Raw genomic sequence first — 268,515 nt, 5'->3', positions numbered from 1 at the left:
GCACCGCCCCCTCCCCGCAGTCCCCGCACCACCCCGCCCTCCCCTCGGTGGCTCCCTCTGCGGTCAGGGAGCGTCTCCAGGGTGCCTGGCCGGCCTCTCTCTGTGCTGTGGCCCCTCCCCCAGCCCGAATCCCAGCCACAATTTATTCTGCCTGTTTTCACATCTTGATAGGACGGGCTGTGCTGTGTGCCCTGTGGGTATTGATTTTGCTCTATTTTACTGGTTTTAAGTTAATGACCAGAAACCCCAAACAAATAAAATTTCCTTTAAAAACTCAGGGAGATCAATGAGGGGGACCGGAATCACTATTCTACGAGCTGAAGGGACCGTCCCCTGGGCCATTCGGAGTCCTCGCTCACGGCCAGAGGTCCCTCGAGAATCGCGAGGGCATCCTGCAGTGGGGGCCAGCCTGTGCGCCTCGCAAAGTGAGACCCTCGCGTCCTCCTGGTGAGGCCATTTGAAAGCCTGTCTCCAGGTCGTAAAACGGAAAATCTAAACATTATTCATCTTTGCAAGCCTCCCAGCGGCCTCTACGCTCCGTGACCTCAGGGGATGTCCAGAGAGGCCCAGGAAGGCCGGGTTGCAGACCCCCAGGGAGGAGAGGGCCCCTTCTGGGCTCGGTTCACCTGGTGGCCGCTGGGCGGGGTCTGGGAGCTAGGGCCACCCTGGCCCAGGAAGAAGCGCGGGTTCCCTCTGGGAAAGCAGGGGGGCCGTGAGCCGGGGCCACACTAAGGAGACCCCTGCGCCCAGCACCCCGGCCCTGGTGTGGCTGTGGATGCCGGAGGCCAACTGAAATCGCTCAAGCAGCAAGGCCCCAGCCCGGGGGCCACAGGGGCCCCCTTCCTTCTCTGATGGGCTGGGGGTGCGGTGGGTGGTGGCCTGCAGTGAGGGACAGCCCCTCCCCCTGCTCCTCTCACCTGGAGACACCCCGTGTCCCAGCTGCCTCTCTGACTGCAGGGTCCCCCGGGGTCCGGGGCCAGCAGAAGCTCCAGGCCATTTTGGGAAGGGGAGCCAAGGCAGGCTCTGGACAGGGAGTCCCGACTCTGTCCCTTCCCACGAGACCTGGAGAAGGCCCTCGGGGGTCTGCAGGCTGATGGGCCCTCCAGGGACCCCTGAGACACTCGCCTCTGTGGGTCTGTGTCCTCCAAGTTGTGGGCACAGAGGTGGGCAGGAGAGGAGCAGGGCCGAGGACAGGGAGTGGCCCCTTCCGGATCCGCCCGCATCCCTGCGGGAGGGGAGGGGCTGGCGTGTCCTCCAGAGTCTGATGCCCAGAGAGTGGCCTTCTCGCCCCTCCACAGGGCGGGCTCACCCCTCCCTCCACCACTCATGCGTGGGAAGGTTTCGGCCCAGCCTGGACCAGTTACGGGAAATGACTCTCTGAGCCCGTGAGGCCGGCCTGGGCGGGGTTGGGGGGCGCTGCTGGGATCGGCCCGGGACCCTCCCCGACTAGGGTAGCTCCACGTGTGGCCGGCAAGGGGCCCGCTCTGAGTTTTGCTCCTGCCCGCCCGCCCCGGCAACTAGAATGTCTGCTCCACAGACACCTGCACAGTCGCAATGTCCGCCCCTCCCCCTGGTCCCCTGCTGGGAAGTAGGGGACAGGCTGCAGTCCGGCTCCCAACACGAGCCCGGGGGACCTTCGAGACCCAGCAGGTCCTGGATGCCTGGGCATGTCGACCTCCTGCCTGGACACTCGGCCAATGTCAGGGTCATTAGGGACGTCAACCGGGATACGACCCTGAGAGTCCAGTCACAGCCGCAGTTAAGGGACACCGTGCCGGGCTTCCTGTCACAGGCGATCCTTGACTTGGGGCCCCGAGTGTGAGGTGCCCCCTGGGTGGGGCGGGGCTGGGGGGGCACGGCAAGGAAGGCAGAGGTGTCGCAGGCTCCCAGGCCATGCCTGCTCCGGGCAGATCGCCGGTGTCTCGAGGCCCAGCCTGCAGAGGCCCCCACCTGGCGTGCGGCTGTTTTCTCCTCAGCCAGCCATGTGGGGTCCTGGGTGGCGTGCAAGCCCCTTCCTCCTCCCCTCCTCCCCCCCGAACCAAGGGGTGCTGCCTGGCCCTGGGGAGCCCTCCCATTTCCCTCCACAGACATCGCTGCCCCACCTAGTTCCAGCACCTGAGCCCTGGAAGGTTCCTGAGCCAGGGAGGCCCCTCCCTGCCTCAGCCCACAGTGGGCTGCTGACTTCCTTTCACCTGGTGGGACGCCCTTGGCTCCGGCTGCCTGCCCTCAGGGGCCACAGGCAGAGCTGGTGTGAATCTGCTCCAGGGGCTTTATACCAGCTCAGAAGTAGGGGGGGCACCATCGTCCACATGGGCACCCACCAGCATCGGGGAGGGTGCAGGCCCCCTGCCCTGGGTGCTGCCAGGCCCCTGCATGAGCGAGGATTTGGGCATCTGGCCGCCCGATGTGGTGCTGGGCGGCTCTGGGCAAGTTCTTCCCCACTCTGACCTCAGTTTCCCCAGCTGTAAAATGGGGTGATGATGCCCAGGTGTGAGGAGTAAATGCAGTGACATGAGACGAAGGGTCGGGTGCCAGCTTGTCTGTCCCCAGAGCAGCCACTCCTGGTGAAGGGGTTCCCCGGGGTCAGACTCACCAGGCGGCACCGAACCGGCCCACCCGCTCCTCGCCCGGCACCCCCAACTCCGTGTTGTCAGGCCCCGGTGGGAAGCACGCTGCCCGGTAGATCTGCTGACGCCGCTCCTGTCTGCGGGGTGCGGGCCCTTCCTCTATCCCACATCCGGAGGGGGGCAGGGCTGAGCGAGGTCCCTGAGGCCCCCAGAGCCAGGCTGGGACGACAGGCAGCCCTCACAGAAGGACATGTGCACACGTGTGTGGTGTGTGCATCGGTGTACGTGCAAGCAAGCACACGCACAGCATGCCGTGTGCGCACCCATCACGCAGGGACACGTGCGTGGGCCGTGCACGGCGCACGGGGATTCCTGCGATGTGTGCGTGTGGGGGGAGCATGCACGCGTACCTGCGACGTGTGTGTACTCACGAGCGCCCGTCGGAGCCCACGTGCACCACTGGGAACAGAGAGAGCTCCCCAGCAGGCCCCCCGCCCCAGGCCAACCCCACACCTCCACACGGGGTCATGGGGAGGGGCGGGGACACTCGGGCGCCGCCCCCACCAGCCACAGCAGCCCCCCGAACGGCAGTCTGATCCGACGCCACCATGGGTGAAAGCCCTCTACCTGCCAGATGTTCTCCAGGGTCAATTGTTAATGCCTGTCATCAATTATTTAAGGGCAGGGAGCCCTCTTTTCTTAACAAAGCAGCGGCAACCCCAGAGACACCGGCTCAGGTTACCTGGGCCGCAGGCGCCCACGCGAGAAGGGCAGGACTGGGAAGGCCGGGCCCACTTCAGAAAGGACACGGTCGGCGCCACGGGAGCAGGTGCCAAGACCCGGGCGGGCCCGGGAGGGCCCTTGGGGTTCTTGGTGAGCCCCTCTCTGCCCTCGGCTCTCTGTCCCTATACTCTCAAAGCCTCCGGAGGGGCCCCTTGGACAGAGAGGGAGGAGGCGGCCCACCCACCCTTCTCTCCACTTTCAGTGGGACAGACATATCTGGGGGTCCTCGGTTAGGGCGGCTCTCTGGTCCTGGAGGCTGGGTCCTCTGAGGCCGGGCATCCCGGGCACATGGGGCCAGGCTTGGACCACAGGCAGGGACCGGCCAGCAGCAGGTGGCAGGCATGTACATATTCGCTTCTCCGCTTAGGCCGGAGCTCCTTGTGGTTACACCTGAGATTCGGGCCAGGAAGGGCCGTCAGGGGTCAGCCCTGCCCCACACCCTCATGGCAGAAGGGGCAGGGCGCTACCCCGTCTCCCGGTGGCCCCCGGCCGGGCCGGGATGAAGAGCCACGATGCCCAGAAGCCCACGGGCACAACAGGACACAGGGGCCCCGGTGGGGGTGGTCGCAGGTGCTGGGCGCTGCAGACCGCGGTCTGAGACCTCAGTTTAGGGTCAGGCGCCAGAGGCCAGTGTTACGTCTCCAGTTTCACAGAGCGAGAGGGCGTGGCCGTGCAGGGTGGAGGGCAGAGCCCTGGGGCCGAGCACAGGCTTAGGTTCAAGGCCAGCTCTCCAGTCTGCTGGGCCGCCAGGGGCTCCCGGGCACCTCGGGGCAGCCCTCATCCCGGGCTCCAACGCTGAGCTGCCCTGCGTCCATTTCACAGATAGGAAACTGAGGCTCGAGGGCTGAGCTTGTGGCGAGCTGACGAAGCGCACAAGGCAGGTAAGGGACGGGGCCGGATCCCAGCCCCCTGCCGCCCACCCCCCCGGGCCGCCCGAGCACATGGCTGTGTCTCGAGGCACCCAAGCAGGGAGGACGCCGCCCACGCTGCTCCTTGCCTGGCCTGTCACCGGAGCACAGACAGGGCAGAAAGACACAGGTCCTGTTCGTGGTGGGTCCGATGTCTCGACATCCGATCAGGCTAGTCAGCCCTTGTCAGTAGCATTGGCCGGGGCCTCTCCAAGGTGCCTGAATTATGCACGAGGCCGGCCACACGGGTGACAGATGGCAGCACACGAGGTAACCGGAGCCCGGGGCAGGCGGGCTGTGCAAGAGGGACGCACGTCAGGGCCCTGCCACCCCACCCCCAGCGGGTGGAAGACACACACGAGGGCCCCTCTCCTGTCCCCTCCTGTCTGCTACGAGGGACAAAGTCTACACTTTGGTCCCGGGGACGTCCCTGTAAGTCAGTGATGGAAGCTGTGTGGATTCTGTCAGGGGACCCTGGTCCTCATAGAGCTCAGGTGGGGACCAGGGTGCCCCAAAGACCTGGGGTCTCCTAAGAGCTGAGCGGCACCGGCTGGGCGGCCAGGGCTGGGCTACAGTGGGGGACACGGGGCCCAGATGACGGGGACACCCCCTTTCCCAGCAGCCTGCCCCCAGCGCTGACACCCACAAGATGGTTTTTCTGGTCCTCACCTAGTTGAGATGGCAGTCCCGGTGGGCGGGGGGGGGGGGGGGTGGGGGGGGGGTTCTGCACACTTCGCCCAAGGGCTCGGGAGGACGTCACAGCTTTCTGTGCGGAACACAGGCGGCCGGAGCTCCCTCGGCCTCCGCTGCCCCGGCCCAGGCAGCCGGCCCTCCTCCCTCGCTCGCCCCACCCCGGGAGGGGCTTCCACGCGGATACGTGCCCACGGGGTGGCGGGCGAGGCCAGCGCCCACCCCCGAGTGCCCCTGGTCCCCTGGGTGGGGCGGGCTGAGCGTGGGCCTCTACAAACAATGATTTATCTCAGAATTAAATGTATTACACCGAGGACTTGCCAGTTCCGTCCCGCCGACGTGCACAGGAAATCTGGCTAATTAAATATATTATGCAGTGTAGCCTTGATTGTTGGGAATGAATCAGTTTCCTACAGTGAGCGTCACACATCGTAATTAACGTTAGAGCTCTAAATCCAAGATGGGGCCGCTTGGCTCCCCGCCCTGGCATGGGCGGCCCCCAGACCCCCAGGGGGCCGGGCCCGACCCCACGCATCCCTTCTGGTCCGCCCTCAGGCCCCCTTTGGGAGAGACGGGCCACAGGCCGCCTGATGCCTTGGTTCTGCCCCCCGGGGGCAAGTGCAGGACTCCGGGTCCCGTCCTGCCCCTTATGAGAGGGGTCCCACCCTGTTAAAACGGGGGTAACGACGGAAACAAAATGAGGGGTCTGGTGGGAGGGTTAGCGAGATGCATAGACAGAGCGCCAGGATGGTCTGCGCACAAGGTCTGAGCTCTGGGAGCCAAGCGTGGCTTTCCACCAAGTTCCTGGCCTCAGGGGGCCAGTGGGTAGACAGACGGGCAGAATATGTAACTGTCAAGGGTGGGTGAAAGTCGAGGGGGTCATGCCAGAGGACCTTCAGGCCAGGGAGCTGATCCAGACCAGCAGGGAGGAGGTCACCTGAGTGGCGAGAAGGAATCCGCTACGGGAGGCCCTGGGGGCAGGAAGCAGCAGGGGCAAAGGCCCTGTGGTAGGGACGGGAGGCCCCAGGAGGCGGGTAGGCTGGGGTGAGGAGAGCCTAGCCACCGGTCATCCTGCCTCCTCCCGAACAGCATCAGCTCATGGTGTCCCCTCGCTCTGCCCCTTGCGTCCACGAGGCCCCGTTCCTGTGGGCCCCTGGGGTGGGTCTGGCCCTGACTTGCCAGCCCCCAGGGCAGCCTGAGTGGGGACAGGGCCCAAGAGCAGCTCAGGAAAGGTTGGGCGCCCTCACCCCAAGTACGTTCCAACTCCCTCATGTTGTTCCTGCCTCCGGAAGCCCCTGCCTCCTGGCTTGGGGGGTCCCATGGGCAGGGAAGGGGCCACGACCCCAGAAGTGCCTTCCGGGGCCTGCTCTGGCCTGGGACGAGTGGCAGTGGGTCCCTGCCGATCTACCTCTGCCACGGGGGTCCCCCTCACCACCCCCCGCCCCCAGCCTGAACACCCCCCCCACCATCCCAGAGCCGTCCTTCCCCTCCCGGAAGCCCTTCACCAGCGACCACGGTCTGACAGGCTCTGGGGGCGACGTCTGTCTTTTCCGCATCTCCGGGACCCAGCACCAGGCCCGGCTCCCCGAAGCCCTGGCCATTTGTGGGATGAGTGGGCGCGTGGACGAAGGTGAGGGTTCAGGGCTGTGCATCGACACCCCGGGGGAGGGGACTGCAGGCCCAGCCAGCCCCCCTCCCCACTCTGGGATCTTCCATGGGGCCCGGGGCCTGGGTTCCCATCACACTCGCCGGCCAGTCTGACCCGGCGGGCCACAGGCCATGCTCGGAGGGACACTCGCTTTAGGGACCTGCTTTCCCACGCCAGGGCACGAGGTGCTCACGGGACCCGACCCGGCTGGGGGTCCTGCAGTAGGCCGGCCGGAAGTTCTCAAGGTCAGGGCCGTCGGCTGACAGGACGGGCCCTCCCACAGCAGCGGGGTCAGGGGCCAGGCGGGGCCCGGGAGAGACGTGTCCGAGAATACCCAAGCAGCCCAGCAGCCGCGGCTCCCTTTTAATTTCATTTTCCTGATGAGAGCCTCAGGATCGATGGCTGGCCGCAAGGCAAGGTGCCCCCATTTGCATACTTCCGGAGGCCGCGGTGGGGAGGGCGGGCTGGGGCGGGCGGGGGAGGACGTGCCCCAGGCTGATTGAAGCCAGGCTCCTTTTTGGCTAAAAGGAATTTAATTTCCAAGTGCGAGCTCGGAATAGATTGTGCCCAAGTCCCGGCCGAGGGAGGGGCCCAGAAAAGGTGTCTTTAAAGAGGCAAAGTGGCTCGGTTCCAAGTCACCTCCTCTCAGTGTCCCCGCCGGGCCCCCGGTGTCGCTGCGATCATTACTCTGATCTTCAAACGCTCGAGGCTTCCCGCTCTGCTGGAGGAAAGGGGGTTTGGCCCCCGTGAAGGTGACAGACGGGCTGCCCCATGACTTCCCCATTTCCCCGAGAATCTGGGGCGCAAGGCCCCCGTCCCACTTTCCGGCTGGAGCCCCACAATGCACCACCTCCCACGGGGCCCGCGGCGGGTGTCTGGTCCCTGAGAGGGCAGGAAGGCGTGGACCTTGCCCTCTGGGCTGCCCTCGGCCTCCCGGCCCCGTCCTCCTTGGGGGCCCCCAGCTCCGGGTGAGGGGCGGGGAGCTGCCCTCCGACCAGACCCCCGTCGTGGGCTGTGTGCCGGTGCCATTGCCCCTCAGGTGCCTCCAGAGGGGGTCATGTCCCCACAAGGTCCAGAAGAAAGGGCAGGGTGGGGGTTCACTCCAGGGGCCACGCTGGGCCCTCACTCTGGCCACCTGGGTCACCCTCAGAGCTTTCAAGAGACAGATCTGCTCTCCTTTAACGAGGAGGGGACCCCGTCCAGCCCTCTGCTCGGGACGGCAGCCCGCACAAGGCCTCCCTCCTCCGGGGTCGGGCCCCCCTGCCCCAGACGCCCCCTCCTCAAAGGGCAGAGTGAAAGGGGCCATCCGGGGCGGTACCAGCTCGGTCACCCGCCAGCCTGAGACCTGGAGCAGGCCCCTCTCATCCTGCGGTTTGCTCATCTGGGAAAGGGGCGCCTCCCCGTGAGAGACGGGGTCCCGTGAGCCGTCACCAGGGACGTGCCCGGAACAGAGCGGCTCACGCATGGGCTCTGTGCTGGGAACTCTGATCCCGACTGCGGGCAGTTTTCTGCCCCCTGTGACTGTCGGGACAGGGAGCACGTTCCTCCCGGACACACAGGAGACGAGGTTAGGAACCTGGATTGCAATGTCCAGGGGACGCAGCCGGGGACAGGACAGGAGCAGGTGGCCAGGCCCGCCCATCCCACCCCTCGCCCAGGGCATCAGAAACCCTCTGTGGGCCTGGGGTGGGTGCCGGAAGGGCAGGTGGAGGCCAGGTGGGGACCCAGAGGGAAGAACGGGGCGCTCTGCGGGTCATGGAGAGAGGCAAGCCTGAGGCGCACGCTGGGCCCCGAGGGTCTGCTCTGGTCTCCGTCATTGGCCCTTGACCTGGCCGATGGCCACGCCAGGACTTGGGCCCCTAGCAGGGGGCTGGATGGCACCTCTGGGAGGCATCATTCTTGGTGCCCAGAGCGCTTGGAAAGACGTCAAGCAAACAGCGGGGCCTCCACTGCCCGGACGCGCAGACGTCGGTTTAAAGTGACGCGCGGGAGGGTTTCAGGAGCGCAGGGAAAGCCTGACGCTAAATACGAGTCACGGCTAAGACAGGCGGACACGCAGCTGGGGGGCAGACGGGTCCTGGCGCGGAGGGAACAAGGCCCAGGACAGGAGGGGAGGCGTGCTGGCGCCCGGGGTCCGCGGGAGGCAGCGGTTTGCTTCTCCACACACCTCTGTGTGCCGCGGGTCTGGACAGCGGGCACGTTCGCTTCCACGGCTGGGGGGGGGGGGGAGTAGGAGATGACAGTGTGCAGGATCCACGGTGGCTCCGCTCACGGCCACCAAAGGGGGAACAGCCCACGGGCCCGTCCACAGATGACGGACAAAGAAGACGCTCCTGTCCTGAGGAGGGGACATCATTCCGCCCTGAAGGGAGCCACCCTGACGCGCCCTGCCCCCCGCAGCACGGGCGACCCCCAGAGGCATCACGTGTGCGCGAGCAGCCACACACAAGGGCTCCGTTGGCACGAGCGTCTGCAGGGGGCGTGGCCACCAGGAGGGGTGTGGGGGGGAAGGGGGTCCTTTTAGAAACTATTTTGGGGGCTCCTGGCTGGCTCAGTCAGAGAAGCGTGCAACTCTTGATCTCCAGGTTGTGAGTTTGAGCCCCACACTCGGTGTAGAGATTACCTAAATAAATAAACTTTAACAAAATCTTAAAAAAAAACAAAACAAAACAAAACTGGACCGGGGCACCTGCGTGGCTCAGTGGGTTAAGTGTCCAACATCAGCTCAGGTCATGATCTCGCAGTTCGTGAGTTCGAGCCCCGCGTCGGGCTCTGTGCTGACAGCTCAGAGCCTGGAGCCTCTTCGGATTCTGTGTCTTTCTCTCTCTCTGCCCCTCCCCCGCTCACACTCTGTCTCCCAAAAATAAATAAATAGTAAAAAAAAAAAAAAAAAATTTTTTTAAAAGGTATTTAGGGGCGCCTGGGTGGCTCAGTCGGTTGAGCATCCAACTTCAGCTCAGGTCATGACCTCATGGCTGGTGAGTTTGAGCCCCAGGTCGGGCTCCGTGCCTACAGCTCAGAGCCCGCTTCGGATTCCGTGTCTCCCTCTCTCTCTGCCCTTCCCCCGCTCTTGCTCTGTCCCTCTCTCTCTCTCTCTCTCTCTCAAAAATAAATAAACATTGAAAAACACCACTGGACTATTTTTAAGAGGGGTGTTATGTTCACGACATCAGGCAGAAGGGACTGAGGTTTCCCCCGTCCACCCCTGACCCCACTTGGGCAAGGCCTCCCTCGCTACCAACACCCCCCCTCGTGGCCCGTTTGTCACACCTGCTGAGCCCGCACTGACACGTCATCATCACCCAGTGTCTGCGGTGTGCCCGAGGCTCGCCCCTGCCCTCCTTTACAGTACTGCACAAAGGTGTTTCACGGCCCTCACGATGCCCTGGGCGCCCCCCCCCCCAGTCGTCCCGGCCTCCTCCCCAGCCCCTGCCAGCCTTGACCCTCCTACTGTTGCCAAGTTTCGCCTTTTCCGGAAGGTCACAGAGGTGGCACCCTGCAGTCGCCCGCCCCTCCTGGGTGTTATTACAGGACTGACGTGCACGGGCCACGAGGCATGGCGGGGGAGGGGGGGTACGCGCGGCAGACCCCCTCGCCCCTCGAGGTTACAGCCCTTCTGTCCAGCGACGAGAACTCACGAGCTCCACTGTCTCAGCAACTTTGCAACACGCGACGTCGCTAACTTCGGTCACCGTGCGGCACGTCCCAGCCCCGTACTTACCTCGTGACACCCGGAGGTTTGTATCTCTTGACCACCTGCGCCCCTGGTGACACCAGTCTGTTCTCTGCCTCTGTGGGTGCAGGTGCTTTTGGGTCCCACACACAAGGGGTATCGCAGGGCATTTGCCTGACTCGTTTCCCTAGTGTAACACCCTCCAGGCCCATCCTCGTCGTGGCAAATGACAGGACTGCCTTCTTTCCCGTGGCTGCGTAATATTCCACCCTATGGCATCAGGGGACGCTCGGGTGGCCTGCAGTCCTGGCCCCTGTGAGTGACGAGCCCCCTGCAATGAACGCGGGTGCGGATGCCTCTGTGACACGATGGTCTCACGTCCTTCAGATAAACACGCAGACGTGGCGTTACTGGATTGCACGGCCTCTCGAGGAAGCGTCACGCTGTTTCCCCAGTGGCTGCACCAGCCTGCCTTCCCCGGCCCTGGTCCAGGGACCCCGTCTCCGCGTCAAAACAATTATTTTCAATGTTTATTTATTTTTGAGAGAGAGACAGAGCGCGAGCAGGGGAGGGGCAGAGAGAGAGGGAGACACAGAATCGGAAGCATCTCCAGGCTCCGAGCTGTCAGCACAGAGCCCGACGCGGGGCTCGAACCCGCGAACCGTGAGATCGTGACCCGAGCCGAAGTCGGACGCTCAACCGACCGAGCCCCCCGGGCGCCCCTACAACTCATGGTGGTTTGGAGCCGCATCGGACGGTCCCTTCGCACTGGCTTCTCTTAGTCACCAACAGTGTTTTCGGTGTCTTCACGTGTTCCCCCGGTTTCTTTGCCCAATTCTTTCTAGCGCTGACCAGTATTCCGCGCCCTGGCTGGACCCCAGCTCACATTCGCGTCATCTCCTGAAGGATGTTTTGGCTGCTTCCGACTTGGTCATTCCGCGCAAACCGCTGCAAACGCACGTGTGCAGATTTTTGTGCGGACGTGACTTCTCAAGTCCTCTGGGTAAACACCAAGGAGAGGTCTGGCCGGCTGGCGTCGTGAGAGTCTGCTCAGCCTGGTAAGAAACTGCCGGGCCGTCTCCGGGGTTTCTCTCTGGGGCGGGGAGAGCCGTGGACGCTGGTGGTGGCCGCACGGCCCCGTGAACACCGTAAAACCACCGCACAAACACTTGCAGTGGGAGAACCGCGTGGTATGCGGCTCGTCTCTCAATAAAGCCGGGTTATGAAAAGGCAGCAGCCCCGGCAGAGGGTCACTGTGTCTCCTCGGGACAGGGGCACCCAGGGCGGGGAAGTGGGGGGGGGGGGGCAGCGGGCCAGATGGCAAGACCCGGGGCGGCCCCGAGCCTCTGCCCTGTGGGGCCCCGGGGAGCCGGCCGGGCCGCAATCAGTGCTGGTGACAAGCTTAAAGGCCAGATTAAAAACACTGAGGGACCTCCGTGGGTCGAGGTCAATAAATCTTGCCGGCGGCCGCGGCCTCCCGCCCGCTCGGCGCAGCAATCTGTCCGGCTGTCGCTCACGGGCACAGTTGCTCCCCATTACCTCGGGGGAAGAGCCACAAATCACTGTGACAGACCAATCAACAGGCCGGGAAATTTTTATACACCCTGCCTCTTGAAGGATGGCCCTCCCTCAGCAGCACATCAGAATAAATCTCTTCAAAAACTTTCCCCGCACCCGCCTCCCCGCCCACCCCCCACCCCCAGTGCTGGGGACCCGTCCCCGCCACCGTCCCGCCCTCTCCGCCGGCCTGCCTGCCGGCACCCGGGTCTCGCCTCCGCGGCCATGGCCGTGACCGGGGCTGACGGTGCCGGGCCCCTGACCGAGCGTGCGCCCGCGGCTTCGGGCCCGGCCGGAGCGCCTTGCTTCGGCGGGAGGAAAGAAAGCTTTACGAAATAATTCATAGGAAACTTAAAACACTCAGACACGAGAAATTGCAAATGGGGAGATATGATGGATTGTGGGCCGAGAGGAGGAGACTTGTTCGGGCAAAATTGATCCCTCGGAAAATGGCTTTGTCTGCTCTGAAAAATGGGCCGTATCCTGCCGAGGCTCGAGAGCCATAATCCCGAAAATAATTTGCTTTTGATTTCCTCTCAGAATCGGCCGTTCCTCTCCCCATGCCCGGGGCCCGGGCGGCCCCGCCGGCAGCCTCACCCACCCTGTATCCGGTGGGCCCCGAATTTCCCGTCCGCTGGTCCCCGGGCCCGGGCGCTCGAAACAAAGGTGCCCATGGCCACCCGGTCATCCCCTGGGACGGCGAGCAGAGTCCTCCCCTCCCGGGCGTGGCACCGGCACCCAGAACCACTGGGGCCACCCCGGACCCCTCCCCTGCAGGCGGGGAAGCTGAGGCCAGAGTGGAGGGTGGTCAGAGGAGCCAGAAGCAGATCCACACCCAGGGAGGGCTTGGCCTTGTGGAAGGTGTGCGTGGACACGAGCCCGGTCTCCAGCCTGCACGGGGCCTGGCCCCCGGAGGGCCGCCGTCCCCTGGGCAGAGCTGAGTCTTGGGGGGCGCCAGGCCAGGGTGCTCCCTCGGACCGCCAAGCCGCCTGGAGTTAGTGAGGCTGTGGACCCCTGCCGTTCCCCAGGCCCACAGGGTGGGGGTCTCCGGGTCGCGTGAGGCGGCCATTCCTTGCTCTCCCGGCGAGCCTCACGCCCAGCACGTCCGTGAGTGTGACCTCGTCTTCCCCAGACCTGTGGACAGCCCGCGGGGGCCAGAGTTGTGGACGTAGGGCTGTGGGGCTGGGCTCTGGAGTTGTGGCCCTGTGGCAGCCACTGTGTTTCCAGGGACGCGGGGACGCTGCCTGTGGCCGGAGCCCTAAGGGAGGGGCCCGGGAGCCCGGGGCCTCTAGGAGCAGGTGCCTAGGCGTGGTTGGTCAGGGGACCCTGGGGGCGAGGTGGCCTTCCCCTCCTGCAGGTAGCAGTGTCTCCAACACCCTGTCCCGTGCTTTTCCTTTGGGGGAAAGCACGTGGGACCAGTCACAGGGAAGACATTTCCTGGAGGAAGAAAGGGCCAGAGGGCAGGTCCCTCGTGATCCTGTAGGGGCCAGGCCTGGCCTTGCTGGCTGGCCACCCCCTCCCCACGTCCCTGCAGAGGGGACATGGCAAACCCCGCTCGGGTCAGTGGGCTCCAGGAAAGGCTGCCTGCAGGCGATGTGTCCCCTGGAGAAGTAAAACCTGGCGGTGGCGGGGGGGGGGGGGGTCACTTTCCCCTTCTGCTTGTGCAGCCGGGGAGCAGAGCCTGGGTCCTGCTCACCTGTCGGCCCCCGGGGCCTTGCCAACCCCGCCTCCTCTCTGGTCCCTCACCCCTCACCTGTAGGAACTGAACAGGGATGCAGAGCCTCCTGGAGAGAGGCAGCCGACCGACCATAAAGCCACAGCGTTCACCCGGCGAGGTCAAGGGCGAGCTGACCCTCGAGGTCAGACAAAGGCTGGCGGGGGGTTGGTTGACTGGGTCCCTGACCTGAAATTTCCTGGGGCCTGCCTCATGCCCAGCATCACGGAGACCTCTCAGCCCCAGAGATCCTGGCAGGACAGGGGGGTTCACACAACGCCCTCCCATTCCGCGGGATGGGGTAAACGTCCCCGCCAACAAGGGCACGCTGCTTCGAGGCCGCCGTATCTCGGGGCGCCTTCTCCCTCGCGGTGGGGTGGGGACATGAGCCACACGCCGTGGCCTGTGTCCGTCACACTCCTACGACGGACCGGGCCAGGGAAGCCAGCACAGCTCACAGGTGGCTCTTTTCCAATGACTGATGAACTCAGAGCCACTGTGTGGGCACCACTTGGCCTGGCTGCAGCCCCACCTGCCTCGGTGCCCCCCACCCCACCCTGGACTAGTCCTCGCCTGGGGCAGGACCAGGCAGGCTCTCGCCTGAGACTAGTTCTGGGCTCAGCTGAGGTCGCGGTAGGGGTCACTTCCGGCATCATCTTGGGAGGCGAGGGAGGCGACAGAGAGCGGGACCATCCCTGGGGAGCTGGGAGTGGCCGGGGTCTCCACCCCACAAGGCCAGGGTCAGCTTGCCTGCGTCCCCCACTGGGACTCACGAGACCCCACGCGGCCTGGTGCAAGAGGGACAGGGCGGTCCGGGCCCGGGCCGCCCGCCGAGTCAGAGCCGCTTTGGGGAGACGCAGCCTCCAGCGGGAGCCCCTGAGTTCGCCCCACCCTGCAGCTCCTCCCCCAGAACGGGGGGCCCGGGCACTGGATACTGAGAGACACGGGGTCACGGAGGCCCAGGCTGGGAGCAGGGTACCCAGAGCGCCAGCGGCCGCGCGCTCCCAGGACCGGGCGCTGTGATACAGGAGCAAAGCCCACCAGCAAGCTAGAGCCCGTGGGGAGCAGCACACAGTGTGGCCGCACCCCAGGCTGGCCGGGAGCCCTGCTCCCCTCGGGCCGCCCTCCTCTCTGGGTAACCCTGCCTGCAGGGAAGGAGGGGTTGCAGGGGGCCCGGCGGCCAGCCTCAGACGCGCGCGGCGTCCCCGGGGTGGGGTGGCGGCAGCGGGGGCGCAGGTATGAGGGGGGCGCCGCTCCGGCCTCTCTCTCCTCTGGCCTTCACCTGGGGGGGCGGGCGGCCCTCGCTGATTGTATTAGACAGGCCATTATCGATCAGGCTGTGGTTTATCCCTGGTGCCTCATTTCAATAAACAGCAGTTTGAAAGAATTAGCAGGGGACTCCGGCTCTCTCCCGCCCCCTTCCTCCTTCGCCCCGTCTTCCTTTGGATTTGTCAGGAATCGAAGATTTATGAGGATTCGAGTAAGATTCTCGTTTGTTCCCAGGACGCGGAATCTGTGCATCGAGGGCACAGCACGGCCCGTTGTCCTCGTGCCCTCACACGGGGCCGCGGGCAAGGGCTGTCGGGCAGGGGGACACGACGGGGCGACAGGGAGGGGCCATCCCAGCCGCGTGTTACCCTGGGGAAACGGCGGGGCCAGCCTGGGACAGGAGGGAGTAGCCCCAGAGTGTCTCATTCCCGACGGTGGCTGGGCCAGGGCGGTGGCTGTCATGGGGCCATAATTCCTCCTCCGCAGAGGTGGGGGAGACGCCAGCTGTGTGTGTGTGTGTGTGTGTGTGTGTGTGTGTGCGCACCTGTGTGCGTGCACACGCGCCGAGTGCCGCGTCATAATTGCATCACGTGGTCCACTTTATTTCCTGTTTTCTACTCGTGGCAGCCGACATTTCCCCGAGTTAGTCAATACTCTGTTTGAAAAATATTTTCTTAATGGCTGCAAAAATCCTCGATGGATTGGTTGTAGCATAAAACCCTTAATAGTTTCCCCGACGTTTAGACATCTGGGAGGATGCTATTTCTTTGCTATTATTAATAATGCTGGTAAGATGGGCCACGCCGGGTCCAGCCGGGAGCTCCCTCGCCCCGAGCCTCTTCCCCGGCGCCCACGGGCCCCACGGCCTCTGGCCTCCGAAGCCTCGCCGCCCCGGCCCCTTCCGGCGCCTCCTCGTCACGCGTCCACCCTGCACGGGTGAGCCGGGCTGGGGGCGGGCGAGGCAACGCTGGCTGACCCCCGGTGTGGGGGTCACAGTGTCCAGACCACTGGTGTCGAGCGGTGCCTGGCACACGATCACCGTCATTTTCTTTTAAATGGTGTCGTTGAGACACAGCTCGTAGCTCACGTACCAGACGCTGCGCCCATTTAAACGGCACCGTTTGGGGCTCCCGCCTGGCTCAGTCAGAGGGGTGCGCAGCTCTGGATCTCGGGGTCGTGAGTTCAAGCCCCACGTTGGGCGTAGAGATGACTTAACAGTGACAAAAATAAACTGTACGACTCAATGGGTTTTGTTAGATCGCGTTGTTTTTAAAGTTGTGGCGAGACATATGTAACGTATAAAATTTGCCATTTTAACCCCTTAAAACATTTTTTTTTAATTTTTTTTCAACGTTTATTTATTTTTGGGACAGAGAGAGACAGAGCATGAACGGGGGAGGGGCAGAGAGAGAGGGAGACACAGAATCGGAAACAGGCTCCAGGCTCCGAGCCGTCAGCCCAGAGCCCGACGCGGGGCTCGAACTCACGGACCGCGAGATCGTGACCTGGCTGAAGTCGGACGCTTAACCGACTGCACCACCCAGGCGCCCCCCTTAAAACATTTTTTTAAAACATTTATTGATTTCTGAGAGAGAGCGAGCCGAGAAGGGGCAGAGAGAGGGAGACACAGAATCCGAAGCAGGCTCCAGGCTCCGAGCTGTCAGCACGGAGCCTGATGGGGGCTCGAACCCATGAACCATGAGGTGAGATCATGACCCGAGCCGAAGTCTGGTGCTCAACCCGCTGAGCCCCCAGGCGCCTCTCAGTAGGTGTCATGAACAGACTCAGACGCTCGGCGTTTCTCTTCTCTCACTCACCCACCTTGTGTCGCGGGCCGAGGAACGCAGCCCCTGTGTTTTCATGGGGCCGTTAGCCCGGTCGCCGTGGCCGTAGGTGCACCTGCTGTTTTCTGTTCCTCCGTCTGCTCTGTTCCCTTCCCTGCGCTGTCCTTTACTTAATCAGGTACTTTTACCATCTCACTGCGTCTCCTCCTTCGGCTGATCAGTGACGACGCTCTATCTTTGTGTCTTTACTGGTTGTCTTAGGGATTATACGCCCTTCCCTGCCATGGTCTACCTTCAAGTGACGTCTTACCGCTTCCGTCCACCCACGACCGTCCCCGCGGTGGACTTCCGTGCCCGCCCCCGCCTGCGCGCTGCGGTCTCATGCCTCCGCGGGCCGTGCCCCCCACCCCGCATTACGATACTTTTTGCCTAAAACCATCAATTGTTTAACAATTTTTTTTTTTTTTTTTACTAGAAAGAAAGCATTTTCTATTTACCCATGTGGCTTCCGTTCCCCGTGCTTTCATTTCTTTGTGTAGATCAATCTTTCCATGGGGAAGAATTCTCTTTTGGTCTGAAGGATTTCCTGTAACCTTTCTCGCGGTCTGGTTTTGCTAGCAAAGAACTCTGTCAGCTTTCTTATGCCTGGAAAGCCTTTATTTCACTTCGTTTTTGAGAGACCTCCCCCATTCGTAGAAATCAGCGGTGGTGAACATTTTCTTTCAGAGCCTGCGAGACACCTGCGATGCTTCCGTGAGGGGCGGGCTGGCCTTCGTTTCTCCGACCGTTATGTGCCCGTCCCCGCTGGCTGCTCTCACGGTGGCCCCTTTGTGGCTGGCTTTGAGAAACACGATGAGCTTCAGTGTCGTTCGTCTTTACATTTCTTGTGTTTGGGGTCTGTAGTGCTCCTTGGACCCGTGGGCTTATAGGACCCGTCCATCCTGGGGAGGTTTGGGCCGTTCCTTTTCATGCACTTTCCCTCCTCTGACCCCTCCCTCCAGGGCTCTGGAGACAGGTGCCCTCGGCCAGCTTTCCTGGCCTCTCCTCTCTGTGTTTCCTCCGCCCCGTCTCTGAGTTCACGCGCCCTCTTTCTTTCTCTGCATCCTCCACGCCCTCCCTTACACACTCAGCCTCCCCTCCGCCTCCTGGAGTCTCTGTTGCAAGAGGCTTCTCTGCTCACTCTCTCCCGCCTCAGTTCTGAGTCATTTTATTGATCTGTTCCTCGCCATGGGACCCATTGTCCTGCTTCTTTGCCAACCTGGTAATTTTTGCTTGGGTGCTAGGCATTGTAGATTTCACCACAGCCTCTTGTGAGGATATTTTGTATCCAAGTTCTCCTGAGCTTTGTTTTGCGATGTTGTTAAAGGAACCCTTTGCTCCTCTGGATGCTGGCCCTTGGGCTCAGTCGGCCTGTTAGACCAGAGCACTGTTGCGGCTAATTTTGCCCCCATGTTGAGGTGAGACCCTTCTGAGCATTGCACCTGATGTCCCTTCGCTCTGGTTGGTGGAAACCTACACTACCCCAGCCCTGTGTGAGTTCCAAGGATTACACCGCCTCTCCTGTGTTTCTTCTCCAGACCTGGGCGCTTTCCGCACGCGCACAAGCCCGGCAGGTCAGCCAGAGACCCCGGGGTCTGTCCACGCAGCCTTCTCTCTTTGGGTGCCCCCGTGACGCCAGCCTGGAAGCAAGCTGAGGGACTGGGGGCGCACCTCGCTTGCTTCCTGTCTCCCCGGATCGCTGTCCTGAGCAGCCTGTCGTCCCACGTTTTTGTTCCACATACACATTTTATATACTTCCCTGTTGTTTTATCTTAGCATGAGGGCAAGTTCAGTTCCTATTGTTCTGTCACGGGTAGAAGCTGAAGCCCTCTGAGGATTTAATAAATATTTCTAGGCGAATAAATGAATAAGTGAATGAGTGAGGCTCTAAGCATGCCTTTGATCAAAGGATTTTTCCCCTACTCGGGTTACTCATTGCCTGGGCTCCACAAGGGTGAGTGGGGTGGCCCGCCCACCTCTCGGTCACAGTACCCGGCTCGCAGAAGGCGGACAGGGCTGCCCAGCTGTGCACTGACCCCAGACGTGAGAGCAGGATGCCGACAGGTGTCAACACTTGTGGGGCCCTCGAGCCGTGACAGCGGGCTGCTTCCAGTCCTCATGGGACCATCCCCACGTTCAGCCCAAATCCTGAGTTCAAGCAGAGGAAGGGGCTGGTTTCCACGTTGAAGCCCAGGAAGGGGGCCTGGGGGTCGCCCTGTCACACTCGCATCTGTCCAGTGGGGACAACTAGGGTGCCCAGAGGGGCCCCTCCACCAGGGGGACCACCGGCCCGTAGAATGGGGTGTGCAGCCCCCGAGCACTGACCGCATGCACGGGGTCCCAGCCCATGGCCTGCTGGGAGGGTCCGGAAGTCTGGGCTGGTGCAGCTCCCTTGAGGGACCGGGGAACAGACTGGCGGCAGGGAGTGTGGAGATAGTTTATTTCGTCCTGACATAAAAATAACGGCCTAGGGGCGCCTGGGGGGCCAACTTTGGCTCAGGTCACGATCTCATGGTTCGTGAGTTTGGGCCCCAAATTGGGCTCTCTGCTGTCACTACAGAGCCTGCTTTGAATCCTCTGTCTCCCTCCTCTCTGCCCCTCCCCCGCTTCCACTGTCTCTCTCAAAAATAAATAAACCTAGAAAAAATAATGATAGCAGTCTGAGTGCTGTATTATAAAGGAAGTCTAAAGGAAAGCTGGTGTTTCTGGGGTTTGCAGATTTGGGGAAGTCGGGGGGAGAGGAGGTCTGGTCTCCTGGGGAAGCATCTCTGGCCTGCTGTCCAGAGATGGACCTCTAGATGGGCCTCGTCGGACTTTGTCCCTGCAGGAGGTGTCTGGAGGTCGTGCATTAAGGTGACACGTGGGTTACAGCCCCATGCTGGGGGCGGAGGTGATGGGGGAGCAGAGGTCAGGGTGCCCACTGCTGGGAGGCCAGACAGAGGAGGGGGGTACTGAGCATGGGAGGAAGGTTGATCTCCTCCCACACACTTCCCGGGGCCCTGCCACGACCTCAGGGCTATGGCTCCTCGTGAGAGACCCCAGGGTCCTCACAGGCACTGTGAGAGAGAGCCAGCAGGGCCACGGGAGCCAGCGAGGAGAGAGACGAGGGTCCTGAGTCCAGAGGGCCGGTTTCCACCCGCCAGCCCAGGCCCCCAGCCCCTGTGGGCACCGGGGCCGATCCAGATGATGGATCACAGAGGCCGCCCTGATACAGCAGATGCGGGCTGCACTTGGCCTCAATCGCTCCCTGGGGGCCCCGATCGATGGCCGCCCGTGATGAATGACTCAGGATTGATTTTCACTTAATTGACAATTTGGTGAACCTGTTTGCAGAATCCCAGGTTGGGCCCGAGAGGGAGCCTCGAGGTAAAAATACGGTGGGGTCGTGGCTTCCCCGGGCCGGGGTGGCCGCCAGGGGGCAGCAGAGGCCGGCCAGCCGCGGGGTGGGGGTGGCGACACCAGGGCTCACCCTCCCCCGCTGGGGAATGTGTAGGCCCCTCGGCCAGGTGGGAAGGGGTCTTTGCTCTGGCTGGGGACCCAGGAAGAGGCACTGGCCGCAGTGATCAGAAGGCGGGTTGAAATCCCCGGGGGGGGGGGGGGGAATTTGATCCCAGCTCAGCCCATCAGCTGCATCTCCAGGATGCTGCTTCTGGGCTGCTCTGACCCTCAGGTTTTCTTCTGTGACCACTCCAGCGTGCCCATCCCCCCACAGTGCCCATTTGATCAACTCAGTATCTGCCACCCCCCCTCCCGCCCCTGCCACAGGCCTTGCAGCCGCCAGAGCCCAGAGCGGCCAGGTTGTTACCAGGACAACAGCAAACCGAGCCTCTGGCTCACCTCTGCCTCCAGCCCCTGAACTCAATGTAACAGGACCCCTAGGTAATCCCCCCGAGGGCCACCCAGACAAAAGCCAAATTAAGTCAACAGAATTGCAGAGGGGAGACCGGGAGGCTGGAATTTCCCCCCCCCAGGAGCAAACAATGTCCCCTTCTCAGATGTAGGTGCACAGGGTCTGATTTCCGTCCTGCGCAATTTAATGCCACCCCAGGAGCCTGGGGACGGCCCTCCCCTCCCCCAGAGCCCCAGGCTCAGGCCTGGCACCCAAGGTCCTTGGCAGAGTTGCCCTGTGGCCGACACCGGACTTCCTGCCCCCGCCCAGCCCCCACACCTGCTCCCCAGGGGCTGGGTGGGCAGGGATGGGGCAAGGTGCCTGTGGGGACCGGGGCGCTAAGGGGTGAGCTCCGAGCTGCGAGGGTCCCCTGCGCCTTATTCATGGGGCCTCTGGAAACTGCTCCCTGGAGGCTGTCTCCACCCACGGCCTCGGAGGCTGCTCTGGGGGGGCTGGTGGGGGCCTCTGGGGAGGTGCTGGCCATCCTCGGGGCTCCCGCTCTGCTGGAGAACTTCAGCTTGTGGGTGTGGGAGTTGGGGCAGCTGGGGGACCAGCCGGGGGAGACGGCGTGGGCAGCCAGCCCTTAGCATCAGCTGGAAGTGACCTTGGACCTGGCTCCCCGGCCCCAGCCCCCCAAGCGGCCATAAGTTTGAGTGAGCAGTGTCATTTCTGGGAGGCTCAGTTTACTCATCTGTAAATGGGGGTGTAAACGGTTACAGGCATCCACGAAGATGCCCAGGGTCTCAGGCTTCCCTGAGAGTCCCGCCCCGCGCCTGGTAGCCGTGCCCCTGCTGTTGGTGAGAAGAACGTCGAGGTCGAGAAGCCCCCACGTGCCCTGTGCAGGCATGAGCGTGTGCGGCATGGGGTAGGGACCCCCGCTGGCAAGTCCGAAGAGGTTGTGGGTGAGCGGCAGGGGCTGAGCAAGCCTTTGGTCCTCTGTCCAAACCCAGCAGGTGAGAGCAGGGTGGGCGGGCCGAGCAGGGTCCCTGGACGTCAGGCCCACGGGCGTCAGCAGACAGAGGCTGCCTGAGGCCCCCGTAGTGATCCACAGAGGTGGCCGGCTCCCCCCACGGGGCTAATCATTGTGGACACAAAACCATCCATTCCCCGCTGTCTGATGCCTTGAGAGTGCAGAAATTTCTAGAAGCTTGCCTGAATCAATGGCTCCCCTCCAGCTGGCCCCAAGGGCATTCTGCAGACGCGTGGAGACACCTCTTTGAGACCTAAATGCCTCACCCGAGTGACCAGATCTGTCGGCTTGGCCCCGAGGCCTTCGAATCCTGGGCCCACCGGGCTGTTAGGGGCGTTGATCTCAGTCCAGAGTCCACGCAAGTGGTCAGGGAGCCTCTTAGAGGCTGCCGATTCTCCAAGCGAGGACGGTCAGGCCCACCTTACAGAGGGGCACGCGGAGGCATTGGGCTGGCCAGGGCCCGTGGTCACCCCGCGAGGGGCAGCCCCAGGGTCTCTGCAGATGTAATGGGTTAAGGATCTCAGAGTCAAGACCCTCCTGGATTCGGGCGGGCCCTGCGTCCTTATAGGAAGGCGAGAGGGGCGGGCGCAGAGGAGAAGCCCGTGAAGAAGGAGGCAGAGACTGGGGTGATGTGGCCCCAAGCCAAGGGCCACCTGGGGCCACCAGGAGCTGGGAGAGGCAGGAAGGACCCTTTTCTACAGCCGCTGGGGGGAGGGCGGCCCGTGGACGTCTTGATTTCGGACTACGGCTCCAGAATCGGGAAAGACTAAGTTCCCGTTGTCTGAAGCCCCCTGGGGGTGTGGTCACGGTTACGGGGGCCCCAGGCACGCGTGCCCCTTGTCACCCCTGCAATCCGGCTCTGCACCTGGCCCAGGCCAGCGCACCGGAGGAGGAAGTCTCCCTGGCCCCCTCGGCGTCCCCGGCGGGTCTGAGAGGTGAACTGAGCAAGACAGACGAACGGAGCAAAGGCACACACACGTGTTCGCGCACGTTTTCCGTGACAAGGGACAGCTGACTCGCGTGTTGGACGGAGAGCGGACGGTCACGGAGGGGCAGGACCGGTCAGCGAGCTGAGCGGGGGACACTGGGCAGGGCCTGCCCGTCCTGGTGCTTCCTGGCGTCCCCTTGCCTCTGGAGCCAGGGGGCTCCCGTCCCCAGGTGTGAGGAGAGAGCCTCTTCAGGGAGAGACTGCCAGCTTCTTCGTGTGCCCAGGAATGGTATTTGGGAGCCGCGCACCCTGAACCCTGCCACCAGCCCCCTCTCCACGTCTCACCCCCTCCGATGGCCCCAGGCTCTCCCGCTCCGGCCCTACGGGACGGTCTGCGCACTGGGACCCACCCCTGCGACTCCAGGTGGTGTGAGCCACACGCAAGGTGGCCGCTGGACACAGCAGGTGCAAAGGCCCTGAGGCCAGGGAGTCAGAAAGCAGCCAAGGCGCTGGGGGGTGCGGCGGGGCTGGGCGAGCGGGGCTGTGAGGGACCGGGCAGTGGGCAGGGCCGGCTCTTGTTGCCAAGAACGGGTGGCGAACGGAAAGGAGGCCTGCCCTACCCTCAGGAGCCCCGGTCCTTTCCCACCTAGTGGCTGCAGGGGCGCTGGGGCTGTCCAGAAGGTGGGCTCCTGGCTGAGGGAGGGCAGACCCAATTCCCCGGGGCAGTGAGGTGGCAGGTGTGGACGGAGGCTTTGGGAAGCGGGGTAGGGGCCTGTCCAGGGTGACCTTTCTGAGCACACCCCTGGACAGCCAGGAGCCTCTGTCAGAAAGCCCCTGGGGCTAGCCTGGGCAGCTGCGGGCCAGCCTTGCGTCCGTCTCAGCCTCACCCACAGTCTGTCCAGCGAGGCCACCGGACCAGAAGCCCAGTGGCCGGATCAGCCCCTCCCTCGCTGGGCAGGAACCCTGAACCGTCCAGGACTTTGGACCCAAGGGGGCCCCTGACCCCTGCCAGGGGCCACTTCCTGCCTCCCTTTCCTCCCTGAACTCAGCAGGGGCAGGGACAAAGGCACACCTGTATTTAGACCGGGGCGTTATTGGCGCTCAAATGGGCCTCCCCTCAGCAGCCAGGACCCGGACCCTGGATGGCCCCCCACCCCACCCTGATGAGGAGGAGCCCTCCCCCCCACCCCATGCAATCAGCCAAAAAGGCCTGAGCGCTTCATCAGCATAATGGAGCCCCAGGAAGCCAGGGGTTAGGGCTTTTGTCTGGGGTGCCCGCACCTAAGCCCCTACCGGACAGGAATGTGCCCCCCTCCCCGCCCAGACACCACCCTGAAACCGGAGCTCTGGGGCCGCTGTGTGGACTTGGGTTCTGTCTGCCAGGCTCCGTGGGATCTTGTTTCTGTGGCAGAGCGATTTCTCCAGCACTTTCCCTGGGATCAACTCTTCACCGAGGCCGTAAATCTTTCTGTTCCAAAATGCAGACCTCACTCCCTTTGGTTTCTGAGACACATCTGCGTGATACTCGCAGAGCGGGGCGGAAGTCCTGGATGATTCTGTGAACCGCTTTCGGACCCTCCTGGGGTCAGAGGCCTGTCTGCGCCCTCTTGTTCCAAGAGGGTGCCCGCCGCCTTCCAGCCAGGCTCGGGCTGTCCTTGGCACAGACCTCCGACCCAGAGGGGCTGGCAGGATGGTTGCTCTCCTCGCTGGTTCTAGAAGCCGCCATGCAGGAGGCTGGCCGTCCCCGTCCGGCCCTCTCCGTGGAGAAGTTGGGGCCGTTGTAGGTCCCGGCCTGACAGCCGGTGGCTGTGGCTTGGCAGGTGCAGCACCACACCAGCTCTCCGGGGCCGTGTCCCAGAGAAGACCCAGAATGCCGGGGAGGCCGGGAGGCGTGGCGGGAGAAGCCGCCCGGGGAGCCCAGCGGTCAGACTCTGCCTCTGCCCCCCACACCCCGGTGGCAAAGATCCCCGACAGTCAATTCTGGAACCGTGCAGGGCTGGCCCCCCCTGTTGCAGGGCCCGGGCAGTGCTCGCAGGCCTTCCCGGACGGGCCCCGTCCCTGGCGACCCTGCCATCTGAGAAAACCGAGAATGGCTTTGTTCTTCTTACTTTGGACATCGGCAGACATTTTAGACCAAGAGCCCAAACGTCCACTGGCGGCTGGGGGTCCGCGGGTCTGGCTGCAAGGTGCCACTGAGGGCCCGGCTGTGCCAGCGAGCTGTGACCCTGCTGCCCGGCTGCCCGCCCCCCCCCCCCCACCGCGACACCTGCTCCCCGCTGTGGGCAGGCAGCCGGTGGGGGACAGCGGGGAGCCCCGCCCGGGCCCCTCACCACTCACCCTGGACGAGCACAGTGACTGGGAGCAGAGCCGGGAGCTCCAACCTTTTCATCAAGAAAGATTTAATTTATCGGGAGTGCGGAGTCACAAATCATAGGCCCGGAGATTTATGGCCTCCAGGAGCGGAATTGACCACAGAGAGAAGGCAGCGGTTCCCAAGCTCCGCACACACCTTTAATAAAGTCGGAAATGTAAAATACGCCCGTCCCACACCGGGCGCCACGGGCAGCGTGCTGCGAGCCCACGGAGGGGAGGGAGCGGTCACCTCCTTCTGGACGAAGCGGCCCTGCCGCGCTTCTGTGAACTAAGCGACAGCCTGTGCGCCTGGCAGGGAAGGTGGCGATTCTGGATGGGAGCCGGGGGAGCTGGGCGAGCTTCCCGCCCTTGAAAGACGGCTCCCCAGCTCTCAGCAGGGAGCCCCACACCTGCAGGGGCCTCCCCGGGGGAGACGAGTCCACTTAGGAAAAGGCCGGTCCCTGCCCTGTCCGGCCGTCCGGAAATGCCAGCTCCAGAGGCCGGGCCTCGCGGGGAGACTGCGCGTGGGCTCCGGGGCCAGCCACGGCCTCCCAGGCCTGTTTCCTGGCAGGGGGCCCGCAGGATCAGACCGGGGTCCCAACAAGAGCCTCCTTAGGATCAGAGACTGGAGCCTAGGACGGGGGGCTCCCAGACCATCAGACGAGGAAACGCTCCGGGTGCAGTTGGGGAAACTGAGGCCCAGAGGGGAAGGACACACAGAGCCTTGGGGGGGACTTGCTGGCGGGGATGGGCCAAGTATCCCGTGGACAAGCCCTCCTGGTCGTCTCCTCTGCCACCGGAGGGCCGGCTGCTTCTCGCCTTCGTATCAGCCGGATGGTGACGCCCTCCTTGGCCTCTGCCCATTTCTACCAGATGGCGGTGTCCCCGGAGCCCCAGACGCCCGGCAGAGTGTATCTAAGTAACAATGTTTAGGGTACCTCTTTGACCTCCACCCAGCCCAGGACACAGGTGACTCTGAGCCCCTCTAAGGGCGGGAAGCTTGGGGCCGAGAGTTGTCTTCAGCAGAGAAATCAGAGACGTGGCTTTAAAGTAGGAGGTGAAGGAGAGGCTGTTGAGAGCAGGGGCGTGTGCACCTGCAGCGGCCGACACGGGTGTAGACCTTCGCCCGCGGACTCAGGGGTGTGGGTGCGCGTGGGCCTGGCTTCGCCTCGCGGGGGTGTGGACACCCGCCGGGAGGCTCACCTTCTTGGGGTGTTCCTTCCTCTGCCAAGCCCAGGGCCGAGCAGGGGAATCAGGCTGGCGCCCCTGCCCCCGCTCGCAGCTGGCCCCTGGCCCAGACCGATCCTGCCATGCCGGCTGCCCCCCACCCCCACCCCCAAGATACGCAGCTGCTCAGGCCCCGGCGGAGCCACAGCCTGGCACCCTGGGCCCCAGGGCCGCCCTCCCTGGGCCTCCCTGCCCCCTTCAGCTCTGGGACCACCCGCCCGTCCAACCCCTGCCCCCTACCCCCGCTCTCTACTGAATGTCTTTCTCTAAGCAGTTTTAAATTATAAGCCTAAATGAGGTCTATAAATTTGACTTCATAAAATTCCACGCACATCATTTTCCAGCAGAAAAGGCTCTCTAAGAAATATTTTCCCTGAGACCCCCTGTGTCCCCTCCCTTCGCAATATAACATTTATTCTAATATTAAAATGGCAGGTGTTCTATAAATCGTGAGTCATTAGCACTCTCCATTGATTTTTCCCGCAGCCTCTAGCCCAGGGTAGAAGCCGTGTGCGAATATCAGTCTATCCGATTGAGATTCATACCCTATTTGGGGGTCAAAGAGCGAGGCCCTGTGAGCTTGAACTTCTATCAGCCTAAAGCTGATCAATACTTGGAGATATATTGGGGCTGGCCGCTCACACAGATTAAGTGGCCATAAATACGAGGGGAGGGGGCAGCAGGCGGAGGGCGAGGCAGGACACCGGGGTGGTGCTGCCTGTGCAACGAGGTTTCTGGGGCTCGACCAGGGGGGCCGGACCCGGGTGGGAAGAAAAGTGGGGTGCGGGACCAAGATACGGGGCAAAGAGGCTACCTGGCTCGCCTTGCCCCCTCCGGAGGTAGGGGGGCCCGGGGCATGGCCGCCAGGGCCGGCGGGAGCCAGCCGCGGACCCCCGGTCCTAGCCCAGGGACGCAGTCTACAGAACCACCGAGGGGCCCAGTGACCTCCCCTGCAGTCGGGAAGGACGCGCGGGGTAGGGGGACCCCGTTCCTTGCAGTGGTAACAAAGGGTTTAAATTCTCTCTTCAGGTCTTTGTCTTAGTTTGGGGGGCTTCCCGCCCGTGCTGCGGTCTGCCTGGCTGGTTCCTTCAGGAACTCTGACCACGTGCCCTTCCTCCCAGGGCCACTCCCTGCTGGGGACCTCCTCCCCACTCCCCCCTGCCCTTCCCGCCATCCACAGCCCCGGGCCTGGCACTCCCAAGGATGTCAGCCAGCAGGGGCCTCTCCCCATCCTGCCTGGGATTCCAGGTCGTTCTGTCTGGACCCTTGGCACCTTCGAGGCAGGCCCAGGGTCTCCCTCCTGCCTGTAACCCTGGGAGGTCCCTCAGCTGGGCAACATCGTGCAGGCCACATTTTCTAAGCACCGGCTTTGTCCCGGGTCTGGGAAAACCAGTCTGAAGAAGCCAGCCCCTGACTTCAGCCGTGACAGAGGGGCAAGGACCCCGAGGAAGCGCCTGTGCCCCGTCCTGAATTTTCTGAAGGGTTCGTGGGGCTGTGCTCACTGCCTGAGCCCGGGAAGTGTCACGCTGACCCCACCTCTCCCTGGATGTGGCCCCCACATCCCCGGCTCTGGGCCATTGCTAAGGCACGCCCTTGCTGTGCCCTTGCAGTGGGGTCACCCCCGGGAAGGTCCCACGCCTGCCTCCCCAGCCCGCCTCCTCATGCATCACCCGCCTGCCCCCCGGCCCGAGGCCGCTCGATGCCTGCGATCGGTTACGTTATTAGGGAGATAAATAATTTGAACTCCGGCCTTTTACCTTTTCCCCCGGCAGGCGGGCAGCCCCCACCCCCTGCCCGGGCTGCCTGTCGCTGGAGGAGTAATTTCATTAGGAGCTTCCTGGCAGCTGGCAGAGGCCACGCCACGAGGCCGGGGAGCAGCATTTCTTTATGGAGATGAGAGACAGGAATATGAAAATTTAAGCCGGAGCGGATGTAATTTAACTTTGCATTATTTATCGGGGACACAAATCCTTTCTAATATTGGCGGATTGGGGAGGGCCAGGCAGGGTCGCGGGGCCTTCTTTGGGGGGCGGTCAGCCGACGGGCTGGCTCTCCACCCCCTCAGCCTACGGGAAGGGGCCAGGGCACCACTGGGTGGCAGGTTGGAGTTGATGCCCACAGCCTGCATGGGACAGCCAGGGAGGGACAGCCTGGGAGGGACGGCCTGGGGCAGGGGGAGGGACAGCCAGGGAGGGACATCCTGGGAGGGACAGTCTGGGGCAGGGGGAGGGACAGCCTGGGGAGGGACAGCCGGGGAGGGACAGTCAGGGAGGGACAGCCAGGGAGGGACAGCCAGGGAGGGACAGCCTGGGACAGGGACAGGACCAACCCAGCTGGTGTGGAAGGAAGCACCAGGCCCCCCGGGGACCCCAGCAGGTACCCTGGGCCCCTCCCTGTGGCCTACTCACCCTGTGGCCTGCAGGCAGCGGGGACTGGAGGGACCCACACCACAGGGGTGGTGTCAGCACCGAGCGGCTGACCAGGGGGGCCCCTGGCAAAGTACCACACACAGGGTAGATGAAGACGCCTGCATTCTTTCCCACCTGTGGAGGTCACAAGTCCCAAATCACGGTGTGGGCAGGCTGGTTCCTCCCTCGGGCTCCGAGGCCTGGGTTCCAGGCCTCCCCTGGCGGCCCTTGGCTTGTCCCCGAACCTCCTGTCTCTGCCTCTGTCCTCCTGAAGCCACATTCCCGTGTGTGTCCGGGTCTCAATTTGTCTCTCCCTCAGGACACCAGTCACTGGATTAGGACCCATCCCCACCCAGTGTGACCTCATCTCAACTCAATGACATGGCCCTTTCACGTAAGTGCTTGCGCATGGGTCCCGGGGGCTGGGACGAAGTCGCATTCGCAGCCAGGAAAGTGGGTGGCCAAGGACAGTGTGCTTCCAAACATTCCTTGTTTTAAGCATTTAAAAAAGGTGACTCGAGGGGCACCCGGGTGGCTCAGTCGGTGGAGTGTCCGACTTCGGCTCAGGTCACGATCTCCCGGTTCGCGGGTCCGAGCCCCGCGTCGGGCTCTGTGCTGACGGCTCGGAGCCCGGAGCCCGCTTCGGATTCTGTGTCTCCCTCTCTCTCTGCCCCTCCCCTGCTCACACTGTCTCTCTCTCTCAAAAATAAATAAATGTAAAAACAAAACAAAACAAAACAAAAAAAAACAGATTATTCGGTGTAATTATTTTGGTGTTTCAAAAATCTGATTAACTTGAAAGTCTGCTAAGTTCTAAAGTTTAGTTTACTAATACGATTCAATCATGAAGCTTAGCAAGCTCTCAGAACAATGTTAGGGAACTTCTACCCCTCTATTCAGTTTTCTTAAACATTTAACCCAACCCACAGCCTCCAGCCTTGCGAGCTGCGTCACCTCAGCTGCCGGACGCGAAGGGAGGCGTCTCACAAATCACGATGCGTCTAAACACGCACCAAGCGTAAAAATGCGGAGACCGGTCTTCTTGTTTTCCAGTGTGGCCCCCGAAGTTAATAAGAGATTAACCTAAAAGTTGAAATCAGTTAATTAAACATTTTACTTGGAATCACAGACTACTGGGCTGGAGTTATTTTGACCAAGACAAAAACAGGAAGCCGCGTATGCAGTCCCTTAATCCCACAGGGTTCTACATTCTGAGTTAGCAGGAAATAACATGGGTGGGGGCTGGAGGTAGCAGCCCCCCCCACCCCTGCCCAGCTCTCCACCCCCCACCGCCGCCCCCCTCCACCCTGGGCCCGGAGCTCCTCTCATCCCCTGAAGTCAGGAGACAGCTCCGTTGAGAAATTCCTCAGAGGATTTGCTAAAGGACGGTGACAGGAGGCGGGCCAGCCAGGCCCCTTGGGGGAGGCGGGCCGCGGCCCCTCCTGGACCCTCGTGGAGTGCCTGCCCACCAGCCTGTGGCCCACGCACAAAGGGCCAGATGGACGAGAGGACGGCCAGATGTAGGGGTGGGGGATGAGAGCCACCGGGCTGGGTGCGAGCCTGGACAGGCCTCTTCCCGGGGCACACCCCCTGGCGTTGGCCTCCAGCCCCATCGGATGCCCTCCAGCTCCTGGGGCCGATGGGGCAGAGATGGGCCGGGGGAAGGGGAGGGGTCCCCAGGGAGGGGCCCAGGGGAGCAGGACCCAGTGGCCTCTCAGGGACAGAGGCAGCCCCCGTCAGCCGCCTGCCCGCCTTTGGGACACCTGGTGGGGACCCACGCCGTCCTCCCTCTGGGCAGTGGCCCCACCACCAGCCCCGGGTTCTGACGCCTGACGTCACCGGAAGGACTGGGAGAGAAGCCACCCCCCTGAGTTATGACCCAACCGGCAGCAGCCGAGTCAACCTACCCGCCATCGGATTTCCTGCCTGCTTGTCGGTCTCTGCCCTGCCAGCCATATATCCAAACCCAACCCCCACGGGGCTTCATTTTAACTAATAGGACACTTAGTTTAATGAGGAGAGTTTGCATAAGAGGAACCTGCTAATTAAATTTTAAACCTTGTCATTCTGAAGATTAGCCAGAGCTCCGATGGAAACATTTGTCAGGGAGAGAGGAGCCGCTGCCCCCTCCCCAAGGAAAGGCTGGTTGGGGGTCTTGGCTGTAAACTACAGAGGGGTTTCTGGCTGAGGGAGCTGAGAAGGAATCTTCTGGAAGAACAGGAGATTCGCAGCACCAGGCCCTCTAAGGCGGCCCCCAGGATGGGTCTGGCTATGGGGGGCGGGGGGGCTGGCATTCTCCCAGGGAAACAGTCTGGGGGCTCCCGCCAAAGCCCGCCCCAGGGTGCCAGGGCCCTGGGGCGGGGTGGCTGTGGACACAGCGACCTCAGCTTCCAGGAAGAGTGAGTACCACATGAGATGCCGGCACACCGTGGGGCTCAAGGGGCGCTGTCCTTTCGGCCATCCCTCTCTAGGCCCTGCCAGCTGTTGTGGCGGGGGACGGACAGGAGGCCCCCGCAGCTCAGAGCTGGTGGCGGCTGACCACCCGCCTCCTGTCCTCCAGGGAGGCCGAGGGGAGCCTCTCCAGAGTGCAGACTCCGCCCGCCCCGTCTGCAGCCGGCATTCTGCCAGCAGAGAAAAAAATGGGGGAGGGGGGCACGTGAAAAGGGCGTGTTCGCCGAGTCACCCTGGAACATCACGGGTCTCGACCCCTGCCCTTCCTGGAGTTCAAACAAAGCTGGTGGTCAGGGCGGGCTGGCCCTCGGGACAATGGTCAGGGGTCTCCGGGAGAGCTTTAGGCTGGGGGACAGGAGGGAGCCACTCTGTAGACGACCACCAGGCCGGTGGCCAGTGCGTCTGGGGGCTGGAGATGCCCTCTCTGCTCAGCCATCGGGTCAGACCTCCCCGGACACGGGCCCTTTCCCGGGGAGGGGGCACTGAGTCCCAGGCCAGCTGTGCTCATCGGGGGAGGGTCCCTCTGCTGCCAGGGCCTCCCCCCTGCACTGCCCGCCGGGCCCAGGGCGGCGTGGATTTTGCACGTCCCACCACGGCGGGGCCTCCCGGCCACCCAGCAGTGGGAGACCCCCCACGGGCACCGCTGGGTTTCCTTCTCTCCCCACCCCGCAGGTGACAGGCCCACGTGGTCAAATCGGCCGTGCCGCGGCGTGTGGCCCACGCCCTCCGCGCTCGGGGGCCGTTTCTGGCACCTCACAAGGCCGACGTCAGCGACCACGTCCTACACCCCACGCCCGCGCGGCCACACGTCTTCCTGTGTCCGTGGCTGTCCCTGTTCTGGGCTTTTCCTATAACGTGGATCATACAGCACGTGGCCTTCTGTGTCCAGCTTCTTTCAGCCGCAGGATGTTTCAAGGTCCGTGGAGCCGTGGCGCGTGTGGGCGCGTTGCTGTCTTCCCTGCTGGTGCTACGCCACGGCTGCCACGACAAGGACGGGCCCCTTTTTCCTATCGATTTATCGCCTGATGGCCGTCAGGCTGTGTCCACATTTGGGCTGCTGTGCGGCCAAGAACGTTCGTATTCGGGTGTCTGTTTGGGTTCCTGTTCTCAGCCCCTCAGGGGAGTGGAAACGCCAGGTGTCTGAGGAGACGGGGGGCTGCTGTGCCCACGGTCTGCAGCCCCAGGTCCCCGGCAGCAGCACGCCAGGCCCCGGTCCCTCCGTGTCCTTGACAGGACTTGCTGCTGTCCGCTTTGCCCTGCTTTGTAGCCGTCCCGTGGGGCCCTGGTGGCTTCTCACACTGCAGTCCTGACTCGATTTCCCTCGAGGCCCCTGGTGGATGCCTCCTCCTGTGTTGTTGACTAGATCACCCCGTCACAGACGAGGAGCCACCTCTCGGCCCACAGCTGACAGGCCGTGGATGTGGGGGACAGGATAATGGTGGTCTCAGGTTTGGGGACCCTCAGGGACAGGGGGCCCCTCAGGGATGGGGAGCCCTCAAGGATGGGGGACCCCCAGGGATGGGGAACCCTCGGGGATGGGGAACCCTCAAGGATGGGGGACCCCCAGGGATGGGGAACCCTCGGGGATGGGGAACCCTCAAGGATGGGGGACCCCCAGGGATGGGGACCCCTCGGGGACGGGGAGCCCTCAAGGATGGGGGACTCTTCAGGGACAAGAGGCCTTCAGGGACAGGGGACCCTCAGGGACAGGGGACCCCTCAGGGATGGGGAGCCCTCAAGGATCAGGGACCCCCAGGGATGGGGACCCCTCAGGGACGGGGAGCCCTCAAGGATGGGGAGCCCTCAAGGATGCGGGACCCTTCAGGGACAAGAGGCCTTCGGGGACAGGGGACCCTCAGGGACAGGGGACCCCTCAGGGATGGGGAGCCCTCAAGGATCAGGGACCCCCAGGGATGGGGACCCCTCAGGGACGGGGAGCCCTCAAGGATGGGGGACTCTTCAGGGACAAGAGGCCTTCGGGGACAGGGGACCCTTCAGAGAGAGGGGACCCCTCTGTGACAGCGTCTCCTCTGGATTGGGGTCTTTCCAGACCAATCACCTTGAGTGCATGACCTCCCCCAGCAATCCCGAGCCCTGCCTCCATCTCACCCACTGTTGGGGCCGACACGGGCTGGAGGGGGGCAGAAGGACATGAGACACTCCTGCGGTGGCCTGGGCCCCCCACACCGGCACCTGGCTCAGAGGACACCTTGACCTGGGCACTCCGATCGGAAGTGGGGAGGAGCCTGTGCACACAACCCGGCTTCCCTCACAGCCACCAAGACCTACAGGTTACGGAGGAAGGTCCCAGGGCACCCCGCCCATCCCCCCTCTCGGAGCAGCTCTGATGTGACACAGGGCAGCGGGCCAGGGGCTTTTTGACCCCCTGTGACAACCCAACAAGGTTCCCCAACCCAGACCCCCCGCGGCTCAGAGCCCTGTCCTCCCAGAGCGGGGGTTGCGTGCTCACGGTCACAGAGCCCCGAGTCTTGGGGATGCCGCGGGTCTGGCCGGGCTGTTTCCTCTGCGTGGGATTTGCCCTCCACACCTGAGCAGGTGGTTTAGACGCTCGCCGTCCCCACCTCTGCCCAGCCCTTCATCCGAGCCTGTAGCCTGTTCCCCTCGCAGTGACCCGGGAAGCCAGGGCGTGATGCTGTGTGCGGGCTCAGAAAGGTTGAGCCACTGCCCGAGGTCACACAGCTTGGGAGGAGCCTGGGCCAGTTCACCCCGACCCTGGGCTCTGGTGTCTGGCTCTGCAAGACCCCTAAGGACAGACTTGAGGGGCTCGGCAGGGAGCCGGGGGCACCCCCCACCCCCGACCTTCTCCAGGACCTGGCTCAGCCCCAGCTCCCCACGCAAGTGTCAGCGGGTGGCCCCCCACGGCGGCTCCCCTGGACGGTTTCTCAGGAGCGCATGGAACCGAGGGTTTGAGGGCTGTGCGTGCCCCTGGGGGCCTGTGGCCACCCCTCCAGGGGCGAGCCCCACGGCCACACCCACGGGCTCACGCACGCCCATCGCACACGCGTGTCCCTGACTCTGGGGCCTGCGGAACCCGAAGTTTTCCCTCAGGTTGGGCCTCGGGCCCCACGCACGCTCCGCCCGCGTGACAGCGGCTTCTTAGCGCCCCGTCTATTTTTGAATGCCAAGAGGGGGCTCCGCCGGTCAGGAGGGAATATCTTTATGGTAAAAAATGAGCCATGTTGCTTCAGCTCCAAGAGGGGTGGGTTCTGCCACGTCGCCCAGGCAGACTGATGAAAATCCTGCTTCATGAAGCCGTGGCTCCCCCATTAATTAGGGGGAGGGGGCCCTCCGCACGGCCGCACACCTCGCCCACGGCCAAAAGCTTGTCAACATTTTCCACGAAGAATGAAAATGTGAATACCTTTCAGATTATTCAATGTCACCAAGGTATGGAGAAAGGTCGCAGTGCTGGGTGTCATTTATCTCGTTGCGGATTTAAAGAGCTTTTTTCTATTAAATTTCTTAAAATTAATGTTTTATGTTGCTCAGAGTAATTTGAACAATTATGGGCTTAAAGAATTGATCATTACAGCCCCTGGGATTTAGCGTGCCAGACTGATTCCTTTGAAAACCCACTGATTTATAGCCTTGCTACTCAAGCAGGCAAGTCCCCAGGGTGTGGACCCCAACCCCCTCCTGTCCACATCTGGGGGGCCGGTCCCCCAACAAGCCGGCCAGTCCTGCGGGGGGTGGGGTGGCGAGGAGGGAGGTGACGCAGGGAGGGGAGCGGGCCTCAGGGAGGGAGATGTCCCTGCTTCGGGAATCATCCTTTGGGGTTTCCCCCCTTGTGCAAATTTTATACTTAAGAGAAGACCCTTTATGTGTCGGCTGATGTTATCATTTACACTATTCAGGTATTCACGCTTGATAATGTAATACATCGCTGGGTTCAGAAGTTAACAGGGGCGCCTGGGTGGTTCAGTCGGTTGAGCCTCAGACTCTTGTTCTCAGCTCAGGTCTTGACCTCGGGGTTGTGAGTTCGAGCCCCGAGCTGGGCTCAGCGTTGCCCATGGAGCCTGCTTCAAAAAGGAGAAAAGAAAAAAATAGTTAACAACCCTGTCCTTCCCCACAAAAAGCTTCGCGAGCTCAAGGGGGCCCCGAATCCGCGACAGGGCGCCCCCACCCCAGCGTCTGCCAGCCGGGAGGCTGCCCTCCTCCTCACCAGCAACGCGGGTCGTCCTGGGCAGGGCCCCCCCGGGCACCCCTCCCACCGCCGCGCCAGCCCCGGGCCGCCCACACCCACCCGGCTAATGGGCTTTGTGGTCCCGGGACGTGGGAGCTGTGGTTCTGCCCAGCTGGCGCTCTGCTCGGATGGGGATACCGAGGACGGGGAGGCTCCGCGGGGACGGGGCGGCTGTGGGTCTGATGGCCGAGCACATCTGCCAGGTGCCTGGGTACGTCTCGCGTGTCCCCTCCGACACCCGCCAGGGTCTCCGCGCTCGGGCTGGGCGGCCCGGGGGTCTCGGGGGGGAGGCCGCCCGCCCCCAGCTCCGCGGCACTGACTTGGCTCCGGGATTATCGACGCGCCGCCAGCTGGAGCGCGCTCGGCAGCAACTGCCAACAGGCGGAGGGCCCCGCGGGGACACTTAGCACTTTATTAACCTGTCAGCGCCTAAAAGGTCCCGGGCGGCCGGGGGGAGGGGCTCGAGCGGGAGAGGGGGCGACTTGAGGATTTACGCCCGCCCCCTCGGGGCCACCAGGTCAGACAGCGCGGGCTCCTGCGCCACCGGGGCCCCAGATCCCAACTCCAACCAGGCTTCTTTCTTCCCTGGGGGCTCCCTTTCCCCTCCAAGACCCCGCCCACCACCCCCTGGGTGGCCCTGACCTTTGAGCACCATCCTCCCCGGCTAACCCAGAACCGCTCACACTTCCGGGTGCCACGCCTTTGCTCCGGGTAGGTGCCTCCGACCCTCCTGCCCTAGCCTGGCTCTTCCCTGCCCCACGCCCCCCCACGGAATGGTTTCGGGGCCCCTGCGTCCTGCCCCGAATCTTCTCCTGGTGCCTCCCGGTTCCCTGTCCCGGGGGCTGCCCTGTGGGGGCACGTGAGCCTGCAGCTGCCGGGACCTTCCTCCCAGGATCGCCGCTCCTCCTTCCCAGCGTCAACCCCTCTTCCCTGCACTGGATGCTCATCCGCAACACCCGCCCCCCCCCCCCCCCCGCCCGACCGCCCAGGTGTCCCAAATGCAGTGGAGGCCCACAGGGCCGGGGTGGGCCCTCCGGTGGCGCACCTGCCGGGCGAGGGGCGGCCCCAAGCGCACAGACCCTCTCCTTCCATCTCCCTTGGAGGGGCTGCCGCCTCTGTCTCCACCTCGCAGGAGGGCTCAGAGGGGGCGGCTCACTTCCCCAGCATCACACAGCAAGTCACAGATGGCGAGGAGTGGAGTCCAAGTTGGCAAGACCCCCCACGACCACGTGCCGTGAACCTCCTGACCAGCTGACTCCACACCGTCCTCACCGCCGGTGCCGCTCCAGCTGTGAACACATTCCCGGGCCGCCCCAGCCCCTGTCTCTCCCAGGGACCGGGCCCCAGCACCCCCCACCCCATTTCTCCCACCACGTCTCCTTCCGGTGCTCAGAAGTTTGGCCAAGATCCAGGGACAGAGGGGCCCGACGGTGCCACCCCTGAGGAGGAGCTGCGGCTACTCCAACCGGCCTCCCCGTTTCCGGAGAACTGCCCCCTCTGCCCCACGCACCCCTAGCCCCACTCAACACACGGACCCTCTAGACCATAACCGACGAATTTATTGAAGTCTTGGAAAGAGCTGACGGTCAAAGAGTAAATAAAAACACGGGACGTCCACAGAACCAACAGGTAGCTTGGGATGCACGTTTGTGGGGATAGCTGGGCCTCACCCGCGGCCGGCCTGTGAGTCTGGGGCGGGCGGCTACACGCTGTCGGGGGCGGAGGAGGCGCCCGATCCTCAGGCAGTTAGAGCGGCTCCCAGAGGGAGAGCCGCAGGCTGTTTGGCAACGGAAATCGGTGGGCTGGGCGTGGCCTGGACGCTGAGGGCCTGGGGGCGGCTGTGACGGGGAGGGAGGTCCCCACGGCCTTAAAGGGTGTTCGTGGAGAAGAAGGGTGCCCGGGAGTGGCATCTCTTCGGAGGGGTAGTGGAGTCAAGAACAGAAAGATCCAGAGCCAGCTGCCCCAGGGAAGAGGGGAGAGGAGGCTCCTGGGAAGGTGGGGGCTGGGGTCAGGGAGGCTCCCGGAGGGACCAGGAAGGACACAGGCGTGGTCCCCCCCTCGGCCACCGCCTGCCTGGAGAGAGGAGACCGACCCATCTCCGACCTCACGCGGGGCTACACAGCTCAGACAGATGGAGCTTGGGGAATAAAAGCACGGTTCGTACTATTTTCTTGATTTTAGAAAGAGAAGCATCTTCCCGTCTGAGGACGGTGTGGAGCGAGGCCCGAGTGAAGGCCCGGCCTGGGCGGGTGATGGTTCGGCTCTAGAAACAGCAAGCGTCCAGTTAATTGGTCCATAAAGGGAGGAATCTGCTTACAAAACAAGGCTCGCTGGGCGGCCGCGGGCGGGCCGGCCCCGGGTCCAGGGAGGAGGACGCCCTCTGCGCCCGAGGGAGGGGCTGCGGGGTGTGGCCCTCTCTCGAGGCCCTCATCCCGTCCCCCACTGCTGCCAGTGGCACCTGCATCCCGCGGAGGTCCAGGACTTCGGGAAAGGAGGGCCGTGAGGCTCCAGGCCACCCAGCCGGGGGTGGGGGTGGGGGGGGGCGGCACCGCAGCCCTCACCCCTCATGGCCGGCGCTCGGGGGAGCCGGGGGCCTCGGTCAGAACTGAGCGTGGTCCACCTCGTCCAGCCAGGAGGCAGGGCTGGCAGGGAAGTCGGGGTAGCCCCCGCTGCTCCCCGTGGACAGGTCAGAGCTGGGTCCGTTTCCTGCCAGCACCCTCATGGGCGGGGGCCCACCTGGGGCCCCTGCGGGCACCAGGCCCAAGCCGGCATCTGGGTATACCAAGCTGGAGAGAAGGGGTTGGGGGCCAGGGAGGCTCTGCAAGGCAGCTGGGGACGGGGGGACACCGTAAGGGCTGCCGGGCCGCAGCTCGCGGTACTGCTCCGGGCCGGCCAGGCCTCCGTGCTCCAGCGGGAAGCTGCCCGGGGCTCCCGCGGGCCTGCCCAGGGCTGGGGTGGGCTCCCCCAGGCTGCTGTAGAGGCCGCTGGCAGGGCCCATCTCGGCCATGGACGGCTCATCTGCAACGGAAGTGGATTGTGCAGCTCAGGGCCCGCCCTCCTCCCCTTCCTGCCCTCAGTGCCCCTCCCCCAGCAGTGGCCGGCCCGCGTCTTCTGCACTCAGAACTCCTGCTGCCCTCGGCCCCCGGGCTTGTGCAGCTCAATCCCACCCAGCATCTGAGGAACGGTGGGATCCCCTGGGGGGAGCAAACACCAGTCAAAACCCAGAGTTGCAGGACAGTCCCCGAGACGGCTTTGGAAAAGGGAGCCCAGACGCCACTAATCCCATTTCGCAGACAGCTCAACTGAGGCTCAGAGAGGCAGCGCGACTCATTGCCCAAGGTCCCAGTGCAGCCTAAGAGAATCTCTTGCAGAAACTGTCTGAGGACGGGCACCAAGGGGTAAGAAAGAGGTCTCCCTGGCACCGAGACTGAGACAATCAGACCCCACAGAGGAGGGTGGGCTCCCCCCTCCCCCCCTCTCCAAACAGCCAAGACTTTTCATCACTTACCCCAGAACCGTGCTGCCCACTTTCCTAAAAAAATCATTGCAAGGGCCAGGAACCAGAGGGTTGGCCTGGACCCTTTCCCCATGAGAAAGCCTGCTGCGGGACACGTGGCCCACGGGGGCTGTCCCCCCCCCCCAGGGGAGCAGCTGAGCAGCGCCCCAGGGGCCAAACCCCACGGCTGGGGGACGGTGGGGGCCAGGGTCCATCAACGGTCCCCTAGCGAGGAAGTTCAGTTTGCGGGCTCCGGGCGCCCAATGGGCCCAGGCGCCGCGGGACTCCCGGGCTGCGGCTCCCGGGGATGCGGGGGCTCCGGCGCCCCGCCGTTACCGGTGAAGGAGACGTCGGCGTCGCTGTCCTGCCCCTCCTCCTGGACGCTGTCCTTGTCGGACTTGGAGCCGCCGCGGGCGCGCTTCATGTTGCGGAAGTACTGGCCCCAGCGCTGCCGGCCGGCGTCCTTCTTGAGTCGCTTTTCCTTGGCGCGGCGGTTCTGGAACCACACCTGCGGGGCGGGGGTGGGGTGGGGGTGACGAGCGGCCTGGCGGCGGGGAGCGGAGGGGGTGGGGGCGCGGCCGGGCGCGGGGCGCTGACCTGCACGACGCGCATGTCCAGGCCGGTCTCGGACGAGAGCTGCTCGCGCACGTGGCGCGCGGGCTTGGGCGACGTGTTGTAGGCGCTCTTCAGCGTCTCCAGCTGCTTGGCCGTGATGGTCGTGCGCGGCCGCTTGGCCGTGGCCTCCGCCTCTGCACCGCGAGGGCTGGGGTGAGGCCGGGCGCCTCGGCCGCCCGATGCACCCCGCCCCCCGACTCCGCCCGGGCGCGGGGACCCCGGGGAGGACGCGGCTGGCGCGCGTCCGGGCCCGCGCGGAGGGGCGGCTGCGCCGCGACCTGGGCCGCCAGGAGGAACGCGCGGCCCCCGCCGGCCCGCGCCTCCCGCCTCCCGCCTCCCCTCCTCCCGGTTGCTCTTTGTTCCGAGGCTGTGGGTAAGGCCGGATCCTCGCGGTCAAGGGTTCCGGGCGATAACTCAGACCAGGGGTGATAATCCACCCAAGCCAGACCAGCCTCCCTGCGCCCGCGAGTGAGGAGGCCGCTGAGACCCCGGCCGCTCTGTGAACTGTCCCCACCCGGCTCCAGCCCCAGTCCCCACCCCAGGCCTGCAGGGAAGGCGCTTAAGTTCGCGTCCCCGAGGGAGCGCGCTTCGGCGGGCGCTGGACGTGGGGATCCCTCCGCGCCCCGACCCGACCGGCACCAGCCTCTTTTTGCAGACGGGGACAGGAGGGTGGGTGGACCCGCCCACTGACCGCGCTGCTTGGCCGTCTCGTAATCCGCCTTGCACACGAGCCGGCTGTCTTCCATGAGGTAGAACTCGTCGCCCGTGGCCAGCTGCCGCTTGCACACGACGCAGGCGAAGCAGTGCAGGTGGTACACGAAATCCTGGGCGCGGCGCACCACCTGCGTGGGCGGGATGCCCAGCTGGCACGCGGCGCACTTGGTCCCGAACCGCCTGCGGGACGCACAGGGCGCGGCTCAGCGCGGCGTTTGGCGGCTCCTTCGCCCGGAGCGGGTTGGAGAGCGGCGAGCGGGGCGCCGCGCTGGGCGGTTCAGGAGGGAGGCTCACCCCGGCCCTGCCTCTAAATCACCGGCCCGGCAGCCTCGGCGGAGCCGCACACAATACCGAGAAGGGACCCAGGGGCCCTGGGGGCCGGGTCAGGAAGCTGGATCCGTGGGCCAGGTCCCTTAGACCCCTGAGGCTTGTGCCTGGAAAGCACCCCCTCCCGAGCATTAAGGACAAAAACAAGACCAGAGTTAAGAGGGAGTAAATCCAATCAAGTTCTGCAAACCGGGGTTATCTTTTGAAAGACTGTTCCCACGATTTCCAAAATTAATTACCTAGGAAAAATTAGGCGCCCGGCCTCGCAGGCCGGGGCTGCGGTGGAGCTGCCCCAACCCCTGCCCCTGCCCCCTCCCCACATGGGTGGCGGGAGGGGCCGTCTTGGCGGGAGCAGACTTCCCCCCTGCCCTCCCTGCCCGGGCTCGCCGCACTCACTTGAAGAAGTCGTCCTTGCAGTAGACGTTCTCTCCGCGGCTGAAGCAGCGCTCCGCCAGGGGCGCGTGGCAGTCGCTGCACCTCAGACACTTGCTGTGCCAGTGGCGGTCCAGCGCCTTGAGGATGAAGCGGTCCAGGATGTGCTGGTCACAGCCGGCACACAGCGGGATCTCTGCAGGCCGAGGAGCCGCCACGGTCAGGGGTGCCGCCCGGAGAGGGAGCCTGGAAGTCACCTTCCCGCTCCAGCCTCCGGGGCCGGCCGGGGCTGCCAAGGGACACCCCCTTCCCCGCAACCCCTCTTCCCCAGCTGGCACGAGTGGCTGCTTGGCCTGCCAAGCGTAGCGAGTGCCCAGCACCGAAGTCCAGAGCCGGGCCCACGGTTAAAATTGGGGGAAACTGAAAACGGTTTAGAAGTGTGCCCTTGAGCAGGAAGGGGCCCGGGCCGCCCCGTTAGGCCAGACACCGTCGATTGCAAAGTGTTCCCAGTTAGCACGGAGGGTGCACGTTGAGCTCAAATGAAAATCCCGCCCTAGGGGCTCTCTCCGTCACCAGGAGGCAAGGCATGGTCGTGGGGCACCCACCACCCAACCCCCATCATTATTTTGCACAATTAAATATCATTGCAGCTGGAGATTGCTTGTTTAAGCGTGGCCACCCAGCCCCGTGGCCCTGTCTGCAGGCACCAACGTAAACACTGGTGTCCTTGTCATCTTTGGGAACCCTGGGGGGTACTTATGCATGGGCTGGACAAATGCATCCTGGTCACCAGACTCAATCTCCGGTGCCTGACAAGAGTTGCTGGGACACTTGGTCCTGCTGCCCCGGGACTGCAGGCCTCTGGGGGAGCCAGGCTGGGGAAACTCTGGAGTGGCCTGCGGGAGCCACTGGCCCATAAGGGGCTTTGCAGGGTGCCCGTGGGCTGAGTGTCCCTGTTGATTTAGAAAAGGTCTTCCGAAGAGGAGAGCCAGCGGCAGGACTGGAACCAGTGCAAACACCATGCCCACCTCGCGGTGCCCTCCTGGCCAGCCGCCGGCCTCTCCCGCTCCAGGCCGGCCGGTAGTACGTGGGGGACCAGAGAAGGAAGGGCCTCCCTTCTGAAAGAACCGGATCGACCTCCGTCCGCAGCGACGGGAAACTCCAAACGGACGCGATCCCGCGTCGGGCCAAACCGCGGCCCCAGGTGCAGGAGCGCGGGCATCCGCCGCGCGTCCCGGGCCCCCCTCGCGGGCCGCCAGGGCAGCCGGCCTACAGCTGATGGCCGGTCGGGCCCGCGCCGCGCGGATTCAGCACCGCGGCCCGGACAGCGCCCGGCCGAGCTCGCACCCCCGCCCCCCTCCAGCCCGGCCCCGCGTCCTGCAAAAGCCGCTCCCGCCGCGCGCCCCTCGCGCTCCCCGCCAAGCCTTGCGACCCCGGCCTTACGCTGCATGGCGGCTCCAGCCTCGGCGGGGTCTCCTACCCTCAGCACCCGCGGGGCCCAGCGGAGCCTCGGCCCGGCCGCCTGCTCCCGACCAGCTCTCCTGAGCGATCGCGTTCGGAGCCCGCCTCCCTCCCTCCCTCTCCCTCCGCCCTCCCACCCCTTCCTCCCAGCCCCTGCGGCCAACCCCTCCCAGGAACCGTCGGAAAAATAAATAAATAAATAAGTAGGGGACGGATGAGCCTCCCCCCCACCCCCCCCCCCCCCCCCAGCCTGGATGTAACCTGTTTCCCACCTGCTCCGTCCCTGCCACTCCCCGCCGGCCCAGGCCCGCCTCCGTCTCCTTCCCGTGGTCTCCCGGGCCGGAGAACGTTTGCCGATGGCCCTCCTCTGGAAGCAGTGCACAGGGGAGCGGGGGGCAAGGCTGGTGCCACCGGGAAGCTGGACCGGGAAGCTGGGTCTTTCCTGTAGACGGGTCCTGAGAACCGTCTGGAGCCGGCCAGTCAGCAGGTGCGTATGGGTGCAGACAAGATCCCCGCCAGGAGCGACCTGCCAGCGGGCTCCAGCTCTACCCCCTGGCCCCTGCCTCTGCCTCTCTTTCCCACCCACCTCCCCCTCCCCCCCCCCCCCGCCCGAAAGTGTGGAGGGTCTGGGAGGGGTCGGCCCCCTCTGGGATCCTCTTGCCCCGTGGTCATTGAGCTGCGCGGTTCTATCCACTTACTCTCCTGATAAGGGAGAGGGTTTGCTAAATCGGTCCTGGGACCCCACGGACTCTCCGGCCTGAGCGGTGCGGCGCTGCGACCACGCAGCCGACAACACAGCTCCAGGGGCCCCGACGCTAACTCGCTGCTGGGGCCCTTGCACCCATGCCCTCCCCGGTCCCCTGTCTGCCGCCACCTCCGTGGCCAGGCCCGGAAAGGAGCGAGGACCCCCGGCTGTCCCCGGGGCGGCCGCTCAGCCTGGGCACCCACCTCGGCGCAGGTCCTCTCTCCGCGCCAGCAGCGCCAGCAGCAGGTCGCCGCCCGCCGACTCGCGGCCGGGGCCCAGCTCCCCGCGCGCCTCCATGGGACCCGTCTCCTGGCGCCGCTGCTCTCCCGCCCCGAACTTTCCCGGGGCCCGGCGAGGCCACGGCTTCGGTGGCCCCAGGCTGGTGTCCGAGCTGTTCCCCGCGCTGCTGGGCGCCGCGCCCGCGGGCCGCCCTGGGGCCCGGAGCCTCAGGCCGCGCGGAGGGCGGAGCGGCCGGGGGGCGGGGCCGCGACGCGGGGAGGGGCGGGGCCGGGGCCGGGGGTGGGGGTGGGGGTGGGGTTCGCTGAGACGCGCCCCAGCCGTCCGCCGGCTCTGCGCGCCTTTGCGCGGGGACTCGGGGTGCCCGGGCGCCCCCCGAGTGCCCGGCCCGAAGGCGGGGACAGTCACGGGAGGAGCCGGGCCAGGGCTGCCCGCGGGCGCTTGCCCGGGTCCCGCAGCTAACCTGCCCGGAGCCGCGGGCTGAGGCCTGGGCTCCGGCGTGCACGCTCGCGGGTAGGCTCGGGGTCCGGGGAGGGCGGTCCCGGAAGGAGCCGAGTTCTACAGCCGCTTGAGAGACGGGGCTGGGAGGCTTGGTGACAACGTCTGGTCGGCAAGAACGCGACCCGAGACCCAGCGAGGACGAGTGTGGCGCCAAAAGGCTCTCAGCCAAGCCACCAGGAGCCAGACAGGACCTCAGACCTCCCCGCTCTGACCAGCTTCTGAGCCCCACCCTGAGAACCGCCACCAGAATGGGCGCAGAGAAGAAGGTACACCCGGTGTCCTCGGCCCGGTCACGCGGCCAAGACTCAGGTCAGGAAGGACAGAGCTGGGAAAGTCGGGGTCCGCCCTCACTTTCCTCCTCACCCACAGCGCCCCAGCTTGCCCAGGATGCAGGTCCCACACTTAAGTTTACAATATCCTGCCCTCGGTGCAATAATTAAGACACAGCAGTGTGGGGCCATTGCGGGCTGGGGCTGGTGAGGGCAGGCACCCCAGGCAGTGCTGGGGAGCAGCGGGGTTTATGCCAGCCTTCAGGTCCCTCCACCTGGGACTGGCAGTGGGCAGTCCTACGCTCCTTCTCCTGGCCTCCAGTTGCCGGGTCTGTGCGCTTCAACAAGGGGACCAGCCTGGAAGGATGTGGGCAGGACACAGCGCCTCCCAGATCCCAGCAGACCCGAAGTCCCACGGTTCTGAGCGAAGGCTCATATGCCACTTGTTACCCAGAGGACAGGGCAAGGGTGCACCCGCTGGGGAGCCGAGTGGGTGCTGGGTGTACTGGGGTGTCGCCTGTTGAGTGTCAGCTGCTTGCAGAGGCCTGCCTAGAGGGACCGAGTGCGGTTCGAGGGGGGAAGGGGCAAGCAGACAGCGGGTCCGGGAGGTGGTGGCCCCACACGCTCAGCATCTGGCCAGCCTGCCGGCAATGCCTCCATTATTTCACAACGTCCATGGCAATCTAGTGGCCCTTAGGGAGGGTCGTTCAGGCGGGAGATCCAGCCCAGGGGTCCCAGTTCTGCACTGTTGGGCAGTTAGGAGGTCTGTGTGGACAGCTGAGGGGCGTGGAGTCTGGAGGAAATTGGCGCCCCTCACTCTGCCCTATCCCTTCCGCCCCAGCAGCGCCTGCAGGGCCCCTTCTGTTCTCTGCTGTCCTGGGCCCCTTCCTCCCCGCTGTCCCTCCGCCTGACTCTGCCACCCTTGCCGATTCGCCCCTTGTGGGTGCTCTTGCTCGGGCTGGAGGCCAAGGGGCTCACGGGGGTCCTTACCCCGAGTCCCACCTAAGGTGCAGACGGCAGCGGCCCCGGGGGCCCCGGGCCGATCTCTGTCTCTACCCAGCTCGGTTTCCAGCAGCATGGCGACCACCAGGCCGAAGATGAGGCCCGAGTGGCCCCGGGCAGCCCTCCTCCCTCCTCCTCTGCCACCCCGGGGGAGGGCTCGGAGCTCCCCAAGGTCCCGGGAGCCTCGGAATGGCGAGCCTGTGGTGCGCGGTGTGGCCAGGCGGGAGACTCTGGGCCCCGGGCGCTGTCCGCGGTGCTGAAGGAGGCGCGCGGCTGCCCACCTCCCCACCTCCCCAGGCCCCCTGTCCCCCACCCCTCCCCACGTCCTCTAACTCCGCCCACCACCCTCTTCCCCCAGCCCTCCTCCACACCATCCCACCTCCCTAGGTCCTCTGTCCTTGCACCAACTTCCCCCCTGCCCTGCCCATTTCCCTACCTCCCCAGGCCCTTGTCCCCCACCCCCCCCACCCCCACTCTGCCTGCCTTTCCCCTAGCCCCTCCTCCTCACTTCCCCACCTCCCTAGGTCTCTGGTCTCTCCACCAGCTCCCCCACCCTCCCCCAGATTCCTCCTTACCCACTTCCTCTCCTCAGGCTCCAGGCCACACCCCCACCGCCCCCCCTCCCCCAGGACCCCCAGTCCCTCAGCCAGGCTTATCCCCTCCCCACGGCCCCTCCCTTCGCCGCTGCAGGCAGCTTCTTCTGCCGGCTCTGCCCTGAGCTCCAGGCCAGCCCAGAGGCTTGGGGATTTGAAGTAAGTGGGCGGTCCACCCTGCCCTGCTGTGGCAGAGTCCAGGACTCGGCAGGTGGCCCCTCCGGCCCCACAGGCCTCCAGCCCAGGCCCCCATGAGTCCCTGGCTCCAGGTGTGGCTCAGCAATTAGCTGTTGCTGCTGGCCTGAGGAACCTGTTGCATTCACAACCTCCTGCCCAGATCTCCTGCTGGCAGGCCCCCCACCCCCCGCCCCCAGGACAGCTGAGGAGGAGCACCCGGAGAGACCCCAACAGACACTCCTCAGGACTCCAGGGCTGTAAAGCGGTCACCAGGTGGGGGATCTACACGAACACGAGCACCACGCAGGCCGGGAATGGTGAACGGTCAGTGCCCTGCCCAGCTGGCACCACCAGGGGCTGCCTGTGCCAGGGAGGGGGTTACCTACCAGCTTCCACAGGGCCTGGCTGGGAAGGTGAATCCGAAGCAACCGCAGCCAGCAGGTCTCTGGGAAGCCACATGTGACTGGGGACCCCCCCCCCCCCAACCCCCAGCAAAAGAAAAGGTCGAGGCAGGAGAAGAAACCAAAACAGTTCAGGCTCTGAGGCAACAAACAGGTGCCTGGGGGCTCCCTTCTCCCAGGGTTCCTCAGAGGCTCCCTTAACCGGGTCGCCCCTGGCGCCCTAAGTCCTGCAATTCACATGTGTCTCAGCTGTCGTCCCATCTCAGTCCATCTGCCTGCCGTGTGACTTGAACCAAAACCGCTGTCCCGCGGGCGGCTCCAGCTAGATCAGCCCCAGGAGGATAATCCACATTCATCGTCCGGTTTTCACCTTCCACCTCAGCGTCTGGTTCAGTACAAGACGCTCTGGAATTTCAGATGTCCAGTCCACAAACTCCGGAAGGGAAGGAGGGCTCCCTTCTGCACCCTGACTCCTATCACTGTTCCAGGGAGCTCACAGTTTCAAAAGAATTACAACCTTCTCAAACGTCAGATTTATTTATTGAAAAAATGTGCACAGTATAGTTCACTTAAATACAAAACGTTCACTTTCCTTGCAGGTAAGAAATTCCAGACATTTCCATGTCAATTAGCTTCTTTTTAATCAAAATCCCTCCATTAAAAATAAATACCCATTTAAATTACCGAACTAGTCAATTCATTAGTCTCAATACTTACAACTTTAGAAAACAGACCTTAAACCTTGCCTAAACGTAGCGCCCGGTTCTGAGCAGGCCACGAGGCGCCCGCGGGACACGCGTCCGGGGCCGTCTCTGCAAACCACCTCTCCCGGACTGCCCGCGGACTACTGGAAGCCTGGCCCCTCGGGGAGCCTCAGACTTGTCCCTCAAACGGTGGTGACCTCGACTGCGATGTTGTGAGGGACCCTAGAGCCAGTCTTGCCTTTCCGACGGGTTTCGTGGAGCTTCTGGCAGTGGTCGCGTCCTGCCACCTGGTGCCGGTTCACACCACGTGAGGAAACTCACTCGGGGCAGGAAAAAGCATCTGACGTGAACCAAAAGGCAGTTTAGTTAACGGTGCTAAGTGTTTCCCTTCGGATTCCGTGTGTAAATCTGATTTTTTAAATGAAAGGAAACAATACGGGGTCCTCAGGAACCCAAGCACACGACCACGTACGAAACACACAGGCTTCTGGGGGTTAAAAAAGTGTCAAACAGAAAGAAAGCTCTGATGGCTGCCCAGGGAGGGGCCAGCTCCACCGGCCTCGAGGCCGTGGCCGTGAGAGCCCACCGCCCCCAGCCTGCGGTGCCCGAACAAGTACAGGCCAGTGGCCAACTGTGGTCAGTAAACACAGAGCACACACTAGGCAGAGTGGAAAAGACTAGAGCCTCACGGACACGAGAGCACAGACACATCTGAGTTTGTGGGACAGACCGACAGTCACAAAGGATCTCGACGAGAACGGCACAGTCCGTTCTGTCCGCTGACGTCTTCAGAGGCAAACTTACCTCTAAATCACTTGGGTTTGACGAATAATGTGCTAAAATTATCAAACGGTAAAAAAGTCAATCACCAAAACCTGGGGCACCGGGGCCCTGTGCCAGGACCCTTCATAAAACAGCTTCAGGGGGATGAAATTTGGCCTTAAAGATGCTGAGGACAGGACAGGCCACCCCCGGGGGCCACCGGGCGTCACTGTCTCGCCGGGCCCTCGGGTCCTACCCGCTCAGGTCACCGGCAGATCCTGCAGGCGCCGCCCCATGTGACACAGAGGGTGAGGGGCTCGTTCCCCTGCGGACTCCCCTCCGGAGGAGTGTCCCCCACGCCCCCCCCCCCCCCCAGGGGCTCTGCCCTGGGCGCCATGGGACGGGCCGTTTGCTGTCCTGCCACCAGATTAACACAGGCCCTGCCTCTGCCACCATCCTGTCCCCAGCCTCCGCTCCACACGGCCTGGGGGGGTGTTTCTTGCAATGCAGCAACACCGCGAACCCTCCTCTTCCCTTCCCGCTTTCTCCAGACTCTGCATCTGCAGCAAAAGGTGCCTGCAGAGCACGAGGGTGACGAAGAAGTCGTCCCTTTGGCTGTGAGCGGCTTCAGCAGAAACAACCAAGCAGCTGAAAAGCGCAGACACAAGCGAATCTCCGAGGACCCGACTGGCTTCGAGAGGCGGCGGGGGGTGGGGTGCGCTGGCGGCCGAGCTCCCTCTCTGCTCCGGCCGCGGCTGGTGGCAAGACACTGCCCGGTGGCCTCCCGGTGCAGGGAAGGGCTTGGCTGTGCTCCAAACCCCAAGCCAGGGTGCAGAACGCAACGTGCGTCTAGAAACCCAGGGTGAAGGCAGGCGGGAAGAATTCTGTTCGTTTGGCCTGGACGCCCACTCGTGTTTTCAGATCTAGAAGAGTAAAAATACAGATGTCTTTTTGCGGTCGGATCTGTAGAGGCGTCCAGGGAGGACCCCCGGACAGCAGTCAGCCCCACAAACAGCGGCTCATCCTCGGCAGGAAAACCATTCGTTAAACGAGGACTTGGGGCCCGAGATGCCCTCTGGTATGAAACCAGGTCTGATGTGTTTATAAGATCCCTGATCGTCATCGTTAAAGCTGCAGGGGCGCGGTGGGGCTGTTTCTCAAGGCGCTTCTGCGGTCCCGCTCGGTTCTACACGGACGGGCGGTGATGCCTGACCTTCCATCGCTTGGAGCGCACCCGGAAGAAGAAATACATCATCATCAGAAACAGGGACGAGGCCACGTACAGCACGACGCAGAGGCTCATGTCCAGGCTGGAGAAGCCCATCCCGAGGAAGGGCACGACCGCCTCTGCCTCCCTGCGGCCCTCAGCCCAGCTCACGCTCTGGAGTCTCCCGTCCAGGCCGAGCTGTGACCCCTCGGACAGGCGGGGTCTGGGAGGCAGCACGCTGGGTGGACGGGCGCTCTCGGCACGCTGGTCCCCCCGAGGCTTCTCTGGGGAAGCGTGGCCCCTCTCGCGCTCCCCGCCCCCGGGCGGGCCGCCTCCGTCGCTGGCGTCTCCCTGGTCCTCGGTGTACGTGTCCACGAGGTTGCCGCTGCCGTAGTGCTGCTTCAGAAACAGGAGCACCTGACCCTCGTTCCAGCTGTGCAGGCCCTTAACTTCCTCATGGCAGGCTGGGCAGAGGTCCGGGCTGGGCCACGGAACCTTCGGAAACTTGGGGTCCTCACTCAGATGGCCTAGGAGGGGAAAGAGAGCGACAGTCGAGGTGCCTCCTGATGACCTGACCCGTGCCCTGACCGGGCCCGTGCCCCGCGAACCCTTCCCCCGTCCCCCCACGTCCACCGTGACCTCCCATCACTCCTGCACAGGCGCCTGGCCCCCCCGGTACCCACGATGGTGGGAAGGCTCCACGCCTGGCCAGGCCTGCCCCCGCCCGCAGCTGCTCTGTCCCCCGAGACCCCGAGGCCCCCACGTGATCCGGTGCGTGTCCCACCCGCACCCGTACGCCTGCCCCGGATGCCGGCGGTGCAGACGGCTCCAAGGCACTTCAGGTGTGTGCAGCGCCGCCCCCCCCCCCCGCCCCGACCCTCCCCAAACCCCAAGAGGATCTCCGAAAACGACTCTGGGCGTGAGGCCCGCCCGTGACAGGGAAACCTCGCTGCCTGTGTGCAGAAAACCTGGCAGAGCCCGCTCCCGGTTCTGCTCCAGACGCGACACCAGTGGGGCGAGCCCTTCCCCTCCACACGTGCAAACGTGCGGTCACAAAACGGAACCACGCGGCACGACTTTACCTGCACGCGCCCGCTGGCCGGCACGGGCTCCACGCGGTAAATAAACATGAACCCGCCCCCCGTGCCGACGCCTACGCGGTGCCCGGACGTGTGTCAGCACCACACGTGCGTGCGAGGCCGCGGGTCGGCTGGCCCCGGGCCTCTGCCCGACGGACACGAGGACCACACAGGCCGGGAACAGAGCAAGTGTGGCACACGGCGCCCTCGGCTCCCGGACTCCCCCCACCCCCCCACCCCCCCCCCCCCACGGCCCTGCCGGTGCTTCTGCAAGTAAACGTGGACGAAATGCCTCCGTCCGATGGGTCTGAAGCCACGGAGACCCTCTCCTCTGCCCGCAGGCACGGGCGGGAGGGCGTGCGGACCACGGGGGCCCAGCCGCCCTGCCGGGGACTGACACACGCTCACGTTACAGACACAGGGAGGTCCGGGCAGGTCTCGGGACCTCCAGGGAGCCCGGGTCCCAATCCGGAGGCGGGACCGGGGAGCATGGGGGGGGGGGGGGGGCGGCGGCGGCTACAGAACCCAGGAGGAACGCGATGACTCAGGGGGTGCGCGGGGCTCCTGGAGCGGGGTGGGCCCGACACGCAGAGGCGTGGGGGCTCTGAACCCGGGCTGCGGGGGACACGCCTTGCCCTGCAGCTGACGGCCACGGGCAAACCCCGGCAAACACAGAGGCGCTGTGGCCGCACGACCAGAGCCACAGCGGTCAGCTCTGAGCGCAAAGAAAAACCAATTTTCTTTAGTGCTTTAGTTATAATATGTTTTATAATGCGGTGGATTAAACAAAAACCAATAGTTTAGTGGAATTTTCTCTTCATCTCTATTAAGATTTATTTCTCAGTGGAATTATTTTTAAGCCTAATTTTAATCTGCCACTGATTTGGGAACAGTTTGAATTACTTAACTCTGAGAAAATACATGCAACCTATTTGGTCTTGGAACAAAACTGCTTCGAGGGGTTTGCTCCCAGTCTGAGAGCAGATTGTAATCGCACAAAAACCGTTTACTGACAAGTGATCATGATCCACGACTGCCAGCACCAAACGTCCTCGGGGGCCTGGCGGTGACCCTAGGGGGAGGCGGCGTGTCCGTTTCCATGCAGCCCAGGAGCCCCAGAAGGGGGAGAACCATCTGGAAAGCCAAGGACGCTGGCAGCCTGGAGGGGCGGTCATCCTTGGCAATCCCCAGGGCAGCCAGCATGGTGGCAGAGGTCAGGTGTCATCAGTACGTGTGCGGCAGGACGCGCTCTGGGGGGCCCATGCGCACAGCCACACTCACACCGGCCACCCCGCTGTGGCTTCTGCTCACCTGCCAGGCGGTTGTTTACGAAGTTATGTTTCTTCCAAAGCCAGAGGATCGCCTGGTCTGCGGTTCTGACGGAACCCATGGAGTCTTTCGCCATCTCCTCAAAGTGCTCAGCGCACTCCTTACAGCCGAAGAAGGTGCGAACGTACCTCCTGATGCTCTGCAGCACTGCCTGTGGGTCCCCCTCGAAACCTGCAGCGACAGAGGGGACACACACCGGCAGCCCTGTGGGGTGCGTCCCAGGGTTTCCGCTGGAACCCCAGGCTCGGGCGGGCAGGGAGCCTGAGCCCAGACGCCTTCCGAACCAGAAGGAGCGGCCCTGTGCCCGGGGCGGGGTGGGGGGGGCTGCCCCGAACACGCAGGACGCGCCCCGGGACGCGCCCCGGCACCCAGGACAACGAGCCAGACCTTCCGGGGGCTGCGGGCTGGCTGAGCCTGCCGGCGAGGGGCGCCCCGGCATTGCCCTAAAGACGTTCCAGGAACAACACGCTCGCTCCAGGAAACAACCGCCCCCCCCCCCCCCCGACAGCAGAAGGAAACAGCCGCACCTCACTGAAATGAGGACCCCTCACGTCAGCAAGAGGGGGGCGGGCATGAGGCTGGCGCCCGCGGTTCCCTTCAGACAACTAATACGGGGATTGAGCCAACAAACAAGACTGAGATTAGAACAGATTAAATGTCGGCATTAAAAGAAATGCAGCAAAATAATTGAAAAAAAAAAAAAAGACGCGCTTCTGAGACCGAATCCGTCTTAATCAACAGCAGGCCCTCACGGCTCACGTGAGCCCTTCCTTCGCTGCTAGTTGTGGTTCTGGGTGGGAGGGCCCGGCCTCGGCCCAGGTCCCCACATCTGTCGTCAGCCTCGCCGGCCTCACCGAGAAGGCCCCCACTGAGCGCACGGCCACTTTCTCCTCCGCTCGGCGTGTCCCCGAGGGCGGCGGGTGACGTGCAGGGTGGGACGGTGGGCACGTGGGGAGGACCCCCGATGGCCGCCTCGCCTGCCCGCCTCTCCCCGGCCGCCAGCTGCCGCCCGTCACTGGGTAATCCTCCTTCCCTCTCCCCGCCGGACTGCTGCGCGGCCGGCCACCCTAATCTTCAGAGTGGACGAGGACCATAAACCCTACCTGTGGGGGATTAGAGAGCGCAGCGGCTTTTTAGTCGATGGGCTTTAAACAGGCACGAAGGAGAGGAAAAACCTTCCAAGACCTAATCCGGCGGGGTCCATCTGACCCAGTTCTTTGCATGTGACATGAGGCCCGCTCCTCGGGTACGGCCTGTTTGCGCCCCGGAGATCTTTCTGACCACGTGCGCTGTCGCTCGGCCGCCGTTCCGCCGCGGCACTGGGGCTGGTGCCGGGAGCCCCCGCGTAGCCCCCTGGACAGCCCATCAGCAGGCGCACTCCCCACTTCCCCCAGCAAGGTCCAAGGTCACCGCGAGGAGAGCCAGGGTGGCAGGGGTTCGCAAAGACCGCACACGACCCCCGCAACCTGACTTTGCCGCCTCCCTGGCGCCGGGCGGACTCCCCCCCCCCCCCCCCCCCCGGTGAATCTGGGCAGGACAACAGGATGCGACAGAAGTGATGCCCTGTGCCGGCTCGCCCGGGCCCCGAGGTCCTTCCTGAGCAGGGCCCACGCTGCCGAGCCACAGGATCCCAAGCAAATAAAAGGGTGTTTCTTCCAAGCCTCAGCGTTTGCTTTAGGTTGTCACGCAGCAAAAGAGAACCAGAAGTTTACGGCCTTATTGGAAAGAATGTCGGGCGTGTGAGTCACAGCCTTTGCTCGATACAAACAGCGAAGCCGCCTCACTGAACCAACGGCTAGAGAGAGGGCAGGCCATCGACCCCATGGCCGCCAGCGGCCCGCTTCGCAGGGGAAGTGCACACGCAGCCCGGCCCAAGGTGGATAAAACAGCCCAGCCCAGTTTTCGGTGTCTTGTGCAGGGCACAAAACACGACCATGCTTTCCTGATAATCAAAGTTATTCCAGCCAAGTCAGTCTTTTGTGGTTTCTAACCTCTCATGCAGGTGGCCTCAGAGCGGCGTCACAGCCCCCCACCCCCAGGCAGGCTGGGCTGGCGCCTCACCGCCCACCCAGGGAACACAGACGGGAAGGACACCACGCCGAGGAGGGCGCCCTCTCCCCCTGGCCGGCCCACGAGGCCAGCTGTCACACGGTGAGGAACGAGCGAGGCCCCGGACCGGCCACCACCCCTCCAGTGAGCTGGGGAAGGGTCCCTTCCGAATGGAGACTTCAGGTGAGACCGCAGCCTGAGCCGACACTGGGCCCACAGGCCAGGGAGAGGACCCCAGCCAAACCACGTCTGAGCTCCTGACCCACAGACGCTCTGAGATGAAACTAAGCTGCTAAGCGGCAGGGTTGTTACCCAGCAAGAGACAACAAACACACGTCTCCAAATAGGTTTCGCTGACGCTCATACTCTTTGAAGCAGAAAAATGAGGGGTTTGCTAGTGTGCTCTCGCTCTCGGATTTATTTCCTGCGGCTCAGCCGTGCACAGGCTGGTCTCTGGGACACCGAGCACCCACCCAGGGACGGGGCAGAAGGTGTGGAGAGAAGCTCCCCAACCCCCGTCTGGAGCAGGGGACCCCCGGGCAGCCCTGGTGACGTGTGGCCTTGCATACAGCCTCTCACGATGCCAGGCAGGCACCGGCACGGGGACGGCTTACCTGTGCCATCCAGCGCTTTTGGATGGGCCCCAGCTTGGACGGTCAAAGTGTGGAACAGTTTCCAGAGAGCACACGTGTAACCCCTGAACTCTGGTCGGCTTCCTTGACATCCAACCCACTTTATGTGATTAATAAGGAATATTCCAGCAATCTGGGGGGGGGGGGAGGCGGGTAGAATAAGAGATAATTGAATAGTTAAAATTAAGACCGTTGGTGAGCGTCCTCTGCTTTGATCCGGTGGTGGTTACACAGACCGTATGTTTATTAAAACTTCACCAACTGCACATCTGAGTACGTTGTGTGTTTAAATTCAGCAGCAAACACGTGAGACAGCACAGTGTCCACACCACGAAAGGAGGTCTCCAAACAGGGCGGTGTGGCCTGTTCCTCCCTGCCTTCGGGGAGAGGGGAAGGGCTCCTCTGTGTCCGGACAAACGAGAACACTAGAAAAGCCTGAAGGATGCCCCTCCCCCCCCCCCCAAGACTACTAAGAAGCCCAGCTGTGGAACATTCTCAGCCACCACGGATAGGGAGGCACGTGCCCGCAGCGAGCGGGAGCTTCAAGCATTCACCCCACGTCCACGCGGGCCTTGTGTCTTCTGGCCGGGAGTTAGGAGTTTGCTGAAAACTGAAATAACACACCAGCCCGACCACCACACCACCCGAGCAAGCTGCCCGTTCCGTCGCGGCCTGCCTCCCACCAACCCATGAGCTGACAGTGCCACAGGCGGGGGGCAGGGGCGGGGAGGGGGGGTGCACAGAAAGCGTCCCAGCAACAGGACAAACCACGGCAAACCGCGGAGGGACACGGCGGTTCCCACGCAGGGAGGGGAGGCATTGTGCCACGGCACCCGAGCCCAGCTCCCTCCTTCCCCACGTGCCGGGCTGGGCATGGGGCCCCGGAGGGAGGAGAGTGCGGGGTCAGGGGGTGGCTACCCAGACGGTGGCGGCAGTGGGCGGGCCCTGAGCTCTGGCGGGGGCGGGGGCCGGGCTCACCCGCATCTTGTTGTTGGCCAGGTCGAGGACGGCGTTGTAGGGGATCCTGTCCAGGGGAAGGCTGGCCAGCCACTCCTGCAACGTCTCCAGCAGCTTCCTGACTGGCGCCCGGCCGGGGAACAGCTGAGCAAGGAAGGACCCGCGCTCAGAGGTCGTCCGGGAAGATGCCTCCCACGGCAGCGCCGTCCCTGGGGACCTGGACCAGGTGGGGTCTGCCTGACACGGGTTTCTCCCAGTACTGGGGTGGGGGGCTCCCAGAACACAGAGCAGGGGACGGGAGGGGCCACAGGCAGAGGCTTCTGGCCCACAGGCTGGCCCACCCGGACTCCTGCACCTCGCCCACCGGCTCGGCCACCCCCGTGGTGCAGCCCTGCCCTACGTGTCGCCTGCTAAGCGTGCGAAACAAAGGCGGCCACTGGCTCAGAAACCTGAGCGGAAACTCGCTGCAGCAGGGACAGGACAGTCCAGGCTGCAAAACCCCACTTCCTGCGCCGGTGACAACGTGCCGCTCCCAACTCGCCAGCGCTGGACTGCTGCTGTCGGCGAGCTTTAGAGGAACCGGCCCGGGTAATCTGTGATCCTCCTGGGCTGCGGAGCCCTACCCCTCCCTGACGCCGAAGACACAGAGGAGGTGGCAGGTGAGGAGACAGCCCGTTTGTGACTCACTGGAAGCGAAGGAGGCCGGCGCGGCCTCTGAACTCTGATGGGCACAGCGGGGCACACGCCCGTCTATACAGCCTCCGTCTCTTCCTTGGAGACACGCTGTGCAGCTCACCGTCCCGTCCACCATCAACTCCGCCTCCTACGCTTTACCCCAGAAGTCGTACGACACAAGCAAACCGCGTCTACGACAGCGTTGACCAGGAACCACTGTACCGAGCACCTGACGTTTAGCAGGAAGAGTCCTTGATTTTTTTTATTTTTAAAGATTTCATTTTTCAGTCATCTCTACGCCCAGCACAGGGCTCGAACTCAGGGTCACGTGCTCCACCGAGCCAGCCGGGCACCCCGAGGGAAGTCCTTCAAAACTAAGCTTCCTGACCTTCTAGACAACAGGCGAGCTGGGCACCAGAAGCGGGAGCCAAGGGCTCTGTCCCCAGGCCACTGTGACAGAAGCCCTCCCAAGGTGAGAGAGCAGAGGGGCCCCGGGCGCCCCCCCAGGGGAGAGGGATGCCCTCCCGCTTCCCGAGGCTCTGACCCAAGGAAGAGACAGGAGACCCTGGATTCTCTGCCCCGGAGCGAAGAGTCCTGGCAGCACGGCCCCTCACCTCCCAGCGGCCACTGACACGTGCACCAGCACGGCTCCGGGTCCCGGCCGCTGGGGCCCACTCCGCACGCAGGGATGGCTCCTGAGCGGCCTCCCCGCCCAGGCCCCGCAGCCTCTCTCCTCTCAGCCCACCCTGCCTCCCTGCCCGAACACCACCGGCCCCCTGAAAGTGCCTCCTGTCGGGCGCGTCGCGGTCCCGGCCCCTTCTGAGGCCCCGTCACGTCTGGGGGCCCGGAACTGGGTGGGCACCCGGCGGGCGCGTGCAGCGGGAGGAAAGAGCAGTCCCCCCGCTGAGGCCAGCGTCACTCCCCGCGGATCTCCGGGCACGGAGCCCGGCCCCCCGCGGCCCGGGTCAGGCACCACGCACCTTGGCGAGGACAGTGACGAAGTCCTTGAGCGTCTGTAGCTCGGCCCCCGCCAGGGACTTGTGGGCGGCCAGCTCGACCCTCAGCAAGTAGTGTAGCCCTGACTCTAGGTCAGCCGTGTACAGCTTTGACCTGAGGGGAGACAGCGTTCGGTCGGGGTCGGGACACGTCCCTCGTGCCCAACGCTCCCCCTCCTCGCTCCCAGCCCGCGGGGACCCCCGCTCCCCACAGGCCGATGTCGGTCGTTCCCGCACAGCTGGCGGCTCAGGGGGTGTGCTTCCGCTGAATCCCGCCTGCAAAGGAGCCCCGCAGCCCGCAGCCCTCCGCGTCTGCACCGGGCCCGCGCCCACGCGCGCCCCTGGGCAGCTCAGGTCCGAGAGAAATACCTGCCTGTCAAATTCTCTCCAAACCACGATTTCTGGAGTTTCTGCTTTGCTGGGTCTTTCAGGCACCGGAAGCAGTTTTCTCCTCACATCTGGCAACGACTTCAAGTAAGAGGAAAAGAACGACCGGAGAGGCTTTCCGCTGCGAGAAAGGGGACGAGGTGTGGGCTCGGAGCCAGGGTGCCTCCGGCCTGGCCAACCCGCAGGTGTCTGAGCTGTGCACTAGGGCGCCCAGTCCCCTGTGCGGCCCCCCTCCCCCGCGCCTCGAGAGCGGCTCTCCTTCCGAGATGCAGGCACGTGGCCCGGACCTCCCAGCCCGCCCGCTCTCTGGGCATCTGAAGCAGGGACTGAGGGGGGAGGGCCGGGATGGTGGCTATGCCAGGGTGTGGGGGAGCTGGCCCCCCCGGAGAAGACAGAGCCACAGATGACCGGGTTGTAGCTGCTGTGTGACGATTCGTTTCTGTTCAGTGGGGACATCTGGACAGTTTGCAAGGCCAGCACCAGCTTGACTCCAGCTGGGAGGGTTTTCCGCACGCCCTCCGAGTGGGGCACCCGGGAGTCAGGGCGGCGGGGGGCGGCAGGGGCCGTGGGGCCCCTCGACGGACGGGGAGGAGCATGTGCTCCGGGGACGCGTCACGGCCGTTAGGACATCTCCACAGCGGCTGTGGGTCATCAACAGCATCGAGGGCTCATTCTTGTTCCCAAAGAGAGAAGGTAAAACACCCAAGTCATTCGACGCAAACGGGTCGTACAGGTGACGCTTTCATACAAAACGAGCGTTTTTCTTCAAAAGAAAATGGCATTTTGTCGAGGCAAAGCCCGTCGAGGGCGACATCTGCTGTGGGCCTGGCCCTGGCCGCCCCCGCCGCAGGCCGGAGCCCCCGGTGTGTGGGCCCGGGTGCTTGGAGCGGCCCGAGGACCTCGCTCACGGAGCCTGACACCAGGTGACCCGCTCCACAGAGGCCGCCGTCCCTCCCTGACTTCCGGTTATTGAGAACAGAGGGCACACCCAAGGGCCTGGGGTTTGAGGCTCCGGGGAGGCCGCCTCGCAGAAGCTGAACCCGGAGCCCCGGGGCGGAGGAAGCGGCCCACGGAGACCCCGCGGGAACCGCTCGGTCAGCACAGGCTGGGTGGGGTCCGGCAGGTCCTCGGCACCCACACCCACAGGAGGCTGGGGCCGGGGAGGCCACCACAGGCCCCTGGAATCGGCTCGGCTGCTCACCTGTGACCGTCTGCGGCTCAGTGGGCCCGGTGCAGGCAGACGGCGTGCGGATGGGCTCCGTGGCCGCAGCCGCGAGGAGTGCGTGGCAATTCGCCCAGGGGAGGCCCCCACGCTTGGAAGGGTTCCCCAGATCCCACCCGGCGTCACAAACGCTCCTGAGGCCAGACTACACTTACACGTTAATTAATCCGCGTGACCCGTTTGGGTAAATCAAGTAACAGGACGGAACGGAAGAGACCCCAAGTTTCTCCAGGAAGGCTTTATCTGTGTCCAGCGCTCTCTTCACCACGATGTTCTCGTACGGAAGCAGGTCTAGGATCACCTGGGCAAGGAGGAGATGGCGTCACCGGGCTGCGGATGGCCGCGTCTCAGGAAACGTCGCCTTGACCAAGTACGAAGGCAGCGTGAGCACAGAAATCACCGACAACGTCATTCCGAATAAATCCGTATTTATCTGCTCTCTGAGCCAGGCTCATCTTCATTTTCATTGCGCTCACAGGGCAGGGCAGCCCCGCTCAGCAAGCTCACGGACTCTAAAGAAAACGTCTGCCCGAGAACTCGCCCTGGGCTTCCTGGGCCAGCACGTCCTCCACAGGAGTGGCATCCAGGGGACGAGCACACTCACCCCCACTTAGGGAGACGGGGCCGTGGCCCCGGCCCGGAGCTTCCCTCGACACAGGGGGCCGCGCACCAGGAGGCCAACCTCATCCCGGGACGGCGGCCCGGCCGCGGTCGGCCCCCTGAAGTGCTGGCAGGCTTCCGGCGGGCCGGTCCCTCCCTCGACCTGCCCCTGTCCCATCCTGCTCAGGCTGAAGGCACGGCAACAGGGATGTGGCAGCAGAAGGACCACAGGGGGCATCTCGGGGGCCGGACGGCGTGAAAGGCACCCCTCGGGCCTGGCACGTGCCGCCACAATCAGGTGCAGAAGCGGCATCCCTGGCCTCTCAGCCACAGAACCAGCGTGTCCCGAACGGGGCGCTTCACGCAGTGCGGCAGTCACCAGACTCCGGTGAGCCGAGTGCGTCTGCTGGAGCTGGCCACGCTCGAGCCCAGCGGCGGGCGGCCCTCCGGGGAGAGGCCGGGCCGCCTGCCCCAGGGGGTGGTCCCCGCTCGGGCCTGCGTGCGGGATGTGCGGGAGCCTAAGAGCGCCGGTGAGAGAGGCAGCCTGGGGACGGCGTGGGGGCGGCACACGAGGATGCCGTGCGGCGGCCAGTGGCTGCTCCAGCCCCCCCACCGGGAGTCCCAGCCGGCCCAGAGAAGGTGGCACCGAGTCGTGTCGCCACCAGACTCGGAGGGCCCGGGGAGGAGGGGCGGCGAGGCGGGCGATCGCTAACATCCGCAGCCTTGGCCCGAGTGCATGTCAACGGGAGCTCCCGCGGGGAGCACATGGTCTCCCGCCCCGTTTCCAGAGCTCGCGGAGGAGGGGGGCGCGGCTGGGAGGTGAGGGTTTCCTGTCATCCCCCCCCCACCCCCCCGTGTGTCTGGGGCCAGCGGCGAAGGCTTCAGAGCCGCACATGAGAAACCAGAGCAGAAAAGGTCCACGACGGGAATGACGTTTTAGAGTCTTGGATTTGGGAAAACAAGTGGGCGTGCACGACACAGCCAAGAAAAAGTCTCGATGGCAGCTCATAAGAAATAAAGGGCCTCAAGAAAAAAGGCAGCGTGCCCTGGGAACGGGTGCGGAGGGGCCGCCCTCCCGGCGGCGGCCCGTAAATCCGCCACCGTGCTGAGCAACGCCGCGCCTGCATTCCAGGAATCAACAAGGACGAACGGGAACAGCACCGAGCAGAGGCCACGGGCATTCCCACAGAGCGGCCGGATCACAGCACGAGGTGCCACGGGGAAAGACACAGACGCGACAGACGCAGTTACCTCCCGTCCAACATAGGAGCTGTTGCTCTCGAACAGGATGGCCACGTAACGGCCATCGCGGCTGTCCAGGAGTGAAAGGATGTCACTGGGCCTTTTAGGAGAAAAAAGAGGCTTTCAGTGCCTTCAAGAGCAGTGAGCGGGCCGTCGTGTGCCAGGGCCCGCGTCACTCGTGCAGGCCCGCACTCTGCACAGTTGCTCTCGACCCCCAACGCCCCCGTTTACGCACAAGTACGCACCGGACGGGGCCCAGAGGCGGGCAGGCAGGCGGCCTGTGTCCGTCCGTGTGGTTCTGCAGGAAGTCGATCATCGTCCGCCTCACCGTCTGTAGCTCTCGGTCGGGCCCTGTGGGGAACCACACCGCATCACCGCCGCCCACCCCAGGGCCCCCCAGGGCGCGCAGAGGGGCCCGCCGGTGGCCGCCCAGAGACCGCGGTGGGCTCGCTCATCAGGAGACGGCACGGAGACCCGTGTGGGAGCCGATGGGCAACAGGGGCGGGTCCCCCCACCCGCAGCGTGGAGGCGAAGCGGCCGGGCGCGCCTCAGCCCCACCTATGCCACGCTCCCAGCGGGCACAGTGACCTCTGACGTGAGCCGCTGCCGCCCGGGGACGGGCCGGTCACGTGCTGGAGCCTGACCTGGGCGCTGGCTACCTGGGCGGCTGTCTCATAAAACACGTGAGGTGAGCATTTGTGTGTGATCTGTGCACTTCTCCGAATGCCTTGTGAATAAAAAAGTGAATAAAAAACAAAAATTCCACCACCGAATGGGCCAAGGCAAAGCATAAAATTCTCGCTGACACGATGCACGTTGGAACCCTCCAAGGAAAGGCAGGTCGGACAGGACTGATGCGGGTGTGTCGGGGGGGGGGGTGTCGGAGTGGGGGGAGGGGGGACGGGCAGACAGACCCCAGCAGGGGCTCGCTGTGCCCTGAAACCACCCCCGCTTTAACGGCTTTAGGCAGCGATGCTGAGAGAGTGAAACAGAAAGCTTACGTCCTTACCTTTAAAATTTTCTCCAGTTATAAACTCCTTTGAAAATGCCTTGAAATACTAAGAGGAAAAACAGGACAAGTAAGAAAGAGCCTCATCTGGTGTCTGTGCAAATATTTAAGCAAGGGAATGACCATCAGCTTTAAAAAAATTTTCTTTTTTAACATTTATTCATTTTTGAGAGAGACAGAGCGAGAGCAGGGTGGGGGCAGAGCGAGAGGGAGACACAGAACCGGAAACAGGCTCCAGGCTCCGCGCTGACAGCACAGGGCCCGAGGCCGGGCTCGAACCCACGGACCGTGAGATCGCGACCTGCGGCAAAGTCGGTCGCCTAACTGACTGAGCCACCCAGGCGTCCCTGGAGAGCGACCATCATCTTAAAGAAAGCTTTAGTCCATCTGCTTGAGATGACGTTAAGCGATCGCGAACCACGCGTTTCTACGTGTGTCTGTGGATGCCAGTGTTTCCGACCAGACTCACCCTGTGTGGGGTGAGGACTGACCACAGTTCTGCTGTTTACATTCTCTGACCCAACGGGGCTAGAGGCCAGAGGGCTCAACAGGCACTTTCCCTGACTCTTGGAATCAAACGCGCATCCTAAGAGCTGGCTCTAACACTCTAAGACACAAAGGATTCACAGGAGAATGCCAGATGCTATGTCTCTGAGCAGAAGAAAAGCTTTTTTACTAAAAGAGACACCAAAGACAGTGAGAAGACCGTTACAAACCGGGTGAGGACACTTCCAGTTCTCACAACCGGAACAAAAAAGGTTAGTATCGGGGCGCCTGGGTGGCTCAGTCAGCTGAGTGTCCGACTCCGTTTTGGCTCAGGTCACGATCTCACGGTTTCATGGGTTTGAGCCCCACATCAGGCTCTGCACTCACAGCGCGCAGCCGGCTTGGGATCCTCTCTCTCCCCATCTCTCTCTGCCCCTCCCCTGCTCGTGCTCTCTCAAAAATAAATATTAAAAAAGTAAAAAATAAATAAAAAGGAAGAAGAAGAAGGGGGGACACCGGGCCCGTGAACAGAAGACGTGGCCGTGGTCATGGGTCAGACACGAGCGAGCGCTCCCAGCAGCCTCGCCCGGAACAGGCCGAGGGCCAGTGGTGCCACCGGCACCCGGGGTGGGGGCGGGCACGTTCCCAGGTGACTAAGGCTGACGAGCCTCCGCCACACCCCGCAGCGGGGGTGCTCCGGGCCGCACCCTGTTCACAAGGGACAAGGCCCAGCTCACACCCAGCGCGACGCCGCGTGCGTGCGTGCAGCCAGAACAAAACGAAACAGGCGAGAGCGCAGGGGACGTGCTCCGCAGGGCTCACGAGACGCGACGGGGCGGGGGCGCCAGGCCACACTGGGCACAGGGCTCGAGGGCCGAGCGGGAGTGGAGGGGACACAAAGCTCCCTCGGAGGGGACTTCTGAAGGCACCGCGAGTCTTCTGGGCAGTAAATACCTCCCCACGCACTCCCACTCGCGTGCCGGCAAGGGCCACGCCCCTTCACACCGGCAAGGGATCCCTTCACCCTCCGCCCCCAGTGGAAGAAACGGGTAAGACCCGCCTGTGGGGCCACCCGCTGGCCGCTCTCCAGGCGTCACTGGGACAACCTGGCCCGGCCCCGTGCAGGCGGGAAAGGCCCGGCTGGACACGGACGCGAGGGGGTGGAGAGACCTGCCCCCCGAGCTGTGACGGCAGCTCCCGAGCACCCCCATGCCCACCGGGTCGGCAGACCCCGCCTGCCCCGTTCCCGTGGGGCGCCAGTGGGGGCCCGGGGCCCGGGGCGTGCGGGCGTGTGCACAACCCACAAGGGGCGGAGCACAAGAGGGGGCCCCGGGCCAACGAGCTCCTCTAAGCTGAAGCTACACGCGGCGCCTTCCCCCAGGGTGATCGCGGGGAGGGAGGACAGAGGGCGGGCAGAGAGCCGGCCCGCCCACGGAAGGCAGGGCGGTGCTCACCCGGAAGGTGGGATACAAGTGGACGTCGTAGGCTCGGCACACCTCGTGGTTCTCCTCCTCCGCGCAGTCCAGGGCGGCGACCCGGATGGCAGCAGCCCAGTCTGAAAAGCAGGAACGCGACCTTCGGTGTGGCGGTCTGGCCCGCATCCGCGCGGCCACCGTCCCTGACCACGCGGCAAACCGCTCCCGCTCCTAACCGGGCACATCCCAGACGCACTGAGGCAGCAGGCGCACCCGCGGATGACACAGACCGGGTCCGGGACGTTTCGTGGCAACACTCCCAGGCACGCGCTCCAGTGAGAGACAGGCCCCCGGCGCTGGACCGGCCGTCTCTCCAGGAAGTGCTTCCCCCTTTCCCGCCGCCGGTTCTGGGAGCAGAGCACGAGCGGCCGTACATCTGGATCTGCCCGTCTCTAATGGTTGTGTTACGGAAAGTCCTGCACGTGAATGCCACCGAGGTGACGCCACGGCAACGCCACGACCCTCAGCTCGGCATCGACGGCCATCTGCTCCCGCCAGGCCCCGCTGCCGGGTCATGGCCAGCAGTGGCCCCGGCCACCCCGAGTCACACAGACACGCGCTCTACTCCGGGCTCACGGCTCCCTAACTGCTCCCTTTGCCCCGTGAGAGTCTGACGGGGCGCCTCCGAGTGGCGGGTGTCCCACCCACTGCTCCGCGAACCCCGCACACCCTCGTTGAAGACCCCATTGAAGGTCCTCTGTCCTGCGGTCCCACCATCGGGCTGTGTGGCTGCACCCCCTCCCCCTGGATCTTCTGAAACCTGCACACCTTTGGGGAGACGGCTTCCTAGGTGGCGACGCGTGGTCCCACCAGGAGGCGGGGGACCTCTGGCCGCCCTCCTTCCTACTGATGGCCCGCTGAACGCACGAACCCCTGAGGGCTGCAGCCAGACGGGGTGCCCCATCTCATCCCTGCTTCGCTTATGGGCGGGACACGGCTGTACAGAGGAACCTAGCTCACGGCGACCCTGAGGCGAGGTACAACACAGGGAGACGGGTGCTCGGCTGGGCCCAGTGCTCACCAGCCTCAAAGGCACAACTTTGACATCCTCCAAAAAGTGAGGTTCTCTCTTTTGAGACATTTGATGCTGGGGCACCTGGGCGGCTCAGTTGGTTAAGCATCTGACTCTTGGTTTCAGCTCAGGTCACAATCTTGTGGTTCGCGAGTTCGAGCCCCACATCAGGCTCTGTCCTGAAAATGCAGAGCCTGCTTGAGGTTCTCCCTTTCTCCCTCTTTCTCTGCCCCTCCCCAGTGCTCACGTGCTCGCTCTCTCTCAAAATAAATAAACTTAAAAATTAAAAAAAAAGAAAAAACACAAACATGTGATCCCTGTCCCTAGGGTTCCAGTTATACAGCCAAGCACCCGCCCACTGGCTCCTGAGGGGACTGCGTGTAGGTCGCGGGGAGACAAAGCCCAGGTGGAGACCCAGGCGCCCCACACACTGGCTGCCCTGGGGGATGGGCCGGTCCCCCTCACGGTGTCCTGCAGTCCAATGACTTCTCAGTGGGGACGCACGGCCGTCCCCGAGACACTGACCGGGCTCTTTGCTGCCTCGTGTTCGGATGTGACACCACTGGCCTGAACCAGTAACCTGGTTACAAATCATGTCACAGGTTTTTTCTGGATTCTAACTATGATCCTAAACTTCAGAGGTTACATTAGCAACATGCCCGGAAGGAGCGAGAATGCCACTTGTGCTTAAAAATACACACCTTTCGGGGCTCCTGGGGGGCTCAGTCGGTGGAGCGACCGACTTGGGCTCAGGTCACAATCTCGCGGTCCGTGAGTTCGAGCCCCACGTCGGGCTCTGTGCTCACGGCTCAGAGCCTGGAGCCTGCTTCAGATTCTGTGTCTCCCTCTCTCTCTGCCCCTCCTCCGCTCATGCTCTGTCTCAGAAATAAATAAACATTAAAAAAAAAAAAAAAGAAGTTGGCAGAGGATTAAAACTCTCCTCGACTTTAAAAAATACACGCCTTTCTCCCCCACAGTTATAAAAAAGATTTACCAGTACGTATTTTTTTTAGTTTCTTTACTTTGACAGAGAGAGAGAGACAGCGCGCACGTGTGGGGGGTGGCGGAGGGGCAGAGAGAGGGCGAGAGCGAACCCCAAGCAGGCTCCGCGCAGTCAGCACAGAGCCCGACTCGGAGCTCAAACCCATGAACCTTAAGACCACGACCTGAGCCGAAGTCAAGAGTCAGACACTCGCCCGACCGAGCCCCCCAGGTGCCCAAGATTTACCAGTATTGACACAACGCAGAGGACGGAGTGGGAAAAACCACAGCCGTCTTTCGCAATCGATGGCCAAGTCCTGTTCCGCTTACGTGGCTCCCCTGAAACCAACTCCGGTCCGGAGGCCGTGGATGGGAACGAGAGTCACGGGACCTTCCCGAATCACAGGCCACATCTTTCCGGAGTCTCGAATTACACGGAACTAAGGACGAACAGTTAATACTCTCATCCAATTAGTGTGGCAGATGGCCCGACGCGCAGGGCTCAGCGCGGGCTCCCTCCACGCGTGGCCCCCCACCGCCCACGAGGCCCCCCGCCCTCCAGCGGCCCTGTGGGGGGAGCCCTCCCCAGCCTGTCGTCTTTGCTTCTGTTCCCATCCATCTTGCCAAAGCGCCTCCTGTTTGCTGCCTCTTTCTTGCCTCACAAACGCAATTTCCATGACGTGCTTTCATTCCATGTTTAAAAAAAGAAAAAGCACCCGCTACCCAGAAAAGGTATGTAGGAAAATGAAAAACTGCCCCGAGGGCCAGCACTGAGCATTGGATATAATCCCGACGAATAAGCAAGCCGGACCAGAAACAGAAAAACGACGCGAAGAATGCCCTCCGAGACGCTCACTACGGTCTGGTTTTCACGGCGGGACTCGGTCCGACTTCCTCGTTCTTCGGATTTTCTCCACTAGGTACGTCTTATGGGCAAAAGCAAACACACCCACAGTCGAGCCTCCAGGATGCGGAGACTGTGCCCCGTGCACCCGAGCTCTGCTGGCTCTGTGTCCCCTGCTCAGTTCCCACCCTCCTGGAGTCCTCAGCGTGAAGAGGCTGCACACAGCACCCCACAGAGCAGCCGCCACGGGTCACGACGCGGCAGGTGACAATGACGCGAAGCAAAATTGGACCCAAGGCCACGGTGGTGCCGACCACATTTTCACAACCCTCCTGAGTGTCCCACAGCACGAGAGACCAAGAGACCACGCGAACACGCAGACTTCACGCGGGGCGGGTGGGAACGGCTGTGAGCCCCGCACCCAACAGCTCTGTAACCCCGAAGGCAAGACTCCGGGCGCTGAACCCTGGGGAACACGGGCCTGTCAGGCTCGCAGCACCTGCTTCCAGGCTCAGTCTGCTGGCCCAGACCAGAGCGAGGCCTCGAAACTGCCCCCGGTCCCTTGCCCCCCTCCGCAGCCCCCCAGCCCTGGGACCCTGGGACCCTGGGACTCTGGGACCCTGGGACGCAGCAGCCGGCCCAGAGGACCCTGGCCCCGGCACATGCGCACGGCCGGCTCTCAGCACAAAGGATACAGCCCGTGTTCCTGGGCGGCGTCCCCACCAGGCCTCCGGCTGCTCTGCCTTCCAGTAGACTTCACGCTCCCCCACCCCGGTATCTGCTGGTTGTTCCGCCGTGAGAAGGAGCACGTCCTTTCTTAGCACTGAACTACGTGACTCCTTCAATTCCAACCTTGGCTGGAAGGGGCCCGGAGGGTGCCCAGCCCCCAGCAAGGCATAGGGTCTGCAGGCGAGACCACTTCCTGTGTGTCCCCGGGACCTTCCCGAGGGAGCACTTCGTGGCACATTTCATCAGCTGACCTGTACCCTGCTCTCCCTCGTTCGCTCCTCCCCTCAAGCCACAGACGGGTCTGAGCACGCTCCTGCCCCAGGACCTTTGCACTACTCTTCCTTGGGTGCAGCACACTTGCCTCTGATCTGCACTTGCTGCTTTACTGTCGGTTTCAACACAACCGTCACCTCCATAGAGAGGCCTTCCCTGATTCCCTGCCCAAGCACAGTCAACATGACAAGAAAAGCTCCCTACCAGCCTTGCTTCCAGAACAAAGTAAACTACACAGAGCCTCATGCTTTCTTACCACGTCATCTACCATGGAAGCCTCTCCGTGAAACAGGCAGGACGTCACAGAAGACGCGGCTGGGGGTCAGAGAGGCTGAGGAATCCGCCCAGGGTTCAGAACCAGCTGCCCATCACCCACTGTCACAGGCACGCACAGCGCATGAGACAGGTGTCCACCGACCGGCAAGTTCCCCAACGTGTTGTGGGTGTCTTCCCCCAACAGTCTCCTCCCTCTACACTACCGCCCGCAGACAGGAGACACTCCCCGTTCCCACCCGCCCCTCCCACTCCTCTGACCCCACACGGTCACGCGTGGGAGGAACCAACGGCGCCCGCCTCTTCAGTGAGCCCCTGCACACGCGTGTTTCCTTCCTAAATGCACAGAAAACCCAGTCTTTGGAAAAACAACCTCTCCTCGCATTCCCAGCACATTTCCCACGGCCTCTCCCTCCAACGGTGGCCGTATCCCCATGGGCAGGAACCGTGTCGGGAGGGTGCGGAGCCCCAGTCCGAGGAGGCCGGATCACCTCTGGCGCCTCGTCCCGCACTCAGTGCCCTAAAAGCGCTCTGGTCCCTGCCGTCCCAGCTAAGCCTCACATCCCAGCCTGGGATAAGACTGTCACCACTCCCCCTCCACAGGTGACGGAACCAAGCTCAGAGGCCCCAGGGGTAAAGTGAGGGGTGCCCGGCGTCTGCCCCCCTCGCCCTGGCCTCCTGGCTGCCCCGGCCACGAGGAGCCCTCTGCGCCTGAGCGGAGCCATCCTTTGACCTCGAGGTAGTAACTAGGGAGGCACAGCACGTACCAGGCGGCTAACGGTCCTCACCTCCCAGGCCCCTTCCTCTCCAGGACACTCGCGACACGTTTCCCCCGAGCTCTGCTTTTCCAACGAGCTCCACGCAGGGCGAGCCACGCACGACTGGCAGACCAAGTCTCCCGGCTCGGCGCTGACGACGCACCATCCCGGGAAGGCGGGGAATCTTTCCTGCCTGATGGGGGGGGGAGGGGGGGAGACACCGGGGTGGAGAAGCAGGCGAGGGCGTCAGGGCAGGCCAGGCCGGGGCCGGCTGTGCTGGGGCGGGAGCGGCATGCAGAAGCTCCCCGGGAGCCATCCAGGCTCGGGCAGCCCGCCCCCGTCAGGGCTCCGAGGGTGGCAGCCAGCCGGGGCCGGGCCACGGCTCCGAACGGCCCCCAATGGCCCCCAGGGTCCCGGGAGCGGGGCCCTTCTCAACCAGCCACAGTCCAGACAAGCGCTTTCTGCCGGTCCCGTCGCCCCGGTGCACCTCACCGCCACCTGCCCCCGGCAGCCGCACTGCACAGGCGCCCAGGTTCCCAGTCAGTCGCGTCCCGGCGGGTCCCGGCCTCTGCGCCCTTTACTGAGCTCGTTCCCATTGGCCCTCCGGGTGCCCCCGAGAGGCCTGGCCTGTCCCGGCAGCGGCGTGCCACACGACATGGGGACCCCGTCCGGAGGCAGATGTGCAGCTCACGTGCTGCCCTGCCTCTTACCAGGTTTGGAGACTCTGGACAACTTACCAGTGTCTGTAACTCAGCTGCCGCACCTGTAAGACAGAGGCCAGGGAATGACCCGCTAAGGGGGCCGCGAGGACAGACGGGCTAACGGCCACATCCCGCTCCCAGCTGGGAAGCGCCTGCTGCTAGAATGTCCTCCGAGCGCTCACCACGGCCAGCAGAGCAGCGGCGAACTCCCGACGACCCCGGGGCACTGCCATCCTACGGGACACTGGGGACACTGGGGACCGCCTGGGAGAGGAGAGGAGGGGAGGGGAGGGGAGGGGAGGGGAGGGGAGACAGCTCTGGGTGGAGAGCAGCAGGCGGCAGGGAGGGCGGCCATGCAAACAGCTCCAGAGTCAGCAGTGGGGCCAGTCCCTGAGAAGTTGCAGGTGTTGGGAGCCTGTCCTTTGTCCCAGGTGGCACCGACGCGCACAGGGAACCCAGAAACCCCTGCAGGTGGTGAGTGACCGACGGCGTCACCATGGCAGCGGCACAGGGTCCCGGTGTCAGAGAGACCACAGAGTGCGTGCCTCCCCCCTCTCGGTGTCTCGTGACACCCGGGAGGCAGCCTTCCTTGGGGCCCCGGCAGCTCCAGCGAGAGAGGTTGAGACGGCTCCTCCGCGGTCTGTCCGCAGCCCAGCACACAGATTCTGGGTAGACGGGGAGCCCCCGCCCAGCCCGAGACCCACGGCCAGTCGGATGTTCACTTTCGGCCACCACCTCTGGCCTCAGAGACTCTGGAGGAACCGGGCACAGGTCACGGGCAGAGCAGCCACATTCTCCGTCAAAGGCGCCGAGGGTGAGGGCCAGGGTGGAGGGCTCTGACTCAGCAGGTCAAGCCCCCCGGACCTCTGCCCGCGGGCCTCACCCAGCCCAGGCTGCGGAAAACCCCTGCCCACTTGCTGTCTCCACTTGGCGCCCCAGGCTCGACCTCCCGGAACGTGACCGGAAGAGGCCCCTGGGTCCTCCACCCGCTGTGTCCTGGGAAGGCGGGGGGGGGGAGCTGGCCCCCCTCCCTGGGGCGCCGGCTGCTCTCCCAGTGCGGGGGAGACAGGTGGGAAACGCTCGGTCTGGGCTGCAGGTGCCGCCACAGAGAAACGAGGCGGTGCAGACGGAGGTCGCCAACGCTGGTTTTTCAGCCTCCCGAGCGCCTTCGACTTTCCCAGGCACCCGGGAGGTGGACCCTGCCCTTTGAAATAGGGCACAACCACTGGGGGCTTCAAGATGAAAAAGATAAAGAGAAACCTTGGTTTCGCCGGGTTTTCAACCCACTGCTTCTCCTCATCACGACAGCGAAAGGGCCAGAGTTGCAGTGTCGCCCAGAGAAGCAGGGTGCTTGGCAGCCCCGGTGCTTCTGAAATGCCTTGCAGGGCCTTCGAGAGAGCGTAAGGCCGCAGGAACCTCTGCTCCGACATCGCTGATAAAGGCACTTGGTAAATTCACCGGCGTGAGGGCTCTAGACAGCGAATCCACCCGCGGCCAGTGTCAGGGCATAGTTTTCAAAGAGCTGAAGGCATGACTCGGAGAAGCACAGGATGAACAGGTACCGAAGGGCCCCGTCAGGGATCGGGCCCAGGGCCACCAGGAACAGCCAGCCTACGAGACAGGGCCCTCCAGCGCCCAACAGGGCAGGAAAACCCTAGCGTTGGGGGTTCTTCTTCCGGACAGAAGCTGTCCGTTCCTCTACCAGAGAAGGTCTGTGAGCCAACGCGTAGCCTCAGAGGCAAAGCCCTTAATGACAGCCATCACGCAAGGTCAAACCCCAGACACGTTCCCCTGGAAAGCCAGCCCTCGGGGGAGCCTGTGAGGCGAGGCCCCAGTGACACTGAGGACGCGAGACCCACCTTCTTCTCACATTTCTAGGTTTTAGACGTTCCTTGATGACAGGACTTAGAAGAAAACTAGCTCACCGTGGAAAAGCGACTGGCATCTGCCGAGCGCGGGAACAGCGGCCACGAGTCCCCGTGCCCGCCCTGCTCCCAGAAGGAAAGACACCTCACTCGGCACGTCTGACCAGAACCGGACCACCACCTGGTTACAACGCTGAAGGCCCGCTCCGAGACGCGCCCCCCCCCCCCCCCACCGCTGCCGAAACACTACGGTCCTCCTTCCCGCCCAGACCCACCACCCCAAGTCTGGCCCGCATCGTCCCAACCGCGACCCCCATCAGCCGCTGGCCCTGGTTCTCCAGGGAGCAGGAGCAGATTTCTTAACGTAGACACCAGATCAAATGACCCCCTACCTGAAGCCACCCTTCTTTCCCGCTGCTTAGGAATGAGGACGCGGTTCGCCCAGCCCCTGGACCCGGAGCCGCCGGCTTCCACCCACGGCACCTCCCCACCTCCCCACCCTGGAGCCACAACAGCCGCGTGCACAGTCCTCTGGACACCTGCCGTCCTGCCCGTCTCAGGGCCTTGGCACTGGCTGTGCCCCTCGCCCCTCATCTGCTGAGTGTCGAATGCCAGCTGAGGCCTTCCCCCTCGGCCCATCATCCTGGTTATTTTCCCAGGACTTCGGAGCTGCAATCAACCTCATTTTGCTCGTGCTTCGGTCAGCACCCCTTCTTCTGGAACACGGGCCCCACTCGGACCTTCCCAGGGTCGTTCACGGTTTCTCCGCACCTGCCAGCGCCACGCACAACTCAGGACAGGTCCCGACGTGCAGAGTCAACGCAGGGCAGACATCAGGCTCTACTCGCACAGGGAGCGGGGGGCTCAAGGCAGCACGGACGGGCCGAGGACAGTGCCACGCGCTGTGCGCAGGGGCAGCCGCCCGCCCGGGCTCCTCAGCACCCCGCCACCAGGCGCGTCTGCACAGCGCCCCTCGACACAGCACTCCGCTCGGCCGGTTCAAAGCTGGGCTGGCCGTCCTGGCGGGAGGAGATGCTGACACCTCACCAGGCCTTTGTCTTGGGGAGGAAGGCTGCTCACGCTAGGCTAGGCTAAGCTAGGCGGGAAGGCTCCTGAGGGAAGCAGATGAGGGAGAATTTCGGTTACAGAGACACCGGCAGTCAGTCGGCGCTCGGGCAGATGGAGGCATTCAGGGCAACACAAAAGACACAGTCCGTTTTATCAAATAAAATGCAAAGCATCTCAAAGGTCTAGCTTCAGGGTGGTGGCCACATTCAACTTGTACCCTCCCCTCCTCCTGCCTCTCCCACCTGTCTGGATCCCACCACACAAAGGAGAGAAACACTCTAAACTGAATGCAAATTGCCTGCTTTGGGGACAATGTCCTAAAGCGGGGGTAAAGGGCACCAGCTGGGAGGCACGCGCCTCCAGGACCATCCACTGGGGGCATGGGGGCAGGGGTCGCAACGCAAGCCCTGCTCTGCTCTCCTCACAAGCCTGTTTTCAGTACCACAGGCTTAAAAAAATCCTTGAGAGATAATTAGGCTTCTCTGTGAGAGCAAACTAATATTTATTTCAAGTTTACTTATCAAGGGACCCTATCACTTGACCTTCAGGATTAAGCCTTTCACCAGTACTGGTCAAGTTCTCATGAAAATGTCCATAGAAGTCTGATTTACGGTCTGGCATCGGTTAGTTCTAGAAAATGATTACAGCACAGAGTAATTAACCTCCAAGGTCTAAGAGGGGGCGAGAGGAGGGCTGTCTGGAAGGTGCAGGGCTGTTCCGTGGCTTCTCCGTCGTGGTGCAGGCTGGGCGGGGGGGGGGGAGGGGAACGGTGCATGGGTGCCCACGGACCACCCATCGCAGGACGCTCTTTTTTCCGGCGCAGGCCCCGTCCTGGGTGAGCAAGGTCTTTTCAGACAAACTCCAAGTTCAAGGGCAAGTTTGGTCTAGAGGTCTGGGTAGAAGTTGAGCCCACATACTGACAAGCAGAGGCCAGCAAGAGTTAGCTACAAGTCACTGGAGGCGGCTGGAGAGTCGGGCGCTGGTCTCAGCCTCCTCTGGGAGTGGAGGCGGGGCGGGCTACCCATGGCACCCTCGCCCCTCGGCGCAGTGGCCTTAAACTAGCCCCGCACAGTCCGGAGCGCTCGACAGGACACAGCCGTCCCCATGCCCAGCGCATCTCCTGGCGAACTGCTGAAGCCTGGCAACCCCGCCTCGGGAGAAAGGAAAAGCTCCCGGCCCGTCCTCCAGGCCGCACTGATGACCTGTGTTCTCACACTGGCATCGCTGACCTTGGTGCCCGGTGGCACTCCTCTGGCCGTGGTCATCACAGAAACTGGGCCTCCCTGGCGCGTCTCCCTTGGGCTGAAACCACAGTTGCCCAGGCAGGGGGCAGGGGGTACAGCGGCCTTTCCTGGGCCCATCACGAGCGGGCATCCCCACTGCCTGCCTCCAACCCCCGGGCGGCCCTCTCCAGAGTTCAGGCGGTGAGCTCCCGGTGCCTCCTGGGGCTCCCTGCCTCACACACCCCTGCTGGCGGTGCACCATCAGCACCCCTCCCCGCTCAGTCCCCCCCCCCCCCCCATGAACACAGCCCGTGGGGGAATGCCAGCTCATCTCCAGGAGCCTGTGGCCTAGCCAGGTGGGCAGAGAGACCAGACCCGGTAGTGAGTGAGGAGCTGCAGGGGGGCGAGCCAGAGCACGGACACCGGAGCGGCCAGGACAGAGAGCCACGGGCCCCGGGGCCACCCGGCCTAGTGCTCAGCTGCGCGACCCAAAGTGAAGGACCCGGCCTCACTGGGCCCCAGGGCGACACCCGCTCACGTCTGCAGGACGGGAAGAGAAGGTACGTGCTGTCGGTGACTGCCCACGGAGTCTCAGCCTCCCTCCCCTTCCTGCCTCATCTAGAGTTCCAGGACCCATTACAGGAAATGTGCCCCTGCTTCCTCCAGACCAGTAAGAAGGGAGAGGGAGGCCCCGGTGACCCTCGACAGGGGCGCTCCTCCAGCGACCACGGTCTCCACGGAGACACCTCAAAGGCAGCGCGATGGTGGGGTGCTGCTGGGGGCCGCAGGTGTCTCCTGTCCGTAAAAGGAGGTGGCACCACAAACCGCTAACACCACAGCTCCCGGCTAAATGATTTCCGGGAACACAGCAGGGTTTTGTCTTACAAAGGACTCAGAAGTGACAGGCGTAAGCCAGATCCACACAAACACTGCAGGAACTCTGGGCTACACCCAACTGTAGACCTTTTGTTCGTTAAGCCGCCTTGTTACAAGGAAAAACATTTACTTTCAATATCTTGAAAATGTCAGTTAATTGCCAAAGTTCAATCTAAGTCCTTCAGGAAAGCAAAGTACCCTCAGCTCTGAGCAGAAGACGCTTCCAGAGTGGGGGAGGAGCCTCACCCTCTCCAGACCACCCCTCAGGCCTTCTGTCCTTTCTGAGCAAATGGAAGCCGCCCCCCCCCCCAGGTGATGGTGGAGGGACAGCAGGGGAAACAGCACTGCCCCCATCCCAGGCGATCTCACAGGGGAGCAGAGCCTGTCCCACCTTCTAGAAGTCAGACAGTGTTGAGGCTGGGGTGGGGGGAGCAGTGGATGGGGAAAAACGCCAGCTGGACGGTCTCCATTTCAAGAGGGGTGGGGAGGGGCACCCATGGAGGCCCAGTGCAAGGTCTGTGTGCCGCGGGGACTGGACAGCCCAATTCACAGGTGACTGACGGCACCAAAGGGGTGACAAAGGGAGTGAAGCCTGTGTTCACACAGGACACGGGGGGGGGCAATGGGGACCCGCTTCCCTCGGGGGCGGCCGCGGCTTCTCAGTGGTTCCACTGGGAGCGGGCCAGGATTAGGCACAAAAAGAGCCCTGAGGTCCATCACATAGGAAGCAAAGGCTTAAGAGTTAGTGAACTCCAGGGGCACCTGGGTGGCTCAGTCGGTTAAGTGTCACCACCTCAAGCTGGAGCCCTGAGTCAGGTTCCATGCAGTGCCGACAGCTGGGAGCCTGGAGCCTGCTTCCAATTCTGTGTCTCCTTCTCTCTGCCCTCCCCGCGGGTGCTCTGTATATCACTCTCTAAAATAAACATTAGGGCGCCTGGGTGGCTCAGTCGGTTGAGCGTCTGACTTCAGCTCAGGTCATGATCTCATGGTTCGTGGGTTCGAGCCCCGCATCGGGTCCTGTGCTGACCACTCAGAGCCTGGAGCCTGCTTGGGATTCTGTGTCTCCCTCCCTCTCTGCCCCTCCCTCACTTGGGCTCTCTCTCTCTCTCTCTCTCTCTCTCTCTCAAAAATAAATAAACATTTAAAAAAGGAAGGGGGACGCCTGGACAGCTCAGTCGATTAAACATCCAACTTCAACTCAGGTCGTGATCTCACTGTTGCGGGTTCGAGACCTCCTTCAGGTTCTGTGCTGACAGCTCAGAGCCTGGAGCCTGTTTCAGATTCTGTGTCTCCCTCTCTCTCTGCCCCTCCCCTGCTCATGCTCTGTCTCTCTCTCAAAAATAAATAAAGATTAAAAAAATTTTTTAAATAAACACACATAAAAAATTTTTTTAAAAAAAGTTAATGGACTCCTTTTCTGGGGAATCCTTGTGTACTGGGACATCCACGAGGGGGAGTCCATATGCCACGTATCCTGGCCACGGGTGCTTCCCTGCAGGTGTCTCATGGGGCTGGTGTCCCTGAGAACGGTGATCCTCCAGCCGTGGGGCTTGTGCTGACAGGATGCTGGGCCTCACGCCCGGTTTGGGACCCAGCAGACCCGGGTTGGGACCAACGGTGCGTCTCTAACAAGTCCCCAGGTGACCTCTCTTTGGGGACCCCATGTGGAACTCTCCCCAGTGCCGAGGCCCCTGCCTCCAGCAGCGGTTTGGCTCTCGGGACGCTTTGCCCAGGTGCCCCGTGGCTGTCCCCACTGTCTTTCAGACCACAGCTGCTTTTCACTTTCAGCCATATCTCCCTCCGTCCCAGGCCTTCATCCTGCCCGACGCGGGCAACGTCCAATCCTCTTAAGATAACCTTACTTAGCTAAGGGTTGAGTGAATCACACCATCAGGTATGGGTTTTGCCACTTTCATTTCCAGAAGAAACCTTTCTTCCAAGTTCCAGGGGCCATTTTCAAGGCTCCTTACACGCTGGTTCAACTACAGAATAGTTACATATCTGTGTTTCTGCCACTGAGCGACAAACGAGAACTGAGAAGTTCTCTGCACTCTTAAAGTTTGTTTGTTCCCAAAGCAAAGGCTTTGAGAAAGCCCACTGAAGACTTGTCTGTCCACCTCCGTTCTGGCCACAGTGCCAAACACTTGGGACTTCAGAAAAATGAGATCAAAGAACAGGCCCTTCAGAATCAAAAGGCCCCAACTCCCCGAGGTAATATGAGAATGCATCTTAAAGACAATCTTTTACGATTCTGCACAAAACCCTTACTTAGGCTTTTAAGAAGTTTGGGAACCTGTTTAGTTATGAGAAAATCACAACAGAGTAGGAAAGGAGACTTAAAAAACAAAAGCGCTGGAAGAGAGGGTAGCAATTTGTTATCCTCTGGCCCGCGGAAATATGTAATTAGAGGTTAGCTGAGCACCAGCAAGGGTCCTGCCAAACCTCACTCTCGCTGAGGACAGCACGGACTTCAGAGCGACTCACATGCCATGTAAAAGCCCGGCCGGCCTGCGGAAGGGAGCCGCAGACCCGCCCCCCACCCCACCCCCAACTCTGCCACCGGGGCAGGCGAGTAACGAGGGACTGATTAGCACTTGGCAGCTTGACGAAACTGCCAACAACATAAAATGTAGCTTGGTGGATGTCAGGTCAACCACGGGCTGCGCCTCTAGGAACGAGGCGCCTCCCGATGACAGGCTCCGAAGGTCCTCTTTTGCCTCCACAGAGGTCTGCGGGGCATCTGGACGTCTGTCTAAGTTGCTGGCTCGCTCTGAGCATCCACCATATGGCCAGAAGAGGGTGACGGCGCAGGACTTCAAGGGAAGGGGGCTCCGAGGCACGGAGACGGGGTGTGCGTCGGAAAACAGCTAGGACAAAGGCTGGGGGGAGGCACCGACGCTCTTCCCCAAGACCCTGGGAGGGGGGCTCCCCGGTCCGCAGCTGCGGAGTGCGGGCCGGAAGAGGGCTTCTCGCCGTTGCGACTCGAGGCCGCCAACGTGCCGGGCTGTCCCGGGGGCGGGCTGGCTGCGGGGCCCGGGGGGGGGGGGGCCGGGCCCGGCCGGCCGGGGTCGGGGGTCCCGCGCGGGCGCGCCTCACCTCGCACGTCCCCGGCCAGGGCCCGCCAGGTGGGCGCGTAGCCGATGCAGTGGCCGCACCACGAGGAGTAGAACTGCACGAGCCACGCGGCCGAGCTGTTGGCCGTGGCCCCGCGCACGCTGCCGCTGTCCAGCACCCACACGGCGTCCTCGCCCGCGCGGTACAGCCGCGCCGCGCCGCCCGCCCCCGGGCCCGCCGCCGCCGCCGCTGCCAGCAGCACGAGCAGCGGAGGCAGCCGCCGGTCTCGGGCCGTCGTCGTCGCCGGGGCTCCCGAGCTGCGCGCCGCTGCCGCCGCCGCCGCCGCCGCCGCCGCCAACGCCGCCGCCGCCCCGGCCGCCGCCATATTGGGAGTGCCGCGGCGCGCCTGACCTTTCACCCTGGCAACCGCCGTCATGTGCGCCGCGCGCGCCCGGCCCCGCCCCCGAGCGCCCGGCCTCGCCTCCCAGACGCCCTCCAGGCCCCGCCCCCGAGGGCCTGGCCCCGCCCCTCCCCACCCCAGGGTCGCCACATTTAGTAAACGAAAATGCCCCGTGTCTGAGATGCAAATTTAACGGGAAGTTCTTGGACTCGGAAACGACTGGCTGCTTATCGGAAATTTCCATTTAACTGGGGGTCCTGCGCTTCATCTGGAAACCCCACCTGGGGCTTCAGACTGTCTGCTCCCCTGACCTTGACCTTTAAATATGAGATTGTTATCTCTGGGAAACTTAGCAAGACATCCACACAGATTCAGACGCGTTATGGTGCCCAAGTTTAGGACTTTCCAGGTGACCTTTGCAGCCCTAGGAAGTAAAGCTTCCTGTGACTTTCTGCTTAATTCAACAGGAGACCTGGTTTTTACATTGCTATTCTTGATTGTTATGCATATCAACATTTTCTCTGAACTGTGTGACCAAAACAAAAAAAGAAAGGAAGTAGGTCGCAGAGCGGATATGAGTCAGCAACAGTCATTGGCCTGGAAGTTCAAATTCTTTTTTTTTTTTTTTTCAACGTTTTTATTTTTATTTTTGGGACAGAGAGAGACAGAGCATGAACGGGGGAGGGGCAGAGAGAGAGGGAGACACAGAATCAGAAACAGGCTCCAGGCTCCGAGCCATCAGCCCAGAGCCCGACGCGGGGCTCGAACTCACGGACCGCGAGATCGTGACGCGGGGCTCGAACTCACGGACCGCGAGATCGTGACCTGGCTGAAGTCGGACGCTTAACCCGACTGCGCCACCCAGGCGCCCCTGGAAGTTCAAATTCTTGTTTCGGGCCACTTGGCTCCTACACACGCCAGGCAGAGGAACTGCGTGTGCAAAGGCCCTGCGGTAGAAGGGACATGCGCGTTCGAAGAAAAGCAAGGAGGCCAGTGTGGCTGGAGCAGAGTTAGCCAGGGGAAGAGAGGGAACCAGGGAAGCGACCAAGAACAACGCAGGGAGGGGCCTCACCAGGCAGGCTGCAGATTAGGGCCCCTGGCTCTGAAAGCCACGGTGGCCATCGGAGGATTCTGAGTAGAGATGTGGTTCTGCCCTTCTGGCTGCCGTGTATTAGGGGCAGGAGGGAAAGCTGTGACAGGCTGTCACAGCCCTCCAAGAGATGGTGGGAATCAGGTGAGGGTTGGGTGGCAACGTTAGTGACAGTGTCAGACTTAGGGTGCGTTTGGAAGGTAGGACATGCGGTGGATTAAATCCCGAGTGTAGACAGAGGGGTCGTGTCTTCTCGCAGGGTTTTGGCCAGAGCCGCTGCAAGCAGGAAGCCGCACTTGACGGAGGTTGGGGTGAGAGTGGAACTCCGAGCTTGTTTTGGATCTGTTGACCTTGTGACATCGGAGGCAAGTGCCAGGCCACTGGTTGGCTGTGAGAGTCTGGGCTCAGAGGGTAGGTTGGGCTGCTTGAGGTCACCACAGGAGGCCACGGGGACAGAAGAGGACTGGCCACACCCCGAGCCCTGGACTGAAGCAAATGGGGTGGGGCGGGGGGAGGCAGAGGAGCAACCTGGAGGTTGGAGGAGGACAGGAGAGGGCAGAGACGGAGGTGAAGGATAGATGTGGGGAGGAAAGAATGACAGATGCCTGGTGGGGGGGTGGGGGTGGGGCATGGCTCCCTAGCGACTGGACAAAGGTGTTCTGGGGGACGTAGGGACAAGGCGTTTACAGAAAGGGTGGTGGAGGGAAAGAGGAGAGGCTCGGTGGCTCCTCCCAGGAGGTTTTCGGGAGGTGGGGGGGGGGAAGGAGAGCGGAGATCCAGGCAGGAAGGAGAGGCCCGGCAGGGAACAGGTGGGGGAGAGCCAGGGTGTGCCTCGTGGAGTGCAAGGGGAAGAAGGCAGGTGACTCCTGGGTGCGTGGGCACCAAGGGACACAAGGCTGGAAGGGGTCGCTGCACCCTGCACCCGACCAGCTCAGCCTCTCTCCGCCTCTCTCCACAGAAGGTGCTGCCTCCGCCTCCGAGGGGAGCCCCCGCATGCAGCCTATGCTTTCAGGTGCCCCTCCTGCCCTGCTGGGTGCCCCTGGCATCCCCTGCTGCCCTTGAGGTGGAGCCCATCTCAGCCTCACCGGTCCCTGCCCCCCTCCACCTGTGACCAGGTTGACTTGTTGGCCTCAGCCTGGGGGCGTGGCCATGAAGTCACATGGCCACCGTTGAGTGTGCAGACCAGCTCTGGTCATCCAGTGGGCAAAGACCGTCAGGGGCGGGCTATTGGGTGGGTTCTGAGCACTCGGGCCCAAGGCACCCTTCCCCACCCTTCCCGGAGGGGTTTAACTCTGAACCCTGTCTCAGTCGGCCCAGGCTGCGTAACAAAACCCCACAGCACAGGCATTTATTAAACGACAGACCTTTGTTTCTCACAGCTCAGGAGGCTGGAAACTCCAGATCAGGGTCATCAGGGTGAGCTCCCAGAGGCCCGCTTCCTGGCCTACAGATCGCCAGCCGTCTTCTCGAGGTGTCCTCACGTCCCTCTGTGTGTTCTCACGGACAGAGAACTCTCTGGGGTCTGTTCTCATAAGGGCACAAGGGCAATCATGGGAACCCACTCTCGTGACCTCATCAAACCCTAATGTGCTTGCTAGCACCGTGACAGTGGGGGCAAGTTTCCATGAATGAATTCTGGGGAGACACAGTTCAGTCCACAGCAAATGCCCAAAGCCACCCGGAAGGACCGTGCCCCTCCCCTACCCAGGTGCAAGTCGTGCTGTCGCAACTGTTCCCCAGGGCTTGTGTGTCCCCATCCACGTGCTGAGGGAGCCAGAGGGGCGTCTCAGGGGCAGCCAGACGATGTGCGTGCTGGCCCCACGGAAGGGCCACTAGGGTCTCCTGGTCCCTCCTCTGCCAGCCATCCCCCCGGGGAGTGCTGGAGGAGTGCCCCCTTCCTGCTGTGGGAAGGCAGGTCGAAGCAGGGTGTCCCTCCCCAGGACCAGCCCCACCCCACGGGAAGCGAGGAAGGCTGGCGCCACGGACACCGTGAGCCCACCCCGGGGGGCAGTCAGCGTGGCCGGGTGTTACTTCACCCCACACCTGCTCCGCGGCGTGGGGCCCGTGGCACCGGACTTTGTTCAGCACCCTGAACACAGCACGGGTCGTTTCTCAAACCCAGAGCGCCACTGGCCCTGCGGCCCATGTCGATTCACTAGAAGGTTCTTAGGAAAAGCGCCCACTGATTGTAAAATGCAGCCAGACTCAGCAACATTAAAACAGGGTGTGGGGGAGGGGGTTGTATCTTAGGGTCTGAGAGACCAGGCAACGATAGCAGTTTCCAAGCTTCCATTGCTTTCCCGGCCGGCTCAAAGCCCGTGACCCCACCCTGGAGACCCCCTGGGTCGGTTCCTCCACCTGCACGGAGGGGGCGCTGGGCCCTGGGCCACCGTGAGATGAACCACGATCGCAGATGCTACTAAGGAAGGAAACCCGCTGCCATTTTCAGATGCCTCCAATCGAAGGACGCGCTCTGATTCCGCAGTGATTCCAACGTGGGCAGGTCTGCATCTTGGAGCTGACGGAGCGAGGCGTCTGTGTTCTTGTTTTACAGAGGGGGAAACTGAGGCTCAGAGGGCCACGGCACGTGGCACACATTCGACAGAGGGCGTCTCAAGCCTGAGTGCCCCTGACGCCCAGGGGCAAAGGCGGAGCTCCCTCCCTGCTCTGAGTGCCGCAGCCACGCCAGCTTGCGGGGCGGCGAGAGGGGCCCCGGGGCGGGGGGGGGGGGGGGGGGGGCAGGGCCACTGTGCCTTTTCTGCGCCCCACACACACTTCTGAACTCCTGCCACAGCCCAGACTCCGGAGCGGGCCCTGTCCTCCGAGGACCTGCCCCCAGTTGGTGTTTGCGTTTGGGCATGGCTGCTTAGGAAGAACGCCCATTCTCCGGAAGACCTACCAGGAGGATTGTTCCAGAGCACTGCTGCGGGCCGGGGACAGAGCCTGGTGGCGACAATCCTCTGTGTCCTCACAGTGACACGGGGGGGGCGGGGGGGGGGAAGGCAGGGGCGGTGGCCAGGGAGGCACAGGGATGGGGTCCCTGCCACGACCCCAGTGAGACGTGGAGAGCAGGACTTAGGAAGGGCTCTGAGCATCACTGAACACCCCGGCTGTGTCACGTTACAGCCTGGACGGGCACAGCGGCCGGACAGAAAGGGCCCCTACCGGGGGCAGCCGCAGGAGCCCTGGGAGGGCCGGGGTGCACGTGTGGGCGCATGTGTTCACGCGCGATCCTGCCTCGCGCCCTAAACGGGTAGTCATGTTTTGCCAACACTGCGGTCTGCTCCCAGCGCACGCCGTTGGGAATACAGAGCAGCGGCTTGGCGTTTGATGCCTGGCGTGGGGTGGGTGGGCAGGACAAGGGGCCACAGGCACAGGTGTGGGCCTCGCAGACATCCTTGGGGGGCCCAGATGCTGGTTGGGGAGCCAGCATGGACAGGGCAGGTTTGACCCACGGAACTGGTTTTGTTTGGGTGCTCGCTGGACAGCCACGTCCCCTCGCTGCCGGAGAACCTGGCCCGGGGGTGGGGACCCAGCCTGGTCACTTAACCTCCCACCCCCCACCCCGGGAGCCAGGTGCCCCCCGGCACAGGAAGGCGCCATCCAAACGGGTGCTGCTGTGTTCCCCCAGAGTGCACAAGGCTGTCACTTCTCTGTACCTGCCCTCGGGGGCCTCCCCGCTGTATTTTATAGGGGCGGCTGTCACGGAATCTAAGGCTTCCTAAAGCTGGTCTGGTGATTTGGCATTTGAAATGCTGAAGGTGCATCTATGGGCATTTCATGCAGGAGGGTACAGCTAAGAGGGGCCTTTGAAAGAGACAGACTGCAAAATTAAATGTGGGCTTTAACTAAGAAATAACCTTTTTTTTTTTTTAACATTTATTTTTGGTAGAGAGAGACAGAACATGAGTGGAGGAGGGGCAGAGAGAGAGACAGACAGACTCGGAAGCGGGCTCCAGGCTCCGAGCTGTCAGCACAGAGCCCGACGCGGGGCTCGAACCCACGAACCGCGAGATCGTGACCCGAGCCGAAGTCGGACGCTCCACCGACCGAGCCACCCGGGCGCCCCAGAAATAACCACTTTCTGTGAAGGATAATGGCCCTTCTGGAGACCAAGATTTATCGGCCCCAGAGCTTAGCAGGGATTGGACCGAGGCGAACGCAGTGAGGCTGTGAAGGCAGCAGTGTGGTACGTTTTGCCTGTCATGAGACGGACCTCGGAGCCCACGCCCCTCACTCGCCGTGTCAGCTGAGACCGAGGGCTTCTGACACCCTCCACGGCACCAACCTGCAACAAGGAGCTCATTTTGTAGCGTGGCCTCCCTTGGGCCCCGCTGTCGTGGGCGAGGGGCCACCGGTGCAGGCGGCCCCCAGACAGGTCCTTTGGGAGGCCCGCGGCCCCGCCAGGAGCACAACCCCCCCCCCCATGGCGACCGGAAAGGGGGCAACGGGGTTTGAGGCAAATCTGCAGGGTTTTGAGGTGGGAGATTTATTACCATGCCAAACGTGTGTGTGTAAAATACATAATCCCTCTCGCACGGCCTCGTAAATCCAAAAGGGTCAGCAATAAATAGAAAAAAAATAAAAAATTACAGACTGATTTGTTCAGAAAACTAGAAGGAAATCAATAGGAAAGGTGTAGCTCAGAACTTGTTTTGAAATCGCATACGCACAGCAAGAGCACTTCCCCCCCCCCCCCGCCCAAGCCCGTCTCGGGGTTCCCTGGTGGGCGTGGGGGGACCCAGTGCGAAATCAGCACAACTGCCTCAGCTGGTGCCTCCCTGAGCCGTGAAACCCGACGAGTGAGCCTGTGACAAAAGTCCATCTGGCAAGCAGCTGGCCTGGATATAGGAGGCTGCCCTGAAGCGGGGGCCTGGTGGAGGGCTGCCTGGAGGCGGCCGCCGCTCCCGAGCTGGAAGGTGGAGGGCACAGGCAGAACTCTGGGCTCCGCCACGCCCCCCAGCTAACCGCAAGTGCACGGAAGTCGCCGGCTCCCCAGGGGTCCATAAGTGTCATCTCCAAAGAGGTTCCTCTGTTGAGGCCGGGGGGAAGTCCGTGCCCTGGAGGGGAGGAGCCAAGCCCTAGAGGGATCGCACCCGCCAACACCTCTGCAAACTGCTCCCTGCTCCGAGGCCGCCCTGCATCCCCGAGGGCTCATTCGATGATGGACAGCCACCAGGAAACGGACCCTGGCCTCTCCTGGAGTCCTCTCCTCAAGGAGCCCTTGGCCCACCTCCCGCCAGAGGGCAGTCCTGGGGCGTGGCTGGTCGCCTCCGGCCCTTGAGTTGACAGATCTGTGATGTCCACAGCGGGGTCGGCCCACGTGCATGCCCTTGGCCTTCAGAAGCCGCCAAGCTGGGGTGTGAGTCCGTGCGGACGTGACCCCCAGCCCGTCTCCACCGCCTCTTGCCCCCCTGTCCCCCCAGAGCGGCTCTCTCTCTCTTCGCCCGGCCTTTGCCGATGGCTCTGCCTCCCGGCATGTGGTCTCCGGTTCGTCCTTGGGGACCGCTCCCCTCCGGACCGTTCTCTGTCAATCCATGACCTCCACACCTTTCCACAACCGGCCAGCCTCTGGACACGCCCACACAACCTTTTACCTTCCTGCCTCTTAAAGTCTGGATCAGGGGCCCTTCCAGGCGCCTGACGGACGCAGCGGCCCCAACGTCCGGAAGAACACAGAGCTCACCGCACTCCCCGCCATGTCCCCGCCCAGGCCCCAGCCCAGCACCAGACGACTACTCGACTACTCGGCGGCCAGCCGCAGGCAGGCTGTTCTGAATGGTGGCTCTGCCCTCAGTGGCCCAGGCTTCCCGGAGCATCCCACACACCATGCACACGCATGCGCAATGGCACCCCATGTCGCCGTGGGCCCCGTCTTCCCGAGGCCCTGCAGCGGCCGCCGGGCCAGCCTGCGGGACACGGCGGCTCTTCCGTCAGGGGGCCGCCGGCTGGGCCGGCTCCAAGAGCACAGCCAGCGTGTCGCACAGGATCCTCCTGCTAAGCTGGCTGGAGACCCAATCCACCACCTTGGCTCCCTCCGTGCCCGGCGGGTCAGCGCAGGGGCCCGCACCCAGAGCAGGAGCTGGGTCGCCCTGCCCAGGGCTGCCAGCGGCTGCCAGCATTGGCGGACCCTCCCCGGCCATAAAGGCCCCTCTGGACAGGGTCGGGGGCCGCACCGGCAGCCTCGGGAGCCCTCCCGGGGCGTCTCCTGCCCTGCCCCCAGAGGGGCACCCTGGCCAGTCGGCTGGGTCAGGCCACTGGCTGCCCACAGCCTGATCCCTGGAAACCGAACTTGACTCACCCAATTCGTCCCCAAGGCTTCCGCCCTGTCTGCCTGCCCCCAGGCAGAGCCCCGACTCCTGGGGCCCTGGGGATGGGGCCTCGGGTGTGTCCTCCTCAGACAAGGAGGGCAACTCCCCAGTTTTGATGGAGGCATCCTCCCCCGGGGGGCCCGGCACGCTCCCAGGAGACATGACATCCTCAGGTGGGGAAGGGAAGTCTTCTGAGTCGGGGCTGGTCGTGTTGGCCAAATCCTCTGCTGGGAAGGTGGGAGGCAGAGGAGGGAGGCGGGCATCCCTGTGAGCGGAGGACAGGTCGGCACTGCTATAGGATAGCACCTCGTCAACGGGGGACAGGATCTCAGGCAAGGCCCTGCTGGACGGCGTGGGGCAGGCTTCCTCGGGGGCAGGGGAGTCTCCACTGCCCCTACATCTGGGTGTCCAGCCCTGGGGTGTCAGGGCCACCAGACCGCCAGGGTCCCCAGGAGGAGCCCGCGGGGTCACGGGGACCTCAGGCTCAGACCAGGACTGTCGTGGCGTCCTGTCGCTGGGCAGACTCAGGGCAGCGTCCCAGGGCCCCTCTGGGCAGGCAGCCGAGGCCTGCAGAGGCCTGGTCTCTCCTCTGCCAAAATCCAACCCTTCGGATGCCAAGGACCCCGAGGGAGAGGAGAGGGACAGGTCCGAGTCACTGGAGGACGAGGGCGTGGACGGGACGTCTGTTGGGCCCTCTTCCGTAGCGAGTCCACGGATGAGGCTCCCAGTGCTTCCAGACGCTTCCTGCCCCTCCCCAGGGCCCAAGGAAGCAAGTGCAGAGCCGGGCGCCCCGCCATTTTCCAGGTGGGACGAGCCTCCTGTAGACAAGGAGGGCCCCGAGCCAGGCTCCAGAAGGCTCTCCTCGTCCCAGACCTCGCTGGACGCCTCTGACAGCTCTGACCCTGACCTCGGAGAGGGGGCGTCCGGGGGAGGCAGCGGCCAGCCCTCCCGCAGGACGCCCCCCGGCTCCGTGGAGGGGCCGCCCAGGGGCCCGGCCCCACCGCCCTCTGGCCTCTCCCGGGCCACCTGCCCCCGGCCCCGGTGGAGCCCCCAGGAGTCTTGAGGAGAGAGCTCCCCAGGACAGCCGGGGTCCGTGTCTGGGACGTCCCCGCCCCCCCAGTCTGACACGGAGACGGGGCTCTCGGAGAGCTGAACCAGGACGGCGGCTGCTCTCTGGAACTCCTGGAGAGAGCGGCAGGACACCCCACTCGAGGAGGAGGAGGCAGGGGACCCCGCCCAAGACCCCGAGCGGCTCCGGGGAGCAGCCTCGGACTCCGGGCCCGGGTCCGAGGGTGCCCTGAGCGGCGGCAGGGGGCTGCCCTCAGGCTGGCTGGGTGGTACCGGAGCTGCGGAGAGGGGGGAGTTGGGGGTGAGGCCCCCAGCCCTCGCCCCCTGCCAGCCCTGCGGCCCACACCCTACAGCCCCTAAGCCAGCGGATCGGGACCAGAAGGGCCCGGGTGGAGGCGGAAGAAAGGTCCACAGCCCCAGCGCGGTCCGCGGAGCGCCCCCCCCCCCCCCCGCCCCCGGCTCCACACCCGTTAGTGCTGCCACCCACCCGCCAGCACAAGTAAGGGCGCCGCGTCTGGGGGGACATCTCCACGCCTTGGGGGCCCCGCCTCAGAACTGCAGCCGTCCTGTGTTTATTGGGGCACGACGGCTCCAGACAGGGGCCCTCCCTACAGTCCTCGAGTGGGCGGGGCTCCCTCGCGGGGCTTTGGGGGAAGGGTGGCTCTGGCCGAGGAGGAGCCGGTGGCAGAGGACCCGCGGGTGGGGGTTCCGTGGTCCTGGTGCACGGCGGGGCCTCACCTGGAGCAGCGGTCAGCTGGGCGGCTCCTGGTGCAGAGAAGGGGCCGCAAGGGTCCTGCCCGCAGCTCTCGGTCCTGCAAACACATTTGTGCGGATGTCCCAGGGGGCGCCCAGGAGAGGGCCCCATCCCCCGGCCTCATCCCCACGGCTCAGGGCCTCCACGGGGCCTTCAACTCCCCCGTAAGCTTGACACCCGTGCCCGCCAGGTATCTGCCCTGACAGGAGGTGACCGTCAGAGCGCAGGGCTCCCCGGGTGGGGGCAGGGGGCCCTGTGTTTAGGAGGTTCTGGCCTCAGTCCCCACTGGGTCAGGTCTCTGGGGGGCGTTGCTTTCTGAGAGGCTCAGAGGCACGCGTTCCCTGGAAGGGCCCCTCCCGCTGCCCCCAGCATGGGATCGTGGGCCAACTCCTCAGGTGACATCTTTGTTTCCAGAGAGGGGGTCAGACTCAGGAGGGCATGGGGTGGGTTGAGGGGGCACAGAGGACCCGGTTCAGGACGAGGGGCACCGGGACAGAGTGAAGTTCTTCCAACGAGAGGACGGGCGTCTCCATGCCCCAGGACCCCACCCCCTGCCTGCGGGTCCCCTGGGCTCAGGCAACCCTCCAGACCGCATACCTCTGTTCCCCCGGCCACCAGCCTTCCATTCTGTGGGGCTCCTCCACGGGGCTGCCGGCAAAATCCAGCCCCAGCTCTGACCCTGCTCGGCCGATGCGGCCTTCAACCACCTGTGGGAGAAAGACCACAGCCAGGGTGTGGCCACTGCCACGAGGCCATCGGTCCATGCCCCTTAGCCGTGGGTAAAGCCCTGTGCTCCCGTGGAGTTACCACCGTAAGGAACAAAGACCATCCCCTTAAAGATGGCCGAGGAGACCCCCACTTACCAGATACCCCTCCTCCCAGCAGGCACCAAAGGCCCCTCAACAGAGGAATCCAGATGAGAAGGGCCAAAGAGGTCCCATCCCCTCAACACCATCATCTGGCGGACAGGGTGGCCCCCACCCAAAGCCACACGGTAGAGCCCGACCAAGCCACGGCCAGGCCCCCACTCTGCCTGCAGCCAGGGCAGGACCTAGCCTCAACTCACGCTGGCTTCCAGGGGGCTGCAGGGACCCCCTCTGCCCGGGGAGTTCGGGCCCTGGAGCTTCTGTGCGCGGCTGTCTGTCAGAGGCTGGGTCTTCTCCTCTGCTGACGTGGGGCTGGGGTTGGTCTGGGGGTCTCCTGTGAGGCAAAGGGACTGTCAGCATTGACGGGCACAGAACGGAGGACGCGGGGGCACAGCGTCCAGGAATTATGAAGTCCTGTGAGAAAATCAGCCCTGGGAAGGGTGCACACCCCCTGAGCTGGCCCCTCTTCACACGGAGGAGGAGACGGAGGGAAAGGAGGACAGCCTCTGCGCCCGCCCAGCCCCCGCTGCCCGGAACCGTCGGTCGAGGTGCACGCAGGTGGCCCTCCTGCAAACGGGCCCGCCATGCGGGCCAGACACGGAGAGGGAGGCCACGCGGCGCGTGTGAGGCGCGCCAGGATGCAGGTCTGTCTGACCTCAAGCCCGATGCTGCCCCCAGTTGCCAGGGCCAACCGACCGAGTGACCGTCTGTCCTCGGCTGCCACTGCGGCCACCGCGGTGCCCGGTTACCTTGGCCCACGGGGCTGTGGCTCTCCGCCAGCCGGCGCCCCGTGTCGGGCCAGCTGCCGGCCACAGGAGTGTCCTCTCCCCACGCGGGCCTTGGAGGCGGCCGGTGGCTCTCCGCAGCTGAGATTGCCTGGGGGGGCGTCCCGTCTGCCCGCTTGCTGAGAAGGCTGTAAGGCAGGGGGGGGCTGGGACTGCCTACCCGGGCTATGCCCTCCCCGGGGGGGGACAAGACCCGACCACAGCATTCCACAAATGGGACAACACGCATCACATCCGGGGGACGGCTGTGGTCGGCGGCCGAGCGGTCACCACGCGGGTGCAGGAAAACAGGTCCTGGGCCCTCCCCTCCCAGGCAGCTTCCCGAGCAGATGGGTCCCTGCTGGGGGCTCGCGAGGTACAGGCACAGTGCCAGAGCGTGATGGGCCGGAGGCGTCCGCCTGTCCCTGTTCCCCAGCACGGGGCGCTCCGGCATGAGTTCTCCGTGGGGACAAACCACCGGGCCCACCTGAGCTCCGGGAGGCCACATGCCCAGACCCGCTGCCATGCTCTCAGCACACTGATGGGCATCAGGAAACCGCCCCCCCCCACCCCGTCCCAGCCTCAAGGAGGCAGCCGGGGGGGCAAGGTTGCCAGGCCTCCTGACCCCTGGACAATGCAGGCGGAGGGGCCAGCTGGGACACCGGCCACTCTTTAGGGTGTGGCTTGACTTGTTTCTGTTCCCTTCGGATGCTACGACTCCCCCAGGGGGCCCTGGGCATCTGCCACTGGGTTCACACCCCCGTCAGGGGTGTGAACGGGGAGTGGGGTCAAAGGGCTTTCCTCGGTGCCTGGAACCTGGGGCCTTTGCAGATGGAGACGACGCAGGGGCTGGCGCTCTGGCCTCTCTGGGGCAAGGCCTGGGAGGCACCTGTCCCCATCAGTGTGTCCCAGATGCAGGCCCCTGCCTGGCCCCAGGAGCAAGGACCCTGAGGACACAGCAAGGGGTGTGCGCCCGAGCCCATCACCCGCCCCCCAGAGCTGCTTCAGGAATCAAACTGGAATGGCAGCCCTTGGAGCCCTTTCAAAGGCTTGTCACCCCTCTCCCCACCCCCAGCCCCCCAGGTCTCAGGCCAGGAGCCCTGTGGGCTGAGTGCAGGGGGGTGGCTCCACAGGCAGAGCTCAAGGATGCACCTGGGCCCTGACCCACTCGCAGCGCTGCTGAGCTCCCCTGGACGGAGGGAGGACACCTAGTTCTCTGCGTAGCACGGCCCCAGCAAAAACTCAGAGTCTCTCTCACGGTGACAGAGGCGGCGGTTAGAAGCCATCTGAAATTTTCCCAACGTGTACACAGCCTTTCTGGTCCCCAACTTTCCAGCAGTGACAACGCATCGCTGCTGTGATGAGGACAGCAAAGGAGGCCTCGCCCTGCGGGAGGACGGAGGCGGCCTGCACCCCCCTTCCCGCACCCCTCCCCCCCCCCCCCCCCCCGTGCTAAGCCTGTGCTAACGGCCCCGCCCACCCAGCTTCAGGAACCAGCTCCTGGGCACCAAGAGGGTACAGTCGGCCCGGAGCGTCCTCAGAGATCCGGCAGTCGATGGTAACTCGAAGGCTGCGTGGGCCCGTGCTGAGATGTGAGAAGCATGCTCTCAGGGCAGCCAAGTGGGGCTCGTGGCCCCGGCAGCCGAGGGGGCGCTGACCCCCTTTCACGGAGGAGGCGTGCAAAGGGCCCCCCCTCCGCAGGCAGGAAGGCCACTGGAGGCGCTGGTGCCCCCCGCAGGCAGACAGGGGTCCCTGCAGAGGCCGCTCCCGGTGGGGAGGGGCGGGCCCTTTCTGGGGCCGTGGGGGCTGCCTCCTGCACCGTCGCCGCCTCACCCCCCCAGGCTGCTGTCATTAGACCCTGGCCTTGGGCAGCCAGCCCTGGGGCCGTTGTAATTAAGACAGAGGGGAGGCGGCGTTCCCAGCGCAGGGACGCGGGGACGCTCTTGATGGCTGAGGCAGCTGGCTCTCTCCCACAGCGAGGCTCCCGGTCAGGTGGCACCGCTCACCGGCCTCTCCCTCCGCCCTCACGGTGACTCAGTCTGGGCAGGGCCCCTCTAGTGTGCGGGGAGAGGCCCTTCTGCTGCAAAACGAGCCCAGCGGCCACGTGGCCGGGCCTGTGAGAGAAGGCCCGGCCGCCACAGCTGGCAGAAGGGCCCCACGCCAGCCTCGGAGGGGCTCCTGGCCGCCGCGTGGCCACCTGGGTGCTGCCCGCTGCCCTGGAGCAAGGCCGGTCTACTCGCTTCGTCTCGGGGATGGTGGCAGCCCTGTCCCCACTTAACAGATGACAAACTGGGCTCAGAGAGGGGAGGACACCCCAGCCAGCAGCACAGGAAAGGTTTTTAATGGTAAGCACCGGGGCCACCCGGGGACAACTCACTGTTGGACTCGTGGGGTCTCAGGGCTCGTCCGGGGGCAGTGGCTGGCAGGGCTGGCGGGCCCGGGCGGTGACAAGGGGCGCGAGGAGCCCTGTGCAGGGCCCTTCAGCTGCACACTTGTCTCAGACCCCTCCGTCTGAGTGGTCTTGACCTCAAGGCCGGAACTCTATGAGAAACAGCACGAGGGAGCCGGCACAGACACGTGTGGGTCACCGCCCCTCAGGGGAAGCGGGTGGCAGGCTTGACGTACAGCACGGAGGCCAGTGTGCCCCCGCAGGTCGGCCTTCACCAGCTGAAGCAGGTGGTCCTAGCCTCGCATGAGCCCTGCATGCCATGCTAACGGCCCCGAGGCAGGGCAGCGGCCCCGAGGCAGGGCAGACACAGGCCCAGAGCTGGAGAGTTCTTGCCGCAGGCTGCCTGGGTCACCGAGCTCACACCCAAGGCCATGCTCTGGCAGCAGGCAGCCCTGGGTCACCTCCCCTGCGGGCCGGCCTGGGGCAGGGAGGACACCCCTCTACTGCCCCCCCCCCCCCACAGGGTGACTGTTAACCCAGAGAACCCAGTTCATCCCATCCTCATCCAACCAGGCAAGGCCACAGCATCCGCAGCTCAACAGAGCTTGGGCTGGGGACAGCTGCCCTGCTCTGTGTCCCCACAGCCCCCTCCGTGCCACAGGTGGTGGGGAGGGGGAGCCGGAGCAAGGACACCCCTGCTGCTTGGGGTCCCCCAAGGGGCTGCTCCCCCTAGGAGCCCAGGCCACCTCTGTTTCTTGCCTCAGCCCTGCCCCCCAGTGAGTACAGCCCTGGCCCCATCCCAGCTCTAGCCTGACCTCCCTCCTTCCCACTGGGCTTCCCACCCGCACCTCTGGGCCTGGAGCACCTTCCACTGTGGGGGCTCCTCCTCCAGAGCCCAGCCGGGCCACTGTGTCCAGGAAACCGCCTTGGGTGCCCCTCCTGCCTTCCCTTTGCACTCCTCCTCGGTCCCTCCCCTCCCTGGGTCACAGGCGTATTTACGAGGGACAGTCCCACAGAACAGAACAGCCAGGTGCCAAGCGTTTCCTGGCCTCCAGCCCAGTGAGAGCGCCCACCTGAGGCAGCCTGGTCCGGGCCCGAAGCTCCTGCCACAGGTGCATCATGGATCTCTGCAGGGAGACGACGTCCCTTTCATGCTGCAGGAGAAGTTTCCTCTCTCGGTGTGAAAACAGGTGAATGTCCCGCGGGCGTCGGATTTCTCTCTGAACCGGCCAGGGAAGACGTCAGCAAACCCCCAAGCCCGCACCCAGGCACACGTTGAGGAGAAGTGCACGCGTGATCAAAGGGATAAAGGGTGTCTGGGGGTGGGGGCAGCCCAGCTCCGACGGGGCCTTCCCTGAGCCCCTCCACACCCCCCGCCCTTCTCGTCCTGCTCGGCTTGCTGGCCCCCGGGAGGCTTGGCAGGAAGCAGGAGGGAAGGCAGGGTGTCGTACCCTGGGTCGGCCAACCGAGACTGGCACAGGCCGGCTGCCCTTCCGCCCTCCCCCACTCGGCCCTCCCTGTCTCCAGGTTCCGGGCACTGCCCCCACCCAAAGGGAACTTGTCCCTTCGTTCAACCGTCCCCATCTGTCCTCTGGCCACTGCTTTGTCTCTGATGGCACATCCCTCAGCAGAGCCACCCTGCCCGGAGCACCGGCTGGGGTCTTTGCATGCCCACTTTGGGGGGTGGAGGCCTTCCTAGGTCAAAGAGGAAACTAAGGCTCGGCAGAGCTGCCCTGCTCAAGCCCCGGTGGCCAGGGGCCCAGACCCCAGCCTCCTCCACAGTGGCTCTGCCTGCAACACAGAACCTAGCTGCCATTTGATAACTGGACCTCCTTCTAAGTCTTCTTCACAGCTCACTGGTCAGGGTGTGCCCAACAGATGGTGTCACCTGCACTTTTCTCTCTGGGTCTCCTCCTGTTGCCCCCAGTACCTGCCATGTCCCACATCCGCCACCCCACCTCCCTGGCCTATACAGGCCACCTTGGGCGGAAGTTTTCTGCCAACCCAAAGTCCAGCATCACCCCTCGTTCCCCTCTGAGGGTCCCTGAGTGAGACAAGCCCCCTACACTGAGCCCCGATTTCTTCATCTGCATAAAGGGAGGCGGTTAACACGAGTCCCCACCACACAGCACGCTGGGACACTGATAAGATCACCAGCACAGCGGCCCCGGTGCCCATTTTCCAGCGAAGGAAACTGGGCTTGAGCCCTCTCTGCAGTGGTACACGCTCACCCTGGTCAGTGCTGGCTGCACTCAAGCCCCGCCGGCCCCTCGACACACACTGCTGTCATTCTCCCGTTTTGAGGCTCCAAGAGGCCGCAGGACACAGGACTACAGGGCCACACCCCATCCAGGCCACGCCGCCCCCACCCCGGCCACTGGGCGCTCCCCATGCACCACAGGGTCCTGAGCGGCCCTGGAGGGTGGCGAGGGCTGGGGACTGATCAAGGTGTGGTGCAGAAGGCCCACACTTCCAGCCAGGAGGATGGCAGGACCAACTCGGAGCTGGTCACCTGCCCACCGGACGGGGCTGGGTCGCCCTTACCTGCTGCTGCTCAAGCTTGCTGAGCACCTGCTCTTGCCTCGTTGCCAAGGCCGCCAGCATCGTGTCCTTCGCCTCGCCGCCCAGACACCTGAGGGGGGGAGGCAGGACTGCCTATCCACCTCAGGTTCAGCAAGTGGATGTGAAAACTGGCCGGCCAGGTGGACCTGGGACGCCCCCCTCCCAGTGCCATGCACTAGGGGCAGGCTGGGGGAACCCGGGGCGGGGGGCTCAGTCCAGACTGTCACTCTCCCCACCCGCTCTCCGTGACCACTTTCGGGCCTGACACACGAAGGAAGGGCAGCGCCTCCCCCGCTGGAGCTCTAGCCCACCCAAAGGGTCCCCTGGGGCGGGGCTCGGGGCCCACCATGGGATAGAACCCCCACAGCCTGCCGGGCTCCTAAGCTGCCCAAGGAGGGAGAGTGGGAGGTGGCCGGGTGGGGGGGAACCTTATTTGGAATACACTCACTGGAAGCCAGTGAGGGAATATCAAGAAGCTTAAACCGTGCTTCCCCCCTGACACCGAAGGCCCGCTTCTAGACGTTTCCCTTAAGGGGCGTGTCTCCTCCGCAGGAGGCAGCTGGAGGCCCCCGCCACGGGCCTAAAGGAGCTGTGTGGTCAGTGGGGGGGGGGGGGGGGGGGGGGGGGGGGGGGGGGGGGGGGGCCTGCACGTCGCAGCGGCTACGCGGGGGCTCTGAAAGCTTTCCTGACTTGTGAGTGGAAACCCAGGTCACAAGACAGCAGCGGAGTGTTCTCGGAATGTTGTTAAACGGCCCTGTGTATCTCCCGCAGCAACGAGAGCTGGCAGGACAGACTGGAAAATACGCAGGGGCTGTCTGGGAGAGGTGGGACTGCGGGTGCTTTAAATGTTTACGTTATTTGTTTCTGGAACTTCACTGCCTTATCTAACTTCCCGCAAACCCCCATTACTATCTGCATCGGTTCGGTTTGTTCCCCGTAACGCTGTCAGGACCCGGGCAGGAGCCGAGACCGGTGGGAGGCGGAGTCCGGTCGGGGGCGGGGCCCGAGTGGCAGGCGGGGCGGCTCGGGGGGCGGGGCCGGAGCGGGGGCGGGGCCGCGCACGCGCTCACTCTCGCTGATGCTCCAGCCAGGCCAGCTCGGTGCGCATCTTCTCCTCCAGCGCTTTCTCGCGCAGGCGCAGCATCGCAGCTTGGTGCCGCGCGCGCAGCTCCGCCTCCCGCAGGCTCACGTCAAGCATCCGCAGCGTGAAGCAGCCGGGGGCTCCGGGGTTCGCGCTCCAGGGCCCCGCCGGGCTCCGCTGGGGCGGGGCAGACCGACCGGGCCGCTCCGGGACCAGCTTCGCTGGGTGGGAGCGGTGCCCAGCCTAGGGGAGGAGGCCGGCGCCTCCAGGAAGCCCTCCCAGACTGTCTGCTCCACTCATCCCGAGTTGTGTGCCTCCTTTCCAGGGGCGGGGTACCCCCCTCCCGACTGCGAGCTCCCGAGGGCAGGGAGGGGTCCTCATCATCTTGGTCTTATGCCTTGATTCAGTCTGGGCACGTATTTGTGCCCAAGAGGGTTGAGGAAAGACTGGGCCACCTGCCCTGAAATGTGCAACCTGACAGGTGGGGGCCAGCCTTGCCTGAAGCACTTTGCTGAAATGCCTGCTCTCACCTACCACCCCAGGCATGGGGAAGGGGCTTGGGCAGATGTCAGTTGGAAGGGTGGGCGATGCCCATGGCAGGGAGTGCCTCCCCCCGACCCCCATCCCAGCCCAGGATCCGCAGCAGAGATCCTCTGAGTGCAGGCTCTAGGATAGGTGGGCCTCAGCACCCGATGGCTCCAGGCAGCTGAGGAAGGATTTGGGTCTAAGAGCTAATGCCAGTACCTCCCCTGAACCTGCCTCCCCAGAGTACCTCTCCCTGTACCTGGTGGGTGGGGTTGTCCTGAGGGTAGAGCCTGGCCAGGGGCAGCTGGGAGGGGGCTTGGTCTGGCCTCTCTTCCTGCCTGGGCTCTGAGGACAGAAAGCAGTCTGTGGTTGGGCCCTGTAGGGGTTCTGGACAGCCTGCTGGGTCAGGTAAGGGTTCCAGTGGCCTTTTCTACAGGAGGGCTTCTCAAAGGTAGGATATCTGGGGTAGTGTAATCCCCCCCCACATACACACAGCTTCACATCAGATCTTCACAAGGCCACACCAGGAGGATTTAACCGCCTCTTTGGTCCCGGTGTGAAGTTGTGTGTGAATCCACTGATCATGCAAAGGACCAGACCCAAGGGAGAGGAGCCTCAGGAATGACTTGGTCCTGCGGCTTCACTTCCGAGACCGAGGCCCAGAGCCAGAGCGTGACCCCTTGAGGTCCGGCATCCAGCAGGTGGGGAGGCAGCAGGTTCCGGGCTTAAGCAGCTCTTTTGGCATTGGCCGCTACTAGCTGTCCTTCTGCGCTGGGTGGATGGAAAAGGACTCTATAGTTTTAGAAAGTTAATTTGAGGACTTGTGCTTCCCACCGAGAGAGTAAAAGGGATCGGATCGTGGATTTACTGTCCCGCTAAAAATGACTTTAAAACGCAACAAAATAGGGGCGCCCGGGTGGCTCAGTCGGTGAAACGTCTGACTTCGGCTCAGGTCATGACCTCACGGTTTGTGAGTTCGAGCCCAACGTCAGGCTCTGTGCTGACAGCTCAGAGCCTGGAGCCTGCTTTGGACTCTGTGTCTCCTTCTCTCTCTGCTCCTCCCCCACTCATGCTCTGTCTGTCTCTCTCTCAAAAATAAACAGTAAAAAAAAAGCAACAAAACAAAAAAAATTACTTATGTATATGCATGTACACATATATGAACATTCACAATACGTATATGAAAAAACAATTCTCCAGACCCTGGACATCAGGCCATATAGCACGGTGATCCCTGAGAGACAGAAAACAAATTAGGTGAGACCCCTGAGTGTCACAGCTGACTGCCTTGAGAGTGTTTCTAGGCTCCACCGCAAGAAGGGGAAACTGAGGCAGAGCCTGTCAGGCCCCCAGAGGAGACAAGCTGGAGCTGGGAGTCTGGAGAGACCGAGGCACGGAAAGCTCGTGGAAAAAGGACCAGGGAGAAGAGCACTGCGCCGAGAGAACCTGGAGATTTGGAGTGCCCCCCACCTCAGCCTTCAGTGGGAACTGGCTGGTGAAAGCATGTGAGGAAGCTCCCCACGCTGGGGAGAGAAGCATCGGGAAGGATCAGAGCCTGGGGGCCCTGCCTGTCCCTGCCAGCCGGGCTGGAAAACCTCACGCTCCACGGGTCTCAGGGCAGAGCACACAGAAGGTCCTGCCTCCGTCCCAGGGGGACACCTGCTTCAAACCCACCTAACAAATTAGGAAAGCAACACCCGGGAGGCTCCAGCTGCATCCAAGTAACTGTGTTCCAGAACAAAGCTCACAACTGTGTGTGGAGCCCCCCGGCAAGGTAAAAGTCAAAATGTTCAGCAGGCACGGGAAGAAGAGCCACGACCTATCACGAGAACAGTCGGTAGAAACTGACCCAGGCGGTAGAATTTAAAGGCCAGAGAAGGCCTTTAGAAGCTGTTATAACTGGGGGTGTCTGGGTGGCTCAGTCAGTTAAGCATCCGACTTCGGCTCAGGTCATGATCTCACGGTCCGTGAGTTTGAGCCCCACGTCGGGCTCTGGGCTGATGGCTCGGAGCCTGGAGCCTGTTTCCGATTCTGTGTCTCCCTCTCTCTCTGCCCCTCCCCCGTTCATGCTCTGTCTCTCTCTGTCCCAAAAATAAATAAACGTTGAAAAAAATTTTTTAAAAATAAATAAATAAATAAATAAATAAAATAAAAGCTGTTATAACTGGGGGTGTCTGGGTGGCCCAGTCGGTTACGCGTCCGACTTCGGCTCAGGTCATGATCTCACGGTCCGTGAGTTTGAGCCCCACGTCGGGCTCTGTGCTGACAGCTCGGAGCCTGGAGCCTGTTTCGGATTCTGTGTCTGCCTCTCTCTCTGCCCCTCCCCTGCTCGTGCTTTGTCTCTTTCTATCAAAAACAAATAAACATTAAAAAAAAAATTTGTAACAGCTTTTGTGACTGTGTTCTATATATTTAAAAAGCTGAGTAGAATCAGGGATGATATAAAAAAGTGTCCAAGTGGAACTTTTAGAAACGAAAGCCCAAATACCTGAGAAGGAAAAGACACCAGATGGGACTAATGACAGATCAGTGGCCTCAGAAGAAAAGAGTAATGAACTTGAAGGCACGGCAGTTGGAGCTCTCCACAAGGAAACACAGAAGAAAAAGAGAATCAAACAGAACAGAGCCTCGCGAGCACGGGGCTTCAGGTGTCCTGACGTCCCTGCCAGTGGAGGCTTGTTGGCCAGGAGACAGACGACACCGTGGCTGAACATTCCCAAGCACGAGGCAAACGATAAACCCTCGGGTGCCCGGATCGTAACGCACCCCAAGCACGAGAGCCTTTTAAAGAGAAACCGAACACAACCTTATATCAAGTAGCCGCAAGGCAGTTAACAAGGAGAAAGCCAGAAAGGCGGCCCGAGGAAAGGGACAGCGTGCGCGGGAGAAGAGCGACGCTGACCGCAGGCTTGCGGTGCGAAACAACGCGGCCCGAAGACGGGGCGCCACTGCCAGCCGGAGGGAGACACGGTCCGCCTGGGCTACACTCCGCAAAGGGTATTTCAGAAACACCGATGCGATGAGTTTGTCCTTAGACGTACAAAAGCTAAAAGGAGATGTCGCCACCGCCCCCCCTCCCCCCGTCCGGAAGCGTTAAGCGAGGTCCTCCGGGCAGAAGGACGGCGCGACGCCAGGGCGGGAATCGTGTCTACACAAAGCAAGAGCGAGCACCGGGAACGGGTGTGCACGGACTGGTTAAAAGCTGACCGAGCGTCGACAGCACGGTCATAAGGAACTACGGTGGAGTTCAGGAAAGATCTGGGTGAGGTGCACGGGGCTCCGGGACCGTGTGCTGTCACTGAGGGCTGGGTCGTACGTACGAGCCCTCGCCCGCCGCCGTCCGGGGCCCTCTGCCCACGGCTGCCGGCCGGACACTCGCCGCGTGTGTGCTTTGGAAGACCCTTACCTGCAGGAGCCGACTTGCCCTCCGGACTCTGTTGTCCTTCCCGGGGGTCCTGGGAGGGCGCGGCCGCGGCTCTGCCCTGGGCTGGGTGCGATCTGGGGAGGGGTGGGGGGAGAGATGCGCTGGAGACACAGCCTGTCCCAGACGCCCTGCCCGCCCTCTTCTATGCTGGGAGGTGGCGGCGGCCAGCCGCCCCCCCCTCGGGCCCCACCTGGGTCTGGCTGTCACGGTGCTCAGACAAGTCACTGGCCCCAGACCTCCGCACACCTGTGGCTGCTTCCTCTCCGAAGCCGGTTTCGGCCTGGCCTCGGTGGAGTGTTTCCCCATCAGCTGCTGTGAGAACGGGAAGGTGGGGTGTGTGGTGGGGGCCCCAACCTCAGAGGCCTCCACGCGAGGCTGACAGTCCCTCCCTGCCCCCCAGACAGGGCTGGACGTGGCGGGGTGGGGGAGGGTGGCAGGTGCCCGGCAGACACAGAGCAAGGCCGGGGCTGGAGCACCCCAAAGCTGGGGGGTCTCAGATGGCCGGGGGCGGGGGGCTGGCTGCATGAAGGACGGCGGGAGCCAGAGCCCTGATTCTCAGCTGCAGCAGCTGTGGTGCTGGGAAGAAAGAGGGAAGGAGAGGAAGCAGGGGCCGGGTGTGTATGTTGCCCACACACACAGGCACATGCGTGTACATGCATGCGCACGTGCTCCCCCAGGCTGGGGCACCCTCTCGGGAATGCCTCCCCAGATGTGCTGTGGGTGAGTCCACCCGGGACCAGAGACACAGAGAAGAGAAAGCCCATCACATCTAAGCGGATCCTGGACATCGGCCGGGGCCATCCCGACCAGTGAACGCAGGGGGGCCAGGCACAGGTGGTTTGGAGATGTGGGTCCCCTTCCCCTCCCGGCCGACCTGCCAGGGCTGTGAGTTTCCGGCACATATCAGCTCACGAGCTCCAACAGGGAGCCCAAGACTCTGGTGCCACCGGGGACACAGGCAGGTGGAAGGCACGGGCGGTCATCTGTCCCCCCAGCCAGGTGCCCCCAGGTCAGTGGTGGGCCAGAATGTCCTGTGAGCATCTGCGTGCAGCCCACTGAGCTGGCCTCTGGCCGCAGCTGCCCCCTCCTCTTCTGGGCACCGGCAGGGCTCACATTTCAGGCGGCATTGTATCTGCACTCTCCCCGCCTCGACCTTCCGTGAAGGCAGGTGGCCCCCACGCAGCCAGAGAGCGAAGCCACCTGGGAAGGGCCGCGCGTGGGGCCTGTCCGTGCCTGACCTGCACCCGATGCTTGAAGAGCAGCTCGTCCAGGGCCTTCTGTGTCTCCCAGACCTCCCGCTTCGCCCGCTGCCGCAGAAGGGCCAACGCCTGCTTCCGCTTCTGCTGGTCAAGCTGCAGGGAGGGCCGAGCCTCAGGAGTCCCAGGGCGGGGGGGGGGGGGGGGGGGGGGGAGGGAGCGCCCAGACTGCTGCCCCCACAGCTCCCCAAAAGTCCTGAGCCCATGAGGGCAGGCAGTGCCATCGCGGGGAACGGGACACTTCTCGGGGCGGGGCTCGAAAGCCCCCACTCGTGGCCGGGCCTCCCCCCAGCCCGCGGCTTGCTCCCCTTCTCGGCTGAGGCGGTCCTCGTCCTGAGCTGCCTGTCCCCTCCCTCCTTCCCGCGCAGCCTCCCCCGCGGAAGAGCCATCGCTCACATTCTACAGCTGCCCGCTTTGGGGCCTTCGCTCAGCCTCAGGGGGACGAGGGCTGCTCCCAGCTCGCCCCAAGCAGGCCTCTAGGGGACACAGCTGCCATCGGCCTGGCAGAATGGGGTGGGACGCACCTTCAGTGACTTGAGAAAGCCCAGGGACTTCTGGGGGATGTTGGCAAGGTGCCCGGAACTCTGACCTGTGGAAGCCACAGAGAAGGGGCAGGTAAGTGGCCGGCAGGGAGACTCCCAGCACGACAGTCCCTTCCCGCGCATCCAGCGGGGGCAGGACAGGGCTGCCCGTGGCAGGAGGAGGCAGACAGCTCCTGTGTCTCCTCGACGGCCCCAAGGGTTGGCTCGGCCTGACCCTCAGCCGCACTCCCCCGGGGAGCTGTGCCCAAGTCTGCAGAGATGGTGAGTCGGAACCCAGCAGCAGACCCGGGCTCTCCCCGCCTTCCCTGGCGACCTAAAACAAATCGCTAGCCCTTCAGAGCCTCGGTGGGACAAACAGAGGTTCCCACCTCCCTGCTGGAGGGGTGACCTAACACAGGCTGGCCGGATGGCAGCGGTCACCACCGTAACAATGGTCACGGCCGGGCGGGTGCCTATTAACACAGAGGCACAGGGCCCCAGGCGTCCCTGGGGTTTCTGGGGTTGCTCCAGAGAAGGGGCGTGAAAACCGCGGCCTGCCGGCCTGGATCAGGAAGGCCACAGGGGCTCCTCTTTCCCTTTGTGGCCCCCGAGGGTCTGGCTCGGGCCCTGCGCACAGGTTGGTGCTGCTGGCCCCCCTGAGGGGGCCTCTAGGGGCGACTCCACGGCCGGAGGGGGCCCAGCGCGCTCCCTCCTTGGCCCGCCTCCCGTCTTCCAGGCCTGGTGTTGGTGGAAGGGGGCCGAGGAGGGCGTCCGGTCTGTGGGTGGCTCTGGGAGGAGTTCCTCGGTCATCGCTGGCCAGTGTGCTCCAGCTTTCCGGGGTCGGAGCGGCAGAGGCTGTGGGCAGTGGCTGAACCAGCTCCTGGGCGTTTCCACGGCAGTGCGGGGGAGACTCGGAGGCGGCAGGGGGAGCAGTGAGGTGTGACCCGTGCTGAGCACACCGCAGCCCTCCCCCTGCCCCCGCCAGCTGGCCCCCGTGGGAAACGAAGGCCCGAATGGGAGAGCGGTTCGACGTGTCTCTTCTGAGCCGAAGTTCCCTCCACAAGGAAAAACCCTCTTTTGCTTCTGTTCTGTGGCCACTGAGAGAAACTGAAGCCGGAGAAGACGCCCCGGACCCCTGAGGCCCCACCAGCCACCCGGGAGGCTCCAAGGCTCAGGGAGGGGTGTTCCTTGTCACCTCCGGCCACACCAGGCCGGCACCCCAGACGGTCACCAGGGAGACACGGGCCGCGTGCCCCTGAGCTCCGAGCGGTGACCCAGGAGAAAGTGAGCTGTCCCCGACACGGCTGTGTAACGACCCTGATTGTAGTCGTCAGCATGTTCTCAGGGAGGAGGCTGGGATCGGGGAGTCACCGCCTCGAGCCAGAAGCTGACGGGACCCCCCTCCCTCCCACGCTGGGTGGAGACACAGTCGCCCCCCACCACGCGTGTTGCTGTCATTTAACTTCCGCGAGAGGGAAGTCAGCGTGACATTCTACTCCTCAGTCCCACCGGCCCCATTTCACGGGCCAGACGGCCATGCGGGGCTAATGGCTACCCTACTGGATAGCCCAGAGTGTAGGACGCTTCCCTCCACCCAGAAGCCTCTGCTGGGCAACGTGGTGCTGGCTGGTGGAGTCTTGAAAGTGAGTGCTACTGGGCAGCACTGGTCTGGAGGGGTCTCAAAAGTTCCAGTGGGCAGCGCTGCCCCGGCAGGAAGAGCTGGGTTCGAATCCCCCCTCTGCCACAGATCTGGCCCGAGGCCATGGTGCCTCTTTGAGCATCAGGTCCCTCCTCCATAAGCAGAGCGCGGGGACGGGCCCGGCCCCACACGGTGCCCGGTCCGGGGCGATCAGGGCGCTCAGCTCACTCGTGCTCTCGGTAAACGCTCCCCGGGCACACGTGCCCGGCGGGCACTGGCTGGGACTGCAGTGAGTCCTCGCGGCCCGCAGAGCAAGCTACGGCAGGGTGAGCGGCAGGACCTGGCCCAGCCCGCGTGCTATCCGGGAGGCTTCCCGGAGGAGGCGTCGGACACCCGCCCGGCACAGGTGCTCGCTGCTTGGGTTCCGGGTACCCGAGATCCTGCTCTTGGCCACGCCGGGCAGGAGCAGCTCGGATTTCAAATGACTCTGGGGGGCCTGCCTAGAGTCTCAGGATAAAGAGGCCCCATCAGAGAATTTCAGTCCGCCCACAGACAGGTAGGACGGAGAGTGTAAGGAGGGACGCGGGAGGGACAGGGAGGGACAGGGAGCCTGGGGCGGGCCTCCACTCCACCGCCCGTCCTGCTCCCCCTGCCTCCTGGAGAAGCAGCCTGGAGGCAGAGCCAGGAAGAGTGGGTTTTTCCGGAAGGCCCGGCATCTGGCCTGTTTGGGTTCGGCCCGTAGGAGCTGCCAGATCCCGGGGCCGACGCCAGGCCTCAGAGGCTCCAGGAGGGACGCTCATGGAGATGGGCATGGAGCAGGGGACTGGGGACATTTCTCAAGGTGACGGCTCTGCCCCGTCTCTCTCTGGAAGGTGTGGGTGGGACCCCTGGGGTCAGCCCTGGGGACACAGCGGGCTGGCGTGGGGCGCTCTTTAACTAGGCCCAGCCCCTTGCCCGGCTGAGAGGCGCCTGAGGGGAGGGGGCAGCTGTGCAGGGAGGGCTGTCCTCGCCCCGGTGCCCAGGCTGCCCCCCGACTGTCGCTCCCGTGAATGAGTCGCTGAGAAAGCTCACACGGGGGCTGTGGGTCCACAATGCAAGTATTTTGTCCTTCCAACCGGTGACTGATGGTTTCCCCTCTGGGATTGGAGAGGGCCCCCCTCTCTGCCCCTACAGGCAGAGGGACAGCGGGGAGGAAGGGGCCCCGGACAGCAGAGAACAGAAGGGGCCCTGCAGGGGCTGCTGGGGCGGGAGGGATAGGGCAGAGTGAGTCAAGGGTGATCCCCAGTCGCGGGGGCTGTCCTCAGGGTCTAGTGCTTTCCACCTCAACTCTGAGTCCCCACATCGCCCCATGTGACGGTCGAGAGGGGCAGGGGGCACCTGAGCTGTCCCAGCTTTCCAGAGCACGCGGCTGTGCCCAGATCCTGGCAGCGGGTCCAGCGAAGGTCTCCAGGCGGCCAGGGCCCCAGGTGTGGAGGTGATGGGCGGGGGGGCCTCCCCACCGTCCCCTGAAGCCACCAAAGCAGGTGCCTTCAGGTCCACACCCCAACCTCACTGCAGGGACTGGAGCACTTGCCCCTGGCGGAGCCTTTCAAGGGGGCTCCGGGACCGTGGCCCCACACTCCCAAGAGCAAGGAGCCAGTGAGTGGGGCTGAGGGGTAAAGAGAGGGCTGTCCCCTCCGGAGGGAAGGCCAGAGCCTGACCCCCTTGCAGGACCCTGGCCCGGCGGCAGCCAGCCCCATGCGACTGGGGATCACCCTTGACTCTCACAGCAGCCAGCCACCGCCCCCTGCTCAGCCAGCCTTCCAGAAGGACAGCAAGGGAGAGACGGTGCTGGTACCCGCGTTCAGGCCCTGGTCACAGCTCAATCCCGGGCACTCCTGGGCTGCCCGCTGCTCCCTCTGGGCTGCATTTTCTGGGGCTGCAAACACGGAGGGAATCTCTACCGGCTTCCCGGTGGATTCTCTCTCAGCACCTGACATGTCGTGTGCTGTCACCCGAGCACTTCCCGATGCCTGCCCCACGCTAAGGAGCAGGTGCCTGGAGGGCAGGGCCGGATCTCAGGTCAGCACCGGGCACAGCAGGTACTCAGTGGGGACAAGTTGGAAAAGCAGAGACAGGAACCAACAAATGAATTAGGGGGCTCTTGGTGCTGGGAGAGAGCACCGGGAGAAGCAGGCCAGGGGTCAGGCCCCCCCCCGCAGCCCCCAGCACAGGCTGGAGAGTCTCCCGGACCAAGAAGCAAAGGAGGTAGGAGCGGGTCGGCCATGGCATCGGGGGGAGGCACAGACCCCTCCTCCTCCAGAGGGCCCAGGGCACGAGCCCAGCGGGCCCCCCTCGACACACCTCCCCAGCCACTGAGTCCCGGTTCCCAGCCGCTGTGCCAGGACCCTGCAGCTCACCCCTGAGCACGCCCCGAGCCAGCCCACACAGTCTGCCCACACCCCTCAGCGCGGGACCTCGGCCAGGCCGGGCTGCCAGACAGGGCGCTGCCCCACGCACCCCCCGCTCTGCACCAGCTCCGTGGCCCGGAGCAAGTCTCCTCAGCTGAAACCCAGGGACAAGACCTTTCAGAAGCAAAAGAAAAGGCAGAGGCCTGGGCGGGCAGATGCTCGGACGCGGCGGCCCGGGAGCAGGGCCCTCGACGAAACACGCGGTCAGCCCTCACCCGGGCAAGTATAGGTCGCAACCGAGGCGCTGCCCCTGTAGCAAGCAGCTGGGTCCCGAAAGCCTCCAAAAAATTTTAATACTGATACACGGATGCTCTCCACATAGAAAAGGCTCTCTCTACACCCGTAGGACCTCGCCGGAGCATCAGGCAGTGGAGGGGGTCCCCAGCGGACCTCCCCGGCCACCCGACCAGCCAGCCCAGGGCCTGTCCGCGGGCTCGCCCTTACCGCAGCTTCGCGTGGTCCGGGGCGTGAGCAAGCCGGCCCCTCTGGCCGACGGCATCTCCGGCCGCAGGGAGCCGCAGGTGGGGTCCAGCATGGCTGTCACCCCGAGTGGGCTGGGGACACACAAACGCACACGTGAGCAGAGTCGGGCAAGGACCGATCCATGAGGTATGGGGTCTGGGGGGGCAGGGACCCGGATTCCCTCGCCCTGAACAAAGCGGCTCTCAGACCCACAGTGACCAGGGCCGAAGCCAAGGGCCGGAGGCCTAAGGGGGTAGGGGGATGGGCCCGTGCCTGGAGGACCAGGAGGGCAGCAGTGGACAGGGGGCACCCGCGGATCCACGCCAGCAGTGTCCCCCAGCTTGAAGTGGCAGCCTGGGGCTCTGCACCGGGACCCGGGGGACCAGCAGCCCTCAGGAGCTCGGACGGCTGGGGCCCAGCTGCCATCATCACCGCTGGGCACCCTGGATGGGACCAGAACGCCCTTTGCCTGGAAGCCCGTGCCTGCTCTGGGCCTGCTCCCACCCCGGGCCCTACGGGGCGAGACGCCCACTCTGGGAATGACGGACACGGGCCTGTTCTTCGCCTCCGTCGTTCCCTCTGCCGCCTGCTAAGGGGCTGTGTCCACCGGGCCCGGAGTGGAGCAGGGCAGACAACCAGCCCTAACCCTCACCACTACCCGCTCGCGCCCCGAGATGCTATCCCGTCCCACAGAGGGAGGCTGAGCCGGCCGGGGGGCCGAGGAGGCGGCGGTCACACGGGCCAGCTAGACTCGGTACCTGCCTGCCGGGAGGGCGAGCTAGCCCCCCACCCTGAGGTGGCCTGCGAGGTTCCCTAGGATTGGGAGGAGGTGGGCTTTCCCCGAGACAGCAGGAGCCCAGCAGGAGACAGGGCCTGTGTCAGCGGGGTGCACGGCTCTGCCTCCCTTCACGTTTCTCGTTAGGGTGCGGCTGTCCGTGCCGGCACGGGGACTCCGGAGCGCCGGGGTGACGAAGGACACACTGCAGGCCGTGGAGCGGGGGCGGGGGGGGACGTGGCCCTCTAACAGCCACACGTTGCTGGGACGCCCAGCCCCCACCTCTGCAGCCCCGGGCCCTTGCAAGGGAGATGGTGTGGAAGAGGGTCCTGGAGAGAGGAAGCGATGCCCCGGCCCAGGGGCTGAATCCGGGACGGGGTGGGGGCTGCTGCAGGAGTGCGTGCCCATGAGGGGACAGGAGGGACCAGGTCACCGCAGACCCTGCCTCTGTAGAAACGATTCTGCCATTGCAGCATGACTGACAGCGGCTGGACCCCCGAGGTAAAGGATGCGCGGGGCTGTGTGCCAACAAAGCTTTGTTTATGAACACAGGCAGTGGGCCACGTGGCTGTGGCTCGTCGGCCTCTGGGCAGTGGTTGTCACACTTGGGTGTGCAGCACATCACCAGCAGGACGGAGCCCTGGGCCCAGCCTAGTGTACCGGGTTCAGGAGGGCGGGGGTGGGCCGGGACTCCGCGTATCCAACGAGTTCTCAGGGAACAGAATGAGAACCGCTCGACTAGGGAACGGGCTTAATGGAGGAACCCTGGGCTCTTGTGTCCAGCCCTGCGTCTGAGTTTTGGCTTGCCCTCCCATGAGCCATGAGATCCTGGCAAAGTCACCTCTCTGGGCCTCAGTTTTCCGGTCTGTGCAGTGGGAACAGGAATCCATCTCACGGGATCCTGAAATTACTGCCCGAGGTGCAGGGAAGCCTGCGGGTAGCGGTCGGCACACAGCTGGGGCAGGCACCCCGCCACCCTCCTCTCCAGAGATGCCGGGATGGACGGGCCCTTGGAGGGCAGGAGTGGGTGCTGGTGATGGGCTGGGTCCCCGGCCAGCACTGAGCCCCACGGTCCCAGCGGAGAGAGGACGGCGGTGTGGGTGGTGGTCCCACCCCAACTCAGGCACTCAAAAGCTGGCCTGAGAGGCAGCGGGATGGGCCAGGCCCCGGATCTGGAGAACTTGAGGGCCACAAGCTGGATGGGGGCCTTGACCTTCATCCTCGGACCCCACCAGAGAGACGCCAGCAGGGCGGCAAGTGCTATTTCAGAAGGGCCGGCCAGGCGGCTTTTCTGGGCACACTGAGGGGCCGGGAAGGCCCTGGGCCCTGATCCCACACGGCAAGGCTGCTGAGTCGTCCAGGGCACAACTCTGCACAGCCTGATCGGGGTGGGTGTGGGGGGACGGGGAGGACGCGGGGCCCAGGTGTGGGGGTGCGCTGGGTGGGAATGCCCTGCAGGGCCCCGCTGGCCGTCCAGCAGTGGGACGGGCAGATGTGGGGCGTCCGCCTTGGAGCCCGGGGCACCGATGGTTCACGTCTGGCCATTTTCCCATCCCTTGCCTCTCCCCTAGGTCTGGGGAGCGGGCAGCTGGCCAAGAACCAGAAGTCCAGCCCAATGCTGCCCCCTACTGGCAGTAATCATTCAGGTCCACCGACCGGACAGAGGCTGGGCAGCGGTGGCGGGGGTGGGGGTGGGGGGTGGCTGGGTGGTCCTGAGAACTCAGACACGGGACACAGGACCTGAGTGGGAAGATATCCGCACACGACCAGCCGCCAATCATCAAGGAAAGCGTGGCCGATAGTGTCCGCCGGGCCCGCAGCCAGTGCAGAGGTGTGTGGGGACGGGGTGCATCCCGGGGGCTGCCCACCCATCAGCGGGGGCCTTGGGTCAGGGGCCCAGTGCCCACAGCCCAGCCAGAGAGGGGTCTCTGGGCTCGTCCCCCCGCCCTGGCCAGCACCAGAGCCAGCAGGCCCTGACCCAGGTCCGGGAGCTTCTCACGGTGGGGTCAGGACTGTGTCACCACCCCCGTTGCCAGCCCAGCTGCACCCAGACCGCTGCGCACCCCCGTGCACGGGCTGTGCACGGCCAGCAGCTCGCGGCTCGGCCAGGGCGCGTGGAGGGCGCAGGCTCACCTCCCGATGAAGGGGCGGAGGGCCTGGAAGGAGTGCGTGTTTCTCGCCAGCCTGTTGTCCGGCTCCAAACATCCGTCCTCCGTGAGACCTTGGGGGACACGGACACCAGGCTCATTCCCCGGAAGGAGGAGCTGCCGGCGGTTGGGGACCGAGTGGGGACACCCCCGGCCCGTGTCAGGAGGGGCCCGGCGGGCCGTGTGTGCTTTCTTGCCCCTCTCTGGAGGCGGGGGGTGGGGGGGGTGGGCACACAAGCCTCAGGGTCGGGCCTCACCCCTCCACCCGCCAGGACCAAGCCGTGGACAAGGCCACAGCCGGTGGAACTTGAGCCTGTGGCCGGGCTCCGCCAGGACCGCCCCTACGTCCCTTCGAGTGGCCTACACACCCGCCGTGGTATTGTCATCGGCCTCTTGCCTTGAGGGAGAGAGTGGGGCCACTGCTGTGGCTGGTGGCCACCTACCTCGGGGCTGGCTGTCGCGGGGGGCCCCCGGGCTCACGCTGTGCCGCCGCTCCCAGTCAGGGCTCCAGGACGGCGTCCTGCTATCCGGGAAGCAGGTGGGTGAGGCCGGCGGCCTGGCCTGTGTGTCTGCCCAGTCCCAGGGTGTCCCTCCGCCCCGACGGGGCACTAACACTCCGGAGTGGACGGGGGCTGCGGGCGCGGGGGCCGCAGCCATTCTGCTGAGGTATGAGGGCGACGGCTCAGAGACCGGGTCCCCGGGAGGGTCCAGTGCCTCCGACTTGAGCAGCCTGGCCGTCAGGATGTCGATCCGTTGCTTCAGGACGTTGGCCATGGTCTCCAGAGCCTGTAGCCGGGCCTGCTTGTAGCGGAAGTGCAGGGGCCCCGACGTGCCCAGGCGCTCGCTCTCCTCAGGGTCTAGGTAGATGCACACCCCTGGACGCGGGCCCTGGGTGGCGAGGTCCTGGAGCTTCAGGGGACCCAGGGAGGAGCGGGCGGACATCAGCGTGGGGCCGCCCGTCCCCAGCGTCTCAGTGTGGTTCAGGGCTCTGTTCAGACACAGGCAGAAGCTGCAGGGAGAGAGGGTGGAGAGGGTCGGGTCTGGCGCCTGCGGCCTCGGCAGCGAGTTCCAAACGTGTAGGAGGCGGGATGAGCGTCTGTGACGATGGCGTCCATTCACGGTGACAGTTTTTGGCCCGGAGGGCTGGCTCCGGGGCACGTCTATCCAGCAAGGGACCACACCAGGCCGTGAGGGAGACCCAGCAGTGATTTCTGGAGTTTAACACCAGAGCAGAGGCACCAAAAGAAAAAACAGATCAAAGTCCTTCAACACGTATGACTCACGTGCACCAAGGGCGCAATCGTGAGTGAGAAGGTGACCTACAGAATGGGACAAAGTTATTACAACCCACACGTCCCATGAGGGTCAGAACCCAGAGCATATAAGGGACACCTGCCATTCAACAGCTACAGCGCACAAAGAATTTGAGGGGATGTTTCTCCAAAGAGCCAATAAACACGCGAAAAAGAGGCCGAGCATCGCGGGTGATCAGGGAGACGCAAATCCAGATCGCGGTAAGATACCCCTTCACATCGGTCAGGGTGCCTACGACTTAACAATAAATAAAAGGGGCGCCTGGGTGGTTCGGTCGGGCGAGCGTCCGATTCTTGATTTCGGCTCAGGTCATGATCCCAGGGTCGTGGGATCGAGCCCCACACCGGACTCTACGTTAAGCGCGGAGCCTGCCTGAGATTCTCCCTCTCCCTCTCTCTCTGCCCCTCTCCCCCACTCGCTCCCTCTCTCTCTCTTTCTCTCAAAAAAAAAAAAAATTAATTAACTAAATAAAAATAAATTAATTAAAATTAAAAATAACCAGTGTTGACAGGTGGGAAGGTGGACACGTTCTGGGGACAGACGGAGGGGACGGCTGCATGACAGCGTGAATGTGCTTAAAGACAGTAAATCTACATTGTGTGTGTTTCCCCACAGCTTCTTTAAAACGTGGAGGGGGAAAAGAACACGAGAAAGCAAGATGAAGGGCCCACACTCCCGCTGTCCGGGGGACCGACCCGCGGGCATCACGTCAAGGCGGCCAGGAGCCCTCGGCCGGCCTTTCCACGGAGGACGGGGGCTGCCCTGGGCAGTGGCTGGTCTCTCCGCCGGGATGCAGGTGCGGAGTGTGTGAACGTCACTGAGCTTCACAACCTGGGACCCGCATCTTCTTCAGGATGTTCCCAGACGTCAAGTTTAAGAAGCTGAAAACCGCGCAGCCTCCTGGGCTGCTCTGTGGACCTGTAACCGCCGGGAGTGCCCCAAGCAAAGTGGGGGGCGGTCTCCTGACCCCGAGCTTTAAGGTGCCGCCCCGGGGAGGGGCTTTCTGAACAGGTGCCCGGCTCCATTAAAATACGCCATAGTGAAAACCAAACAAAAACAGGAGGGAGAAAAACAGAAAAGCAGTTGGCGGGACACAGAGAAAGTGGGACCGTCCTCCGTCGCTGGTGGGGATACAAAACGAGGCAGCCGGTGTGGGAAGCCATCTGGCGGTTTCTCGAAAAGTTAAACACCGAGTTTTCAAATAAAGCTGCCTGGCAATTCCACTCCCAGGTGTGTAACAAGGGACACGAAATAGGCATTCAGTGAATTCACCCACAGCGGCACTAACCACAGCAGCCTGGGGTGCAGGGTGGGGGGGCGGAAACAGTCCAAACGTCCACGGAGACCAACGGATAAACCATCTGTGGCCGTCAGGCCACGGAACGGGGTTTGGCCATAACGACGGAACGAAACCCTAATGCGCGTGACAACACGGACGCGCCCAGAAAACACGCTCCAAGAGAGAAGTGGCCTCCCAGTGGCCACGCGCTGCCAGACTCCAGGGACGTGAATCTGTAGAGGGGGGAGCAGACTGGGGCGGCGGGGGGCCGCGGGGAGGCACTGGAGCCATGCCGACGGGTACGGGGTTCCCTTTCGGGGTGAGGCGATGTTGTGTGTGCAGAGAGAGGTGGTGGTCACACGACACTGGGGAGGTGCCCGATGCCCCCCCCCCCCCCCCCGCCATCGCGTGCTCTCAATGGCTCACACTTTAAGGGGCTGTGGAACCCGGGACAGCCCTGTTCACCAGCTCTGGGCAGAGGAAGCCGCCTCTGCCTGGAGGAGCCCCCCCCCAGGAACCGCAGCCCCCACCTGCCTACCCACCTGCCCGGGGCCTCCTGGTCCCCCAGCACCATGCCGGAGGTCACCTTGCTCCACTCCAGCACAGGCGACCCCAGGCTCCCAGAGGCTTCCAGGCCCTAAAGCAGAGGAGAACACGGTCAGAGCCCGCCTCGGACAAAAGACCCTGAGACCCTGTCCCTTAGTCCCAGAGCTAAGGGTCTCAGGCTGGAGCCTTTGGGGGGCCCCCTCCCTAGGGGCTGGGACAGAGGCAGTGGGGTCCCTCAGAACCCCACCATACCCAGGGAGGCAGGCACTTGGGGACGTCAGAAACTCATCACAGCGTCCTCACCGGCACGCTGCGCGTACCTTGGACTGTGCACAATGCGGAAAAAAGGTCACGATGCCGGGGGTCGTGTGGGACACCACAGGGACGGCTTTGCCGAGGACGGCCTCCCTCTGCTTCCTGTACACATCCTGCAGCCTCTGGTTTTTCAGCTCGAGCGCCCGCAGGGCCGAGGCCTTCTCCTCCAGGGCCTGTCGCCTCCGGGCCAGCGTCTTCTGGCGCATGAACTCCCGCAGGGACTCAGAGCTGTAGGGGTGACCCAGGGCCCCCCGGGGCTTTGGGCAGGGTGGCGGCACCCTCACCTCGTTCTCCTCCCCAGGGGCGTTCCTGGGGGCCCCGGGGGCCGGCCTCATCCAGGCTCGCTTTGGCTCCGAGGGAGGTGGGAGCGAGCCTCGGCCCCTGCATGGGGTGCCCTTGCTGCGCAGGAAGGAGGCGCTCCACGGCCGCTGGGCCGCTGGGCTCCACGGGCTTTGGGCAGAGCTCTCCCAGTCTTCATGAGCAGCCCAGGTCCTCTGGGGCTGGGAGGGCTGCCCGGCCAAGGCGCTCCAGGGCCGCTGAGGGAAGGAGGTCAGCCTTTCAGGGGGGCTCCCAGGCCTCTGGAAGGAGGGGTTCCGTTCTTGGGCCGCCCAGGTCATCTGGGGACAGGACTCCCACCCAGCCAAGGTGCTCCAGCGATGCCCCGTGGGGAAGCTGCCAGCCCTCTCTAAGGCCCGAGGACTCTCCGAGAAGGAGCCCCGAACATCTGGGGTGCTCCAGGGGCCCTGCTGCCTCCTCTCTGCCAGGTTCTGCAGCCACAACTTTGACCGCCCCAGCTCTGGCCCTCCCCTGGGGCGGTGGCTCCGGGCCAACTCCAGCCCGGCCTGGATTTGCTGGCGGAGGTCTCTAAGGACAGCCATGGCATTCTGGATGGTCACAGGCTGCTCGCAGGAGGACAGGTTGGGCGTATTGGCGGACACCTGCAGGCCGCCGCGGACAGAGGCTGGACTGGGCATCCGGGGACGGGCAGGGGAGCTCTTAGCAGCTCCAACTTTCTTGCTGTCTCCTGCAAACACAGGTGGTCACGGGTGTCAGGGGCTGCAGGGCCCCGGGGGGAGCAGAGCCAGCTCTCCTCCCTCCCCCCAGAAGCACCCTTGGCCCTGCTCCCAGCCCCTCCTGGCCCCTGCACACAGCATGGGTTTGCAGAAGCCCTCCAGGTGCACATGCCACATCCTGGTGACTCGAGGCTGTGCCCGGGCACGTTCACCCCAGACATGGTGAACACAGCGTGGTGGGGGTGACGTGTGTCTGCCGGAGGAGCCCCTGCCCCTCCCACCCTGCCTTCCCTCAGTCGGGAAAGCCTAGCCTCCTGGGAGCCTGAAAGGTGTCTCTCGGGGACAGAAATCCTTTCCTTAGGCTTTCGAACGTAATGGTTTCCCCCAAGTCCTGTCTGATGGCAGGTTTGGAGGGCATCCGACAGGCCGCTGGGGAGAGGCCTGCTCCTGTACCTGATGTCCCTCCTTCGCCCTCTGCGCCCACCGCCCAGAGGCTACAGCGCAGCAGGAGGAGTCAGAGGCGAGGCACCAGGTACCTAATTCCGCGGCGGGGGCCTGGTCTCTCGAGGGAGCCTCCCTCTGGAGCCTGGGGAGGGCCGGAGGGGGCCCAAGCAGGGCCCTCGCCAGGGCTGGTCCTTTCCTCCAGGCGTAAACACCGACCAACTCAGAATCTTAAACAGAGAAAACGCACACACAGCCGAGCAGCCGGGGCCTTCCCAGTGCCGGCCCAGACGGGGAGGTTGCTGGCCCCGAGGCAGTCCCCTGGGACCAATTCACACGCCCCCAGAGGAGCTGGGGTGAGCCTCAGCCACCAGGCAGCAAGAGGCAGGGCTGAGTCCCAGGATGACTTTGGACGGTGACCTGACTTCTCTGACCCTCGGTTAACGGGACAATAAAAGCTGCTCCCCGCGTGAGCAACACAGGCCCAGGTGTGCGGCACGTGCTCGGTAAACACCGGCCCGTAGTGACAAGGACGGTAATAACGAAGAGCCATCAGCACAGGCAGGGCCAGTGGGAGGCTACGGCCACAGTTGACCACTCGCACCGGGCTGCAGCAAATTATTTGCTTTTAAGCCGGTGTGGCTCCGCAGCAAAGGGGCTGGGCACCAACAAGGATGCCCAGGCCAGCACGACCAGGGGTCCCGGAGAGCACGGACAAACACCCACTGCGTCCCAAACGCAAACGAGGTTTTGTTAACAAATGTTGTCACCTGAGGAACGTCATTTATCAAAGTTCTTCATAATCCCAGAATACTCTCACCAAATGCCAATGCCAGCCCCACCATCGTTACAAACCCATCCACAAGGGCCGTGGCAGAGGCCAGTTTTTGCCAAGCAAGGGTGACTTAGAGCAGAGACCATCAGGAGAGGTGACCCCCGGGTCAGGCAACCAACAGGGTCAGGACCCTCCCCAACACACGCTTAAGGATCCCTCGCCCAAGGCCCAGACCCAGAGAGAGAGGCAAGCCTGAACGGGCGGCTGCAGGAAGGCCAAAGGGCCACGCCAAGCCACGCTCTCCCTAGGCCACGCCCCCAAAGCTTGCCTTCTGTAAAGCCTCGCCCCTTCAGGACGGGAATTCAAGGCCACGCCTTCCACAAACCACACCCCTCCAGGTAGGGCCCCTGAGACCACGCCCCCCACAAACCACACCCCTCCAGGAAGGGCCCCTGAGGCCACGCCCCCCACGCCAGGGCCCGGGAACACCGGACGTTAAAGCGTGGTCTGGGGAATCCCAGACCGGGTTTAAATTCTGGCTCTGCTGATTACTAGCTATGGGCTTCGGGCGAGTGACTCTCCTCGGTTTCCCCACAAGACCACAGGCATGAAACGGGGTGGGCCAGGAAGGGACAGGGTTCCGCTGGCAGAGACAAAGGCCAGGGCTGAGGCCGGCACTGCCCAGCTGGCCGCACCTGGGTGTTGGATGGTACCGAGGGAGGAGGGGGGGCTCCCCAGCAAGGCTCCTGCGTCCTGGCCCCTGTCGCTGCTGACCTGCACAAAGTCATCGCTCCTCCCTGCCAGTGTGCAGGCCCTGCTCTGGACGAGGGGGCTGCCCGCTGGCCGGGACCCTCCCCACAGGCCCCTCCATCACTGGCCGCTCATCCCCCATTAGCCCGCCAGAGGGGTCCGGGTCAATAAATGGGTCCTGATGGGCACATTTTTTCTTCCGCCGAGCAGTTTAATGGCAATTAATTTTTTTACGAGAGGATTTTTAATCTGTGGAAATGGATGAAGTCCCCAAGTGCCCTGTCAAAGTTCCAGGGCCGACTTAATCTATGATAAAAAATGCAAAGTGAGGCGGTATAATCTGAAATTAAATATAGGGCTTCATTTTCCTTCAGCCCGGATGGATGAATATTTTATAACTATTGTGATTTAATTTTTTGTTAACTACAGCAAATTTCTAATTCATCCAATTCCCAAGTCCTGTGGCTCTGACCTCTGAACCCAAGCTCATCTCTCCTTAGCCCAGCTGTGACTTGGTCACTGACAGAAACTAATGGTCAGCTCCGTCAGGGTGACACGGTGGTTACGATGATGGATGCAGCCAGTGGCATGCCCTTTGACCCAGTGTCAGACAGAAAGCAGGTCATTTTTCAAGCGAGCCATTAAAATAAAACAAACCAAAAAGCTGGGGGGGGGGGGGGAGACAACGATGCAGAAAACTATTGTATTTTGTGCCTTTTCAGTGAGCCTTCCGGAACCTTCTCTGTGGCTCCCAGCATCCCTCACTGTCAGGTTCGAGTGGAGGTTTTCCCTGCTGTCTGGTCACCTCTTACCCTGCTGAATAGACGTGTCTGCCCCCATGGCTGCCCGCCTCCCTCGAGGGGCCCTGAAGCCAATGGCGGAGGAGGGACGTGTTCATTCGTCCGGCGGCAACCCGTGCTCTCCCGGAGTGGAGGCGGCAGGTCTGATGGCGCGGAGCAGAAAGATGGCCAGAGCACCCGCCCCTGGCTCTCTCAGGTGAGGAGGACAGGCCTGGAGCCAGCACACCAGTGCAGCCCTGGGCAGGCTGTTGAACCTCGCCGAGCCTCAGTGTCCCCATCTACAGAACGGGAGCAAGCCTGTCTACCCCAGGGGAGTGCTGTGGGGGTCCCTGAGCTGATGTCCAGAGAGCACGAGGCACACAGAGCCAGCGCTGAGCGCCGCCACTCCACGCTGACCGCCAGGAACAGTCAAGCCCCAGGGGAACACCACCTCCCTCGTCCCACACACACCAAAGTGGCCCTTCTGGGGCTGGCAGATCCACCACGGGGGCAGGGTCACAAACCAACCCAGCCTGGGCAGCTGGGTCCCTGCTGGATGTCAACACCCCAAACCCCCACCTCTGGGGGCCCCAGGGTGTGGCCTCAGGCCTGCCACCATCACCAGCTTTTCCTCGGACTCTCCTGGGATGTGATCGGCCGAAGCGCACCCCTGCCTGATGGCCCCAAGTCCCCAAAGGGCTGGGAGACAGTGGGCACTATCGAAGGCCTTTCCTATCACCGAGTGCTCTGGGGGAAGGCAGGTGTTCCGGGCTTGCTGTCTGGATTCCAATCCCAGGCCAGGTGCCTAGGGAGACCTCTCCCTCCAGCAGCCCCCGCCGCTCACGAGTGATGCCTCGGAGCACAGACTGTGAATGCACGTTCAATCCCGGAGAGCGGCTCCGAGTCCCTGCAGACTCTCTTGGTCTAGGGGTGCTGGAAGGACAGCCCACGGCACGGGGGGGTTGTGGACTCGCGCTTCCTCACGGCGGATGACCCCTGTGCCGGCGGGGACCACGCGGCGCCCCGGTGACGCCCAGGCAGGGTCTACACTCCCCCGAGATGCGACGCCAGTGCCGCCCCTCCTTCACGTGTGGCAGACCCTCCACTCGAGCTCGGCCCCTGCCCGTCCCAGGCCCCGTGCACACAGCGCCCCAGGCCCCCGGGGCGCCCGTCCATCCGCAGCACCGGAACCAGAAGCTGCGTGCCCACCTAGTGAGCCGGGTCACAGACTTTTACCCCAGGCCTTGCCGGGGCCCCAAACGGGCAAACCTTACCTGTGTCTTTGGCATCTCTTCTAGAGGTGGGCGACTGGGGGGCTCTCTCCCTCGTGCAAGGACGACTTTTCATTCTTTTGGTTTTCTCCCGTGGAGCTTCAGGGAGAGGAGAGGAGGAGGGGAGGCGGGGAGGGTGAGCAGTGACGGCCACACGGCCGGCCACGCTGGCGGCCCCCTGCCCCTACAGAGCCACGTGCCCGTCCTGCCTGCTCCCGGGGACTGTGCCGACGCGGGCAGCTGAGTGCGGGGCCAGAGGGGCACACGTGGCTGTCCGCCTCTTGGTGGTCTGCACAGGCCCCCCCTTCACGCCCCGACTGGTCACAAATGCCCAGGTCCTGGGGCCGCGAGCCACTGAAGACAGGAACGGCCTCCCATCTGAGTTGCCCGCAACCATCTCGGTCTGCCGTGTGGCCCTCGTGTTTGTTGACTGAATAGACGGCCGAGTGGGCCGCCGCGGAGAGGCGGCCCAGCAGGGGGACGTGGGGGGAGGGGCTCCGCGCGGTGGGGTCCACCCTGGCGGGACGTGTGAAGACACGGAGACCGCGGGGGGTGGAGGTTGTCCAAGTCCCCAGGCAAGCACAGTGGCCAGCAGGACTGGGCCAGCTTCCTGAGGGCCAGTGGGGCCCCCTCTCCCCGTGCTGTCTGGCCTCGCTCGTCCCTGTTCACCGCTGGGGCCGGGGGCCGTGTCCGGGAAGCACCGAGAAGCCAATCAGCCAGCGATGTGTGAGCAGGACCGGGGGCGCTCGGGGAAAGGCTGGCCCGAAGGACTCTCCAGGCCTCCAGGCCTTGGCCGGTCCCTCTGTCCTCGGTGCCCACAACCCGCTGGCAGGAGGGACCTCCGGCACCCAGGCCTATACAAAAGCACAATTCTATAGGATCCACTCACAGGAGGCCCTGGAGGAGTCGGAGCCACGGACACGGAGAGCGGGAGGGTGGGGCTGGGGGAGGGGAGGGTCCACGTGTAACGGGACCGAGTCCAGTCTGGGAAGACGAACACGTTCTGGGGACGGCCGGGGGGACGGCTGCACGACAGTGTGAGTGCGCCTGACGCCCCCGAACTGCGTCCTTGAAAGTGGTCACGACGGTAAATCTTGTGTGTATGTTACCACAATTAAAAAAGAAACAAGGAAAAGACCTCGGCCCCGCCCCACACCTACTTCCGGAGGGTTCTAAAGCTGGGAGGGGGAGACGTGACTATCAAGGACTGGTGACCGATGACACCAGGTGCTGAGTGACCAATGGCCAAGTCCCGTCCTTGCCTGAGGGGCCCCGTGGCCTCTGTGGGACGGGAGCGGACGGGAGAGCTGAGGCCGTAGGGGTCCCGTGGGTGGAGGAGGAGAAAGGCAGGGTGATCGCTGTGAGCCACGGCCCGCCTGGGCATCCGGCTACGGGGAGTTGTCGCAGCCCCCGGCCACGTTAGCCAGAGCTGGGCCCTACGGGTAGTTGTCGCAGCCCCCGGCCACGTTAGCCAGAGCTGGGCCCGGCCCCCTTGGCTTTGATCAGCAGGCACCTTGGACCCCACCGGCATCTGTACTCGGCTCACACATCCAGCTGGGGCAGGACACACACCCAAAAACGCCCCTGTGACAGCTGCCCCGGGGGTCCCAAATCCCATGCTGACCAACCTCTCGCCCACCCTCGGTGCCACTATTGCCCCGTGGAAAACCCATCCTGTTCCCCTGCGCCGAGGACCCCAGAAGCCTCGGGTGTCCCAGAGCAGCCTGATTTCTGCTCCCGAGGCCCTCCCCTTCCCTCACTCCAGGGCCCCCCCCCAAATCTTGCTAGAGTGAGGCTGTCTCTGCACGTGAGGGACGCCCTCCTCCCCCTCGCCATCTGCAACCAGTGCCAGCCTGCACTCCTTCCCCAAGGGGGGCGCTGAGGTTCGGAAGTCCTACCCCCACGGAATGGCGGGCTGGGTCCAGACCCCTGCTCGGCCCTTTCATAAAGGGCTGGGACCCTCTCTGGTGTCCCTGTCTGAGTGTGATCAAATAGAGCCAATCGCCTAGGGAGAGAGAAGCTGTGTGGTCCAGAACCGTGTGGCCCCGACCGCCACCTGGGTGTCCAAACGGGCTCACCTGAGGCCTGGCGCTGGGGGACCCTGGAGGGCTCTCGCCCCCGGCCCGGGATGGCCTTGTCTTCCGCTCCACACGGAGCCTCGCTCGGGGTGCCTAAGCCTGGAGAAGATGAGAGGGAGCATCGTGAGACAGGTTCCGCAAAGTTCCAGGAAAAGGTCCCCATCCGGCAGCCGCTCAAAAGGCTTCAAACGCAGCACCTTTGATGGTGGCCCCAGGCCCAAGTACGTCCCACGGGGCCGGATCGGGGTGCGCCAGCCTTCCGGCCTTCCTGCGGGGATCTGGCTTGGAGACTCTGTAGAGGCGCGAGGCGCTGGAGGGCGTCGAGGTGCCCAGAGAGGCACAGCTGGCCTGCCACTGTGCCTGGGCCCGGATCTTGTCCCTAAGCCGTTCCAGTCGTGGGTTGCTCTCTCTCAGCTGCCGCCGGGGCCCCTGCACCTGGGGGGGCCGCTCCTTCCAGGGCCCGGGGAGAGATGTGCAGGACTCGTGGCCCCCGGAGGAGCCGGAAAGGCGGCCTGATGACACCGAGCTGTCCCCATCCCTGGCCTCCTCACTTTCGGACCACCCCAGGAGGCTGCAGGCCTTCCTCTGGGGGCCTGGCTGCTCGGTGTAGTCGGACCAGGCCACGTGGGGAGCTCCCCGCAGGTCAGCTGGCTGCCGGGAGGGCCTGGCCCACCTCAGGGCAGCCATGGCATCATCATCAGCCGCAGATGGACGGAGCCCGGAGTCCCTGGGGAGAGAGAAGCAGACTGGCCGGTCAGGAGTGGGGACATCTCACATGGCACAACCCTCCCCGCCCCAGCCCAGCACCCCTCCTGCTCCCTCGTTCTCCTGTCTCAGAAGGCCCACCGCCAAGGAAGGTGCAGGGGACCAGTGAAACGCCCCATGCACGGCACTGCTGTGACGTCCCCTCGGACGGCCACCTGGAGCCTTTGAGGCAGGCACCACGATCGGCCCAATTTGCAGATGGGGAAACTGAGGCCCTGGGGAAGGCACCACTATCGGCCCAATTTGCAGATGGGGAAACAGGCTCTGGAGAAGGCACGCAGCAGAGGCCCCCAAGTCCTGTGTCCTCATGCTGACCGCGCTGCCCTCCTGGGGAAGGAAGCCCTCACCTGGTCCAGGGGGCGGGCACAGACACTACCTGGGCTTGGCTCTAGCCTTCCTGGCGGCTGGCCTGCCCCGGGCCTCGAGGTTGTCTTTGGGGTGGGGCTGGGTCGTGTCTCCTAGGAGGATTGGCAGCATTCCCGGGACCGAGATCGACATGGCCCCAGGGCCGGGCCGAGGGCGGGATCTGGTGAGCCCCCTGGTCACCGCCTGCCCTGAGGTCACAGATGGTGCCTTCACAGGGCAGCCTGCTGGCCTGAGGCCCGACATCCATCCCTGCGTGGGCTGGGCCGGCTGGCCTTCTCCAGTCCCCTGGCCCACGATGGAGACCCTCAGGATACTTGTGGAAACTGGGCAGACATGGTGGGCTGCCGGGCCCTGGGCTGGAATGGCGGGGGGCGGGGGGCTTCCTAACGAGCTGCCTCTTAGCAGGGTGGGAGAGAATTCTGGGTGGCCTGTGACAGCATAATAACCCCACGTCACTCAGCGACAGGGCGGAGGCCTTCAGCTCCTGCTGGGGCGATGGGCAGGGCCCCACCCCCTTCCTCCCAGGGCACCAGAGCCAGTGGCTGCGCGGGTGGTGAGTGAACTGGCCGGGGCTGCGGTCGGGCTGGGCCAGAGTGGGGGCACAGGGAGGGGCGGGGGGCAGAGTGGGGTGGCCTCCGGGCTGATGCCGGGCTCAGGCTTCGATTCTGGGCAGGGTCAGCCTGGAAGACCCGGGGCGGGAGAGAGGAGCCGGCCCAGGACGTGTCCCCAGCGGCTGGACGAGAGGCTGTGTGCTCGGGCCCCGACACAGACTCGGAAACACTGCCGAGGTCCCTGCCTTCGGCCTCTCGGGATTGGTCACGGGAAGCGGGCGCTGGCTTCTCGGCTCGCCCTGCCACAGGCTCGGGACACCCTTTTGCCCACAGGAGCAGCAGCTGAAGACGCCTGAGCCCCGGGAGCCCCGGGCCTGCTTCCTGGGCCCTGCACTCCCAGGGCTGCACCCCAGCCTGGCCCACCTGCAGTGGGCGTCCTGTCACCTCGACGACCCCGGCCGGTGGAGTGGTGGAGAGGGTGTGAACTCTGTAGTCAGCTGGCTCTGAGCTGGGCATGGTCCCCCGGAGCAGAGCTCCTTCAAATCCCCGCTCCGCCCCCAGCCGGCTGAGTAACCTCGGGCGACCAGAGACCCCACCCTGCCCCTGCCCCCCGGGTATTGTGAGCAGCTGGTGAGTTCACTCCAGCAGGGGGCGCTGAGTGGGGCGGCCGGGTGGCTGATCGGGTTACAAAGACTTTGTTTTCAGGACGCCCCGAGGAAGCAAAAGGCAGAATGGAGGGCCTCCTGCCTGTCCGGGGGAAGCAGAGAAGCCTGGACGCGGCTGCCGGAGGGGCAGGGCGGCAGGGCACAGGGCGAGGTCCTGAGCCCAGCAGGGCCCCGTCGCGGTGGACATGGCCCCCCCCACCTCGTCCCGCCAGCAGGGTGAGAGGACCCACCCCAGGGACGGGACCAGCCTGCACTGCGGGGTGCTGTCCCTTCTCTCCCGTCTGGCTTCTCCTGAGGTCGGGACGAGGGGCAGAAGGCGCGCATCTCAGGGCACAGAGCCCGCGGGACCCCAGATCCAGCCTTTGGCCCTGGGGCCCTCGACCACACCTGGCGGCCTAGACCGAGGGCGTGCCTCCGCGTACCTGCGTGGCCAGGTCCCCCTGCCGGTGGCACCGTAGCCACCCTCCCGCTTGGCCGCGTCTGCCTGGTGGGGAGTCCCGCCCTGCCTGGGCCTGCCTGCTCCCCGGTGAGGCCAGGCTACAGCGGGTCCCACCCCTGTGTTCCTTTACGATGTTTGCGAGGGGTCAGTGTCACAGAGGGCTGACCCGGGGTGGCACAGGGGAGCCTGTGGGGGGGGGGGGGGCGTCCTTCCAGGACAGCTTCAGGGCACGAGCGTGTTCCTGGGACGTGCTGGGGTACACTGGGCCTGTGGGCAGCTTCTGCTAAAACCGGGGTGGCGGGGCTGGGAACACTGTGGCTTCCCCAGGGCGTGACCACGGTGTCCCCACCACCACCCTCACAGGCTGCACAACCGAGGAGACTCCCAGAGACAGCTCAGCAGAACCCCCCGCAGCCCTGCCAACGGACCCCACCGACACTGCGGCCGTGTCCCCCGCCAGGCGCTCAGGCCCTCATCACTCTCCTCCAGCGTCCCCCCGACTTTCTAGCCCTGATCCCTAAAGGGCAGAGGGAGGGGCTCTCTGAGCAGAAATAGGTCGTAAGCAGTTTCCCTCCTCAGGAAGCAGCTATTTCATAAATACGATGGTGGGGGGGGGCGCCTGGGGGGCTCAGGGGGTTAAGTGTCCACCTCCTGTTTTCAGCTCAAGTCACGATCTCACAGTTTGTGGGTTCGAGCCCCACATCAGGCTCTGTGCTGACAGCGCTGAGCCTGCTTGGGATCCTCTCTCTCCCTCTCTCTCTCTTCCCCTCCCCGCCTCTCAAAATAAATACACATAAATACATACATACACACGATGAAGCAGTCTGCTTCAACGCCCTAGAGTTGATAAAAGCGAAATCATGAAACGAATGTGTGTGCACGTGAAAATAACCAGCTTCGTCGTTGCTCTGTGAGCGGCGACAAGCCCAGAACTTCCTCCCCGGCCCCCGACCTCCGCCCCCCTCCATGGGTGCCGCACCTCTCCACAGACCTGGTTCACCGCCCGGGGGGCGTCTAGCCCGGCTCCAAATCAGGGGACGTGCGAGCCCCCGGGGCCTCCCCCTGCCCAGGACCCTCCGTGGACCCTCGCACGCACTGCCCCGGCTCCCTCACACCTGCTGGGGTGACCACAAGCGGCCGGGGCCACGAGCAGCAGCGTGGGCACCAGGTACCACAAGGCCACAGCAGAGACCACAGTCTTGGGGGGAGGGGGGGGCATGCCCCACATGGATCAGGCCCCAGCCTCTCCCCTAACCCTGAGCCAAGATGCAGGCCCGGCTGGAGGTTGGCCCCCTTGTGGGCCCCGAGGCTCCTTCTGTTGCCACATTCGCTCCCTCCCGACCACCCCTGCCTCCTCCCTGCTCACACCTACCGGTGTCACTCTCTCTGAGCGAGGTCCCCTCTGCCCTCCCCAGGGGGCTGGGGACCGCTCCGGGGGGGTGCAGGGGTGGCTTGTGTGCAAATGCTCGTGGCTGTGAGAGCCCCCAGTGTGGCGGGGCCCTGAGTGGAGCAGGTGTCCCGCTCCTTGCCGGGGCCGGGGGGCCCACCCACAGCACCCGCAGCCCACTGTCCACAGACCACGACACCGCTCTGGGCCAGGCCCCTGCTTCCACAGCCTGGCCGGGCTGCAGGGGTGGGGTGGGCGGCAGCTCGGCTCTGTCGGCCACGCTGTTCACGTCTCCCCAGCTCATCCCCAGGGAACCCAGCCCAAAGCACCCCGAGCGGGCCCGGGGACAGAGTCGGTGGACCGTGAAGGAGAAAGGCCCAGGCGCCCACGGTCCCTGGGCCCCAGGGTTTCAGACCACATTGGTCTCACCAGCAGCAGCAGCCGGCCCCGCCTGGACTCGGGTATCGGGCCCTCCAGCCACCGGCTCAGACCCGGCCCTGGGGCAGCACTGGTCCCGGCAGCGAACACACCCAAGTTGGCCCTGTCCCCCGATTAGAGTCCCCCGGCGCACCAGGCCCTGCCCAGAAGCCACCGAGCAGGGGCCCAGAGAGGGTGGGGTGCAGGGCCTTAGAGGTCCAGACAGAAGCGCTCCGGCGGCTGACCCGGGCTCGGGTCACATCTGGGGAAGTGATATGCAGGCAACAAGAGCGTCAGCTGCACAGGCACCCCCAGCCCTGTGACCCCGGACCCCGACACACGGCACGCGTGCTCGCCGCCCGGGGCTGCAGAGAAGGCAGGCCGGCCTGGGCTGCCAAAGGCTTTCTTGCGTGGGAGTCTGGCCAGGGCGGTGTCCCCCAGCCTCTCCATTCTCAGCCACGGCGTCTCTACCAGCCACTCCCCAGAGGAGAGCGCCAGGCCCCAGGGTGGCAGACGACAGGGCCAAACAAGGTAACACAAGGCCAAGGTTGGAGGTCCGGAGGGGGTTGCCAGCGGGAAAGCGGGATGCAAGGCCGGTGGGTGAGGCGGGGCAGAGGGAAATTCGACACAGGGTCAAGGAGATAAAACCAAGGCGAGGCTGCCTCACCCCGCGACCTCTCCGACCTCTCGGCTGCACAGCCCAGAAGCCATTTAACCCACCCCCCAGGGGACCCTAGCGCCACCGCCCACTCGCCAAGAGGGACTCACGGCCACACCCACAGAGAGGTCAGCAGGGAGCTCCCCCCCCCCCCCGCCCCACACCCCCACCCTCAGGCCTGGGCGGCCTCGTCCAAGGCCAGAGTCAGCCCGGCCAGCATCCAGCGCTCAGTACAGCGGCTCCTGAGCTGGCTCCCCTGGGGGCACCCTGCCAGTGGCCGGGCCCTGCCCCCAGCGCGTTCCCCAGGCGACCTGGGGCACCTCCCCACAACCCAAGAGCAAGGCGTTGTCACCCTGCCCACAGTCACTCAACACAGAGTGGAGACCTGTCCTCCGGGCCACCCCCCGCAAACAGGGAGGGAGCTGGAACACCAGCGACCCCGGGGAAAGGAGCCCGTGGACACAGACACCCCCCAGGGAGTGAGAGCCACCCTCAAACGGCTCAGAATGGTCAACTGGGGACCATGGCTTTTGGGGGGCATGGCTGTGGGTCTCCTGCCTGCTGACTCAACTCCTTGATGGGGACTTCCAGCAAGACAGGACAGCCTGAGGGGCCCCCTTTGCCCGAGGAGTTAGCTGGACAGGATCCAGGCTGAGCTGGCCTGGTTGTCAGCTGGGCTTGCCGGGTGGGACCAAATGCAGAACCGCCCACCAGCCCCACTCAGGGGCTGGTGGCGTATTTATTCCTGTTATACAGACGGGGAGACTGAGGGACAGTTCATTAGGTAACAGTCTAGCGCTGGCCTTACAGCAGCACCTGAAGCCAGAGGCAGGGCTGCCCAGTGGGTAGGGCGGGTGGGCATCACGCTCCCAGGGGCAGCCTGGCTTTGCCCCTGAGGAGGCCCCAAGCCCTCAGAGGGAGCCCCCACGCCGGAAGACCCCTCCCCAGGAAAGCAGGACGGAAGGAAGGTGGCTCCCAGCACCCAGCCACGTCCATGCCAGGAGGAGAGGCTAACGCCCTCCCCAACCTGCCTGTGCTCCCACCCGCGCCTCCCCCAAGTGCCCGGGGCAGGCCGGCTCGGCTCAGGCAGGGCCCCCCAGGGAACTCACCAGCTGTGGGAGGGCGCCAGGCAGCAGCCGTGGCTCAAAGGCCAGCCGCCGGCGGAGCCCAGGCACCGGGACACCGTCACCTCCGGGTGTGCGGGAGGTCCGCCCTGATGTTGCCGGAGAAACCCAAGCGTCCATCCAGGCAGGCTCCTCCTCCAGGCTGGCTTCCCGGAGCCCCGAGGGAACAGCGCCAGGCGCCAGGAGCCTCACCGGCACATCCAGCCCCCACGGGCAGGGGCAGGGGACACACACCTGGGGCGCTCCTACTGGGCCCCAGGCAGTGGGGGCAGCGCGGGAGGCAGGTCTGCACCGGCAGGGAGGCGGGCATCTCCAGTGCGGTCCACAGCTGCCCCCTCTCGACCCTCCACCCCTGCTTTCTCCCTGCCCCCCAGGGACCTCCAGCAGCCACCCGGGTCTCTGGAAGCACAGCCTGGCAGCCAGCAGCCAGGGAGCCGGAGGCCAATAGGGTCACCCCAGCCCTTCTGAAGCATGGTGTCGGGGGCGGGGGGCAGGGGGGAGACACCTGAGACAGTTCACAGCCTCGTCTAGAGAGCAGTTTTCAGGGCTTCCAGACAGCGGGAAGGTGCCGGTGGGTGGACATGGGGGGGGGGTCCGGTTACCAAACGCAAAACCCACAAGGTCTCCCGCCTCCTTGGAGTCAGTGTGGCAGGCCCAGGCAAAGGAGGGCAGGGGCTCTTGAGGGGTCCGGGCAGCACCTGGTCCCGCGTGTGGGTTCCCGGGGTCTCGGTCGCTTGGCTAAGATCTGCACACTCACCCAAAGTCCATTTTCAACCCTAGGTCCCGGTCAGCGTGTGCTGCCCCCACCCCTGCCCAGCTCCAAACTCGCACCTGCAGGGGTCTGGGGAGCCTAGGAGTCCTGGAGGCGGGCAGCTAAGGAGGTGAGGCAGCAGGGAATGCCGTCTCCTTGTCACGGCCAGGGGAAACCCCCTCCCCCACCGTGGAGGTCCTGGGGTGGGTCCCCCAAGCCTTCCTGTTCCTGCCACCACCCTACCCCCAGAAGGTAGGTCTTTCCCTCCCTCCTCCCCCCTCCAAAAAAAACCCTTGCTGTTCAGGAAATTTGAATTTGGAGGCAGAGAAACTTGGAGCAGCCTGATCTCTTAAATACTCAGGGGTACGCCTGCCCCCCCTGGAAGGGGCATGGAGACAGCAATCCCTCGGCCCCCGGGGAGCTGCTTGGCACTGTCCTAAGGGAGCCAGATGCCTGGCGAGGCCACCTGGGACCAGAGCTGGGCCTGCCAGGCCAGATCACGCGGGGGGTGTCTGCATCCCAGGGCCAGAGGGTCGAGAGGCGTATGACCCCGCAGTCGGCAGGCGTGATGCTGGAACTCGGCACACTGGCTGGGCTGCCTCAGCCACCACCGGCCCAGAGCCGTCTGGCACTGGAATTGGATGGGCTCAGGGCTGCGTCAGCTCTGGCCCACAGGTTGACTTTGTCCGTTGGCACCAGAGGCACAAGGGACGTCCACCCAGCCTGAGGTTTTGGAGTTTTGTCACACAGCCCAAGCTGACTAAGAGACAGACGTGCCTTTTGAAACATGTGTGCAAGTGGGCCCTGAGACCGATGCCTGGCCTGGCGCTGGGCACAGCGTAGCGGAACAGCCATCATGAGCTGCGTGTGGCCGGGCCGCTCAGTCCCAAAGCCAAGTGTCCCCACCTGGCCCAGTAGGAGGGAAGGGGGAACACCCAGCACTGGGCACAGGCAGAATCGTGCTTGAGCAAGCGGTCGGGGCCCCGTGGCACACTCGGCCGTTGCATGCACCCCTCGGCCTGGCCCTCCGCCACCGCCAGCCGCAGGGGTAGGGCGCGCCGAGCTTGGTGGCTGGGGGGGGGGGGCGCTGGGGGGCGAGCGGAAGCAGCTGCTGACTGAGGGCCACTCTCATTCCAGGGGGGACAGGGCCGAAAGGCGTCCCAGGGGAAGAAGGGCTTTGCACCTGGTTCCCCATTTTGTGGGAGGAGAAATGGCCTGAGGGGTGGGGACAAGTGACCTCCTGGCTGGTTAGGAACCTAATACGGAAAGGAACGGACCGTGCAGGGAAGGAGGCCCGTGTGTGTGGGTGCAAACCGCGAAGCTCTCTCTCTCCCTTGCTTTCCTGCCCACCAGGAGCACCTGCCCAGAAGCAACACCGAGCCGCTCAGGACCCAGCACCGCCCTGCCAGCTGGGGGACCCCCGGCTGCCTCAGTGCTGGCCTCACAGGCAGGGGCCCCGGCGGCGAAGACGGGGGCCGCGTGCGGGCCCGGCGGCGGCGTGAACGCTTAGGGACCAAGGTCGGTCAAGCTGCCTCCAAATGCCCAGCCTGCCGGCATCAGAGGCGGCCCTGAGCTCGGACGGCCCGGCGGCTCCCCTGGGCCTCCCCCTCGTTCTGGAAGGGCCGCCGCTCCTCCTCAGGAGTGCGTCCGGGGCGCAGCTGGCCTGTGCTGTCCGTGAGGCCTCGGCCGACACCACCCCGGTTGTAGGAACGTCTGACCCTCCAGCACGGGACCCCCTACCCCACTGCATCCCCGCTTCGTCAGGGCAGGTGCAGAGGGGCAACGTCCACGGGCTGCCACCTGCCACAGCCGAGGAGGGCCTCGCCAGAAGCGTCACCCGGACGGCACCCCGCAAGAGGGCGCCTTGCTCAGGACCTCCTCGTGGGTCTGTGTCCCCCGCGGGAAGAGCACCGGGGCCTGGGGACCAAGGGGTGCAGCAAGGCGTCGGTCAGCCAGAGCCCCGCAGGGCGGCCCTGTTTCTTCCCCACCATCCGACGGCAGCTGCTCCCTGGGGCACATCATGTGCCCCAGACTCCGCCTTGGCATCCGCTTCTGGAGAACCAGACCTGTGACAAGCGGGGCCAAGAGCAACCTGGTGGCTCTGAGGGAGGGGTGAGCTGTGGACTCCAAACATGTAGGGCTGGCCAGACCCTGAGAAGACCCCTCCACTGTCCTGCTCGGGGGTGGAGGCGGGAGGAAGGGGGTCTGTAAGGAGCCTCATTCCCTGGCTTCCTGCCTCTGCGGGGTGGGGAGCTCTCAGCCCAGACCTCCAGCTATGGGGGGGTCGCCTCCCAAGTTCAGCCCCTGTTCTCCATGGCACCCGAGGGCCCGCCCCCCCTCCCCCCTTCCCTCCCCTCTCCTGTCCTCTTTGCCTTTATGAGCTCGTAATTTAAAAAGCAAGCGAATGGGGCGCCTGGGTGGCGCAGTCGGTTAAGCGTCCGACTTCAGCCAGGTCACGATCTCGCGGTCCGTGAGTTCGAGCCCCGCGTCGGGCTCTGGGCTGATGGCTCGGAGCCTGGAGCCTGTTTCCGATTCTGTGTCTCCCTCTCTCTCTGCCCCTCCCCCGTTCATGCTCTCTCTCTCTCTGTCCCCCCAAAAATAAATAAACGTTGAAAAAAAATTAAAAAAAAAAAAAAAAAAAAGCAAGCGAAGAAACTCGTTGCTGTCATTTTAATGGGGCTTCCGAGGGGATCAAAAGTAAATGCGTGCGATGGGTTTGTCCCTGCGGGTCTTTCTAATTTCCCCGATCAGCCTGGCTCTGAGCTTCGATCAGTCCTGCAGGGAGAGGGAGGAGCCCCGGAGGCCTGGGGTCCTGTGTCCCTCCTTCCTTCTGGCTGCTTCCCTTCCCGGGTGCCAGATGCTCAGGAAATGTCCGTGCTCCCATCCCGGAAGGTTTGCAGTTCGGAGAACCAGAGTGGTAGGGTTCCAGGTGCTTTTCAGACGGGGGACTCCCCGGGGCCCGGCCCAGACTGCTGCCGCGCTGCCCTGAGTCTGCTGCCCCCTGCAGGTCAGTCATTGCCCCTAGGTTGATTCGGGCCACAGAGGCGGGGTGGGGCCCACACCAAGGGGAGTCTCCCACAGACCTGACCAGACCATTTGGGAGTTAGGGACCGACCCACTGGGAAGGATCAAGCTGTGAAAACAGCCCCACCCTGAGGCCACAGAGGGCTGGGAGAGGAGGCTGCCTGGCTGAGTTTCCCCTAAGAGCAGAGCAGGGGCCCCCTGAGGAGGATGCGGGGTTTCCATGGCAACCGCGAGCGCCCCAGAAAAGATGGGCAGAGACTCTGGGAACGGACCCCACGCGGGGACCGGCAGGAGGGTGGCCCCCTCTCCTGCTCTCCCTGGCTTTCCGCGCCTGTCGCTGGACAGGTGATGGGCATTGCCCAGGAGGCCCACGGAGGCGGGCAGCCCGCAGCAAGCCCAGGTACTGTCCTGCCGGCCCAGGTGAGGGCTCTTTGTGCTTCCTGAGGTCGCCTGTGGGGCGTGCCCCAGGTCCCGCTGTGCCCTGGAGAGCTGGCTTGCCTCTTGCTCTGCCCCGAGTCCCGTGCCCAACACGGGTTCCCGCCACTGCTTCCTCGCGCCGGGTAAACCTGGCGGGGCAACCCCGCCCGCTGCCCCCCCTGAACCCGCGTCCTCACCGCGAGGTGGCCACGGGTCCCCCAAGCACCCCTCCATTCTTCCCCCGCCAACCGTGCCACCGTGCACCCCTGCTGCCCCAGCCCTGGGCCTCTCCAGCTGGCCTGGCTGCCCACAGCAGAGGTGGGGGTGTCCTTCTTCCTGGACACCTGGCAGGAGGCAGGGCCTTCAGGGAGTCTGGCCTCCACAGAGAGGCAGGTGCGAGTGTGTGCGGGGGGCTCCCGCAGGAGAGTGGGTCCGTGGGGCCAGGCTTCATCCTGGCTCTGTGACCACACCCCAGGCGCAGCAGGAGGCACTCAGGCGGCGAGACCCAGCACTCGGGGGGGGGCCAAAGCCCTGGGGGATGGGGAAGGGGAGGGAGGCGGGTACAAAGGTGGGGGCCCCTCCTGTAAGCCCTGGCCCTGGGGGTTCCTCCCTTCCCACCGAGTTTCCAGGTCCCCAGCTAGCCGGCCAGCCCGGCGGCCTCAGAGGCACCCGTGCTCCCTCTGGCCTTGCAGTCAAATGGAGCACCTGTGCCACGGAGGCAGGCAAACCCCGACTCGTTGGCCCCGCGCACGAGGTCTGTGCCTGAGGAGGTCCCCGCGTCCGCCCACGCCTCTGGGTCGGCAGCCTGAGGGGCTCAGCCCCGGGGAGGCTGGAGGAGGTCAGCCCAGGAGCAAGTTTCATGGCGACAGCTGTCCCTTGCACAGTGGACCACATGTTCTAGGCCCATGCCAGGGGCTTCACTGGCAGGACTTTATTTCCCAGGCTTCCGTCTGACAGAGGAGAGAGGCCCAGGGTAGGGCCCCTGCTCCAGCGGCCACATCTGCATGGGTCTGCAGTGTCCCAAGCTCCACGCCGTCCCTACGTTCTAGACAGAGTCCCCACGGAGAGAGGTTTCCTCATGGACCTGTGAGCGGCTGTGTGGTGACCCCGCTCTCTGAGCTGCCGGGAGGGCGGCTGCTCCCTGAGCCCTGGGGGCACAGGCTCTGGTGCCTTTCGCCGGACAGCGCACAGCCGGGAAAGGAGGGGGCAGCGGAGGGTCCCCCAGCGAGGGTCTGGATGCCGGCCACATAGCCCCGCCCCCAGTGGTGCCTGTGAGAACCTTTCTGTGATGCCCGGGTCGTGCTCACGATATAACGCGACGTGACAACGAGGCCGCAAAGCTCTGCGTGTTCTATGACCCAAGTCACGTAGCAACCATCGTTGCTGGGCCACTGGGACGTGGGCCTAGTGGGGTGAATGGAGTCCCCGGAAGACGTCCACCTAGAGTAAATAGGAGTGAACGTGCTTCTGTTTGGGAGGGGAGGTCGATGCAGATGTCATTAAGCATCTCAGGATGAGACCGTCCTGGACTAGGCAGGCCCTGCATCCGATGGCCAGTCCTCCCAGAGGAGAAGGGCGGGGGGCCTGTGGAGGACGGAACAGAGGTGGAGGGAGGCAGTCACCAGCCAAGGGGCGCCTGGAGCCCCAGGAGCTGAGAGAGGCAGGGACGACCCTCCCTGGGAGCCTCTGGAGGGAGCGGCCCCAGGGGACGGACACAGAGGACGCACCATCTCAGTGGTCTCTGACGAGCGCCTCATTCACCGCTCCGCACCCCAAGGGTCAGGGAGCTTGGCCAAGGCCAGCCGGCGGGAGGGGGGAGTGGATGTAACATAGGCAAGTGCCTTCTGTCCCCAGTGGCTCTCCTGGAGTGGGGAGCTGTGGGCAGAGAGCCCTGAAAGGGGAAAATCCACTGTGTCCTGTTTGCCTGGGGGGGCTTCCTCGGACTTATTTGCTCCCCTAATTCTGTCTGGCTTAGGCTCACGTGAAGACTCCCCCTCCCACCACACGGCACCGTGGAAACCCAGAGCCCCCAGACTCTCCATCTCTCTGCCTCTGTCTCTGTGTGTCTCTCTCTGCCTGTCTCCGGCTCTCGGTGTCACCCATCTGCCGGGCCTGGGGGGCTTAGACAGGCAGGGGGCAGGGGGTTCAGTCATACGAGCCGGGATGGGCTCCCACGGACCGACCTGCCACGGACAAGGGCGGGTGTGCCCGCTTCACGTGGCCCCGGGTGACAGAGCCCGCGGCTGCCAGCCAGGGCCCCAGGAATGCTGCGTGGCCAGGTGTCGCTCGATGACACGGGTGGTGCATAGCCTCCCTCGCACCTCCAGCTATTTCCTGGGCGCCTGTCATCTCCCAGGGAGGCACTGGGCCCCGCGGGCGGCAGACCGTTTCCTTCCGGCTCCCTGCGGCACCTGCCTGGGGACCCGTTCGCCCACCCTGCGGGCCCCACTCTCCAGGGAGTTTTGAGGCCCTGAGGAGAGGAGATGGCTACGGGCGACCCCCGGGGTCCTCAGGGCAATGGGGTGGGGGACACTTGCCCCACGACTTTGCAGGGCAATAAGTTGTTTCTCAGGGTAATGACACTATCGGGAACGCGGTAAACCCGAGTGATCTTACATGACTATGTATGTGAGCGTGCGTGTGTCTCTCTCTGTCTCTCTCTTTCTCCCTGTCTACCTTTTCCTTCTTCAGTCTGGAATCCATGGTAGAGACTGGTCAGAAGCATTTAGGTCCCGGGTTGGGCTCAGCTCCTCTGTGTCCCCTCTGGGCCCCGCAGGAGCAAACTTGCTGTAGGCGGGGAGGCTGGGGGGCGGGGGGCAGCGGGGTCTGGGAGGCCACGGACGAGGAGCTACCACGCCAGCAGCAGGGATGTCCCGATCTACCCCTGGCCCCAGCAAACACCCCCGTGGGCCTCAGGCTGCACACCCCACCGACGCCTGTGTGCCCATCCTTTGTCCCTGGGATGGCTCCAGGCAGCGGCCGCCTTCAGCCGGCCCGGCCTTCATCCAAGGCCCATCGCAGCCCTGAGAGTCCGCCGGGCCTCCCCGCCTCCAGGCGCTCAGAAACCGTCCGCCGTCATCTCCCGCCAGGCCTGTCCAGGGGACGGATCCGGGACGGGTAAGTCAGCTCCCCTGAAGCCCGGCCTGGGGAGCGGGACCTCGCCGTTCTGCCCGCTCACTGGTACGACAGGCAGGACGCCAGGGAAGGCTGAGCGGTGAAGGGCAGGCACGTGGCAGGTGCCTCGGGTGGAGGCGGCACTGTTGGCTACTGGCGAGGGCAGGGCCCCGGGCGTGCTGACACCAAATCCTGGGTGTCGGCTCTCGAGCGGCGGTGCCTCCAGGACCGGCCGGCGTCACTGCTCCCCTGCCCTCTGTATTCCCTCCGAGGATGTGTCCCGACGGGAAAGCGTTTTTCTCCCTCTAACGCTCCTTTGGGAATGGGACCCAATAGGGATGGATGGGGGGGAGGGGGTGCCTACGGCCCCCCATGGGAGCACTCTGTCCCACTGGTGCACCAGGCCTCACCGAGTGGGGAGGTGGTTACAAGGCAGGACGTAACGAGGGGCTGCCCCCGGGGAGGCCGGGAAGAGGGAGGCAGAGCTGGGGATGGTGCGCAGAGGGCACTCGGGCAAGAGCGAGGCAGGTGTGTGGCCGGTGGTGAGGGACGGGTGGTGCCCTCCAGGAGCTCCTCCTGCCCAGACCCGTGGCCCAGGAGCCCCCTGCCCTCCGGGGACCAGTGATGCACTCATTCCCCGCAGGTGGGGGGCCACGTGGGCAATGTGTGTTGGGCCTGTCGCCTGGTGCCAGCCAGGACCCAGGACCGTCATCAGGGCACGATCGGACGGGCAGCGTGGTCCCAACGCTGGCGTTCCACAAGCTCCTGCCGTGCGCCGGGAATGGTGACCGGCACCGTCAGGACCCCATGGCCCTTCGCGCCCCCTGCAAGACGGACCAGTGACCCCTATTCACGGGTGGCCGAACCGAGGCTCAGAGCAGGAGAGCGCCTTGTGGCGGGTAACCCGGAGGCAGGGGCCTGGCCGGCTCACTGCACAGCACCCCGGAGGGCTCCAGCTCCCCCGGCGAAGTTCTGATATGAAGCTGAGACTCTTCTAGCCCAGGGACCCTGGCTCCCTGGTCCCCCTGCTTCAAGGAAGGAAAACGAGATGCTTTCCCTGTGGTGACGCTACGTCGCTCCCCTGTTCTGCCATTCATGTCAATATCCCTGTGAGGGCTTTCTCGGCACCGGGCCCCTGGCCGCAGCCCCGGGGACCATAGGGGCTAGCGGCCGTGGCCTCACGGGGATGTTGAGCTCAGGCCTGGCAGAGGTGGGGCCCAAGGCGGCCCCTGCCCTTACAACGATGCCAGCTCAGGGGGCACCCCCAGGAGGCGGGCCTGGAGGAGTGTGGTAGCCCCGCCCCCCGCCCGGCCCAGCCAGCGGCACCCACGAAGCAGGCAGCAAGGCCTTGCCCAGCTCCTGTGGTCACGGGGGAGGGCAAGCAGGATGAGCTGCCAGGCCGCCAGCGCTCTGGGCACAGATGGTTCTCGTTCCCGCTGCCTCTCTTCCGCAGGAAAAACAAACTAGCCCGGGGCCAACAGGCTCTGTTTTATCTTGTGTTTATTTTTGTTGCCATTTGCCTTTGCCTGAAGCCAGCGGCCCTGTGGGCTGCCTTTCTACAAAGGGTCCGGTGAGAAGGCCCTGGCATTTCCCTGACCTTAGTTAGGGCGGCTCTCCCAGGAGGGGCGGCCGGGCTCCTGAGGACAGTAGTCCACTTCCTGCTCCCAGACTTGTCCCTGTCCCGTGGGGCACAGTGACTTTTCCCAGGTTTGGAGTCTTCTGGAGGCACCAGCAGGGCTGGGATTGAGGCCAGCAGGACAGAGGCAGGTGAGATCGACGGGGAGGGGGCCTGAGGGCCTGCTGTGGGCCCGGTGCTGACGAGCCGGACAGGCACCTCGGCCCTGGGAGAAGGCCCGAGGAGGCACAGAGCCCAGGATGGGTGGCGAAGAGGCCACACCACCAGGGCTCCTAGGAACTCACAGGGGAGGAGGTGGTCGGGGCCACGATGGTGGGGGGGGGGGGTGTGTGGGCACAGTGAGCTTCCGTTTTCAGAGTCCTTGGATTTCACAAGGTTGGGAGGGTGACGTGGTGACCCAGGGTTTCAGGGCTGAGCAAAGCAGGCTCGGGGGCTCCCCGGGGCCAGGCCACCCAGGTCCTGGTAAGTGCGGCTCTCCTGGCTGTTCACTCCTCCCAGACCAGGGAATTCCCCTGGGGCACAGGTCAGTCCTCCGCTGGCCAGGTGTCTCTAAAGTAGGGAGTCATCCCCCATGGCGGGCACCCCACTGCCAGTTCAGAGAAGGGGGTGGGGACGGCAGGGGACCACCAAGGGGGGCTGGCCATTTGCCAGACAAAGGGAGGGAGGCCTCAAACAGCCCCTGTCACGGGGATAAGGGGGCCAGCAGGGCCACTGCCACCCAGGCGCCTCGCAGGTCCGGCGAGAACCCCAGGCCCAGCAGCCCGGCCAGCGCCAGGCCCTTGCCCCGCGTGCCCCCTGGTGGGGGGGGGGGGCGGCGCTGGGGACGCGCGCTCAGAGGCCCCGCCCCCTCCCCCGGCCCCTTGCGCAGGGGGGAGGGACCCGCGGCTCTGTCGTCGGCGCCCCCCTCCCCGCGCGCGGGCGGCGGTGACATCACGGCCACGGCGGGAGGGGCGGCGCCCCGCGCGCATCACTTCCTCGGCGCCTCCCGCGGGCGGGCGGACTGACCGACGGACGGACTGACGGTGGACGGTGGGCGGCGGACCGCGCGCAGGGGACAGGCGCAGGGCGGCGCGAGCGCGGGGTGTGCGCCCTCGGCCCTCGGCGACCCCGGCCCCATGGCCGGCCCGGCCCCGCCCTCCGCCGACGAGCTGCCCGGCCCGGCCCGGCGCCTCTACTCCAGGTAGGCTGGGCCGGCGGGGTCCTGACGTGCGGGGACCGGCGGGACAGGCGGGGACGGGCGGCCGGAGGCGGGAGGCCCGGAACAAAGGCTGCGGCGGGCGCGCGACGTGGCGGGGACGCGCCCTCCCTGCGGGCTGGCGGTCGTGGAGGCGCGGGGCGGGGGAGAAGGAAGGGGTGCGGGAGGGGGGGCGCCCGGGGTGGGGGGTGCGAGGAAGGAGGGGGTACGGGGTTGGGGGGGGCCACCCGGGGTGGGGGAGGGGATACAGAGGTAGGGGGCGCCCCCCCACCCCGTGGCGAGTGCGCGTGGGGAGGGGGAAGGGGGCACCCCGGGGTAAGGGAGGGCGTGGGGGGGTAGGGGGGAGCCCAGGCTGCGCGATCTGAGTCCAGGATTAGCGGGTGGTCAGGGTGTTGGGCTGAGCTGGGCTGCTGCTTGCTGGACCCCCGCCCCCACGGCTGGGCCGGGCCGGGAGAGCTCCCGCTTCACCAGCTGTGTTCTCGGGACAGCTGGGCCGCCTGGCACAGCAGGTGTGTGGAGCTGGCCTTGCAAGCCTGGCACCACCTCCCCTCTGCCCGGGTCTGGCTGGGAGGCAGCGTGGCTGGAGGGACCAGGCTTTGTCTTGGGTGGGGCCCTGTTCCCCGAGGACCCGGCACGAGTCTGCGTTCATGGATGGCAGGCCCGAGCCCGGGCTGCGGAGCCAGCCAGCCGGGTGGGCGTGTGCCTGCCTGAAAAGGCACCTTCCTCTGGGCAGATTCGCGGATGATGCCAGCGCCCCGTGCTCGGCGCTTCAGGCTCTCGTCAGGGATGACAGGGTGGCCCTGCCCTCCTGCCTTGCATGCCTGCTGGGTGACTCCGGGCCTGTCGAGGGTGATCCACACACGTGATGCCGTGGGCCCGACCCGGGTGGGCACAGGGTCCTCCGAGGGGAATGGGCTCTGCCAGTGAGTGCAGGTGGCCCGGAGAGCAGTCGGCACGGGTGCCGGGCAGGGGCCACTCATTGACCGCGACCCCCAGAGGCAGGCCCGGCTGCCTCCAGGGGGCCCGACAGGTCCCCGACTTGGCCGGACAGCGTCATCCCCGGGACCTGGCAGCGTCCCCATCTGCTGGGCCTTCAAGGGGCCTAGCCTTGCCCGAGAGGATCGTCCAGCCCTGGCCGGGCAGCGAATCAGCAGCAAGCCTCTGTTGGGTGCCACCCCCCCCCCCCACGACGTGTAGAACGAGGCCCCGGTGGTGGGTAGGGGGCCTTGTGGCTCCTCCCACCTCGGTCTCTGTGCCACTGGTCAGAGACACAGCCCCCATTGTGTGGTCCCAGGATTGAGTGCTGGGCCCCCGACCCGGCTCCTGGGCCCCGCACAGGGGGAGGGGTGCGCGGGTGGGTTTGCTGGCAGCTGCTGCTGGAGGCCTGACCCGGGGGATCCCCCCCCTAGCACCCCTGTGGGGACGGCCCGAGTTGGTTCAGCAGCTCCCAGCGTGCGTATGTGTGTGTCTGCGTGTGTGAGTGGAGTGGGGAGCTTTAGCCCTGGAGCCCCTGCACTGCCGAGCGTGGGGTCCTCATGGGGCGCATCCGCGTCTGCAGCCTCGTTGGGAGTCTGGGGTGCGGGCTGGTGCTGGGGCCGGGCGGGGACATGCCGGACAGGACCCTGGCCCAGGGGAGCACGGCAGGGACCGAGCTCAGAGGGGATGCTGGGGGAGGCCCCGAGCCCAGCCTGGCATCCTGGCAAGCCGAGACCTGCGTTGAGCTCCAGCGGGCAAGCCCAGCACAGATTTGGGGTGCACAGCCACCGGCACTCCCGCAGCGCCCGCGAGGAGGCCCTTGGGGAGTCTGTGCAGCCACGGCCAGGTGTGGGCAGGGCTGTTCGTGCTCGGAGCGGGCTTTCAGAGGCTGGCAGGAAGGGTGGGAGTTGGGGAGCCGTGTGTGGGGGCCTCTGACAGGTGGGGGCTGCTAGCTGGAGGGGACAGACTGACGGCGGCAACTTGGGGCAGGCACAAGGTTGTCTACCTCCTTGATTCGGGCCGGGGAAGCCCCCCTGTGGCACCCAGCGCGTGGGTGCCTCGTGACAGCTTTGGGCACTCGGCGGACGGTGATTGGGGGGACCTCCAGGCCAGGCCCAGCCCACCCCCAGTGGCTTCCCTTCCCATGCCAGTTTCCTCCCGGTGACAAGAGTTCAGCGTTTTTCTTTTCTTTACATGTTTGTTCGTTCTTGAGAGAGGGAGACAGAGAGACAGACAGACAGGGCATGAGCAGGGGAGGGGCAGAGAGAGGGAGGCACAGAATCCGAAGCAGGCGCCACGCTGCCAACACAGAGCCCAACGGGCTCGAACCCACGGACCACGAGATCATGACCTGAGCCGAAGTTGGACGCTCAACCGACTGAGCCACCCGGGCCCCACCAGAGTTCAGTTCTTATAAAGTGGGGGTCTGGGGGAACGTGGGCTTGGGACGCACACTGAGAGGGCCTGAGCGTGAGTGTGCCTGCAGGCCCAGCACGTCCCCACGCGGGGCCCCGGGAGGGGAGCTGGTCAGGGAGGCAGAGGAGGTTGGGGCAGATAACGCTCAACCCTGGTCTACCGCACCTGGGCCCTCGTGCCTGGAGAGGGGTTTGGGGGGAAAGGGCCTCGGGGAGGGATGGGGGGAGGGCTGGTGGCTGAGAGGCCCCTGAAAATGGGGAAGCTATGGGTGGCCCTCTCCCTGTCCCTTTCAGGCCAGCAGCTGAGGGTCCCAGGAACTGGGAAGGGGAGAGCAGGCGGTGAGCACCCCCACTGTGGGGTGACCCGCTAGACGTGTGCCCCAGGCATGAGGCACCCAGACAGGGGCATCCTCAGGAGTGGGTCGGGCATCCAGGCTGCTCCGCCCTGCTGCCCACCCGTCCCCATGGGCTCCTTCCACGGGTGCCCCCGGGCACTGGCCCTGGCAGGGCCTCTGGGGAATAATGGCCTGGCCCCATGGTTTCCTCGGAACACAACCTCAGGTGCTTTCCCGAGCTAGGTGCCCCTCCACCCGCAATTCCTGTTCCCGCCACGCTGCCTGCCCCGCACTGTTCCAAAATCCCCACGTGAAGGGGAGTCAGCGTGGCTTTGCTTTGGGGGCAACGGGAGGGGGTGGGCAGGGGCCCTGGGGCATCTGCCCAGTGGCCCAGCCTGTGGGTGACATCTCCAGGGAAGAAGGACGGTGACTATGTTTAGCAGCGAGTGGGGCTAAGGGGACACAGCCCCCAGTTAGTCATGTGTAGCGGGAGCCGGGGGCCTGGCTTGCAGACCGGCCGTGGTGGTCAGCACCGGAGGACCCCACAGCGTCTGTGGGGCACAGAGGCGGGGACGGGAGCCCTGATGGAGAGCAGGGCAGTTTGGTCCGGGTGTGGCTGGGCTGATGGCTTCTCCTGGGATGCTGTCTCGGACGCCCAGGCGAGGCTGAGGGGTGTGGTCATGATGCGGTGGCTGGAACAGTAAGACTGGCCCCTGGGGAGTCGATACCATTTTATTAACCGGTAAGCCTGTGGGCAGGCGGCGGGAGCTTGGCAGACAGTATCCCGCCTCCCGGCCACTGTGGTCTGGCCACTGGGAGAGTTGGCCTGGTCGGCTCTGCAAGGAAGGGCAGCCACCGCATCCGAGTGGGTCTGTGCAGGGGGCTGTGGCCCCATCTGGGTGGGCAGGACCCCCACAGCCTGGTCCCGGAGGTGTGGGTCTGACCTCCTTGGGGGCTGGAAGATCACAGGTTGACCATGAGGCATCTATTCCCAGGTGGGAGCGCTGCCTTTCCCAGGGTCGGGGCGGTGAGGCTGGTGGGGAGCTGAGACCAAGGCCCCGGGGCCCTGAGGACTCCAGCCGGCCCCGCCCAGAGCCCCTGAGGGTGGAGCTCTCAGTGGCCCTTGGCTTGGCAGGTGGTGTTGGGGGACAAAGGCTCTGGAGTCTTCTTCAAGGAGCAGGAAGGTGCACCTGGCCAGGCTGGGCAGGCCTCAGGGGAGACAAGACAGGGTGGCCTGCATTCTGGTGGAATAGGGCCCCGGGGTGGTTCTGAGGGTGTGGGGCTTGGGGGTCCAGTTTGTTAATAGGAGCTGGGTAAGGAGGAGGTGATCCGGGCCCTGCCCTGTGCCCCTCGGCTGAGCTGTCCTGAGGTGTGGACGGGTGGCGTTGGCAGAAGCCTCAGGGCAGGGAGGAGGGTGCCCGGTCTGGATGCTCATGTGTGCGGGCAGGTAGCTGGGATATCCCACCTTTATATTCACCTGCCCAGCCCCTTCCAAGACCCCACCTGCCAGAGTGGGCAGGGCCTGCAGGGCCCACAGGCTGAGGCTGGCCTTGAGACCCTACACCGGGTGGGCCCCCCCACCCTCCTCTGGTTCTCGGGTTCCTCCGTCTCCTCGACTCCGGGTGGCTTTGGGGAGCAGGGCCCATCCTGGCTCTCCAGTTCCCTCTGACCCCGGAGCTGTGCCCCGTCCTCTTCCCAGGGGCTAGAGCTGCACGACCTTGGAGCCCTCTGCCACCCCAAAGCCCGTTGCTGAGCTGGGCGAGTGGTCAGGCGGCGAGAGTCTCGCCCCCGCCCGCCTGCCCACCCCAGGCCCTGCCCTCCTTGCTGACGATGCTGATCCCTGGCTCTGAGCAGCCCTGATCCCTTGATCCGTCTCAGCCCCCGGGAGGCCCCGGACGACCTGCCCAAAGACCTGGGGTCTCCTGGAGCCTGGGACGCCAGAGCCTTTAGCCCACCGCTCTGGGGTGGGGGGAGACAGGGGAACCACGAGGCCGGCGCGTCCCCAGGACCAACGGCCAAGGCGGGGTGGGAGTTGGCCGGCCAGGCGGGAGGCCTGGCGCCCCGCGATGCCGGCCGCCCCCGCGGAGGGCCAGCCCGTGGCCCTGAGCTTGGCAGAGAAGGCCGTGTGCAAAGTGGTATACGGTGCCCCCCGCCCCCGCCCGCTGCTGCTGCCCGTGGGCCTGGAGCTATGGCTGTATGTGGAGAAGATGCGTCGTCACCTGCAGAGGAAGAGGTGCGGGGGGCCGGGGGGGCGGCCCGGGGGTCAAGGTGCGGTGGGAGGTTCTTGGGGTCAGTGGAGGGGGCAGGGGCTTCCAGCCCTGGACGCCGGCCGGTGTCTCTCCAGGGGGCCTCCTCACGTTACCGGGGCCCGGGTCAGACCCCCCCCCCAGTCTGTGATTTGGGATGGCCACGCTGGACACCTCATCAATGCACCCCCCACCTCCAGGCCCTTCGCATACCAGAAACCTCCTTCGCGGCGGTGGCGATGCCTGTCTCTAGCTAGGCAGGGACAGCAGGGTGGGGAGGCCACTCCCCGCGTCCTATCTGTCAGAGCCAGCAGGGCGTGTTCGGCTCTGAGACCAACGTCTCACACCCAAGCCCCGGGGCCTCCCAAGTCACCCAGGCGGAGAGGTCCGTTCCCGGCATCAGACAGCGCGGTGCGCGGCCCTGGCCGTGGGAGGGGGCGGCTGGTAGGCTCCCGGCAGCCCTTCCCGGGGCGTCGTGGGTAGGAGGCCCGAGCTTCCGGCACCCTGCTCTCTGACAGGCCACACAGGCTCTGCCTGAATCTGGGGGCGGCAGGGCGCTGCTGGGGCCCCGGAGCCCACTCTCCCCAGGAGGCGTGGCCCCGACGTGGGGGGGGGTCGAGGCTGGGCAAGGGGGGGGCTTTGCATCAAAGACGTGTTTGGTTAGAGCGGCTGAGAAGCAGTGCCGTAGACAAAGCTCGTGAATTTGTCGAGGGGCCCTGCGTGTTGTCCCCCAGGAACGGCTGATCACTGCGGACTCTAACAACGCAGAGAGGGGGCGAGTGCCCGGGGGTGCGCGCGCTATTTTGCCGTGGGCACTTTCACTTACCCGTGGGCTTTCCACGGACTCCGGTGATCTGGGTTGGCCCTCGGCCACGCAGAACACGTCTCCCACTTTTCCAGGGCTGCGTGTATGTGCGTGTATGGTCACTGGGCTCCTCCCACCACCTGCCGGGGACCCCCTCCAGCTTGGGGCCCGCTCCCCCGCCCCCATAGTATCTGTGTGCTGTGTCCTCTGCTGACCGCTCTCCCGCCCTAGGGCAGGCAGCAGGTCAGGCCTTGAGCGTGGAACTCACAGGACCAGCCACAGCAGGCCAGAGGAGGAGGCCGAGGTTCTGAGTGATGAAGTGTCCTACCCCGGGCCCCCTAGCAGGGAGGGCCGGAACCAGGGCCAGCCTGATCGAGTGACCCCCAGACACGAGGCTCCCCTGACAGCCATGTCCTGAGGGCAGCTCGCCCAAGGCCCAAGGGCCATGGGGCCCCAGTGAACAGAGCCCGGGGTAGCAGCTGGGGGGCCCGGGCCCCACCCCATGGGCTGGCAGAGCCCAAGGGTAAGGGACAGCTTCTCTGCAGCCCCTGCCGGAAGGTGGAGGCATGAAGGGCTGGCCCGGCCTCTGGTCAAGGCGTTGGCGGTGGTGTGGGGCCCTGGGCCCGTGGACTTGGGCTGGGTTCATGGGCAGGAGTCTGGAGCAGTGTCCCAGGGGTTGGGTCTACCCTGGCACACGGTCCTGTCATGCCCTCCCACAGTAGCACCCTGGGCGTGGGGGAGCGGCTGTCTCGTCGGGCAGCTGTGGCCAGCAGCTGAACGCTTCTCGGCTCTGGGGGCGGGCTGACCCATAGCTCAGACGGAGCCGTGACCCCGGAGAGGTGACGGCAGAGGATGTGGGACGGGGGAGGGGCTAGGGTCAGGTCCTGCCCACGTGGCCTTGACTGGTGTCCTGAACCTCTCTGAGCCTTGCTTGTCCTTGGTGAGGATCGAGGGCTGTCGCGGGCCACTGTAGCTACTCTGGAGGACTGACGCGGCACCAGGTCCCAGAGCGGGGGCGGAGGGAGGCCCCTCGCCCCGGGCGGCTGAGCCTTGAGGGGAGGCTGTGTTTGGAGCTTGGCCGTTGTGGGCTGAGGGTCTGGCCGTAGTCACGGACTCATGCGTTTGCCCGGGGGCCCCTGAGGCCTGGTCGTGAGGGGCGTGCAGTGAGGTTCGGGCACGGGTGAGCCGCACAGGTGCCAGCCTGGCGATGGGCACGCTGTTGGACCCTGCACGTGCTTCTGGGCGTTTCTCCAGAGACGTCGACGTCTGTGCGCACAGGCGTGGCCTCCCCCGAGGGCCCCGTGGTCCCAGTGATGACGGGGGAGCACGGGGCCCCTGCGCGACCGCGTGAGGGGCAGGCTGTGACTCCTTCTCTGTGCCCAGGATGGAGACCTCGTGCCTGGAGCTGGCCCTGGAGGGCGAGCGTCTCTGCAAGGCCGGGGACTTCAAGGCGGGCGCGGCCTTCTTTGAGGCAGCGGTGCAGGTGGGCACCGAGGACCTGAAGACTCTCAGTGCCATCTACAGCCAGCTGGGCAATGCCTACTTCTACCTGAAGGAGTACTCCCGGGCGCTGGAGTACCACAGGCACGACCTGCTGCTGGCCCGGTGAGCACGCGGCCCGCCTCGGGGAGGGGCCGTCACAGCGCAGTCGGGGTCCAGGGAACCCGAGGGCGCCCCTGACCTGGGAGAGGGGGAGGGGGCGGGGCGGCGCCTGGCAAGTGCCCCCAGGGGCTGTGTTTCAGGGGAGGCGTGTGTGTGTGCATGTGTGTGCACATGGGTGTCCCTTGGTGTCCTGAGTGTGTCCTCACGTGGGTGCCTGTCCCTGGGACTGGGGGGGGGGGGGGAGGGCGCGACCACTTGTGTTTCTGAGCGTCTCCACTCCCCTCCGGCCTCCAGACCTTCCCCGAGCTGCTCTCGTCCCTGAACCCCCTTCCTTGCTTGTTCCCCACCCGTCGGCAGCCGGACCCCCCAATCCCGGGTGGGAGCGGAGCTTCTCAGGGCTCCCCCCAGCCCTGCCCACGGGCCCCTCCCTGGCCAGTGAGCCGACGCGGTGTCCTCAGCACCTGGCGGGTGTGTCAAAAGTCACTCCCACTGTCAGGCGCCCCCGACTCTCCTGGGCTCCGTCGGGGCACCTCTCTGAGCCCCAACGGCCACAGGCTGGGCCCAGCAGAGAAGCGATCCCCAGCCGGGCTCCCTGCCCGGGGCTGCCCGAGGGGACCTCGCCTGCCGTTGGCGAGACCCTTGCCCGGCATCGCCCCCAGTCGCCCCCGGGTTGGTCCTGCCGGGCCTCGCCCGCCCCTGCCCGGGCTCCTTGCTGGGCTCGGGGTGCCGGCCGGCCCTCAGTCCAGCTCCTTGCTGCCTCCTGCCCTCCAGGACCCTCGGCGACCGCATGGGGGAAGCCAAGGCCAGCGGGAACCTGGGTAACACACTCAAGGTGCTCGGCCGCTTTGATGAGGCCATTGTGTGCTGCCAGCGGCACCTGGATGTCGCCCGGGAGCAGGGGGACAAGGTAGGTCGGCCGCTCCCAGGCTGCCTGCCGAGCCCCCACCCGCAGGGCTGAGGCCCGGCCCCCCGTCTTGCACGTGAGCTCCCCCAGACCCGCCAACACCCCTCGTCCCTCCTTCCGGTTCCAGAGGGACACAGGGTGGTGCGGCAGCCGGGGTAGAATAGCCGTGGGCCCCGCCCGGTGCCGGACCCTTGACCTACTCTGTGACCCCCCCCCCGCCCCGTGACCCCGGGCAGGGGAACAAGACGGCCTGCCCCAGTTCATAGCTCAAGGCGTGTGGGCCAAGCGCGCCTTCCTTCCCCCGGGCTTCCGAGAGGGACCTGGTCGCCGTGGTGGTGTAGATGACAAGGGGGCAGGTGCCAGGCCTGTCCACCAGGAGGCAGTGTTCGCTTGCCCCGTGCCCAGAGGGTGGCGACCACGTGCAAACACGCCTCACCCCTTCTTGGGGTCCCGGCCCTACTCCCACATCTGCACCCGATGACGGCCCCCCTCCAAGTCCTTGCTTTCGGGGGACTGCAGGCACAGTGGTCTGGGGCCAGGGGGTTCCTCGGGGGCCGTGTCTGCGGAGGGCCAACCTCGGTGCCACCTTCAGGTCGGGGAGGCCAGGGCGTTGTACAACATCGGCAACGTGTACCACGCCAAGGGCAAGCAGCTCTCCTGGAACGCCGCGCAGGACCCCGGGCACCTGCCGCCCCACGTCCGGGAGCCGCTGCGCAGAGCCTCCGAGTTCTATGAGTGAGTGGGGCAGGCGGGGGCACCACGGGCCGGGGTCTGGCCGTAGCGCTTCCCGAGCCGCTGCGGTGGGCGCGGGACCCCGGGCACGGAGCACCCACATCTGGCCCCGTCACCTCTCTTCAGACCCCCGCATGCTGACAGCCAGGCTGGCTCTCCTTCCCCAGCCCCACCCACCCTCAGGCCTCCTAGGCTTCCCGCACAGAAGTCACGCACAGCAGCACGGAGAGGCAGGGAAACGGCCGAGCAAAAGCCACACGTGGCATTTAGAAAACGTTTGGCTGGAAATAGGGCGGGGATGTTGGGCTGAGCCTCTGTGCTGGGGAGGACGCTGGTGCAGGAGGACAGAGGCTGCACCCGAAAACCAAAGTCTGGGGCCGGGGAGCCCCTGACCTGAGCCTCGGAGCTCAGACAGCACCCTCTTCTGGTGGCTCCCTAGAGCCACTCTTCTAGAGCCCCAAGCTGCCCTCTTTTTGGGGCGCGCTCCCAGCAGGAGCCGAGCGGAGGCTGCCTGCTCGTCCCCTCTGGCCGGGCGGGTGGGTCACGAGCCACTGCTTCCCTCGCACCAAGAGGGCCACGGCTCAGACAGAGGCAACCCCCAGGAGGAACCTGTCCCTCGTGAAGGAGCTGGGCGACCGGGCGGCCCAGGGGAGGGCGTATGGCAACCTGGGCAACACACACTACCTGCTGGGGAGCTTCGTGGAGGCCACGACCTTCCACAAGGAGGTGAGTCCCCTGCGGGGCGGGGGTGGGGGGCCAGCTGCCTCGCTTTGTCTGGGCTTGGCTCAGGGTCCCAGGCTGCTCTGGCCAGACGTGCAGACTTCGGGCTGGCCACGCTGGGCGGGGAGGCCACCCCCGCCATCCACATCGGGTCCCGGGGCTGCTCCGTGACCACCAGGGCCTCGGGTCTGTGTCCCCAGCGCCTGGCCATTGCTAAGGAATTTGGAGACAAGGCGGCCGAGAGGAGGGCGTACAGCAACCTGGGGAACGCCCACATCTTCCTGGGGCGCTTTGACGTGGCCGCCGAGTACTACAAGTAGGCAGGCCTGCCCGCCCGCCCCCACCCCTGCCCAACCCCACCCACCCAGCTTGGGGGAGGGGGCCCCTGGACACCAGCCTAAGGTTGGGAGGTGGGTCTGACCTCCCAGCCTCTCCAGGGGCCAGACGGGGGGGGGGGGGGGTTCTGGGCCACAGCCTGGAAGGGCAGACTGACAAAGCCGGGGTCCTGGGGCTGCCGGGGACAGGAAGGACTATGGTGCCCTTCACTCGGTAAGTGCGGGCAGAAGCCGCTCTGTGCCAGGGACACAGCTCACTGCGGCTGAGGGCCTCCCAGTGCCAGTTACTGGGGGAACCCCAGAGCTGTCTTTGCGCCCCACGATACCTCTGGAGTGCGGGTATAATCCTCCGTGTGTGGACCCAGAGGGTGGAGATCACAGGGGCTCCTGGGAGGATGCTCTGCCAGCCGCCTCCTGGCTTGAGGAGCAGAGTGGTGACCACCGGGCACAGGCCGGGTCGTCAGCACCAGGTCCCGTGCGTCCGGAGCCCGGGCCGGGGTGTGCTGTCCCCCATCCCCCATGCAGGGCGGAGGCTCGGGGTGGGGAGGTGACTGGCCAGTGCGGGTCCAGCAGTGACGGGTCTCCAGAGACACCCCGGTGGGATCCCGGGGCTGGCAGACCGCTGCCCCCCCGCCCTCCGTCCACCCCTCGGCTGGGGGCCGTGAGCAGCGCCGCGTCCCCAGAGAGGGCTCCCGGAGCCCTCCTTGCTGGGGCTGAGCCTCCCCCTCTCGCAGGAAGACGCTGCAGCTGTCCCGGCAGCTCAAGGACCAGGCGGTGGAGGCACAGGCCTGCTACAGCCTGGGCAACACCTACACTCTGCTGCAGGACTACGAGCGCTCGGCCGAGTACCACCTTCGGCACCTGCTTATCGCCCAGGAGCTGGCCGACAGGTGCGCGCGCGGTGGGGGCGGGCGGTGTTTCGGAAGCGGATCGCGGGCGATGGCCGTGGGTTGTAAGCACGCACAGTGCCACGCGCCGAGGCGCGCTTAATCCGTTAGATCTATGCTTTGTGATTTTCACCCGAATTGGAAGATTAATGACCCGAGGGACTGCCCCGCACCCAAGGGTGGAGGGAGCCGCAGGGGTGAGAGCCTCGCCGGCCACTAGGGGGCGAGGGAGGCCGAGGCGGGCACTTCAGGCCGGGCCCGCTGCGCTCCCGGCAGGACCGGCCTGACGGCCTGGGGGCTGCAGAGGTGGACTCGGTTTCCCTCCCTGGCAGAGTGGGAGAGGGCCGGGCGTGCTGGAGCTTGGGGAATGCCTACGTGTCCATGGGGAGCCCGGCACAGGCCCTGACCTTCGCCAAGAAGCACCTGGAGATCTCCCAGGAGGTAAGCCAGGCCTGCCCCCCTGCTGGAGACTCCCCCGGTGCTGCTCAGCTCCCTTTGGACCAGGCAGGGCGCCTCTCGCCCAGCCTGCTCCTCCGTCCTTTCCAGGCTGCCGTTGTACACTGGAGGCGGGGGGGGGGGGGGGGGGGTGCCACCCCCTGCCTGCAGACGCCTGATGGCAGCTTATCTGGTGTAGCCAGGGGGTGGGGGGAGGGGAGCGGTGGCCTGCTTTCCACCTGAAGTGTTGGCGTTCCCTGTGGGCAGGGCAAGGTGGGCATGACCTACCGCAGGCTGCCCTTGGGGCTCTTCCCCTGGAACCTTCCAGCTGGACACCTTGGGGACGGTAGACAGGGTCTTTGAGAGCCTGTCCACACGCAGGACCCTCCTACTGAGGTCAGGGTGGTCCACGGCCGGGTGCCACACGGCATCACGGGTGACCTCCGGCTCCCTGGTTTCCGGTTGGCCCTCTTACCTCCGCCCCATCCTTCTCCTTGGCCCCAGCGGCACGGCCACCTCCCTCCAGCACATGCCCAGCACCTGCCCAGACCCACCACGGCCCCGTGTCTGTTGTGGGTGAGACCCACCGGAGCCCAGGCGGTGGGAAGGAGCAGGGAAGCTCGGGCCAGGAGAGTCCCCCACCCCCTGCCAACCGGGGCCACCAGCAGGGCCGGCCCCACAGCCCCCTGAGCATGGGTGGGGGCACGCCAGCGGCTCCAGAGCTCCACTCGAGGCCTGGCCCGGGCCCACCTCACTTCTCTGCACTTCTCAGCCCCTGCTGAGCCTCTGCTCTGAGCTGGGGGTGCCTGAGGGGTGCACGTGAGGCTCCAAGGGGCCGAGAAAGCTGGAGTCTGGACCAGACCAGCTGTCCTCGGGAGGGCACTCGGGAAGGAGGGCCTCACGCGGCGCCCCCAGCGTTCTGGGGTGTGAGGGGCACCCCTGGGGCACAGGGAGGCCTGGTTCCCTGGGAGGCGCAGGGCTCACGATTGTCTATAGGAGTCCCCCAGCCCACCTGCCCCCCAACCTGGCCCTGCTTGGCTACAGATCGGGGACCGAAACGGGGAGCTCACGGCCCGCATGAACGTGGCACAGTTGCAGCTGGTGCTGGGCCGGCTGAGCAGCCCCGCGGCCACGGAGAAGCCCGACCTGGCCGGCTACGAGGCCCAAGGTGAGTCCCGGGCTGGTTGGGCAGGGGTGTGGCGGGAGGGCCGCCCGGAGAGCTCAAGGCTTGGGCCTCGGGACGGTGCTGGGCTTCTGGGTGCAGGTCTACGGGGAGGTGGCCTCTGCCCACAGGAGCCCTCGTGACAGAACTGCCCAGTGAGGGTGGCAAGCCCCCGTCGCTGGGGGTGTCTGTCCGCACCACTTCTCCGCCCTGCTCTGGAGCTCCCGGGGGCGCGGGGGGGTGACCGGGTGTCCAGGTCGCTCGGGGCACAGACGAGGGGCCCTGTTGCCCCAGGTCAGGTTAGGAATCCGAGATTGGGAAGCACGGGGTGGAAGGGGGTGTTCGGGGGCAGGGACGGTGTGGGCGAAGGCGTGTCCGGAACGGGAGGCCTTCGGGCTGGTGCTTCACGGTCTCTGGGCCAGCGAGGGCCTGAAGTCACTCTGAGCCCCCCAGGTTGATCCCCTGGCTAGGAGGAGGGGGGGGGGCACTCACGGCCCCTCCCTCCGTGCTCCATCCCCTTAAGGGCTGAGGACCCCCCCAACTTCAGGCTCAGAGCTGGGCCTGGGGGCCAGAGGGGGAGGCTGAGTCAGCCAGAGATATAGAGCCTCCCTCCGGGCGGGGCGCTACTCAGGTGAGCCCCGGCACCAGCCAAGGCAGCTATGTTGATCTCAGTCCCGGGCTGCCTGTAGCCCCATGTGGGTGAACATTGCTAGGCACGCAGGGCAGGATGTTCCTTGCAGAGCAAATGGGTAAATAGGGGGCTGGGGGGGCCACCCCGAGCTGGCTTCCCCCGTGGCTGCAGGCAGGTGTGGGGCTCCGCACAGGGCGCTAGCTGCCCCCTCCCTGCCTGCACCGACCCCAGCCTGCAGGGAGTCTGGCCCCAACCCCCTCGTGGCTGTGTTCCCTAGGGGTACACACCTGCCCCAACCTGGAGCCCATCAGGCCTGCAGAGAATGAGGCCCCAGAAAGTGGCACCTGGCCGTGGTGGAGAGGCTCCAGGGTTTCTAACGATGCCTGTCCTGGGCAAGGGGAGGCACGTGTCCCCACCCCTCCTCAGGGGCTGAGACGGAAGGGAGGGTGCGAAGATTTCTGGGACCCCCAGCCACCCTTGTTTTGGGGTGATGTGGCTGCAAGGGATGGGATGGGGGAGGGCCCCCCTCTGCCCCCCACCCTGCCCCAGGATGTACGAGACGGTGGCTCCCTTTGGGCGGGGGTTTTCTGAGGGTGGGCAACTCTGTTTGGAGCCCCTGGCCCTGTGAGGCCGCCCTCTGTGACACCCAGCAGTGGGTGGGGGCAGGGCCCGGCCTGGAGGGCTTCTGGAAAGGCTCCCCGGGGCTGCGGCCAGCTTCAGGTTCTCCGGCAACTTTCCCTCTTCTCCGAGCTGAGGAAAGGGGGGCGCATCACGGGTGGAGGGCTGGGCTGTGCCGGGAACAAGGCAGCTTCTGTCCTTCCCACGCCAGCCCTGCTGCTCTGCCCTGTGCCCAGACCCTTCCCAGCCGGGGCCCCCGGAAGCCCCCTCCCTGCCAGGCTACCAGCGCTGGGCCACCGGCCGAGGCGGGGCAGAGGCCCTTCTCCAGAGCAGCCTGCTCCGGGCCACGGAGGCAGGTGTGGGGGCCCCAGGCCCGGGGATGCGGCTGCTGAGTCTGGGCCGCTGTGGAGGAGCCCCCCCCCCCACTCAGGTGAGCCCGGCGGGGCCGGGGCCTTGTGGACGGAGCGCCCCAGGAGTCTCCTGCGGGGGTGGCATTACTCACCCACTCATTTGTCCAGTGCACACTGAACGTGGGCACTGGCCTGGAAACTGCCCCTTGGGGCGGGGATGCTACACTGGCGTGTGTCGAGCCTTGCCGTTTTGGCGGGGGGGGGATGAAGGGGGGACCAGGTGAGCGCCAGGGAAGGATGTTGACCCAGCCCGAGACCTGGAGCCCAGGGAAGATGCCTCAGGCTGCTTCTGGGAGGGAAGAAGCCTGGGGCCGGTGGGCGGGGACCGCGGTGGGCGTGGCCCGTGGCTGGTCCTGGAGGCCGGGACCCAAGGGGTTTTCTTTCCCGATAAAACAAGGGCCCTTTATGCAGCTGGGGGACCCAATTTACAGGTTGACCTCAGCAGCCTTGCAGCCCCCATCCCAGCAGAGGCCCCAGGACGAGTCCTGACACTGCTGCCTGACTGGGTCAGGCCTCCCAGGTCCCCTGGTGTGCCAAGCCCCGTTGAAGCCAGGCTTGGGACACACCGGGGAGCGTAACCGGCAAAGGTAGCCAGAAACGACCAGTATGTGGCAAACAGCGATAAACAAAAAAACAAGGCGTGCCTGGGAATGAGCAAGCACTTGGGGAGGAAAAAAGCGAGCGGCCGGGTGGGCGTGCCGCGTGGGCCGCGTGGGCCGCGTGGAGGCCGCTGTCGCCCTCAGCTCGGCCGAGGAACAGAACACCACACACCAGGCGGCTTACAAAGATGAAAGTCCACTTCCTGCGGCTCTGGAGGCTGCGGGTCCGGGAGCAGGGTGCCCGCACGGCCGTTCGGTGACAGCCCTCTTCCCGGTTTGCAGGGGTGGTGTGGGGCTGGAGGGAGGTCCCCAGTGTCTTCTCATAAGGGCACCAGCCCCATCCCCGGAGCCACCCTCATGACCTCAGCTAACCCTAATCACCCCCCAAGACCCCGCTCGCTGATGTCATCGCGTTGGGGGTGGGGTCTTCAGTGTGGAATTTGGGGGACACAAACGTTTGCCCCATAGTAGTGACTTCTGAGCAAAGGCTGAAAGGGGAGAAGAGAGTGAGCCTGAACGGAGGACAGCCATGCAAAGGCCCTGAGGCCTGGGTAAGGCTGGCTAAGAGGAGCAGCAGGGAGCGGGAGAACCTCTGCCCTGTGCAAGCCCCTCCCCATGCCAGGGGCCCTGCAGGGTGAGCAGAGGAAGAAGATCTCACCCAGGCCCTATGGGCATCCCCGGGGCCCCCAGCATGTACAAGGGACAAAGAGAGCAGAGAGGCGGGTGAGGGACGTGACACTCAGGTCCCGGCAAGGTGAGGAGGGGTCGGATTCTGGATCTGTTTTGAAGGAGGACCTGCCAGGATTTTGGAAGTTGAGACTGAAGGCAGGAAGGAGTTGGAGGGACACAGCCCAGCAGCTAGAAGCTGAGTTGTGCGCCTAAGCGGGCCGGCTGCATGCAGGAGGGGCGGGATGGGGCCTGGCCAGCCTGGTGGGGACAGAAATGATTCTGGTCAGACTCAGGCGGGAGTGGGGTGGTGCTCAGGGAAGTTTCCAGACCTTCCCCTCTGGGGTGGGTGGAGCGGGAAGCCCGCCAGCGTGGCTCTGGCCTGAATGCCCCAGTGCGCGCGCAGCCCGCACAGAGGGTGCATTTAGCTGGGCCCCGAGGGCCATGAGGGGACCCGCCCTGGAGCCGGACACAAGCTGTGTCTCAGAGGAACATTTCAGCCTCCGCCACGGCCTGGGCCTGACGGTCCAGCCAGGCGGGCCCCAGCAGACAAAGTGGGGAAGGCGAGTCAGACCCCCCCGGGTGTCAGGGGGCGGCCGAGAAAGGGGCTGGGTTTTCGCTGGCTGTGGTGAGTACAGGGCCATGCACAGGACCGCTCGGCTGTCCCCCCATCACTCCCCGGGCCAGGCGATGCCCCCAGACAGTTTGGTGTTGGAATGATCGCATTGTTCCTTCAGAGCTGCTTGTCTGATCCGGGGAGGGATGGGCAGTGGGGACCCTGCCCCATCTCCTTGGGCCTCACAACATGGGGTCAGGCTCCGGCTGCACACCTGGGCAAGGCCCAGTGGCCAGGGGCCGTTCTCAGGGGGCAGAGGCAGACCCGGTGCTGACCACGTGGCCAAAGTTGGGGGGATGGGGCCCTGCTGGGGGGGGCGGGAGGGGCGGCAGGCAGCCCCAAGTCCTGGACCCACGCGGCTGCCTGCTGTCCCCTCCCTGGACAGCAGCCACAGAAGCCCCTCCTCCAAGATCTCTGCTTTTCTACCCGGCCTCTGGAGGGTAGAGAACAGGGCATAGCTTCCTCAGAGCCTGAAGGCCAGCCGCCCACACCATCTCCTCCGTTCCTAGGACTCCCTGGGCATTTGGTTCGGGCCGGTCTGAGTGCCTGACCTCCTGGACGGCCCCTCTCTGGGGACCGTGTGTTGGGCAGTGGGTGTGGGCTCGGAGCCGGGGGCCCGAGGTGGGGTCGGGGGCCGAGCTGAGGGCTCCCTGCCTGGCCTCGTGGCCGCTGGTGGGGCACGTGCCCCGTGCTGTCCGTGGCACAGCGTCACCAGTGAGCTCAGTGCTGGGGTAGCCAGAGGGCAAGGCGTCACCGCGACGTGGGCTGTGGGTGTCCACAACATGCCAGGCGCCATAAGATGCTTCCCACGGGCTCCCTGTGTGGTGCTCAGTCTGACGGGGGTACTGAGCTTGAGGGAGGGTAATGGGTCCCAGGTCCAGTGCTGCCCAGACATGACTCCTGGGGCATCTGCCTTGCTCGCTCTACCCACAGTGCCTCCTTGCTTCATGCGGCCCCACGCTTGGACAAGGGCCCCTGGGGCACCCGGTTGGTGCCCAGCACGTGTCTGCAGGTAGAGGGGCGCTCAGCTCATGGGAGGATCTGGGCTGCCCATGTGCGTGCAGGGTGGGGGGGGGGTGAATGGAGTCCCTTAAGGGCGGGCACAGGGGCAGCACAGCCAGACCGCCTGCCAGGCCCCTACAGGGTCAGCCCATCTCCACCCTGGGCTGCTTGCTGGGTGGGGCGTGCCAGGTCGTGCAGACACTGCGTTTGCTTCCGTGGAGACGGTGACGTTGGCGGTTCATCTGCTGGCCCCAGGGTGCAGGCCCTCCGGAGGGCCCTGGCCTGGGCCGGCCCGCCTCTTGGCCGAGGGTCAGTGCCAGGCTGACTGGGCCCCCTGTCTTCCAGGTGCCAGGCCCAAGAGGACACAGAGGCTGAGTGCAGAGACCTGGGGCCTGCTGAGGCTCCCCCTGGAACGGGTGAGTGGGGCTCAGGGTGGGCAGCCGGGGCGTGGGCAGTGGGCTGACGAGGCAGGTGTGATGGGTGCTGAACTGCCGCCTCCCAGCCCAGCTCCCGTCTGTCCCCCGTCCCCGCCGTGGGGGGCAAGCGCCCTCTCTGCAGCCATCCGCCCCCAGAGAGGCCCCCACGAGGCCCCACTCCCTCCCACTCACCCCAGGGGCCTGCCGGCCATGCCCCTCCGGGGGACAAGCCACGGTCCTCGCAACCTGCAGGCCCCCAAGCCCCCACCCGGCCACAGTCCCCAGTGTCCCAGCCTTCCCCGTGCCCTCCTGCTCCCTGTCGGCCGAGACTCTGCCCCGGGGGAAGCAGAGCTGTTCCGGGCAGAGCAGACCAGTCAGAAGCTGGGCAGGGGGAGGCTCTGGGCCCACCCCGTACCTGTCGGAGGTGGGTGCTGTGTAGCCCTGGGGGAGTGAGCTCCCTTCTCCGAGCCTCTGGTTCCTCAGGCGTGCGCTGGGCTTTGCTGCGGGTGCCCCTGGGGCGGTCTGTGGCGGGACAAGGCTCAGGGCTGCTCAGTGTGGGGTCAGCCTCTTAGCCTCCGGGCCTCAGGCTCTCTTCCTCCTCCCTGAGGCGCCTCAGGGCCTGGGTGTGTCTGAGAGACAGGGCCGCTGTACCCGCCAGCCCCGCTCGGGGTCCTGGGACGGGAGCACTTGTTGGGGATTGCTGCAGCCCCCACCGATGCCTGGCCTCCTCCGTCTCCCCAGGAGCAGAATGGAGACAGCCACCAGCTGGGGGAGTGGCGGGGGCCGGGCAGGGACATGCTCCCTCTCCCCATGAGGAGCAGGAAGTACCAGGAGGGGCTGGAGACCGCTGAGAGGCCCCGCGAGGGCGGCCACTCCCCGCTGGACAGCGCGGACGTCCGGGTGCAGGTGCCTCGCACGGTAGGTGACCTCTCTTCGGGTGCCCTCCCGAGCGGCCGAGCTGGGCCGCCCCCGGGGTCAGCGGCCACAGCCCTGTGCTGCCTCGGGGCCTGGCGGACGTGGCACCTATGGACGGGGTGCAGGACACTTAGCACAGACGGCGTTCTGCCAGTTGCGTCCGGCCTCCGCAAGGCCCCGGCTGCTGAGGACAGGAGGCCTTGTGGATGGGGCTCCGGAGGGCGGGCTTGCGGGGAACTCGGGCCCTCGGGGCCGGCCAGCAGCCCTGTCCCGGGTGTGCAGCACACAGGGGCGGACGGACGGACGGGGTCTGGGGGGACGGATGGGTGAGGGATGGACGGGCGGGTGGTCAGACAGATGGGGGACAGAGGGAAGGGGGCCTCCTGCTGCCTGGCAGGTGTCCCATTGTGTCCAGGAGGCTGGGCTGGCCCGTCTGGGCTGCTGGAAGCGGGTCAGGGTCTGGGAGGTACAGGCTGCAAACCTACGTGCCCAGTGAGTCCAGGGTCAGAGGTCAGCCTGGACCATCCCCCCTCCCCATGTGCAGAACACCTGGGTCCAAATATCTGGGACTCGATCTAAAAATAATCGCCTCTGAGGGCTTAATCAGCACCTTCCCAGCCTTTGAGGGGCGTGGGCGCCGCGCTGGTATTCTTAGCCCCCCGATGGCTGCTTTGCACCCATCTTTCCCACGAGCCTGGGGGGCCTCCGCCAACCCCATCTACCCCCAGCACTACCTGCCAGCCCGTGTCCGTAGAGTGAGAGGTGAGGAGACGGGGCCACCACGGAGGCCCCAGACGGTGGGGCTGTTGCCCGCACTGTGCGTTTGGGGACCCCCAGCCGAGCGGCACAGGGGCCTTGCCACCAGCGCATGGGGACTTGGGGGTCTTGGGAGGTGTGACTGGGTGTGGTCGAGGGCTGGGCTAGACTCAAAGGTTGGGGTCCATCCAGAAAGGGCCTGGCAGGGGAGGACCCCCAGCTACCAGGGAGCCACAGGGGGCTTTGGAACAGGACAGCCTTTTCCACGTGGTAACCTGGCCCTAGCCGTGTCCCCGTTGCCGCTGGCGGGGGGCAGGGGGGTGCGTCTACCCAACAGAAACAATAGCCAGGGCTCAACAGCCATAAGAGGGGAAATTGAGGCACGGGGCAGCAAAGAAGTTAGCCTGAGGGCGCACAGCTAGGAACGGTGGAACTGGGGTTCCAAGGTCAGTTCCTAGAACCCCCGCTCAGCCCCTCTGAGAAGGCAGCAGGGCTTTGGGCAATGGGGGCGCCTTTGGAGGAAATTTTTATGAGCGCTAAGCCTGGCCCCAGTTGGAGGCCTGGACCCAGACCTCCCCCTGCCCTGCAGACACAACTGCGGGCCGGCCCTCCTCCTGGGGCTCTGAGCTCCCTGTAGATGGAGCTGGACCGAGAGGGCCCCAGGGGGCTCCACCTTTCCCCCTTCTGCCCTCGCCCCCAGCCAGCTTCCCCACACACCCCAGGGCCGGCCCCCACTGGGCCCCCGACAGGCCAGAGGCCAAGACTCCATAGACCTCCCAGTGTAGGGAGGGGATCCCGTGGCCAGTGGCGGGGGCTGTGGTGGCCGCCCGGCCCCGGCCCCTGCCCCTGCCCCTGCCCCTGCCCCTGGGAAAGCATCCCTCTGGCTCCCTCAGCAGCCTGGGGAGTCAGGGCTGAAGAACGAGGCGGCTTCTCCTGGGCTGACTCGGCTTTGGAAGGAAGCCGGGCCCCTCCGTCAGCAGGGCGACCGCTTTCCAGATAGGCTCCGTCCTCCTCGCCCCTCGGGCATGACCACCCCCCTCCCGTAGGCCCCAGCAGGAGCCCTCCGTGTTTGCAGAGCATGCGTGTGCATGTGTGTGCGTGCGCGTGTTCGTGCGCGGGCGCGGGAACGAGTGAGTGCAGTGGGGGGGCCGGGGCGGGGACGGCCCTCCCCCGGGTCCTATTTAAGCGCCGAGCCAACAGGGGCAGCGAGGCGGCAGGGCACCGCATGGTGGAGCACCCCAGAGTAGACAGCGCTTAGCGCCCGGTCGCTGCTGCTGGAGGGAGCTGCGTGCCCAGCGTGAGTGTGGGGTCCCCTACAGGGGGAGGCTCAGGGAGCACAGGGGCCGGTGGGAAGCAGGATGGGGGCAGAGCGGAGCTCTCCTCCTGGGCTGGTGCACCAGTCCAGCTACCTCCCCCGCCCCTCGGGGCCTGGGGCCTCAGGAACCCTGGCCAGCAGGTTGGGGGGCTGCAGGGGGGCAGCCCTGGGCCTGGGGGGGGCGCGGGGGGTTTGCAAGACCCGGGCTGGCACTCCAGCAGGAGGGGCTCAGAGACCCCCTGAGACAGGAGCCAGAGGCAGGGGCAGAGGAGAGGTGGGGCATGTCCTGTTAGGACCCGGGGTGCTGTCCTAATCGAGGGGGGCAGGGCCTCCTTGCTATCTGGAGCCTCACCCTGTGCACCTGCGGCCTCAGCCCCAAACCCCCCCAACAAGGGGAGCACCAGCCCTTCACAGGTGGCCCAGGATGGCTCTGCTGTGGGGTTGTCTCTGGATGGCCCCACAGGGCCCTCTCGGCCCAGCCCCCTGCTGTGCTGCTGGGGTCCCCGAGAAGCTTCTGGGCAGACACCGCCCTACTTCAGGGGTGCCCCTGAGCCCCGAGGTCAGCCCACGGGGGGTTGGAGGAGTGCTGGGGGCCCGTGTGTCTAGAGAAGAGGGGTCCCAGGGCTACCTCTTTCCCGGGAGGGGCCTGGCTCTGTTCGCCCGGCCCACAGTCCACCTGGGGGGCCCCAGCTGGGGCCAGATGCCAGGGTCGGGGGCCAGGAGCAGCGACTGTCCCCTGCGGTGGGGTGGTGTTGTGCTTACCCCCACACCTGGCTGAGTCTGGGGCCCCAAGCGACCTCCCCGGGGGAGGCACCTGTGCGGCCCCCGCCAGTGCGGAGCTTGATGCTGGGCCCTGGCCATCCTGCCTGCGGTTCCCCCAGGAGGCCCTGACCAGGTGCAGCCCCCTGGCCGGGGTGCCCCCTGAGCCCTCGGTGCCTTGTGCCCTGGGATCTGCGGGGTCTTAGGCCGGGGCGCAGCAGAGCAGAGTCGTGAGTCGGGGGGACCTTGAACCACCCCCAGCCTTGGCTCTAGGCCTGCCTTGCTGGGACAGGAGGTTGGGAGGGTGGGGGGGGGGGGAAGGGGGCCTGAGAGCCCGGCGGGGGTCTCTGTCCTCCCAGCTGCCACCTGCTGGCAGGTCTCACGCACAGAACCACCCGCTCCGCTGTCCCTCCCTGCCCCTGTGGCCCTGCAGCCTGAGCCCGGCTCTGAACCTGGGAGCCCAGGCTGGGCCTGCTCGTGGGGTCCCCGGGGCTGCCCCTGGCTGGACGTGTGCAAGCTCCCCTCCCTCAGTGTCTGCAGCGGGCTGGCGAGGGGTCGTCGGGAATTCGAGGACCGAGCCAGGCCCCGCTAGGTGACATTTCTGCTGTGTGGTCTCTTTCCCAGCTGAGAGGAGGAAGGACAGGGCCGGGCAGGGGACACTGGAGGCAGGGAGGACGTGGGGCAGGCACCGGTCTGCAGCCAAGGTGATCTCCGGAAGCCACCCCATCCGTCAGTCAGCACTCGGGGCTCTGGAGCAGACGTGGGAGGCTAGTGGGGGCGCCTGCCCTTGGGGGGGCCAAGAGACCGGTGCCTCCAGCTTGCTCTCCTATGGATGTGTAGACCGAGGCTCAGCATGGGAGGGGGCTTGTCCAAGGTCCCCCTGCCAACTGGGATGCAGGCAGGCCCAGTGGCCCGGTCTCCCGCTTCTCACTGCCCCTCCCTGGTCCCATCGGTGGGGCTTGCCTGGACCTAGCAGGTCGCCCCAGGGTCAGCCGTCCTGCCACCCAGGCTGAACAGTGACAGTGCCTGCCAGAGTCCCTGTGCTCCCAGCATGTCCTGACTCTGCCCCCCCCCCCCCAGCCATCCAGAGCAGATCCTGGTCACCTTGGCCAGTACGCGGAGGGTGCTTTAGCCTCAACACCCCGCACATCTGCATCCTCTGGGCCTGTCCGCTGGTCTAGGACCCAAACCCCAGAAGGGATGGGACTAGGGTGGAACACAGCAGGCCTCACCTCCCCCAGCTCTGGCTCCTTGCCTTTGGTGATCCGACCTGATCGGCACCTCGGGGTGATCGCTGGCACCTCGGGGTCCGCCGTCACTGCTGCCAGGACCCTGGTACAGACCAGTGTGATACACGAAATGGCCCGTGAGGCTCCCTGCCTGCCGAGGGCCCCGTCACTCACTCGCTCCTTTATTTGTTCGTTCAGCAGCCGCTGGGGAGTGCTGTGCTGGGTGCCAGAGCCCCAGACGCGTGGGCAGAGGGGAGCTCACTGCGGGGGCTGCCACGGTGTGTGATAGTGTCCAGGGGCGGGGCCGGGGGCGGTGGCGGCTGCTGAACCGCGTTGGGGCAAGTAGGGGGCGGGTGGCAACGTCACGTCTGGGAGGACGGCGGAGGCCGGGCAGGTGGGGTGAGGGTCCCAACCTTGTCCCAGGCCGCGCGGCTCCCTCCGGGGCGTGCAGGGGTCTGAGGGGCTGGGCCAGAGCCGGCGCTGACTGCCCCTGCCCCCCAGAGCATCCCTCGGGCCCCGTCCTCCGACGAGGAGTGCTTCTTTGACCTGCTGAGCAAGTTCCAGAGCAGCCGCATGGATGACCAGCGCTGTCCCCTGGAGGAGGGTCAGCCCGGGGCCGCCGAGGCCACCGCTGCCCCCAGCCTGGAGGAGAGGGTCGGTGAGTGCCCCCCCCCCACCCAGAGAGCTCCTCTTGTCCTTGAGGGGGGCTGGGCCAGGCTCAGCCCCCTCCCTCCACCGTCGTGCCCCCCTGAGCCCTTGCTCCCGAAGGGTGGGCGCACCAGCTGCAAAAGTGCCCCCTGTCACCGTGAGCTCCTCGTCCCCCGCTCGCCCAAGGCTGCGTCCCGGGAAGTGTGTAATCATGTCCGCCCTCCGGAACACCGTGTCAGGGCATCTCCGTCTCGGAGCGGGCGTGGGAAGCAAGGCTTTCCTCCGGCACCTTCTAGAAGCCCCCAGAGCGGGTGTGGGGCAAACGGCAGAGGCAGCTGAGAGCAGCCGGGGTCCGGGGTCCGCGGAGCCACCGCTGGGAGCCCCGTGTGCCTAGGAGTGTGGTGGGCTGGGCTGGGCTCCAGCCTGACCCGCCTCGCGGGGTCCCCTTCCCTGCACCTTGTCCCCCACAGCCCGGCCCTCGCTCACGGCCTCCCCGCAGACCGAAGAGTTCTTCGACCTGATCGCCAGCTCGCAGAGCCGCCGGCTGGACGACCAGCGTGCCAGCGTAGGCAGCTTGCCCGGGCTCCGCATCACCCACAACAACCTGGGACACCTGCGTGCCGACGGGGACCCACAGGAGCCTGGGGACGAGTTCTTCAACATGCTCATCAAGTGCCAGGTGGGCCTGCGGTCGGGGGAGGCTGGGGGCGCTCGCCCGCCTGCCCCCACCCCAGCCCCGAGGTGGCCCGGCGCCCCTCTGCCCTCGTCTTGGGCGGGGGCTCCTCCCGCAGGGAGCTGGCTCTGGCCCTTCTGTCTCCGGCCGGATGGGAACTGAGTGCCTGTGAGTGCTCAGACCTGAGGCCCCTCCCGGGACCCCCCAGAGGGCACCCCGGACGTCCTCAGCCGCCCCTCACAGTACAGGAGCTCTAGCTGGGGGGGGGGGGGCACCGGGTCCCCAACGTGGTGGCCTCGGGCCAGGTGTCAGCCCCGAGCGGGGAGGGCTCTCACCATTGTGGGGTCCGGCCACCTGCCGCTGCCCCCCACCCGCCCCGGCTGGGGCAAGGCCAGACGGCAGGCACCGGCGTCAGGAAGCCCGTGGAACGGCTGCAGGAAGGGCAGCCGCGTGGCCTGTGTGGGCCGCTGCAGTTTCCGGACGTGCCGTTCGTTCTGCAGAGCCGAGCAAGGCGCGGCCCCGGGCGAGTCCGACGAGCCTCAAAGCCGGCCCTACAGAGAGCCCCCAGCCCCCGGCCGCACCGGCTCCGATGGCCGCACCGGCTGCCGGCCTTTCTGCTCCAGACCCTGCAGAGAAGCCCAAATGCCTCGTCGGCCCCACGCCAGCCCCAGCCCCTCCGCACGTCGGGCGCCGGGAGCCCCCGGTCCTGTCCGCGGGGCTCCTGAACGCACCACCATCGGGGGGCCTTGGGAGCGGCACGGGAAGGCCGCCCGGCGGCCCCCTCACCCCGTGTCTGGCGGGCATCGTTCGGTCCTCTGCCCCTGGGCGGCCTGGGGGGAGGCCCCTCGCCCCCCGGGGCCGGGGCTGCTGGTGTGCCCGCGGAGCTGATGGTACAGGTGCCCGGAGGGAGGCCCTCCCGAGCCGGCCTTGCGGCTGGACAGCGGCCCCCGCCTGGGAGTGGTGCCCGAGGCCGCCGAGCACTGGCCCAGCTGCTAGGGGGGGCCCTCCGAGGCCAACCCCCGTGTCTGTGTCTGCCCAGTCCGCCAGGATCGACGACCAGCGCTGCCCGCCTCCCGACGTGCTGCCCCGAGGCCCCACCATGCCTGACGAGGACTTCTTCAGCCTCATCCAGAGGGTGCAGGCCAAGCGGATGGACGAACAGCGGGTCGACCTCGCCGGGAGCCCGGAGCAGGAGGTTGGCGGGAGACCCGAGCCCCGGCAGCAATGCCAGCCTGGCGCCACCTAAGGCCTTGTGACTGCAGCCAGGCCGGCCCCACCCCCGCTCCTGGACTCGGGGCCGGGGTGGGGGGGTGGGGGGGGTGGCGGAGGGCTCACGGTCATCTGCCCAGAAGCCCGTTCCTCTGGAGGCCACGGCTGAGCACAGGCTCCGAGCCCTCTGGCCCTTTCCACTGTGGCAGACGCTGGGCACACAGCCCCCACATCGGCTCCCTCCCAGGGTGGCAGGCTCAGGTCAGGGCTGCCCTGGAGGGTGGCTGTGCTCCTGTCCTAGAGCAGCCCCCGGGTGGTACGCGGCCTCCCACAGGACTGCCAGGCCTTCCCCCTGCCCCAGGCCCGGCCCTTCCCCTGCCCCAGGCCCAGCCTTCCCCCTGCCCCAGGCCCAGCCCTCCCCCTGCCCCAGGTCCAGCCCTCTTCCTGTCCCAGGCCCAGCCCTCCCCCTGCCCCAGGCCCAGCCCTCCCCCTGCCCCAGGTCCAGCCCTCTTCCTGCCCCAGGCCCAGCCCTCCCCCTGCCCCAGGCCCAGCCCTCCCCCTGCCCCAGGCCCAGCCCTCCCCCTGCCCCAGGCCCAGCCCTCCCCCTGCCCCAGGTCCAGCCCTCTTCCTGCCCCAGGCCCAGCCCTCCCCCTGCCCCAGGCCCAGCCCTCCCCCTGCCCCAGGCCCAGCCTTCCCCCTGCCCCAGGCCCAGCCCTCCCCCTGCCCCAGGCCCAGCCCTCCCCCTGCCCCAGGTCTAGCCCTCTTCCTGCCCCAGGCCCAGCTCTCTCCCTGCCCCAGGCCCAGTCCTCCCCCTGCCCCGGGCCCAGCCCTCTTCCTGCCCTGGCCCGGCCCTCCCCCTGCTCCAGGCCCGGCCCTCCCCCTGCCCCAGGCCTGCAGCTTGTTGGGTCCAAACCCTCTGTGACGCCCCCCCCTGCCCTGCCCAGCTCCATCCTGCCTGGCAAATGTGAAGACGCTGTCCCCTCCCTTAAGTCCCCAAAGGCCCCTCTGACGGCTTTTCTGTGGGGCTTACCAGTGACACGGACATTTCCGTCCTCCCAGAGGTGGTCCTGGGATGATGGAACCTGTTTGCCCCAGTCCCAGCCTCTCTCCCACAGGGAGGGGTCCCTCCCAGCCCTTCGGCCCTCCCACCCCCCCCCCCCCCCAGGCTAGAGAAGGTGCGAGGTGGTCTCAGCCTGGAACCTGACACGGCAGCGGAGGCAGGCCAGGTGCCCCCACACAGAGCTGCCAGGTCCTGGCATTTCAGCCCCCCAGCCCCAGCCGGCACCCAGTCTTGAGCAGGCAGGGGCAGTGGATGGGTGGGGATGGGCTGTGACACCCCTCAACTCCAAGCTCCGAGGCCCAGGGACAGAGCAGGACAGGACAGAGGTCCAGGACAGGGACTGTGGCAGGGCCGGGGGCCGGCGGTGAAAGCTGGGGGGGGTTCAGCTCGGCCCAACCCTGGGCACCCCGCCCTCACTGCGCCCCAAGCTGGGAAGGTGACATCGCTGCCTTCTATGGGGAGGGTCCAGCCCCCACACAGCCAAGCCCACCCACGGGATTGTGCAGGAAAGGCCCCTGCCTTGGCCCGCCACCAGCCCTTCTGGAGAGCGCCCCCCCCCCCCACAGCCCCGTGGCCCCCAGGGCGTGAGGTGGCCACGTCCTCCTCAGGCGGTGCCCCAGCTGGGCTCCCTCCATCTTTCTCAGAGGCCCTCCTGGCAGGGGAGGCGGCCGGACCCCCACCCTGCAGTACGGCCTGGGGGCCCTGGACTCTGATGCTCTGAAAGGTGTGGGTGGGAGCCCGGGGTGGGGGGGTCAGATGCCAGAACACGGGCCCCCCTCGGGCCCCCACATACTTGAATGTACAAGCATATTTATTGCTCACACGTGTTTGCCCTGTTGTCAGTGGGTCCTTTCCAACCCAAGAGGTACATGGTTTTTTGTTTTTCCCAAAAAAATAAAGTCTGCCAAGTGAATGCTGTCGCCTCAGGGTTAGTGCGAAGGGTGCGGGGACGCTGGTCCTTTGGGAGGAAGCAAGCCCACGGCGGGGTGACCAGCCAGTGGCGGCCAGCCACTTGGCGACACACCGTCCTCTGCTCTGGGAGGGGCCGTCTCGGTCCTAAGTGGACCACGTCACACGGAGCACAGTCACCTTTCCAGTCCTGAGTCCCCACTGATGCAGGGCTGCGGCTCACCCGCCCAGGACCTGCTGGGGCCACGGAGCAAGGGAGGTGTGGGGCGCCCGGGACCCCAGGCACCGCCAGCGGATGTGTGCCGGGCCGCGGTCTGTAGGGGTGCAACCGAGGAGCTGGCTTGGGGGTGACACCCCCACCCAACGGCTGTCATAAGGCGCTGTGTCCCCAGGCGGAGAGGTGCTGGGTTCGGGAGAGGCCTCGCTCACCAGACTCCCGGTGACCCGCTCGGCATGGGGCCCCCCCGTGACCACAGGAGGCCTGACAGCGGGGGCAGGAGTGGGGGGTCAGGAGACCCTTGAGGGCGAGGGGGCACCGGGAGGGCAAAAGCTGGTTGGAGCTACAGGATGCCATCAGGATCTGCACCTGCAGGGGCCCCGGGGAGCTGTCACTAGAGTGCCCTGAACCAGTAGTTCTGGTGCTCCGGGAACCCCGGTGCCCTGACCAGGCTCTGCGGTCCAATAGCACGGGGTGCCATGCTGTCTCTCAGTGGCTCACATGCTAAAGGCTCCAAGGGCTGTGGTTTCCACAGGAAGCGACAGCGCAGGAAGCTTGAGTGGCTCTGGGAGTGGGGGCCGCCCCTGGTTGGCTGGTACCTGGCCATGGGGTGCACTCAGGGGCGAGTCTTTTCCCATCTCCAGGCACTAACCCTGGGAGGGGCAGTGCCCCCAGGGTCGGCAGGGCCCAGCCATCAAGCATTAGAATACGGAGGTAGAACGTATACCTATCTCCAGACCACAGGTCTGTTTCCCCATCTGTGAAGGGAGGGACTGGCCTGGGCCGCCCTCCTGTGCCCGGCTCTGCACCGTCAGTCCAGCAGTTTCCCTGCCCGCCATCCCCCCTCCCGCCGCTGAACTTTGGTCTCAACCCTCTGGGGACAGTGAGCGGCTAGGCCCAGGCCCAGCCCTGCCTCCTGGTGCCCGCGTCGGGGAGCAGCCCCCCTCCCCTGCCCGGGGGCTGGCTGAGCACCCAGGCCGGCAGTCTCCACAAACGGCACAGGAGGCACCGAGGGGGAATAATAGACGGTTGTCTGCCAGGGGAAAGACAGGGGGTAATCGAGTCAAAGCACAAACTGTCAACGCCCCGCAGAACAATGACAAAGCTCCGGGCGCTGATGGGGGCGCAGAGTCAGGAGCCCGGATCCTGCCAGGATCTGCGAGACTGCGGCTGGTGATTAGTGGTGAAGGTCACGCTTCTGGAAATAAACACGCTTCGATCCCAAACGTGGGGCACACGGCCCCCCCGCCCGTCAGACAGCAGCCGACACTCCCACCCCCTCGCCCCCACGGCCACCCGGCTCAGCTGTGGCCACAGCGAGCGGCCTGATTTGCTGACTTCGTTTGGCCGGCAGCCAAGGGTCAGGGCTAAGGTCGGCGCCGGCTCCCGAGTGCTGTCCGGGTGTCGGGGGATGGCAGGTAGCATGGGAGGAAGGAAGGTCTGGAGAGCCGCCCTGTGTCTGGCCAGAGGGACAGGACCCACGGGGGGTGGGGTGGGGGTGCTGATCCTCCCCAGGAAGACCAGTGGCTGATCAGCCATCCCTTCTAGGCCTCCCCCAGACCCAGCAAGGCCGGAGCCGCGAGTCTGAGCCGCCCCACACCTGTCCCAAATCTTGTCTTCCTGTCCTTTCACCTGACAGGGCATCACCGTTAGCATCTTCATCTTCTGCTGGGAAGGCAGAGGTTCGGAGGGGCAAAGGGACCTGCCCAGGGCCACCCGGCCACGGCCCGGAGGGGCTCAGGCTCCCCATCCGGCCGCTTCCCACACGGATGCAGCTGGAAGCCGAGTCCTCTGTGCAGGGGGACAGGGGAGGGTCAGGGTCTTGCTGCCGCAGAAGGCCCTGGCCAGCAGCACCTGGCGGGGCTCCTGGGAGTCGTTTCGGACTCTGGAACCAGGGACAACAAGAAGGCCCCAGGGCCCATCGTGTCTGAGTGATGTTTGTTTATTGACAGAAAACAGGCAAGTCCGGAAGGGCCCAGGGCTGAAGCATCTTCTTGAAGGCAGAGGCAGGGTCAGCTAGGCTCCGTCTTGCCAGGGTGAGTGGGATCCTGGTCCTCACTCGCTTCTGGAGCAGAGGTGGATTTCGGGTTCCCTGCAGCCTCTAAAACCAGCTCTAGGGCCCCATCGCCAGCCACTCGGCACACCTTCTCCCCTCTGGCCGCCAGGATTTCTTCGATATTCCTGAGAGACGAGGAGGCACCGTGACACTCCAGGCCCAGAGCCCATCCCCTACCTTGGTCCTTCAGGGGAACCCCAAGGCCGGGCTCGAGCCAGGAATGTGGGTCCCCACACTGGTGTGCCATCAAGGGCCCTGCGTGCTGACCTGAGGGACCTCCAGAGCCCCCAGAGGAAGGTGCTGTTACCATCCCATTCACAAGTAGGACGGACACTCGCTCAGAAGCCGAACTGAAGTGCCCGGGGCCCCCGGCCAGGAGGATCCTGACCACTGCCCCCCACTGCTCTCCACAGGAGGGGTCCACACCGCCTCACACACGCCCCAGGTCTGGTGTGACCGACCAGCCAGCACTGGCAGAAGAGAAGCTAGGACCCTGCTCGGGAGCGGGCACTGCACAAAACTTTGCAGGGGAAGGAAGGAGCCACGGAATGAAAGGGAGTCACGGCTGCAAGAGTCGCCTAGTCTGACCCCTCACTTTAGCGGGGGCCCAGAGCCCTGACACGTAACTGGGTCTTGCAGACCCCAAAGGCCACGCCGGTGAGGGCAGAGGTCAGGCAGTGAAGCAGGACCAAAGTGGGCTGGTCTAGGGTGGAAAAGTTTAGCAAAGAAAAACAAGTCTCTCCTGGGGACTTACTTATGCCGAAGTTCCTTGTTCACCTGAAACTTAAACTTAACGGCTCCTCCTGCATTGACAAGGCTGGGGAAGTGGACTGGAAGGGCGCCCCAGGGAAAGGTGGGGCGGGGCTCCTGACCCGCCAGGCCAGCCCTGGCACACAGGCCTCTGTCCCCCCACCCCTGTCCAGGCAGCCTCACCTCTTCCCATCCAGGTCCGAGAACCAGCCCAGGTTGTCGGCAATGATGTGGTGATTCTGGCAGCCGGGGCAGGTCACGATGACCACGCCCTGGTGATAGGCCAGCTTGGAGATGCGCTTGGAGGACCGAGTCCCACAGACCTGGGGGAGACCCGCAGCCCAGGTGAGTCCAAGTACTTGGCCCCGCCCCTCAAGGAAGACCCCGCCCCCTCTGAGGATGAACTCCATCCCTGGGCAGGGCCTGCCCTCTCCGGAAGGGCCGGCCCTTTCTGAGACAGCCCACCCCGATCCCGGAAAGGCCCCGCCCCTGGGAAATAACTCCACCCCTCCGCGCAGGCCCACCCCTCTCCTGGAAAGGCCCGCCCCCGAATGTAGCCTCATCTCTCTCCAGGAAAGAACCCGCCCCTCCGGATAGCCCTGCCCCTTCATGCTGTCCTGCCGCGGGCACAGGGCACCTCTATCCCGCCGCGCCACGCAGCACCAGATGCAGACCCAGCCTTGCACCCGTTGCGCGCTCACCTTGCAAGTGTAGACAAGCTGGTAGTGCGCGGACCCGGGCAGCGGAGCCGAGCTCAAGCGCCGCCAGCCCCAGACCCCGGCCCGCCTTCTCCCCGCGGCCCCTGGGCCTGCCCCGCGTCCCCACAGCCACCTCAGGCCGGGCCCCCGGGGCCGCGTGCGGCTTAGCAGCGGCCCGACGCGCCCCAGCGCGGCCCGCAGCATCCCGCCCTCCGACCTCGGTCTCCCGCCTCGCCCCGCCTCGCCCCGCCTCGCTGAGGCCGCGCAGCCGCCATCTTGGAAGCGGGCACGCGGCGGAAGCGGCCCTTTCCGGCTTCCGTCCGCCGACGGGCAGGCTGTGCTCTACTGCCCCTGGAGGCGGGAGGTGCACGCGCGGCTGGGAGGTACACGCGGGAGCGAAGCCACCAGAGGCGGCGGTGCTGGGACGGCAGTCCTTTATTTATGAAACCGCATTTCTGACACTGCTGCACGCATCTGCGTCGCACAGAGCACGCCTGTGCAAATCACGGTGCGTGGGCGCCGGCGTGCCTGCGCCCCTCGGGCTCGGCGCCCCGTCCTCCTCGCCTGCCGGGCTGGCTAGGAGCCCTCCGTGTCGGTGTTGTCGCTGCCCGTGGTGTTCTCCCAGTCCGCCTCCCCCTGCCTCGAGCCGTGCTGCAGCTTTCTGAGGGCGCGCTTCCTGCAGGGTAGGGAGGGTGTCAGCAAGGCCGCAGCGCCCCTCCTCGGCCGGCTCTCCCGAAGCCCGCCTGGGGCCGCCCACCGCCGCGCGGCGCACCTGCGGTAGTTCTCGAAGCTCTCCTTGAGGCGCCGCCGCTCCTTTTCCGGGGGCTCGCCGCCGCTCAGGCCGGCGTTCTGGGGGAGGAGAGCGGCTCAGGCTCCCAGGGGACCCCCCCCCCCCGCCCCTGGGACACAGAGCCAGCCTGGCGCGGGCTCCAAGCCGGCGTCCCTTCTACGACAGCGCGCGGGGCCGCCTGCTCCCACCCAGAGCCGCACAGGAGACAGGCTTTCCGCGGCTGCCACGCCCTGGCCCGACCAGGCTGCTTCGTCCGGGAAGGGAGGACTAGGCTTCCTGTTTCCAACAGCGCACCCCAAGACCGCACTGGGCAGAGACCCTTGCAACCACCCCCAGGCATCCAGGTTGAACAGTCACCCTCCCTGGGCTCTGTCACACGGAAGCCCGTGTCGGGGGCATCCTAGGGCTACAGGGACCCCTGCCCCCCCCCCCAGGAAGCCTTACGTTGGGGATCAGTGGAAGCGGTTCCTCCTGCAGAGCCTCAGGGGGCTGCTGTGGGCTGTCCCTGTTGGCGGGGCCACCTGGAATGGAGAGTTAGGCCTGTGGGTCCTACCCAGCAGCTGGGACCACGCTTAGCATAGTCAACACCCAGCCACCTGCCCACCCCCGCTGCTTCTGGGCCAGTCCTGCATCATCTCCTGGGTCCTCACTCGGACCTCTAGAGGTCTCCCATTGTGTAGATGAAGGGACTGGGGCTCAGAGATGTCACTCCCCACTCCTGACTCCCTCTAGGCAGGCAGAGGCTGCTGGAAGCCCACCAAACAGTGCCCCAGCATCCAACCCCGCTCCTCCGGGTTGGGGCCGGGGCATTGCACCAGTTGGCAACAGAACGTTCCAGGCTGCCAGGTCCCCTCAGAATTTGTCAGGGCCTGCACGGGCCCAGGGCTCAGGACCCTCGAACAGAAGGTGCTCTGATGGGCTGGCTCCCCTAACTGGCCGTGATGGGAGACTGGACATCCAGTCTCGGCAACATCACCGGGGAAGAGGCCAGACCCTGTGAAGGCCAGGCCTCTGACCCTGAAGCCCGTCCTGACTCTTTCGAGGGGCCATGCCACCCCTGGGTTGGGGCTCCCAGACCTCCCCCTAACACTCAGTGTCTGCTGGGTCCTGACCGCCTGTCCCCATGTTGGGAATGGCTCCGTGGCCTGTAGCTCAGGTCTCCGGGCAGCAGCAGGCTTCCCAGCTCCCTCACTTCTGCATTGGCTGCTCCTCTTTTGCCTTCTTTGGAGGCCGGTGGCGAGGCCCGATGCTGAGGACGTCTGTCTGGCCTCCCGCACCACCCCTGAGGCGGCCCCTCCCCACCTCCCCTCTGACAGCCACGTTCAGAGAGAACCCCTTGAGCCCTCCTCACTCCTCCAGGCCATCTCCCTGCTGCCCCTGTGCCTGGCCCTGAGATGGCCCACCTTCCCCGCTGTTGGCATCTCCTACACTGGACTTGCCCTGCCCCCTACCCAGGAAGACGCCGGGGGAGAGCAGAAGGCCACACTCTGCTTTCCGGACCCACAGTGGGCTCCGACGGAGGGACGCGCTCTCAACATTGGAGATGGGGCATGGGCCCTGCACACGGGCTCTTGTCTGCTCGCTGGGGAGCCTGCAGGATTTCTCGTGCCTCTGAGCCTCAGTGTCCCCAACCGTAAGGTCAGGTTGTGAAGGATCAGTGGATGGGGCCGTGCGCGCCCAGGGTCAGGGCTGGTGCCAAGTCAGGGCGACGAGTAGGCCTTGGCCAGACTCGTCCGTGAGAGGCCGCTCCCCTCCTCACCTTTGTCCGACAGCCGGGTGGCCTCCAGGTCCGGGGGTAGCGAGAGCTTCCAGGGAGAGACAGGCATCCAGTTAGGTGGCCACCCTCCCGAGACCCACCTCCCCTGCCCACCTCCCCTGCTGTGCTGCTCTTTGGCAACCGGGCAGGAAGGCCTCTCTGCCCTCCTAACGCCTGGGAGAAGAGCGGCTGGCCCAGCTCCCACAGGGGACTGTGGTCTGGCAGAGGCTGTGGCCCAGAGCCTACCCTGAGGTTCACACTCACGTCCTGGGAGTTCCTGGGTGAGCTGTCCTCCAGGTCAGAGCTCTGTGGTCACAGAGGAGGAGGCCATCAGCAGGACGTGGGGAAACGCAGTCACCCCCAGGCATGGGGTAGCGTGGGGCACGGTGAGGGGCCCCAGGCCAGCCGCTGTGCTCCAGGGAGGTCCTCCTCTCCAGACCACGACTGGCTCGGGCCCCTGCCCAGAACATCTCTCCTTCCCCCTCGTGCCACCCAGAATGGCCTGCCAGAACCTGAGCTGTGCCCCACCCTGTACCCCACCAGGAGGAGGGCCCTTTGCAGAGGACGGAGGGGGCTCGGGAAGGCCGGGGATGCGCCCCGATCACCGGCAGAGCAGTATCCGGGCCAGGGCCAGGGCTGTCCGGCGGCCCTTCCTGTGGGCCTGGGGTCTCTGGAGACACACTTGCCCCTGAGGGCCACTGCCCGCTGTCCTACGGTGGGTGCAGCTCTGCCCAGCGGGCGCTACGCAGGTCCCCAGCCCCCAGGAGACCCACCAGGACGAGCATCTCCAGCTGCTGCCGCTTGAGCCTGCCCTCCAGGGCCAGCCGCTGGCCCTCGCACTGGAACAGCTGTAGCTGCAACTCGTCGGCCTTCTCGGCCAGCTCGCGGACCTGCTTTCGCAGCGCATCCTTCTCCTGCAGGCTCCGAGAGTGCTGTGTGTGCAGCTCCTCCCGCGTGGCGATGGCCTGCGGGGATGGCAGGGGGCAGGCGCGGGGATGGCGAGGCCGGGTACCTGGAGGCCCCAGTCCCGCCCCCGCCTCTCGGCCGGCCTAGGGTGGCGCTTGAGGGCTGGCGCAGGTAATAGGGGCTCATGAAGGGAAGCGGAGGGCTCAGAAAACGTGAAGCTGAAACCTGCAGCCTCCGTCTCAGAGCAGTCCCTGCCGACCCCCGTGCCCCCCGAGACTCCTCCCCGTGCGCGCATCCAGCACACGCCTCCGCCCCTTGCACGGCTTTCACTGGGTTGGCGTGGCTTGATGTCCGGAACGTGGTTGTTAGCGGCTGTGTTAACGTGCTGTATCGCGCCCGTCCCTCCGGGGGCACGTGCTGCACGTACAAACGCGGGACAGCCGGACCGCACCTGAGGACACAGCTCTGACCCACCCGCAGCAGCAGCCAGCAGCCTGCCCGACGCCCACGGTGACCAGCCCGGCGCGGGGGCGGGCCCTACGGGAGTCACAACCGGTCTTCTGTCCGTACCAACAATCCAGGAAGCTAAACCACGTCCCCTGGAACGGTCGGCCCCCAACAGCCAGGACTTGATGGGTCACCGAGAACGGCCATTTCTGTGCCTGCTTCCCACTTAGGACCAACCTGAGACAACCCTACCCACTCCCCTCGGCTGCCTGGCCCTAGTGTCCCTGGCTGACGGCCTGCCTCTGGTGGCTACGAGCTGTCCCCTCCTGAGCCCTGCTCCAGCAGCCCCGCTGTGAGCTGGGCTGCCCCGCTTCCCACTGTGTCCAGCACCGGGGCACCGAGCTCTCTCCGCGTTACCGTCCTCCCTGTGGGAAACGTTTTCAGACGTGTAACTGCACAGTTAGGGGCTCCCAATAGAGGTGGCCGGTTACCCTCCAGAATGTCACCGGAGCACTGAGCGTAGCTGATTAGAAAAGACCCCGGTGACGTGATGGGAAGGTGGTGGGAAGCAGTGAGTGGACGCAGCCCCAGACGGACTTGCACAGCTCCTGTTCCCAGGAGCGCGGCCAGCCAAGGTGTCCACGGTTTTTTTAATTTAAAAAACTAGTTGCCAATTACAATAGTTTGTGTCTTTGTTGACACAAAAACGAAACTGTATGCACACCAAACAAAATCTGAACGTACAACCCGCTGTGGGGTATGGGGTTCCCGGCAACAGGCGGGGGTGGCGGTGGGGGAAGGGGGTCACCTCGCTGTCATTCACGTCTCTCAACGAACACATACTGGTTTTGTTATTTAAAAGCACTCTGATATCGGGGTGCCTGGGGGGCGCAGTCGGTTAAGCATCCAACTCTTGATTTTGGCTCAGGTCGTGATCTGACAGTTCGTGGGTTCAAGCCCCACAGGGGGCTCTGTGCTGACAGCCTGGAGCCTGCTTGGGACTCTCTCTCTCTCCCTCTGTCCCTCCCCCACTCGTGCTCTCTCAAAATAAGTAACTAAACTTAATAAAAAGGAAGAAAAGGCACTCTGACAACTGCCCTCCCCTAAAACCCCCTGCCCTGGAGGCCACACGACCCGGGAGCGACCCTTGCCGCGCCCTCGCCCGCAGGCGTCCTGGCAGGTGGGAGGTGGCACCTACCTGGTCCCTCTCGGAGGCGACCTCTTCCATCTGCTGCAGGACGGCCGCGATGCGGTCCTTGTACATCTCGCAGTCCTTCCGTAGGGCCAGACACTGCAGCTCGAACACCTCCTTCTCCTCCACGCACTAGGGGAGCCAGCCGCTAGCCCCCACCGCCCGCGCCGCCCCCGCCCCTGCCCGGCCCCTGGTCAGGCCCCGCTGGGTCCCTGCAGGCCCTCAGTTTCCAGACTGGCCTGGGGCAGTGTGGGGAGAGGAGGCCAGGCCCCCGCGCCTCCGCCCCAGGGAAGGAGTGAGGTAGGGGGGCTGTGCAGCTGAGTGCGCACGGGGCAGCCCCCCAATCCCACCCAGCCGGCCCCAGCTGTGTACCCGGGCGCGCAGAGCCTCGCCCTGTCGCAGATCCTTGCGCAGGGACAGGATGGTGTTGGCTTTCTCCTGGTGCTCCCGCAGCGCCTGCCTCCAGTCCGCCTCCAGCACCTGGATGTACGGGCTGCTCTTGTCCGGCGTTCCTTCCTGCGGGCGGCGAAGGGGAGAGAGCGGCAGGGAAGCGGCCGGGCTTCAAGGGGGCCCTACTCTCCGCACCGCACCCGCGTCCTGCCAGGCGCCCCCCACCCGGGGCCCCCAGCTCCTGCTTGCACCCCCCACCCGCAAGGGGCCCCCAGTCCCGCGCATGCCACCCCCACCCGGGGCCCCCTAGTCCCGCGTATGTCTCACCCACACCCGCAGAGGGGCCCCCAGTCCCGCGCCTGCCCCGCCCACACCCGCGCATTGGCCTCCAGTCCCGCGCCTGCCCCGCCCGCCCCGCCCACACCCGCGCATTGGCCTCCAGTCCCGCGCCTGCCCCACCCACACCCGCGCATTGGCCTCCAGTCCCGCGCCTGCCCCGCCCACACCCGCGCTTTGGCCTCCAGTCCCGCGCCTGCCCCGCCCACACCCGCGCATTGGCCTCCAGTCCCGCGCCTGCCCCGCCCACACCCGCGCTTTGGACTCCAGTCCCGCGCCTGCCCCGCCCACACCCGCGCATTGGCCTCCAGTCCCGCGCCTGCCCCGCCCACACCTGAGAAGCGGCCTCCAGCTCCTGCACGCGCGCCTGCAGCAAGGCCTTCTCCTGCTGCAGCTCCCACAGCAGCTCCTGGCTGGGCCGCTGCTCCATGGCGTGGCGGAGCTTCAGCGTGTGTCTGCGCTCTACCCTGCAGTCGTCCTCCGCCTTCATGAGGCTGTGCTTGAGCCGCTCGATCTGCGGGAGACCCTGTCAGCCCTCCGGCCGCACCGTGCCCGGCACCCCCCACCCCCAGCCCCGCAGCTCCGCAGCTCCGCAGCCGCGGGGAGCCCGGGCACCTCCAGCTGTAGGTCGCGGGTCCGCATGAGCGCGGCGCCCTTCTCCTCGCTCTGGCGGGCCAGGCGCATGGCCAGCTCGTAGTTCTCGTCCTTGCAGCGCTTGAGCTCGCGGCTGCTCGCCTCCAGCTCCTCCTTGAGCCGCTGCACGCGCTCCTGGTGCTTGCGCAGCAGGCTGTCCTTCACCCGCAGCTCCTTGATGAGGTCGTCCTTGGAGCTCAGCAGCTGCGTCAGGTCCTGAGCCTTCCTCTGCAGCTTCAGCACCTCGCTCATCAGCAGCTGTGTCAGGCCCGACTCCCCGGATGCGTCTGCGGACGCCCGCGCATCAGAGGGCCCGCCTGGTACCCCCTCCGCACCGCCTCCTGGCCCCGGGGCTTGAGGACTAGCCCCCCGCCCCACCCGCCCCCTCCGGGGACGCACACCACCCCAAGGCGCTGGTGTTCCCTTCGAGGAAGCAGGCTGAGATCCTGACTCGCCCCCAGGCAGGCAGGCGCTGGGCTCCGGCAGGGTCAGCACGGGTCTGTCTTTCCTCCACCAGAGTGAGAAGCAGCGGCACAGAGCCCCGATGCCGGCACTCCCGTGTGCCCCTCAACGCTTCCTTCTGTCCCCAGTTCATCCCTCGGGAGACGAGCCATCGGGCCTGTCGGCGAGGGCCCCAGGCCTCACCGATAATCATGGAGAAGACGCGGGTGGGCTCCTTGCCGGTGACCTTCTTGTACAGCTGCGGGTAGTAGAGCTCCAGGCTCTCGAGGAAGGCCACGTAGCCCTTGTGGCCGGTCCGCTGCAGGATGTCCAGGAGCACGCCTGAAAGCACGTGCCCTGGGCGCTGAGCTGCCGGGGGCCGGGTCCCATCGGGGCCCGCCTGCCGCCCACCTGGCCCGGCTCGCCCGCAAGTGCCACAGCCCCCGGCAGACGGGCGGTGGGGCGGGGGGGGGGGGGGGGGGGGGGGGGGGGGGGGGGGGGAGGGGGGGAGGGGGGTTGCGGGGGAGGGGCGCGCTCCCGGCTGAGGCGGCACTGACCCACTTTCCGCTTGCGGATGACCAGGTTGGGGTCACTGAGCACCTGCTCCTCGTCATCGGGGTTCAGCACCTTGCACTGCCGCAGGTAGGGCGTGATGCGTGAGGGGTCGATGACGGAGATGAGCTTCACGCGGAAGCTCTCCAGGGCGCTCCAACACTCGTCCTCGTTCTCGTAGTCCGACATGGTGGTGGCTGGCTGCGCTCTGGACGGCTGTCTGGAGGGTGTGTCCCCGATGCTAGCTCACCCAGGGCCGTGCTCCCGGCCTCCCCTGGGCCCGGCTGCCACCTCCCCCCCCCCCGCCCCTCCCCCCGGCTCCTGGGCTTTCTGTCCACAGTGTGCTGACGATCGTGGGGGGAGATGTGGAGGTGCTCTGGGGGCTGGTGGTGGCCCACAACCCCCATGCCCTGCTCTGGCCTCTGTGACCCCCACCCACGGGCAGGGCCTCTCTGGCAGGTGTGGGGAGGGAGGCGCCGGGGCCAGGCTGTGCCGTGCGGGACTTCCTCCTTCCCAGACGTGGCGCCCGCTCAGGCCTAGCCCCACCGCCTCCTCTCCTTCCGGTGGCCGGCTGGTGATGCAACAGCGGGCATGGGAAGGGTGAGTGTGGACCGCCCACGGGAGAGGGGCCAGCCCCAAGGCCACTCTGGCACGCTCTGCAGGCTCCCAGGTCCCGGGCACCTGCCACCTGTGGGCTCCTCTCTCTGAGGCGGAGGCCCGCTCCTGGCCATGCCTGACAAGGGGGCCATCCACATTGGGACCGTCCACCGCTACTCCCTTCCATTGGCAGGCGGGAACCACTCCCTTCGGGCCTGGGCCACACCAGGGGCGGCCGTGTGGTCGTGCTCTCCTCTGGGTGGGTGGTGGGTTCAGAGAGGCCCTGACCTGCCGCCAGGCAGCCCTCAGCCAGTGTGGGAATCCCGCCCCCAGACGCAGGTGGCAACAGGCAGGGTCTTTGGAGGAGCTTCTCTGATTTCCCGCGGCCCTCAGTCACCCCATCCAGCTAGCAACAGACGGCGACTTGGGATGGCCCTTGTGACATTGAGCGCTCCCTGCCTTTCTGCCTAAAATCCACAGGTGCCACACCTGGCCCCCTGCTGCGAGCCCCCCTGTGATGAGCAAACAGGTTCCGGGCGGCTCTGAAGGGAGACAGGGAACTTGGTGCCCTTCTGGGGTCCTTGTCCCAGGACCCTGCTCCCTGCCCCAGGAACCATGGGCAGAGCCGGGCATCTTCCCGGCCTCCTTCAGAAAGGGGGGCAGACCCTTACCTCAGGGTCCTTGAGGGGCACCCGTGCAGTGGGACGCTGGCCAGCCCAGGCCACCCTGATCCGACGGACAGGAGGAGGTGCCGTCGGCAGCCCGGGAGGAAAGCCGCACACTTCCTGCTGGTGCTGGTTAGCTCCACAGAGCCCGAGCAGGTCCTCCCCGAGGGAGCCAGTCTCTGGGGCTGCCTTCTGATTCGCCTGCCTGGCAGGGCCCGGGAGGCGGGGCGCAGGGAAGTGGAAGTCCCGCTGGGGCCTGAGGCCCAGCCCTGGCACCACTAAACCCAAGCGTGGGCAAGGGCCCTCTCGAGGCCGGAGGAGGCCGGTTCGCCAGCTGGGCTGATCTGGCCTGGATGCAAGCTTCCAGAAGCTTCTCCAGAAGGGGCCGGCTGGAAACCAGCGTGGGCGGCTGGCCAGGTGCAGGTGGAGACCCGAGGGCACTGGGTCCGACTCTTGGGATCTCGGCCGGGTGCTGGGCCAGCACGCGCCTCGGTCACCGGAGGGCCGAAGCATAGTGTCCAAAGAGGGGGCCTTGCCTGCCCCACACGGCTGCCAGCCCGTGCTCCAGCTTGTCCCCTCCTGGGTGTCCCCACTCCACAACTTCTGCCGTGACACGTGGCACTGTGACGGCAGGCTTCTGGGACCCCGAGGCCACGCCCTATGACCCCGCAAACCAGGGTCAGAAGGGGTGTTGACCAGCCAGCAGAGCCCGGGCCGGCGGCCAGGGCCACCAGCCCTCCGTGGCCTCCACCCCTCAGCTGTGCCGGGAACCCCCAGGCCAACGCCTCACCGGTGCAGCCGTGCTGGTTGAACCGAGATGCCGGCTGCCGGGTTGAGGCAACAGCTAAGGAGAGTGGGACGGGCAAGGCAGGTCCTGACCGGCGCTCCCGCCCCACCTCCTCCAGGCAGCTGCCTCTCGCCCAACCGGCTCCCTGCCTGTCCTGTCTCGAGCCTTAGGGGCCCGGGCACAAGTCGAGTGGGGTGAGTGGGGCGCGGGTGGGGCACCGAGGCAGCTGGCCTCTCCTTGCAGGTCTCTGGGAGGCTTCCAGGAGCAGCCAGCCCTGGGTCCCGGGGGAATGGATCCCGTTCCCCTACTTTGTAACACGAGGCTGAGGAAGGCGTTTCCTATTCGGCGGGGGTTTGTGAGAATTAAGTAATAAAAACGTCACGTTCTCCGTATCCGAGTTAAGTTAGATGTCAGTAACAGAAAGCTAACTGGAAAATCCCTAAGTATGTGAAAACTGAATAAGAAACCTCTAGATAGTCCACAGGTCAAAGAAGTCCCAAGGAGAAGCAGAAATCAGCTGAGACAGTACTGGGCACAAACCAAAAACTGAAAGCAGGCACACAGAGCCCCGCGGGGGGACAGCCACCAGCAGGGCACCAGGGACGCCCCGGGGGGAGGTGTGCACGCGGACGACATGGGACACAACGTGTAAGGGGAACAGAGCCCCCGGAGAAGCTGAGTGTCCTTCAGAGATGGGGACGGTGCCGGGGCCTAGACTCCTGCCAGGAAGCGGCCACCTGGGAGGAAGGTGGCGCTGGGCCGGGGCGCTGCGTGACCTGCGGGCAGCCAGGCTGCCGCTGCTCCTGGGCACCCACCTGGCAGAGAAGCAGGTCCACATCAGGACCTGTGGCGGCACCAGGGCCAGCAGCCGCCTGGGAGCTCGTGGCAGGCCCCTTGCCTGATGGCCACAATCGCATCTCATGGAAATGGCGGTCCCCACCCCACACCCCAACACACACACTGAGGGCTCCTCAGACCCCAGGCCCAGCCGGCCGGCTCCCCACACGGCCAGGGGAGGCCCCATCCTTCCGCATAACGCCCAGTCTCGGGGCAAGACCACAAGAGCCCGGGGCTGGTTTTTAATAAAAAAGGAGGCCATTCACTTTATTCCTTCAAACATCCCGATCTGTGCTTCAGGACCAGCCAAGCCCCCGGGGGCCTCACGGTCACTGCTGGCAGAGCCTTCCCCAACCTCCAGCTGCTTCTGGTTGCTTGCTCCCGTAGGGTCAGCGGTGGGCTCTCCAGGCAGGTGGGCTCACCAGGGTCTGGCACGGCTCCCATCTCCTGGAACACAAAAATGCCCTGATCGGGGGGATGCCCTGACCGCAGCCAGACCCCGGGGATGGCACTGTAGGATGGGGAAGTGACAGCACCGCCTCCCTTGAGGGCACGGCAGAACGAGGCCGGCTGCCCACCTGCGGTCCCCTGGGGTGGCGGTGGGGGTGCATGCTGCGGGCAGGCCCTGGAGCCTGGGTGGGCTTCGGCTGGGACAGCCCCCGCCAGCACCCCCTGTGCACCTGAAGGCCCCGCCCCAGGACTCAGAACCTCAGGGCACAGCCCCCACTGTGCTCAGAGGAGCTGGCTCCTACCTCTGGGGATCTGCTGACCCGGACATCCTCCCCCATATCACGCGTTCACATCACGAACCCAACTGAGCCGTGCCGAGGGCCTACTTGGTACCTGCCGTCTGGGCGCTCGGGACCCCCCCGCAAAAATCACATTACTAGCCTTATGGGCTCGTAAGGCTATGCAAATATGTGCATAGGTCACGTCAGATATAGCAGGCTGTGCCATCAAGACACAAGAATGTGGGGACACCAGGACAACAGGCAGGGAGGGCATCTCCACTAAACGGACGCTATTGGGAGGAAGGGAACAAAGCTTACACACAGAAAGGAGAGCAGTGCAAAGGCCCAGAGGCACACGTGGGCTGGCAAGAAGGAAGCACCAGAGCCCAGCACGTGGAACCCAGTGGGAGAGGGGTGTCGCCAGGGGAGGGGAATTAGATGGCCCCCTCCCAAGAAGGCCTCTACGACCCTGGGTCTGCCGCCAGATGCCTGAACACACCCAACCCCAAACTTACCTAACATCGTCACACTTGGGAGGTGAGCTCCTAAGGGCCAGCCTTCCTGCCTTTGGAAAGCCGTTGGCTCCACCCGCCCAGAGCAAAGCCGCGGGGAAGGCCTGTCTCTTCCCCACCCCACCCCACCCCCACACACTTACCCTGCCACTCACACCAGCCTCCTCCTCTTCCGGGCATGCCAGGAGTGCCGGGTTCTGAGCACATCCAGGTTGTCAGAACTGTCTAGGCAGGAAGAGGGAGAGCTCTCCCCAGGGTCTGAGGCTCCCTGAAACAAAACCCAGGCAGATGGGGACAAGAGTGACCCCCAGCCAGGACAGGCAGGGAAAGCGACAGCAGCAAGGGGTATGCCAGGGCAGAAGCTGGGTCCTGACACCCTGGACCGCAGGGACAGGCAGCTCCCCAGACCGGTCCCTGCAGATGGTGAGACACTACAGGCTGGGCCTGGGGACATGGCCACGTGCAGAGGCCACACGGGGGCTCTGGCTTCCCACCCCGCACCCCTTGGGGTCTCCAACCTCCCAGCGATGCCACAGAGCCAGCCCTGTGTCACAGCAGCGGCCCTGGAGAGCCGGCAAGCAGGACGGGGGGACGAGGAGTCCTTCCCCGCACGGCCCCCAGTCACAAGCCCTGCCTCCCGCTGTCTGGACGGCGCAAAGGCGAGCTCCAGCTGGGGAGGCCCGCGACCTGCAGGGACCCCACAATCTTCCCGATCGGGCACCAAACGAGGTGGCCCGGCTCTCCTGCTCTGCCACAGAAGATGCGGAGACACCTCTCTGCGTGTTTAGACCGGGCTTCTTGTCAGGCAACAGGAAAAGGGGTTTTGCCTCCACAGCTCGGAAGACTCTTCTGTGGCCAAGGCCGCCAGAGCAGACCGCGAGAAGGACCTCAGGGTCCCGGACGTGCAGGGCCGCCAGCAGGAGTCCGCGTGTGGGCGTGCGCGGTGCGTGGAGCCTGAGCCTGTCTGCTCAGCCCTCCGGCAGGGCTGTGTGGCCAGGCCAGTGGCCCCAGGGGTGGCCGAGGAGTTTCGTGAGTGGAGAGGTTCCTTCCCCTCCCGTTTTCCACACTGGCCTCAAGGGAGGCCACGTCCGCACAGACGGAGCCCAGAGCCAGCTTCCTCCTCAGCAACCAGTCGGCCACGGCTCCCACCCACTCCTGCCCACGCTGTTCCGGGTGGGCTGGGCTGGGCACCCACAGCGGCCACGGGGAGGCTGGGTGGGTGCTATGTGCCCACGGCCACCTACCTGAATGGGGGTGGCGGCCGCCGGCCCTGCCCGAGGACCGCTCGTGGAGCAGCCATCAGTGAGCTCCGACTCCTCCAGGCCCAGGTCGTCCTCGCTCTCGGGGTCAGCCCTCGTGGCTACGGACAGGGTGGTGGGAACGCCATCGGGGGACAGGGTGGCCAGGAGCGCAGGGAGGGTGAAGGCCGCCAGGAACCGCGCCTTGAGCAGCAGGTAGGCTGGGCTGTCCCGGAGCCACCTCCGTACCTGTCCCAGCGAGGCGTGCAGGGCTCCGGCGCCCCCCGGCACGAGGGAGGCGGCTCTGCGCTCCAAGGCCGCCTTCTGGAGCAAGAGTGCAGACAGGGCCCGCAGGCTGCACAGGGCTGGGGGCTGGTAAGGCAGCCCTCCCCCCAGCGGGGGCACGCTCACCCCACGCCGTCCCCTCAGCCATTCCCGCACGACCACCTCACCCTCCTGAGACACGAGGTCCAAGTCCAGGGCACCCCTCTCAGGCCCAGGCCGGGATGGGGGTGGCCTCTCCAGGCCCAGAGGCTCCCCGAGTCTCTCTGGTCTCAAGGCGGACCCTGCTGTCCCTCCTGGGCCACTCCCAGGGCCGGTGCCACCCCGAAGGGGCGGCTGGCTGGGCCTGGGGGACTTTGCTTCAGGGTGGTCAGCCAGGAGTGTGGCTTGGGAGGGTGCCCCAGACACGGCGGTGTCCCCGGCCACTTGGGCCTCTCCAGGGAAGGAGCCCCCCGCCGGGCCGTGGGCCCCGTCTCTGTCCACCTCCACGGAACCTTGAGACTGGTGGGGCATCGGAAGGCCCGGTGGGTCTGTCTTGGAGGGAGGGTCTGAGTCTGTGGCCCGGCTGGTGGGGGGCTGCCAGGGGTGGGTCGGCCCGGGGAGCCCGGGACCCTGGCCTATCTGTGTCCCAGGCAGGGAGGACGACAGAGCCACTGACAGTCCCTTGGAGTCAGAGGTCCCTGCTGGCCCAGGAAGGCCCACCACGGTGGGCACGGGGAGTAGCCCCTGGGCTGTGAGCACCCAGGTGACAGGCAGAGGGGTGCTGGCCACCACCTGTGGCCCCCTCTCGTGTGTGCCCACAGCTGGCGTCGGGCAGATGGGCTGGACGGGCAGCTGAGAGGGGCTGGGGACTGCAGGGAGAAAGGGTGGTGCCTCCGGCAAGCCCTGCTTCTGGGCGGTGGCAGGGGCCTGAGACTGTCCCGGGCCACCTCGATGGCAGTTCACGGAGACCTGGCTGGGGCCCAGAACCGGCACCATGGAGGCAGCGGGGGCAGCCTCTGTGGAGGCCAGGGCGCCGGCCAAGACTGGCAGGGTGGAGGGCCTTCCGTCCTCGGCTGAGGCCCGAGAACCGGAAATGCACGGCTCTGTCGCGGCAGGGGCGCTAGGCCGGGAGAGCACCGAGGCCGTGACAGCCAGGCCCGAAGCCGAGGGGCCGTGGGGGGCCACCGGGAGACGGGGCTGGAGAATCAGTGGGGAGGAGAGCAGCAGCTGGGGTGGGAGGACCACAGCGCCCGGGGCGGCCTTCCTGGCCCGGGCCTCCCGCAGCCGCTTCTCCCGGAGCAGCTCGGAGACAGTCTTGGGCTTGGGCCGGGGACCACACGGAGCTGGTGGGGGCGCCTGCGGACCGGACTCGGCGTGGCAGGGCTGCAGCCCCCTGCTCCCTTGGAGGCTGGCGCTCTGCTTTGCAGCTCCTCGGGCTGGCACGCTCCGGAAGCTGTGGCCTGCAGGGCAGACAGAACACATGTGCTGACGAGCGCCACGCACGCGGGGCAAAACAGGCCTCCCGTCAGGAGGGCCCTCGCGGAGGGCAGGCTGCTGCCGGGAGCGTGGAGCAGGAGCCGTGGCGTCCGAGCTCCTGCCGTGGCCGGGGTGCTAGGTGCGGGGCAGCCCGTCAAGTACGGGACAGCACCGTGCCTTGTCCTCAAAACGAGGACCGTCAGGCACCCCTGCCCGCCTCTCACGGTCTCCCAGGACACCAGACCTTCGCGCGGTACTGCTGGCGTGGGGAGACGGGTAGCGGCCAGCAGCAGAGGTCCCTGCCGGATGCCCGGGGCTGGAGGAGCCCCCACACCTCCTGGGTCTGCACTGGGGAAGCCCCAGGGTGGCTGGTGCACTGGGGGCGGGGGGGGGGGGGGTAGGAGCCCAGGGGCTGTCTCTGCCGCCTCCTGCCAGCCACGCTCTCGTCCCTGCCGTGGTGTTCAGACAAGACCCGTCAATGGAGTCACAGCTGTGCTGCTCAGAGCCCGAAATTCAACGCCTACGACAGGTCTGCCCCTTTCCCACTGGACACAATGGCAAGACCGGGGCAGAGACACACGGTACCTGTAGCGTTCCGGGTACTTGAAGGCATCTGAAAAAGAAAGGCGAGCACCTCAGAGAAGTCCCCGGGGCACCTTGGGTGAGTTCATCACGTCGGGGTTTGACGGAGAGACAGGAGCCTGGCCATCCAGGCAGAAGGGTTCCAGGGCTGCGACGGAGCACCACAGGGCTGATCTGGTCATTCTGTCACTCCCTCCAGTTGTGACTGGGCTCAGGGACATGACCGCTCCCGGACGGACCCCATGCCTGGCATCCTACTCCAGCAGGGCAATACCCAGAGCAACACATGCCAAAGGGCTCGGAGACCCCCTTGCAGGAGTGGGGCGGTGTGGCAGAGGGAGCACATTGTGCAGGGGAAGCAGGCAGGCCTGGGTGCCGGGTCTGGCTCTGCCCCCCCCCCCCCGCCCCTCCCCCGGCCGGACTTGAAGCAAAGTCCCCCCAGGGCTCCGGGCAGGTGGGCAGACACCTTCTAGGAGAGACCCCTGAGCGAGGGGGCCAAGGGCGAGCAAGGCTGCTCCCGGGCGCTGGCCCAGCCTCTAGGCCACCCGGGAAGGCCTTCCGTCCTGGGAAGGACCGGTGTCACTTACTCCCTGGCTGGACGAGTGCTGCCCATCCCCTGGGCACCAGCCCTGCCGCCTCACAGAGGGGAGGGATGGGTGGCAAAAGCCAGCTGAGCCCGCATCCGGCGCTCACCCCTACTTCTCACCGGTAGGAGCCCAGGCACTGGGTCCCGGGTGCCAGTCTGCAGCAGGGCAGGGGGCTGGGCCTTCCTCTCTCGAACGACCTCCATGCAACCAGCAGTGTCAATCTGGAACAGCTGAGGGACACGTGGGACACGTGCGTGACATACATGTGACAAGAGCCCGTCTCCTTTCCCCACCGAGAACTGAGATGACGAGGGTGCCCGTGACGAACACAGGGCAGCTCCAGAGCCGGGCACGGCCCCACGAGGCTGCGACCCCCTCACTCGGGCCCAGGCGCCCCGGCTGCCTCAGTGCCACGCTCCCGCCACGTCCGGGTCTCTGCTCCTCGAGCCTCCATTTACACCCTGGGGCTCCCAGCACCTCCGTCCCTTCCTGGGGGTGGGGCGGCGCTGTATCGTGGCCGCCTCTTCCACACTGACTTGCCTGCTGAAAGCTGCAGGCCACGAAAGACCCTTTCCAAGGGTCAAGTTCAGGAAGCCGGACTTTCAGAAGCAAACCCACAAACTTCACAACTTCGCCTGATGAACACAGAGCACGAGCTAAGAAAGCTCTATGCGAGGGCTCACCTGGATAAAGAGGGTGAACACCGGGGTGCTGGCCAGGTGGGCGTCCTGAAGCTGCTTCCTGATGCCATCGGCTGAGGAGACAGAGTGGCTCTGGCTACCGAGGCCCCTCTCCTTGAGGCCCCCCAGGACCCCACGTCCCTCTGCCGCTGCTCTCAGCCACAAGGGCGGGGACCAGAGGGCGGGCCGAGCCTGACTGGCCCTCCCGAGCTGAGCACCCCCGCCCCTGGAGAACGACCAGCTTCTGAGGTCTGAGGAGACCCTTGCTAAGGCCTGAATGGCTGGTCGCTTCCAAAACCACCCCCTGGGTACCAATCAGGTCAGAGACAAAACGCATGCAGCCCTCCGAGGGGGGCACGTAGGTCCCCTCCCGTGCACCATGCACCGCCCCCAGCAGGGTCACCCCTCATTGCCCTGTGTCTCCGCAACCCCGGACCCCCCAGGAGGCTCTTGAAGGGGCCCCAGGGCAGCACCTCGGGTGTGTGCCGCGGCAGGCCTTCGGGGAGTGCAGGGCAGGACGATGTCGCCCACCCACGGGCTCACAGCCATCAGGAGCTGGCGCTCAACGAGCCTCCTCTGCAGGGAGTGTCCCCGCCATCGCTGCCTGTTCCCGATCGTCCTGTGCCACAGCTGCCGGACGCAGGGCCCGGCTACAGCGCAGTCACTGGGGCTGGCCCCCACAGATGGGCCGAGTAGGCCTGGCTGCCTCAGTTTCTCCTTCTGTGTGAGGAAGAAAGGCATCTAGGGTTCCCGGCCCTTTCCCTGTTCTGGAGGGGCAGGGGGCCCAGACCGAGGGGACAGGGGGCCCAGACCGAGGGGTCAGGGGGCCCAGACCGAGGGCGCGGGGGGCCCAGACCGAGGGGGCGGGGGGCCCAGACCGAGGGGGCGGGGGGCCCAGACCGAGGGCGCGGGGGGCCCAGACCGAGGGGGCGGGGGGCCGAGACCGAGGGGGCGGGGGGCCGAGACCGAGGGGGCAGGGGGGCCAGACCGAGGGGGCGGGGGGGCCAGACCGAGGGGGCGGGGGGCCCAGACCGAGGGCGCGGGGGGCCCAGACCGAGGGCGCGGGGGGCCCAGACCGAGGGCGCGGGGGGCCGAGACCGAGGGGGCGGGGGGCCCAGACCGAGGGGGCAGGGGGGCCAGACCGAGGGGGCAGGGGGCCCAGACCGAGGGCGCAGGGGGCCCAGACCGAGGGGGCAGGGGGCCCAGACCGAGGGGGCAGGGGGCCCAGACCGAGGGCGCAGGGGGCCCAGACCGAGGGGGCAGGGGGCCCAGACCGAGGGCGCAGGGGGCCCAGACCGAGGGGGCAGGGGGCCCAGACCGAGGGGGCAGGGGGGCCAGACCGAGGGGGCAGGGGGCCCAGACCGAGGGCGCAGGGGGCCCAGACCGAGGGGGCAGGGGGCCCAGACCGAGGGGGCAGGGGGGCCAGACCGAGGGGGCAGGGGGCCCAGACCGAGGGCGCAGGGGGCCCAGACCGAGGGGCAGGGGGCCCAGACCGAGGGCACAGGGGGCCGAGACCGAGGGCGCAGGGGGCCCAGACCGAGGGCGCAGGGGGCCCAGACCGAGGGGGCAGGGGGCCCAGACCGAGGGCGCAGGGGGCCCAGACCGAGGGCGCAGGGGGCCCAGACCGAGGGGCAGGGGCAGCGGGGGCCGTGGGCCAGCCCTACCAGGGTCCGGCACCGGTGGGCCGTGTTGGTCCTCAGCACCTGCAGCACGGTCTCCAGGGGCACCCTGAGCAGACGACTCCCGCTCTGACAAGAAGACGACAAGAGCTGGACGCGTGCGGTCCTGGCTCACGGCCTGCAGGGGCCCAGATCCACGGCGGGGTGGTGGGACGCCCTGAAGGGCAGCGGCCTCAGGCAGGTCCCTAAGGCTGGCACCGACACGCCTGCCCGGCTTGGCTGCACCCAGTGCTGACAGAGTCCCCGCTCCCTGCAGCCAGCTCCCCGAGCTGAGGGCACCAAATGCCCATCAATCCCACGGGCAGCAGCCTGCGGTTACAGACGCGGGAGGGAAACCACGCGGCACGGGGGCTGCTGCGAGCCCTGCCTGCTGTCCCTCAGGGGCCAGAGCGCAGCCTCCAACCTCTCCCAGCACAGACCGACCTGTTTGATCCTGACCGCAACTCCGCCCGCAGCCAGGGCCCTGACACCTCTAATGTCGACCGGGCAGGTGTGCACGTGACCCGGCAAGGGGACCCGTCAGGGACCTCTAGACTTACAAGAGCTGGGAGAGCACCCCCCCTTCTTGCTGCCTCCCCATGGAGCGCCCTCGACAGCTCACGCATGGCTTTTAAAGGAAACCGGCAGGGAAATGGAGACAGCTGGTGGTCTCGATAAAGACGGCTGCTGTCCTGAACACCGTCCCCCCGAAACAGGCTGGGAACGAACGTTCTATTGAGCGAGGACAGGGTGTTGCTCCCAAACGCCCAGGAACACAGCGGACGCAAGCCCAGCACCAGCCTCATGACCCCCAAGCAGGAGAGCATCCAATCCAGGGTGCGCTGGGGTCTGTGGCCTACCTCGTCCGCCGGCGCCTCTGAGCCCGAGGGGGGAGCATCCGCTGAGCCCGGGCAGCCGACGGCGCTCGCACTGGAGCTGCGGGTCCCCGACGGGGCGTGCGCCCGGCCTGCCTCCTGTGCGGGAGCCGAGGCCGCGGGCCAAGCTGCTGGGCCAGCCTCCGCCCCGCTGGTGCCCCTGGGAGGGCTGGGGGAGGCAGCAGGGCGTCCCGGCCGGCCCCAGGCGCCCCCCGCGCACGGCCCGCCGGCGCCCTGCCTGGCAGGCACCCACAGGTCCACGTCTGGCACGGCGTGCTGTGCTGAGGGCAGCACCTGGCCCCCCACCCGGGCCTCTGGGGCTTCTTCTGGCTCCAACTCCTCACTGTCCCTGCTGCTGCTGCTGCTGCTGCTGCTGCTGCCGTCCTCACCGCTGCCATCCTCGCTGCTGGAGCTCCAGCGCACACTGCGAAGGGGCCGCCGCCGCCGCCTCCTCCCCCGAGTCTGCTTCTTCTGGGGGGAAAGGGCTACTTGCAGGCCTTGGCGACCCGGGGCTCACGGACCGGGGACAACGGGCACGCGGGCCAACCCTTTGGCGAGAGACCCCGAGCAGGCTTGGACACGGTGCGCCGAGAGCACGGCACCCGCACGGCTGTGAGGCGGCAGCGGCTGCCGGCCAGCCCAGGTGTCCGTGCCCTCGGCCTCCAGGAAGAAGACACGTGCCAGGGCCAGAAACCAGATGTCCCTCCTCTCCCCGCCACCTCGCACCCCCCACCCACCCCACGGGATGCTGGCTCCGCTACGATACGGCCTTCGGACTGACTTCTGGACAAGCCTTACCCTGACCATGATTTTCCACTTGCTCAGACACTGGGAGCCCGTCCGATGGGGGAGTTCCGAAGCTATCTTTGCCCAGCGACCTACGGAGGCAAAACGACACAGAAGCCGTTTCACGCGATGCTTGACAACACGTCTACCGGCTTGAAAAGGGCCCTTCCAGGAGACGCGCTGTCTCCCACAGAGGACCTGCGTTGTATTCCGTCAGCACGGGGTCTCCCGGGCACCTGCACACCGCGCCCCACATCTGAGCAGCTCGACGACACGCAGGGCGTCCGGTTCTCCAAGGACAATCAGCCCTTTAACAAAATTCTAGAAAACGCACATCCCAGAGAGAAAAAGCCGTCCACGCTTGTGTAAAAACGGCCCTCGCGCGTCCGCCACACTCAGGCTTCTACACCCGACATTTAAAACCGTGTCTTCTTTCCTTCCGGACAGTGCTGGCGGGAGGGCACGGGTGCCCCGCTTTCATGGGCAGCGTGACCCTGTGGGACGGAGGTCAGGTTTCGGCATGCACCCGCACTCAGCACTACTGCGTCTGGGACTTTTCCTAAGGAGACGCTGCGAACGGGAGTGAGGACGCGGCTACTGAACCCTCAGCTCTTTCCGGCCGCAGCAGAGATGGGAGACAGCTGTCCGCCAGCGGATGGCGGGCTGGGAGACTCGTGTGTCGTCACTCGGGACATACGACACGGTCGTCGAAAGCCACGGTCAAACACAGGATGCGTAAAGGCAGAAAACATTCGCCACGGACGACAAAACGGCACAAAACAGCCAATGCGGTTACATCGCGTCGAACGATGCAACTTTCAAAAGCCGCCCTAGAAACGGGCCCAGAGAGGACGGGGCAGGGGCGCGCGGCCGGCGGCACAGCTCTCCCCCTGGTGCCCGTGGCGCTCTTGACTCGACGCTGACCGTGCATCGGTCTGTGAGAAGGAAAAGCCGCTGCTGCCGGCTGAGGACCCAGGGGCAGCAGAGACCCGGGGAGCAAACGGGTCCCAAGGACTCACCGACGCCGTACTTTTCTATCAGTTCCAGCAACTTCTCCTCCTCTTTTGCGCTCCATCGCCCCTTCTTCAGGCCGAAGTGCAGCCTTCTGAGGTACCTGAGAGCAGCAGGGACACAGGCAGCGTCAGGCGCCAAAACGCCCTCCCGCGCTGTCCCGCGCTGTCCTGCCACCAGAAGCTCGGTGACAAACGAAACGGAAACTGTAAGCCAGACTGTGGGGGAATAAGCTTCGGAGTTCCCTGAGCCTGCAGGATGGGTTAACAAGGCGTGAGAAACTAGAAAGCCACAGGATGTTCGCACCCAAGTTCGGGTAAACGAGATTAGGCAAAGTGCGACAAAGGTCCCGGTGTAGGACAAAGGCACAGGAAGGGGGGCTCTCAGGACGAAAATGTCCAAGGTGAGGTGAACAGCATTAGGTAAATGGATACGGGGAGGGCGGGGCCCAGGCCCCAATACAAAGGTATACGAGGTAAACGAGATTCAACATTCAGCTTGGGGACAAGTCCCAACTTAGTGCTACAGCACAAAGCTGCTTTCACAGGAAGCAAGGACCAAGTTAGGCAAACAGGTCAACAGGGCCAGAGATCCCTGCCGGGTCAAGTTGCCCAGAGGGAGCTAATTAGCAAGGGAAAGGGGCCTTGTTGACCCTGAGGTGGCAGGCTCCGTCTGACCGTCCTGACCGTCAGTGGGTCTCCTCCCCCAGGCTAGCTGAGACGCCGGGCGTCGTCAAAAGTAAAAGCTTTCAAGGCGACTCACGGGACGCCATGGAGAAAGTGACGACACAACCCACACGCTGGCAGCGAGAATTTGCCAAGCGAGCGTCGTGTCCGCTCAGGGACCCCTGGCCAGAACGCTAACAAGCCAACACCACAAACACAGTTCCAGTTCTCGAAGGGGCCAACGAGGGGCGCCTGGGCCGCTCAGCTGGTTGACCGTCTGACCGGCTCAGGTCACGACCTCACAGTTCGTGGGTTCAAGTCCCGCATCGGGCTCCACGCCGACAGGATGGATCCTGCTTGGGCTTCTCTGTCTCCCCCTCTCTCTGCCCCTCCCCCGCTCAGGCTTTCCCGCTCTCTCAAAACAAACAAGCTTTACGACACGAGTGGATATTCCTGCAGACAGGATCCGCAAACAGCCGGTTAACAGGCGGACGCCCCGCATCCCGGGCCGTCCAGGAGATGCAAGGTGAAACCACCCAAGATGCCACGGCACACCCACTGAGCCGCCTGCAATCCGGAAGACGCACAGGAGCCGGCGAGGGCGTGCAGACACCGCGGCCCCACGGCTGCCGCCGCCGAGGAAAAAGTCACCGCGTGACCGAAAACCCCGCTCCCGGGCGCGCGCCGCGAGCAGCGGCTGTCCGTCCGCACGCATCCTTCCGCACACACGTTCACGTCTCCGAGGTCATCCGCGCTGCCGTGTCAAGACTGCGTCTGTTTATCTTGTGAAGTAATCTCCACCCCCAACGGGGGCTCAAACTCACGACCCCGAGATGGAGAGTCCACGCGGCACCGTCCCAGCCAGCCGGGCGCCCCTGGATTTCGTCTGTTTTACAGTTGAATGACATCGCGGCGTCCATCCGATTGGAGAACCACACCTGTGGCTTCCCTGTTCTTCCCGCCGGACGTCGGCTGTTTCCGCCCCGTGGCCAGTGACCGGCGTGGCTGTGGACACGAGTGTACGTGTGCCCGTCTGGGGCCCCGCTCTCAGGACGACACAAGCACTCGCTCCGTTTCCCGAGGACCCTCCACTGCCTTCCACGGCGCCTGCACCACGCTGCGCTCCGCGGGCACACGAGGGCCACGCTTTCTCCACGCGCGTGTCAGCACCTCCTCCTTTCCAGAACTGTCCTAAGACAATCGTCCCGCCGCGTGTGAAGTGGTCTCTCGCTGCTGCCGTGACCTGTTACCTCCCCTGCGACCGATGACCGGTGACGCCAAGCATCTTTCCACTTCCTCTCTGGAGAAAGGTCTGCGTGAGGCCCCGTCCTCATCCGTTTTGTTGTTATTGGGACACAGGGTTTCTTTGTAGGGGGGTCAAACGTCCTAGGTGGATGGGGGTGACGGGCCGCACCGCTCGGTCGATGCACCAAAACCCGCAGGACGGGACCCTTTGAGTGAAGACGCCAGACGCTGCACAGATTACGTTCTGATGAAACGTCATGAGGACACCCGAGCCGACACGAGGCGGCCGAGGCTGCCTCCAGGGCCCTGGCCCGTCAGGGCCCTGGCGGAGGAACCTGGACGACGGGCCCAGAGGCACTGCCAACCAGGGGCCACCTCACGCTCGGAAGAACAGCAGCCATCCTGCTTCCCTACTGGTCACCACCGCCCCGGCCCACGCCCCACCGGCAGCCCACCCGCCGGCCCACCCGGAAGCGGCCCCGGCGAGGCCCCCCTCACCCAGCGGGGTCCAACTCACCGATCTCGGCACTGGGCATCGCTCCTACCTGGCACCTCTTCCCGGATTTTAAACCAATCCTGCTCCCCGTACTTGGCGACGGCTCGAAGCAACTTCTGCGGGAAAAGACGGCAAACCGGCGATGTGTCTGCGGGCAGCCGTGACCCCTGCACCCTCCGCTCAGTCCCCCGAGGAAGGAAGGTCCGAGGACGGCTCTCCTCGGCCTCGGCCTCCGCGGCGGCGGACTCACCGCATCCTCCTCCGGGGCCCAGAGCCCCTTCTTCAGGTTGGGGTCCAAGCTCTTGGTCCACCGATAGATGAGCTGCATGGAGTCTCTCCCTTCCATGTAGTAGACAACTGGGGACGGAGGGGCGGCGTGGGCACCCGGGACTGCGCGACCCCGCGTGCCTGCGGGGACCGAGCCGCCTCCACACGCGGGGGGGCTTCGGGCGCCCAGCGGCAGGGGCGCGTGCGGGCGGACTCACTTCTCCGGTAGGGGATGTGGCTGCCGACGCGCATCTCCCGCACGAGCTGGGTGAGCAGGTGGTCCTCCTCCGGGGTCCACTCCCTGCGCTTCAGAGCCCTGTTGTGCTGCTGGTACTTCTGCAGGCACTGGAAGGCGCTGCGGCCGGTCTGCCGGGGCCGGGGCGAAGCACAGTGGGCGTTACCCGGCGAGCACCCCCGCGGAGGGCCCGCCGGGGTACAGGTCGCGAACGCCACCGCCCGCCCACTCGCACCGGAGCCCTGGAGGGACGGCGCAGGGCGTCCCCGTGGCGGGAGACGGCCGCGAAGCACCAGATGGGACACGGACGGCGAGAGCGCGAGTCCAGAAACATCCACGACGCTTCCCTCACGTGACACCAGAGCTGCCCCGGAGCGCTCACGGGGGCTCCAGCACGACCATCCGGGGGAGCAGCCGCCCGCAGAGCGCGCGCTCTGTGAGCCGGGGGCCTGCCTGCTGCCCAGTCCCGGGGCCCCCGAAGGGCCGGTCTCTCCGAAGCCTCCGTGGTCCACCCAGACGACGGGGCAGCGGGGACTGGATGTGTGTCGGGGTGCGGGGACGGGCGCGGCGTGGTGCCCACGTCTCTGGAGGCGCCCTCCCAGGGGGGGCTCCGGGGCGACCGGACCCCCACTTCCACACACGCCGCAGCTCAGCAACTACACCACCAGTCTACACCGCCGACGGGTTTGCTCAGACCCGTCCCCTCACTCGTTTCCTTATGGGGAGGGAGCTTCCCAAGAGCTAATTAACGTTACCTGAACCCTCTCGTTTCCTAAAGCAAACTCCTGAGTCACAGAAGACGCGACACACACGGACGGACGCGCAGTCTGCTCAGCTACGGGGACTGGGTGTGACGATGCCTTTTTAGACACGACACCACGCGTGATTCTCTCACGATCCTTGAAAGAACGCAGCCGCTGACCCTCGTGAAAACAGAGGACCCCTGCTTAGACAACGCTAGGAAAGGGAGACCGGGAGCCACAGACGGGAGAAAACATCCACAGAACACACCCGATAAAGGACCGTTACTCTCAACACGCGGAACGGTCCTTGAAGCTCAGTAAGAAAACAATCTGACTACGAGACAGAGCAAACGTTGGGGGGCCTGGAGGCTCAGTCAGTTGAGCGTCCGACTTGATTTCTGCTCGGGTCGTGCCGTCACAGTTCACGAGACGGAGCCCCGCGTCGGGCTCTGCGCGGACAGCGCGGAGCCTGCTTGGGACCCTCTCTCTCCTCCTCTCTGCCCCTCCCCCGTGTACGTGTGCTCTCTGGTGCACACGCTCCTTCTTTCTCTCAAATACTTACAAAAAAAAAAAAGACCAAAAACCTCAACAGACCCTTCGCCAAAGACACACAAACGAGCAATAAAGCGCTGCGTGTTTGTCGTCAGGGAAACGCAAAAGCAAAGCAGCCACCCTCGCACCCCTGCAAGGACGGCTGGAGCCTGGAGCCCTGACACGGCCACACGCCGGCGAGGACGCGGGGTGGCGGGACTCTCGTTCGTGGCGAGGGCTACGCGGCGCGGGGCAGCCAGTCCGTAGGACCGTTTGGTGGCTTCCTCCAGAACCAAACACCCTCCTGGCACACGACCGCTCCTTGGTGTTGACCCAAACGAGTGCAAGACTCACGTCCACCCAGACACCTGCGCACAGATGTTACCAGCCGCCTCATTCACAATCGCGGGACCCTGGAGCGACCAGGATGCCCTTCAGCAGGTGGGCGGACCACGCTTTATCCAGACAAGGGGACGTCAGCGCTAGGGAGAAAGAGGTGGTCGAACCGGGAGAAGACACAGAGGACCCTTAAACGCACGTTCCGCGCGGCCTTGGTTAGCGTCAGTGCGGTTCCCTGCAGTCACGAGCTGGTCTACGAAAGCAGTAAGTTACACCACGGAGATGGGATCACGTTCCCAGGTCGTGAACCAGCAAAACTCAAACCGGAGAATGATACAAGATATTTCAAGAAACCGCACCACAGAGAGAGGGACACAGCACCTTCTTATGTAAACTAAGATCCAAAGACGTGATGAAAAAACCCCGAAATCAGACCCGTCCTAGAAACCTACAAAGAGGGGAGCTCACAGCAAGCTGTTCTCAGAGAAGCAGGCCTTAAACGCCTTCATGAGTAAAGACAGACTGAGCGAAAAAGCCCTTTAGCCTTCGCCTCAGAAATGAGAAAGCCAGCGCGACACCCCGGAAGAGACCAGGAGGAGCGTTCCCCTTAAGCCCCATCAGAACGAACCTCCGGGCTTGACGGGGACAAGGAAGGAGGATCTGGAAGGAGGATCTGGAAGGAAGCCAAAGACAGGCCTGGGGGGGGGGGGGAGGGCGAGTGAGCACTCAGAGACGGGATGGGGGCCAAGGAGCTAGAAGCTCCTGGAGACTCTGCCGTGGGAGGGGGGAGGGGCTGCTGCCCCCAGGGCCACGCCCTCCAAAGTGGCACAAACAAGAACCTGATGGCTCCCAGGGTGAGATGTGCCACGCAGCCCGCGGAGACCCCAAACCCGCCCGGCCCCTCCCAGCCTCTCGGAGGCCCCTCCAGCCCTCACCCCCAGCTCCTTGGCGATCTTCTGCCACTGCAGGTGGCCGTGCTTGGCTGCGATGGCCTTGAGCTGCTCGACCTCCGGCCCGCTCCACTCCTGCTTGTTGATGCTCGGGTGCTCACAGTTCTGCCAGAACTTCCGGATCTCCTCTGCACTGCGGCCGCCCTCGAACTGCACCGACAGAGAGAGAGCCAGCCTGCGGGGGGGCCGTCCCTCTGACGGCTGGCCGTGATGGCTCGGCACCCGGGACAAGTGGGGTCCTCGTCCAGGTCGCCAGGACTTGCACAGCCAAGAGTGGGGGTTGGGCTCCAAGCGCCAAGCCTGAACCTTCACACCCTCCCATTTCAGAAGAGCCACGTCACCCCAGCAGGGCGAGTCTGTGAGGCCACCCCACGCTGCTGGACACGCACCCGACCAGAGGCTTCAAGGCAGGTCTAGTGGCTGCAGGGATGAGGCCTGACCGCCTAGAGCTGACCCACGTCCCCGGCTGCCGGGATGGCGTAGGCCGCTGTTGCCTCAGCACCGCCCCGACTTACGTTAACGTTGGAGATCTTCTCCCAGTCGTGGCCGTCCAGCCTGTTCCCCAGCAAGGTCTCCTCTGGGAGCTCCCTGGAGGAAGGAACAGGTCGCCAGGGTCACGCCTGGCCTTCCTCGCCTCTCCCCAGGTCACACCCTCCCCACGAGACCCAGCTCACCGGATGTCCTGGACCTCCTTCTCCGCCTCTCTGCTCTGCTTCTCCAGGACCTGCCTCTCTGCCTCACTGGTCACCCTACTCCGTTTCTGGTGCAAGTATTCAAGCCTACGGGGCAGAGCAGAGGCACCGGGGTTACTTGCATCAGGGCCGTGTCCCGGGGGAGGGGGGCAGTGTCTCTGGGGCCAGCTCAGCCTCCCCGTGCACCAGGGCATGTGCACCGCTCCACGTGATGAGGCCCGGTGGCAGGGAGCACACACGGGAGCCTGCCCCTTGCAGGCAGAAGGCTGTCCGAGCTCACGCCCAGAGGAAGCAGCCGGCGACACCCCTCTCTGGGCTGTCACCATGGTCACGTCAGTGACTAGCGTGACAGGTCTCCTGACCCAGATGATAACCACCACCAGCTCAGCGGCCCAGCCGCCAGCCCTGGGCCCGGCGTGCAGGGACGTGCTCCAAGGGCAGCCTGGCGACAAAGCCTGCAGGAACCCCTTCCGGAGGCCAGCGGAGAGGACCCGTCACTGAGGCTAGTCCTGACCCACGCGTGGAGCCACGAGACGGCGGGCAGCCCCCAAGACTCCCCGCCCGGCCACAGGCGCTGCGATCTGTTCACACGACATCACCCCTTCGGCACACAAAAAGCGGGTCTCGTGAGCAGCGCCCATTTTCACAAGCGGAAACCGAGCCCGAGACCAGAGAAACTACCCGAGCTGCGCCTGACTGGACGCGGCCACTCGGCCTTCCCGGGTCTTGCACGCCTGGCCTCGAGCTCGGCTGCCTCCCTGGGGAAAAGTTTCAGGGGTCGGCGCCTGTCCTACGGGAGCAGGGGGACACGGCCACACCAAGTGTCTGCCTGTCACCAAGCCTCCGGCCTGGACCCCTCGCGCTCCCGGCGAGGCCGGCGCCCGCGGCTGGTCTTACACTCACTTCAGTAACTTGGGCTGAAGCAGGCGCTGTAGGCGGTCGCTCACCACTGACCTTCTGAGCAAGGCCTTCTCCCAGTTCTTCCCTGAGAAGAGACGACGGCATCAGCAGAGCCTTCCCGACTTCCCCTCGACCAAGTGGTGGGCACGTGACCGTTCCAGGACCCCAGCGCTGGCCGGGTACCCCAGCCCGGCTGTTGAGCGAGCATGACGCCCCGGCCCAAGCTCACGGAAGGGCCCCCGGGGCCGTGTGTTCAGGAATAAGACACGGGAGACTACACAGTGAGCCGTGGGGATGGTGGTCCCCACGTGGCGCGTTGGACAGGCCGGGGCTTTGAGTGGCCGGTCCCAGCGGTCAAGGCCCGAAGGAGCCCACGGAACCAGAGGAGGGTGCCTGCGGAAAGGCAGGGCTGTGGCGCTGAGGGCCCGGCGCAGGGGCTTACACTTAGTCACCAGGAGCTCCTCGAAAGCCTTGATGCCCTGGGCGGCCTTCTCCCGCGTGTCTTCGTTGGCTGGAGGCCCCTGCCAGACAGAGCAGCGTCACGACGCGGACGGACGCCGGGTACTCTCGCCCCATGGCCCGCGCTTCCCCTCGGCCTCCTCGAGCAGCCTGGCCATGTGTGAGGCCTGGCAGTGGACACCTGGGCCCAGCGCTGGACTCTGAGTGGCCGTGAGCACGACCCGGCCGGCATGGGCGGGCTCAGCAGCTCCAGCCCTCGCTGCCAGGCCTCTCCGATCCGGCCAAGGCGCCCCACCCAAGGTGCCCCTCCTTAAGGAAACGTCTCTGGGGCTTATCTGTGGAGCCGGGGTCAGCGTGCCACATTCCAGGCCCAGAGACCACGTTCCAGGCCCAGAGACCACATTCCAGGGCCACAGACCTTGACTTCCACCATAGACACCAAAAAGTTTTAGAAAGATCGGAGAACATTGTCCTGAAGAACACGAGGGAACAGACGACACCCACAGCAGGTGCTGGGAGAAGAGCCCCTTCCCACGCAGCCTGCCCCTCCCTCACGGGTGACAGTGGAGCCCCGGCTACTCACTACTCCGCTGACCCTGTCCTTGAAGTAGGGCTTCATGAAGTGCCCTATGTACAGATTCGGGGGCAGACTCTTGCCGTCTTTCACCTTGGGGCCTTTGGACCCTGCCAGGTCACACATGATCTCCTCCTGTGACAGACACAAGGAGCCCATCTGGGGCTAGGCAGCAGCGATGCCCTTGTGGAGAAGGCGACCGGGGCAGCCAGGGAGCAGACGTAACCAGAAGCACTAGTCCTGGGGCGCCTGGCCACGGGGGTGCCGAGGGCCCGTCCTACCTGCTGCTCCCGGTTCTGGGCCAGCAGGAGGCTGACCTCCGCCAGCCTCTCCTGGATGACCTCCTGGTAGACCATGTTCAACTGCAGGCAGGTCTCTGGGTCTTCAGGGAGGGTCTTCTTGGGGTCGTCCTCGCCATTGCTGGCCTCTCCCCACCTCTCCTCTTCCTGGTCACAAGTGGGGAACTACGGGTGAGGCGGGGGGGGGGGGGCCTGCAGACCCGCCCCCCGCGACCCGGGCAGCACAAGCAGCCTCTGAGCTCAGGCCCATCACTGGGCCAACAAGGGTTGGGGCCACGTACAGCGTGTGCATAGGCCACAGTCAAGGACACGAGAAAATCAATGTCTGGAGGAACGTCTCGGGTGGGAAGGCGTGAGGAGGTGAGCGCTTTTCACTTTCCACGATAAATGTTTCTGGTGAACCTGAAGTTCAGAACGGGCCCACGGGCCTCCGCCCCCGGCAGGGAACAGTGAGCAGGGACACGAGTGAGGAAGGCCATCACAGGGCCGGCAAAGCTAAGAACCAGGAAGGGGCTGCTCGCTGCCCAGCAGGTGAGGAGCTATAGGAAGCCTACACCACGGGGACCACTGCTCGTTGAAACCAGGAAGCGAAGCTGCACCTCCTGACTCAGTGAAAAACCGAAAAGCGGATCGTAAGAATTCTCCAGATTAACGTGAGATTCTAAAACAAACCGGAAGTGGCAACAAAAACTGGAGTGGCCTAGTTGGGGATTTACGCCTCTCGACTTTCTGAGATCCCCGTAACGTGCGTAGGTCGACCTGACGTCGTGTGTGGAAGGGTCCGAGCAGGTGAGGCTGGCCCCCCGTAGCTCTCTCGCTCGCTCGCTCTCTCCCCCCCCACCCCCGCAGGCTCAATCTCCTGAACTGTGAGATCATGATCTCTCTCTCTCTCTCTCTCTCCCCCCACAGAGAGAGAGAACTCCTCTCTGTGCCTCAGTCTACAGCGGGCCCACATGTGTGACCGCCCAGGACCGTGCCTGCAAGGACTGAGGCAGAGAGAGGGAGCTACGAGGGGCCAGCCTCGCCTGCTCGGACCCTTCCGCACGTGACGTCAGATCGACCCACACACGTTACGGAGAGCTCAGAAAGTCGGCAGGCGTAAATCCCCAACTACTAACAACAGTCGTTTCTTGGGACAATTTCCGTTTTGGTGACAAATACTTTGGGATACGTCATCTTCAGTGACGAGCATGCAGAAAAATCAAGACGAGCTCAGAGCACTGCCCTCCTGGGCCCACTGGCAGGGTGGCAACTGCCTGGGTGGGCTCCACCAGCTCAGGCCGGTACTTACTGAGGCCAGGGAGCCAGCAGCGTCCGAGTCCTCTTCAGGCAGCGAGTCTGTGGGAGCACAAGCACAGGAGACACAAGTTGGGGGCGTGATGGGATGCAAAACCCGCCAAAGAAACGACCGGCAGGTGCGGCACAGGGCTGTTTCCTGAGAGCCACAGGCAAGGGAAGGGCCGAAAGGCCTCAGGACAAGACTGTATTGCCTGCACCCTCCCTCCCTGAGGGCTGGTGGCTGAATGCTACCCACTAACCAGGCAGGACAGGCCCTGAGCCAAGGGCAGGGGCAGCCAGGAAGGGAAGACACAGAGAACAGGGTCCGCCAGGGCAATGAGGGGAAGCCTTGCAGGAACAGACCCGTTCGGGGGAGCTGGAGCTACTGGGGAGAGGTGGGCAGGCCTGGGGGTCCAGGGGAGCCTGTGGGGTGACTCTCAGCTGTCCAGCATGGTGGCTGTCCGGCACGGAGGTGGCCGACAAGCTGAGCTCTGGAACCACCTGATTCCTGGGAAGGGCAGCCGGCCACCCACCTGGGACAGAGTGACACAGATGCCCCCAAAGGGCACTCATGCGCAGCCAGCAGATCCACGGCACGTGGAGGAGGGGCGGAGAGAAACCATCGCGGGGAGTAAAGTCAGAGGCCAGCTTGCGCGAGAAACGGCTGGTCCGCAGGCTGTTGTGGCTGCCAGGAGCCGGAGGGCAGATGGATCCGGTCTAGCCACGGCCTATGAAAGCTTACCTGCTTCAGAATCCAGTGCAAGACCAGACTCCGAGACCTCCACGCTGATACTCGAGGAGCTGGGATCCAAGATCCTTTCTAATTCTTCAATCTCCTTTGCTATTTTCTCTCTTTCGGCGTCCACGTCCATGACTCCTACCTGCCACCAGAGCGCATCATGAGATTTCAGGAACCAAGAGTCTGCAGACACACACCCGTAGGGGATGACAGAAGCCTGACCAAAGCAGGCACTCCCACTCGGGGGAGCCCTGGGACTTGATATGACACCCCCCCCCCGTGTCCCCATGAACACCCGCTGTTTGTTCTAGCGGGTGAGGAAACCATGTGAGTGTGACCTGCCCACTCTGATCTAAGGCTGTGACCAGCGGGGGGGGGCAGGGCAATGGACACCTGGACACCAACATGGCCCAAGAGCCTGGCCTGTCTTCCCAGAGCCAAGCCACAAGAGAGCTGGTCACCCAGTGCAGAAACAGCAGGTTGTGGCAGCAAAGTCACCAGAGGACAAGAACGAGACCCAGGCAGTCAGGACCTCAGCTGCGCAGCCTGCTCCCCTGCCAGGAGACGCCCAGAGAGCATCTGGCAAATGTGCAGGAAATGCAGGTGGCAGGCACTACGGGGGGGCAGCAGGAACGAAGCCCCCTGAGGGCAGGGTCCCCTGAGGTTCCCTGCTCCGTCTCCAGCACCTACAACGGCACCTATTGAACGAACAGAACCTTCTTTCTTAATGATACCAGTCTGGGAAGTCTAAAAGGGGCAGAAAGCTGGAAAGAGAGCTAGGAGAATAAAGCTGCGGCAGAAAAAAGAGCAAAGGAACACAGCACAGACCTAGGAGCCAACGACCAAGCCCAGAAACATTCCCGCTGAAATCGGACAACGGCAGCCACCAAGCGGGAGCACACTTCAGCCCGATCCGCAGCACAGAGCGCCGTCTACACTCTAGTCGTGTGTAACCCCAACCAGCCAAGAGCCACGCAGCTCTGCAGAGCCGGCAGCGGCTACCGGGGCATCAGGCCGCCAACCCCGCGGCCAGCCCGGGCCCCGGCCCCGTTCCTCCCACCGCCTCTCCTGGGCCCGCCCCAGCCCCGCTCCTCCTACCGCCTCCTCTCTCCGGACCCGCCGCCCTCACCCTCACCCTCACACTCACCCTTCGGCACCGCCGCCGCCAGCGCCACCGCCCCCGACACTTCAGTGGCAGAGCGACGAGAGCGCCGCGCACCGGAAGTCCCGCCTCCGCGGCCGCGGCCGCAGCGCGGGGCACGCCGGGACGGGGCTGGCGGGCGGGTGCTGCCCCCGCGCGGCCGCCCTTGGGACTGCCCGCGACCGTGCGCCGCCGTGTGGGGTTAGCGGCGCCGGACCGCTGCTTCTCGCCGGAGCGTGTGACCTCCGGTATCGCCGAGTCCCGCTGGCTTGCTTCCGCCTCTGCTAACTGTATTCGGGGCTGTTGGTTTGCAGCCAGTGGGCAAACTTGCCGAGTGCTCAGTGCTGCCGCGCGGCCGGGCCAGTGGGTAGACAGCCCCGGCGCTCTGACCCCGCGCCCTGAGAGTACCTCGGGGGACTTCGGGGCGCCGCCCGGGCCGGGTTGGGCCCGCCTGCAGTTGCGCCTTCTGCGGGCAGAGCGGGGGTGGGGGCGCCACCCTCGGAGTGCGGGGCGTCTCGGAAGATGAGGAGGAGTCCGCGGGAACCGAGGAGCGTACCTTCCCCCTGGTGGACGGAGCAGGCAGAGCTTCCGGCCCCGGCACAGGTGGAAGGAACCGATGGGACAGCCAGCGTCCCGGGAACCCACCCGCCAGGACCCGGGGCCGCCTGGCGCTGGAACTCCAGACGCAGAGCTAGATGCCCAACAAATTTAAGCCCTTCACCAGGGAATGCCCCAAACGTACTGTAGGAGCCTGTCTGTGCGCCACGCTCCTTTATCCAGACCGTCCTCCTGGCCACCCGCCCCCAGCCCCTTCTCCCGACCTTGCGGAGGTGGTACAGGTCTGCGCGGGATGAAGGGCAGGATCAGGAGTAGGTGGAGCGCACCTGAGGGTCACTCCGGAGGCGTGCTCTGGCCCAGCCTGGCCTGCGGGCAGAGGGAAAGTACACCAGGCTGGTGGTGATCTGCCACCCACATCCCCCACCCCCTTAAAACACGGAGCCTGCAAGCATCCTCCCGCCAAGCCCCATTCCTGCTCTCTGTAGCTTTCCCAGGCTGTTGTGGGCACACCCAGAAGAAAATGGGGTCCTAGCACTTGCCCGCTAGACCGGCCTGTCTAAAGTCTGCTCCGACCACAGAGCCCGGTACCCACTTCTCACCAACAGGCAGGAACGGGAGGTGACGGGTGAGGAGCAGGGTGTCTTCGGCAGGGACTTCTGCAAAGCTCTTACCCGTGGCCAAGATCGGAGGGTCTAGCAGTTCAAACGTTATTCAAAAATTCAACCACGTGACCGAAGAATGCCCCAACACTAGAATCCAGCGTGTCCAACTCCGAAACACCCGGCTGTGACGCACATCTAGCGGGCCGGCCACCTTGGTCAGGCCCGGCAGCAGTGATCGGGGTCTACCCTTGACCCCACAGGCCACGGGACTAACGCTTAATTTGTCAGCACAAATCACCCATTACGACAAGACGCATGCCCTAAAGTCAAGAGAACGGTACTAGGTAAAGAAGCGGTTAAATTGGAAAAAAAAAAAGGGACAGTTCATGTGAGTTTTACGGTTTATTAAATAGGAAAGCGGTCCATCTGAACAGGAGAAGAAAAGGAAATTTATTTTAAAAAATAACATCTAGAGAAAAATGGCCAAAAAGGCGTATGGTGCCCCCCCCCCTACATTGGAAAGCAGCTAGAAAAGCACCCCGGGAGACCTCGTGCTGACCCAGGAAGGCTGCGCACACAGTCTCAATCCCTGAATTCCAAACTTCGTTGTACAAGATGCCACTCGAAACGTGTATCAAAACCCTCCAGCCGAAGCAGCTTTTCAAATCCGAAGGCCCACAGATGCGTTTAGATGGCCGCACCCAGTGGTGCGCCTGTGTGACCTGGGACCCCGCGGGAGGACAGCAGCCAGGCTCAGGTCTCCGACTGCACGAGCCGCCCGTGAGGCCCCAGGAGGGGACTCTGAGCCAGCCGGGGCACCAAGTGAGGTCACAGAGGCATTAGGGCCTTGGGAGGCGAGCACGGAGCCACGGCTCACCTTACTCCCTCTCCTTACGGAATCAAGGACGATCGATTGAACTTATCTTACGATCGACATTCTGGAATGACGACGGAAAACACTTATTACAGAACTGCCGTTTTCATGTTTAGTAACTTCAAAAGATCACTGGCTTTCACAGAAACGTCTTCCGATAGAGCATCAGTCCACCAAGTAGCAGGAGCTCGCCAGGAAGGGTCGCATAGAAACCAGGTGCAGCTCTCCCACGCGGGGGGCTCCTCACTGCAGCTGGCTGTTGGGCTGTTTAGGTCACGAAATTAGCGGCACGGTGAGTATTTTTACTACGGCCGAGGGCGACGTACTTAAAGACACAACGGCATTTTCCAACCCGGCGAGCGGCGGCGTCCGGACGTAAGCAGGGCTGCGACCTGGAAGCACCTCAGAGTTCTCAAGACTCCTCTTCCTCATCTTGAATTTCGGAAATTCTGTCTATGGATTTAAGGATTTCGGCCACAAGATTCAACGTTTCAGCTCCAGAAACCAGCTGCCTGAAACGGAAACGTGGATGTTACCCTCCGCTACCACGGCTGGGCAACGTCAGAAGCAACAAAGCAAAGTTCCAGAGTGAAAAGCAGGCTTTGGGTGGGGGCCCCTCTGCCCCAGAGGCGCCCGCGGTGGGCCTGGCCGCCACCACCCTTGTGGAGCTCGGCCCGTGGCACACAGACGGGGACGCGCAGTGGGAGCCACCACGGCGGACCCCTCCCAGGGGCCTCCCAAGAACCTCTTTGGTTCTTAGGACAAGAGGGAAACGCTGTGACTCGTCCCCATTCAGAACTGCGACATTTCGTGACATTTCGTAGGTGAGGGAGGCAGGATTCCTGTCTGACGTCAGTGCCCAGGTGAACACAGCTATTGCCGTGCAGACACTCCAGAGCCCGCCGGTTGGGTACGCATCGAGTGGCCTCGGGGTTAATAGGACCGTCAGGCGCACTTCTGTTCCCAGAGCCCCGTCCACTGCTCGGGGTGCGGTCATGGCTTGAAACCCTGCGCTAAGGGACTCCGCCTCCCCGGGGTCACCGCCTCACCCCCGCCTGTGCCGAGGCGCCCTCAGCTCCCCAGCGCTCACTTTATGGAGGAGTGGGCGTTGTTCATGACAACGCGAAGGTTCTGCAAGGCCACGTCGGTGTTGTGCTTCACTATTGTCAGGCTGGCACCCTGGCCGGACCGCAAGGCCTCATTCTCGCGCTTGAAGTTAGAGACCTGCGCCTGGAGGGTGGGCGAGAGCGGGAAAGGGCTTTTGCAGCTGCAGAAGAGAGCAGCTGAAAGGCAGTCCAACTAAAACTGACCACGGCACCCTCAGCAGAGGAGGTGGGGGTGGGGGGACAGGGCTAGCCCCCGCAAAGGCCACTCTCTGCTGAGGGGGGCTCTTAGAGGACACGGGCCTGTCCTGTCCTTCAGTCTGTCCTCAGCGCTCCTCCACAGGAATGAGAAATTCGGGTCAGCATCCGTGCTGTCCCAGATGACACAGCAAGTGCCCACGACCCTCTCGGTGAGCAGAAAACACGGGGCCAGAACGACCGGGCTGCTTGTTTCACTTGAGGTGGGGGGGGGGGGGGGGGAAGCCTGCACGTCCCGAATACAGGGGTTCCCGCTGCTGGGGAGGCCCCCCGGATTTGTATCCCTGCCGTTCAATCACCTGCAGCAAGCTTATTTCCTGCTTCAGTTTCAGGATGTGATTTTCCGCCTTTACAGCTCGTTTCTGTTATAAAAACAAAAACAAGGAGGCATCGCTAATGAGCAACGTGGTGAGATGCCCTCACGGGGCGGGGGGGGGAGCTCCAGCTCGCTCTGCCCAGCAGGTGGGCCCATTGTGAGGGACCCCTGCTCACTCCGCGCCTCTGTGGGCTGACAACAGAGGGTCACGCCCGGCGCGTCACAATGCCCCCCGCCCCGGCCCCTCGTACTGTCATCAGCTCCAGGTTCTGCTCCACCTGCTGGACCACTGACTCCAGGTCTCGGTAGTCGCTCTCCTCCTTGATCATTTTTGCTTCCAGCTTCCGCTCCAGCGTCCTCACCCTTGTGAGACAGAAGACCAAGTCACTGCCAACTCACGCATCCGGCTCTCAGAATGCGTCCGAGAGGCAGTTAGGTCGGGCGGGTTAGCTGAAAACCCCGAGAGCCCGCTGCCTCGGCGGGAGCCCCAGAGAGCGTCCCGAGCTGGCTCTCGATCACCAGTTCGGCTGTTCTTATCAAGGGTGCCCGGTTTGGGTCTAACGTTCAAAATAAACTTTCGTGCAGAACCAGACACGTGTCTGAGGCGGAGGACCTGCACGTGACGAAGGCTAGACTCGGTTCAACTCTGATCGCTTCGTTACCGATTTACAACGGATTCGGGTGTTAGCAGGCATTTTGAATTGCGGTCCTAACTGAGAGCTTACATACATTTCTGTTTGAGTTTCAGAGAAGCTCTGAACCTCAGTCAGCTTTCTTCTCAGCTTAGAATTTTCATCTTTCAGCTGCAGAGAAAGAAAACCCTCGTTAGAAACTCGGAGTCGTGGTGTCTCGCTCAAAAGGGGTCTGCGTCTCTGTGATTTGGTTCTAGAACTCCCTGATGAGCAGAAACGTTCTAGGCAGTCAGCCTCCCGTCCGCTCACGAAGGAAAAACACAGACGGCAGTGTCTCCTCCGGAAGGCCTCCGGTTACGGACGCCGACTGCGCTCGCGACTCTTTTTTAGGGGATGATCCTCTTTAAGAAACCTCCTCTAGTCAGAGCACGGCGAGGTGTCCCTGAGCTGCCGCCGGGAGGGGACCCTTTCCTGACGGGAGGCCCTCGGAGGGCCTGAGCCAGACCACACCGCACCGCCCTCCACAGTGCTCTTCAGGTGGCACATCACACACGGGATCGGTCAACACGGGGGACCGGCGCACAGGGACTCTAGCAGACGGCCGCACCACAGACGGTCTTGTCCTCGGAGCCAAAACCCCAGGAGCCTCGGGGTCCTCTGCGAGCGCGCTGCTCACGCACGGGTGCCGGCCAGGGAGCCGCCGTGGGGCCCCCTCACTTACTGCTTCGTAGCTTATCTGCAGCGTCCGCAGGTGCCTGTCTCCCAGAGACTCTCCGGGAGCCGCGAAGTCTGCGCTGGGGCTCCCCGCCGGAGAGGCGCGGGAGTCAGAGTCACTCAGCGTCCACGGGGGCAGGGTCTCGGGCCCCACCAGCTCCGACGGGGTGGAGAAGAAGGAGACATACGTGCTGCAGGGCGACGTGCTGGCGGCGCCTCCCAAGGAGTGGGTCTGCTCCACGCTGGACGGCAAGTAGGCCCCGTTCCACCCCTCGTCCTCGTCCTCGTCCTCGTCCAGAAGGTCGCCAGCCCCCGTAGGGTCTTCGAAAAACGGCTGCTGATATTCCAGGCCATACCCCACGGTCTGGGGGGTTGGGGAGTTGCGGCCAAGTCCCAGTGGGTGCCTCGTGGGTTCCTAAGGATGACAGCCAGACGCACAGCTCAGACTCAGAAGCCACTGGAGGCCGGTCTTCCGAGGGGCGCCTGACAGTGGAACGAGAGGCCCACCCGCCTCCCAGGAGAGAGGAGAGCCAGAAAGGGTCCCACCGGCGTTGGCTGTGGGCTCCCTTTGTGCCGCCCCCCGCCCCCGGATCCTGCAGTGTCCCCCACATCGGGAGATGGATGTCCTCCAGACGTTTCTCTGTGTACAGTCGTTGCAGACGACGCCTCGGTTTACCTTTGAATAAACCCTGTTGTTGGCGGTGTCTTCTCCCGACAGGCCGAGGTTCTTGGTTTTCAGAAACTCTTTGAAGGAGAACGGATTGGCCTCTGCAAGATCTTCAAGCTTGTCATCTGCAACGGTAACGCACGTCACAAATCCAGAAAGTCTCCCAAGGCTCGTTAAAAGGGAGCTTCCCTGTTAGTTTCTTTCCAGAACACGGCCACATCTAAAATCAGGACTGCCACCCTCATCACCCCACCAGAACTCAGCGAATGCTAAGAAATGAGAAAGCTAGCCAAGAAAGCAGACCTGCGTCCACATTCTGAGTTCTCTTTCCCCCTGGTCCCTGCACCTTACTGCCCACGGCAATCACCTGGTGGTCTTTACAAGGACAACTCACCTCCATCCCCACACAGCCGAGTTAGCTGGCCTGGGGCACGACCTGCGCCGGGGGCCATCAGTTCCAAAGGTGCAGCCAAATTGGGGGTCACTGCCCCCCACCCCTTCCCCTGCTCACTCATCCCCTCTTCCCTGCTCTCTTCTCGGCCTCCCTCTTGCTCTCCTGGCCCCTAACCAGCCACCCTGTGACCCTTTCAGTCCACGATCATCAGAGCCCAGGTGCCAACTTTGCGTGATGCTGACTCCTGTTGCCCCTTGCTGCCTCTTCAGACCCCTTTAGCGTGACTCCCCACGTCTGTCATCCTGCATGTCCCGGCTTCCCCTGTCCTTGTACCCTCTTTCCTTCTACCCTAGGATCACGATGGACTCTGTAGGTCTCTACCCCCACCTGGTCTTTCAGACTCCAGGCACAAAGTTATATGCTGTCAAATGGACAACTCGTCATTGACCGCGTGCTTGGCGTTTTGTGTCGGGCAGAGAGAAAAACAAAGGATCTTGTCTAACTACCCTACCTCCAAAATGTGTCTCCTGGGCTCCTGGCGGACCTTGCTTAGTGCATTTCCCCTTCCCGTAGCCAAAATCTGCAAAGAGATGTCATCACCCTACTGTGGTCACCTTTGTGACAGCTTTTTTTTTCAACACGGGGTCTCTACCACAGTGATTCTCACAGCGTGGGTAACTTTTGAAACACAAGCCCCCAGGCTCCTGCCCGCGGCAGAACTTCTGTGGGCCCTGACATCTGTGTTTCAGAAAAAGCTTCCGGTAGGCTCTGATGAGCAGTGTGGCTGCGCACGTCCACCGTCCGCGGTGTCTTCTGAATCCTCTCGTGGGTGGCCACTCCTCTCTGAGACCCCGATGGAAGCACCTGAACTCTCACCACTCACCCCAGCCAACAGGCAGCGGAACTGCTTGGGGGAGAACGAGGCCACTGCCCTTAATGGACGAAGGCATCCTGGCCTTGCGCCCCACCACCTGGAAGGAGGAGATGGCTTGCAGTGCTCCCGCTAGGCATACCTCTCTTTCAGCACTTACCACCATCCTACATTGGAAGTGTCTGTGTTGGGGGGGTGGGGGGGCTCCCCAAGGCCAGACTGCAAGCTCCTAGCTGGCGGGGGCCGCTCGGCACTTGCGTGTCCCAGGGGCCGGTGCACGGTGGCACTGAGTGCCCCCTCGCTGGGTCGAGGGCAGAGCTAATGCTAACGTGGCGCCGGCTCGGGGTCCCTGAGGCTTGTCTCTCACCTGTGTCTCCCACGGAAGCTAGCACCGGACTGGGCACATAGCACATAAACGTCGGCCGAATGCCGAAGAAGTGGGAGTCCAGGTCCCTGCCATGGGGGCGCTCACAGTCTAGCTGGGGGAGACAAGACCGGCGCTCACAGAACGCAGGAGCTGCAATAACATCAACAAGACCGATTGGCCGCGCGCTCTGCGCCGCCCGCCTCACCTGGAGCCCGTCCCGGCGGGTCGGGGGCGGCCCCGGGGCCCGGCGGGCTCGGCCCCGCCGTCCCGCCCGGCCGCTCACCGTCCGGAATGACGAGGCTCCGGGCTCGCGACAGCGGGGGGACGCCAGGGCGGCGCGCGTAGCCGGCCATCGTCGCGGGCCCGGCGGCGCCGGCCCACCCTAACCCGGCAGCGGGGGCTCCATGGCCCCGGCTCCGCCCCGGCCGCGGCCCGAGTCCCCCGCCCCCGTCGCCCGCCGCCCGGCCGCCGCTCCCAGCCTCTCGCAGCGGCTTCCGCTCCCGGCACCGGAAGCGCGCTCCCGAACGTCGGGGGCCGGCGCCGCAGGGGCGGGGCGGCGGGGGCGGGGTCGGAAGTGACGACAGAAGCAGGGGGCGGAGACTTAAGATGGCCGCTATGGCGCTGGCGGCGGCGCGGCTGCTGCTGGTGCGCGGCTCGGGCTCGTGGCGCCGCTCGCGGCTGAGGTGAGCCGGGGACGCGCCGGGGGTCAGCGGGGGACCCGGGGCGGCTCGCGTCTGTCCGGACGCTCTGCCTCTGGCTCCCCCACGCCCAGGCGCCGCGCCGAGGGTTCGGGCTCGGGCTTCGGGAGCCTGGCTTCGTCTCCGAGGCGCCGAGGGCCCTTCCCTGCCTGGGGCCCCAGCTCCGGGCCCCGAGACCCATCCGCCTGCCCTCTCCCGGGCCGCTGGGTCCTCTCTCGCCTTCTCCCGGGCCGACGGGGCCTCTCGGAGGCCACGTGTCATCTCCGCCCCGGCCCCCGTCCCACCGCGGGGGGGGCCCTTGTGAGGCCGAGCCCGCAGGGCCTCCGTGCCCCAGATCGCTGTGCTGTGTCCCCTCGCCTGCAGACAGCGCGCTTTTCCCGTCCCCGCAGCCTTCCCGCTTTCCTGGCCGCCAGCACGTCCACTCGGGCCACAGTCGGTGGCGGCCCCTGGCTGTACGCCGCAGCGTGCCGGGCGGAGATAGCGGGCGCAGGCAGGAGCGCGGGCCGCGTAGGAGCCGCGGTGTGAACGCTTAAAAGAAGTCAAGCAGTGGGATCTGACTTCCCATAGCGTGCGGAGGGGTCGCCTTGGGAGGAGGCGGCATTGAAGCCAAGAGGGGAGGCACGGGAGGAGGGTCAGGCCCCGGCCAGGCGGGAGCAGGAGGAACAGAGGCGTTGGGGTTAAGGAGCCAGGTGTGTGTGTGCTCAGGGCAGCACCCGCAGGCCAGTGTGACTGGGTCCTGGGGGGCGGTGGTGGAGACGGCTTTAAGAGAGGAGTTTGGAGAGAGTTGGAGTCCAGACCACCTGGGGCCCCATGGCAGGGGGTGGGGGGTGGCTTCTATTTAGACTAGGGTGGGGCAGTTGAGGGCCAGAGCGGAGCTCGGTGCTGTAAGAGAGATTTAACCCGGGCCGTCAGGGTGAGGTGCGGTGGTTAATCGTCTGCTCTGTAAGAGATGTTTATAAGAGAGAGCGGTTACGGCCCAAAGAACTGACCAACTGGCCACGGCCCCCTGGGCTGAGCCAGGATTTGTCCCCAGCAGTGGTGTTCCTGCCTGCTCCCGCGTGTCGTCTCTAAGTGCTCACGTAGACGGGACGTGACGGCCGGTCACCACGGGCTCCGCGGTCTCAGGTCTGTAACCGGCCACTCTCTCTGTGTAGGTCCGGAGCTCCCGCACACAGATGCTTCAGTAGTGGCGGGGCCTACCCCGGCACCCCGCTCTCCTCCCCCTTCCCTGGCGTGCCGCAGCCTGTTTTCGCTACGGCTGGCGGACAGGAAAAGTTTGAAACCAGAGTGACCACGCTGGATAACGGGCTTCGCGTGGCGTCCCAGAACAAGTTCGGACAGTTTTGTACGGTGGGAAGTAAGTACCATCGGTGGTGTCGTGGGTGCTTCACTGACCGCTGTGCTTGGTACGCGGTTCGTGCGCTGGATCCGGAGGGGAAAGTACGCTCTAGAATCTGGAAACTGAGTACTCTGAGCGTGAGCCGCCATGTCGGTGCTGGGCCTTCCCCCTTTGTAGCTTCCGAGAACTCTAAACCGTCTCCACCACCAATGCCAAGCGTACGACTCCGTGAGCGTCAGCACGCGTGCAGCTGTGGGTACGTAGCCCGGGGAGTGGACACGCCGTCACCTTCACGTGGTGGCGCCGGCCTGTTTGATCACGCTCAGTTGTAAAGGTTTCTCTTGATCGAATCCCCCCTTCTCAATGCTTGACTTAACTTGTCATTTTTCTTTTTATTGCCAGTTCTTATTAATTCAGGATCAAGATACGAAGCCAAATATCTTAGTGGAATTGCTCACTTTTTGGAAAAATTGGCATTTTCGGTCAGTGTACGATTTGTAATTTTTGAGACTTTGTTTGGGAAGGATCTACCACGTTTTGGGTTTTTTTTTTTAGAACGGTTATTTTAACAAGTGACTGAGTTGATAAGGTGTTGCTGCTAAAAGATGTTTAGATTGGAAGACGATTTGGTTTCACATTTTAAAAGCCAAAATAGGTTTTCTTTTTTAAAACCATACGTTAGAAGTTGTTTTAGATTCTCTTACTTAGGTTCACTTGTTTGTTTCCGCTAGTCGACAGATCGATTTGACAGCAAAGATGAAATTCTGCTTACGCTGGAAAAGCACGGGGGTATCTGTGACTGCCAGACGTCAAGGTACGCCAGCTTATTTTGCAGCCACGAACTGTGGTGGTTATTCTCTGTCAGAGTCCCACTGAAACCCACCTCCTGGAGAAGCTGGGGACGTTGGCGTTGAGAAGGAGCCTGGCCTGGGCAGGGTTGGGTGAGGGATTTGGTGGAGGAAGGACACAGGCGGCAACACTTCTAGCAGAGAGCACACCGGAGAGCCAGGCGGTCCCCGGAGGTTGCTGGCTGGGCCCTGGGGACACAGAGCAGGCCCCGTCCCCAGTGTGCTCCCAGAGCCAGCAGAGGGCTGCACCACAGGTAATGGAAACGAGAGCCAGGAACTGAGACTAGAGGTGGGGGCGTGGGGACAAGCAGGTGACCTGGTCTGGAGTCTGGAAAGGAACGATAGCAAACTTGACATCGGCTGGTCTTGAAAGAGTTTGCCAGACTGAACGAGGGGTGGAGGTGGCCCAGACTCTGGGAACAGCAGGGGGAGAGGCTCAGCCCGGAAGAGGCAGCGGTCTTTTGGGGGACCGGGAGAGGTCTGGTGTGTAGCCAGCACGCGGATGGGGTGCAGGGGCTGTGGACGAGGGCAGGCGGAGTTGGTCTGCCAGACGTGGCTCTGGTCCCCAGCTGCGTAAGGCTGTGCGTCCCCCATGCCGACCCGTCGGTCCGGGCGGCAGACCCTCAGGAAGGGCGTGACGAAGCACACCCCCGTGGCGCAGGTGGTGGGGAGCCCGTGCTCGTGAAAAGGTCCGAGAGCTGGTCCTCGTCCGTCCGGGCTGGGCAGCCGCTTTCGCTCCAACGCGTGCGGGAAGTTGCGCTGGGAGATGGGGCGAACCGAGTGTGTGCTGGTCCTCGGTGCCAGTGGGGAAGGGCCCCCGTTTGGCGTGCACATGTCACGACCCTGACACCGGGTGTCGTTTCTTCCTTCCAGGGACACTACCATGTACGCCGTGTCTGCGGATTCCAAGGGCCTGGACACGGTGGTTGGTTTGCTGGCTGACGTGGTCCTGCACCCCAGGCTCACAGGTGTGCCCTGGGCTGTGTGCGGTGTCTAGGGGGTTGGACGCGGAGGGGGCAGGCGGAAGCCCGGCCCCTGAGGAAGAGCACCGTGGCGCCCCCGTGGTCTCAGCTACCAGTGGGTTGTCACGATTTCCTAGGAAGTGACGCTGGTGGTCAGGGAGGTTCTTGGCGTCTAACACTTTGACACCCCTTTGTGCCTTTGGACGTTTTTAGCGAAGTTGGATTTTTAATTTCCTTCTTCCTTAAGTTTCTATCGATTTACTCGTTTAAGTAACTTTTACGCCCGGCGTGGGACCGAGACTCTCGACGCCGTGGTCAAGAGTCGCGCGCCCCTCTGACGGAGCCAGCGGGGCACCCCTGGGTCTTTCGTTTCTCAAAGGCATTTCAGACAGTCTTTGAAAACTCTGGCTGGTATGCTGCCGGAAGTTTCCACGTCCTGGTCTCCGTCCCCTTCCTTGGCCTGGTGGTAACCAGACTCTGATTCTGGGCCCGAAGGGGGCTACAGTGGGCCGTGCTGACCATTCCAGCTGCCCCGGCTGGGCTCTGGTCACATCAGCCTGGCCTCGTGGTCCAGGACTGCAGTGCTGAGTTAAGAACTTTCCGGTACTTGCTCCGCTAGCTGATGAAACAGCAGCCGCGATGTGGGCCCGTGCCTCTTTTTCCAGTGCCTTCACGTCCAGCGCAGCTTCATCCTCACAGCAGCCCTTTGGGACAGAGCGGTTAGGGGCCTGAGGGCCTCTCATGGGGAGGAAGCTGGGGCTCAGAGCAGGCCCGGGTGACCACCTCATGGCCGAGCCTGGCGAGGCCTGACGCCTCTAGGCCCTGCCCGCCCGGCGCTGTCCCCCTCACTCCCACCCCTGCCCCCCCCAGTCTGCCCCAGGTGAAGGCAGAGGAGGTTGCCAGCATGTCTTTCAGCCAGTCTGGTGGCACGGGCCCAGGGCCATCTCCCTCCTGGCTGGTGGCTGGTGCAGTCTGAGCCTCGTCTGGGTGCTTTGCAGATGAGGAAATCGAGATGGCACGGATGGCTGTCCAGTTTGAGCTGGAGGACCTCAATATGCGGCCTGACCCAGAACCGCTTCTCACAGAGATGATTCACGAGGTAAGATACAAAACTCGCAACGTGCCCTCCTCCGTATCAGTGGCCCTCCTGCCACCAGGGTGGTTGGGAGGGGCCGTCTGCCTTCCTGAGGTCATTCCTACAGGTTCTAGGTGTGGTCAGAACATTCTTAATTCCCAAACCTGCCACTCATGTGAGTTTTTCATTTTGTAATTTTTTTTTTTTTTTTTTTAGCATTTTATCCCTTGTTTTTGAGAAAGTGTGAGTGGGGGAGGGGCAGAGAGGGAGAGAGAGAATCCCAAGCTAGCTCCGTGCTGTCAGCGCAGAGCCTGATGTGGGGCTCGATCCCACGAACTGCGAGATCATGACCTGAGCCGAAATTGGACGCTCAACCAGCTGCGCCACCCAGGCGCCCCTCGTTTTGTCATTCCTACAGTGACAAGATTTTTATCGCTCTGTTTCTAGAGTGAGGCTTTTATTTCATACGGGTTTTTTGAGTTTTCATCCTGGAGAGGTAGATTTTGTGTTTTTTAGAAACACACAGAGCTATTCCTGCCAAACCAAGCAAAGCACCCACGGGCTCTTCCTGCCACAGCTGGGGTCACGGCAGGCCCAGCGCAAGCGGGGGACACCTGGCCGTGGCCTTCTTGGTCACCTGTGTTTCTCCCCTCCTTTGTTAGGCTGCTTATCGGGAAAACACGGTTGGCCTCCACCGTTTCTGCCCCACAGAAAACATAGCGAAGATGGACCGAGAAGTGCTTCACTCCTACCTGAGGAACTATTACACCCCTGACCGCATGGTGCTGGCTGGGGTTGGGGTGGAGCACGAGCATCTGGTGGAATGTGCCAGAAAGTACCTGCTGGGAACCCAGCCGGCCTGGGGATGTGAGAAGGCTGTGGACGTCGACAGATCGGTGGCCCAGTACACGGGGGGGGTTGTCAAGGTAAAGCCGTGACGGAAAAGAGCCCGTGACCTTGGGTTGTGTGTGCCTTTTCTGACTTGGGTTTTGGCACGTTGTCGGCTGGAGCCTGTGGGTGTTACAGTCAGCCGTAAGCCCGTGGCTTTGCCTTTACTACGCACTCTGGGGCCTGAGCGTGACGTGCGTTCCTCGGTTAAAGCTGAGAGTTTGGTACAGACGGGAGGCGAAGGATAGTTCTTGTCTCTAGAGAGTTTTCTGGTGCTCGTGTGGGATTTCTGTGACTGTTTTTAAGCCGCTCCGACCTGAGGGGTGGCTGAGGCCTCCTTGTTTTCCACGTGGGTACACTGCTCACCCTTCTTGGTTACAGCTGGAGAGAGATATGTCCAACGTCAGTCTGGGCCCTGCCCCGTTCCCCGAGCTCACGCACATCATGATAGGGCTGGAGAGCTGTTCCTTCTTGGTGAGTGCCAGTGGGGCCCCGTGCGGCGTGGAGTTGGGCGTCCCCTCGCGGCTCAGCTCGGCCCTCCCGTCTCTCGCAGGAGGACGATTTCATCCCCTTCGCCGTGCTGAACATGATGATGGGGGGCGGCGGCTCCTTTTCGGCTGGCGGGCCCGGCAAGGGTATGTTCACCAGGCTCTACCTCCACGTGCTCAACAGGTGGGTTGGGTCCCTCTCACCTGGCTGTCCCCAAGGTTGGCAGGCCCAGCTGAGGGTGCTTCTGGACCGTGACGCCGCCTTCCGGGTGTCCCCTCGTCCGCGCTCCTCACAGGCACCACTGGATGTACAACGCAACCTCGTACCACCACAGCTACGAGGACACGGGCCTCCTGTGCGTCCACGCCAGCGCCGACCCCAGACAGGTGAGGGCCAGCCCCGAATGCGGTGGCCTCTGCTTCCTGTGCAGGTCACGTCCCCGCATACAGAGCTGGTCTCTGGGAGCACAGATGTCACCACCTGAGTTAGAAGAAACGGGCTGTCACGTCCTGATCACACTCCTCTTCGTCTCCACGCTCTCTCTTAAAGGTTCGAGAAATGGTGGAGATCATCACGAAGGAGTTCATTTTAATGGCTGGAACCGTGGATGTGGTAAGTGTGGCACAGAGCCACCTGCAAACGTCCCCGCGGTGTTGGCGGGTTAGAGAACACAGTGTGGGGTGACTGGCGGTGGGCCCATCCTCTGTGCCCCCAACATCCCGGCCAGAGCAGTGCAGCCCCCCGGAGTGACCCAGGTCTGCAGCTGAGCTCCTCCCCTCCTCCCTGCCCTCAGCACCCAGTCTGTTTGCATCTGACGGGCCCCGGGTCCTTCTTAAGCTCTACCGGAAAGAATAGCGCAGGGCAGTCTTTTCCTTTTAACGTTTATTCATCTTGAGGGAGAAAGCGTGCAAGATGGGAGGGGCAGAGAGGGAGAGAGAGAATCCCAAGCAGGATCCACGCTGTTAGCATGGGGCCCAACACAGGGCTTGAACTCACGAACCGTGAGATCACAACCTGAGCCAAAACCAAGAGTCAGACGCTTAACTGATGGAGGCTCCCAGGTGCTCCAGGAAAAGGAATATTATTTTAAAAATAATATATTGGGATGCCTGGGTGGCTCAATTGGTTGAGCTCTGACTTCGGCTCCGGTCATGCCCTCAGGCTCGTGGGTTCAAGCCCCACATCGGGCTCTGTGCTGACAGCTCAGAGCCTGCTTAGGATTTTCTCTCTCCCTCAGTCTCTGGCCCTCCCTGGCTTATTCTCTCTCTCTTTCTTTTTTTTTTTTTTTTTTTTTTTTAAATTTTTTTTTCAACGTTTATTTATTTTTGGGACAGAGAGAGACAGAGCATGAACGGGGGAGGGGCAGAGAGAGAGGGAGACACAGAATCGGAAACGGGCTCCAGGCTCTGAGCCATCAGCCCAGAGCCTGACGCGGGGCTCGAACTCCCGGACCGCGAGATCGTGACCTGGCTGAAGTCGGACGCTTAACCGACTGCGCCACCCAGGCGCCCCTTCTCTCTCTCTTTCAAAAATAAATATTTAAAAAAAAATAAATAAAAATAGGGGTGCCTGTGTGGCTCAGTCGGCTAAGCATCCGACTTTGGCTCAGGTCATGATCTCATGGTTTGTGAGTTTGAGCCCCCATCTGGCTCTGTGCTGACAGCTTGGAGCCTGGAGCCTGCCTTGGATTCTGTGTCTCCCTTTCTGTCTCTGCCCGTCCCCTGCTTGCGTGCGTGTTCTTTCCCTTTCAAAAATAAACATTAAATGAAAATAAAAATACCATATTTGTGGCACCTGGGTGGCTCAGTTAGGTGTCTGATTCTCGGTTTTGGCCCAGTTCATGATCCCACAGTTGTGGGTTTGAGCCCCACACTGGGACATGTGCTGTCAGCACAGAGCCTGCTTGGGATTCTCTCTCTGCCCCTCTCCTGCTTGTGCTCTCTCAAAATAAACAAACAAAAAAAGTTTTTAAAGATAACATACTAAAAGTCCGCGTCGGTGGCTCTGTTAGCGGTCTGCTAGGAAGTACTTCCCGCCAACGTGAAGCTAACTTGAGGTAGGTTTTATCTGCCTGGAGTTGCAAACATAGAAAGCGCTCATCTCAGATCGGAGATTATTTTCCTCCAGCAACGATGCGGACTCTCAGCGGCCAGTGTCGTCCAGCAGGCGTGCACGCTGTTCGGCGTCCGGCAGCTTTGTGTCGGTCGGGTGCCATCTCTCACCCGGCCGCTCTCCGTGCCCCCCGTTTCTGAACGCAACTCGTGGGAGTCCCATAGTTGCAAATTTCATGCCTGGTCAGAGAGGCTCATGGCACAGACTTGGCACACGGAGCTGGTTCCCTCCGAGTTCCTCAGGGAGCGTGGGGAGCCCGGTTGCCTGGGCCCTGCACCTGGCGTCTGGGTGGAGCCCCAGACTGTCGAATTTGTCTTCCTGGTGACGTGGACGTGGCTGGGCAACAGCGTGTGAGTTGCCGGGAACTGAACCGTGTGGCTTGGTGGTCGGACCCCCAGGTGGAGCTGGAGCGGGCCAAGACCCAGCTGATGTCCATGCTCATGATGAACCTGGAGTCCAGGCCTGTGATCTTCGAGGACGTGGGGAGGCAGGTGCTGGCGACCCGTTCCAGAAAGCTGCCCCATGAGCTGTGCGCGCTCATCCGTGAGTACCGTGCTGGCGGGCGGGCCCAGACCCGGCTCCCTCCCTTCCCTCCCAGAGGCCGGCCAGCCGGAGGAGGTGTGATGCCTGCGGGCTTTCGTCTGTGCCAGCCCTACTTCGTGTCCCTGAGTACTGACCCCTGCGCCCCCAAGTTTTCACCATTTTCCCTACCGCTCTGGGTTTTTACGCGGATTCGCTGAGATAATGGACGGAAATGCTCCGCTCGGGGCTCGAACGGTGTTGCCCTTCATGGTGTTGTGGCAGGTGTCTTGGCCGCAGGTTTCCATGGCCTCCCGTGAGTGACCTTCAGGAAGTCCTTGAATTTCCTCTAAGTGTCAGAGTGTTACTTGTTTGTGGCCCTTTGGGGGACAAGCTTATTTTCTCTGTCGCAGGTCCTCAGAGTATCTGTGACACCCCCCCCCCCCCCCCGTGCTGTCCTGTGGTGACGTTTGTTACCTCGCTGCTCTGGCACTCGCACCCTCCCTGGGGGCCCCCTCAGACCCTGGGGCGCGCAGTACCCAGTCTCCCCTAGGCCTCATCCTCTGGAGCACAGTCCAGCTGCCCATGCCTGGTGTTCCCAGGCAGGCTGAGCTTCCGGGCCCTCAGAAGGCGGGCCCCTGTGTGTGGCCGTTCCCTCCCCCCCAAGCCCTAGGGGTTCTTTGTTTTTTCCTTCCCTGCAGGCTCTCCGTGTGGGTAGCTCTGCAGGTGAGCTTTTCCATTGAGATGCATCTGGGCAGGTGTGCATTCCCGCATTTGAAAATAACTTGTAACCTCTGGTACATCCCCACTTACTGGGAAAATTTGTCACTTCACCCGGAGTCACCCTGAATTCTACACACGCCTGAATCTGGACTCTCTGGAGTCCGCAGCCTGGCCTCGCACCCCTCAGTCAGGGTAGTGGCTACGGCCACGCGCGGAGAGAGTCCGTGCAGGGCTCGGGCGTTCCCCTGAGGTCTCCCTGTCCCCCGTGCTAGGCAGCGTGAAGCCAGAAGACATCCGGAGAGTTGCCTCCCAGATGCTCCGCAGGAAGCCCGCGGTGGCCGCCCTGGGCGACTTGAGCAACCTGCCGGCCTACGAGCACATCCAGGCGGCGCTGGCCAGCGGGGACGGGCGCTTGCCCAGGACGTACCGGCTGTTCCGCTAGAGGCCGTCGCGGTGCGGCCCGATGCGGGCTGTGGACGGAGCCCGTGTTCGTCCGTGGGTTTTGGGTGTGAATTTAGTGCAAAGATTCATAAAAGGTGCAAACCGGGGGACTCTTCTCTTAAACTCGATCAGATTTAATGTCGCCGAGCACAGCTCTGCGTCCGTTTCTTCAGGACGGGTAGATCGGGCAGCGGAATAAAGGTCTGTCTGTGTCGCCGCGGCTGGGAACCAGGCGAAGCGGAAGACCGCCGGGGGCCGGCTGCCGCGGGGAGGCCAGGTGGGCACCCTGCCCCGTCCCGCGTTCCCAGAGGCGAGCGGCCTCGAGTCGGTGTCGGAGCGACTCCCGGGGTCTGCCGCGGGGCGTGCTCCTCGGCGCGGCGCTTTCCTTCACCCTCGGTAAGGATGGGGTGGCGAGAGGCCAGGCTCAACCGGCGGCGTCCGGTGACTGGAAGAGCGTCCCGATTCCCGACGGCACGGCACGAGTGTCGGCGCCCTGGAGGGAGGTGGGGTTTCCTCGAATCGCCGGCCCGTGTGAAGAGCCAGAGCCGCGAGGCCGGGGAGCGTTCGGTTCCGCGGATGCGCGTGGACGCGTCAGGAGAGTCGCCCGGCCAGGTGACCCTGGTAATACAGGGTGGCGTTGTGCTTCTCCGACGGGTACGCACACGGAGCCCCTGGGCCCCTTGGGGCCCCGCCCTCCCAGCCTCTGGGGCACAGAGGGGAGGGAGGGACGCTTCCCGGAAATCACCCCTCAAACGATCTTTGGTCACTTAACCTGCTTCTTTTTGCCGGAGCCCATCCTCCGCTTTTGATGCCTTCCCTGCGCACTTAGTGGCATCAGGGCGGGTGTGTTTACCCGCTGGGGTGGAGCCCGGGGGGCCACGGTCCTTGCCTTGCAGACATTCCTGTGGTTACCACCCTGAAGGGGAAGCACAGGGGGGCAGGGGTGGCGGGCGAGGTCAGCCGAGCTTAGCTGGGGGCAGGGCTCACCGAGAGCCCTCAAGGGGCCGGCCGGAGCCCCCACGGGCCGCACTCAGCCTCCAACCGGAGACCACTGCGCCCAGACCCAGGGGTCTGCTCGGAAGCTGGCGCCAACCGGCCTCGCCCCCGAGGGCTCCTTGGCACCGCGCAGCCGCAGCCCGTCCTCTGGCCCGCGCCAGCAGAGCGCGTGTGGGTCAGACAAACTATCCTCACACCGGATTTCTCAATTCTTTATGAAGCTTGCTTTGCAGAGACTGGCCCGTGTCGTTTGAATCTATCTGAATTTTAACCTGGCTCCCAAGTGAAACCCGAGCATCTAAACTCTCCCGGCTGCTCCTAAGTGAATGTCCTGACTCGGGACCCGGACGTTGGCCGACATCCATCCTATCGGCCGGAGACGACGCCTGAGATGATGCGTCACGCTTGCCTCATTTTCAGGACCCCTCACCGCAAAAATCTGTCGGAGGTTTTCAGTTTATTGACTCAAAACTCAACGGCACATTTCTCTGAGCAAAATTTTATCGACAGTGAAGTTTGGTGAAGTCAGGGTGGACGGGCCTCCTCGGTAACCAGAAGTGGGTGTCCCGCACGACGAGTCTGGAAGCCGGTGCTAATAAAGCTGATACCCTCTACTTTGGAAGTGGCTTCGCTTCATCGTGGTTCACGCAGGGCTGAGGTGTTCCTTTCTCCCGGAAAAGCCCCTTTGCAGCCAGCCCGTCTGATGGGGCGGCGGCCGGGGTGGGGGGCAGAGGGCAGAGGGAGGCGGGTGATGCCGGTGCAGCCAGTCGACACTGAACTTCCTGCCTTTGAACTGGACTTGAAACCTTGTTTTCTGGGAATGTCGTAAGCATGGGGTGTGAACACACGGAGGTTGTCTTTCTAGGACTCCATCTTTGGCCAGAAAGGGTTTCAGATTTAATATATGGATTTATTTAAAAATATAAATACGGAAAAATAAATAACTTTAAAGACTAGAGTGAATGCCCCTAGGTTTTCCCACAGTCAAAGCCTATGGTTTTTAAGAGAGATCGTGGGCGGCACTGGGCTCTGAGCCCTCTAACACAGGCGGGAACATGGAAGGGGGCCGGCCCGGGCTGGCAAGGTGGTGGCACCCTAAACTTCCAGAGTTTCTCGGGCCAGGAGACTCACTACTTCCGTCAATGCTGTTTGTAGCCGGCAATACGAAAGCAAATGCTCTCAAGTCACCAAAAACCAGGAGAGGAGAGGGAGATGGTTTCGTGGCTGGAAGGGCGAGGCCAGCTGCCTGAGATCAGAGGCGACCCCCAACAGGCCAGGCTGCCTCGTCCCTCCCTGGCCTGTTGCAGCAGGACTGGCGTGCTCCCTGGAAGTCGGCTGGCTTTGACCTGACCGGCCAGGCCTGGGCTCGGTCCTCGTGCACACTGGTGGGACTGAAGCTCCCAGCTGCCTGACCCAGCGTGCTCCCCCCGATTCGGTAACGGGCCCCCTGGACTCAGATGGGGAAGGCACCTCCTGGTCTGCATTTGAGGGGCTGCTGGAGCGCTGCCAACGTCGGCTCTGGGCGAGCGGACAAGGACACCGGAAGGGCGTGTCTGTGCCAGCAGGCAGAACCGCCCGACCCACGCTGGCCTAAGGGACCATGGGTGTGCTGTGGCCATCTGGGGGCCTGCGCTTGGGGACGTGCCGTAAATGAGTGCAGCCGGCTTCGTGCCGGGCAGGGGACACGGGTGCCTCAGCACCGCCTCACTGGCCTCCTGTTAGGTTCTTGGTGACGAAGCGTGTTGGCCTCGAGAAACGGTTAGCCGGCGTCCCAGAAATCTTTCATTCTGCAGTCTCTTCCGACTTCTCCAGGGGGCTGTGGTCACGTGACCTCCCATGTTGTGGGTGCGAATGCCCTAGGGCAAGCCTCAAGAGACCGTACAGATTGTGCTGGAATGCTGATCCTTTGGTGCCTGCTGCTGCTGAATTTCTTTGGAAATGCGTCTTTTAATTCCTATCAAGTACAGTTCGCGGTCAAACTTGCCAGCAGCAAGGGGGATGCTGTGGAAGAAAGGGGCGTCGTCACGAGGGCACTGGCCAGTAGCCTCCTGGGAGGCTGTCTCGGACGCCTGTCCCCTCTGGCCACCGGAGTGCAGCCGCCATGGACGCGGAGCTCCCTCGGGCCCCTGCTGGGCCCTGCGGCACATCAGGAAGAGACCCGCGGCCACCCTGATCGCGGCTGGAGGTCAGGACACGACGGGACGACGGCGGGCACCCGGGGGCGGGGATGCCGCCCCCACCCCCCAAGTGGGCAGGAGCCCCGCCCACCCGCAGCCCCCAGGGCGAGGACACGTGAGCAGGGTACTGACTTGTCTCTCCCTGGCCTCACTTTCACCCGGAACAGACCGTACACGGGGCGGTGGTCGGACGTCTTGATGCCAGGGCAGGAGGAATACTTGACCGGACAGATATCGCCCTTGTGGCGGCTCCTGTACACGACCCGATCCTGCAGAAAAGATCCCGCGTGAAGGTTAGCCCCGAGACTGCGTGGCTTTTTTGCGGGGCTTGGCCCGCGTGCCCGTCTCCGTGTCCGATCCCACCCGCAGAGCCTGTTCCCAGAGCCCCTCGCCCAAGCCCGCTGCGCTGGCGGGTGTCTGGGCCCCGGACGGGGGGTGGGGGAGCTGGCGGTGCTGCGGCCGCGGAGGCCGAGCCTGGAGCCCCCGGGTCCGGTGCGGGCCGCTCCCTCCGCCCGTGCCGCAAATGGCTTGCATCTGCGACAGCACGGGGCGTGTACCCCAGCCCCCGGCCGACCGACTAGCCTTCAGAAGGGCCCTTCTCAGAGGGCGCCGCCCCCAACGCCAGGTCCCAGAGATGCGGTCGCTAGCCCGGCACGGGTGCCGCATTGAGGCGTCTGACCGCAGCTCGTGGGGGCTGCTGTCACACCTGGCCTCAGTCCTTAGCCTGTGGTTCTGAAGCGCAAGCAGGCCCAAACCTGGGCTGCAGAGCCGGGCAGAGCCGCAGCGGAGGTCAGGCGGGACACCAGGGGCGCTCACCGTGTAGGAGGGGGTCCTTTGCTTGGAGGTGGTGTCGTAGGAGTCCTTTCCAATGTCAAACTTGTACGAGGGGAGGAAATGGATGTCCGGCTCCTGGAAGCCTTTGAAGATGGACCCTGGAACAGCCACAGGCCCTGGCTCTCGTCAGCCCTGGCGGGCCGCACCCTCTCGGGGGCGGGGTGTCCGCGCCTCCTCCCGGGGACCTCACCTTTCTTCATCTCCTGGGTGAGCTGGTCATGCTGGAGCAGGGCAGACACCTTCTCCCCCAGGTCCTGCTTCAGGATGGCCTCCACGGCCACGCGCCCTCCGTTCAGACGGAAGTTGAAGTCTCCAAACCAGAACACCCCATCGAACCGGGTGGTGACGTCCGCTAGCCAAGACGGGAAAGTGCGTGAGCCCGGCCCTCCCCATGCTGGCCTCCCTCTGGCGACAGTGACGGGTGTGGTCTCTGTCCCCGCTCCTGCAGCCACGGGCAGGGACACCCCGGACACGGCCCTGGCCGTGGGGGTTGCGCCCCGCAGCTTCTGGGCCGACATTCGGGTTCACGTTCACGGTTGCGTCTTTCATTTCAAACAGCGACAGACTTCTGGGGACAGCGTGGGCGCCCTCACGCTCACAGGAGCCCACACTGCCCACGCTGGCCACTCCGCCAGGGCTCCACCCCAGAGGGACAGACAGCCGGGGGGCAGGAGGAGGGCCTGTCGGCGCAAGGAGGCGCGGCCACCACGGGGCTCCGCCTGGAACCACAGCCGCACCAAACCGGTGGGTGGGTCACGGCTCGGGAGGAGCCCGGCGCCAGGCCTCCTGCAGAGCGCCGTTTCCGCGGGCTACCGACTCTCTAGACTGTTTCAACCTTGATTCTCGGAAGCTCCCCAAGTTTACTTTGAGTAAACCGCCCCGAGAACAAGGCAGGAGCGCATCCACCCGGGCTCACCGGCGTCGGAGCGGTAGGGGCTGGTGTCGGGCACGCTCCTCGGCAGCGCCAGGCCCTGGACGGTTCTGCTGTAGTCCAGCAGCCTCTCGCTCACCTTCCCGTCTCCGGCTGTAAGAACAGAGCGCGGGGGCCTCTCCAGTGGGCCTTCTGGACTCGGAGGACAGCTGTGTGCTCACCGCCCCCCAGCAGGCTCTAACACGCGGCGTCTGCGCGACCCGGTCCCCCAGGTACCCCGGCGGGGGCCCGACGGGAGGGCACCGTCACAGATGGCGCTCCTGGCGGGCATGCGGGGAGGCGTGTCCTAACTCCTGGGACTTACAGGTGAAGTGAGACGTGATGAAGAGGAAGGAGGTGCCGAAGAAGGTGAAGCTGACGCCCAGGGCCCCCTTGGTCTTGATGTGAGACACGATGCGCGTGGTCACCGTGGAGCTCTCCACCTCTGCGGGACAGGGGTGGGGGGCTGACGCGGCTGCCCCTGCGCACGCCCGTCCACCTGCCCTCACAGAGGCCGGGCGGGGGTCCCGGGGCGCTGGCGCAAAGCGGAGCGGCCCGCCTACCTGAGCAGAACCAGATGAGGTCCCTGCGGATGAGCACGGACATGTAGAGCGCCCCGTGGGCCGTGGAGTACAGCGTCACGTAGCGGGGGCCCAGCGTCTCCTGCAGGCGCACCTCCCACTCCCGCCTGCGGTGGGGGGAGGGGCAGGGTGAGCCGGGACCGCCTGGGAAGGGGGCTGGGGCCTCCCAGCCCCACCACCCCTCCCCCACAGCCCAGAGAGCCCCGCCTCCTGGCTCCTGCCCAAGGGAAGGGCGGCGGAGACCCAGGCCCTCGCTCTCCGGCTCCCTCACCAAGGCTCCAGGTCCCGGGGAACCCGGTGCCTGCCCCTTCCCCTGGGTCGGGGCACCTGCCAGGCGGGCCTCCCGCAGCTGCCTGAGGGGTGGGATGCCCACGCACGCCCCTGGCCAGACGGTCTCTGGCGGTGCTGCAGGGGCGCTGCAGACCTAGGACCCAGTTCGGGGGTCAGGCCTGGGGCCTGGGGTCCCGCAGCGGGGGCCGTACGTTCTCCCAGATCAGCTGCATGTCAACAAGAACACAAGCTCATCAACTCCTAGTTCCTGGCGCCCCGACAGAGAAGGAAGTGGCTCTCGTGCAACCAGGGCCTCACCCCAGCCGGCTGCGCCCTACCTGTCGGAACAGCCCTCCTGGACCCCGATGACATACAGGTCCTGGGCGTAGTCAGCCTCGGCGGGCAGCAGGAGCTCGTCCAGGTTCGGGGGCAGCTCCTACAGAGCAGCAGCACCTCGTGAGGGCTCCTGCGGGACAGAGACCCAGCCTCTCCCGAAGGGCCTGGCAGGCCGCCCTCCACCCCAGCTGGTCACCACCACGCCCATGTCTGCGCCCCTCCCTCACCATGGGGCCCCTGTCCCCAAACACACTTGGTGGGGATGTGGTGCAGCCCGGCCAGGTGCTGTGGTCCCGAAGGCCGGCTCTCAAGCCCTTGGGGCCCTGGACGAGGGCACTGTCCCACAGAGGGGCCAGGTGGCTCCCCGTGGACAGCAGGGCCACCAGCCTGGGCACCCGCCTCCTTCAACTGGAGGGAGAACCGCTTCTCATGCGGGGCGCTGTGTTGCCAGGGCTCCTGGCCACTCAGCCAAACCTCGTCCTGGTGGTGGCTCTGCCTGGTTTCCCCCCCCAGTGCCTGTGCCCCCAGGGTCCGCCCGGGTTCCACTGCGTGGGGGGTGGGGGGCGGGGCCTTCTGTGCTGTCATCACGAACACCGTGGCACACGTGGGCAGCAGAAAGCACTCAAAACCCCATGGTGGCAACCACTGTCCCCTTCACCTCACCGGGCGTTAGGACCATCCACAGTGCAGGAAGTCCACACCCCGCCCCCAGACATCAGAGCACCCCACATGCGGGGAATGGAGACTGTCAACCCGAGGACGGCTCTCACCGAGTGAACGAGTCCCGGGTGCGGACACGGGTGCAGGTGTGAGCTGGAGAGAAAGCCACCGGCACTGTGTCCGTGGCTGTCCCCAAAGCAGAAGCCCAGAGATCAGCGTGCAAACCTCTGGCCCATGCGGTCCGGCCCTGGGCCGACTGGCACTCGGGACACAGAGCACCTGTCCCAGCAGAGCGGCGGGAGGGCCTCTGCCGCCGTCTTGACACAGGAATCGCCGAGTGGGCCTAGCCCAGAGTGACCCCAAGGTGACTGTGACCAGGTCACACAGGCTCACCGACGGTCACAGCGGCCCCACGGTGGGGTGTCGGCAGTGGGGAGGCTGTGCGTGGGGACAGGGGCTCTGTTCCCTCCTCCAAAGCTGCTGTGAATCTAAAACTATTCTTAACACGTGTATGTATAAGAAAAGCGCATTTTCCCCCATCGGGCAGCGGGGAGGCGGGGGAGGCAGGGGTGTTCGGGCAAGAGGCCTCTTGACCCAGGTGCTGGGGAGAGGCCAGGCAGACGGCGTGCAGCTCAGAGGCCCCAGGAAAGAGCCCAGTGGGGGCAGGCTGGCCCCTTACCTTCTGGCCCTGCATGTTCCAGGTGGCCACGAAGAGGGCCATGCTGCGGTCCGGGAAGTACCGGGCCAGCTCGTCCGCCCCCATCAGGGCCCCGCTCGCCAGGAGACTCCCCTCCAGGTAGCTCCTGCGGAGACAGGGCAACCAAGAAGTCGAGGGTCGGAGCGGGCAGGCCCAGGGACACCCCTCCCGGGGACGCTGCCGGCCTCGGGCCCCCCGTAACATGGAACCTGTTTGCGGGAGGCTGTCCCAGAGCTGGGGCTCCTGGAGACCCCGCGGGTGGGCACAGGTGCCATGCTGTGGTCCACCACCCTCTTGGAAAACCCCCCGTTCACGATTCTATAAACAGCAGCACGTGTTCAACGTTTCTGCCGCTTCCAGACACGAAGGACTTGAAGGTGACGTCTGGGCTCTTCCGCCGGGGCCCCTTACGGCTCGGCCCTGGGCCGTGAGCGGCGTGGGGAGACACGCGTCCCGCACCAGGGGCTCGCCCCCGCCTCGGCGCGACCCCGGAGACCACGAAAGCCGCAGGGGGCACGTCCAGTCTCACGACAACCGACGGTTAGGATCCGTTTCAAGAGCTGACCGGCACAGCACGTGCGGAGACCCCACGGCACTTTGCCTCGGCTGCAAAGTGCCACCAAGCATAGCGACCCCGGGGACCAGGCCGCGCGGCAATAGAACCTCACGAGCGTCGGAGTCCGAGCATCGTGCGACTTTCACACGAGATGAAACGTCCGCATGGTCTTGTTTTTTAGCTGTGAGGACACCCGGCCGGCAGGCCGACCAAAACAGGTCCTGAGACTCGTTCGTGCGCTTGCCCAGCGGCCTGGCGGCTCTCCCCTGTGCAGGTGGGGGGGCCCGGCCCCCCACCCCCGGGGCCCTCGCAGGGGCACCAGGGCGTCCCTTCTCTTCTTGCTGCCTCCGCCTTCCTTCCAGCTGTCTGGGAGTCCTTCCAGAACCTTCTTCCAACCCAACTCAAGATCAGACTGCTCCCAGAATGAGCACCCAGGCGATGGCCATGCCATGTTTGGCCATTTTGTCCCCTAGGTCTTCTAATGCTCCAGCCGCCACAGACACTGGTCACCGGTCACCTCCCCTCGCCATCCAGCCGCTGCAGAAGCCGGTCACTGGCCCCCGTGTGCGCCCAGGGCCGGGGCGGCTCCATCGACTCCTGAGTATTGGTCATTTGGAGGCTGGTTAGATTCCACCCCCGTTTCCCGGCAGACACATCCCAATAAGCTCCACGGGCGCCCCAGTGACCCCAAGATCAGTCCACCGGAACGTCACTCGTCGTCAGCTGTCGCCCCGAGACCGTGTGCGAGTGACGGCTCTTTTAGGGTGCTCTTTCCAGCACTCGGGTGTGGCTGGCTGTTCCTTCCACGGTCCCTCCTCGTGTCTCGGCGGGCAGGGCCGTCCCGGTCCCGTCTGTCAGGAGCGAACGGAGGCCGAGGGGTTCGGTGACGTGCCAAGGCCCGGCAGCCGGGGGCTGCGGTGCGGGAGGACGGGGGGCACCCGGCAGCAGGGGGGGTGCGCTCCGAACACTGGGGTGCCCCACCTGTTCCGGCAGACCGAGCCTGGCTTCCGCCCTTCTCCCCCTGCCCCCCACGCGCCCCTCCAGGCTGCCTGGTGCGCTGTCCCCGCCCGCCTCCGCCTTCGGGCACAGGGAAGGCGTGTGGCCGTGCCGCCCGGGCCCCGCCACCGCCACCGAGGCTTAACGCTGCCGTTCAGCAGAGTCCTTGAGAACCCAGCCCAGCCCGGCTGTGTAACAGACCACTAGCACTTTCCAGGCTCCCGAGGACCCCTTGCTCCAACTCGCTGAGAAAAGCTTACGTCTCAGTCTTGCAAACAGGAGCCCATTCCTCTGAAGGGCATCAAGTCAAGAGCAGGGCTCCCAAGCCACGCTGGCCGCTGAAACCAGAACGCGGTTCTCAGGAGCTCCCACGAGCGATTCCCACGTCCTCCTCCCCAGGCCCTGAGGACGGGAATTCGATCACGCCTGGAGGGAGGCCCCTGCTGGCTCACCCCACTGGGTGGACAACCTCCCTCACACCCGCAGCCGGGCCCCCGCTCCCCTGCCACAGGGCGTGATGTCCTCCGGAGCGGCCCCGTCTGCAGGGTGACCAGAAGGCCGCCACGCCAGGGGCCCTGTGCTCTGATCCCCTCCCGGGTCCGGGGTCGGCCGCTGCACTCGGCTGCTCCTGTGGCCCGGGTGCCCTGCGTCCCGCACCGTCCACATCGCCCGGCCTGTCCAACACGGGCCACGCTCCGACCTCAGCCAGGTTCTGCCTGTTTACGGACAGCCCACGAGCTAAGAACCATTTCCACGTTGTCGACAGAGGAAGAAACCCTGTCATTTTGCAACGTGGGCAGACCACATAGAATTCCAATTTCGTGTCCCTGTGCAAAGTGTTACTGCCACACAGCTGCGGCTGCTGGTGCACATATGGTCTGTGTCTGTTTCCCTGCTAAACGGCAGAGATGAGCACGGCTGCAGGATGGAGAGACTTACAGAAAAAGTGTGCCGACGCCTGTTCTAGAACCCACTGGAAACGGGGCCTTTAGGCGGCAGAACTGGGGTGAGGGGTCCCCATCAACCTGTTTGCTGCTTGCCCGAAAACACTGAATTGAGGACCCGATTTTGCGACATGATTGTCATTTTAGGTCACAAGCGCGTCCGCGTAAGTCACAAGCAGCCGACACAGGGTGGTGACACCGCGAAGGCACTAAGACACCTCGCTGCCCGCCAGAAACCCGTACAGATTCTGTCCTGTACAGCTGGGCTCGCCACAGCCCCCTCTCCCTCCCGACCCACAGAACCTTCAAGTGGGACCTTATGTGGCAACCATCTCTGCACATGCCATCAGTTTAAGGATGGCAACGTGAGCTCATCCCGGATTTAGACCAGCGCCTCATAGGAGGAGAGACGCAGACACGGAGGAGTACCGTGTGAGGACAGAGGCAGAGGCTGGAGGGACGCGGCCACAAGCCGAAAGAGTCCTGGGCCACCAGGAGCTGGAAGAGGCAGGAAGGACCGTCCCCGGGAGCCTCCGGAGGGAGCTCGGCCCCGTGACACCTTCATTTCTGACGCGTGGCCTCCAGAACTCCACTTCTGTTGTTTTAAGTCTTCGGGCTTGTGGCCATTTCTTACGGCCACTCCAGGACGCCACCACAGTGACCCTCCCAACTGCTCCTTCCCCCGGCCCTTGTGCGGCAGGACTGGCCCCGATGGGACGGAAGGCGTCTGGCGAGGGAAGTAGGGCCAGAGCCGCGCCGGGGGCCTTGGGCGCCACGATGGGGAGTGGGTGGCGCGGGGGCCATGGCCCCGTGTGTGCCTCGAACAACCTGCCGGGCCCTGGTAGGGGGCAGAGGCCTGGCCCAGCCCACAGGCCGGGGCAGGGAAAGCCTTTTCAAGTTGCGGCCTGGGCACCGCAGCGTGGGCCCCCGTGCCGAGCCCGCGGGAGAAGACCAGACTCGCGGGTTTGGACAGGCGCCCCCGGTCTGGTGAGCGGAGCCAGAGGCACGCAGGGGAGAGTCCTGAGCAGAGAGGACATCGGGGGAAGCGCCTAGTTAGGTTCTTTTGAAGCTACAGGAAAGTCAACGGGGATTAATTATTAAAGCCCCATAAAGCCTAGAAACCTAGCATCCCCCGTGGTGGGGGAGGAGGGGCAGGTGGGAGCTGACGGACAGCGGGGCGCTCAGCAAACGGTCCCAGAGCCTCAGAGAAATCGGGTCGATCCTGGAAGCAAAGCGCAGCCGATCAGGCCCGGGGGACCCTCCCTGCCGCCAGTGAGCGGGGCCCTGGGGACCCTCCGTCTGAGGTCAGTGCGGTCCCTGAGCGGCGGCCCCTGGGCCAGCGAGTCTGCTTCTAGCTGTGCCGGCGTGAGCCCAGAGCATGGCCACGGGGGCTCGCGGCTGCGCTCCGGCCAGCACTGACTGGGGCCCCGGAACGTTCCTCCTCAGCAGAGCGGTTAAGGGAGAGCACTGCTCAGGGCTGCGTCTCGGAACCCCGCAGCGGCCCAGACGACGGGGCCTCCCCACGTGCTCACAAAGAAGGCCGTCCGGGACAGAACGAGAACGAGAACGAGAACGAGAAAGAAAAGTGCGGAAGGCGATCTGTGTATCTGAACCGTCTGCTTTGTAGGCACACGTGCCCCTGGGTGGTGCTAAAACACACAGGGAAAGTTCCAGAAGGGGCGTCCTTCCGGGAAGGAGCCGGGAGGCGGGGGTGAGGGGGCTAGCCTCAGTTTTACGAGAATACCTTCCTGTGGCGCTTTCTAGCGCTACAACGAAGGCCGTGGATGACCCCCACCCCTGCCCCCAGAGGCCCTACCTGCTTCGGACGTCCTTGGCGCGGATGGGTGCCAGGAGGCTGAAGGAGGGTTTGGCATCACAGGCCAGGGGGCTCGGGGGCCGGCCGGGGCCCAGGCTGCTGTGGGCCCGGAACAGTCTGCTCTGCAGGCGGGACTTGCCGGTGGAGTTTGCGGTCCACGGCGGGTTGGAGGCCGCCTTCTGGTCCACGGCGGGCAGCCTGGTGGTGCTCCCCGCCGAGGCCCCGTCCCGGTGCAGGAGGTCCAGGGAGGTGCTGATCATTCCGGAGATACAGTGACCCCAGGAGGAGGGGCCCCCTCCCGTACTGCCCTGGGCCCTGCGGGACGTGGGGATCTCCTGCAAGGAGGTGCTCAGGCAGGGTGGGGAGCCGGTGTGGGTGGGGGGCGGGGGGGCCTCGTCCTGCAAAGAGCCCCTGGAGGGGCTGGTCCCACTGCGCGTGGCCAGGTCCTCGTGGCTGGTTCGAAAGCGCCGCCTCCTCCACGCCTTCTCGTCCAGCGACAGAGCTCGCTCCAGCCTGGGCCTCGTCGGTGGCTTTGGGGTGAAGGGTTTTGCCTTGGCTTGTGGGTCCTCATTGCCGACACCCGCTGGAAGGCTCAGAGGGGGCACGGGGCTCTTCTCGGGGCCCTGACAGCCGTTGGTGGGCAGGGACCCTGGGTGGGGCACGAGGTCTTGGCCTGCGTTGGGAAGCTGTCCCTTCAGCATTCTGCCTTCGGGCTGCAGATGCCCCTGGGCGGTGGGCTGCGGGGGAGATGCCTCTGAATGCCCCAGGCACGCCAACTTGGACGGCATAGTCCAGGGGCCAGCTCTCAAGGGTGATGGCGACCCAGCCGACCCAGGAGAGGGCTCCTGCTGGGGCTGCCGGTGGAGCCCAGGGTCAGGGATGCGTGGTCAGACGTCGCCCAGCAGGCACGGAGGAGAGAGCGCGCGGCGGCCTGGGGTGGTCCGGCAGGGGCAGGGCCAGTTGCCGCATGACGGGGACCCCCAAAGCCCCGGAGTCCCCCGGAGGAGCCTAGAGGAAAACCGTGCCGTCAGCCTCCCGCAGCCAAGGCCGGGTCCGCGCGTGCTGGTGCCACAGGACGGCTCTGCGGCAGGGCCAGAGGGGGAGAGGCCAGCAGCAGCTGAGCCACAAGTTACACTGCCCCTTCCTCCTAGGAGGTGGGTGAAGGCTGGCCCCTCGGACCACGGGAAGCCACCATACTGCGGTGGGGGGCGGGGGGGAGGCTGTCATCCGTGGGGTGCTGGGGACATGACCCGCACAGGACGGCAGCCCCAAGGTCAAGACCAGTTCACAGGCCCGGCCTCGGATGGGAGTCCCTGGGCCCTGGCTCACCCGGGTGCCCACTCTATCGCTCAGCGGGCACACCCCGCCCGGGCAGGGGCCCCTCCGCAGGTCTGCGGCCCGGCCGCTGCCAAAGGCCCCTGACTCAGGACTTGAGTCTGCGGGCGCGGCCGCCGCCGCGGGGTCCCCAGGGCAACGACAGCCGCGCAGCCTGACCCCGCCCCCGCTTCCCGCCTGGGGGCGCCCCGCGCCCCCGCCTGGGGGTCACCCCGCCCGAGGTCGCCCGGTGCCCCAGACTCGCGTCGCAGGCCCCGCCCGGGGGTCACCCCGCGCCCTGAACCCGCGCCCCCGTCTGGGGGTCACCCGGCCCGAGGTCGCCCCGGTGCCCCAGACTCGCGTCGGAGGCCCTGCCCAGGGATTGCCCCGCGCTCCGGACCCGCGTCCCCCACGCCCGAGGGCCACCCCGCCCCAGAGCGCCCCCGCCCGGGTGTCGCCCTGCCCGAGGTCGCCCCGCGCCCCTGCCCAGGGGTCGCCCCGCGCCCACCTCTCGGCGCCGCCTGCTCCCCGGCCGGCGGGCCCGGCGGCTGCTCCCCGGCAGCGGGCGCACAGGCGTCCCGGGCGCAGTCCCCGTAGCGGTCCCCGCAGCGGCCCCTGGCGGCCGGAGGACCCAGCGCGCGCGCGCGCCCGAGTCCGGAGGCCCCTCCACCCGCGCGGCTCCCCAGCCCCTGGGGCCGCACCGGCCCCGCCCCGCCCAAGGGACGCGCCTCACTTGCTGCTCTGGGGGGAGGGGCTTCCCGGCAGGCCCACCCCCCACCCAACACCGAGGAGCTCTCCGCCCCCCACCCATACCCCGCCACCTAGGGGCCTGGTTCCCCTGACGGTAACCGACCAACAAAAGGAAACAAGTGACAATGTTTTGCGAGCGCAAAATACTTTATTTACCAATTTGCATTTAGTAAAAATAGCCGCTCCCGCCTGGCCTGGGAGGGAGCTTCTTGAATCAAAAGTCGCCGGCAGCCCGCGCAGGGAACGGTCGGGTGGGCAGGCCAGACCGAGGGCGCCAGGGAGGTCTCGGGTCCCAGGGTCCCCACTGCCCCGGGTGCCACGCCCCACCTCTCTCCAAGTGACCAGAACCAACGCATCCGGGCGCGCCCTGGGGGACTGACGCACGGGAAAACACTCAGCGCCCTTCCTCCATGACCCAGTGAGCGCGAGGGAAACCGAGGCCCGTGCTAACTCATTTACGCCCTTTCTGCACTTAGATTCACAACACCCAACTATGTCCCCAGCAGAACCTACAGAAATTATTTCCTAATGATTCTTATAAATATTTAATGTTTTTCTGCGGTCTCTTCAGACTTAACAAGAACGTGAATAATTCTAAGAACAGTCGATGAAGCCTTAAAGCTTTGAGTCCAGGGGGCGGGGCCTCCCTCTGTGGGTTCAGCCCCCCACCCACTGAAGATCCCGGTGTGGGAAAAGCGAGGCAGCAGCCTCAGAATCAGGGCGCGTGTCAACTCTGCGCCCTGAGGACCAGTCATGAGGAAGCACATCGACTATCTTACAAAGGGCACAGCAGTCCAGAAGTTTCTCTGGGGACGAGTCTAACCAGGCTACTCACATACTAAGAAAACCCGAATGGAATTCGTCACAGCCAGTTTTTAGCACTGGTGGGTCAGGGGGGTGGGTCCCACGTGGAACACGGCCCGGCCGGGGGAGTGGAGAGCAGAGCCCCCCCCCCCCCCCCGGGACAGAGAAGGAGGCGAAGCTGGGAACATCTTTGCCGCCAGACTCAAATGCACTTCGGCGACCACGGCCTCCCTGGAAAAACTCAGCTGAGTGCACGTTTCCTTGAAGCCCGTGATGCGGTGCCAGGCCCCAGGGCGCCCTCCCGGGCCCAGGGGGGCCCGACGCAGCAGTAAAGCACGGTTAGGTTTTCCGAGACACGCCAGTTACCGAAGGGCTGAGTTTTTTCGCGCAGCAAAAATGGCTCCGGCCTCCCTCGGCGCACCGCTCCCGAACGACTGAGAGCGTTTTACCCTCGGGTCACCGTCGCCTAGCGACGGAGCCAAAGCTCCCCTCGCTTCCCCCAGCACGGCAGAGGGGCCGCGGACCCAGCCCCGGCAACGCTGCGGAGACGGGCCGTGAAGGAGTCCGAGCACGACCACGTGGAGACACTGGCGTCCCCATCCGGGCGGGAACAGAAGGGAGGTGCGGGCCATCGATCCGTCCGAGTTCGCGGTGGAGCAGAATCTGAGGGTTCCAGATGCCACTGCAGGACGGGGACCCTTCTAGCTCAACGCCGGGTACTTCCTCTGGCCGATCCTCCCCATCCTGGAGCCCCCCGAGGCGGCAGAGGCCTGGAAAGACAAGGAAGAGTGCGGACTTCCACCCGCCAGCCTCCGAGGCCGGGGGCGCCCCGGCAGCGCCGGGGAGATGGGTCTGCGGGGCCATTTCCACCGACAGAACAGGCAGGCTGCGTGTTCTCCGGAAGCCCGACGACTGGCCAACTGGGGACCAGGCCTAGACGTCCGCTTTGAAGGGGTCCGCAGTTTCGTCAGGTGGTGAGAAGGGAGGCTGGCCCCCGCGGCAGAGCACCCGGGGAGGGTGGCGGCCCAGCCCGTGACTGCAGCATTGCGGGGAGCGCCCAGGGACAGACAGCGGACGGAGCGCAGGCCATTTACTCGCGCTGAAGTGAGCCATCGAAAAACTCTCGTAAAGCGCACACTACGAGACGGAGGTAACGAGAGGAACACCGCCACCAGATCTTGAAACGGAAAAGCAGACGCACGCACGGCCAGGTGGTAACCTGGGACACAGGAGTCCTGGAGGTCAGGGCAGGAGGCCGAGAGGCGGCCTCGTCTGCGGGCGCGTCGAAGCACAGCGTGGCAGGCTGGCCGAGCGCCCGGCTGACAGTGAGCAGGCCCGGCCACCCCAGGCGGTGAGGGCGACCAGGGTCGTGGGAGGCTTTATACTCTGAACGTCGAGACATGGCCCCGGCCCCTCCCTGCTCAGCTCCCCCCCCAGCTGGCAGCCGGTCTGCACCCTACGGGCAAGAGACTGGAAAAGGAGGAGCGAGAAGGCAGAGAGACAGAAATAGAAACATTCAAGAGCGTTCCCCAACCGCGGGCCGTGGGCTGCCAGGTGAAGGGTGGCCAAGGCCGGCCTGGCGGAGGGAGTCAGACCCACGGTGAGGTGTGGCGGCAGGAGACCCGGCGGGAGACCGCAGGCCCCAGCACGGTGGGGGCGTTCACGCCAGGAGCAGCGGCAGGGACGAGGGAAGGGTCGGCGGACACAGCGGGGCGCCGGGCTGGGGATCCCCGTGCCCCAGGAGACAGCAGGGCACTTACCTGTGCAAAGTGAGCAGGGCTGTAGAAGGGCACGGCTGCCCCGGAGGCGCCCCCTGCTGCGGGGTGGTCACTGGGAGCCTGAGAAGCACAGAGAGTTCATCTCAACGCGGCAACGTCACACAGCGGTCCGCGCTCCCTTGTGGACAGACGCCACTGCTGGGTGACCACTCACAGTACTTCTAAGGAAGCCACAGAAGCAAGTCGAAGACACTTGTCGTGACACTGGATTGCGTTACTGAGTGGTTCACAGAACACACGTAAAAATTAGAGCAGCATGCAGCGCGAGATGCTTCAGAGGCAGAACATGCGGCAGCGGGGAGTGCCCGGCCCCGGGGGGCCCCCGGGAGTGGCACCTTGAAGCAGTTAGTAGATGTTTCTGACCACTTCAGACCTCCAGTGTCCAGCTACAGAATCCAGTGTTTGAATAAGCAAATAAAGTCACACGAAGCCTTCGTCGAGGCAACCGGAAAGCTCCGTCGTGCGATCCACACACAAGATTAAGTATTCCCGTGTCCCAGCCCGCCCGGCCGAGGACAGCCTCGCTGCCTCACTCTGCCCGGCCGCCCAGAAACGTCCCGCGCTTGACCAGAAACCAGAAATTCTCCGGACCCAGGCGGGCTTCTGAAACACCCTCACACGCGGTGAGGCTACACCTGCGGCCGGCCGTTTGGAAAAACCGATCCGGAAAGAACGAAATCACAAAAGCCATCCGTCCCCTAGGAACGTTTTGGGGTCGACTCGGTCGCCAGTGTAAGCGGATGGCCCGAGACCACCCCCGAGGACACTGGAAGGAAGGAACACTGCATCCTGTGGCGCGCAGCGGGCGGGGAGGCGGCGGGCTGCGTTAGTGACGGGGGCACGACGCAGGCCGGCACAGCGCTCTTAAGGGAACCACAGAGGCGACCCAGTTCAACTCGTGTTCAGTGAGAACTGCCAGCCACAGGTACCTGATAAAAATGCTGGCTTACTTCACGCGATAATGAACTCAGTGAACTACAGCGTGAAAGCTGCGAAACAGCAAGAACACACACAACACAGACAGATGAGAAACCGACATGCGTCTGCTCCACGCGGCCAGTTCCACCCCAGGGAGCCTCGGGACGCGTGAGAATCAACACGGGCCAAGTGGGCAAAACACCAGAGTTAGTTTAAAACTCCTGCTGTGAGGGACAGTTGGGTTTTTTTTAATTAAAAAAAGTTTACGTTCATTTGCTGGTTTTGAGAGAGAGAGAGGGAGAGAGCGCGCGCAGGGAGGGGCGGAGGCAGGTGGAGAGAGAATCTCAAGCAGGCTCTGTCAGCGCAGGGCCCGACACGGGGCTGGGACTCCCGAACCGTGAGATCGTGACCTGAACCAAAATCAAGAGTCGGCCGTTTAACCGACTGAGCCATCCAGGCGCCCCTAACGTACAGCTTTTATTAAGACGGGGGCACCTGGGCGGCTCGGTCGGCTGAGCGTCCGACTTCGGCTCGGGTCGTGATCTCACAGCTCGTGGGTTCGAGCCCCGCGTCGGGCTCTGTGCCGACGGCTCGGAGTCTGGAGCCCGCTTGGGATTGTGTTTCCCTCTCTGCCCCCCGTCTGCACACTCTCTCTCCCTCAAAAATAAATGAGACATTAAAAACACGTTTTGAAGGAAAAGCATCAGTTGGGGGGCGAGGGGGCCTGCCCTCATGCTGCCAGAGAAGCGTGAGCGCGGCGCTGCTGTGCCGAGTGAGGGGAGCCCGGGGTGTGTGAGCTCACACCCTGCTCTGCACGCGGCTCCCACACATCCTGCAGACATAAGGGTCGCTGCTTGTGCTGTGGGACCACAACACTTTCTAAGTTCCAGAGAGCTGCTAAGTTGCCTCTTCCTACTCGTCAACATTCTCATTTAAAGAAGCAGCCACTTGGACGGTACGAATGGGCGATGTCCCCAGCCCAGTGTCTGGGCAGGTACGTCCTGTGGGAGCGGCTTACCTCTCCTCCCTTGGAACTGTCCTCGTGGGCGGGTGGGAGCTCGGGGCCAGGGAGCGACGCTGGCAAACCTAACACCTGTCAGCAAAGAAGAAACGCAGTGGCCATCACTCCCGTGAAGCCCTCACATGGGGCGGACCGACGCGACACCCCCCTCTGGCCCCGGCCCACGCAGCTCCACCCCGAGTAAGCACCCCTCCGAGCGGCTGCGGGTCCCACGACAGCCTATCTCTGGGGAACTCGGGCCGTGGGCCCCTTGATGGCCTCGTGTGCAAGCGCCCTCGTTATTCCGTTTCATAGAACAGGAAACAGAGGCTTTGAGATGTCACGTGATCCTTTAAACGTTAAGTAGCTGGGGCGCCCGGGTGGCTCAGTCGGTGAAGCGTCCGACTTCAGCTTAGGTCACGATCTTGCGGTTCGTGGGTTCCAGACCCGCGTCGGGCTCCGTGCTGACAGCTCAGAGCCTGGAGCCTCTTTGGATTCTGTGTCTCCCTCTCTCTATCCCTCCCCTGCTCACACTCTGTCTCTCAAAACTGAACAAACATTAGAAAAAAAACCTGTTTTTTCAATTTCTCTTTTAAAAATAAATGCTAAGTAGCTAATTAACAGGGAACCAGGGTGGAAAGCCACTCTGTCTTTCCACTCCAACCATCCTATTTCAGATGCAAGTTGTAAAAATTAAAAAAAAAGCCTCTTCACGACTGTGGGCTCAGGAAGCCAAGGCCACCATACCACGTGCCCCACATGGTTACGATCTCCATCTCTAGAGGCGCTCAGGGGAGAGACTTCCATGGAAACTGTCTTCTCTGGGTGCATGATGGGAATGATGCAAACAGCAGGCCGACCTTCCCAGGCAGGGGCACGGGCCAAGTCCTCCCTGCCCCCGCCACCCGTCCCCGCGGCACCACTCGCCTGGGGGCTCACGCGGGGGGCTCACCTGGGGCTCTGAGGCAGGCTCTGGATTGACGGCCCCCCCCGCAGGCGCACGCCCTTCCCTGCCGGCCCCCTCTGCGGGTGGGGCTTCCTCCGCATCTGTGAAGGGGACAGTGCGGGAGGCTGTCAGTCCGTCCACAACACCGTCGGGGTTTCATTTAGAACAGTCTCCAGGGGAAAGGTCTCCCACAGCGCACTTGTGGGGGACATGGAAAGGGATCCGTGAACAAACACGGATGGACCGCAGGCTCCCTGCACGTCAGCCGGGTCATTTTTCTTAAAGGGAGGTGAGGGCCAGGGGCTCTCAGAAAGGAGGTCACAGGTCAGGAGGTCCCGTCCCCCCTACCTGCGTTTGGTCCGAACAAGTGGGTGGGAATCGGCATCGGGGCCAGAGGAGCAAAAAACTCCGCCGGGGCGAGAGCCGGTTCACTCCGCTGGGGGCCCCCCGGGTTTAAGACGTCCACGTAGCGCGCTCGGGCTCCGGCTGCGTCAGGGCGAGCGGCAAACCCAGGTCAGCCCACCGCAGGGCCCCGCTCCCCCGGACGCGGCTCCCCACGTGGCGCAGGGCTGGCTTCCCCCGGGGTGACGCCCCCCGTCTCGCACACACCCCGAAGCCGCCAGCGCCGCGCCGCCTCTGAGCGGGGCCCTCGTGCTCCAGAGACGGGCGTCTCTCTCTGCGGGGTCACCCCGTGACGCTGCCGTCCCTCCTGCGCACTCCACCACCTCCCCTCAACTCTCCTGAGCCCGTACCACAGACGAGTTCTCCGAGTCTAACTTCTGCCTCGACTGTTACCTGCTTTCCTGGAAAACATGTTCACGGAGGCTCTCGGGGGTCCTCCGGGACCAGGGGGCCCAGCCTGTGCAGCCTTGGGGAGGGAGGTTGGTGGTGGGGGCGGAGCCTTCTTCTGCGGAGGGAAAGACGCTTCAGAGACCTGCCCGTGGACCCGCGGCCACCGGGCGCGGACGGGGGCCTCGCAGGCGCCCACGGCCACGTGGCAGGGAGCACTCCTCCCGCCAAGCAGACGCTAGGAATTCCAACTCACCTCCTCCTCTGGCTCATTTACATCTACCCATCGGTTCTTCTTTTCATCCCAGACGATCTGCCACCGTCATGAAAATAAAGAGAGAAGTCCGGACTCTCAGCGGAACAGACCTGGCGCGCGGCCCCGCGTGACGCCGCACACCCAGGAGACGCCCACCCAGCTGTGCCCGTAGCCGGGGGAGCACTGTGCGAGCCACCGCCGGCCGCGTCACGTGAAGTCACAGGCCCCGCCGGCCCCACGTCCTACAGCACTCACCGACTTGTTCTTGTCGTCGGGCAGATAAGCCTCCGTCCTTTTCTTCCCGGGCAGCCAACGAAATAACCAGGACTCGCTGCTCTAAATAGAGAAACAACCTCAACACCCTGCAGGACGTGGTGCTGGGCGAGGGGAGCCCCACACGGAAGGCCCAGTCCTGAAGGGTCCGCTCACAGGAGGCCGAGCAGAGTCGGATCCGCGGACAAGGGCGGGGGTGGGGGGACAGAGTGCAGTCTGGAAAGACAGACACGTTCTGGGGACGGGGGCACAACGGCGTGAATGAGCCTGACGCCCCCAAACTATGCCCTCAAAACAGGGTTAAAACGGTCACTTTTACACTGCGTGTATCTTACCACAGTTTAAAAACCTGAACAATGTGCCTTTTGGAACTTTTCCTGTCTAAGGCCAACGGATGGCAGCCTCCGGCATCCTCCCTCCCTGACTGAGCAGTGGCAAGGCGGCTGGGAAAGTCCTTGTGGGACCCCCTCGAAACAGTCCCCCGTGTCCCGCCCCGAGAGAACTTAGGTGTCAGGAACGCTGACTTCACTCCTCGCGTACCGTGCTTCGCTTCTTCTAGAACAAGCAAGCGGAAGGAGCCGCAGCGGCTGTGTGTGCTCTCAAACCCGTCGCTCTGGGCGACACGGGTCTGCGCGCTCCCGCCTCGCTGGAGCATCACGTTCCAGCTCGCGGTTCCGGCACACTCTCGATCACTCTTGCGTTTCAGTAAGATACCAGCCGTTGAAAAAAACCGATAAACTGAACCATATTAAGAACCGATAATCTACTTAAAAAAAGGCGGGGAAGGGCACTTGGCTGGGTCAGTTGGTGGGGCACGTGCATCCAACAGGGGACCGGTGGCCACGGTGGAAAAGGACCCGATTAAAAGCAGGAGAAGACACGGGCCAGCACCGCGAAGCCGACGACGGAGGTGGTAACGGGCGTGTGAAGAAGGTGCTCAGCACCCTTGCCCCCCAGGGACGCGAACTGAAAGCACCAGGGGGCAGCACGGAGCCTGGCAGAGGCTTCGGTGGGCGGGGCGGGACGGCCCGGCGCACGGAAGGAGCGCCACCTCCCTGGCTGTGCTGCGGGAAGGGTCACCAGGTCCAAGCTGCCCGGCGGCCCCTTCCCAGGCTGGACCCCCAAGAGAAATGAGCACTTTCGCCAACAGCAGACAGATCAGAACCGCTCGTGTGGCTTTTACATAACCAGCCTGTCTGTGTCCATTACCCAGGACGAAAGATAAATACAATTGTAGCATCTGCGGACCCTCCCTCGATGTTCCCACACAAGGGTGTTTAAACATCAGTCTCCGGGGCGCCTGGGTGGCGCAGTCGGTTGAGCGTCCGACTTCAGCCAGGTCACGATCTCGCGGTCCGTGAGTTCGAGCCCCGCGGCAGGCTCTGGGCTGATGGCTCAGAGGCTGGAGCCTGTTTCCGATTCTGTGTCTCCCTCTCTCTCTGCCCCTCCCCCGTTCATGCTCTGTCTCTCTCTGGCTCAAAAATAAATGAACGTTAAAAAAAAAAAAAAAATTTAAAAAAAGTTAAACATCAGTCTCCTTTATAAGAAGTCCCAGAACAGGAGGCACCAGCCAATGATGACAGAAAGGCCATGAACACAGGGGGCCTCTGGGAAGGCTGCGCTGCTCCAACCCCACTCGGGCCGTGCCCGTTTGGGAACCCAGATGCACGAACGTTCACGAAGCTTCACGTTTCACACGCCCCTAGGACACTTCCCAAACCGTGTGGCCCAAGTGACGAAAGAACGGTGGCCTGGGGCCCGGCGCCTAGTGCCGAGGCGTGAGGAAGGGCCTGTGGGAGCCCCCGCCCCGCCGGAGGTGGGCCGTGTGCTACCTTCTTAGGCTCCTTGACCTCTTTCCCGGCCGCCTGTGCAGGCCTCTTCCCTTCGGGTGTGGACGTGAGAGGCGGCTGCAGAGCTCCGGGGCCAGCACACTCCCACGCCGGAGGGACCTCGGAGTCCTGGGACGTCCTGGAGGGGCCCTGTTCCGAGGCAACAGGGGAGGAGGTTCACCCGGGGCACCACAGCAGAGGCCTTATGACTCGTGAGGAGGGCAGAGTCGGGGGGGGGGGGGAACACAGCTGCCCCCCGCCCCCCAGCCTGCAGTTAGCCGGCCAGTCTGTTGAGGCGCACTGCAGGAGCAGGAAGGGGGTTCGGGAGCTCAGGGGGCACTGCCGGGCTGCAAGCAAGAGGGAAGGGACTGGGCACAGCGGAGCAGGGGGCGTTGTAAAAGATAGGCTTATTTGTTCAGAAAATACTTCTCGCTGAGCGAAGACCCCATTTTCAAAATTAGTGACTGTCATCTTACACGAAAACAGAGTATTCTTGTGGAGGAACGTGTAACAAAAGTTTAGACGATGACCGCATGCCCACAGAGGCCTGCTCTCTGTACAGAAGGCTGTAGAACAGTCTGTAAAAAGCGTTTGTTCCCCCCCCAACCCCCGCGCTGAGACGAGAGCAAACAGAGGTGGTGTTTACACCAGACGCATCGGACGAAACGCTATCCTGATTTCAAGAGACCAGTGAGATCTTTAGGGATTCTACTGCAGAAAGCGAGGTGCAGAGAGTGGGTAGGGCTGTCCAATTTAGAAAACTCAAAGTTAGCGATGCAGTTTCGTTACCAATGAGCACTTTCTCTCCATGAAGTAACGATCCCCACGCCACACTAGTAAACGAGCGTTTTCCTCCGTAACGCTTTTCCCCAACTCCGTATGGTGAGGATCCAAGTTATTTCAGAGGAGCTTTCCCACCGAGAAGCAATTTAAAGGATAATTTCCTAAGTTTCACTACTATCTTTCTACTTAAGACTAAAGAGCGACAAGTCTGGGCTCCTAATCAACGCAGCTTATGGAAAACGAATAGCTTAAGAACAAAAAGTGGGAGAGTACCAGATGAGCAAATTTTCCGCCAAAACCATCTTCTCTCCGTTCCGGAAGCGAGTTTCTCCCAAGCGCCTCCTGTGGCATCACCCCTGTCAACGGAAGAGAGAGCCACGGTGGCAGCTTCGCGACGCGCCTCAGAGCCCGAGACCGGAAATGGTCTCGAAATGGCTTCATCTTCAAAGACGGGTCTACACCGTACTGTGCCCGAGTACACAGCACGAGAACCACATCGGAGCGCAGAGCGGGTCCCAGCCCGGGCGCACCTCAAGGCCGGCTCGCCACACCGGGACACCCGCTTACACTCTGCGTCCTAACCAACAGCCAAGTCACAAGGGAGACTAGCGTGGATCTCGATCAGCCGTTCCGCCTAGAACTTCCAGAACCCTTAGCAGACAGTAAGCGATACACCTCGCTCCAAGCGCGAATGACTTAAGGCCCTTCTGCCAATCGCCTCCCTGAACGCCAAACCCAGTCCGGGCCTCCGGGGTGGCGTCGCGGCAGAGACCCACCTGGGTCCTGGCCTCCGGCCTCCTGGGGCAGGTGCTCGCTTTCCTGCAGAGACGGTGCGCCCGCTGGCAGGCCAGGTCCCGGGTACAGAGCTGCAGGCTCAGGCACAGAGGGCTCTGGAAAGCCCAGCGCAGACCCTGGGGGTCCGCAGCCAGGCCCCAGCTCCGCAGGGCCGGGGGGTGGAGGCACGGGGAACGACGGCACCCTGGCGGGGAGGGCCGGCAGAGCTGTAAGAGCGAACAGCAGCCCGAGGTCACTGGCGCTGACTCCAGTCACTTGCAGAAGCGAACGGGCGGTCGCCGAACAGTTTAGCACGCGGCATTCTGCATGGCCACGTGTCTTTCGTTATGCGCTAAGAGAACCCGGCGCCCAAACAGAAAGTGCGGGGATGCGAGGGCCTCTGCGGTTGGGGGAAGAACAGCACGTGGGGACCCCTTGAGGACCAAAGGGAGAACGTCGTTAAAGACGACGGGCAAGGGCTCTAAGCCACAGCGAGACCCAACACAACCCGGAGAGCGGCTGCGTCCACGGAGTCCTCCTGGCCTCGGCCGCCGGGGGACAAAGGGGCGCCCGCCCACTCAGCCGATGTTTACAGCCGGCAGAACGGACAGCCTCGCGGAGGGAGAGGAGAAGGCTGACGCGGAGCTGAGACACGTCCCCTCCGCTCTCCCAGAGAGGCAGGGCAAGAATGTTCCGCGTGCGGCACGGGGCTCACCTGAAGGCAGCAGCCGCACGCCCTGACCGAAGCGCTCGGCGCTGGGCACAGGCAGTGCCAGCAGCGGGTTGCCCGGCTGGGCGGGTCCCGGGCCGTCGTGCTGCCCGGCCTCAGGGCTGGGCGTGCTGGGGCAGCGCTGGGAGAGGGCCACGTCCAGGCTCCACGGCGCGGCGCCCTCCTACAGGAGAGACACCGCAGGCATTTCCCACAGCCCCGCGCTGTGGCGCCAACCCCCGCGGACCCGCTCCCCGCGTCTGTGCTTCAGGAGCACACCCCGGCCCCGGCCCGGGAATCCGTGCGCCTCTGAAATCCTACCGTTTACACCGAACACCCGCACTCAATGTGAAAACGGGGACACGGACCGCGCCTGTCAGCCCGTCTCTGACATCGCGTCTCCCGAGACCCGAAAGCAAACCTCACACCTTGACCTGCTTCTCGACGCGCTGCAGCTGGACCAACCAGGCGGGCTCCACGAAGGACTCCTCCTCCGGCTTCTCTCTCAGCTGAGGGTCGAAGAGCCGCAACTGTGAGGCGATCTAGACGCACACGGGGTGGGGGGAAGAGCCCGTTACCACCGGGGAGGACAGGCCCACCCGGGTGACCCAGAGACAAAAGCATCTTCGTCACCCAACCGGGCGGCTGCATCACCCGGGAAGGTTTTCTGAGGCGCGCCGTGACCTGCCCCGGAGCGGCTGGCGAGGCCGAGACATCAGCAAGGGGGCCCGGGAGCCTCGAATGCGCCCTAGCAGACCCGTCAGCCTGTGTGCGTGGGGGCCAGCAGTCCGCACGCCCCCCCGGAGCGAGTCTGCTGCCCCTCCATCGGATCCCACGGACTTGGCTTCGCCGATCAAAACACTGAATGGACCCAGAAATGCACACACCCTGACGGGCGGTAGGGAGAGAGGGACAGTGAGGGAGGTGGGGACAGATGAAACAAGGTGGCCGTGGGTTCACTGCTGAAGCTGGCGGAAGGAGGATTCGTTATTCTCTTTTCGTAAACGTCTAAAACTTCTCGTAATGAAACGCTTTCCCAAGTTATCGTGCGAGTGCATTCTCCTGAACGAAACTCCCGGGGAGAGGGGAACACTGGCGCAGCGGGCAGCTGGTGCTGCGCGTCCCCACGTGCAACCCCATCTCCTTTGAGCCTCGCCTGCTCCTGGAGGCCGGTCACGCGGTCCCTGTTTTACAGAGCAAGAAACTGGGGCCGGCCCTGGAGCAGCCGGGACCCAAAGCCAGGCTGCTGGACTCTGGTAGCTCATGCTGTGAACCGCTAGATTCAAGGGCCCCACGGTGAGTCTCCCGGGGAAACTTCCTTAGAAGCTACCGCTCCGTTTCTGCACTGGGGTGAGAGAGCTGACGAGTTCTTACGCTAACGCAAAAACACCGGATGCCCATGCAAGAACACGAAAATCGCTAAAGCCGTTCAAGAAGGAAGTCCCAACGGTCCCAGCTCGGTTCCCGAGTCCCGTCAGCCCGGTGTCGCCGGGAGGACGCTCAGGGGACGTCACCTGAGCCAGCTGGCTGATGAGCACCGGCGAGTGCGCGTGGGGCTGCGTCAGGATGGTCTTGGCGATCACCTCGCAGTAGTGGAAGGCTTGCGTGGCCAGCCCCATCTCCGCCAGGCGGCAGGAGTAGATGAACTTGAACACCTGGGGCAGGTGAACGAGCAGAGCGGTCTGAGGCACCGCCCCTCGCCCCCGCCAGACCCCACCCCAGGCTGGAGCTACTCTCACGCTTCGCCTCGCGCGCCTCACCCACGCCCCCGGCGGCTGCCCAACAGCACCAACCCTGCTCCCGGACGGATCTCACCTTTCGCTTATTTATTTTTTTAAGATTTCACTTTTTAAGTTACCCTTACATCCAACGTGGGGCTCCAGCTCCCGACCCCGAGATCGAGAAGCCAGCCGGGTGCCCCCCAAGGTATCTCAGATGAAAGTCGACAACTGAGCTTCTTGGCAACTCCTTGTCTTCAACGCGCTTACTAGGCTGGTCGGGACAGCCGTCCCCACTCGCCCTGCCCCACAGACATTTATGCCCACACGGTCCCCGGCCAGATAATACTCTCCCCATGACGCTAAGAGCTTCCGACAGACAAAGTACCGGGGACCAAACGCTCAACCAACATTTTAAAGGCAAACAAAATCCTCAACTCAACAGGGCTTTCTCCTCAAGCATTACGGACGCTTGAGTGTCTCGAGATCTCCAAAAACACTTTATCGCTTTCTGCGCAAGGACTCGAACCCGCGATGGTCGGAGACTTGTCAGCATGAACCGCCCGCCCACCCCCGCTGACCTGGAAGTTGGGGAAGGAGCAGGTCTGTGCCCCGAGGGACTGGGCATACTCATAGGCCTCCGTCCTCTGAATGGCTTCATTGGTGGCAAACTGGAAAAACGGCAAACTGTCGAGGAAACAGGGAACCTTAGTCCTTGAGCAGGTCACCCAGAAGCCCGTCACGCCGCAGGACAAAGCCGGCAGCCGCTGCCGGGCCGCCCGCCGTCTCTGGGTGGGCTGAAGGAGGGTGCTTTCCTTCTGCAGGAAACAGACCGCTGTGTTCCTCACCTGTGATTCGATCCAATTAAAACCAGTTTTGCGGTTTTCTTCGTATAGACCCCTAACCCGACCTGGGCCATGAGGTAGCAGAAGTGCGCAGCATCTAAGAGACCTTTCGAAGCTGAGGAGACACAAAGCGGGCCGCGGCCAGTGACGCCGAGTTCTCCCAGGAATCAAAACACGTGGACGGAGACCACCACGGAGACGACGCGAACGGCCCTCAGTACCCCGACAGCGGCTTCCACACACGAGCGTCCTGCGCTCTCCCACCTCCGGGCCCGCGCCCGCACCTGACCTACCTAGCGTGTCGCCCATGGTGGTCATCGCCCTGGACTCCACGTCCACACTGCTGCTCAGGTTGGACAAAATCATAGCAAGATGCGGCCTCCAATCTCCCCACTTCTCGTCTCCGCAACACTGAGGTCAGAAAAACGCAAACCAAGATAAACCCTCCTCCTCAGAAGACAGCGTCATCTTCATCTCTCACGGGTGAGCTCAGAGAGCACAGCGAGGGAGCGAGACCAACAGGGGGTCGCAGGCCTCGCGGCCCGCGACGCAATCTGTCAGAGGAGCGAGCCCGGACAGACAGCCGGACCGCGGAGACGCCCGCGAGCCCCTGAACACTGACCGTGGACGCAGCGGGCATCCGGCCCGACATCAGCTGGTACACTGTCTGCAGAGGGTCGTTGATTGGAAGACTGTTGGCGAACCTGGGCAAATACAAAGAGACGAAGACCCGAGTTGGCCCTGTGTCGAGGACAAAAAGACAAAAACAAGTCTGGTCTCATCTTGGCCATCTAATGGCCGTCTGGCACTTAACCCGGGCGAAGTGCACAGGTCCCGGCATTTCGATTAAGGAGCTGAAAACACAAGGCCCCAGGATCTCGTGGTGGTTTCACAGAAAGTACAAGAACTACACGGTCAATAAAAACTTCTAAAACTCCCTTCGCAGAACAACCCACGGACGAAGGCCAAGCAAGCCCGGGCCAGCGGCACCTGCTTTCTGGGACGAAAACTACAGGCCACTGTGCTTCCAAGGGCTGGCCGGGCAGCACGACCAGGCCGGTTGGAAGTGCCCAGAGACAGTCTACAGGCCAAGATGCTCTACCTGGTCATGACCCGGGCGTGTGTCCGGCTGTCCATCTTGCTTGCCAGCAACAGAGCATGTCCCCACAAGGCATTTTTCATCGCGGATTCCAAAGCATCCTGCAAAGTGTTTTCAGGGTTACCTGAGTTATCAGAACAATCTCCCCGACACAAGCAAGCGGGCGCGGCGGCCCGCGTGTCGTCAGGCACCGCTGGGGGCGGGCAGAGCAGAGGGCACACCAAGGAACGCGCGACTCAAAGGTCTGCCCACACAGCTCCGGTTCAGAAACGAAGTCCACTTTTCACATGTGCCCCAGCTGCAAAGTCCCTGTGGTAGCAGGCTGGCGAATACACATCTCGCTTTGTCATCTGCTAGCAGCATGAAGAACACACACACCGATCAGCAACCAGGGCAACCGAGATGGGGTACCGCCACCCCCAAGCCATCGCTTCCCCCGTGGGACACACCACAGGGATCGCATCCCCGTTCCAGAACGCGGCACGAGGCCTCCACGAACGTCATCTCAACGCGCACAGAGCCTTCCGTAAGGCAGACTTTCCCTACCCAAAGTCACCCGGGGCACGACTCAGAGGACACCTTCGGGAGACAAACACATCGCGGTACAGGTAAACGGGAGGCAAACCGGACAGACTTTACAATTTCAACCGGTCGGAAGATGTCCACGTGAAGACCGTTTAGTTATCACACACGAGCTTTCGGAGCGGATCACGACGTCAGAGTGCCCCGAACCGCCGGCCTGGGAGACCCCCGCCACCAGGGCACCCACGCGGCCCCCACGGGCCCCCCGGGGCCCTCCCCGCAGTCTGCCTGGTCCCGGCGAGCCTCCAACGGCTCTGCACATTGTGATTGGCTCCCCACCGGCCCCCGGCTCCCGCCTCACCGGGGAGGATGGTGTAATTTCTGTCTCGTGCTCGGCTTGGCCCCAAGACCCGCACACGGCAGGGGCACAGCCTGAGCACAGGAAATTCATCTATTTGCCCAATGACTGAAAGGCACACTCGCAGGTCTCCGACCCCACAACCCTCGGAAGAAAATCCCCACTGACGCAAGAGGACGTACCAACACCACACGGGATGGCGTCTCTGGCACGCCTAAGAGCGGGACCGCACCCCTCGGCTGTGCTCTGTGCCCCGGGACACCCCCCCCCCCCCCCCGCCTCCCCGCTCACCTTCTTGCGTCCGTAGAGCAGCAGCTCTCGGAACCTCTCTGTCTCCTTCTCGAGAGTGCTGGCGGTGGCCGCATGGCTGTCGGTGAGGAACGAGAGCTGGGCCTCCCCGGACTCCTCCTCCTCCACTTGTCCCACCGCCTCGTTAGTAAAATCAATCAGGTTGGCCTCGTTGGGTGACTTCCCAGGAAGCCATGCCGTTCGGTGGTCTCGTAACAGAAGTTCCGCGATGTCTGTTCCCACCACGGTCTGCGAGGGCCACGGGGGCAAGAAGAACGGAAGGCTTTACCACGAACAGAATTCACTGCCGGGGTGACAGGACACTCCCGCTCGTCATCAGGCGAGGCCCCGCGCAGGACTCCTCAGACGTGCACACTCTACTCCCAGGGGCACAGAGCACCGCCCGTGACACGGCCAGGAGCAGGATGGGCAGACCATAGACTGCCAGATAGGCCGACAAAAAGGTGGACCCACACCTCCCTTTGCCCCAAACCGCACGGCCCTGAATTCCACTTCCCCAAATCACTGCTAGGAAGCTCTTCCTGCGTGAGCCCCTGACGGTGACCCTGCTTCGCCGAGCACAGCCTGGAATAGAAATCCCGCCCAACTCCTCGGGGTGCACGGGGACCGAGGCCAACGAGACACTTACCCCGTTCTGCCTGCACAAGAGAACAATGAAATTCCAAAGGAGACTGGCAGACTCCTTGTCAATTAAATTTTCACTCTGCAAACATTTCGTAGCTTTGTTCTGGGCAAAATTAATAACATCCACTTTATGGGTGTCACCTCTGAAAAAAGAACACACACTCGATGAACAGCAACACCTTGCATCCGTGCGGCCGAGCACAGCAGCCGCCTCCGGACAGACATCGCGGGGCGCTCCGACGGGGACGTACTTGCCGAGCGGTCCCGGGAACGAGCGCATCTCCTCCTGGTCTGGCGTGTGCTGCAGCAAGGTCTGGTGGAACCGGGGCGGGGCGGGGGTGGAGAGAGACAGCAGCTCAGGGGCAGCGTCTGCACCAAGCGGTCGACGCCACCCGGGGGGGGGGCTGCCCCTCCGTCACAGGGCGCGGGCACGTTTGATGTACAACAGTGACTTTCCAGCTCTACTTGAACTACGCCTCCCCTCAAACTCCGAAGTGGGGCCCCAACATGCACAGAAGAGGCCTGCCAGGGCCGCAGAAGAGGGCGCCCTCCCCACCAGCCTCCTGCACCCCAGCGCCTCTCCCCGTAACCACATTCACCAGTAAGAGGCCTCCCTGCTGAACCAGAAATGCCAATGGAGACAGAAAGTGAATGTGCCATAAAACCAAGTCTGACGTGACCCCCAACGCAGACGCCTGAAATGCTGATCTCTGAGAGGAAACTGACATGACCCAACGCAACAGAAACATCTGCGCATCCAAGACGTGTGCAGAGAAACGCTTTGCAAGGTCACTTCTTCAAGGGCAGTCCTGCGAGGTGCAATTTCTACTCACGGAATTACCTCCATGCTGTGGATCTCGACCAGCGCGGGCTGTCCTTCTGAAGGCAGATTTGGAATCACTTTAATGAGCTGACCCCCAGGACCAAACCTGGCACAGACATGAGGCACTGAGAATTTCTCAGGAGAGGTGGGTCTTGATGGAGCTACGTTTAAATAAAGTGAAAAAGAAACAGCTTGTCACCCTGTGGTGCTTCTGAACTAGACCAACGGCACAGAATTTCACGACGCCCACGTGGCTGGAGTCACAGGTCAGACTGGTCGTGGCGACCCGGCTTCCAACCGGAAGGTATTTTGGTTAGACGTCCTCCCAGAAAGGAGAACTTAGGTGTTCTAAGAAAAGCGTTTCGGTCATTAGACACGACGGCTACTCTCTTCTGAAAAGAGAACTCCTTTGAAACAGCCGCGTGCGTGGAGCGAGTGTCACTCGCGAGGAGCATTGGGCTTCCAGCTGCTCGGACGCCCCCAGAGCCTCCACACCTAACCCTGACCCTGACGGTGAGCGGCACAGGGGTCGACGAGGGGACTGAGGGCAGAGATCTTCACTGGAGCATCGCCCCGTAGGGTCCGACGCCCACGTCTGCACTTCCCCAGGGGAGAGCATCTGATCCAGTGTCTCAGGGAGGAGTCGAGACTGTGGCACAGGTGACAAGTCCACGCAGGTTTTCAAGGGGAGTCAGGAGTTTCCCACACCCAAGCAGCCAGCACCAGGGAGCACAGGGCGGCCGCGCCTGACAACCTGGCGGGGAGCCTGTACTCAGAGCCACACCGGCGTGGGCACCACGGACAGGCTGGGCTGCTCTCAGGTCTGAGTCCGAGGGATGGCACCAGCCCCCGTGACAAGCTCTGTGACTCACGGCAGTCCTTACTCTGCAGAGACAACCAGGCCAGGAACCGCCAGTTCCCATCGGAGCTGAAATTCACTCCCTCTGTCGCCCCGGGCTCGTGAGGCCGCCCCGGCAGAGTGACCGGACGTCCCTCCACGGCCAGGAGCGCCTGGGCCCCGACCACACACACACCTTGCTCCGTCGCGGGCCAGCCGGCTTCGGCAGGGTAACCGTACTCCGGGAAGCCCTGGACGCTGCCAAAATTGTTGCCGTAGGCATAATCTCCGGGCAAGGAGTCTGGGGGAGGCGGGGCCTCGTAGGAAGCAGCAGTCATGCCGTGATTTCTGTAAACCTGACTCTGAGGAAACAGAGCAGACGGGACCGATCAGCTCCTGGCAGCTCGGGAGACTCAGACACGCGGTCAAATACGGGAAGGGGGGGGGCCCACCTGGCGCGAGCGGGAGCTGAGGCTGCTGCGCAGACTCTGTGCGGAGCGCTCGCTGTGCACGCTGCGTCTGTCCGCCTCCTCCCCGTAAGGGTCCCTGTGGGGCTCAGGGTCGTCGTCAAAACTGCCAGTGAAGCGAGGGTCGTACCTCCAGGGGTCATCGTACCTCTCGGGCCTGGAGAGAGCAGGAGCAGAGGCGAGGAGAGGGAAGTGTGGGGAGGGGGCTCCAGGACAACGGCCCTCTGCTACACGGCAGCTAGGTCCCGCCGTGTCGTCGCCACCCTGTTGCTGGGTGCCGGCTCACCATCCGGGGTCTTGACCCTCAGACGACCAGTGGGAGCCTACCCTTGGGCGGAGTGGCCACATCCCAAGCCCAAATTCAGACCCCACCTTCGCCTTCAGATTTGGAGAAACAGGCCACAAGCGCACCTGCGTGCGGCCATGCCTTTCCCGGACCAGGAAGAGGAGGGGCCGACTCCTGGCGCCGCCCCCAGGCCAGTTCTCAAAGCCCCCCACCCAACAACGCAAGCAGGAACTGCCAGGAGGACCTGTTCATCTTTGTCCTTCAGACAGGGACCCCAACGTCAGCCGCTCCTCAGGGTCCCAAGCACAAGTGTAGCTTTCTGATAAATATGACAGACGTGAGGGCAGAGTCGAGCAACCCTCCTTATCGACGCGCGTCGTACCAACCTGTCCCCGTAAGTGTAGTTTTCTTTCCGGTACGGATCGTATTCCGCATCATACCAATACCTCCGGTCACAGGCGCGGGGGTCCCTGAATCTGGAGCCATAGTGGTATCGGTCCCAGCGGCCTGCATCTGTGAGCGGGGCATTAACAGTTTATTACAACAGGCAAAGCGAGACACGCCTCCCGCCCTGGCTAGAGAAACCACATCACCCCAGACTGAAGGATGCCTCGAGGATCTCAGAGGAACCGAACTTTCCTCCCCCAAGTCAGCATGACCTAGGAGAGTGTTAGCTGTTAGGCCGAGGACCCGGGCACGTCTTGCCTGTACCGACAACGCATAACACTCACCGGGTTTCTCTCAACACGGGTGATTTACAAAAATAAAAACCTAAAAAAACCTTGTTCGTAGTTATTATCTTTTGGTACTTAATTCTGCGACCATACATTTTCCTTATATGGCTTCTGACGTAGTTCAGAAAGTTTTAAGAAATAATCCAAAACTAAAAGATTACTAAAGCACCTGGGTGGCTCAGTTGGTTGAGCATCCAACTCTTGATTTCGGCTCAAGTCATGATCTCCTGGTTCATGAGATCGAGCCCCACATGGGGCCCTGCACTGACAATGTGGAGCCTGCTTCGATTCTCTCTCTCTCTCTCTCTCTCTCTCTCCCTCTCCCTCTCCCTCTCTGCCCCTGCCCACTCGTGCGCTCTCTTCCTCTCTCTCAAAATAAATAAACACTTTTTTAAAAAATACATTAACATTATAACCTAGAGGTACCATTTTTGGCAGCTACGAGCAAAATTTATATGTAAAATGACACAAACGTAAATGGGAAAGAGGCCTGGGGGAAGCGGGACAACCAAGGGACAGTGGGCCCGGGACCCTCCCCTGCAGCTAAGCACAGGTCACAGCCAGGCAGCAGTGACCAGCAGGACCGCCAGGGGGACGTGTCGCTGAGATGAGCACCCCGCCCAATGGCAGAGTGTCAAGATGGGAAGGCAGCTCCGGGCGTATGCAGTGAGGACATGTGATGCCTGCACCGTGGCGGGAGGGTGGCCACAGGAGGCCACCAGTATGCCACACGGGGCCAGTGTGACCCCAGAAGCTGGTTTCCCGTTTTATTTCTTTTCATCAACTTAAATAAATACGCAGGACCAAGGCCATCCTGGAACTACTCACAATCACGCTTTGCTAGAAAATCATAGGAAACTACTAACGTGATAAAGATACATTACTGCTATAACTGCTATAATTAAGATGTAATTTCTAAACAAATACAGCAGCATAATTATTCCCAAGTGCGGCTTATCTTCCACCACTTTGGCTCTTGGATTAGAAACCTAAAGAGAGCAATGGAATGGAGGGCCTCGTAAGAAATGGCCAGAGGACACTGCCTCGCACCGGCCGCACATGTGGTCTGGACGCGGTTCCGCCAGCGGCCGGCCATCTGCGCTTGTGAACCTACCTCCGTAGTCATACTGGCTGGAGTAGTAACCTGCATAGTAATCGCTGTGGCTGCTCCATCCGCTTTTGGAGTTGTAGTAACCTTCAGGATAGCCTTGCCTGAAAACACACACGATGTCGTTACAAAACAATTTTCCCACTTCCTCCTCAGGATACGACAAGACGTCAGTCAGCACACGTTACCCCCAGAGCGTCAGGCGTGCGGCAAGACGCTTTGCGAAAAAATCGTAATGAGAAAATCAGTAACGACGATGAGGTAAGATTCCCTGCCACGCAGCTACAATTCACCTCCCCAAGTAACTACTTAAGTGCCACAAACGTAAGAGAACTGACTGCCTTCTGCCTGCTCAGTGCCACATCCCACACGGCGACGCTCAAACAGGCTCTCGAGTTTCCGGTCATCAACCCCGAGCGGAAGCAGAGAGCACTGAGCTGTCAAAACCAACCTAACGCCGACTTCGGTACCCTCGGCGCAGACCGCGTGCCGTGTGCTCGGGACGGGTGAGGGTCCGCGCCCAGGCGCAGGGCTGCGGCTGCCTCAGCCCCTCGAGTCTGCTCTTAAACCTGACCGCAAGACGCCTGAATTGTGTCTGACGGAGGCTGGCCTCACAGACCCCGCCACGAGTCTCTTGTCGCCAGAAAAGCAGAACTTGGTGAGGCCACGCGTCAGACCTTCTGGGCAGTAAGGTTCTTAGAATGGCCCGTTAGCGGTTTCGTCTCTTACTAACGAGCCTTAGACGATATTTGATTTTTAAAACGTGACTCTTCCCATGCCCCTTCAGGAGCGTCTCACTCAGCTGAGCTGGGGGGCTTGGCCGGCACAGCTCCTGGGACAGAGACTGCCGGTGAGCCGCACTCGGTCCTCCAGTCCAGCACCCGCTCTCACGGCTCAGCTGTGGGAACGAGGCCCCTTCCGAGGGCCTTGGAGGACAGCCCTCTAGACCCCACCCGTCTGCAGAGCGGGGGGCCGTTGCACACGCCAGCGGTGGGCTCGGAACAGAGATGTGACACGGCGCAGAGCCACGACCACGCCACCTCCTGGCTGCTCTCGCCAACCGGGCCCGTTCGCCCATCAGCAGACACAGTCGCAAAAACGAAGGACTTGCTCCCACCTCAAGCAGTTCCTGCAGGTACGTGATCACACCAGGCATGAGACTGACGTACACAAGCACGGACACAGACACAGACACACGTCCGCAAGTACAGACACGGACCCACGTCGTCAAGAACACACACGTGCGGACGTGGACACACGCCCCCAACCAAAGCAGGGCAGAAAGGCCGGGCTGCTCTCCAGAGCTGTCACATGAGTGGTGACGACATTTAGAGCACAGAAACACTGCCAGACAGGTGACAGAGCCACTGACGTGTGACCTGGCCTCGCTCCTGGCTGGGGCACTTCTCAACAGCACGGAGCCACCTTTGGCCTCTTGGAATGCACATTAACTCGCAGGTGGCCAGAAGGACAGGATACTTACTGGAACGGCAAGATGCGCCCTGGCTGCACCCTCCTCCACCCTCCCTGGTCTCCTAGAGGGTTCTAGAAACACCTACCGGATGCTTTCCCTTATTTTCACTTCGAGCCTTACTTCCCAGGTGCTGCACAGGAGCTGAAACCTCGGGAGCTTTCCCCCACAAAACCCCCAGAAGTCTGGGCTGCGTGCAGGCCAGCAATGGACTGAGAGCGGCCGGCCGAACAGGCAGAGGCTCACAGAGACAGAGCCCTGTCTCCAGATGAGCCAACAAAGACAAAGAGCCAGAGATTGGATCCCGCGATTTTGGAAAGCAAGGCACATGCAAATTCATGGGGGATCAGACTTCCTCTATTAGAGTTCAAGAGGCCGTGTAGCCTTATAACAAAACCTACACCCGTAACACGTCACTCCTCCACCTGACGACAAGCAGGTGCAGGGGAGGTGCTGGAAGGCAGGCGGTGCGCCCGCCGCACCGTCCCAGCTCTCCCTATGTCTCTGAGTGGGAGGCTGTGACCTGCTTCCACTCACACTTGGCAGGAAGGCATGATGCCAAGGCTCTTTCAAAATCCCTCGCCTGTAATCACAGAGCTGAGACGTGCTCGCTCAGCGGAGGAGGGTAGCGTGACAGGCGTGTGTGGGGCCTTCCAGCACAGATGCAATGTTAGGAAAAGGAGGTGGGCCGGGGTCCTGGCCCCAGCCTGCCTGGCCTACGACTCCACACCACTGTGGTCAGTAGCAGGGAACAGCCTTAGGGCCCTAAAGGGTCCAGGGTCAGCAAAATGCCTGAGCCGCGCGTGCGCCTCGGTGGTGGTTGGATGATCCCCTGGCCCAGGGAGGACCCCGCAGAGGGTCTGGCCCGACCCAGTGCTGGCTGACAGCACGGCATGGCTGCAAGGGAGGGCTTCGCTCCGTTTCAAAGTGCTCCTGTGCTCTGCCCGTGCTGATTAAACATAAGCACAGAAGAAAACAGGTTTGTCTAATGTTTTCAGATCGGGAAGTTACCACCACAGCCAGCAACACGAACGTCAATCACCTGGCAGGTGGCCGGTCCGAGCAGTGACTTGCCCGGGAGCTGGGCCGCTCGGGCTCGGGGCAGCGGTAGCTCTCAGCGTAGGCGGACACCGCGCTGTCGTAGGACCTGTATCTGGGCTCATACAGGCCATAGACGTCCTGCTGGAAGAAGGGTTTGCGCAACGTTAGACATCGGTGAAGAGCCACCCGTCAAGCAACTGGCGCTAGCTCTAAATGGCGCTGGTGACGGCCCTCCAGGAGCACCGGACGTGGGGCTTCCCTCGTGCAGAAGAGAAAACCTACAAATTGAGATCCACAGCCACAGACGGGCAGCAGGATCTTCCTAAAAGGGACTGCCCTGGTCCTGCTCAGGAGATGGCCGCCGCGTCAGCAGGCAGCCCCCGAGGGGCCGTGGAGACTCCAGACGGCTCTGCCCTCTGCCGTGGAGGTGCTAGGACTCCCTGGGTTCGTGTCTTTGTTTCACACATCATCTCAGGTATGCAAAATATCCAGGGCTCCATTTGAATGGGTCCCAGAGCTACACGCAGCCTCAAAGAGAGGCTCATACTCTATTCTCATGAGGCTTTCAACCCCTCGCAGGCTCATGACTGGCCACGACGACGGTCTCTAAGGAGCTGCCACGTGGGGACCTGAAGCAGCCCTCTGGCCTACGAGCCTGACTCTCCACCATCGCCTGGCCGAAGTGGAGAAATCACGTCCAACGGACTTATTCCTGACACCACCGGGGACTGTGGCCACAAGGTGGGAGGGCGGGAGGAAGCGGGCTCCCACAGGAGTGGTGCTGGGCTCCGGCTGGAGTTTCCCAGATGTACGTGTGGCTGCTGCACAAAGAACCCAAAGCGGGGACACTGCTCCCCTCGTGCTCTGCCAGCCCTTCCTGGGCGCTGGATGGATCTGAAATCAGTTTCCCTGTATGGAAACAGGAGTCCTTGGGGCTCCTTCCAGAATCTCAAATTTGCTAATCTCAGTGGTTAGATGCACAGTATTCATATACTCCCAAAGATGCTCAAAGCCTGCAAAGGAGGCACAAGCCTCCTCCTAGTGGGGGCTACTGCCTGACCCACCCCCACCAGCCCTGTACCCCCAAGCCGCCTCTAAGAGGTCCCCAGGATGGCCACCTGCCCACCGTAGGACCGTGCTCTCCAAACTTCTGGTCTACACTCCTTGGACCTCTGACACTCTGCCGACCTCGCATGATGCGGGGCTGGGACTAGAGATAATGAGAAGCACATCGTGATCCAACGTGCGCATTTGAGCCCCACTGTTCAAAGTACCAGAGACCTGGACAGAACCGCTTGTGTTTCACGACACTCACATGCTTAGGCCACTGTGAACGGCAAGTCTTCTGTGGGGCGCAACACGGCCCCCGCCCCGCTGCCGGGACCACCATGCGCCCGAGGGACGTTTACGGGATCTCATCCCCCTTGGCCGTTTTGCTTGGGTTCGTTCCGAACCTAACTTTTTCCCCTTAATGCGTCTACTCTCCTGCAGGGATTTAAAACACCGCGCTGTCCTGTTCCTCTCTGGGTAGATTTTTCCCGTCAAAACCACACCGGAGCTTCGAGAGGGTATCCCAGTTTCCCAAGGTGCGCGACTCAGAGCTCTGGTCCCGCAGAGAGCCCACCGGAGGGACAGGAAACAGAGGGCTCCTCGGCCACACACGCTGGGGCACGCGTGCTAAAAATTAACCAGGGATTCTGCACCACGCCACACACAGGTGTGCAGTGTGAACCCGCAAGGGTTCTGGGAGCCGGGCACGCTCCCCAAGCAGTGGTGCAGGAACGGGCACTCTGCACGACGGTGCAGGCCACGGGGCCTACAGGCCGCTTCCGAACCGAGCAACAAAAGCCTGCCAAGGAGCACAACTCGGGAGAAAGAGACCACCGGTCCCAGGGTCCAACCGTCCGAGAGCCTGACCGTACCTGGTAATAGAGGGAGGCTGTGCCAGGATCCGGCGGGTATGGCGAGGGATAGCCATCGTACAGAGGTCTGTAATAGTAGTAAGCTGCCAAGTCCGAGGGAGGCGGCGGCTGCAGCCACTGCTGGTCCGACCGCGCGGCTGCCTGGCTGGAGCTGGTGGACACGATGGACGCGCTGGAGGACCGAGGCGGCCGAGGCAGCAGCGGCTGACCCGTGTCAGCTGGAGCGGGACTTGCCGGTGGCGGGACCAAGTTTTGGGACTGCCCCTGCACCGGCGGGCTTCCTGGGTTCGAAGGTTCTGAACATGTTGCTTTGGGCCCTTGCTGGGGGGCCGGCGACGGCTCCTGCTGGGCTCTCCCTAGGCCACATGGGTCCTGAGCGTCTTTTGTCACCTGCTGGTAGAAACGGTCTGGGTTATGTGCCCCTGGCCCAGGTTGTCTAGGCTGACTGGTGACGGTTTGCGGACAAGCTGGGCTGTCGGAACGGGACGGGCCATACGTCCTCAGAGAATTTTCCAAAGTCCTATTCGGCGTGAAGTCTAGGGCTCCAGAAGTTTCTTCCCGATTACCGGAAGGATCCGCTTTACTACCAGCAGGGACCGAGGTAGCGTTTGCAGGCGGCACCAACATCACGCCTGTGCTTCCAGCAGGGCTACCAACCAGCTCGGGAAGAACGTTCTCCGCATTATGAACCTTTTGGCCTTCTGGAAGCAAGTTCTTTGGAACCGGATGAGGTGGCGGCTGAACCAGCAAATTAGCAGGTTGATTACAAACGGTCTCCGAAGTGCCAGGGACTTGTGGAAAGCTACCTTGCGGGAGACTCTTGGGCAGAGGCGAGCGGGTGACAGAGGCGGCTGCGATCCCAGATGCAGGAGCGCTTTCTCCGGAGTCCCCCCCGACAGTCCGGCTGCTTGCTGTCGGTTTATCCCCCACCAAAGCATCTCTCCAGGGCAGACTCTTCTCATTAGGACTCGATAAGGACACAGCAAAATTAATGGGCTGAGCCAAATTATAGCTTTGATCAGGCTGGGCAATCAAGACTGGCTGATTCTGCAAAGACTCAGTGGGCGGTGAGGATAACAGGCTGGCATAGCCCGAGCTCGCCTGCGAGGGAAGGGCCTCCTCTTCTCCCATCTTGGGAGGGTTCTCGAGGTTCTCAGAAGCTCCGACGCCATCCCTGCTCTGCAGAGGGAGGCCAGGGCCTGGCTGCCGGGGCTGCTGACCGGACACTCCCTCGTCAGGAGGCTGGATCACTTCAGAGGGCTGAGGCCTCACGGGTGCGTGCAGTGCTGGGGCAGCCGGGGCCAGGAGCACGCTGCCCCCGAAATCCGGGAGCTCGTTCTGTGCCCACAAGGTCGTCACTGGGCTCTCGCACTTCACAGCTCCCTGGGCCCTGGCCAAGGGCCTCTTCTCAGCTGCCGGAAGCACGGTCTCCGAGGGCGGCCCCCCAGCGTGCCCAGGCCCGTGCTCGGCCTCCACGGGTACGGTAAAGGGCAGAGAACCGGCCTGGAGTGTGAACAGGGTCTCCATGTTGTCCGGGGGCTGCTCCAAGTTGCCAGGGCAGGTGTCAGGCGGGGCGGCAGCTGGCCGGTGCTGCTTCTGGTGGGGTCCGGCCCCCCTCACCTCGCCCACCACCTTGGCCCGATCGGCCTCAACTGGTTTTACTCCAACTAAGTGGGATTTCACCGGTTCAAAAGAACTATTCGCGCTTGTCTGGAATATTCCAGTGGGTTTTGGGGGGCTTGGGGTTGAGGGCTGGGACAGGCTGCTGTGGTGATTCTGGCTCACGGTGGTCTCGTCTGTCTCGCCTCCTACAGGAGAAGAATCAATTTGCTTAAAAAAGCTCCCCGAAGACTCATCTTCAGGTTTTCCAACTTCTTGCTGAATGAAAGTGCCCCCCAGGTCTTGAGGCCTGGCCGCACCCGAAAGATTCCTGTGGCTCTTGCTGCTGTAACTGGACGACACGCTGTCGGATCGCACGGGGTGTGGCACTGAATCCGGGGCCTCGAGATTTGGGCCCCCGCCTCCAGCGTGGCCCCCAACACCGAGCCTGGGGCCGTATCTGAGCTGATCGCCGGGGACGGAAGGGTCCAAGCTTAGGGGCTCACTTGGCAAAACTTCCTGATTCTGAATGAACTCTAAGTCCTCCACGTTCTCGTACTGTGGGCTGCTGGCGTGAGCCCCTGCGCCTGCTGGGCCGCCCCACGCAGTGACGGCAGCGCTTGCCGTGGCCGGTCTATCAGGCTGGGCGCCTGCAGACTGAGAGAAATAAGGCTGCGGGTGGCCTCCCTGCTGCGTGGCCTCATTGCTGGAACCTCTGGGAAAGGCGTGGTAAACGCCACCCGCTCCCACACGTGCGGGAGCATGACCAAGTCCCGGGCCGGGGGAGGAGCCATCCAAGTCAGACCGACCCGCGAAGCTTGTGTTTTCAGATGAGAGGTTCTCCTCGTTTTCCGTCTCTCCGCCGTGGAAGAACATGGAGAGAGCTCCCGGGTCCACTTCCGGCAGGACCCGGCTGGTCTCGGCCCCTGGGGGGTAGTGCAAATGGCTTTCTGGGCTGTTTCCCTGAGTGAGGGGATTCACAAGAGCGAGGTCTGGCAACTGCTCTTTATTCACTCCTGGATTTGGCCTGAGCTCCTGGCTTGCCCGAGGATTCCCAGCTCTAGAATTTTGCCTGAATGCGTTGTCAGGATCAAAGTTATTTGCTGACTGGTTACCACTCTGCAGGTAGGCCGGCTCATTGCTTCCGTCACCGGCCAAGGGTCCTGGCAAAGACACCAGTGGGTTGAGCTGCTCGTGGCCGGGACCGTGATATGGGCTGGACGGAGTGGGGAAGAGCAAAATGCTGGAGGTGTGGGGCACCGGGCGCTGAACAGGTCCTTCTGGGCGGGGCCAATAATGTTGACCTGAGGGCTGTGGGCCTCCCTGCCCTGGCCCCCACTGCCCTGGCATCTGCTGACGAGGCTGAGGGAAGAAAGGGGACGGCGCCACAGCACTGTCGTGAGGGTTCTGCCGACTCAGGGGTCTCTCGGGCCCAAGCACGTTCGCGTGCGGATGGCCCCCGTGGGGACCGTCGGCACCCGCTCCTGGAATGTGAGGACATGGCAGAGTCTGAACTTCGGGTTCCGAGCTGGGAGCAAGCTCGGCACTCCTGTGCAACTCTGGCTCCGGCGGCGCTGAAGGTGGCAACACGCTGGCAAACGGACCGGCGTCCGCTGTGGCCTGCAACACAGGTCCTTGCGAGGTATCCCCAGCATTCGCGTGAGGCACAGGCAGACCAGGGCGCTGAAGGAATGCTGGCGGGGCCGGGCCCTGCAGAATGGGCGTGCTGCTTTTGGACGAACTGCCCGACGATGCAGTTTGTAGCGCTTGTCTACTGAAAGCAAACGGATCCGTTACCGGCTGCAACGGGCACGTTATCGGGGTCACCGGTGCGTTACTATTTGCCTGTCTCCTGTAAGATCTGTTGGACCAGAACATGCTCTGAGGAGTCCCGGCCGGAGGTGGCCCGACCACGCCTGATGGGGCTGCCTGAGGCGGCGGCTGCATGACCGATCGGTTGCACAACTAGGTGCTGCTCACAGAAGGCAGGATATAGGTTTTCCTCAACCTGAACCGAAAAAGAAAAGGAAGAAATTAGCATAAACCCCATGTATTCAAACTCCCAGTTGGAATCAGGAGAACGAAGAAAACAGAGAAAGGCTGGAAACAACTCGAGAGTCTGTGTCCCCGGGCCCGAGACACGCCGCTCCTACCCCCACGCCCACCCAGAACCGCATCCCGGGTGGGGGGCTGCGGCCGGCCGGTGCAGCTGGGCACACAGACAAGAACGCGGCCGGACATGGATGCAAACGCTGGCTGTGCCCTGAGCTCACTGACTGACCTCAGACAAGTCACTGCCTTCTCCGGGGTTCAGTTTCACAGCCCCGCTGAGCACCCACACGGCACGCCTGCTGCCTCCGTGATGCCCTCGCCAAGTGGGCAGCGATGAACGAAGCGCAACTTAACTGCCGGTCTGATTTACTACCCGGTACCCGGACACCTTCCCATAAATTATCACCGGGTCCTCAAAGAGCCAACTCCTGTATCAAGATGGCACATCACACTTTTCACGCAGGTTAATGTTACATCTTGAAATGAAAATGGAAGGTTAAGATGCGCGCTTCCGTTTTAACGAAAAAGCATTATAAAGTACAGAGCGATACAAGCTGCGGGCAGAATCTGAAATACACAAACATGCCCTTTATGCCACCGTGCAGTATGCCTCATTTCCCGCGCTGTGCCTGGTTGACACCGTGAGCGGAACAAGCCGCCTCTGACCACGAGGGCTGTCAAGAAGTGAGTCCGGAACGAAAGCCCCGATTAAACGTGAAGCAGCTTTAAAACTGACCAACTGACTCGATTCAAAAATTTTCAACCAGAGTGCCAACAAACCTCTCACAGAAAACAAAATCGTCTTTGCAGTGTGTTTTGTTGCCAGAACTAGCGGTGGTTTCCGCTTTTTAAGAAAATACGTTAAACGTAACCTCAAACGGTTAACCGGTACTTTTAAGACACAAACCCAAGTACTGTCTCTTTGCTGTCTTTCTCTGTGCACAAGTCCTCCCCCCTAGGGTCACCCTCACAAACAAACAGATGACGTGTAACCGATCACGGAGGAAAGTAAACACCAGAGGGAGAAGTGGGAGGGCTCCAGGGTTTAACCCACACGTTTCTGCAGGTGTACGACACTTTTGCTCCTGGCAATCTTTCTCAGAGTCGGTAAAAGGAGACATTTGTGAATGTATCTCAAGTAAAGCTACTTACGGTGAAGGTTCCCACCCCTCTCTGGAAACGAGTCCTATGGATCTATTAGCTCACTACCATCACGGCTCGCCCACGTGTGTCCTAGGCCAACAGGGAAGCCCTTTGGACGGACGAGCACTCTGAAACTCACTTAAATTCGACGGACTGTATTAGGCACAGCACTGGAGGCTTCGTTTGGTTCTAAGCTGTCATTTTAGAACAAACAATGTGTACAGCTCAGCTTTACAAGGACTGATCGTACAACAAGCCCGGCCTCTTCCTCTTATCTGTGGGACAGAGGCGCCCAGCACGTCTTCCGAAACACGACTTCCTCCTTGTAGGGCTCCAGTAGAGGACCTCAACCGCTCTAAGCAGCTGTAAAAAAGAAACACCAAACAGCAGAGGCCCAGAGCATCACACCGCAGAGGCGTGGCTGTGAGGGCGGGGCCGGGAGTCCAACTGAACGGCCCCAAGCACACCACTTCTCTTCCTGCGACCCAGACTCTTTGTCTGTAAAGCGAGAGAATCTAAGGTTCCTTCTCAGCTGCATCTTACAAAACCCTACTCACAGTGGGTTCTGGGATGCCCTAACCCCTGCTGCTGTTCAATACAGAAATGTCATCAACACGCGGACAGCGTAGATACTTAAACGTTCTCCTTCAAGAAACTTCCCCGACTCCTGAACTAAGAACCGTTTTATAGCAAACGCTACCCCTTTCCTACAAAACGGAATCTCCCCCACCCCCCACCCACAACTGACAGCTTTTCAACAATAAGGCAGCTGCGTGTGAAACGATCCTGAACATGAACATGATCCTCTTGGACCTTCTCTACTCACCAACAGCAACGCCGCCTATCACTTCTCTGCTGGCCCCAGGGAACTTACCTCCAGCCAGTAAGTCATTCGGTACCAAGTCATCTACCTTTGAAAAGACACCGGCTGTTTTTCTTAAAAACGCATCACTCACAAACCTAGCCCTTCGTCAGACCACCCTGTGTCTACGAGAAAAACTTCAGCACAACCACCTCCGACCTTCGATCCAATTCCTGGCTAAGGAACTGAGATGCTCAGAGCACCTTCGGAGCGGCCGCCGCAAACTGAGGCTGCGCCAACAGGAGCGCCAGAGAGCCCCGGAGACGCTACCCTTTGCCCACAATGTCCCTCTTGGAGGCTGTGAGTGTCACGTCCCTGTCAGACTGTGGGGCGCTTGACATAGAGACACCACAAACTCCAACTTTTCCAAGTACGGCCCCAAACGCGTTTAGACGGTAACCAACACGAAGGGGGAGTCGAAACACTGCTAAAAATGGCAAAGATCCCAAAGGACGCACTGACGTTCAGGGAAGAATCACTACGATGCACAGGCTACCCCAGAGAAAACGGTCAGTACGGTTTGGAGGCTCACTGCTACTTAGGCTGAACGAACCACGGGAACAACAAAGCATTCTCCTGCCTCTGGCCTCACCTTTGACCTTTGTTAAGATACCAGCCACCGGAATCCTAAGAAGAGGCACGGGGCGGGGGGCTGGGGGGGACCTGCAGGGAGACTGGTTGTGCTGAAACTTGCCAAAGTATGGCTCTGGAGCAACTGTGTGTGACTCAGTTTGCGTCCTGCCCTCGCTGCCCTCCCCGGTTAACGTCGTCTGTATTTAAAACACAGCCTTAAGCAGCTCGTGCCCCACCTCCAGCCACTCAGAAGTTCTTAGGTGAACCTGCAAATGCCGATTTTAAATGGCCGGACGCGACCAGACGCTCTGCACGATACTTTCGCCCCCAAACCGGTACTAACTTCATCACACGTTCCTGTAACCCTTCACACGAAACCCAAGTGCCCGACCTCCGCTGCAGCGTCTCGGTCACTTTGCCACGAAATGCAAATCTGTCTCATCACCGGCATGGCTCGGGAAAAATCTCCCAGCCAATGAGGACAAAACAACTTAAGAACCTTCGAAGCAAAGGACACGCAAAACTGTTAGAAGAAATTTCCTAAATGTCCGTACTCCTTGAGAAGTTGCAGGTCTGGTCTATCTTCGCCATTCCAACACAACCCTCCCTCCGTCGAGGCCACCAGGGGCGAAGACAAGTGTCAACACAGCGGGGCCGGACAGGCACTTGCCACACAGCCGGCCATACCTGCGGGGTCCACGTCAGTCTGACGAGGCGGCCGACAAAGGCGCAGAAGGCGGCAGGAGGGTCACTCGCTCGGCCGCCCCTGACCCCGCCCCGGCCCCGCAGGTCCCCCTGCTCGCCCCCGGGGCCCCTGCCCGACCCCTGGCGGCACCCGGAGACGCGAAGTCCGCTCAGGGCTGGGCCCGGCCCGGCCACTTCCCTCCGCCCGACCCCGGCCCTCACCGGCGCGCCACAGGGCGGCCGAGGCCCACACCGGCTCGTGCCCCGCCCCTCCGCGACCCCTGGGCCAACCCCTCAAGAGCCGCCGGCGGAAGCCGGCCGGGCTGCGGCGACAAGCGAAGACACGAAAGCCGCAGCAGCCATCTTGGCACATCCGGCTCCGGCCGCCGCGCCGCCGACGTGTCCCACCGCTACGTCAGTGCGCGCCACGCCTGCCGACCACGCCCACCAGCCCCGCCCACCGCAGCTGCTCCCGTGACGCGGCGCCCGGCGCGTTAGCCCGGTCTCCCTCCGGCGTTTCGTCCTTCGCCGGCCATCTATTCGTCCGCCCCGTTAGCCCGCCCCTCGCCTGCGACCAATCTTTCACCGTTCATCCCTTCGTCCCGCCCCCCCCTGCCCCGCCCCTCGCGTCCCCGTCATTCACCGCCCATCCGTTCGTCCCGCCCCCTCGGCCTCGCACCTTAGCCCCGCCCCCTGCGACCCGCCCTTCGCCCACCTGCTGGGCCGGGTGCGCGGGGCACTGCTCAGAGACGTCACCCTGATTATGCCAGCTCTTTCTCCCAGTCTTTCTCGTCTTAGGGTGTGAGAAGAGTAAGGGTTCTTCAGTCATACCCAAGTGAAGAACCAGTCCTGAACGACCGAGGCCAGCAGGAGCACCCACCGAGAACGGCTACTCGGCAGCGCAGAGAACCCGAGCGGCGCCCTGGCGCAGGCGCGACCCTCCCATTTGGCCGTTGGACTTCCTCCAAGGCGAGACGGGCGGAAGACGGCTGCGCATGCGCCGGCCTCCGCGGCGGGCCACGCGTGCGCACCTCGCGGCGGCTCGCCGGTTGCCTGGTTACGGCCACTCGCGGCTCGGGGTTCCAGTTCTGCCCGCGAAGTTCGTTTCCGTCCGCGTCCGGCGCTCGGAAAGCTGTGCCCGTCTGCCCCGCGCGGAGCCCCGGGAGGGTCCGCAGGCGCCCTTCGAGGCCCCCTGCCTGCTCGGCCCCCTGCTTGCTCGGCCCCCGGCTGCAGCCACGCCGCCCCGCGGCTCGCGCCGTCCGCTCCTGCTCCTCTTCCTGCCCCGCCCTGCCCCCATGGAGGCCTGGCTCCCTCCGCGCCCGGTCTGGTCCCCGACACCGCGTGGACGGAGACCAGGACTCCGTTCTGTGTTGCGCAGCCGTTGAGCGGGCGTTTGCGTTGGAGCGCCTCCCCCGGGCAGCGAGTGTCAGGCCGGGCTGCCCTGCTAGCTCCCTGCTCCGCCCCGAGGATGGCACCATCAGAGCCCTCCCACGGTGGATCTTAGGGACGAGGGGGTGCTGCCATTTGTATCCTCATTTTCCCAGTGAGAATAGAGAGGTTCGGTAGGCGAGGAAGCAGCCACCCAGACCCCGGCCCGCTCACCCGCACACCTGCCTGGCAGGGAGAGGGAAAAGTAGCAGCCTGCCCCCGCTCACCCCAGCTTCTTCCAGAGGGCAGGAAGGGTGGCAGGTGTGCCCACACGCTTGCATCCGCCGGTGGTCGAGCTCCCAGCGGCTGCTGCTGCCAGTGCAGCAGCGGCTGAGGCCTGGCCGGGGTGGGAGGACTCCCTGGTCACCCGTGGGACTCAGAAGCCTGGGAAGAAGGAAGGAGCGCGGTTCAAGCTCTTTGTTTGCTGTGACGTTGGCAGGGAGCAGCCACGCTGTCAGGGCCCCAGCGGGTGCGGGGAGAGTTTCAGTCCCTCTGACGTGGCCACTCTGCTAAGCTAACATTTGCCTTGCAGAAATGGAGATCCTAACGTATGTCAACACAGAGAATAGGTGCTGGGACTCCCTGGATCCACCCCACTGTCCCTGATCCACTTCCTGCAGTCACTTTGTCCCAACAAACCACTCCACAGAGACATGGCACTGTCACCCCCCCCCCACCCCCCCGCCATGGGCACGCAGAGGCAAAGGTGCTGGGGTCCGTCCCCTCCCCCTCCTGCTAAGCCTCTTGAGTGGAGGCCTTCCGGTTCTTGGCCATGTGGGGCCCGGTGTGGAGGAGAGGGCTCTGGGCCCACCATCGGTCGTGGAGGCTGGGGCTCTGAGTCACAGGCCCTCGGCCTCAAGGCCCAGCCTGCTACCTGATGCTGTGTGCCTTCTGTCAGCTTCCTTGACCTCCCTGACCATCACGTCCTCGGCAACCTGGAGTCCAGGCGGGGGCGCACCTAGACAACTTGGGGGCCAGAAGGAGATGCCGTTGATGCTTATCCCAGAGCAACAGGCACGAACCGCACTGTCCTGTGTGTAGGGTGATTCTGGCTGCAGAACGGGCAGGGGCCCGAGACGTGGGGGGCGCACTGCCACGACAGCTGTTGCTGTTTCTGAGGAAGCGTCCCTCCCTTTGCCTGCAGTGTCACTCATTCACTCCTTCCTCCTTATCCCCCCAGGCTCCCAGAGGCTGGATACACATGCCACCACCTCCCTGAAGCACCCCCCCCTGGGGGGCTGGCATCAGCTGCTCTTTCCAGAGGGCAAGGTTGTTAGTTCCTCATCATGACCGGAGCTGTAGTCACGCGACCCCGAGCACACAGGACACAGGGCTGCAGGCTTGCCAGGACAATGGGCAGAGCCTATGCCAGAGAACCCGGCTGTCCTTTCTATCATTGCAGCACCCTGTCACACTGCGTTTTCAGGATCACGAGAGTCAGCCTCTCCCAGGAGCCTGCGTTGTCCAGGGAGGACTGGCACCGAGTGCCCAGAGGGGGCTGAGCTGAGCTGAGCTGGGACCTAAGTGCCTATGAGAGGCCAGATGCCAACAAGGTAAAACAGCCCACTGGCAGCTCTTCATCACGTGTTGAAACGATAATATCTTGGATATAGTGAGTTAAGTGTACTGTTAAAACTTATGTAATCCGTTTCCCTCTGTAACGTAGCTAGTAGGAGCTTTACGATTGCATCTGTACCTGGCCTGTTTCCACTGGACAGCACTGGTCTAGACGGTGAGCACATTGTGAGAGTACCCCCCGCTGCCCATGCGTGCCCGCCCTGGAGCTGGAGCTTCCTCGATTGTGGAGCTGACACCCAGCTGCTTAGGTGGTTGTGGAAGGAGCCCTTGGTGGAGGGTAGCCACAGTGTCCCCATAGACAAAGGCTGGTGGTCCAGGGCCGTAAGCCTCTGCCCCTCCCTCCTCCAGGGCATAAAGTAGCTGTAGTAGGTGTGGCTTATAAGTGGACGTTTGTAAGACGGTCCCGCTCCACACCAGGTGCTCTGCTCAGCCCCCGACTCTAGTCCTCAGTCCTGGGCACCGAGGCTGGGGGCTTGGCAGGGGGCCTGCTTGACTCTGCCTGGAGATAGGAAGGGGCTGCCTCCGTGAGACAGGTCTGGCTGGATGGTCCAGGCCGAAAGCACGTGAGGGCCTCGGAAGTGGAAAGAGTTGGCAGACAGGACTTCGGAAGAGGCAGCCATGCAGCTGAGGAGGTCTGCGTGGAGAGGAAGGAGGCATCAGTTCCTTCAGGAGACAGCAGATCTGGGGGCGGAGATAGCTGGTGTTTGAGCGTGTTCTGTGGCACCTGTCAGTGTGCGTGTAAGTCGGCTGGCGGGGTGTGGCCAGGCCTGGTACGAGGAGAGGGAGGCAGCTCCGGGAGGGCGCAGCTGGGGTACAAAGCCAGACCCATTAGATCCTCCCAGACTCCCGGGAGGCCTTGCAAGAGAAAATCCACATCCAGGCTGAGCTTGGTGAATGTCCCCACCATCAGCGTCGTCATTGGCACGAGCATGGCACTGTCTCATCCCTCGTCTCCAGTGTCCGCAGACGTGCCTGGCACCCAGCAGGCCTCAGAGGTCTTTTGTTCCCTTTATCGCCGAGCCAAGTACTAAACATATAAGGTGACACTATAAGTGACAGGAGGGTCGTAGAAAGCACCAGAAGGGCACGGATTCCACACCAGTCGGGCCACAGAGAATCAGAGCCACGGGACTAAGTGAGTAGTATTCTGTTAGCTGCAGCAGGGCTCCGGAAAAACCCGAGAGACCTCTCACAAAACCACGCACTCGTTGGCTGAGCCCCTACCGCGTGCCCCGCACGGCTAGGAGCTGGGAGTGTGGCCGCGGACCAGCAGGCCAGGCCTCCGCTCTTAGGGGGCACAGACTCTGGACAGCTGCAAATGTGCCCCCGGGGCTGGGGGGCACCGTGCGGGCACCTGACAAGGCCTGGTCCCACCTGCTGCTGACACGGCAGAGCTAGGGATGGCGGAAAAGAGCACTTGTGGCTGAGGCAAACAGAAGCTTCTGCAGCGGCAAGGGGCAGAAACCTGGGAAGTGGGAGATGGGGGGGGCGGGTGCCGGCTGTGCATCGCCGGGGGCTCTTCGGGCCCTGCACGTGATCTCTGGAAGCACGGGAGCTCTCAGGGACTCCCCAGCAAGAATGCCATCGTCCACTTAGCTTCCCCTGCCCTGGCTCTGGCAAGGTGCTAACGAGAGTCGGGAGCCCAGGAGACAGCCTTGGGCCCCTGGGGGAGCAGTGAGGCTGCTGGGCCGGACTGGTGGGGAGAGCTGGACGTCGGGTGACTCTCAAGGGCAGGACCCGGTCCTCTCGCTGCCAGCTGCGTCTGCACCCCTCCCTGCCGCCCTGCACAGCACCAGCTCTCCTCACGTCAGACAAAGGATCAAATAAGACAGGAAGGCGAGAGTCCTGAGCATTGGTGGCGATTACAGGGACGGACTTGGAGGCCTGGGGGAAGACAGAAGGGTGGAGCGTGGAAGAGGCCCGGAATGCCCATTGCCGAGTGCAGGCTGGCTGCGGCCGGTCCTGAGCAGCCGCGTTCCTGCCCGAGAAGTGACGCGGCTGAGCGACGTGGGCTCTGTGGGTCCTCCCAGGCCACAAATGGTTAGGAGAACGTGGACCAGGAGAATCACGTGGCCCTGGCTCAGAGAGGTGACACCTGGGGAAATCACCTGCCTCTTTGGACCTCAGCTTTCTCATCTGTAAAATGGGATAGCGCAGTGGCGGGGTGACTGGGCGGCATGTGCATTGCAGACATCACTGGTGGAAATCCCCATGGGGGCCACCTGCTTGCCACGGCGGGCACTGGCAGGATGCTGCCAGCAGGGGGAGGCAGAGAGCCGCCTTCCAGTCCTAGGGTTTCCGGGTGCTGGCATCTGGGACACGCCGGGCTCCTGTAGCATCCGGCCTGGGTGCAGCAGGATGAAAGGTTTGGCTCCGCACATCGCCCCTAGACTGCGGCCCTCTCCAGGGGCTTCTTCATCTCTGACTCCCCCTGCCCCACCCACCCCTCCAGGACTGGGGTTGAGTCTCCCGAACACAGCAGGTGTTCCGTAAATCCTCCGCGAGTCGAATTTAATGGGACAACAGAAAACGTGTATTTTTCGAGCTCTGCGCTCAGTGATCTAATCCGCAGCTACGGGGGCCAGAAGGCGTTGTTTTCCGTCAAGAACGCCCGTATTCCACACCGTCCTGTCCCCACGAGGGGCGCTGGTACCTGGTGAGGGCCTCGGCCAGGTGTGCACCGCCCGCTTTCCGTTGTCCAGACAAGGAAATAAGGTAGAGAATAAGTAGCTTAAGGTTACACGCTTTCCCAGGGCTCAGTTTTTAAAAGGGAGAAACGCGAGACCAGGAGGGCCACGGCCCTCAGTGTCGGAGACCCGTGGAGCTTCTGCTGGTGCGTCACAGGCTCTGGTGCAGGAACGAGCCCGAGTCCATACCGTGTGGACGTGGCAAATCCAACCCGAGACACTTCACGCTCAGCCCCTGTCGCATTTGCCCTGCACACCTCTGGGCGGGGCTGCTGCCCGGTTTGGGGGAGACCAGCTTCAGAGTTTGTCACCACAGCGGCCATGCCGTCCCTGCGTCCTGACTACCCGCGGCCTCTGGGGTCGGCTCTGAGCAGCTCCCACTTTTCCCCTGGGGACCCTGAGGCTCAGAGGAGCCAAGTCCCCCGCCTCGGGTAAACAGCAGCTGCGAGGAAGGTGAAAACAAGATGACACAAACCGGGGCGGGGGGCACAGCCAGGTGTGTGAGGTGCTGGGGGAGCAGCATTTCCAGCCTGAGCTCGAAGGGCGCTGTGCCTTCAGCCCTCAGGGTGTGTCCGTCTGGGAGCCACCGCGCACGTTTGCCCTCATCGAGGCCCACGGTACACGCGAGCATCCCGAGTCCAAACGAGCCCTGACCCGGGGCTCCCCAGACGCATCGACCCCCACCAAGTGCTTGGGGACGCAGCGCTTCTGGTCTCCGTTTGCCCGGGCACCCAGCCGGACGGCATTGCTCAGGCTCCTGCTTAAAGCACTTCGTCATCGTACCAGGGCCCCCGGCTGCGGGACACTCCCCTCCAGGAGCAGCCGCAGGAAGCTCTCCAGCGCCTGTCTGGGGCACTGTCCCCTCCCACAGGGCTCCTGGGTGTGGATTCTGGATGGGACCGGCCCACGCCGGAAGGTCGGCTCCCTCACCGAGCCCAGTCTCTGGCGGCCGCCGCGCTCCGGAAGCGTGGCTCAGTGGCCCAGTGAGTGGCTGGGTGTCGCCCTACCCTGCCAGTCTCATCTGTGGGTGCCGCTGCGGTCCTCTCTCTGCTCTGGCCAGAGGGGTGCGGAGCCACATTTGGGGTTCACCCCGGAACAGTGTGAAGCAAGACCCCACGCCAGTGATGTGCCTCGGGTTTCCCGGGTGCCCATGGGTGCCCGCATGGTCTAAATCTGTGCCTTCCAGTGTGGCAGGGTGCAGCCACGGGCAGCAGCTGAACACGTGGCCGGTCCACACTGAGGAGCACCGATAGCCCAAGACACGCGCTGGATTTCAAAGACCTAGTTCGAGAGAGGGAGAGGAAAATAATGTAAAATATCTCACTAACTCTGCGTCAGTCGCATGTTGAGATGACAATTGGTCGGACGGATTGGATTATTATGACGTATGAGTAAACTTCGTTTGTTTATTGTCCCTTTAACGTGGCTGCGAAAATATCTGAATTGCACGTGGAAGGTGCAACTCTGAATCATCCTTGAGATCCTGGAAAAGTGCTCCCCGCCCCCGCTCTCAAACAGGCAGTCGTGAAGGAGAACCGTCCTTGAGGCAGCGTCAGGAGGGCAGGCAGGGCAGCCCCCGCGGCGGGTTCGTGTGTTTGGGACGCTGAAAAGCGCAAGCCTCGGGCCCCTGGGGAGTGACGCCCTGAGGAGGCACAGGAACCCAGGGCAGACGCCCCCGCTAGCTGACGGCTACTGCTGGCGTTCGTGGCCCCCGGGACACACATTCGGGCCCTGAGAGGTATGACCTGGGACCCTGCATTGCCTGCTAGGGCTGCCGCAGCAGAGCCCCGCAGGCTGAGTGGCGTCACGGAAACGAACTCCCCCATAGTTCTAGAGGCCGGATGTCTGAGATCCAGGTGTGGGCCGGGCTGGTCCTCTCGAGGTTCTCCCTCCTGGGCTCGCAGCCGGCCTTCTCCTCCTGTGTCCTCACCTGCTGGTCCCCGTGTGCGTGTCTGTGTCCTGATCTCATAAGGTCACCCGTCAGATCGGATTAGAGTGCACTCTAACAAGCTCGTTTTACCTTAGTTACCTCTGCGAGGACCATGTCTCTAAATACAGCCACATCCCGAGGTCCCGGGAGCTGCGGTTTCAACATATAAATTGTGGGGGGTGGGGACACGCTACTGAGCCATAACAGATCTAAGTCAGGGCCTGTGTCTTCCCTGGGGGGGGCCTGTGGTGTCCAGGTGGGGGTCCTTCCGACGGTAGGGACTGGCGGATCAGGCCGGCTCAGGTTGTGCGGCCGGGAATGAGGACCACAGGGTGGAGGGAGGGCCCGTTGGCGGTGGGGGCTCTGGAGCCAGGAGAGCAGGAGCGGGTTTGAGCCCCAGGGAGAAAATGGGTGGGAATCTCAGCCAGCGCTTTGGAGTCAGGAGGGTGGGGATGAGTCCCTGAGGAGGGGGATGCAGGGCGGGCGGGGGACGGGATGGAGCAGCCTGTGGTGGGGGACGAGCCTCCCCCAGGACCTTGTCTGCTGCCCCACGCCCGGCGTGAGCTCCAGCAGGGTGAGGCTCGAGGGGGCACCACCGTGCTCCTCTGCGGGCCTCCTTCACGCTGCCAGGAGCTCCAGGGTCTTTGAGGAGCAGAGAGATCCCCCAGAGACCAGCGGGACCACCCCCC

At 64.1% G+C, this 268,515-nt stretch overlaps 12 protein-coding genes and 3 long non-coding RNA genes across 35 annotated transcripts; 6 read left to right on the top strand and 9 right to left on the bottom strand.

Moving 5' to 3' along the window:
- Positions 1-36,600: 36,600 nt before the first annotated feature.
- LHX3 (LIM homeobox 3) lies at positions 36,601-45,011 on the bottom strand. 2 transcript variants are annotated; one of them, XM_045467935.1, is made up of 6 exons: positions 44,789-45,011; positions 40,610-40,781; positions 39,864-40,066; positions 39,155-39,306; positions 38,894-39,065; positions 36,601-38,079 (listed from the first exon to the last, which is right to left on the bottom strand). In XM_045467935.1, the coding sequence occupies exons 1-6, from the start codon at positions 44,874-44,876 to the stop codon at positions 37,661-37,663; spliced, it is 1,206 nt and encodes a 401-aa protein (XP_045323891.1). In that variant the 5' UTR covers positions 44,877-45,011; the 3' UTR covers positions 36,601-37,660. The 2 variants fall into 2 exon arrangements, with proteins under 2 accessions (XP_045323891.1, XP_045323890.1); XM_045467934.1 differs by lacking the exon at positions 44,789-45,011 and adding an exon at positions 42,995-43,204.
- A 1,481-nt stretch (positions 45,012-46,492) lies between these two features.
- QSOX2 (quiescin sulfhydryl oxidase 2) lies at positions 46,493-76,897 on the bottom strand. Of its 2 annotated transcripts, XM_045467902.1 has the most exons (13): positions 63,550-63,925; positions 62,958-63,197; positions 62,761-62,861; positions 60,821-60,869; positions 60,057-60,162; positions 59,821-59,911; positions 58,125-58,270; positions 56,734-56,868; positions 56,346-56,475; positions 54,712-54,834; positions 53,716-53,866; positions 51,035-51,223; positions 46,493-49,171 (listed from the first exon to the last, which is right to left on the bottom strand). In XM_045467902.1, the coding sequence occupies exons 1-13, from the start codon at positions 63,860-63,862 to the stop codon at positions 48,624-48,626; spliced, it is 2,322 nt and encodes a 773-aa protein (XP_045323858.1). In that variant the 5' UTR covers positions 63,863-63,925; the 3' UTR covers positions 46,493-48,623. The 2 variants fall into 2 exon arrangements, with proteins under 2 accessions (XP_045323858.1, XP_045323859.1); XM_045467903.1 differs by lacking the exons at positions 62,958-63,197; positions 63,550-63,925 and adding an exon at positions 76,481-76,897.
- A 1,681-nt stretch (positions 76,898-78,578) lies between these two features.
- Positions 78,579-79,892, top strand: LOC123592673. The gene is made up of 2 exons (XR_006709901.1): positions 78,579-78,940; positions 79,308-79,892. It is a non-coding gene; the product is annotated as an uncharacterized LOC123592673 (long non-coding RNA).
- A 2,502-nt stretch (positions 79,893-82,394) lies between these two features.
- Positions 82,395-118,976, bottom strand: CCDC187 (coiled-coil domain containing 187). Its single transcript, XM_045468090.1, has 25 exons — positions 118,625-118,976; positions 117,681-118,210; positions 117,484-117,582; positions 115,409-115,504; positions 111,926-112,060; positions 110,382-111,400; positions 110,058-110,152; positions 107,536-107,931; positions 107,366-107,442; positions 106,909-106,996; positions 103,983-104,092; positions 99,453-99,517; positions 98,911-99,024; positions 97,863-97,984; positions 97,655-97,746; positions 94,508-94,593; positions 93,713-93,900; positions 92,625-92,712; positions 91,154-91,300; positions 90,069-90,232; positions 87,677-87,840; positions 87,128-87,261; positions 86,659-86,768; positions 86,046-86,119; positions 82,395-85,585 (listed from the first exon to the last, which is right to left on the bottom strand). Exons 1-25 carry the CDS (start codon positions 118,855-118,857, stop codon positions 83,862-83,864), a joined length of 6,150 nt encoding a protein of 2,049 aa, XP_045324046.1. The 5' UTR covers positions 118,858-118,976; the 3' UTR covers positions 82,395-83,861.
- A 118-nt stretch (positions 118,977-119,094) lies between these two features.
- LOC123592665 lies at positions 119,095-120,869 on the top strand. 2 transcript variants are annotated; one of them, XR_006709893.1, is made up of 4 exons: positions 119,095-119,167; positions 119,288-119,402; positions 119,499-120,046; positions 120,633-120,869. It is a non-coding gene; the product is annotated as an uncharacterized LOC123592665 (long non-coding RNA). The 2 variants fall into 2 exon arrangements; XR_006709892.1 differs by having other exon boundaries at positions 119,288-120,046.
- An 11,784-nt stretch (positions 120,870-132,653) lies between these two features.
- On the top strand, positions 132,654-160,980 carry GPSM1 (G protein signaling modulator 1). 5 transcript variants are annotated; one of them, XM_045467907.1, is made up of 15 exons: positions 133,742-133,977; positions 141,152-141,373; positions 142,142-142,277; positions 142,867-143,009; positions 143,609-143,732; positions 143,927-144,042; positions 144,796-144,951; positions 145,281-145,389; positions 146,428-146,551; positions 151,433-151,503; positions 152,245-152,421; positions 156,979-157,135; positions 157,596-157,804; positions 158,838-159,506; positions 159,874-160,980. In XM_045467907.1, the coding sequence occupies exons 1-14, from the start codon at positions 133,913-133,915 to the stop codon at positions 159,042-159,044; spliced, it is 2,016 nt and encodes a 671-aa protein (XP_045323863.1). In that variant the 5' UTR covers positions 133,742-133,912; the 3' UTR covers positions 159,045-159,506; positions 159,874-160,980. The 5 variants fall into 5 exon arrangements, with proteins under 5 accessions (XP_045323864.1, XP_045323862.1, XP_045323863.1 ...); XM_045467905.1 differs by lacking the exon at positions 133,742-133,977 and adding an exon at positions 138,300-138,950; XM_045467908.1 differs by lacking the exons at positions 133,742-133,977; positions 158,838-159,506; positions 159,874-160,980 and adding exons at positions 132,654-132,928; positions 158,299-158,827.
- A 2,142-nt stretch (positions 160,981-163,122) lies between these two features.
- DNLZ (DNL-type zinc finger) lies at positions 163,123-164,988 on the bottom strand. Its single transcript, XM_045467970.1, has 3 exons — positions 164,701-164,988; positions 164,183-164,322; positions 163,123-163,374 (listed from the first exon to the last, which is right to left on the bottom strand). Exons 1-3 carry the CDS (start codon positions 164,899-164,901, stop codon positions 163,206-163,208), a joined length of 510 nt encoding a protein of 169 aa, XP_045323926.1. The 5' UTR covers positions 164,902-164,988; the 3' UTR covers positions 163,123-163,205.
- Positions 164,989-165,114: 126 nt separating this feature from the next.
- CARD9 (caspase recruitment domain family member 9) lies at positions 165,115-174,173 on the bottom strand. 4 transcript variants are annotated; one of them, XM_045467919.1, is made up of 13 exons: positions 173,409-174,173; positions 172,146-172,360; positions 171,793-171,930; positions 171,130-171,434; positions 170,849-171,028; positions 170,161-170,304; positions 169,795-169,920; positions 168,017-168,208; positions 167,490-167,549; positions 167,247-167,292; positions 165,932-166,008; positions 165,470-165,546; positions 165,115-165,373 (listed from the first exon to the last, which is right to left on the bottom strand). In XM_045467919.1, the coding sequence occupies exons 2-13, from the start codon at positions 172,327-172,329 to the stop codon at positions 165,274-165,276; spliced, it is 1,629 nt and encodes a 542-aa protein (XP_045323875.1). In that variant the 5' UTR covers positions 172,330-172,360; positions 173,409-174,173; the 3' UTR covers positions 165,115-165,273. The 4 variants fall into 4 exon arrangements, with proteins under 4 accessions (XP_045323875.1, XP_045323876.1, XP_045323874.1 ...); XM_045467920.1 differs by having other exon boundaries at positions 167,508-167,549; XM_045467918.1 differs by having other exon boundaries at positions 170,161-170,311; positions 170,856-171,028.
- A 1,089-nt stretch (positions 174,174-175,262) lies between these two features.
- On the bottom strand, positions 175,263-197,086 carry SNAPC4 (small nuclear RNA activating complex polypeptide 4). 4 transcript variants are annotated; one of them, XM_045467883.1, is made up of 24 exons: positions 196,986-197,086; positions 195,842-195,980; positions 195,113-195,159; positions 193,804-193,968; positions 193,532-193,657; positions 192,932-193,010; positions 192,493-192,574; positions 191,572-191,676; positions 191,413-191,485; positions 190,883-191,047; positions 188,318-188,465; positions 188,083-188,189; positions 187,854-187,948; positions 185,435-185,529; positions 184,428-184,507; positions 183,615-184,100; positions 182,761-182,844; positions 181,570-181,816; positions 181,100-181,170; positions 180,536-180,646; positions 179,833-179,860; positions 177,514-179,231; positions 176,413-176,537; positions 175,263-175,473 (listed from the first exon to the last, which is right to left on the bottom strand). In XM_045467883.1, exons 2-23 carry the CDS (start codon positions 195,969-195,971, stop codon positions 176,421-176,423), a joined length of 4,359 nt encoding a protein of 1,452 aa, XP_045323839.1. In that variant the 5' UTR covers positions 195,972-195,980; positions 196,986-197,086; the 3' UTR covers positions 175,263-175,473; positions 176,413-176,420. The 4 variants fall into 4 exon arrangements, with proteins under 4 accessions (XP_045323839.1, XP_045323840.1, XP_045323841.1 ...); XM_045467884.1 differs by having other exon boundaries at positions 195,842-196,021; positions 196,986-197,082; XM_045467885.1 differs by lacking the exon at positions 196,986-197,086 and adding an exon at positions 196,667-196,908.
- A 1,442-nt stretch (positions 197,087-198,528) lies between these two features.
- Positions 198,529-204,805, bottom strand: ENTR1 (endosome associated trafficking regulator 1). Of its 3 annotated transcripts, XM_045467928.1 has the most exons (10): positions 204,619-204,805; positions 204,336-204,485; positions 203,609-203,677; positions 202,713-202,828; positions 202,044-202,451; positions 201,420-201,493; positions 200,942-201,053; positions 200,674-200,736; positions 200,104-200,243; positions 198,529-199,525 (listed from the first exon to the last, which is right to left on the bottom strand). In XM_045467928.1, the coding sequence occupies exons 1-10, from the start codon at positions 204,686-204,688 to the stop codon at positions 199,426-199,428; spliced, it is 1,302 nt and encodes a 433-aa protein (XP_045323884.1). In that variant the 5' UTR covers positions 204,689-204,805; the 3' UTR covers positions 198,529-199,425. The 3 variants fall into 3 exon arrangements, with proteins under 3 accessions (XP_045323884.1, XP_045323885.1, XP_045323886.1); XM_045467929.1 differs by lacking the exon at positions 204,336-204,485 and having other exon boundaries at positions 204,541-204,805; XM_045467930.1 differs by lacking the exon at positions 204,336-204,485.
- An 87-nt stretch (positions 204,806-204,892) lies between these two features.
- On the top strand, positions 204,893-216,039 carry PMPCA (peptidase, mitochondrial processing subunit alpha). Its single transcript, XM_045467924.1, has 13 exons — positions 204,893-205,018; positions 206,188-206,390; positions 206,775-206,854; positions 207,104-207,186; positions 208,094-208,188; positions 209,181-209,281; positions 209,920-210,183; positions 210,527-210,619; positions 210,699-210,817; positions 210,930-211,020; positions 211,184-211,246; positions 213,145-213,289; positions 214,261-216,039. Exons 1-13 carry the CDS (start codon positions 204,942-204,944, stop codon positions 214,428-214,430), a joined length of 1,584 nt encoding a protein of 527 aa, XP_045323880.1. The 5' UTR covers positions 204,893-204,941; the 3' UTR covers positions 214,431-216,039.
- Positions 216,040-216,314: 275 nt separating this feature from the next.
- INPP5E (inositol polyphosphate-5-phosphatase E) lies at positions 216,315-228,114 on the bottom strand. Of its 3 annotated transcripts, none has more exons than XM_045467909.1 (11): positions 228,025-228,114; positions 226,203-227,210; positions 221,873-221,996; positions 220,536-220,633; positions 219,910-220,034; positions 219,672-219,791; positions 219,353-219,460; positions 218,627-218,788; positions 218,419-218,534; positions 217,735-217,871; positions 216,315-217,426 (listed from the first exon to the last, which is right to left on the bottom strand). In XM_045467909.1, the coding sequence occupies exons 2-11, from the start codon at positions 226,988-226,990 to the stop codon at positions 217,294-217,296; spliced, it is 1,911 nt and encodes a 636-aa protein (XP_045323865.1). In that variant the 5' UTR covers positions 226,991-227,210; positions 228,025-228,114; the 3' UTR covers positions 216,315-217,293. The 3 variants fall into 3 exon arrangements, with proteins under 3 accessions (XP_045323865.1, XP_045323868.1, XP_045323866.1); XM_045467912.1 differs by having other exon boundaries at positions 226,203-226,939; positions 228,025-228,096; XM_045467910.1 differs by lacking the exon at positions 228,025-228,114 and adding an exon at positions 227,532-227,635.
- A 280-nt stretch (positions 228,115-228,394) lies between these two features.
- Positions 228,395-261,155, bottom strand: SEC16A (SEC16 homolog A, endoplasmic reticulum export factor). Of its 4 annotated transcripts, XM_045467874.1 has the most exons (31): positions 260,919-261,155; positions 253,291-256,897; positions 251,370-251,509; positions 248,863-248,960; positions 247,401-247,527; positions 246,714-246,885; positions 246,458-246,623; positions 245,442-245,584; positions 244,852-244,913; positions 244,605-244,743; positions 243,959-244,204; positions 242,791-242,888; positions 242,311-242,392; positions 241,982-242,099; positions 241,692-241,803; positions 241,425-241,530; positions 240,640-240,780; positions 239,554-239,667; positions 239,132-239,309; positions 238,419-238,643; positions 237,916-237,998; positions 236,863-237,009; positions 235,013-235,093; positions 234,758-234,814; positions 234,508-234,619; positions 234,061-234,198; positions 233,719-233,813; positions 232,785-232,859; positions 231,778-231,837; positions 230,831-230,908; positions 228,395-229,840 (listed from the first exon to the last, which is right to left on the bottom strand). In XM_045467874.1, exons 2-31 carry the CDS (start codon positions 256,834-256,836, stop codon positions 229,772-229,774), a joined length of 7,008 nt encoding a protein of 2,335 aa, XP_045323830.1. In that variant the 5' UTR covers positions 256,837-256,897; positions 260,919-261,155; the 3' UTR covers positions 228,395-229,771. The 4 variants fall into 4 exon arrangements, with proteins under 4 accessions (XP_045323830.1, XP_045323832.1, XP_045323831.1 ...); XM_045467876.1 differs by lacking the exons at positions 231,778-231,837; positions 260,919-261,155 and adding an exon at positions 260,495-260,607 and having other exon boundaries at positions 251,370-251,506; XM_045467875.1 differs by lacking the exons at positions 231,778-231,837; positions 260,919-261,155 and adding an exon at positions 260,495-260,605.
- On the top strand, positions 258,877-262,643 carry LOC123592756 (atherin-like). Its single transcript, XM_045468089.1, has 4 exons — positions 258,877-258,967; positions 260,145-260,692; positions 261,002-261,746; positions 262,164-262,643. Exons 1-4 carry the CDS (start codon positions 258,877-258,879, stop codon positions 262,235-262,237), a joined length of 1,458 nt encoding a protein of 485 aa, XP_045324045.1. The 3' UTR covers positions 262,238-262,643.
- A 12-nt stretch (positions 262,644-262,655) lies between these two features.
- LOC123592668 lies at positions 262,656-265,949 on the top strand. The gene is made up of 2 exons (XR_006709896.1): positions 262,656-263,184; positions 263,298-265,949. It is a non-coding gene; the product is annotated as an uncharacterized LOC123592668 (long non-coding RNA).
- Positions 265,950-268,515: the final 2,566 nt, after the last annotated feature.

This window comes from Leopardus geoffroyi, chromosome D4 (assembly GCF_018350155.1).
Source record: "Leopardus geoffroyi isolate Oge1 chromosome D4, O.geoffroyi_Oge1_pat1.0, whole genome shotgun sequence".
In the NCBI taxonomy this organism is placed as follows: Eukaryota; Metazoa; Chordata; class Mammalia; order Carnivora; family Felidae; genus Leopardus; species Leopardus geoffroyi.
The sequence above is the reverse complement of the archived record's forward strand: the minus strand, read 5'-3'. Positions and strand labels throughout refer to the sequence as shown.

What these genes read in the sequence shown, in the direction of transcription:
- LHX3 (XM_045467934.1), bottom strand. Translation starts at nt 43,088, where the DNA reads ATGGAGGCGCGCGGGGAGCTGGGCCCCGGCCGCGAGTCGGCGGGCGGC. An exon ending in TGCAAGGACGACTTCTTCAA is followed by an intron (nt 40,067 to 40,609) that starts GTGAGTGCGGCG and finishes TGCGTCCCGCAG; the next exon opens with GCGGTTCGGGACCAAGTGCG. An exon ending in TGGACATGCGCGTCGTGCAG is followed by an intron (nt 39,066 to 39,154) that starts GTCAGCGCCCCG and finishes CCCGCCCCGCAG; the next exon opens with GTGTGGTTCCAGAACCGCCG.
- QSOX2 (XM_045467902.1), bottom strand. Translation starts at nt 63,862, where the DNA reads ATGTCTCAAAAGAGAGAACCTCACTTTTTGGAGGATGTCAAAGTTGTG. An exon ending in GTTTGGAGAGAATTTGACAG is followed by an intron (nt 56,476 to 56,733) that starts GCAGGTATTTCT and finishes GTCTCCCCTCAG; the next exon opens with GTCAAAGCTGTACACGGCTG. An exon ending in CGTAAACAACCGCCTGGCAG is followed by an intron (nt 49,172 to 51,034) that starts GTGAGCAGAAGC and finishes TTCCCCTCCTAG; the next exon opens with GCCATCTGAGTGAGGACCCC.
- CCDC187 (XM_045468090.1), bottom strand. Translation starts at nt 118,857, where the DNA reads ATGTCGGGCCTCAGGCCAGCAGGCTGCCCTGTGAAGGCACCATCTGTG. An exon ending in AAGAGATGCCAAAGACACAG is followed by an intron (nt 112,061 to 115,408) that starts GTAAGGTTTGCC and finishes TCTCTGTTTAAG; the next exon opens with ATTCTGAGTTGGTCGGTGTT. An exon ending in TGGCTGGAGCATCAGCGAGA is followed by an intron (nt 92,713 to 93,712) that starts GTGAGCGCGTGC and finishes TCCCCCCCTCAG; the next exon opens with GTGTCTGGGCGGCGAGGCGA.
- GPSM1 (XM_045467904.1), top strand. Translation starts at nt 138,784, where the DNA reads ATGCCGGCCGCCCCCGCGGAGGGCCAGCCCGTGGCCCTGAGCTTGGCA. An exon ending in CAGCCTGGAGGAGAGGGTCG is followed by an intron (nt 157,136 to 157,595) that starts GTGAGTGCCCCC and finishes TGTCCCCCACAG; the next exon opens with CCCGGCCCTCGCTCACGGCC. An exon ending in ACATGCTCATCAAGTGCCAG is followed by an intron (nt 157,805 to 158,298) that starts GTGGGCCTGCGG and finishes TTCGTTCTGCAG; the next exon opens with AGCCGAGCAAGGCGCGGCCC.
- DNLZ (XM_045467970.1), bottom strand. Translation starts at nt 164,901, where the DNA reads ATGCTGCGGGCCGCGCTGGGGCGCGTCGGGCCGCTGCTAAGCCGCACG. An exon ending in AGCTTGTCTACACTTGCAAG is followed by an intron (nt 164,323 to 164,700) that starts GTGAGCGCGCAA and finishes GGTCTCCCCCAG; the next exon opens with GTCTGTGGGACTCGGTCCTC. An exon ending in TCGGACCTGGATGGGAAGAG is followed by an intron (nt 163,375 to 164,182) that starts GTGAGGCTGCCT and finishes CTCGTCTCTCAG; the next exon opens with GAATATCGAAGAAATCCTGG.
- CARD9 (XM_045467919.1), bottom strand. Translation starts at nt 172,329, where the DNA reads ATGTCGGACTACGAGAACGAGGACGAGTGTTGGAGCGCCCTGGAGAGC. An exon ending in AGCTGGAGATGCTCGTCCTG is followed by an intron (nt 167,550 to 168,016) that starts GTGGGTCTCCTG and finishes CTGTGACCACAG; the next exon opens with AGCTCTGACCTGGAGGACAG. An exon ending in CGCTTCCACTGATCCCCAAC is followed by an intron (nt 165,547 to 165,931) that starts GTAAGGCTTCCT and finishes CTCCTCCCCCAG; the next exon opens with AACGCCGGCCTGAGCGGCGG.
- SNAPC4 (XM_045467883.1), bottom strand. Translation starts at nt 195,971, where the DNA reads ATGGACGTGGACGCCGAAAGAGAGAAAATAGCAAAGGAGATTGAAGAA. An exon ending in AGTGGAAAATCATGGTCAGG is followed by an intron (nt 184,101 to 184,427) that starts GTAAGGCTTGTC and finishes CTTTCCCCCCAG; the next exon opens with AAGAAGCAGACTCGGGGGAG. An exon ending in CAGTGCCTGGGCTCCTACCG is followed by an intron (nt 179,861 to 180,535) that starts GTGAGAAGTAGG and finishes TTTCTTTTTCAG; the next exon opens with ATGCCTTCAAGTACCCGGAA.
- ENTR1 (XM_045467928.1), bottom strand. Translation starts at nt 204,688, where the DNA reads ATGGCCGGCTACGCGCGCCGCCCTGGCGTCCCCCCGCTGTCGCGAGCC. An exon ending in GAGCCTCGTCATTCCGGACG is followed by an intron (nt 204,486 to 204,618) that starts GTGAGCGGCCGG and finishes ATGTTATTGCAG; the next exon opens with CTCCTGCGTTCTGTGAGCGC. An exon ending in TGCAGATAAGCTACGAAGCA is followed by an intron (nt 201,494 to 202,043) that starts GTAAGTGAGGGG and finishes CTTTCTCTGCAG; the next exon opens with CTGAAAGATGAAAATTCTAA.
- PMPCA (XM_045467924.1), top strand. Translation starts at nt 204,942, where the DNA reads ATGGCCGCTATGGCGCTGGCGGCGGCGCGGCTGCTGCTGGTGCGCGGC. An exon ending in CCTGCACCCCAGGCTCACAG is followed by an intron (nt 208,189 to 209,180) that starts GTGTGCCCTGGG and finishes GGTGCTTTGCAG; the next exon opens with ATGAGGAAATCGAGATGGCA. An exon ending in TGAGCTGTGCGCGCTCATCC is followed by an intron (nt 213,290 to 214,260) that starts GTGAGTACCGTG and finishes CCCCCGTGCTAG; the next exon opens with GCAGCGTGAAGCCAGAAGAC.
- INPP5E (XM_045467909.1), bottom strand. Translation starts at nt 226,990, where the DNA reads ATGCCGTCCAAGTTGGCGTGCCTGGGGCATTCAGAGGCATCTCCCCCG. An exon ending in CACCCAGGAGATGAAGAAAG is followed by an intron (nt 218,535 to 218,626) that starts GTGAGGTCCCCG and finishes TGGCTGTTCCAG; the next exon opens with GGTCCATCTTCAAAGGCTTC. An exon ending in GTGAGGCCAGGGAGAGACAA is followed by an intron (nt 217,427 to 217,734) that starts GTCAGTACCCTG and finishes TTTCTTCCACAG; the next exon opens with CATCCCCCTTGCTGCTGGCA.
- SEC16A (XM_045467874.1), bottom strand. Translation starts at nt 256,836, where the DNA reads ATGCAGCCGCCGCCTCAGGCAGCCCCATCAGGCGTGGTCGGGCCACCT. An exon ending in CACGCCCGGGTCATGACCAG is followed by an intron (nt 242,393 to 242,790) that starts GTAGAGCATCTT and finishes GTATTTGCCCAG; the next exon opens with GTTCGCCAACAGTCTTCCAA. An exon ending in CACCATGGGCGACACGCTAG is followed by an intron (nt 241,804 to 241,981) that starts GTAGGTCAGGTG and finishes GTGTCTCCTCAG; the next exon opens with CTTCGAAAGGTCTCTTAGAT.
- LOC123592756 (XM_045468089.1), top strand. Translation starts at nt 258,877, where the DNA reads ATGAACATGATCCTCTTGGACCTTCTCTACTCACCAACAGCAACGCCG. An exon ending in AGGGAACTTACCTCCAGCCA is followed by an intron (nt 258,968 to 260,144) that starts GTAAGTCATTCG and finishes CGAGGCCACCAG; the next exon opens with GGGCGAAGACAAGTGTCAAC. An exon ending in TTTGTATCCTCATTTTCCCA is followed by an intron (nt 261,747 to 262,163) that starts GTGAGAATAGAG and finishes TTTGCCTTGCAG; the next exon opens with AAATGGAGATCCTAACGTAT.